Genomic DNA, 288,358 nt, shown 5'->3' on the forward strand with positions numbered 1-288,358 from the left:
TCTTCTTTTTGCATAGCAAGAGAAGCACAGGCAGGGGTATTATAAATGTGCTGAAGCATTTTTGGTATTATCATGAATTAAAAGACATAATGTGGGCAATACAGGAATTCATAATACCAAAAACCTTTTGTAAACCAGTCAGAGCAACCGAAGTTGGTGTGAGAGAAATTAGCGAATTAATTAGTGCAGGTAACATATCCTGTCAACACATTACTGCTCCTAGAAGTTTTGGTTTTAATTAGGCTCAAAGATTATTTAAAATGGACACTCATGGGTAAATTCCAAGGAGTGGGATGGCTGGGTTGTGTGGTAGGGTTATACAGGTTTCTGAGGAATCTCCAGACTGACTTCCATAGTGGCTTGACCAGTTTGCATTCCCACCAACAGTGGGTTAGTGTCCCTTTTTCCCCACATCCTCACCAGCATCTGTTGTTGGTAGATTTTTGTATGTGAGCCATTCTCACCCGGAGTGAGGTGAAACCTCATTGTGGTTTTGATTTGCATTTCCCTAATTGCTAGTGATCTTGAACATTTTTTCATGTGTCTGTTGGCCATTTGGATTTCCTCTTTTGAAAAATGTCTATTGAGGTCCTTGGCCCATCGCTTAAGTGGGTTGTTTGTTTTGATGTTGTGGAGTTGCTTGATCTCTTTGTAGATTCTGGTTATTAATCCTTCATCTGTTGCATAGTTTGCAAATATATTTTCCCATTCTGTCGGTTGCCTCTTCACTTTCCTGACTGTTTCTTTTGCAGTACAGAAACTTCTCAATTTGATGCAATCCCAAATGTTAATTTTGGCTTTGACTGCCTGTGCTTCCGGGGTCTTTTCCAAGAAGTCTTTGCCGGTACCTATATCTTGCAGGATTTCTCCAATGTTCTCTAATAATTTGATGGTGTCGGGTCATAGATTTAAGTCTTTAATCCATGTTGAGTGGATTTTTGTGTAAGGTGAAAGGTAGGGGTCTTGCTTCATGATTCTGCACAGGGATTAGTTTTGGATCCTTGATGAAATATAAGTTGGCTGTAGATGTTTGGATTGATTTCTGGTGTTTCTATTCTGTTCCACTAAAAAAAAAAAAAAAGGACACTCATGGAGGACGTCTACTTTACAGAGGGTAGTTGTTGGGAGCTCCCATAAACTGTGCTTTAAAATAAGGCCTTCTCCAGTTGGCAACAACACTGCTCACCTAAACCTGAAGTTGCAAATATTTTTCTCATATACTTTGTATTACTCAATTGTGGATATTATTGTCCAAAAACAAATGTGATTCTTAAATAAGATACAAGGTGCTTAAGCCTTCCCCACAATTCTTTGCTAGAACAGGTAGCCATAACTGAGGAGGCTAAAGAAGTCTTCCTTTGAGGGAATAAAATAGACACTAAGATAAGACTTGATGAAACTACTTAGCCCCATCCCAGGAATATTTGTCAACTCCAGGGATGGCTAAAAGGATGAAAAATTATTTTTACATTTGTGGAGGCTACGAGGATAGGGCATTACCTATGTAAAGGAAGCTCCTGGTTAAATCCAGGACCTAGGATCTAGGTATAATGGTTAAGGATTCAGAGGACCTAGACCTCAGCTCTGAGTCTTCTCCATGTGAGGTGACTCCAGACTGCCATTGCTTCCAGGAGCTAGGCAGCAGCAAATATAATCCACTATAAAGGAAGCTGGCATCAGCAAAGGTGTTTGGCACAGAAGTTCAACTGCCAGTTGGGATGCTCGCATCCCATATTAGGGTGCCTGTGTTTGAGTCCAGCCATGCTTCCAATGACAGTGTCCTGGTAACACGTACCCTATGAGGTAGTGGGTAGTGGCTCTAGTAGTTGGATCCCTGCCAACCACGCAGGAACACTAGATTTAGTTCCTAGCTCCTGTCTTTGGCCTGGAGTAGCCCCAGCTGATGTGAGCATTTGGGGATCTCTCTCTCTCTCTCTCTCTCTCTCTGCTTTTCTCTGTTTATCTCCTTCTCTTTCATTCTTCCTCTGTATTTTTTCCTCTCAAATAAAACTTAAAAAAAAAAAAAAAACTAGAGCCATCCTAGACCTCAAAGTATTTCTTTTCCTTCTTTCTTTTTTTTTTTTAAAAGATTTATTCTATTTATTTGAAAGAGTTACAGAGAGAGGTAGAGATGGAGAGAGAGAGAGGTCATCCATCTGCTGGTTCTCTCCCCAAATGGCTGTGATGGCTGGACCTGAGCCGATCTGAAGCCAGGAGCCAGGAGCTTTTTCTGGGTCTCCCACGTGGGTGCAAGAACCCAAGCATTTAGTCCATCTTCTACTGCTTTCCCAGGGCATAGCAGAGAATTGGATCAAAAGAGGAGCAGCTTGTACTAGAACCAGCGTCCATATGGGATACTGGCACTGCAGGCCGGGGCATTAACCTGCTGTGCCACAGCGCCTGCCCCTCCCTTTAAAAATATTTACTTATTTTGAAAGCCAGAGTTACCGAGATAGAGGCAGGGAGAGAAAGAGAATGAGCTCTTCCATATGCTAGTTTATTCCCCAGATGCCTGCAGTGGCCAGGGCTGGGCCAGGCTGAAGCCAGGAGCTTCATCCAGGTCTTCCTTATGGGTTGGAGGGGCCCAAACACTTGGGACATCTTCTTCTGTTTTTCCTAGGCCATTAACAGGGAGCTAGATTGGAAGTGGAGCAGCCAAGATGAACTGGTGTCTATATGGGATTACAGGGTCACAGGTGTGGCTTTACCAGCTGTGACACAAGGCTGGGCCCTCCAAGTATTTGTAAAAATTGGTTTGTAAATCAATGTTAGGCAAGAAATAAAAATAATGTGATGCTTAAAAGAGACAACACAGCATGAATAAAATCTTGCCAAAATAGCAAACAATAGAAAGAGACCCACGGGGGTTTCAGATATCAGAGTTATCAGACATATCTTCTAGATAACACTATTGTTTCAAGGAGATAAGAGATAAAATTAAGAATTTCAACAGCTATTTAGAAATTAAAAATAGAATAACAAAAATTGTGTACTAATGGATAGGCTTATTAACATCTGAGAGTCAGCTGAGAAAAGGTATTCTATCAGAAGGGGCAGGCATTTGGCAAGGTATCCTCTTGGAATACTTACATTCCAGATCACAGTGGTTGGGTTCAAGTTCTGCCTCTGCTCCCAATTTAAACATCCTGCTAATGTACAACCTGGGAGGCAACAGTGATGGCTCAAGTAATTGGGTCCCTGCTGCCGACATAAGAGACTTGGATTGAGTTCTTGGCTCTCTGCCCAGTCCTAGCTCTTCCAAGCATTTAGGGAGAACCAGCAGATGGCAGATCTCTGCCTCCCTCCCTCCCCCTCCCTCTACCCTTTAAATAAATAAAAGTAAATAATTTAAAAGAAAAAAAGAAAGTTATGTAATAAAAATACCTAGAATAAAGCATGGAAAATAAAAAAGCTGGTATGACATGATGATTGACAGAATAGGAAGGCACAGTGAAAATATATATATATATATATTTAATACATATATACGTCATCAAAAACTTGAGAAAAATGAGAGAAGAGAGATAGGAGATGAAGCACTTTTTGGAAAGAATAGCTAAATATATCAACTTGCAAATTGATAAAATGAAGGCACAGATTCAAGAACACTTACAAACTACAAAAATAAATAAAAAGAAATCCTCTTTGGATATATTGGAGCAAAACTGCTGAAAACAAAGAAAAAGGAAACATTAAGATTAATGGAGGAAGGGAGACAAGTTACTCTAAAAACAAATGAAAGATTGAACTTGATTTCTCAATATAAGCAGTTAAGCTAGAGCAGTGGAAGAATGTATTCAAAAAGAGTTGAAAGAAAGCACTGTCAGCCAATAATTTTTTTAAAGATTTATTTATTTATCTGGAAGTCAGAGTTACAGAGAGAGAGAGAAAGAGAGAGAGAGAGAATTAATGAACTTCTCAGATGGCCACAACAGAGAGCTCTGGGGCCAAGTTGAAGCCAGGAGTCAGGAGCTTCTTCTGGGTCTCCTGTCAGAGTAGCAGGGGGCCCAAGCACTTGGAGCATTCTACGCTGCTTACCCAGGCCATTAGCAGGGAGCTGGACCATAAGTGGAGCAGCCAGGACACAAACTGTGGCCTATATATGGGTTGCAGGTGTCACAGGCAGCAGCTTCACCTACTATGCCACAATGCTGACCCCAGCCAATAATTCTATACTCAACAGTTAAATTCATTCCCAATACTGAAATGTTGAGTTTCTAAGATCAGAAACAACACATGAATATCTGTTCTTACTACTTCTATTCAACATTATATGGGAGGTTCTAATCAGGGCAATTAGGAAAATGAACAAGTAACCAAATAAGTGATATGTAGGATGAAAATGAAGAAGTGATATTTCTGTTTGTGGATAACATGTTCTGATGTATAGAAAATCCTCAGGAGTCCACTAAAACAAACAACAAACAATTAAAGCTAATACTTATAAATGGATTCAACAAGGTTGCTGGATATAAGATCAATATACAAATATCAACTTTATTTTAATGAACGAGGAGTAAAAAATCTAAAAATGAGATTAAGAAAATAATTCCATTTACCAAACAAACAAAATACTTAGGCATAGACTTAAGAAAAGTGACTCAACATTTATAATACAGACACTACAAAACATTGTTGGAAGAAACTAAAGACATAATTAAATGACAATCTCCCTTTTTCATGAATTGGAAGGCTTAATATTATTAAGAGGAAACTACTCTGCCACTTGAACCTCAGATCAGTGCACTCCCTGTAAAAATGCCATTGCATTAACTGACAAGCTAATCTGAAAAATCTTGAGGAAATTTAAGGACTCAGAATAACTTTAAAAAGTCTTTTAAAAAGAACATAATTGGAAGACTCATAAGTCCTAATTTAAAATTTCAAATTTATTACAAAGCTACAATAATAAAAGTATGGTGGTATAGTATAAGAATAGACATGTAAATAGACTAGAATTTAGTCCAGAAATAAATCCTCATATTTGTGGCCAACTAATTTTTGATAAAGTTACCAAGACAATTCAATAGGAAAAGTATAGTGTTTTGAATACTTGATGCTGGAGCACCATGCAAAAAAATGAAGTGGAATTTTTCATCACAGCATGTACAACCATTAACTCAAAATGTATCTTTGGCCTAAATAGAAGAACTAAATCTTCTTTGAGAAAAATATAGGGGTAAAGTTTTGTGACACTGCTGGGGGAAAGCCACCTTAGATGTGATGCCAAAATCACATGTGTAAAAAGAAAGAAATCATACTTTAACAAAAATAAAACAAATTTGGTTCAAAGAGACCATCAAGAAAGTGAAAACAAAAATTCAAAAATGGGAGGAAATATTTGCAAATTATGATTCTGATAAGAAATTCATGTCTATGATATGTAAAAAAGCACTAAAGTCAATGATAAAAAGACAAATGACTCAATCAGAAAATGTGGGTAAATAATCTGAATTGACATTTCCCTAGACAAGATACACAAGCAGGCATCCCAGTAGCTTGTCATGATGGTATGGTAGTTAGTACTCTGTATTGTGGCCTCAGCAACCTCGGTTTGAAGATACACAAGCAGTCAAAAGGACATGAAAACATTATCATTAGCCACTTGGGAGATGTAAATTAAAGTCATAATAAGATAAAGCCATAATGAGATACCAATTTGTACCCACTGGAATGATTATAATTTAAAAAGACAGATAATAATAACTGTTGGGAACCCTCATCCATGACTAGTGAAAAATTAAAGTGGTGCATGCACTTTGGAAAATATACTGGCAGTTCCTCAAGTGATTGAAAATGGAGTTCAATATAAGTCACCATTTCCAAACAAATGAAAACATATCTATACATAAACTTATACACAAATGTTCATTTTGGCACTATTCATGAAAAGTGAAAACAATATAAATGTCTATGAACCGATAAATGGATTAAACAGAATGTATATACACATAATAGAACACTATTAAAAAAGGAAAAAATCCTGTGACATGCTACAATATGTATGAACTTTAAAGTTTTATGGTTAGTGAAATTATTGATTCATATCAAAATACATATTATATGGCTTACATATGAAGTCTAGAATAAGCAATCCATAGATATAAGTAGGTAGTACTTAGCCAGAGCTGGAAAGAATGAGTTGTGTTGAAAAGTGATTGTTAATGGATATAGGTTTTCTTTGGGAGTAATGAAAATATTCTACAATTAATTATGGGGCAGTGAGTTAACCATTGCCTGGGATGCTTGCATCCAGTATCTAAGTACCAGTTCAAGCCCCAGCTACTCTACTTCTGATCATGCTCCCACTAATGTGCCTAGGAAGCAGCTGATGAAGGCTCAAGAACTTGAGTTCCTGCCAACCATGGGAATTCTGGATGGAATGACTGGCTCCTGGCTTCATCCTGGTCCAGTTCAGGATGTTGCAGCCATTTGCAGACTGCACCAGTGAGTGGAAGAGCGTTCTGTCTCTCCTGCTCTAACTTGTTCCTCTTTCTATTCCTCTGCCTTTCAAATAAATGATAAAATCTTAAAAAATAAGGAAATACAATAAAAGTGATTATGGTGTTGGTTGCACAATTGTGTGTATGTATGTTAGAAACCAATACATTGAAATAAAAATTGGAAAAGCATTGAATTACTATTCACTTAAAAAATGAATATGTGAACTGTATCTCTATATGATTATTAAATATAGAAAAATGAAAATGAAAAATAGATATTTTCAGATAGAAAAAGCCAGATAATTAGTCACCAGCATACTCATCAACAGAAGGCATATACTGTAGATGAAAGTTTGATGACTTCAGAAAGAATGAAGCATAAGAAAAGGATAAATAGCAAGTAAAACCAGATGAGTATTGATTATGTGAAACAAAATTAGATCTGTGGAGACATAATACACAGACACACTTGGGAGAGATTCATACACACAACAGTAGCACAGAAACTCAGAAGAGGGTAAATAAGATCCTCACGTTATCTGAAACCATGGTCAAATTACTATATATTTTGACAAATCAGTAAAATATGTTGTAATCTCTAGTAAAATCATTAAAAGAATTGTAAAGATATATATTACTTTCAAGATAACAAAACAGAAAATAGCATGCTTAAATTGAGTAATTTAAGCAGAGTTTAATAAAGCAACAGTTTATAAAGGTATGAGGAAATTTAAAGAAAACATAACACAATTCAACGAAAAGAGGTAGCATATCAAGAATGGTGAAGAGTCTGAAACTTTACTCAGTTTGTCTGCTGACAACGTTTTTTAAAAAATATTTATTTATTTATTTGAAAGTCAGAGTTACACACAGAGAGAATCAGAGCCAGAGAAAGAGAGAGAGAGGTTTCCATATGCTGTTTCACTCCCCAATTGGCCGCAACAGCCAGAACTGCGCTGATCTGAAGCCAGCAGCCAGGAGCCTCTTCTGGGTCTCCCACACGGGTGCAGAGGCCCAAGGACTTGGGCCATCTGCTGCTGCTTTCCCAGGCCATAGCAGAAAGCTGGATTGGAAGTGGAGCAGCGGGGTCTTGAACCGCAGTCGATATGGGATGCTGGCACTGCAGGTGGTGGTGGCTTAACCCTCTATGACACAGTGCTGGCCCAAGAAAACTTTTACTGCTAGTTCCATGGATGCTGTCAGAAAACACAAGACACAAAGGATAGCTTCATCATTCACAGAAATGGCGGTAGCCAGAGCATTAGCACTGATGCAATGTTCCAGGTTTCCATTCCCATAGGATAAAATGGAGAGATGTCATGACCTCACATGCAGGGGACTGCAAGGCCGTGTAACTACTCAATGGAACTTCTAGTGTGTAACTGTTCAATCTCCTCCTGGAGATCTCCCTTGCATAAGCCCAACCAGAAGGCAGGGGACAAGAAGTACTTTGATATTATCCTAAAGTAGATATTTTTTGGATCCAGTACAAGGTAGAGAAGGATGAAGTGAAGATCTGATAGAAAAATAGAGGAGCGGGGAGTGGGGGAGGGGATGAAATAACAAAATAATTCTGAAGAAGGATAGAAAAAGAACATGGAACTGGTCAAATAAGATAATTACCTAGTAGAGCAGTAGATTTAATCTAAAATGTCTAAGAACCTTCATCAAAAGCAATGACTGCAGATAGCATAAAAACTCAATGAGCAAATATCATATGTCCTTTACAAAAGACAGCCCTAAAACCTAGAGATACAAAAGTGTCGACAGTGAAAAACATGGAAATCGATGTGCATGAAACATCGGTCAAGAGGCTGGCACTTGGTGCAGCCGTGGACGTTGCTCATGATGCCAGCATTCCATGTCTGAGTGCCTGCTGGGTTGGAGTCCTGGCTCCACTTCTGACCCAGCTCCCTAATGAATCCCCGGGAGGCAGCAGGTAATGGCCCAAGTACTGGAGTCACTGCCACCCACATGGGAGACCCAGAATGAGTTTCCAAAGTTGTCTTTGGTCTGGCCTAGCCCTGGCTGTTGTGGGCATTTGGGGAGTGAACCAGCAGATGGAAGATCTCTCTGTCTCTCTGTCTCTTACTCTATCTCTGCCTTCTAAATAACAAAAGTAAATAAATTTAAAATTTAAAAATCTAGTTGTATGAGAGTACTTCAAAAATTCATAGAAAATGGAAATAAGAATACATTTTTTTGGTGTCAAAAATTTCTGAAATCCACATATATGAGGGGTCTTATAGAAGTTCATAGAGGGACCAGTGCTGTGGTGTTGTAGGCTAAGCCTCTGTCAACGGCTCTGGCATCCCATATGGGCACCAATTCGTGTCCCGCTTGCTCCTATTCTGATCCAGCTCTTTCCTATAGTCTGGGAAAGCAGTAGAAGATGGCCCAAGTGCTTGGGTCCCTGCATCTATGTGGGAGACACAAAAGCAGCTCCTGGTTCTTGGCTTCAAACTGGCCCAGCTCTGGCTGTTATGGCCATTTGGGGAGTGAACCAGTGGATGGAAGACATTTCTCTCTCTCTCTCTCTCTCTCTCTCTGTAACTCTACCTCTCAAATAAATAAACAATCTTTAAAAAGAGTTCATAGAAAGTGTATATTATGAAAAACTATGTAGATTTCAAAATTATTTGCACTTTAAACTTATGTTTAAATTCTATTTTCTATGACCTTTTGGAAATACCTTCATGTTAATATCAAGAAAGAATCAAAGGCAAAAAATTACTCGAGAAACAGACACCTTGAAATGCTAAATGCTTCAATTCTGGGGCTGGCCCTGTGGCACAGCACACCTACAGTGCTGGCATCCCACATAGGCACTGGTTCTAATCCCAGCTGCTCCACTTCTGATCCAGGTCTCTGCTTTGGCCTGGGAAAGTAGTAGAAGATGGCCCAAGTCCTTGGGCCCCTGCATCCACATGGGAGACCCAGAAGAAGCTCCTGGCTCCTGGCTCCTGGCTCCTGGCTTCGGATAGGTGTAGCTGTGGCCGTTGTGGCCATCTGGAGAGTGAATCAGCAGATGGAAGACCTCTCTTTCTCTCTCTGTTTCTCTCTTTCTGCCTCTGCCTTTCTGAAACTCTGCCTTTCAAATAAAATAAATCTTTAAAAAAATAATAAATGCTTCAATTCATCAAGAAGACCTTTTTATAAAATTCCATACTAAAATTTATCCCTAAAATACAGCCTAAAATATATAATGCAAAAATAGAAATAAAACAACAGCAAAAATAAATTCAGAATTATAATGGGAGAGTTGTTTCAGGAAATGATAGAACTAACAAAAAAATCAATAAGTATATAGAGTAGGTAAACACATTTGACCTAATTGGCCTACACATACAGCAATAAATCAAACAATGGAACACCCCTTACTTTCGCATATACACCAAATATTTTAAAAGTTGGCCACATGCTGAACCATAACACAAGCTTCAACAAATTTCAAATAACAGAAATAATGTAGAGCATATTCTTTGATAATAAAACAATTAAATTATATGCTTTAAAAAACCAGAACAAATGACAGCTAGCACAATCCCTATCACAATGGAAAATATGAAATATTTTGAATTGAAAAGTCATGAAAATACAAGTTACTAAATCTTGAAAACCACAGCTAAAATAATGTCTGGAGAGGGGGAAATATATCTTCTAATGTAAATATTACTAAATAAGGAAAGCTAAGTAGCAATGATTCATAAGCATCCATGACAAAAGAAAGAATTATTCCTAAAGTTAATAATACAATCTTGAAGAACAAAATAAAAAGCTTTGCTCTATTAAATATTAAACCTTATAAATTAGAGTAATTAGCAACATAATATTGGCTAAATCTGATCGATAAACCAATAGAATAGACAACCAAATTATGACAAAAAAGGTAAAGTTGTGAGCAAAAAAAGAATCTTTCCAATGAGTCAAATGACCTAATTATGCAGAAAACAATAAAACAATTTGTACAACTTTACACCAAAAGAAAAAAAAAGAATCTCAGGTGGGCCACAGATTTAAAATGAAGGGCAAAACAATACATTTCAAGAATTTATAGGAAAATTTCTACTCAGGATATTAAAAATATATTCATGAAATGAATAAATTTGGCTATCTGTAAGAATTTATGCTTATAAGAGGCCATTAAGAGGTCAAAAATGTAAGCCCTAGATAAGAAAAAGATACCCAGAATCCTATAATCAACCAACAGCTAGTTATCAGAATATAAAATGAATATAAATGAGTAAGAAAAAGACAAATAATTCATCATAAAAAAACAGAGGATATGGTGTGAATATTTGTTCCCTTGAGTTCAGGGGTTTGGTTCCTAAAGTCTCATGTTGATAACAGCGTAGAAACTTCATCCAATTATGATGCTTGGAAGTGGACTCTTCGGGATGTGATTAAAATGGGTTGGGTTGTTAGGGGGACCCACCATGATTTCAATCCTGGTGACTTTATGAGACACACAGACATGGACACACACATACTTGCTGTCTCTTGCCCTGTGATGCCCTATGCCATCTCCAGACTCTGCCAACAGGTACACCAATGGCCAAAACAATGAGGCCAGCCTAATCTTGGACACCAAATTTAGTTGCCTTAGATATTTCACTGTAATAACGAGAAGCTGGCTAATAGAATCAACAAGAAACTTGAGTTGGTCCTTAATAAAAAGACATCCAGATGACAAATAATCACAAGGAAAAGCGCTTTACCTAATTAATAATTAAAAAATCAAATTCCACAATGAGATATGTTATGGGTTGAACAGGACTTGGCTCCCCAAACTCATGTATATGTTTAAATTCTGAAGTCGTATGTTAAGGGTTGATGGACTAAAGATGGAGATTTGATCTTGTTGTGTCTGAGAGGTGGGCCTGGTAGGAAGTCTTTAGATGATTGGGGCTTACCTGCACAAGAATATTGGTTACTTAGGCCAAGTTCAGCCTATCATCTCTCTTTGCTTTCACAGATCAACTAAGTATATCCACTCTGCCATTGCCAGTTCCTGCCAGATACCAGTCTGTGCAGGTGACTGATCCTGAACTGTGACCTCCAAACTATAAGCTGCAATAAATATTTTCCTTCCTTCCCAAGAAATTTTAGTTACAATAACCAAAAGTTGACTAATACAAGATATTACCATGTGTTTATCAGAATGTCTATCGTGAAAATTCCAATAATACATTCATTGTCAAGGATGTGAAGCACTGGGTTAAGCTTAGGCATTGCTGATGATATGAAAGCTGGTACAATCAATTTGGGAACTGGGCAGTCTCTACAAAAGTGTGCAAATATCATGGCCTCACAATGCCACTTCTACATATATACCATGCAGAAATGCATATGCATGTGCACTAAGAGAAGTGTACAAAATATCTGTGACAGCAGTGTAAATAATAGTCGAAGTTGGAAACAGTCTAGATGTCTATCTGTAGTGGAATGAATAAATGCATTGTGGTATTTACATACAGTAGAGGAAGAGGGACCATGAACAGGTACTGCAAAGGCCTGGAAGAATATCACAAATGTAATGTTAAGGGTCAAGCAACAAAGGGTCGAACTGTAGGATTCCATTTATAGAAAACCTAATCCATTGTGTTTATTGATGGATATTTAGAAGGCTAAACTGCAAATAAAAAAAAAGACTTGATTTCTATGAAAATCTGGATTGCAGGGAGGGGCAAGAGAGAACTTTAGGGGCTCTTTCAATAACTCATTTCATGATGGGATATCAGTATTTTCCTTGTGATAAGTCATCATACTTTTTTTTTTAAAGATTTGTTTATTTAGGCAGAGAGATAACAGGAGAGACAGACATAGATAGATCTTTCATCTGCTACTTCAGATCTTTCATCTTTTAGTTCACTCCCAAATGACTGCAACAGCCACATCTGGGCCAGGCTGAAGCCTGGTGTCAGGAACTCCTATGTGGGTGGCAGGGGCCCATGCACTTAGGTTATCTTCTGCCTTCCAAGGCACGTTAGCAGGGAACTGAAATGGAAGTGGAGCAGCCAGGTCTCAAATTGCTACTCCATTATGGGATGCCATTGTCCCTGGCAGCAGTTTAACCAGCTACACTACAAGGCTGCCGCACATCATACATTTTGCTTGTGAAACCTTTTCTGTTTGTGCGTTGTCTTTCCCAACACAAAGGGTTTAGTAATTTGATTTGCCAAACAGAGGGAGACAGGAAAACAAGGAGGAACATTTTCCTATAGGAGTAAGAAGTCTGAGATTCCTGAACAGAGGCAGGAAAGAGAGGTGCAAAGGGGCAGAAAAGGTACACCATGAGAAGGCACGGAGAGACAAACCGCTTCTTTTGCAATGTTAGAGGCTGTAGTCCAAAGGGATGACAGCCACCGGGAGGCTGGTACTGCTCTTTGGTACCAACAGATCTGCTTTATGGTTTTAGAACTCTTTTGTCAGGTACAGGGAGGAAAATCTCCCATATTAACTTCCTTTTCATTGAAAAATGCCTGTTTTTTTAGGCAGCAGGAGGGCTGCCTCTATTCCATATCGAATAGTTCTTTATTCATAATAATTTCTTCTAAACTCTTGGATACAAAAACTAGTTCTTTTATTGGCTAGCTTCAAAAATATGAATGAGCTAATTGTTTTACATTTTAATTTCCTTGTTTTATTCAGGGAGAAGAGAGAGAAATCTTTCATATGCTGGTTCACTCCCCAAATGCTCACAGCCCAAAATTCAATTCAGTTCTCCCATGTAGATAGTAGGAACCAAAGTGTTTGAGTCACAATCCACTGCCTCCCAGGGTTCACACTACAAGGAAACTGGATTGGAAGTGGTGTCAGGACTTGCATCCAAGCATTTTGTTATGGGATGCGGGCATTCCAAGCTGCATCCTAAACACTGTGCCAAGCACCCACCACTGAATGAACTAATTCCGATAATTCTTGGTACAGATACTCAAGATATGACCAGTAGTAAATTCCATATTTAATGTCAATCTAAAGACCAAAAAGAAAAAAAAAAATAAAACCTCTAAGACTTTCATTCTTGGGGACCTGCTCTTTTCCTATTTGACACTGGGGTGAGAGGAAGCACCTATGTATTGTCCCTGGATTTTCAATAATTGGAATGCCTGGAAGGGAGAAATACACTTGAGATCTTATTCCAACCAACAGATACTCTTCCTTGAGGGTTGGATATTATGCTGGGAAGTGAAGCAGGACACACTAGTGGGAGATAATACGGCCAGTGGCCAAAAAATGTGTAGTGTCCACCTATCTTACTCTGCAACCATTGCCTGCCTCACCCTGCTGTCAGAACACCCAAACCTCAATCAACTCATTCTTAGAGTAAAGGGCTACTGGATGGAGTTTTGCAGAAAATTGGGATAATAGTGGTGACTAAAGCTTCTTTGTTTCTTTAGTTCAAGCTATCTGCAAATATATAGCTCCCTTTGCTTTGCTAGAGTGACCACAATATAACTGTATACTTTCACATTAAACTCATTTACAACCTGTGCTTAGAATCCAGACCATAATTCAGAGAATTAGATATGAATGAGGGCTCTGCCTGGCACAGAGCATCAATAAATTTTGGCTATCCTGGTGATTAGTATTAACTAGATCCCTGAGGGGCGCCACCATTGTGTCCTGGCTTGGCCACTGCATTGTATAAAGCGTCTTGGAGAGTACACCCAGGACACACCCGCCATTTTCTGGGCCTTTACTTTGACATTTGGAAAAAAGAATAACTTGGATTTCATAAACTCCTTGATTCAAAGGTTTTCTTTCTTCATGGGATATCCCCTGTTCCTTACCTGCTGGGAGTTACACCCTTCCTAGATACAGCCAGTGGTGGGTGTCCCGGTGGAGAAGGGGACGCAGAGATGAGGGTGTGGGTTGCCATCTCTCTCTCTTTTTAAAAAAGATGCAGTTTTTTAGAAGTCAGAGTTACAAAGAGAGGGGTAGAGAGAAAGCTCATCCATATGCCGGCTCACTCCTCAAATAGCCACTAGGGCTGGGGCCGGTGGAAGCCAGCGGTTTCTTCCAGGTCTCAGGTCTCCGGTGCAGAGGCCCAAGCTTCCGCCACTTCCCCAGGAGCATTAGCAGGGAGCTGGATGGAGAGCAGGGCGGCCCGGACTCAAGCCAGAGCCCATATGAGATGCGGGCACTGCAGGGGGTTACATAAGCCCACATGGCAGCACGGGTTGCCATCTCTTCAGGATGGCGGCGTTTGCTTTTCCCTGGACAGAGGCTGCGGAGGTTAAGACAAACTGGTGAAACAGATGCTAGGGACAGACGTTACCTAATTTGGTGAAAGAACAGAGTGTGTAAAACATTCGCAAACGCTCAGCAGTGCGTGGAGATATGGTCAGGTGTGGGAAGAGCAGGAACAGCTATCGCCCAGAACTTCGGAGGCGGCTGCACGTGAGGTCATTACCATTCCAAGCGGTCCAGGTCTTAGAGAAGGTGCTTCTGGGTTGCAATCCTGACTGCATCAGTTACTAGTACTCTGTGTGAAGCCCCCATTTCCTGATGCGCAAAATAAGGTACGTATTTAATTTCGGGAGCTGCTGTGAGCCTGGGATGGGAAAAGGCAGAGTAGGGACTCATGAAATGAAAACTGCTCTCATGAAAAGAAAATAATCTTTCCAGTTCCAGACCCCTCCTGGTTTACTCATGACTTCCTGAGGAGTCTCAAAATCTCAGTAGTTGTCTATGAGCGTACTCCCTGCTCTCTCTCCCTCCTCTCCCCACGCCGCGCCCCAATCCTTGGCTTCAGAGTGCATGAAGAGGCACCTGGAGACGGACCAGGGCAAACCTGGCCCCGTGGACCCCTGGCCTCCTGGCCCGGTAGCGCCTGTCATGGCGGCCCAGAGACAGCTTAGGTGATCTCAGATCGCAGAGCTGGAAGAATGGAAGAGTCTGAGAGTCAGCGCTGCCCGAACCCCTGCCTCGCCGGCGCGCTCCGCTCCGCTCCGCCTGGCAAGCCGTGCGGGGAGCACGGGCTCCGCTTGGAGCCTGCCTCGAGCAGCGCTGGGCCCGCCCTGGCCCGGGCTTAGCCTGGCACTAGGGCGCCCACCTGGGGAGGCGGCGGTCGGGGCCACCCGAGCAGCGGCGAGCTGAGGTCCTGGGGCGGGCTGCCGAGGACCGACGACACCTCCCCCGAGCGCGCCGGGCCCCTCCGCGGGCCGGGCCGCCGCGCGCGCGCCCTCCCCGCCCCCTCCGCGCCTCGCCCCGCCGCCCGCGGCCCCCACCCACCGGCCGCTCCTCCCCTCTCCCCACCCTCCTCCTCCGCCCCCTCCCCTCCCCCGCCGCCTCGCAGACTGCTCAGCCGAGCTGCTGAGCCGCCGGGGCCGGAGCGCAGGCGGCCAGGCCACCGCACCTGCAGGGCGCTCGGGCCGCCGAGCCGGCATCCCGCCTCCCGCCTCCCGACACCCCGCAGCCTAGGCGCCCGGGCTCCCATGCCGCCTGAGCCCCCGGGCCGGCAACCATGACCACTTCCCTGCAAGATGGGCAGAGCGCCGCGGACAGGGCGGCTGCCCGGGACTCGCCGCTGGCCGCCCAGGTGTGCGGCGCTGCCCAGGGAAGGGACGACGCCCACGACCCGGCGCGGGCCCCCTGGCTGCACGCGCGAGCTCTGGTGCCGGCTCCGGACGGGACCCGCGGCTGTGCTGCAGACAGGTAGGCAGCCCTCGGAGGGCGCGGGGGAGTGTCCTGGCTTGGCAGCGGGCGAGGGGGTGAGGAGGCGGTCCTAGGAGGTGAGCCATGTGCCCAGAGCTGGGCCAAGTTAGAGAAAGTCTCCGAAGACAATTCTCTTGGAGCTGGCTCCTGCCGGATCAACAGGACATTGCGATCTCACAGCTTATAAATAGCATCACCGTTTCATTGAGAGCTCGTGGTCTCTCTCGCCTTTGCCCATCCGTGTGATCTGCAGGGAGTTGTGTGGAGCGGGGCGGGGGGCGGGGAGCAGCGTGGTGGGAAGAGTGGACTCAAGGTTCATTACCCTCTGCCCCTTCTGCGTGACCCTGCATTTAAAAAAAATCTTATTATTAAAAAAAATCGTAGCATAAATGAGTTCACTTCCCCCCTAGAGTCTTAGAAAGACCCCGGCGAGGAAGCAAAGCATGGATTGACATTTGAGCAGTCTTGCCGCTCAGCAGAAAAGAATAGAGGCATTGAAAGGTTTTCCCATCTCCATAGCATTTAGCACTAAGTGCCTTCAGAGTTGCACGTACTTCAGGGAAGAAAACCCGCTAGAACAATACCAAAGTCTGTAGTCCTTTGTATTCATACATTGAAATGGTACTTTTCCCCCCCAGATTTTCAAAGTGCTCCAACTTCTGTGAAGTTAACATTACTCTCCAGTGGACTAGAGTACATTTATACCAGCAAGTTCTGTTAACTTACCTCCTCAAAAACACTGCCTCGCTGTTGAGTGTCTCTGAGCACTTGAAAAATCAACAGACTGTGTGTGGGCAACATTGTGAATGGAATTTGAAGTGAGATGAACCAAAGCTATAATTAATAGATCATAACTTCCAGAAGTGATTAGTAAAATATCATAGGGATGAATTCACTCGGTGTAACTTAGGGACTTTGTCCATTGCACGGATTCGCAGCAGTGTCTACCTCCTCAGGATTTTCTTTGCATTAATAATTACACAATCCACATTTCTGCCTCAGGAAAATTACAGGAGTGCTGAACATGGAGTTTCCATGCTTGGTGACTTATTCGAAGTCCCGCACATTTCCCTAAAAAAGATAGGAATACTATAAGAGATTTATTTTTGTCAGTTAACATATTTTATTTTTACCCACAGAAAGGGCAGCACGGACCTTTTCTGTTTACTTTATGTAATATTAGCGTCATCGCTGAGTGCTGTGTGTTGGCCTTCATGCACTTTTTAATGCTGACAGCGTTTGTCTTTTACATTCCGTTCTATGTAAATTACATCCTATGTTCTCTTGCTGTAGGAGAAAAAAGAAAGATCTTGATGTTCTGGAAACGCCATCTATTCCAAACCCCTTTCCTGAGCTCTGCTGTTCTCCATTTACATCTGTGTTGTCAGCAGGCCTCTTTCCCAAAGCAAATTCAAGGAAAAAACAGGTATGCATTGCTAAACTTTTTAACGATTTTAGGTGTTCTAAATCCATAAGGTCTTTGATGAATTCCAGTAAGTTACAGTACTAACAAAGGATTAGCCTGGGCTAATCTTAATCATTTCACTGACTGGCACAGTCCTCTGGTGTTGCTTTTAATTTTAGGGCCTCAGTTTTCCCAGCTGTATAACAGGAATGTTAAAGCTTACCTCTTGGGATGGGTTAAAAGAGAACGTGAGTATATGCAAAGTGCAGCGTCTGGGAGTTTTTATCATTTGCTGAATAGGTGAATAGGGAGAGCATTAAGTGACGATAGAGTATCAATTTTAAGTCAAGGCTTGGAAGGGAGTGGGGAAGTGGTGATGGGGTAAGAAAAGGCTTGGCTCATTTCTCTTAGCCTGTGTAATCATTTGTATTTTCAAAGTCAATCTCATTTGCTCAGGCAAGTGTTACTGTGAATCTGTAGCACAGGCAATTGGAGTTTAGGACTGCATATGTCTTCTTCATTTCAGTGAATGCCTCAGTCTGGAGGCTTGTGCACAGAAGGCAGATGACCTGTAAGTAATGGTCAGAAGGTGGACTTTGTTTTTCTGATGTTTTGGACTTACTTCAGCAATTAAGATTTTAAGAACCAAGCAACCAAAAAGAGATAAATCATGATGATGCATTCATGAACAATAAAAATAAGGTTTTCTAGCATAATTCATCTCATCATACACTTTCTCCCAGTTTTGAACTAGCAAAATAAAGAGAAATTTTGCTACAAAAATTCTCCTTGTTTTTATTGGAGTAGAAGTGACAGATGTAGGCAACCAGGTACCCGTGAAGAGGGGTCTAATGAGGAGAAGACAGTTCGTCATTTTCCCCACCTACTGTTCTCTTTCCCTTTTCCACATCTCTGTTACCTTTGATGGCTTCAACAATGTGTGTTTATATTTTTACAAATGGAAGAAATAACCTAGGAAGTAGATGATTTCTTCCTAATTCACAGTAATAGAAACTGGAGGATTTGTGCTTGTAGGGAAGTCTGGTATATATACTTTTTTTGGGAGGTGAAATCTAAGTGGTGCATGTGTTTTGCATAAGGATTGGAGGGAGTTACTCTTCAAGTGCATGGGAATATTCTGAGTTGGCATCTTTGATAGGGGAGGCCAACCTGTAAGGGATGCGCCTATACATTTGGTTGGGAAGATAGACGAAGAAGAGATTCTCTTGAAAGATTTGCTATCAGGATGAGGTTTAAAGTCAAACCCCAAGTAAAAAACAGCCCTACTGTCATAAGCCACTTGAGATTTTCCTTTTGGGTGAGGTTGTAAGTTGGAAGGAAGGTTAATAGATTTGATTGCATGCCGTAGTGGGAAAAGGAGATATCTGATAATGACATATAGTCATCTAGGGAAATTCAGTAGATAATTTCATTAATTATAGAGTGTCTGCTATGTTATTCACAACATTCTAGGCACTATGGCACCCAATTGAGCAAAAATGCCATTCAAGGAGTGTTTCCTGAAGTGGGGTTTTCTTTGGGGTTAAGATAGGGAATGGGAGATGAATAGGGTAAGAGATGTAGAGGGAGAGAGGTGTCAGCTGACTCTCACCTTAATTCTGTGAGTGGACACTACCAGAATGCCTGTGACTAAGAGATGTGTTAACTGGACAGAAGAGTGAGAACGTGTGTTGATAAATATACATCAACACTGGAAGAAAAAAAGAGAAGGATGTGCCTAAGTGTATGTGGTCCTCAGACTAGAGGAAGACCTGGAGAATGAGGGTATTTCTTCAGATCATGTTTAGCGCATTGGAAACTGGGAAAATGGTGAGATGCTGCTATTGACTTCAGTCATTTTCTGCGCTGGCCATATGTCCTGTGTCTATAGGGAGTTTCTCAGAGAGTACTGTACCCACATAGAGAGTTGTGCTGCCTCCTGAACAGAGGGTCTTGGCCTAGCTTGTGAGGACCAGTTCCAGGGGGTTGTGCCCACCTTAAAATGGCCATTCTTGTGGATCTCTTCCTTGGCCCAAGGGTTGGGGTCTGTATGAAGGGAAGGCTATCCTAATTTTGCAGAAGAGGAAAGTTTCTGTTTACTTTCTTTGAAATTTCCTTTCTCTTCCTCCTAGACTTTGCATCTAGAACAGATTCCCTAGTTTTCATTTCTTTGTATATCCTCAACTCTTTGGAATCAGAGAGATTTTGAGAATAGATGACTCTGTCAGTCAGTAATTTCTCTAATCTCATTATCTTTGTGACACACATTTCTCCTTTTATAAGATGGTCTGCCTGGCCCAATTATCTCTAACCTTCAGCTGAGATGGCATAAGTGACTGGATATGACAGGTTTTTATGAATATTGTTTGTGGTTGAAACATGACAGGAGAAGATGTCTATTTCTTTATATTTTATTTCATTTGTTTTGTTTAACCATCTGATCATTTCAGTAAATTCTTTACTGCTGATAGAAAAAGTGAAGAAGTATATTTGCTATTTATAAGTAAATGACCAGGAATTTTGAGAGAATCCAGACTACAATGTTAAATTTCATCTGGCCCTTCAAAACCACAGTCAAAAATCTCTTTAAAAACCATGAATATTTTTTCTTTTTCTTTTTTTTTTACAATTTGAAATGGCTATATAATGCATGAAAGGTAAAGCATATTGAAGCAGCAAATAGGATATGCTTTATCTGTTTTCACAAATAAAATGTCCCAAAGCATGCAGCACTGTAGGCTTTCAGTATTACTGGTTTAAAATGAGAGCTAGAATGAGAGAGAATCCATACTCCTTATCCCCTCTCCCTCTTTTTATATTGCTGGCCAGAAATATTCTCTAGCCATATGTCTTTGTGTTTACCAATAGAACAGATTTAAAGTGTAACCTTTCTCTATATATACTTGGTTCACAAAAGTCACTTGTATTAAAAATGAATTGAATTGTGCATTTATATGTTATCTTTATATGTTAATTTCAGATAGAAATTTACTAGGAAATTTCCCTTAACAATAAGCCCTAAACATCTATTATTTGATGAAAAGGAAAGAGTAACAGAGCTGTAATCCTGGAAGCAGAATCAGTTTTTGTCTCATGCTTGTCAACCTGGAGGAAGTTTTTATGCTTGGACACAGTGTCAATTGCCTCCTGGGACCATGCAGTATAACTAATTCAGAATAAAGTCTCTTAGGATTCTGAAGATTAAAACACAAAGTAGTGGAAAACTATGCCATGGGGTATTTGAGTTGGGAAGGGCTTTTAGATTATCCAGTATAGTGATCTTTTCAAACAAATGTTTAAAATGAGTGTAAGCAACACCTTGTGGCTGATGGCAGCACAGCCAGGATCCAAGGGATGAATTTCTTAAGGCTTTAACAGTCCCTGTTTAGGAAGCGAGGAGCATAGAGTAGTACCAGTAGTGAATGTGTGTTGGTGTTGTTAGTTTCAACTTGGCCCCTAATAGAATAAGAGCAGGGGTTTCAAAGGCCCTTGTAAGTGTTCATCTAAGGACTCAGGGTCTCTGTTTTTTCCCCTTCCTGAAATATCACTATCTCTTCGTGTTTTTTCCTCTTCTTTCCTTTCCATCTCCCTACAATTGGCATAAAAATGATGAAGTAATAGGTTATATTGTCAAGTATGATTTATTACTATGAAAAATAAAATATATCTTCTAAATAATTAAGAAATTAGTTTTCCATAGGCTCTGTCTATGATATTTTCCCCCTCAACTATGTTAGGAATTTGCAGAGGATAAGTAGATCTCTGTCCCCCAAATTAAAGGCCTCTTACGTCTTTCTTCTGGGATGTCAGTAGTTATCTCATTTTGTCTGTGCTCAAGCTGTACATCATATGTGATCCTGTAGGAATCCTGTGTGGCTGTTACATTAACTGACATCGCATATGCTCCTTTCCCTAATATTCTCAGAAGTAGAAATAAAGAAATTCTTTCCCCATATTCTCATGTCTCCAGAGTCAAATGATTGAGCTTTCACCTCATTTACTTCATGTGTTCATTTTATAAAAAATTATTTTCTTTCTTGAAGTAGTTTGAATTAAATCTTGTATGGTCTGTCATTGCATCCCTACCTAGTTTTATTTGTATCTCTGAAAAAAATGTGTTTTTCTTAAATAACCCAAATGTCATTATGCCCTAACAAAAATAACAATAATTCCTTGGTATCATCTAAAACCATCCATAATCAAATTTTCTCCATTGGAATGGCACATAAAGTCTTCAAATTACAAACTGGTTATGTTTCAAAAGACTGCAAATTAGCTTTGTGGAAGTTTAAATTCATTTTCGGCTGGAAACAACATCATAAATTGTATTTTGGCCCTCCAAGCTATTTTACACTGTTCTATTTAATGGGAAACGAAACACAAAAATATATGCAGAAAGAATAATAGAAACAGTACTTGTTCCTATTAGGGACTCAAATAAATCTATCTTTCCAACTGTCATTTGCTACTTTTGCATGCTGGCACTTGATGAATATCAGTTTTTCCGAGAGAAGCATTTGAAAGAATACAGATCTTTGTGGTAGGGTTGAAGCAGGCAGGCTAAGCAGCGCTTCTCAAAGTGTGGTCACGAAACTACCGTCCTGAGGGTACTTGGACCTCTTGCGAATTCCATTGAAGAATAATCTCCTGGGAAGGACACAGGCATGGGACATATTTTTCTCTTTCAAGTGTATATGTAAAGTCAATGCCACTCTGGTGCTTTACCATTTTAAGCCTTAGACTTTCTGACCTTGCAAAATTGTGAACACCTGTATTTAGTTGAGAGGAGGTGACATGAATTGGTATTGATTGTTTGGCAGAAACAGAGCCTCATATGAACTTACCTCAAAGGTTGTGTTTTAGTACCTGAAGGCCAAAAGTTCACTGCTCTCATGAGAGACTGGAATTGGGAACTAGAAAATCAGCAAAAATCTAAGCAGCTCCTTTCTCTGTTCTTTCCGCTTGTTCTACCTACATGCACAACACATAGTCACTGTGGGGAGCAGCTCGGACTAGACTAAGTTACTGGAATTAAGACTTATTCTATGCATCTGCTCTCCCACAATATGGCGCTGGGAGAGAAGAAAACAGCTTCTGCACAGCTGCCTCCAGTTCAGCCAATAAACTGTGGGACTTGCTCCTGATTGGAGGAGAGCAGCGTACTCGGCGTGTGGGCAGCCGAGTTGGGATTGGCAGAGGAGGATTATAAAGGAGGAGAGAGACGGCATGCACCAGGAACATCTAAGGGGAACATCTATCTGAAGGAACACCTGTGCAGCCCCCGAGAGAGCCCGCCGGCGGTGTGCCGCTCCCCTGCGGAAGTGGGGAATGTGGCCAGGGGGAATTGCCCTTCCACGGAGGTGGAAGGGACAGTAGCCAACCCGGGAAGAACCAGCAGCAAACCCGGGGAGGGCCGAGCAGACGAAAGAACAGCGCAGGGTCCTGTGTCGTTCCTCCATGAAGACGGGGAGCGACAAGTCACTACTTCTGCCTGCTAAGCAACTTCGCTTTCTGATGTTGTTTGGCGGTTCTGCTTGCCCTAATTTCATGTCAACATCTGTGGCCCTGCATGTTTTCTTGTTTGGATAACTAGTTAGAGTCTCTTTCTGGAGGGAGACATTAGCCTGGTGTGCCCAGCACTTATTCAGTCATTTATGGTGAAAGGACAGAGGGACCTGAACCCTTGCTCACTAAGCGAGGCTGTGGGGATAGATTTTGTGAGAAGGCCATTCATGTAGCATATGGAGGACAGGGAAAGACACAATGGACAGATAGTGCCCTAGGAGAAGAAAGAAAATCTCAAATGGAAACTAAGAGGGCACAAAAATTAATTCTTAGCACAAATGTATGATGATCCAATGATTGGTTTGTCTGACTTAGCCTAACCAGTTCATAGTGTCCGTTTCCTTTGCCTCAGTCCACCCACTTTGCATGATGCCAGCCCTTCAAGATAATCAGCTTCCTTGGCCAGTGTTCTCAGCTTACATCTTAGTGAGGGCCCTTAGCCCAGAGGATAGGAGATAGCTCAGGGTACTCATCACCTCATGCAAACCTTCATTTGCAGCAGAACACACCCACCTGTACTCTAAAATTTAAATCCCCTAGCAGTTCTTTATCAAGGTTTTATTTCCCGTGTGAAGGTCACCTCTAATTTTTGGTTACTTCCCAAGATACATTTGCAGTCAAACCTTTATCTATAATATGAGTTTTATTTTTCACTTCTTTGAAAGCTCAGCTTTTAGTTTGCTTTTCCCTAGGGGCATACTTTATGTTCTATTAAGAGATGGAAAATTGGAGTCATCATGCTTCAATATAAACTGGGTCTTAATTAATATAAAAAAGATTTCTTCAGTCACAGATGTTACTTTGGAAGATGTCAATATAGCTGGAATAGTAATAAATTCTATTGTACAAGTATATAGTTACATGTACTTGAGTGGGGATAGGCAGACTTGAGAGTCATCTTTTTGGCATTTTAGATAGAGAACAACTCAAGCGAGATGCTAGAAAGTAGCCACAAGCCTTTGCCAATACAAAGGAGTAGAAGGAGAATGGGACTTATTTATAGGACAAATGGGAGAACTGACTTCTTGCTCTTTCTTTTGGTCTATTTAGTATTTTTTCAAGGCCATAGAGGGAAAATACACAAATAGGAGGTTTAATCTTCTTAACCACTTTGCGAATTCTTATATTCCACGAGATCATTAAAAATGATCTTACACTTTTTCATAGATGTAATGCTACATGTGGTGGCTAGGTAGTTATACTAAAGTGTTTTAGCCCATGGAAACTCCAAAGAATAATGCACTTTCAACATCCTGTGCACCATTTTTAATGTTGCTTTTATGAAAAGATATGCATCAATAGGATGTGATTGAAAGATACTGGATTGGAAATGAACAAACCCAGTTTCCAATGTGGTCTTGTTAGATGTGATGTTAGTCCGTTACCAATACTTCTTGGACTGAGTTCTGCAATTTTCTTCTGCAGGTGATTCTGATAGCTCTTGAAGCACCAAAAGTCTTGTGTGATAAATCCAGGACTGGCGTGTGTGAGGAGGGGAGCAGGGCCTCTATTCAGACTTCCCACATGGTTACCAAGCCTCTTTTGATGATAAGCACTTAGGAGTGCATGACCCAAAGGGTACTGGGGCCACCGTCAGGGAGATTATGGGGGAAAGGAGGGTCTGATTGAATGAGAACTTGTGCATCAACATCAAGTTTGAAGTATTAGAAAAAAATCAGAGAAGGCATCACTTGCAGGAGGAGCCAGGTTGAATGCTGAAGGTAAAGTACAAAGGCAAGTATTTAAGAAGTAAGAACATGCACAGAGATGCAAACTTTTGAAGCTGGAGTAGTTCCAGTGTGCACTTGGCTTTTCTTGGCTTGAAGGGTGTGGGGTGATCATAGCCTTTATGTCATTCTCTAAATTCCTCTTGCTCCACCCTCAAATCATCCATTTGGTTGCTCAAGCACAACACCAAGGAGAACATCTTCCATCCATTATCCACACAGTTGTTTTAGGGAACTTTAGGGAATGTAAAACACATCATGTTAACTCCTTGGTTGAAGAATATTTTGACAACTTAGAATAAAATCTGAACATCGTACTTTGGCCTACAGTACTCCACATGCTTGGCTCCTGGCTGCTTCTTAAACCTCATCTGCATTCTACCCTTTGTTTATTATATTCTAGCCATAATCCTATCTATTTCTGAACTTGGCAAACACTATTATTATTTTTTTTTTTATCTCAGAATTTTAGGCGTAAATGTTTTTGTGCTAGAAACTTCTTTCTCTGGCTCCATTTTATACTTTAGATCTCAACATATGGCACTCTTTTGTTTAAGGAATACAACTTCATACATTTAATATATACAGATTTGGGAACATGATGCTTCCCCTCCCCCATCTCCCTCCCACCCATACTCCTGCCTTTCTTCCTCCTCCCTCTTCCTTTCCCATTCCTATTTTTTAGAGAGATCAATTTTCAGTTAATTTTTATACTCAGAAGATTAAGTCTACACTAAGTAAAGAGTTCACCAATTAGCATGAAGAAAAAAAAAAAACAAAAGCACACAAACAAATAAGAGAAACATTGTTCCCCAACAGCCAAGGCAAGGACTATTCAAAATCATTGCATCTCAAAGTGTCAGTTTCACTCCTATAGATTACATTTTAAGTACTCTATTAGTTACCACAAATCAGAGACCTTATGGTATTTGTCTTTTTGTGAATGGCTTATTTCACTAAGTATAATGGTTTCCAGTTGCATCCATGTTGATGTAAATAACAGGATTTCATTTTTTTACTGCAGTGTAGTATTTCATAGTGTATATATATCATAATTTCTTTATCCAGTCTTCCATTGATGGACATCTGTGTTGATTCCATAGCTATTGTATTTGAACTGAAATGAACAATGGGGTACAGATAACTCTTGTATGCTGATTTTGAGGCGGCCTTTTTGGACCAGCCTATCTAAAACCCTCCCTCCTAGTACATTCCTGGGTTTATTTCCTTGCCTATACTTAACATAATTGGAATAATCTCATTTATCTGTTTGCTCTAATCATTTGTTGTGTTTTCCTTTCTTCAAATGGACTATCTTGGATCTATTGATCTTGGGTTCTTTCATTGAAAGAATGAATGAGTAAATGGATGATTAAAGAAATAGGGGCCCGGGCACCACAGGCTTAGCTGGTAAAGTCGCTGCCTACAGTGCTGGCATTCCATATGAGTGCAGGTTCGAGTCCCGGGTGTTCCACTTCCAGTCCAGCTTTCTGTTATGGCTTGGGAGAGCAGTAGAAGATGGCCCAAGTCTTTGGGCCTCTGCACCCACGTGGGAGACCTGGAAGAACCTCCTGGCTCCTGGCTTTGGATCAGCACAGCTCCAACTGTTCTGGCCATCTGGGGAGTAAACCAGCAGATGGAAGACCTCTCTTTCTCTGCCTCTGCCTCTTTGTAACTCTGCCTTTCAAATATATAAATAAATCTTTTTTTTTAATAAAGAAATAGTTAAAGCCCCCTATCCCTCCCCTGCCCCCCTGTGAAGCCAGCATCACATATGAGCACCAGTTCATGACCCAGCTGCTCCAGTTACAGTCCAGCTCTCTGCTTTTTCCCTGGCTTGGGAAAAGCAGCAGAAGATGGCCCAAATGTTTGGGCCACTGAACCCTTGTGGGAGACCTGGATGAAGTCCTGGCTTTGGTCTGGCCTAGCCCTTGCTGTTGAGGACGTTTGGGGAGTGAACTAGCAGATGGAATATCTCTCTCTGCCTCTGTCTCTCCCTTCTCTCTGTAACTCTGACTTTCAAAAATCTTTTAAAAAGATGAATAGATAAAACCAATTCTATCAAATTAGATTTTGACCTTCGGTAATCATGATCATTCTTCTTCATTAAATTCTTAAAATTATTTCTAATTCTATTAACAGACTCTGTTTACAAAAACAGTTATATGGTAGGCTCCTAGACGAATTGGATTTTAGCAGTACATATCTTTTGGTTTATTTCTTACATAGGGAATTTTCATTATGTATAATGAAATTAATGGTCATTTTTCTGATTTTATATATTATTATCTTAGTATAGTTATGATGAGAGATGCTCAGTGAGCTGCTATGCTTTTTTCTAGCTTGCTGTGTGTTCACAAAACCCACCCCTTAGAAAAACTCAAGTGGAAATATCAGTTGGGTTTATATGAGTCTGGTAGAGCACGAGGTAGTGCTGGCAAATGTCTTAATTATTAAGTATTAATGTTATTGGTGAATTATTTAGGCCATCACATGGAAATGGGGAGACTTACCCCTTAAATATACATGAAGACTTAGCAAGAGGTGTTCAAACTCATAGATTTACAGGAGTCAGTTTCATCTGGGTCGTCATCTTTTTTGCCTAAAAATTATCGTCCTGAGAATGCACCTGTTTTCACCATGACCTTCTCATCTGGTATATTACCCTGGGGCAGGGAAACCTCTAGGGCATCACATGCAGGGAAAGCTTCCCTTAATGATTAAGCAAAGCACTGCAAATCAGAAGCGTTCCTTTCTTTTTATGCCTTCACCCTACTTCTGCAAATGGTGAACTGTAGCTGGAATTGAAGATTTTAACTGGTGTTGAATTGCTTTGCATTCCTATATATGGTAGTGTGATGGTAGTAATAGAAAGTTTAATTTTTAAAGCTTTGAGAGAGAGAGTTCCTATCTGCGGGTCCACTCCCCCGAGGCCTGCAACGGATGGAACAGGACCTGGCCCGGAGCCAGGAGTAGGGAGCACAGTCCATGTTTCCCACATGGATGGGAAGAACCCAATTATTTGACATTACTCTTGCTTCCCAGGGTCTGCATTGGGAGGAAGTTGGAGTCAGGAGCTGGGGATCAAACACATGCACCCTGAAGGGGGATGCAGATATATTAACATTTAGGCTAAATCCCCACTCCCAATTTTCAATTTCACTTCTAACACGGCTGACTGTTGTTAAAGAATGTAGTATAAAACCCTTGTGAGGGAGTTTCCAAGAATGAATCGAAGGGGTTATCAGTGAGGAATATTAAATGCTGGAAATGACCTTTTGTCATGTATGTAGATGTATTTTTCATGATTCTGAATATGTATTTATAGGGTGCATTAGGAGGTAGAAGCAAGTGCACATATAAACTCTGACATGACATAGGTTAGTGCTGCAGGTGAGGTTATCTGGGAAGCCGACTTCGGAACAAATCTAGGTTTGGGTGCAGGAAGTTTTCAGAGAGTTAGTAGAAACAAGACCTGCAGGAGTGGGCATGGGGAGGAGCTGGGCTGTAGTGCAGCCCCTCAAAGATGTTCATCTATCCCATAGGAGCTCTGGAGCTGCAGACTTACTCAGAATTAGGGCAGATGAGCTGCTTAGGAAATGCCTGACCTGCGGCATGGTTGCTCTCTTTAGCAGAGTGTTGAGGCCTGCCGGGAGACCTTAGCCACAGGTTCTTTGTGGCTGAAACTCTTGGTACCTGGGAGAACAGGCATTTCAGCCATGACGAGGTGGATTTCGTGGTGTGCCACAGCATCTACTACAGTTAGGGACTGATTCTTTTAAATGTAATAGAAATCTTTTCTGGGAGTTAGGCAGTTTTCGTGATAAACTGGATAAAACTGAAGGAGAAACTTGTACATGATTTCTTTCAAATTTTGTGTATGTGATTCAATATTGTGGTTAAATCTATGTTAGCATATCATAATATGAATTATTAACTGAAACTCCAGCCGATTCCCATTCTATTTCACCATAAGATATTTTAATATTTTCCACTTCCTAAAAAATTATATGCTGGCTGCTGCGCTAATGTTTTGAGTGAATACCATTTGCTTTCATTAACAAGGGGAAATTTTTATCTTGATGAATACTACATTTGAAACAAATATTTCTAATTTTATAGTTGTTTTGTATTTAATTACATTTAGCCAAAATTGAGAGAAATGTTTATTGATATAATTATCAAAATAATTCTGTATGCTTCCTATCTCTTCCTCATACTCCCCAGAATTCTTAGTTCTGTGTTAATTTTTTACTGCATTCAGCTATTTGTCTTATAAGGTATAATCTATAAATTTCTCCCTGATTTTAAATATTTTTTCTCAGGATGTATATTTATACCTCTATTGTAATTGAAAAAGTTGGATTTTATCTGATAGAATGTAAATCTGAATTGGCTGGTTTGAGGGTGAGGACTCACTTTTCAGTTTGCATGTTTGACATTTTCCTTAAATCCAATAAACCAAATATGGGATCTTAAACTTTTGATGAAATTATATTTATGATATATTTTGAGGCAAAATCTTTTTTTTTTTAAGATAGGTAATTGAATGCCATTAAAGTCCTGGTACTTTTTTTTTAAATATTTATTTTATTTATTTGAAAGATAGAGTTACAGAGAGAGATAGAGACAGAGAGAGAGGTCTTCCATCAGCTGGCTCATTCCGCAGATGGCCGCAACAGCCGGAGCTGCGCGGATCCAAAGCCAGGAGCCAGGAGCTTCTTCTGGGTCTCCCATGCGGGCGCAGGGGGCCAAGGACTTGCGCCATCTTCCACTACTATCCCAGACCATAGCAGAGAGCTGGATTGGAAGAGGAGCAGCCGGGACCCGAACCAGCACCCATATGTGATGTTGGCGCTTCAGGCCGGGGATTTAACCCACTGCGCCACAGCGCTGGCCCGGAGACAAAATCATTTTAGTAAAATGAAAAAGAAAGACATCTTGCAAAAAGACGTATGAATAAAAGTGCACTTAGGACAAAGAGAAATAAATCATTAAAGATAATGTCTAATTGATAAGTTTTCCAGAAATTTTGGAAGCAAATGAGTTTTATTGGGTAACAAATCATTTTCAAGAGGGTAGTTTACAACTTGTTGTTTTCTAAATTTATTTATTTATTTTTTTTGCTGGTAAGAGGAGCAGAGGTGGAGAGAGAGAGAGAGAGAGAGAGCGAGCGAGCACGATCCCCTTGGCTGGTTCACTCTGCAGATGCACACAATAGCTGGGACTGGGCCAGGCCAAAGTCAGAAGTTGAGAACTGAATTTGGGTTTCCCACCTGGGTGATACTGTTAGATGTTAAAAGGGATCCTGGTCAGGATAAATGTTTGAGTATTGATTTCCCACTCTAAGCACATTCTAAATTTGGATTATCCTTGCTCAGAATCCGTTCTTTGTCTCTTTGGTCCTCTTGTGTTTTCAGTCTTAGCAGCACACTCATGCCAGTGAAAAGCACATGTACATGAGTGCAGTACATGCTTTTCAGTGAAGCCACATTCACAGTGGAAGATGACTTTCATTCTTGTGAAGGGTGACATATGTGTGTCAAGCACAGCATTCAGATGAAAGGGCTACTTTGGTATTATTTAACTGTGTATTGGCAAGACTCTGGCCAGTATCTGGTTTCTCTTTAGAGCCATTTTGCATTATATTACAGTACTCTTACTGTGCTGTGCCAAGGAAATTAAGATCAGCTGGAACAGTCTGTAGGTCATTGGCTTGGAATCTTAGGGCACTTGGAACTCGATGTTTTGTTTTAATGACCTCATTTAGGCTGAACCTGCCTTTGTCCAAAAGGCATAAGGGCCCCTTTACAAAACCATGTCTGCACCTTGGGAGAGATATGGGAGAGACTCAGGGAAAAAATGACTAAATATTTTAAAATACTGGGTCCACCTCCATGTATGGAGTACTTAAAAAATGATGACTCTTTAGTGGAGAGAAATGAAGAGAAGTCCTCTTCAACATGGATTTAGTCTTCAAGTCCTGTGATATGTGAGACTGCTTTGAAGGCTGAAGAATGTAGTTTTAAGGAAAATGAAAGGAAGAAAGGTTTACAGAACATGTTGCAATTTGTGGGTCTTGTACTCTGGCAGATGCATTCTGAAGAGATTTCCTGTAATTTCTGAATGGATTCATTCCATTATTAAGGAATGAAGAACCTCCTACATAATATTGTCGGAGTGACATTATACATGTATGATGTGTACATGCACATAGGGTGTGTGTTAGAAGACCGTATGGGAAATTGCATGATAAACAGTGCACACCTTTTTCCTTCATTAATATTAATTGAAAATGGGGAAATACTCATCTTCAATGTACTCATTCATTCTCCAAATGCCCACAGTGTTTGGGGCTGGGCCAGGCCTAAGCAAGGCACTTAGAACTCAATCCGGGTTTTTCACACGTGTTGCAGGGACCCAGGTGCTTGAGCCATCATCTGCTACTTCAGAGTTTGTGCATTAGCAGGAAGCTGGAGTGGGAAGCATAGCTGGGACTCTAACCCAGGCACTATGATATGGAATGCAGAAGTCCCAAGTGCTGCCTTAACTGCTACACCAAGTATTAATCCCCTCCATGAATTTTCTGGAGTAAATTAAATTTCTTAGGGTTGTTGCCTACTACGAGATGGCAAAGGCTGTGTAATTACTTCCGCATGAAGTAATTTTGGGAAATTCTGGCAGGAACACACGAGAAACACTGGTGTGGCTTTCAATGCTTTGGGAGGTCTGTCTTTCTAACCCTCAGGAGAGTTGTTGATCATCTTTCTTCTTGTATCTTTTCCAACCAAGTGCTTTCTCTCTGGAGTTGCTTTCAGTGCTTTGGGAGGTCTGTCTTTCTAACCCTCAGGAGAGTTGTTGATCATCTTTCTTCTTGTATCTTTTCCAACCAAGTGCTTTCTCTCTGGAGTTGCTTTGATTTTGTTGGTACCCCCGTCATTGATGTCGAAGCCTTTGGGGTTTAAACATTTGCGGTATCTTCCATTTCCATTTCCATGGCCTTGCAGGAAGTTACTCTTGCAGGAGTCTGAAGACCACCTTATTCCTACTTCTCAGTCCTTGCTTTGATGTCTCAGTATTTCTGGACACTTTTGGCTACTCTTTTCTCCTTGGATCACTTGACTTCTACGTCTTACAGGTCTCTGTTGTAGGATTCCATATTGATATTTCTTAGAACTTGTTTTCATTTTACTGCCACAGTGATCTCCTCTACTTCCATGGCCTCAGTTATAACTTGTCTAAGGCTGAGCTAGATCTTTGTCTTGGGCTGTTTCCCAGAGATCTTTGCTTGTATACCCAAACACATTTCAAACTCAGAATATTTCAAATTGCTTTAATAGTTTTCCTCTTAACGTACCCCTTCTCCAGTGTTTCCCTTGATTGGGAATGGAATAATCTCCCATATTAGAAAATCCGAAACCTTAGTTAATCTTTGACTTCTCTCTATTCCTTTCTGTCCTCATCCAGTTGGATACCAAGTCTTTTTAGAAAAAACAACTGTTGGATTTACCTATTTTTTATAAGCCCTCTGCCATTGCTGCAAGGAGGCCAAATCATCTCTTTCATAACTTCTTTGAAACTCTCCTCACTGATTACTCTATTTTTAGTCTTATTCTACTCCTGGAAGTGTAATATTATTAAAAAATTCTTATTGTAAAATTCATAAATCACAAAGTTAGTTATTTTAAAATGTGCAATTCACTGGCATTTAATACATTTATAATTTTTTTTGCCACCATCATCTTTCTCTAGTTTCAAATCTTCATCAACCAAAGAGGAAACTCTGTACTCATTAAATAGTCACTCATCAACCTTTTCCTGTTAGCCCCTGGCAACCACTAATCTACATTCTGTCTCTGTGGAGTTACCTGTTCTGTACGTTTCATAACAGTGGAATCATATAATGTGTGACCTTTTGTGTCTATGTTCTTTCCTTTTTTTTTTTTTATTTTTATTTTTTGACAGGCAGAGTGGACAGTGAGAGAGAGAGACAGAGAGAAAGGTCTTCCTTTTGCCGTTGGTTCACCCTCCAATGGCCGCCGCGGCTGGCGCACCGCGCCGATCCGATGGCAGGAGCCAGGTGCTTCTCCTGGTTTCCTATGGGGTGCAGGGCCCAAGCACTTGGGCCATCCTCCACTGCACTCCCTGGCCACAGCAGAGAGCTGGCCTGGAAGAGGGACAACCAGGACAGAACCCGGTGCCCCGACCGGGACTAGAACCCGGTGTGCCGGCGCCGCAAGGTGGAGGATTAGCCTAGTGAGCTGCGGCGCTGGCCTGTGTCTATGTTCTTTCGCCTAACCTGTTTTTGAAGTTCATCCATATTGTCGCATGTAGTAAGATGTTTCTTAACATGAAACAATTCCAAGTGTGTAGAGAAGTAGCTATATTTTTCTTTTTAAGAGCTGATTGTTCATTTAGTATGTGATCACTCCTTATTTTTGCCTTTGTTCTCTATCCTGTTTGGTTTCTCCTCTCCTTCTAGTTTGGGAGCCAATGCTCTGAGTATCCGTTCCTCCCACGTTTTTATACCTTCACAACATATAGTACCCTAGCATGTTTTAATGACTTGTGTAAAAATATTTTGTATATGTATTTCTGCAACATGTTGTCTTCATTTGACATTTTTGCTTAATCTGTATTAAAGAATGTAGATTTAGTTCATTTTAATTTTATATCATTGTACACATCTATTCGTAAATTTTTGTTTCCCAACTGAAGAAAATTCCCATCATAAGAACCCATAATTTAGTGTATGCTCTTGTGCCTGTGTTCAAGGATTTTTCTACCGTATGCATTTAGAAATGGAATTGCTATAGAGCAGGTGCACATTCAGTTTTGCTAGACCTTGCCAAATAGCTCTCCAAAGCAATTGTACCCACTATATGCATCTCCATTTCCACACTTTCTCATCAACAGCTGGTATTTTTCAGAATTCAACACTTTTGCCAATGTGGTGAATGTAATAAAATTTAATTACTGTGTTAATTTGCATTACCTTTATTTCTTGTAAGGTAGAACATATTTTTCATTTGCTTTTGACTATTAGTCATTCTTCTTTGTGATTTATCTATTTATAAATCATTTTAATTATTTATTTATTAGAGGAAAGGAGAGGTGGGATGAGAGAGAAGGAGAGAGAGAGAGAGAGAGAGAATGAGAATGAACCATCTACTGGTTCACTCCCCAAATGTCTGCAATGGCCAGGAATGGGTCAGGGACAAAGCTGGGAGGTGGAAACACAGTCCAGGTCTCCTATGTGGATAGCAGGAACCCAGTTACTGAGTCGTCACTGCTGCTTCCCAGCATTTTCTTTAGCAGGAAGCTGAATTCAGGGGCCAGAGCTAGGAATTGAATATTGGTACACTAATGTAGGACATGGTTATCTTGATGGCTAGGCTAAACATCCACTCCCAATGTATATTTTTGTATTGAATGTTAAAGATGATTTGTCACAGTTTTTTATATGATATTGGTAGTAATCTTTTTGTGATTATAAACATTGCTATTATCTTTTCTCAGTTATTATTATTAGCTTTCACTTTGTTTGCAGTACCTTTTATCATAGACTATTTTAGTTAAATCTTGTGTGCTTTTGTACATTTTATTTAAGATTTTCTCTCTCTATGTCATGGATGTATTTTCATTTAGTTATCTTTTGTTTTTAAAGATTTATTTATTTATTTGAAAGAGTTACACAGAGAGAGGAGAGGGAGAGGGAGTGGGAGAGGGAGAGAGAGAGAGAAAGAGAGAGAGGTCTTCCATTGGATGGTTCACTTCCCAGATGGCTGCAATGGCTGGAGCTGAGCTGATCCGAAGCCAGGAGCCAGGAGCTTCTTCCCGGTCTCCCACGTGGGTGCAGGGGCCCAAGGCCTTGGGCCATCTTCTACTGCTTTCTCAGGCCATAGCAGAGAGCTGCACAGGAAGTGGAGAGGCCGGGTCTTGAACCGGCGCCCATATGGGATGCTGGCACTTCAGGCCAGGGCGTTAACCCACTGTGCCACAGCACCAGCCCCTCTTTTAGTTATCTTAACATTTTACTTCTCACACTTGTGTCCTTCATACAGCATGATTTATTTTCATGTATGATGGGAATCAATGTTTTCAAATGAATAGCCATTCATGCAAGCACTGTTTATTCATTACTTCTTCTTTTCCCTCAATCATGCCCTTTATTTAGGTGGAAGTAATACTTTTGAATGGCATATCATTGTCACTGTTCTCTTAACACCCTTCCATGGATCCCCCATCACTCTTCAGATACTTCTTTAATAGAGTCCTTGAGGCCCTATGTAGCTGGACCACTTTGCTAATCTCTCTCTATTTCCTCTTTACCCACTGTGCTTTGACGATATTGAACTTCTTTTAGTTTTGTGTTGTGTTCTGACCTAATGAGGATGAGAAAAATGCTGAATTTCCTTTTGCCTGTCTTCTCAGTCTTTAAGTAGCTAGCTCCAGTTATGTCCTTTGGAAGAATAACTTGAGACTTCTCTTCCCCTATCAGATATGTTGGGTGCCCTGCTTGGGCAAGTCAGTTACATTGCACTATCAATCTGTTTCTTTTCAGTGTTTCATGATTCAGGAAGCTCTCAGAGGGCAGCAGAAGCCATGTGTTCCTCAGGAATCCAATGTATTTCTGTATTTTCTCATTGTGCTGGGCACACTCCAGGTCCTCCATAAATATTTGCCTAATGAACAAGGTTCAGATAATGCTCTCATCTCTCCCCCAATCAATCCTTTCTTTTCTTTTTTCTATTTTTTTCTCTCCTTCCTTTCTTCTTCCTTCCCTCCCTCCTTCCTCCCCCTCCCCCCTCCTCTCCTTCCTTTCATTAAAAAAAAAAAAAAATTGGAAACAAAAGTGGTTTTGTAAGCAGGTCAGGCCCATGCTGTGGTTACTACTACAGAATAGAATTCTAGAGGAGGACTTTGTTGAGCCACCCATCTTATAAGGTCTAACAAGGTGCTTGATGGAACAGAATCAGTTTTATTCTTATTGATGTATTCCTTTTTCCCCAATATTAGTTTGGACTTGCTTACTTTATTTCTGAAGTGTAAAGTATAGCAATAGTACAAAGTTTAAATATGAAAATGTTTGTTACTTACTTGAGAAAAATGGTTTTTCAAAACTATTAAGACAGAACCCTGAATTGTGAGGGTTTGTATTGTGTAAAGCAATGTTATTTCCTTTCTCTTATACCTGCTAACAACAGTATCATAATACAACATTAGCAATGATACCATTTTCAGGAAACTTTCAAGTATTATTATACTTATGCTGTATCATCTGATTGTAGTAAGTAGAATATTTAGTTTTTTCCCATTTTGGAGATTAGAAAATAGGTGTAAAGATCAAGGGTTAAAACATACAGATGATGCCTGGCAGCCAGTACTTACTCCCAAGTTCTCATATTTCGCCTCAGTCCCTGTTACCTCACACAAAATCAATAAGTAAAGCTCTGTTTATAAACTACATAGAGAATACCTTCTCTGTGCTTTCAATATTGTGGGTGCTAACATAGTGAAATGTGTATTGAGATAATAATAAAAGATGATAATAAAATGACAAAAGATAATAAAAAAGATGAAACTTAACCTTAATCTATTCTGATCCCTCTCTACATCTGTAATGTTTTTCCTATGGTATTGGCACACTGCCTTCAAGAAATACAAAAAAAAAAATCCTTTTTCTTATTATTTAAATAAATGTCATAAAGTTTTAATATTGTTTTTAATTTTTAGATTTTGAATGATTTTCAGAAACAACTAGGGAAATTGGATCATTCTAAGATCAGGATGTATTCTGACTAAAAAAGCTTATCTGTACATGGGGTGCTAAATTTTCATTGATGAGTTCCTTGTCTGGGATTTAATTGAGATTTAAGCCAGTAAAAATCTTGCCCTGTGGCCTAGAAAACCAATGGACAAGGTAGATGACCTGGAGAGGAATGGATTTCTCAATCCTTTTTTTCCCCACTGGGCAGAGGCCAAGTCACCTGAAGAAAATAAAGATTTGGCAGTGGACCTGTCTTGCCACTGTGTGATCACCATAAGCAAGTCAAATACTCATCATTAGAATAAATGTGGGGCTATAAATATCAGTGCTGAGAATACTGATTTTTAAAGCGTGGAATCAAAAGATGATTCAAGTATTTAGAGATTGAATTAGGTTCCATTTTAAAAATGAAATTGACAACCCTTTACTTTAGTTATCAGTATAATTATCCTTCAATCTTAGAAAGGTTGTTTTATATGTATGCTTTATGGTATCAACTATCAAACTTCAGGGGACATAATATCACTTAGAACATTTGATAAAAGTGCATATTCCTGAGACTCATCCCTGCAGAATCTATTTCCATAGGTCATGATATGAGAACTTCTAGCAAGCACCTGCTGGGAGAGTCTTATAGTTCTGGTGCAGATTGAAGACCACTTTTGAAGAAACCCCGTGGCATGATTTTATTGAGTCACTGTTTGGAAGAACATTTTTCCCACAGAGGAAGGATTGGGAAGAATCTGCTATCATGGGAGGAGGTGTTACTCTTGTACCCTTGTACTTTGTACAAATTTGTGGTGGCATAATATTTTTTCTGAAGAATCACATCTATCTAAATATATTTTGTGTGATTAGCTTTTGATTGAGTTTTGTGGTGTCTTTTAAATTAAAATATATTAACTGTTAAATTTTGCCAAAGAACTAATCAACAGGAATTGTCAGTGCTCCTTTCTTGTATTCTTAAGTGGTTGCTGAAGTAGCTTGCACAGGGGGGCGCTGTTTAAGTACGTTTTTACCTGTGAAGAGTTCCAGATACTTACAGCAGAGGGAGCATGCTGTAAAGAACTCCAAGAGCAGTGACCTGAGAGTTTCAACTTCAATTATTCTAAATTGCATTATTAATTCATCTCATTGAGACTGTTAGAGAACTATCACTCATTGAAACTAATGATCTATTTAAGAAAGACAATCTGAAATTCTTGTAAGTTAATTTAAAGGTCTCTTTCAAACCTGTATTTAAACAATTCTGGTTCATTTTCACATTTTCTTGTGAACAGTGGCTGTAGCTAACATCTCTTCTGGGTTGGATTTTTTTTTTTTTTTTTTAGTTGCAAGACTGGAGATTCTGATGTCAAAGGGTTAGACATCGACAGATATTTCTTACAGGTTATTTGTGGAATAAAATGTCATAGGGTTTGCCTAAGAATTAAAGGTTTATTTCAGACTATATAAGAGAGCTTCAAAGAATTCATGGAAAATTTCTCTTAATTCCGTTTTTTTCCCCACAAACATTTGAAGCCCTCTTGTATTATATCATTTGCCCTCTTTTCTTCCAAAGTGAGTTCCTATGCAGATATTTTGTTTATAATTCGGGGTCCTTTTTGCATAGCATTTTCCTATACATGCTTTTATCAGTTTGCTGTGAGTTACAATTGACTAAATTGACTTGAACTAGGTTAAACAGGAAAGGAATGCCTTCTTTGTCATTCTTTATCTTAAACTGTCAACTCTTTTTGAAGGTTGAAACTGCTCCTTTTTTATCTCTCCTGTTTTTACTATGAAACACTGCACTTAAAAGTGTCACCATTGGTGTTTCAAATAGATGCAGGCTATGGTGAATGAAAGATGACTATAAATCCTCTAGAACCATGAAGAGCTCTGATTATTCGAGGAGTAGAATACAGCAGAAGTGGCTGTGTGGCAGTAGGCTTTGAGAGACTGGCAGCTTCCCTTTCCAGTTTCATGAGAACTCTGAGCTGCCTCATCTGAGCCTTGCCTGACAATATCGAGAGTACCATGCTGGAGAGGCCACGTGTGAATTCTCTGATCAGTAATGTCAGGTAAGCCCAACTCATTAGCCATCCCTGCCAACAGTTACAGATGACCTTCGTCAACACTGTGTAGAGCAGAATCTCCTACATAACCCTGTCTCCCCATTCAGGAAAACCATGAGATCTAATCAAAGGGTTGTTGTCAGTCCCTGCATCTTGGGGCCACCAGGAAAATCATGAGACGGGCTAAGTTCTTGAGAGAAGAGAAATTGGAAGCAACAGGAGAGATTTTATTTAACCTTTCCCTTTTGTAGGAAAAATCTTTTTTATTTTATTTTATTTTTTTATTTTTTGACAGGCAGAGTGAACAGTGAGAGAGAGAGAGAGACAGAGAGAAAGGTCTTCTTTTGCCATTGGTTCACCCTCCAATGGCCGCTGCAGCCGGCGCACTGCAGCGGGTGCACTGCGCTGATCCGATGGCAGGAGCCAGGTGCTTCTCCTGGTCTCCCATGGGGTGCAGGGCCCAAGTACTTGGGCCATCCTCCACTGCACTCCCTGGCCACAGCAGAGAGCTGGCCTGGAAGAGGGGCAACCGGGACAGATTCCGGCACCCCAACTGGGACTAGAACCCGGTGTGCCGGTGCCGCAAGGCGGAGGATTAGCCTAGTGAGCCGCGGCATCGGCCTTTTTTTTTTTTTTTTTTTTTGGAAAAATCTTTTCCAGACAGATGTAGTGACATGCTCAAGGTCATCTAAACAGTATAGTCTCAATCTGACTGTTATCCTTGTCTCTAGAAGACCCTGTAAGATCATTAAATTTACACTTTACAACTGATGAGTGAAGGCAGGCATTGTGGTGCTGCGGGTCAAGCTGCCACCTGTGACTCCTGCATCCCATATTGGAGGGCCTGGCTTGAGTCTCGGCTACTGCAGTTTCTATCCAGCTTCCTGCTAACATGCCTGGGAAGGCAACGGATGGTGGCTCAAGTACTTGACTCCCTACTATCCAACTAGGAGACCTGGATGGGGTTCCTGGCTCCTGTCTTCAGCCTGGCTCAGTCCTGACCATAGCCGCCATTTGGGGAATGAAACAGCAGATGAAAGGTCTCTCTCTCTCTCTTTCTCACTCTGCCTTCCAAATAAATAACTAAGTCTTTTAAAAGTTATCTGTTTTTTTTTTTTTTAAGAAAAGACATATGGATTTAGCCTAGACATAAAGAATTACTATGACGAATTTTTGCAATTAAAAAAAAAAAGCCAGCCCAACCATTCTGTATTGCTTAACTACTATTAGGAAATTTTATATTCCAGTGTAATTATGTTTCATTTAGTACCAACTACAGTAAATGATACTAGAAAAATAATCATACACAAAAAAGTATGCTCATATCATACATAGGCAGTTTCTACAGTTATACAATTTGTAAGCCCCAAATTCCCTGGTAAATTGGAAACTTGGAATGTGCTTTACTGCAGAAGCAATAATAATCAAAATTCAATTTAATAAAATAACACATCTAAAGTATAGTGCTTAAAATAATCACCCTTATCAGTTTTCTATGGAGAAAAATATTCTCGATTCCAGCTTAGTATCTGTGAACCCGTCAGTGCAACCATTCGTTTGTTTGACTTTGGCAGAAGAACTTCTGTTTGCGGAGTGATGGCGGAGAGCACCTCACCTTGCACCAGCTGGTGGCAGATGTCTTCTTAGTCCTCATAATGAAGGGAAAGAGGGTCCTGGGAGAGTGTGCTGTACTTGGTGAAGAGGGAGAAGCAGGGGAGCAATAGCAGGGTTCAGGACTGCTTGTTGAGTCAGTTTGTTAGTTCAGGTCAGCTCCTAGTGCTTTCCCATCCCTCCTGTTCTGAATATCCTGGGGATTGGCTTACTTGTTTTTCTTTCCAGCCTTCCCAGTAGCTTCCTCATTCAAAGGTCTCAGTTCTTAAGCTCACTAGACCATAGGACAAAGTCTTTCCATTTTTCTGAATGTTTTAATTGTGAGACCATGTTTCCTTTTCTTTTGCTTTCCTTTCTTTTTGCCTTCTGGTTTTTTGTTTGTTTGTTTGTTTTTGACAGGCAGGGTGGACAGTGAGAGAGACAGAGAGAAAGGTCTTCCTTTGCCATTTGTTCACCCTCCAATGGCCGCTGCGGCTGGCGGGCTGCGGCCGGTGCACCGCGCTGATCCGATGGCAGGAGCCAGGTGCTTCCTCCTGGTCTCCCATGGGGTGCAGGGCCCAAGGACGTGGGCCATCCTCCACTGCACTCCCTGGCCACAGCTGGTCTGGAAGAGGGGCAACTGGGACAGAATCCGGCACCCCAACCGGGACTAGAACTTGGGGTGCCTGTGCCGCAAGGCGGAGGATTAGCCTAGTGAGCCGCGGCGCCGGCCGCCTTCTGTTTTGTCTGTTTCTGCTCTTCTTCCTTCCTTTTCTCCTCCTCCTCCTCCTCCTTCCACTCCCTCCTTATCTTTCCCATTCCTCCTTCCCTCTCTTCTTTCCCTTTCCCCTTTTTCCTTCTTTCCTTCCCTCCCTCCCTCTCTTCTTCCTTCTTTCCTCTCTACCCATTTTCTTATTTTTCTTAAAATAAGCACAATTTCTTTTATGACGTGAAATTGTTAGCCTGTATAGTTATCCAAATTCCTCAGTTATTTTTAGATTTAGGGAAAGTGAGTGGCATTGCTCTGTATCTTTGCTGCTTATATAACTAAGACTAATCCTAAGTATTCCTACTCGATAATACACCTTGGAAAAGAGGGACTACATCACATTTTCTTTTATAATTCATATCATATAATTTTGAAATTTTTAATAATATCTGTTTAAATGGCTGAATTTGGAGATCACAGCTATGCATTTTCTTTATGAATGTATACTGTGAGAGGTTGAAAGACACTGAAATTATTTTAACATTCTGTAAATGCTTGCATATTTGCTCTGTGTTTCTAGCCCATTTGTTGCATGTAAACAGGGTATATGAAATTTTTCATTTTCATTTTATTTATTTTATTTGAGAGATGAGTTAGCAGGGAAAGCAGAAAGGGAGGGAGGTAGGGTGGGAGGTAGAGAGAGTGAGAGAGAGAGAAAGAGGGAGAGAGATGGGAGAGAGAGAGAGACAGCGAGAGAGAGAGAGAAAGAGAAAGAGGTATCTTCCAGCTGGTTCACTACTCAAATGCTCGAAAGGGCCACGACTGCCACAGGCCCAAACCAGAAGCCCAGAACTCAGTCCGGATGTTCCATGTGGATGGCAGGGGTCTCCACTACTCCAGTCATCACCTGTTGCCCCTGAGAGTGCACGTTAGCAAGAAGGTGGCCACAGGAAGGGATGTGGCTTGCAGGCCTCTTAACTGCTACTTTCCATGCCTGCCTCTATGTGAAATTTTAATCTGAAATTTTGCCTTTTGCTTTCTGTTTCACCTTTATTTTTCATTCTCACTGATTTTCTGGTTTTGTGGCTTGATTCTCTTGCTAGGACACCATCCAGCAGTGGAACTGTGCAATGACAAAGGCTGATGTGGTTAGTTAGCTAGTAATAAGGGAGTATCTGAAACTAAATGCCTCTGTTCCCTCATGTCAGCTTAAACAGTTCAAGCTTTTGTAGATTATTCAAAGTCTGTGTTATTAAAGACTAGATCTAATAATCATTTTTTCCCAGTGAATTGTTTTGATGACAAATAAACTATTTTTCTTCAATAAAACAGAATAATTTACACTGTGACAGTTCCAGCATTCCCCAAGGATAAGACAAAATTGTACTGAAAAAGTTCAAGGTAATTTTGAGTTTTGTGTTACCTTGAGCCTGATTTGAAGAATAAAGAAAAGATGCCAAGAAGTCCCAACTTGAAGAACAAAATATTCTGCAAAATGTTATCTTTGTGTATTTACCAGTTTTTTGACCTAGTCATTCCAAACTATTTGCTATTTTTATCTTCTTAGGCCAAATGTACTTTAAATAATTCCTCTAGTCATCAAGAAGGAAAACAGAGCTATGTGAGACGCCTAGATAATAATTTTAAGAGAAACTTAGAATAATAATATAAGGAAGCTTTTGTTAAGGATTTTGTTTTTTTATTCCCTCTTCCCATTTTTAAAGGAAAGCTGACATTCTAAGGGGCTATTACTTTTTCTTATGTTAGGCTTCAGAATGGGTCATATTTTCATTGAGGCACACATTTTTAAAGAGCTTAATGTTTCAAAAGATGAAATAAGACTTTTTACTTTGTTGAAATGATTTATTTCTTTTCCAGATTTTATTAAAAAGTAACTGTTTTATGGCCCCTTTATCACTGTTTAATCCCTTATGTTTGGGAAAAACTAATTTTTAATTGTTTACAGAGCAGAATGCCTCTAGTACTCTGAGTTGGAAGTTCATATTTAGGTACAAATATGAATGTCACTTTTGTTTATATTTTCCACTGAGCATATTCCAGTGCAAGTCATGATCATATTTATACATTATTGCAATAGTGTCTAAGTGTCTTCCACTGGTCTCCTAGATCATACTCTTCTTTTCCCTTGTCATTGCTAAAGAACTCCTTCTAAAACTGTAAATCTGAACATGATTTCCATCTATGCTAATTCTTGGATGGCCTCCCATTGCTTACAGAATGGAGCCCTAGCTCTTTTCTGTTCCTTACAAGGTCCTTTGAGATCTGACTCCTAAACCACTCTCCTTTGTTTGCCATCTTCTCTCTCTCCACAGCTCCAGGCATAGCTAGCCATGCCAGAATAAATCATCCCCTATTCCAAATGGCATATCTTCATGTCCTTGAGTGAAAAGGGTAACATTCTCTGTGTGCCCTACTATGTCTACTGCATTTGTTCTCAAAGGGTCTGTAACATCTGTATCTCCAAAGTTGTTCTGTCTTCTCTTAACCACCAAATCTAGGCCATCCGATTCTTGGGAGTGGGGATCATTCCTTGCCCAACCTTACAATGGAGCCCTTGGCACAGTAGGGTTTAAAGAATGTTTGTTAGCACTCTGGCCTCATAATCAGCCCCTAAGGCATTCGGATCTGGCTAAAAAGCCCATGAGAGTTTCGCAGGCATGGAAAGCCAAGACATTGTGGCAAAAAAAAAAAAAAAAAATTACCTAAATGAAAGATCTCTGAGTGAGATCCCAGAGTAAAGAACAGGCCATCAAAGAAGGCAGTACCTTTCTCTGAAGAGAGGAGAGAACTTCCACTTTGAATATGGCCTTGTCTAAATAAGATCAGAGTTGGTGAACTCAAGAGGCTTCCGTAGTCTTGGCAGCTTATGACAAGAGCCTTGGGTGATTACTGATGTCATAAATAAGAGTGCCAATTGTCAACAATGGGAGTCACTGTGCACCTGCTCCTCATGTAGGACCTCTGCCCTTAATGTGTTGTACTATGAAAATTAATGGTAAAACTACTACTCAAACAGTACTCTATACTTTGTGTGTCTTTGTGGGTGCAGTCTGTTGCAATCTTTACTTAATATATACTAAGTTGATCTTCTGTGTATAAAGATAATTGAAAATGAGTCATGGTGAAGAATGGGATGGGAGAGGGAGTGGGAGATGGGATGGTTGTGGGTGGGAGGAAGGTTATGGGGGAAAAGCTGCTATAATACAAAAGTTGAACTTTGGAAATTTATATTAAATAAAAGTTGAAAAGAAAAAGAATGTTTGTTAAATGAAAGAAAGTAGGCTTACTAAACTGAAAACTTATCCATTTGTTTACATATTTATTGATTTATTTGCACGCCTTCAATTCTCTGGTCATCTGGGCTGGTTCAGTTATTTCAGTTGTTTGTCTAATAAATACGTACTTTGTTTCTTTTACATGCAGACACTGAGCTGGGTTCCGGTGAATGATATACACATGGATCTAGTGGGTGTGGATGTAGAATTGGAATCTGGCATTTGAGGAGTAAAACCATTTTCATGAGGAGTTTGCATCCAAGGCCTGATTTTGAATTTTATTGTTAAGTCTGATCTTGAAGAAGAGTAAGGGTACATTTCTCCTCTTTCTCTAAATCCTGCTTTTGTTTTGACAGATTTTCCTTTATTTTAAAAGTTAAAGAAAAATATTTAATGAATATGTGAAAATGTATAAAACATTTATGGTAAGAGTATATAGCTGTAAAATCATTTAAGAAGAAATTTTAGAGGAAATTGATTGCTTTTTTCTGTCCTTAATTAAGACTACTTCAATTAACACACTGGTGATTGTCAAATTGTATGTGAATCCAAAGTTCTCTGTGCACCTGTGGTAGTTAATGAACATTGTTTAAAAGTCTTTGAGTAAATAATTACACACAACCCCTGTACTTTGTGAGAAAGAATACAGTTGATATCATCTTGGAAAGAGAGGCAAGAAAGTGTTACACATGGATCTTACACTCATTAGCTAGATAGCTTTTGGTATCAGCAGACACTACATTATCAGTAATACAAAGGTACTTTTAAAAGTTCATTGAAATGGAATCAAAAAGTAAGTGTATTTTAGTACCAAAAATTCTTTAAATCCTTGCATAGTTTTTTTTTCATAATACACATTTCTGTGAACTTTTTGAAGATCTGTTAAATGCGTGGATTTCCACATTTTTTCCTGTTATTTAACAGAATATTTTGATCAATATATAGCTAACACTGTTTTGTGAATCCAAAAAAGATAGATATTTTTAATTAGATTGGGTGAGTGCTGTGTCACTGTGGGTTAAGCTGCCATTTGCTACACTCACATCCCATAATTGTGGCCAGTTTGAGTCCTACCACCTCTGCTTTCTATTCAGCTTCCTGCTAATGCATCCTGGGAAGCAGCTAATGATGGCTCAACTGCTTGCATCCTGCCACTCAGGTGAGAGACCCAGAAAGCATTCCTGGCTCCTGGCTTTGGCCTGGCCTAGCCCTGGCTGTCGTAGGCATTTGGTGAGTGAACCAGTGGCTGGAAGATATCTTTCTCTCTCTCTCTCACTCTGCCTTCAAGTGGAAGAAAATAAACAAACTATACATCCTAAAAATTGGATGGGCTATAGATACAAGTTGTTTTAGATCTTATCTATTGACTTTCTATCATTGTAACTAAAGATGTCTAGATCTTTGACAACCTCTCTTCCCCTCCAACACCCTTCAGTGTCATAATACATGTTTTGGTAATTTTATTAATATGACTATGTAAATGTCATTCATTGCTATATAATGTATTATGGTTATAAATATTTTATCAGATTTAATTTTTGAAAGTCAGAGTTTTATAGGGAGAAATACAAAGAGAGATTTTCCATCTGCTGCTTCACCCCTGAGATGGCCACAGTGGCCAGGGCTTTGGCCACACTGAAACTCGGGGCCAGGGATTTCATGTGGGTCTCCCACATGGGTAGCAGGGGTCTAAGCACTTGGCCATCTTCTGCTGCTTTTCTCAGGCCATCAGCAGGGAGCTAGATCAGAAGTAAAAGGCCAGCGCCGCGGCTCACTAGGCACACCGGGTTCTAGTCCCGGTCGGGGCGCCGGATTCTGTCCCGGTTGCCCGTCTTCCAGGCCAGCTCTCTGCTGTGGCCAGGGAGTGCAGTGGAGGATGGCCCAAGTGCTTGGGTCCTGCACCCCGTGGGAGACCAGGAGAAGTACCTGGCTCCATTAAAAAAAAAAAAAAAAAAAAAAAAAAAAAAAAAGAAGTAAAGCCACCAGACACAAAGAACTGGTGCCTATAAGGGATTTTGGCATTGCTGGCAGCAGCTTTACCTGCTATGCCACCATGCCAGCTCCATGATTATATTTTTATTGTGAAAATTTTCATTATTCCTGAGGTTAGTAATGACTTTGTTTCATTTGCTGCCTTCTCTCTGATCTTATGACCAAATCTAGTCACTCTCCCCAAGAAATCAGGAGAGCATTCCTAGCAGTTTCCATGTGGTGACTGTGTAGGTGTCTGCATTTGCTTCTTCGTCCTGCGACAGCTCTTCCAGAACTTTCCATCCTTCTGCTTCTGTTTGGCTGCTGTCTAGATAGGTTGCTCTTTACAATTGCCACAGCACTGTTCTGCATTTGGGATTTTGCTTTGTCTTTATTCTGAGAATTCCTTTTGTCTCTCTTCTGTATTGTATTCCTTGTTTCTTAGTCTTCTTTCTTTCTTTCCCTCGTTCAGTGGTGTAAAAAAAATTTTAGGGATCTTTAGGGATCTTCACAAGTCTGAAAATACCTTTAGAGTAAGCATACAATTCAGCAGTAGTTTTGCTAAACATAGAATTCTTGTCTTTTTTTTTTTTTTTACTCTTTTGAAAGCCTCTATTTGTAGGTTTTTATTTACAAATTGTTAATAATTCCAATTCATTAATAATTTTAGTTCTCTGGGAACTGTTTTTTCCTCTTCTTGAAGCTTTTAGTGCCATCTCTTTTTAAAAATTTATTTAAGAGAGGATGACACAGAAAGAGGGAGAGAGGTAGCAAGGAAGGGAAAGGGGGTGGGAATCTTTCATCTGCTGAATCGTTCCCCAAATGACTGCAACAGCTAGGTGTGGGCCAGCCTGAAGCCAGGAGACAGGAATTCCATCTGGGTCCCTTACATGGGTGACAGGGACTCAAGTCCTTGGGCCCTCTTCTGTTGCCTTCCCAGCCACATGAGCAGAATGCTGGATCAAAAGTAGAGTAGCCAGAACTTAAACCAACATTCCAAGGTGGGTTACCTCCTGCATTGCCAGCAGCAGCTTAACCTGCTGTGCCATAATGCTGGCCCCAATTTCATCTCAATATCACTGACGTTCTGGAAAGTCTTGGTGTGTAACATCAAAAAACAATTTCTTGTGCAGGGCACTTTATACTTTTTCAATCTGGAGACTAGGCCTTTTGATTTACTTTTGTTGTATTATTTCTGTAGTATGTCCCCACCTTCTATTTGTTTTTTCTTTGTTTTGTAATTATTTGATTTGGAGTTTGGACCTCTTGAATCGAATTCATTTTCTTTCTTTCTTTTATTTATTTATTTTTTTGCCTTCGTCCTTTTTTTTTTTTTAATCTTATACTTTCTGGGTGATTTTCTCGATTCATGTTTCCTTTTGAAATAATCTTTTTGTTGCAATGATTATCTTTAGTATGTAAGAACTTTTTTATGATTCCTAAATATTCCTTTTTTAAACTTTCATAGTATCATGATGTTATATCTGCCAACTCAGATTATTTGTGGATTCCTTGTCTATCCATTGTGTCTGATTCTTATCTTTGTTCTTTATTGTCCTCCCTTATTTCTCTGATGGAGATACTCATCAAATGTTGGCTTTTGGCTGCCTATTCATGTTTCAAAATGAGGACATAAAATGATTATTGAAAGCTTTGTTTTCTACCTAATGGCTTACATGGTAAGGCAGTGCTAATGAAGCTTACTGGGAATCCACAAGGGAGTAGTTCTCTTCTTGGAGGCCATTTAATTTTTCTGCATGTGCCTTCTCCAATATTCTGCTGGTGGAGGTGAATCTGGTGGCTTAATGTGTGGGAACTAGGTGAGGACAGAGTGCTTGGAGGGTGGGTATCTCAGTATTGGGATGTAAATTTTTTCACCTGCATCTCCTCTGACCCTGGAGTCTCTTTTTTATCTGCCTTGGGCGGAGGTAGTGAGTGGCCTCACTTTGCAGGATGGGAACAAGGGAATGTGGAACATTAAAGATCCACTGGGCAGATACTCGTGCCTGTTACTTTTTTTAAAGGTCTAGTCTAGTTCCTGAATATTTTGGGGATTTGTAAGCCTTGGTGAATTGTTGCTCATTGCTTTTACTCTTGGGTTTCAACTCCTTCTGTTCTCCTAAATATTTCTCAAGCTTCCATCTACTGTATGTTTTCATCTGTTAAAGTTCATGGTTAAATCTGTCTTCTGATGTCTTCATAGATAAAGTTTGTTGTTGTTTTTCTTTTTAAATTATTTATTTACTTGAAAGAGTGATGGGAGTGTGTGTGTGTGTGTGTGTGTGTGTGTGTGTGAGAGAGAGAGAGAGAGAGAGAATCTTCACTCCCCCAGTTTTCACAACAACCATGGTTAAGCCAGACTAAAGCTAGAAACCAGAGATTCCATCTGGGTCTCCCACATGGATGACAGGAACTCAAGTACTTTCAGCCATCAGGTGCTGCTTCCTAGGCACATTAGCAGAGAGCTGGTAGGAAGTGTCTATCTGGGACTCAAACTAGGCCTCCCAAGTGGTAGTTTAACCTATTGACCACAATATCTGCTCCCTGCTGTTTTTGTTTGTTGTTCTTCTCACTTTGCATGAATTTGAAGAGGAAGAAGATAAAGTGCTTTGGTTATTATTTTGTCACCTTGAACCTTTAAATCCAATGAAACATATTTACTAATTCATTTGATTTTTAATTGTATTCTTCTTAGTATGTAGAAATGCATAAGGTCACAGTACTAAATTATTTTAAATTATTCATAAACAAGTTTTGTTCCATTCTTTATTTCATTAGCCCATGGTACCTCCCTGAGTCCTTGCAGAGATTCATTTTTATCAACGTCTTTTAAGCATCCTCGTGTATTTTTGCTATAAATATTAATAACTCTAAAGATTTAATTATTATAGGTATGCTTTATTTACTTTGCCTTTGGCCTTAACAGTTTCTCAACAACTTTACTTGAAAGCACTTAAAAAAAAGTGTAGGGCACTATATAACATGAGGTAGTTTGTACTAATTTATATTTAACATTGGTTCTTGCACCTTTGCAATCACATGTTTATTAAACATAAATCCTAACATGGGGAAATGCAAACTCTTGGAGAATCATAGACCAAACAAAAGTTAAGGGCATGGAGGTTGAGCTGAAATACCACAACAGAAACAGTAGAATTAAAAGAAATAAGAAAACTGGGGGTAAGTGGTTAGATCAACTTTCATTAACTGAAGACTACGTCCACATATAGGAAAGTCATATGTATAACATAATGCTCTATACAAAGCACATACAAAGTGAGCAGATAGAAGGGAGTTAGTCTTTCTGTAAGGTCATTAAGTTATGCTCCTATTCTTTTAGTTTTCCAGATTGTGAGTAGATTGCCATGCACATAAATTCAGACTATGAAGACAAAGACTGTATGAATGCAGTGTGTCTAGTGACTGACACTAGCTGCATGCTTGGATCCAAGCCTGGTGGCATCCAAGAGGCAGGGCCTCCAAATCAGAGCTGGCGTGTTCAGGGCTAGATCCCTAAGGTCCCACTGAGATAAGTTGTCGACGAGGCAGAAACTCTATGCCAAGTTTACCAAGTATATCTGCTCAGCTTCCCAGAACAGCAAGTACTGTTTTGGAGAAGGCAGTGGATTCAGGAAATAGTTCCTGAGGATTAGAGAGGAATGCTAGGGAAGTAAACTGCCTTGAGGCCTTTGGAAGGCTGTGGGCTACAGTGCACCAGTTCTGGAGGAGACTGTGTCTCCCTGTGTCTGCCCTCTGAGACTTAGCAAAACAGCAGGATGGTGTTGCAGGACCCAGGTATATCTGAGCAGAATGGCCTTTCCCCTTGACATTGTTGCCCTGTCTATTTCTGTCTGCCTCTCTCTCTCTCTGTGTCTTTCAAATAAAAATGAAAATAAATGAACAAATAAATTTTTATAGGACTATTAAGGCACTTGGACCTGAGGTTCTGTATGAGGTGTTATTGGTTGGAGGGATGGGTAAGGAATAGTAATTTTTCTTTTTGGCCATGAAGCTTCTGGACACTTTTGTCATTCACTGCATAGATACTTGCATCCTGGAGTTTGGTCAGAACCCCTTATTTAATGGCCTGGGGTGGAAAGTGTCTCACTGGTTTGATGACCATAGAAGCAAATACTAGCGCCATCTCATGTGCTCATTCTCCATGCTTAGTCTTAGAAAGTCTCCATATTCTGCACAGAATATTGATGTGAAAGACTGTTTTTAACTATCAGCTTATCTATTTAACTTCTAGGATGGAGAGGAACTCTGTTAAGTCCATAGACAGAAATTGCTATGTATTATCTCCAACCAATTTGATGTTAGGATAAAAAATAATTTCTTGGGCTGATAGAAACTCATGATGCTGGATAATTTGACTATGTTAACTGCATAACTGATGTAGGATTACAGCCAAGTTTTTGTATGTTACTACACATGTGATTTAGCTGTTTTCAAAATAAATAAAATGGCAGTCCTATAAATATGCATTGGAATAGTGTGAGCTTTAATATCAAAATAATGGCATTAATGTTTTCTATTGATAGAGTGAAGGCTCTATTGTGTCTTGTTTGAAATTTTTGAGAGTTGAAACTACTTCTATAAGTCAGTATCCAAGTAGATTGAGACTTAGGTTCAGATGATGAACACTATGGAGGAGACATGTTTAGTCTCACAGAATTCATCCATTGTCAGAATGCCTTGTGTTATCTATAGGGCATAAATTCAAAGTTGGTTCATGTTAGATTATAATCTAAATAATGCTTTTGTTGCTTTTATCTCCTCCAAACTGTTGCACTTGTTCTATTTGAATGTGGTTTAAAGTTGTGCCATTTATTTTATAGCAGAATTGATATAAGTATAGTTCATTCAAGATAGTCACTGGGAGATGTTTTTGTTTCATAATTTTGGAAGAGCACACTTATTTTTAGATATTGACAACAGTCTTAAACATTCCCTTTTGTGACTGATCTTAATTTCTTGAGAGCATATGCTGCCGAGAGGGAGCAAAAAGTTAACAGTTTTAAGGAATGAAGTGGGCTGACTAGCAAATATCTGAAGACAGTCTTGAGGCTCTGCATCTCTTACATGTAGGGCATGGGATTAGGGGCCCTACAGATAAAGTTAGTTCTCTTTGCACCATATGAAGACCCAAGGAGAAGCCGGCTATCTGCAACCAGAAGGAGGGTTCCTATCAGAACCCAAAATGCTAGCACCCTCATTTTGAACTTTCAGCTTCTAGAACCATGAACCATGAGAAATAATTTTTTGTTGGTTGTAAGCCCACTGCTGGTACTCTGCTATAGCAGTCCAAACTGATTAAGATGGGAACATTGATGGAATAAGGATATAGTTGGATTTTTTTTCTGTTTAGCTGCAAAGTAGAACATTTTAAGCATGCTGTATTTTTTTAAAGGATAAAAGAATTATTGTAGTTTTCATTGAATTAAATGCATTCTAGTAGGATAGTTTCTTGAAACTGAAAATATAATAATATAATCCTCTTGATGCCCAAGTGCTTGGGTCCCTGCACCTGCATGGGAGACCAGGAAGAAGCACCTGGCTCCTGGCTTCAGATTGGCACAGCGCCGGCCATGACAGCATTTGGGGAGTGAACCAATGGAAGGAAGACCTTTCTCTCTGTCTCTCTCTCACTGTCTAACTCTACCTGCCAAATAAATTTTTAAAAAATCCTCTATAAATAGCAGTTATATACTGATCATACATCTTAATACCTATAAAATTTCATTTTTTAAAGATTTATTTATTTATTTGAGAGGCAGAGTTACAGACAGCAGGAGAGACAGAACTCTTCCATCTGATGGTTCACTTCCCAAATGGCGCCAATGGCTGGAGCTGGGCCAGTCCAAAGCCAGGAGCCAGGAGCTTCTTCCAGGTCTCCCACATGGGTGTAGGGAACTGAGCACCTGGGCCATCCTCCATTGCCTTCCCAAGCCATCATCAGGGAGCTGGATGGGAAGTGGAGCAGCTGGGACTCAAACATTTGGGATGCATTGCTACAGGTGGAGGCTTAACCGACTATGTCACAAAATCAGCCCTCACACCTATAAAATTTCTGTAAATGATTCATTGATTGCAGGGGAAACCTCTGTGTGTGATGTATACATCCAACATACAAAATGGGTAATTCTACCTTGAAATTGTAACATGGAGCCAATATGCTGGATTTATTCTCATAGCTACCAATAAATAAATATAATTCAAAAGAAATTCAAAAGTTTAAACAGAATCCAAATCTTTCCCCATACAGCCTTTCCTGCAGGAAGCTGAGCATTCCAAACTGTTATATTGATTTTAGAACCATGCTACTAAGAATAGCTTTCAACTCCTCCCCATTTATGCCAGAAAATAATAGTCTTTACTTTGTGATTAAGCTGTCAAATAGATAAAGGAGGCTGAAAATAAAAATATAGGTTTATTTTAAACATTTTATAATGGAACTCTATATAATGAGACCTATGTTAATAACTTCTGAGACAAACATTTTTTTGAAACATTTCATGCATTCACTGCATTTGTATTTTCTGGTATGTTTGTTAAATCAGTATCATTATCACATAGTCACACTTCATAAATATTTGAACTTGAGGTAAAAAAAATGCATATTCTCCCACAATTGCAGTTAAGAATACTTTTCTCTCTCCACCTACATACAACTCTGTAATGATGTCCACATTTGCTTTTTCAAAGTTTCTGCTGTGACCACTGGCAGAAGCAGCAGAGCAGAACAGATGGTCTGTTGATTTGAGCAGAGAAATTCTTTGGCCCTTATTTAATTCAGTAGTTCTAGCCAATCTGCTCAGGAGAGTCTAATGAGAGAACATAAGGATGCTGCTGTTAAGATGAGGTGCATTGGCAGCATTTCTGCATTTCTTGCCTACCCATGGCTGGGCATTGTTGTCAGTTTTCTTATCTCTATAGAACCAAATAAGGATCATGTCAATAATAAAAGTGTTTTTCCATGTGGCGTAACATTTTCAAGAGGCGACTCTGTTTAAATCCTGTTACCTAAAAGGAGATTTAGAACATTGGGAACTTGGGTTTATCTGTTAACATTTGATGAGAAGTTGATAATCTTATTTGGTTAAAAAGCACTTTTGATGATCACCGAGGTTCTGCTAGGGAAGGTAGGGATGAGTAGGTTGGAGGTCATGAGCAATGCTGAAGTTCCCTTTGGAACCAGATGTTTCTTGCAGAAGTTGCCATGACCAACACCATCATTAAAGAGCCTTCCTGCTTACCCACTTCTGGGGTCTACTGCATTGATTCCACTTTATCCACACTCTTGCATGCTTTTAATTCTGTGAGAAGTTTGATGTCCGGTGGTTTCCTTTCCAACTGGTCCTGATTTCTAGAATGAAAATTTGCTTCGGGTGGTAATACAAAATGCCATTTTCTGATCAGTAGGGTTAGCAGACTCTGAACTGGGAAAATAAAAGGGGGTGAAGATGTTTGTCATGAGTTCTTTATTAGAAATTAAACTAATTGGCTGCCTGATTTCCTCTTCACTTCCTTTTTTATTGGCAGTAATATTATTTATTAGTCATGACTTCAGAATTGGCAGATGTAAGCATAAAAGATGATTGTGTAAATTCCCATATTACAGGCAATTCCTTTGTTAAAGGCAAGGATTATAGAGAAATTGCAGTTAAGCTTGTTTGGGGAATACAGCATTCAAATAAACTGAATTTCATTTTGTTAGTAACTAATGGACAACTTTCATAGCAGAGAAACTGCACCGGACAGAGCAATTCACCTGAGCTGATGAATGCCCATCACCATGCTTGAAACAGAAAGGGTGTTCATTAGTGAGGGACTCCTGTTGAAAGAATGGCTTCACTTGACACTCACTCATTTATTTATTTGTCTGCATATAGAATTCTAGGTTAAAAATAATTTGATTTGCAAAATGTTGAATGTATGAATCTATTGTCATCCAGCATCCAGCTTTGCAGATGAAACGCTTGCAACCTGATTCCTGCTATTTGTAAGAGGTTTTATTATTATTGGTAGTAGTTTTCATTCTTTGCTCTAGAAGCCTTGTATTTTTTCTCTTATTGTTGGGATTTTGATATTTCATCAAAATATGTTTAACATTGTCTTTTTGGAGAAAATTATTCCTGCTTTGTACTTGGTGGGCTCATTGATTCTCAAGCCTGCAGCCTTTTATTCAGCTAAGAGAACATTATGTGTTTCATTATTTTCTCTCTTCTGTTTTCCCCTTCTGGGTCCAAATTTTGCCAAGCATTATGTCAGCCTTATGGCTTTGAGCAAGTTAACCTCTCACATCTTTGATCATCAATTGCATTATTATAAAGTGGAAATTATAATCACCAGGAGGCCAGTGCCCAATATGGTAATTATTTTCTCTCCTTCATATATCTTGTTCCTTTAAGCTTATCATTTTGATCAAGGCACTTGAATCTAAATATAGACTTCTGGCTCTTAAAGTGATGTCTAGGCTGTTTTTAGCATGAAGGTTATTGGACGTGATTCTGTCTTCTTCAAGGTAGCACTGCCTCATTTATGAAAGCTTCTTTGGATATTGTAGCTTAGTTATATGACAGATTCAGCACCATAGAAAAGGGTCAAAGCAAATGTGGAAATGAGAGAATGTTAAATAACAGGGTGATTCTTAGAGTTTGCTTTAATGTAGTCTATAAAGAAAGCATTGGTATCTATAGTTCAATGAATGACTCTGGATTCATCTTCCCCAAAGAACAGCTCTGGTCATGTCACTTTCCTTATTAAAAACCTTCACTGATGGGGCTGGTGTTGTAGTGTAGCAGGTAAAGCCACTGGCTGCAATGCAGGTATCCCATATGGGCACCGGTTTGTGTCCTGGCTGCTTTATCTCTGACCCAACTCACTGCTAATAACTTGGGAAAAGCACTGGAAGATGTGAAGTGCTTGGACTCCGGCCACCCATGGGACCTAGATGAAGCTCCTAGGTTAAGCCTGGCTCAGCTCTGGCTTTTGCAGCCACTTGGGGAGTAAACCAGCAGATTCAAAGTTCTCTCTCTGTCTCTCCCTCTCTCTCTGTAACTCTAACTTTAAAATAAATAAGTAAATCATTTTTTTTGGAAAAAAGCTTTTATCAATCTATATGCACATGATTTGTGCAACTTTTAAACTACTTAACATACTACATTGGTTTAACTTTGCACAGGAACTATGTCATATTAACCATAACTCATGTACATTGTGCATTCAGTAAATATGGTTCAATGGATAAGTGAGTGGATATGTTGTAGCCATGCTGCCTTGTAATGTTTTACATTGAGCAAAGTGGATTCACAGTTTGTTTTTTAATGGCACTGATTGGTGGCTGTTGATATTTATTCTGCTTTATTGGGATGTAACTGACAAATACAAGTTGTGTATCTTTAAGTTGTACATGTTTTCATGTAGGTATACACTGTGACAGGACTGACACAAGCAAGCCAATCCCATAACCTTGTATAGTTACCTTTTTATGTATATGTGTTAAAACTCTTACAGTTGATCCTCTTCGTAAATTTCAAATATTGATTTTTATAAGTAGCTAGAAGCACTTGCTAATGACACAGGGATACTGTCAGATATTTGGGTAGGAGTTATTCAGCTTCAATCCTATTCTTGTCAAGATATTTTATGAGAAAAAAATGAAAATTAAATAAAATGCTACTGGTGACTGAAAATATTGTGCATTTTAATGACATTTCTTATACCATCTGACTTGTTCTGCCCTTGGAAGTAGTTTAAAAATACTGACATTACATGGGATTGATGGCAATAATTCTGCTGAGAATTGAAGTCTATTTCAAAATGCATCTTCTCTTCTATTTCTTTTCCACTGATGAAATTGAAAATACTGACAGCCAGTGTACTTTCTTTTGTGGTTCTCAAACTTTTTGTTCCCCCAGAAACTTTTTATTTAAGGAATACAAACTTCATGCTTTTCATAAATACAACTTGAGGAATATAGTGAGTCTTCCCACTGTAACCACCCTCCCACCCACACTCCTACCCCTCTTCCTCCTCCCTCTCCTATTCCCGTTCTTATTTTTTACTAAGACCTATTTTCAATTAACTTTATACTGTTAACTCTGTACTAAGAAAAGTGATCAAAAAATTGTATTAAAAAAAAACACAACCAAGTGTTCCTCAACAGTCGAGACAAGGGCTGTTCAACGTCATTGTATCTTGAAGTGTTAATTCCACTTCTCTAGATTACCTTTTAGGTGCTCTATTAGTTATCACAGTTCAGGGAAAACATATGATATTTTTTGTCCTTTTGGGACTGGTTTATTTCACCAAGTATGATGTTTTCCAGTTTTATCCATTTTGTTGCAAACAACAGGATTACTTTCTTTTTTCTTGTTTTACTGCTGTATAGTATTCCATGGTGTATATATACCATAATTTCTTCAGTTGATGGACATTTGTGTTGATTCCAGATCTTAGCTATTATGAATTGAGCTGCAAAAGACATAGGGGTACAGATAACTCTGTCATATGCTGATTTCATTTCCCTTGAGTAAATCCCCAGGAGTGGGATGCCTAGGTCATATGGTAGGTCTATATTCAGATTTCTGAGATACCTCTGTACTCTCTTCCATAATGGCTGTACCAGTTTATGTTCCCACCAACAATGGATTAGGGTACTTTTCCCCCCACATCCTCACCAACATTTATTGTTTGTCGATTTCTGTATGAGAGACATTTGAATTGGGGGTGAAGTGAAACCTCATTGAGCTTTTGATTTGTATTTCCCTGAAGGCTAGTGATACTGAGCATTTTTTTCATGTGTCTGTGGCCCATGTGGATTTCATCTTTTGGAAAATGCCTATTTAAGTCCTTTGCCCATTTCTTAACTGGGTTGCTTTGTTGTTGAGTTTCTTTTTCTCTTTATATATTATAGTTATTAATCCTTTATCAGTTACATAGTTTGCAAATAATTTCTCCCATTCTGTTGGTTGTCTCTTCACTTTGCTGACTGTTTCTTTTGCAGTGCAGAAGCTTCTCAATTTGATAGAATCCCATTTGTCAATTTGGCTTTGATTGCCTGTGTCTCTGGGATCTTTTCCAAGAAGTCTTTGCCTGTGCCAGTGTCTTGCAGGGTTTTCCCAGTGTTCTCTAATAATTTGATGGTATCAGGTTATATTAGATATTTAATCCATTTTTGAGTGTGTTTTTGTGTAAGATGGAGATCCAGTTTTCCCAGTACCATTTATTGAAGAGAATGTCCTTGCTCCAGGGATTGATTTTAGTTCCTTTGTCAAAGGTAAGTTGGTTGTAGATGAGTGGGTTGATTTCTGGCATTTCTGTCCTATTCCATTGGTCTATCAATCTGTTTTTGTACAAGTACCAGGCTGTTTTGATGATAACTGCCCTGTAGTATGTCTTGCAATCTGGTATTGTGATGCCCCTGGCTTTGTTTTTATCCAAAATGGCACCTGCCCTCTCTTGGCTAGTTATAGGACACAGGTGCTGGGTGGTTGGGGAGAGAGAAATATGCCCCCTTTTTTGTCCTTTAGGTTGGCAGGTACACTGTCCCCCACAGGGCTGCAAACCAGACCGCCATCAGGCTGCCCTCAGCTTTATTGCAAGTGGCTTGAGCTGCGGCAGTCTGGTTTCACCTCACTTCAAAGCTGGTGAAAGGGCTCTTAGCTGCTGAGGTCTTAAGTTGCGTGTGTCCACACCCTCCATGTTGTTCCACAGTGTGCTTCTCATTTGCACGGAGTTTCCTCTGCTGTTTTCTCCTTAACTCTTCTCTGAGACTATGTTCTCTCCACTTGGTTTTAACTATCCAATGTACTTTTAAAATTTTATTTATTCAGGGAGGGAAGGAGAGAAGGAGAGAAGGAGAGACACAGAAACAGAGTCAGACAGACAGACAAAGCTCCTGTCTTCTGGTTCACTTCCCAAATGCCCACAATGGCCACAGGACTAGGTGAGGGCAAAAGCCAGGAGCCAGAAACTCAGTCCCTGTGTGAGTAGCAGGAACACAATTACTTGGGACATCACTTGTGCTTTCCAGTGTCTGTATTAGCAGGGAGTTGGAATCAGGAGCTGGAATCTTGAATTGAACCTGGGTACTCAACTTGCAATATGGATATCTAAAAAGCAAGATGTGGGGCTGGCGCTGTGTGTAGTGGGTAAAGCCTCTGCCTGCAGTGCTTTTCTCTCTGCCTTTGCCTCTCTGTAACTCTGCCTTTCAAATAAATAAATAAATAAATAAATAAATCCTTTTAAAATCAAGATATGAAGAAGTATAGGATAAGGCATTGTATGGAAGTTTATTATATATGGCTGAAAATATGTGGTAGAAGATCAGCCGTAATCTTGTGATTTCAGTGAATAGGATGACAGATTTGTTGCAAGTCAACATATTCCTTTGTATTTTGGCAGTAATGATGATTGTACTTAAGCTTTCTGAGGACTTTTGAATTGTAAAGATTTGTTCTCAGTCATCCTTCTGAACAATATACAAATTCAGAAAATGAGTATATTTTTGAGTTATATATTTATTTTTTTACCCTTGTAACTGGATAAATACTTATAGACCATTTTAAACTTAATTTTATACATTAGGTAGAAGCCCTGAGAGTTAGTAGAGGACCTGGGACTAAAAGTCAAGTCTTTCCACTTAATTATAACAGTATTAAATTCTAACAATATTAGCAAAAAAACAACACACTATTATTGCATTAGCCTACAGTTGGGAAAAAGTTTTGGATCCCTAACGTAATTTATTGACTACTATGCTGGAAGTGAAAAACAGTAGGATTATAAAGTTCAAAATTTGTTAAGTCAGGGGCCGGCACAGTGGCGCAGTAGGTTAATGCCCTGGACTGAAGCGTTGGGATCCCATATGGGCACCAGTTCGGGACCTGGCTGCTCCACTTCCAATCCAGCTCTCTGCTATGGCCTGGGAAAGCAGTAGAAGATGGCTCAGGTCCTTGGGCCATCACCCATGTGGGAGACCCGGTTGAAGCTCCTGGCTCCTAGCTTCCGATTGGCGCAGCTCCAGCCATTGAGGCCAGTTGGGGAGTGAACCATCAGATAGAAGACCTCTCTCTCTCTCTCTCTCTCTCTCTCTCTCTCTCTCTCTCTCCTTTCTCTGTGTAACTCTGACTTTCAAATAAATAAATACATCTTTTTTAAAAAAATTTGTTAAATCAAATCATTGCAAGCCAGGGACTTTGTGTGGGTGTGTGTATGTGTGCACATAGCATATATTCTTTCCCATTACTACTATAAAGAAACTGAAGCATTGAGAAAGTAAGATGCTTGCTCAGGATCACATTCTCATTAAGTATCAGAATTGGGATTCCAATTCTGGTCATCTGACTTTAAAGCCTGTCAGTGAAACCCAGAAATGTGATCAACTTTGGTTTCACTTTCTAATGAAGCTTTTTAATGCATACAGATTTTCTAAGACAATAAAGATTAGCTTTAAACCCAAGATCACAACACTAGTATTAGAAAAGGTTTCTTAAACATTATTTTATATCATTGTGGAGCATACCTATGTTACAATTCATAAACACAAACTTTTGTTATAGTGCTGATTAAAATTTCTTACTTGAAATAGAAATATGATGCAAATTTAAAGTTGAAGTGTACACTGTAAATTGAATGAAATGTATTTTTTTAAAAGATTCATTTATTTATTTGAAAGTTAGAGCCACACAGAGCAAGAGGGAGAGGCAGAGAGAGAGAGAGAGAGGTCTTCCATCCACTGGTTCACTCCCCAACTGGCCTTAATGGCAGAAGGTGTGCCAATCTGAAGCCAGGAACCAGGAGCTTCTTCTGGGTCTCCCACTTGGGTGCAGGGGCTCAAGGATTTGGGCCGTCTTCCACTGCTTTCCCAGGACATAGCAGAGAGCTGGATTAGAAGTGGGGCAGTCAGGACTTGAACTGGTGCGCATATGGGATGCTGGTACTGCAGGCAGTGTGTTTACCCGCTATGCCACAGCACTGGCCCTGAAATGTATTTGTTTTGCCTTTCTTGTGAGAGATGTTTCCACTGAGCATAACATTCTAGGTTGGCCTTATTGTTCTCCTAGAATTTTTATAAATTTCTTGTTCTTGTGGGGAGCAACCCGGACTGGACTGAGTTACTGGAATTAAGACTTATTCTATGCATCTGCTCTCCCACAATATGGCGCTGGGAGAGGAGAAAACAGCTTCTACGCAGCTGCCTCTTGCCAACTTGAGTGATGACCTCCAGGAGCTGATCTTGCTCCTGATTGGAGGAGAGCAGCGTACTCGGCATGTGGGCAGCCAAGTTGGGATTGGCGGAGGAGGACTATAAAGGAGGAGAGAGACAACATGCACAAGGAACATCTAAGGGGAACATCTGAGGGAACACCTGTGCAGCCCCCGAGAGAGCCGGCCGGCGGTGTGCCACTCCCCCGCGGAAGTGGGGAAAGTGGCCAGGGGGAACCGCCCTTCCACGGAGGTGGAAGGGATGGTAGCCAACCCGGGAAGAACCAGCAGCAAACCCGGGGAGGGCCGAGCAGACGAAAGAACAACGCAGGGTCCTGTGTCGTTCCTCCACGAAGAGGGGGAGCGACAGTTCTGACTCCTTTTAGTTCTATTCAGAAATCAGATGTCATTCATTTTATTGGCTCTTCAAGGATGTTTTTTTTTATTCAGACTACTTCTAAGATTTCTTCATGTCTTTGTGCCTAGTAATGGTTTTCTTTACATTTCTCTGCTTCATGCATAGTGCTTCTCTCTGGCTTTCCTCAGTGCTGGAGTGTTTTGGCTATTTGAAGAACATTTAAAAATATTGTTTTTATTCCAGTTCTTTTCTACCCTTAAAACTTTGAGTCAAATATACCTTGTGCTCTTTTTCCTCTCCCTTTGCCCTTCTATTGGTGTGAATGTTTTTGTTGAGATATTCCAGTTGACTAATTTTCTCTTTGGCTGTATTCAGTATGCAGTAGGGTCATATTTTGAGTTTTGAATTACATAATTTCACTTTTCAGTTCTAAAATATCCATTTTATTCATTTTTTATTTTATTTTATTTATTTTATTTTATTTTTTATTTTATTTTATTTGATTTATTTGACAGATAGAGTTAGACAGTGAGAGAGAGAGACAGAGAGAAAGGTCTTCCTTCTGCTGGTTCACCCCCCAAATGGCTGCTATGGCCGGAGCTACGCCGATCCAAAGCCAGGAGCCAGTTGCTTCTTCCTGCTCTCCCATGTGGGTGCAGGGGCCCAAGCACTTGGGCCATCCTCCACTGCCTTCCCAGGCCACAGCAGAGAGCTGGACTGGAAGAGGAGCAACCGGGATTAGAACCTGGCGCCCATATGGGATGCTGGCGCCACAGGTGAAGAATTAATCAAGTGAGCCACGGCACCGGCCCCCATTTTATTCATTTTTATATATTAAGTTCTTTGTGAGTTTTGCCATCTATTATGTTGAACACATTAATTCCAATTATTTTGAGGTCCATATCTGGTAACTCCAGGATCTAGATGTTTTTCTGTAAGTTCTCTTTCCAACCCTGTTTCTTTGTTATCCTGTTGATTTTTAATCAAATGCTGGGCACTGTGTATAAAAATGAAGTTTTAGATCAAATAATCTTTCTCCTCAGGATATTTACTCAATTGCCCGACTGGAAAGAGAGCCTCAACCTATCCGTGAGAATAGCTCATATGGCCAAAGATATTGCCACAGGGAAGAACACTGGCTGATGTAGCTTAATGATGCAATATTTAAAGCAATGCAAATTTAAGTAGGAGGAAGGGAGGCCTTAAAAATAGCACCTCTGTCCACTCTGGCCATGAGAAGTGAGGGAGAGAATACAGATACAATGTAAGAGTGTCATAAGGAAAACAGTGACCTTCAGTGATAGTCAGGATTCAGTTATAATGACATAGAAGCTGAGAGAAGAGGTTGACTTTTGTGAGATTTTATTCATGAGTAGTTGTGAGATTTAAAAATTTAGTAAAAGCACGTTAGTAGTTGAGGCAGTGTGGATGAGGAGGTAAGAAATGATGATGAACTTGCTCTTTAGCAGAGATTATGAGGCCTAAGAATGGACACCTTGTGATAAACATCAACAGCGGGGTGAGGAGGAATTGCATAGAGATCTGTGGTGAGAAACTCAAGATAGCCTTGTTGAAACTGGAAGGAAGGAAAATCTTCTCTCTGGTACAGAGTTCTGTATTCTCTTTAGTGGTTTCAATGACCCTGTGGAGGCCAGGGGGAGTCTACATTCATGGAGGTGCTTAGGTTTCATTTTATAATATAAGAGATGAAAAGAACTTGACTTGGGAGAGCTTAGGACTTGGTATTACAATATTTATGGATATTGGGTATGAACAGTGGTGCATATAAAAATGACTCCCAGATTTCTGGCTCATGCAGCTCGATAGATTCTAGTGCCATTCACTGAGCTAGAAACAGGGGAAGAGGACTAGGTTTGGGTGGCAGATGGTAACACCATGACTTTGCTTTGGATTTTTTTTTTTTTAGCTTAACGTACATTTGAGTCATCCAAATGGGAATATCAAATAGCCAAGGAAATACATGAGTTGTTTGCTTCACAGAGATATCTGTACAAGAGATAGAAATTTGCAAGCATCTGTCTATAAAGTGGTAGTAAAATCTTGGGTCTGAATAGGTTGGCCAAAAGAGAGGATAGCCAGCAATGTCAACATAGTGCTGAAGAGCAAATAGAGTGAAGGATGGAGAGTGTCCATTTTGCTTAACTTTATGAAGATCGTTGATGAAAGGGTTGGATTAAGACCTTTTCAGTAGAGGTCTTAGATTGTACTTTTAGTAGTTTGCTGGCTAGAGAAAGAAAAGAGAGAGATTTTAGATGGAGAGGAATTTTATTATCTTTTGTTTTTAAACCAAGGTGTGGAGCTGGTATTGTGGTGCAGCAGATTATCCCACCACCTGCAATACCAGCATCCCATATTGGTGTGCTGCTTTGAGTCCCAGCTGCTCTCTTTCTGATCCAACTCCCTGCAGATGTGCCTGGGGAAGCAACAGAAGATGATCCCAAGTACCTGGGGCCCTGCCACATACTTGGGGGACACAGATGGAGTTCTAGGTTCCTGGCTTCATCCTGGCCCAGCACTGGCTGTTGCAGCAATTTAGGGTGTGAGCCAGTAGATAGAAAATTTCTTTTCTCTCCTTATCTTTGTTTCACTGCCTTTCAACTGAACTAAATAAATCTTTAGGAGCTAGCATTGTGGCCTACAGAGAAAAGCCACTGCCTGAGACGCTGACATCATACATGGGTGCCATTTGTGTTTCACTTGCTCCACTTTCAATCCAGTTCCCTATTAATGCCCTGGGGGGGTGGGGAACCAGAAGATGACCTGAGTGTTTGGGTCCCTGCCCAAACATGGGAGACTCAGAGGAAGCCCCTGGCTCCTGGCTTCTACCAGGCCCAACCCGGGCCATTGTGGCCATCTGGGGAGTGAACCAGCAGGTGGAAAATCTCTGTATGTCTCTTCCCAATCTTTTTGTAACTCCAGCTTTAAAAGAGAGAGAGAGTGAGTAAGAGAAAGAGAGAGATCTTACATTCACTGGTTCATTCCCTAAATGGCTGCAAGAACAGGGCTGGACCTAGCCAAAGTCAGAATAGCCTGGAACACCATCCAAGTCTCTCACATGGATACAGGGGCCCAAGCACTTGGATCATCCTCCACTGCTTTCCCAGGTGCATTAGCAGGGAGCTGGATTGGAAGCAGAGCAGCCAGGACCCAAACTAGTGCTCATATGAGATGCCTACATCACAGGCAGTTTATGCCACAATGGCAATCCTTGAAAAGTTTGTATTTATATTATCATTATGTTTATGTAATATATTATGCATCACTACATATAATACTGTAGGAAAATGCTTAATCCTCTTATTTCTTTAAAACTATTTATTATTTCTCTCTGAGAAGTAATAATAAAGCTAATATTTTCTCTCCTCATCTTCTCTTTTGTACTGATTTTAGCATTATAAGATAAGTTACTTAAAATTATTGTGTGATTTATCAGTTTTAAATCATCTTTTGGCCCTTACTTACTGAGAGTCAGCTGATATACTGTGTACTCCCATTCTTCCTTCTCCAGGTTGTCTTCTTTCTTATCAAAAAGTTTTATAATTTCTATATTTTATGGATTATATTATTTATTTTTATGATAAAACTTCATATTTATGCATGATTGAAATTTAGTCCCATAATTCTTTTCACTCTTTTTTAGCCATCTCTTAGATGTATCTTTTAGTAAATTACTCAAGAAGATCCCATGAGAACAAAATTTGACATGTTTGTAAAATGTTGAACAGTGTTGCCTTTATAGTTAATGTTTGCCTGAGTTGTACATCTCATCGATATTTTCTTCACGGAATTCATTAACTTCACCACATTCAGTGGAGTAACTAGAAGGCAATGTTGTCTGCTGTTGTGGGATGTTGGTGTAGAGAACTAGGATATACCACCTGCCCTACATGCTCACCCCTTAATAACCCACTAGAAGTTTTTGCCTTGCTGTCCACAGGACTCCAGTAATTTCACGAGGCAGTCTTAGTGTTGACTATTTGCTTGGGAAATTGTACGAGCTTTCAGTATGTCTTTTATTACAGAAAATTTTTCTTATATTTTATCTTGTGTGTTTCTTGTTTTCCGGGGTTTTGATTTTCTTCTGTGAGGACTTCAGTTACATGAACTTAGATCTCCTTTACTTGTTTTTACATCTCTATTTCTGTCTAATGCTTCTTAAGTTTCAAACACTTTTTCTGCTCATGTTGACTGATTTTTTCCTTGTTTGCTGTTCAACTGTGAATGCACTGTGAAGTTCAAAGTAGAGCAGCTGAGGTTTCTTCTCTTATTGCCTATTATTTTTACCAATGTGAGATTACTTATATTTTAGGTATTTTTCTAAGAGGGAGTGGGTAATATTGTCACAGGTTCTGGGTTTCCTCAGCCACTGCATTCCAGTATCAAAACTTCCTATAATTTTAAGTGGGGTATGAAAACCTTTATACTAGGATGAGAGAGTGTTGGACGATGTTCAGACTCCCACTTCTCTGCCCTGCTCTTTCTCATGTAGTTCATTGTCTCTCATCTGGTTTTTCTGAATTTGTCCTCACCATCATTTTGCTTGTGTGTGGACTCTGCCATTCTGTATGTTTTTATCACTCCAGTCCCATGGACTTCGTAGATTCTAGAAATCCTTTTGATTTATGGTTTGCTGAAAGTACCTTTCTTATCCCAACCATGTAGAAAAAGAAGAGAGTATCTTCTGTCTTAACAAAGGAAATATTCTCCTGCTTCTCTTCCTTCTCTTTTCCTTATCATTTTGATTTTAAGGGGAATTATGAAGAAAGGTAGGCAAATTTTGGACAATTTTTCTTAAGGTCAGATTTAATTATTATGAAATTTGAAGATTGTGTAGATAAGGCCTGTATGTTTTTCTGGCCTATACTTTTATTAATTACAACTTAAGTTGCAAGATTGTATACAGGAAAACAGTTTGATGGCTTTCATATATATTTGGCCAGTTGTGCTAATTCTACCTCCCTGGCATCTTTGAAATCTTGCCTTCTTCCTGTTCTCGTCATTTCTGTTTCTCTCTTCGGCTCTTGCACATGTTCCTGGTGGTTTTTCTTGCCTTTGTGCAGCATTCTTAGAAACAATATAGTTCATCTTCCATACTGAGATGAAATTCATTTCATACCAAATATCTCTGCCCTTGAGGATGAGGTTCAACTCCTCAGCCTAACATAGAATGACCATGTCATCTGGATCCTTCCTCCCTGTATTTCCAAATTCATCTTTGTGTATATTTTTGTTTGTTTTAGCTTGGAATTACTATCATTCATGGATCTTTGGGAGAGCTTATCTGATATCTCATGGTGGAGTTAACCCCTATTTTTGTTAGTGATTCCAGCACTTTATTTATAGCTGGTTACAAAACTTATCACATTGTTCTAAGTCTATATTTATTCTTGAGGTAAAAAGACAAAGAGAAAAAGACAGAGCAAGATAGAGCTAGAGATTTCCCAGCTTCTATTTGCTGGTTCATATCCCAAAAGCCCACAATGGCTGGTGCTGGTCCAGGGCTAGTGGCTGTTATACAATTCAGGTGTCCTGTGTGAGTGGCAGGAGCCCAATTACTTGAGCCATCCTCACTACCTCTCAGAATCTACAATAATGGCAAACTGGAGTCAGGAGTCAGACCTGGGAGTCAAATTCAGGCACTCAAATGTGACATGTAGATGTCTTAACCATGAGGTTGGAGACCCTTACTGTTGCAAGTGTGTTTAAGTGTCCGTCTGCCTTCTTCTAGATGATATGATTGGCACTCTGCCTGTGGGTTCCACATCTATGCAGTCAATCATGAATCAAAAATATTTGGAAAAAATTGTGTTTGTGAAGATGATGTGTATACGTTTTGTCCTTGTCATTATTTCTCAAATGGTACAGTTTAACAACTATCTACATAGCATTTTCACTGTACTAGGAATTGTAATTTCAAGTTCACAAGAGGTTATGCATAGTTTATATTGAAATACTGTGCCATTTTATATAAGAGAATAGAACATCTAGGGATTTTGATCATTTCAGGGGGTACTGGAGCCAATCCCTCACAGACAATGAGCGATGGTTTTAGTTTGTCGCTAGGCAGGGATAAAGTTCCTAGACAGCAATTTCAGGTATAGTATTGAAAGGAGCATTTTAAAATACTTGAATGAACTCTGGCTTGGTAATATTTATCTTCACTGTAGCTCCCAAGTCATTCAGTAGTATATTTGAAAGAAAAAACAATATTACAGTTGAAATTGGTGTGAATCCTAGACATTCATGATAGTATGAAAGAACTATTAGGGGGCCGGCACCGTGGCTCACTTGGTTAATCCTCCACCTGTGGCGCTGGCATCCCATATGGGCACCAGGTCCTAGTCCCAGTTGCTCCTCTTCCAGTCCAGCTCTCTACTGTGGCCCGGGAGGGCAGTGGAGGATGGCCCAAGTGCTTGGGTCCCTCCACTTGCATGGGAGACCAGGAAGAAGAACCTGGCTTCTGGCTTCAGATTGGCTCAGCACCGGCCATAGCGGACATTTTGGGGGTGAACTAACGGAAGGAAGACCTGTCTTTCACTCTGTCTATAACTCTACCTGTCAAACAGAAATTAAAAAAAGAACTATTAGAGTAAAGGCAGAAAATGGGAAGGCTGCAAATCAGATCTAGGTCATCAAATGTGAATAAATTGATACTGTGTCACACACTTAAAGAAATGAATGGTCTTAGTAAAGTGATGTGAGCTGAACTAGAGGTTCTGATTTTAGTTCTGTGAATGTAGACAAGCTATTAATTGCCATAACAATCTATTTTAAGGTTTTTCTGAAACTGGAGTTCCCAGGACTACATTGAGATGTAGTGTTCACACTGGTGATCATTAACAGAACTGTGTCAGATAGCGAAAGAATATCCAAATGTTCATACATGGAGACTGTGTGTTTTTGTTCAGAATAAATCATAAGGCTAACAATTGTTGGGTTGAGAAAGAGTGTTGTCTTCCATGTAATCAGAGTGACTAGTCTTTCCGCATTGAGTGTACTTTGTATGGAGAGCACTCTACTAAGTATCCTGGGAGAAACAGAGGATATAAGAGCCGGGGTCTAACCATTATGGATTCTTTGGCAATGGGTGGGAACCATGGGGGTGTGTGTAAGAAAACTAGGCCTTATGAAAGGAATTACAAAAGCAATGCATTAGTAAGTAAAGGACAAGATGTGAGCAATGTAAAGTCAAAATCTTAGAAATGTGTAAGACAAAGAATGATATAATTTAGGGGCTGGGATGACTTCCTGGTGGAATGAATTTTGATCTGCCTTCAGTGAAGATAATGAGCCTGATGAGCAATGAGTTATACTGAATGGGTACACAACAGTGTCCAGGGGGAGATGGATGGGCACAGCGGATGTGTTTTGTGTAAGGCAGGAAATTCTTTGGTTAAAAAAAGAATTTGTAGGACTTGGAAATCCAAAAATATTCTTCGACTTTACAGCTCTTTTTTTGTCTGTATGTTTCTGTATGGACAGTGTTTTGGGTGACAAGGACTTAGAAATGCTCCTGCCCTCATGAAATCTAGATTCTAAATAATATAAAGTACATACACTTAGGAGACAGCAGCTGAAGCTTGATTAAACTAGTATTTGGCAAATGATGTGATGGTAGAAGAAGGACAGATATTGTTTGAATATGTAAAGTGAAATTAAATAATTCAAATTCTACAGGGCTCTTGAGTAAACTCAGAATCAATTTTTAAAATTATATATATTTATGGAGTAAATTATGATAATTTCATACATATATATATAAAATTTGTAATGATCAAATCAGGGCAATTAGCATTTCCATCTTTTGAATTGTTTCCTTTAAAGATTTATTTATTTATTTATTATTTATTTATTTGAAAGCCAGAGTGAAAGAGAGAGGGTAAAGAGAAAAAGAGATCTATCCACTGTTCACTACTGCAACAGCCAGGGCTAGGCCAGACCAAATCCAGGAGACAGGAACTCTATCTTGATCTCCCACATGGTGACGGGGACTCAAATACTTGGGCTATAGTCTTCTGCCTTCCAGGTACATTGGTAGGAAGCTGGCCTGGAAGTAGAGGAACTGGGCTTTGACCCAGCACTCTAGTTTGGGATGCAGGCATCCCAAGTGGTGGCTTAGTCTGCTGTGCCACAATGCCTGCTCTGAATACTAGCAGTTATTCCTTAAGTGTATTTTGATACCTGTAATTCATTCTTTTGCTGTCCCTTCTCCTCTACATTTCCTAGCCTCTAATGACCACTAAACAAGTTTCTATCTCTATGAAATCAACATTTTAGCTTCTGTATGTGAGTGAGAATATACATTATTTGCCTTTCTGTGCCTGGCTTATTAAACTTTATGTGATGTTCCATAAATGTTGTCACAAATGACAGAATTTCATTTTTTTTAAACTTTTATTTAATGAATATAAATTTCCAAAGTATGGCTTATGGATTACAATGGGTTCCCCCCCATAACGTCCCTCCCACCCGCAACCCTCCCCTTTCCCATTCCCTCTCCCCTTCCATTCACATGAGGATTTATTTTCAATTCTCTTTATATACAGAAGATCAGTTTAGCATACATTAAGTAAAGATTTCAACAGTTTGCTCCCACACAGAAACATAAAGTGAAAAATAATAGATGATTTTATAAGTGATGATGAAATCAGATCAGACCTATTGTCATGTTTAATCCCAGTGAGAGTCAAGTTGGGAATTGCTAATTTCTTCTTCTTTTTTTTTTTAACAGAAGATCAGTTTAGTATACATTAAGTAAAGATTTCAACAGTTTGCACCCCCATAGAAACACAAAGTGAAATATACTGTTTGAGTACTCGTTATAGCATAAAGCCTCAATGTACAGCACATTAAGGACAGAGATCCTATATGAGGAGTAAGTGCACAGTGACTCCTGTTGTTGACTTTACAAATTGACACTCCTGTTTATGGCATCAGTAATCTCCCTATGCACCAGTCATGAGTTTCCAAGGCTATGGAAGCCCCTTGAGTTCTCCGACTCTTATCTTGTTTAGACAAACAAATGACAGAATCTCATTTTTATGAGTGAATAATATTCTGTTATGTATTTGTGTTTGTATCTGTACCATATTTGCTTTATCCATTCACACACTGATGGACACTTCCTTGCTCCATGTCCTGGCTATTGTGAATAATGATGTAATACATGTGGAGTGCAGATGTCTCCCTGTTGTACTGGTTTCCATTCTTTTATATACCTACTCAGAGGTGGGATGACTGGATCATATGGTAGTCCTAATTCTAATTTTTTGGTTAAAGATTTATTTAATTTATTTGAAGGGCTGAGTGACAGAAAGAGCGAGTGAGAGCGAGAGCGAGAGCGAGAGAGAGAGAGAGAGAGAGAGAGAAAGTGATTTCCCAACCATTAGTTCACTGTCCAAATGGTTGTGATGGTTGAGGTAAGAAACCAGGAACTCCATCTGGGTCTTCCACATGGGTGGCAGAAGTCCAAGTGTTAGGCCGGTCCATCTTCCACTGCCTTCCCAGGTACATTAGCAGGGAGCTGGATGAGAAACAGAGAAGCAGGATTCAAACCAATGTTCTGATATGGGCTGCTTGTGCACCAGGCAGCAGTTCACCTGCTGTGCCACCATGCTGGGCTCCTTAATTTTAGTGTTTTGAGGATGTTTCATACTGTTTTCTATAATGGCTGTGCTAGTTTACATTCCCACCAATCAAATATGAGGTCTCCTTTCTCTGCATCCTTGCTAGCATTTGTTGTTTGATTTATTACAGCTATTCTAAATGGTATGAGATAATATCTCATTATGTAAAATGCCTAACACTTAGTAAGTAATTGATATACTTGCTGTTTCACCCTCTCTTTCTACCTCTCAATTCTAAAGATAACTGATGCTATGAAAAGGGAAGATCCTTGAATGATGCATTCAAAATGAAACTTTCAGGAGAACTGTGAATTCACTTGGCCGTGAATGATCAGTGGGGCTTAAAGAGCTAATGAACATTATGAACAAAGAGGTGGAAGCAGAGAACATGTTTTGAGGAGTTTCAGCAAGTTCTTGAAGTTGAGTGGGAGAAGAGGTTTGGAACCTTGCACTTCTCTGGAACCTATGTAGCGTTCCTCTTCTGCCCAGATCCCAGCTTGTACACTGTTTGACTAATTGTTTTCTGTGTTGCCATGCTTCAGATCCTCAGGTAAGCGAGATCAGGAGTTGATTAACTTTGAATTTCCCATAGTGGATAGTGTAGGAATTTACATGGGGTAAGGCCCTCAATATGTTATTTATTAACTGGGTTAATAAAACAAATACTTAGGTACATCAGAAACAAAGGCTGATTAAAGATGATTTTTTTTGCTAATATTATATATCAAATTTCACAGTACAATGTTAGAATGATATTGGAGAGGAAAACGTTGGACTTTATTAGGGCCAGATTATGTTTTCTCCCTGGCTTATTGATGTTAATGACTGTGGCTTTAGCTGAGCTCTTTTGCAGTATCTACTTCTTTCTGACGCCATTTCTTAGCTGTCTGTTCTTCTGGTCTTAGTTTCCTCAAATATTGGATGGTTGGTGCTTACCTCATCGAGTTGTGAAGTTAAATGAAAACTACCCCAAAGCAGGTATTTGGCGTAATGGTAGTGACTCTGATTAGAGCTCCTGCCTCCCACATCAGAGTACTTGGTTTAACAATCAGCTTTGGCTCTTGACCCCCACTCTTTGCTAATGCAGACTCTGCAAAGCAGCAGGTCATGGCTCAAGAGGTTGAGATCCTCCCACATACATGATAGACCTGGACTGAGTACCTGCTACCTGAATTCAGTCTGGCCCAACTTCTGGCCATTGTGGGCATTTTGGGAGTAAATCCGTGAATGGGGCCTCTCTCTATTTCTCCTTCTGCCTCTTAAAAAAATCTATAAAAAAACTAGCTCAGTATTTGGAACATATTGAGTGCTTACATGTATGTTGTTCATGATCATAATAATACTTACTTCTATTATTCTTAATGACACACATGAATATATAAATATTTTGGTGACAAAATATACTACTGTTCTACCAAACTGTCAAGAAATAACTGAGAAATAACGTAAATAATATATAGTGCTATTAAATAATATTCTCATATTAAAGAAAAATCTCTGTATGTGTGAATTTGATTTTTGGAGATACAAGTCCTACCTTTGATCTTCAAGGAGAATGAGTCTTAGACTTAATTCTCTGAAGTGAAAGGAGTCCTTTTTACTTTCTTTTTTTTTTTTTTTCAGCATCTTATCTGGGCTATTCCAGGCCTTATTCAAGGTTTATTTCCTTGATCCTCACAATAGTTCTGAGTATTAATCTGAGTTTTCTATTCCCATTATAGAGCTGAAGAAATTAAGGCTCAGTTGACAAAGTTAGGGAGAAGCAAGTGACTAACAATGATTAAAAAAAGGATAGGCTAAGGAATTTTGAAACATAGCACGGGAGTACAATAAAGCATAGTCATTAGGGACACTTGAAAAGGATTAGTGGAAAAGGAGACCCCCCACCCCGTCCAGAATGCACGTGCCATCTCGTTAGTCTCTTCCTGTGTTGACTATGAAAAGTTCATGGTTCATTTTTCAAAACCTTTATGGCTACATAAAGTCATAATTGCCAAATTTTGTTCTTTGTGATTTTATTAAAGATTTGGAACTTCAGTTTTCAAGTGTTCCAAAGAGATAAACTATCTCACTTCAACAGTTAGTTGTCTGCCAAGTGTCTTTTAAGCCAATATAGAGCAAGCATACTTCACTCTAATAAATAACAGGATTTGGACATTGTTTTGAGTTAAATAATTTATTTCATTATCAGGCTTGATAGTATTATAGAGAAACAACATTTCTAATTTCTCAGTTGCTTACAATTTAAACACAGAGTCAGCTTCGAGACCTTTACTCTTTATCTACATCAGTTTGCAAGGTCTGTGTATTCTTTCCCTCAATCACTTTTCAAAGCAAATATCATTTCTTCCTTGAAGCCTACCCTGATCTCATCTGTAATGGGTAGTTTTTGAACTTTGGTGAACCCCTGATATTTGACATTTAATCAGTTTTTCTCAGCTAATACTGAAACAGTGCCAAATCTTAATCAATGGTACTTGGCATGTAGTGGATGCTTTGCTTAATGATTTAGTGAAATGAATTGCTTTGATTATGATGGAAACCTAATAGGGTATTAGAGACCAGAGACAACACTTTGTCTAAATTAAGAATAGAAGAATAAAAAAAGCCAAACATTATGGATAATTTTCTTAAAATTGTATAATTACCATGGGATTTCTTATTGTTGGTTTGCCACAAAATGGCTCAAAGTTAGAGCAGGATCTTTTACTTCACAAATGGTAACCCCATGCCTGTATTCATAGGATTTTGTAAGCACTTTTCTTTTTTTTTTCTTTTTTAAATTTTTATTTATTTATTTTTTTGACAGGCAGAGTGGACAGTGAGAGAGAGACAGAAAGAAAGGTCTTCCTTTATCATTGTTTCACCCTCCAATAGCTGCTGCAGCTGGCACGCTGTGGCAGGCACACCTCGCTGATCCGAAGGCAGGAGCCAGGTGCTTCTCCTGGTCTCCAATGCAGGTGCAGGGCCCAAGCACTTGGGCCATCCTCCACTGCACTCCCTGGCCACAGCAGAGAGCTGGCCTGGAAGAGGGGCAACTGGGATAGAATCCGGTGCCCCAACTGGGACTAGAACCCTGTGTGCCGGCGCCGCAAGGCGGAGGATTAGCGTATTGAGCTGCGGCGCCGGCCAGTAGTTTTCTTTTAAAAGACCACAATAAACCTAAGTAAATAAGGAGCAAATTAATGTTCCAAACTAAATCTTTCAGTGATTTTTAAAGTTATTCAGTCTATTCCCTTACCCCTGCTCCCACTTCCATTTTAAAGGATTGAAGGGTTGGAGGTTTTGTAATTCAAAGTAGGGAAACTTGAAGTTGTTTCTCTGTCTCTTGAGAAATTTGAGCTCAGCATGGGTATAAAACACACTCAAGTGTGAAGCAGTAAAGTGAGCCCTTCCTGGTAGCAATCTAGATAATGAAATGGAAGGTTTGTATCTAGGTGGCTGAGAATATTCCATTTTGCCTTGTTACCACAACAGTCATGTTGTAGTGTAGATGTTAGGAGGAGTTCCTCTTCTGCCAAAGGCAGTGGGTTACTGGGTGGGTTATGGCTGAGGAGCACTGAGTAGGTTTAGTAAAGCTTGTCAAGCTGTCCATCTGTCAAGAGGGGATATCCCCAGTGTAAAAATTCACGCTAATTTTAAACATTGCAATACTACAGTACTTTTTGCCATTTTGACCATTTTCTCAAAGAAAATTTTCTTTTTAGCCATCAATATTTTTTAACTGTGAATCACCTCTGACTCCCTAAATACATTATAGTACAATGCAGCGTGCTTATTAAAATTTTGAGATACTTTGAGAAGTGACTATTTTTAAAAATCATTTTAATGAAATAAAATAAAAAAATGACACATCTCTGTGCTTTTGAAAAATGCTAGTGCTTGAAATTCATGTTATAGTTTGATTGCCCTCCTTTGTATTTAATAGTAGTATTTAAGTTGATTGTCAATATGATGATTAACAGGTAATATTTAACAGTATGTGACCTCAGTGATAGCTGCAAAGTCTACAGTGCAGAAATTCTATCTATTTAGGAGATGAAATGTATGAATATACATTAAAATCTTTTATTATATCATAAAAATTTAAATTAGCACTTGCTACAAATTCTAACTTTATAATTCCATTGTGCTTCATGTAATATATGTCAAATAATCCACTAATCAATTTTATGAATAGCATAAGTAAATGTAGTTCATTTACATATGTATATACTTTAAATAGACCAATGTAAACAGTTGCTTATCTGCCATATGTTGAAATTCGTTAGTATAGACATAACTACCTTGTCAACAAAGATGGCATTGAATTGCACTGTTTTGGAAAAAAAGTTAAGCGAACTAGATGCCTGTTAATCTGGTTCTTTAAATATCATAAACAAAAGTATCAGAATGTGTTTCCAAGGACAAAGGCGAAATTTTCCGGGCTTTGATTGGTCACTGCCTTGTCCTGTCCCACAGCCATCCTTAATTGGCTTTGAGTCGATTGGAATCACATAAGCAGGGTGACATTTATTACTTCCCTGGTTGTTTCTTTGCACTGAGCCCTGAGATTCCCAAGGAGTAACCGTTAAAGATTTCTTTCATTTCGTCTATGACCTGCAAGGGGAAATCATTCTCAGAAGAGCAGGCATGAGTTTGAGTGCAAGAAGAGTGACTCTGCCTGCAATAACACCACTAGTTCTACAGAAAAGGGTATGTGCCTTCTTTCCCCTTTTTCTCTCTTCATTTCTCTTACTTTTTTGGTTACTGTGTATATATTAATATGTTGGTAGCTTTAGTTTCATATTCTTGAGAGAGGCTGTATAATTCACTGAGGCTATAAGTAACCAAAAGATATATTATTGGCATTGAACTGGGGAAAAATTCTGTGCTGGAACACGGCTATAGTAAGAAAAAAAAAAAAAAAAACCTCCATGTGAAAATAGTTTGGTCTCAATTTCAGGTCATTGTGATTTAGAATCTGTTGAAGCTTTTTGTTTTGTTTTGTTTCTTCTGCGACTTCAGGTCTCTTCCTGTAGTTCAACAGAAAATCTGCTTGCAATTATGTTTTATATTTCTTACTGTGGAATAGTTTCATTTCGTATTATTCTTCATACATCTCTCTCTTTACTGTTGAGTGGACTGTGTAGTTGTTTTACTGTTTAGGTGTCACCAACTTATTACCCTCAAATTTTTATCTGTTTCTATTGATTTTATCCCTATCTTCTTAAGAAAAACTTTCCATTAAATTCCTTTCTGAAAGGGTTTCTGTTAATTATTAACACAATCAATTATATGTATGAGAATATTTATTAGATGCTTTATTTAATATTTTTATAAATATTATTTTCATGTCTTACTTGTAGCATTGCTTTTATACAAGATAGTAAATACGCCATATGATATGGCTATACTAAATTTCTCTTGTAAGTACACTACAAATACAAACATTGCACTGAACTCCTTAAAGAATCAAATCTGTTGCATAGAAAGGGAAGGCACTGAAACCCATTTTGGGCAATGTGGTTTTGAATGGTTTTAGTGAGAGTAGAAACTGTATTCAGCTTTTAATAGTTAACTGTTAACTATTAGTACATTCTGTTAAGTCAAAGGTCATGTTGTAATTTATTTGAAACATGAAAAATCTAACAGCTAACATGTCTTTCTTTTAAAGAAATATCTTTTTTTGTATTGTCTTTGACTTTCAAGTTTGCAGATTGCTGTTTTAACCAGTCGATCGTTTATTATTGGAGCATTTTACTTGGCATTGGGATGGCTATAAGGCAATTTTACCAACGTATGTTCTTTATCTTACTTGATGCCTTTCTCTCAAGAAAATTTAATTAAAAATATTTTGCTTTGAGCTTGTGTCTTTATTTTGAATTGAAATGAGCATAGCAAGAATAATGGCGATCTAAGTTCTCTGATTTGTTGGGGGGTGTGAAAAGGTTTATTAATATATATCAGACCCATGTTTTTGAGTTTAGTGCAGTTTAGATTGACCAAGAAACTCTCTGCATGGTTTGTGTTTGATGACATATTGGTATGATAGAAAGCACACCATCTGGACTCTGTTTGGTAGCTGTGTGGCCTTGGAAAAATGATTTGAACTCTAGGAGTCTTTGCTTCCAACCCTGTACAATAATAGCTGAGAGGTTTTTAATGAAACATTTCTTTTGTCTTATTTGTATCTATAATTCTGTGAATCAAATAATAATAGTTCATATTTTCATGGTCATAATAAAATTCAAATAATTTTTAAAGATAGATTATAAAACATTTTGGAATGATGCTATCATTTTCAGGAACCGTAGGCCATACATCTAGGGGAAATTTCTGTGAGTAGAACTTGACTAGGAAATGACTTCTAGTACTGATTTGTAAGTAGCAAAATGAAGTTATTTTGGAAAGCTGTGATTTTTATTGATGTTAGATCTGAGCTACCAATGATGCATAATTGTGATTCCTAATTTTTTAATAATAAGCTTCTTGTTAGGTGTTTATTACAATAATTATATAAGTCGAAGTACTCTAAGCCCGAGTCTGTGTTACTCATGTTTAGCGAGTTCACAAACTAAATGCTCATATAATTTAGCACTCTATTCTTTACTGAAATAACTCATTTGCTGTTTCTTTCTTTTGACATTTTAACCCATAGAGGACCCATATGTCTATTACTTTTTTCTGAAAAATCTTAGTATTTTTCATACCAGTAATTGTTTTTTATGAAAAAATACCCATATTAATCTGATCATATCATGACTTCTTTTTTCTTATTCAAGACAAGAAATTACTCTACTCCTGTGGTTCACGTATCATTTTCTATATGCCCACACAATTTAAAAAGATCTTAGAAGTCAGTTCAGCCATTTATCAAATATTTCAGGGACAACTTCTCATTTTCCCAGCAAGGCAGATGCTTTTTCCTTGAGGTTGGCGTAAAGTTTGTTCATCCTGAACAAGTGGCTCTCAGAAGACACTTTACCAACTGAAATCCTAGTCATTTGAAGAGTAGAGAGCTTTTCTAAAACTGCTCAGTAGCATGACTGAGTTGTTTTCTTATCTATTAGTGTGTCTGATCTTTCTTGAATTTTTATACATGGTCCTCAGTGTGGTACAACCTGTTGGTCTTTGGGTGGCAGGGTACTTTGTTAGACTATCAATTTCTTACTTTTACTTCAGTTAGAATTCAAGTTCCCTGGCTCTAGTGCATCAGGTTCTATAAAGAAAGTTTAGTTGTATCCCTCAGAAATGATGACATCCTCATTAGTCATCCAGAATGAATCGTTTACCTCATAGCATTTTTCTCAGATACCTACTGGGTTATGCCTTTTCTTTTTGCTTTTCTCTTTTTTCTTTTCTTTCTTTCTTTTTTAATATATATATATATATGTGTGTGTGTATATATATATATATATGAGAAGACTGAGTCTCTTGGCTCTTGGGTGTTGAGTGTCTTAAGCAAGGTCACCCAGAAGGTCAATAGCAAAGCTAGAAATAGAATCTAGGTCTTGTGACTTCCAGTGTGTTTCTTCTAGATACATGTTACCTCCTGAAATTAATATGTTAATGAAATTGCCATATGGTGTGTATAATTACCATTCAACTCCAAGTCTGGAATTAGCTTAGGCAAATCCTTTCATCTTCCTCTGCATCTCCACCAACTCCCATATGTTCTAGTATAGAAACCATTTTATTCAGAAAGCAATTGTAAGTGGCCAAGTGAATGTTAAGTGTGTGTGTGTGTGTGTGTGTGTGTGCGCGTGCCTAATGGAAAGATAAGTTATACCTGAATCTCTAGATTGTCACATCACCTCAGGAAAACATTGCAAGGTCCCTGGGAGTTAACAAAAGACTCCAAAGCATTGCAAGATCTGAATTACAAACTATAAAAATTGATATTATTTTATAAAAAGACTACAGAGTTAGCTGTCTATATCCTGATTCTGTGGGTCTATGTGCTTTATACCTCTATTGGATTAACGTTGTTTTGCAAATGTTTGCAAGGATGTTTGCATTCTTTATCCACAGGAAAACTATGAGATGTTCAGCAGCACACATGATGCTTGAAGCATCTTCTGAAATCTTAGAGAAAATGAAGCATGATTTTTCCAATAGACTTTTGTTAAAATTTGAATTCTTTAGAAAAATATAAATGTATGAGTATAACAAGGAGAGATACCATTTATGAGAAAATCTAATTCCTCCTTCCTCATATAATCAGAGTCATTGCTGATTTTCTACAAATGATTTTGTAAAGAATACAAATCATCATACCACTATTTTTCGTAGGAACTTTTAAACATATGCAGTCCAAGAGTTCCTAGCATACAGTGTGGGGCAAGACCACAGCTGCACAGGAAGCCTCTGCTGGAGCACCTTAGCCTCCTTGGGCTTCCTGTGGCAGCACTGTCCGAGCTCCCGCTCCCAGGGTTGTGCACCCAGCGCTTCGTCTAAATTTCAGTTCAGACTGTGGTCTTGTCCTAAAGACTTCTAGCCCTTTTCTCTTCACATTAGTCTTCTCAGTGTATTAATTCAATATTCAGTATGATATTCAGTAACATGCCTTTGTTACTCATTTGTCAGGTCAGCAGCTGTTGCCCTATGCCATCAATTTTATTTTAACGTTTATAGTACTTCAAACTTATTAGCTCTCCGTAAGTGTGTGTATATTTTGCTTCTTGGCTTCTCAAATTTGGCTTTTAATTGTGTCTGTGTCTTATTTGTTTTAGTATTCACTTTTGAAAACTTCTCCTTTTCTGCTTTTTGCTCTTGCAACTATATTTTACTGTTTTTGAAGGAACAGTCCTTTAAGTACAGTGCTGTGCTTTGTCATCTGGAAGCAGAATTTAATTTCATGTAAGTGGAAAACTCAAAGGACAGCAGAATTAACAGGGAAGGGATTCATTTTTCTTTCAGTTTGCAAGAAAGATTAGTCCAAAGCTAATGTAGCACCCCACAGTAATCTCAGGCATCAAAACTTCTTCTTGCTTTCTGTTGTAGCTTCCTAGTATGAGTCCTTTTCCCTTTTATGGAAAGATAAATGCAAATCTCCAGTCATCCTGCTCACATTCTTGGCATGGAGAATGGGCAGGACCAAGGGCAGGCTGGCTAGTTTCATCCCTTGTTAACATGCCGCTTTGGGTATTTGGGAGCTTTGCCTTCCATCATATTGTCCAGGTTGTGTCTATGGCCGACTCTGGACACAAAGGAAGTTAGGAAATGCAGGCCTCAAGCTCAGCACACTGCCCCCTCACCAGAATCAGGATTCATTAGGAAGGAAGTAGGAAAGGGTGACCATTGCTTGGACGTTAGCCACCTCTGCCACAAGTGCCTTGAACTTAATAGCCATTCAATAAATATTTGTCTCTTGGATTTATTATTGTGATGCTAGTGATGAGATATGGTTATACTTTTGGGGGAAGATATTTGGCACAGTGATTAAGACACCGCTTGGGATACCCACATCCTGTATTGGTGTGTCTGGGTTCAAATCCCACCTCCACATTTGATCCAGCTCCTTGCTAATGGCGCACATTGGGTGGCAGTAAGTGATGGCTGAGGTACTGAGGGCCCTGGGGACCGATGCAGGGGACTCAGGTTAAGTTCTGGGCTCCTGGCTTTAGCCTGGCCCAGTCCTGGATGCTGCAGACGTTTGAGGAATGAGCCAGTGGGTGGAAGATTTCTCTATTTCTGTCTGTCTACCTTTCAAATCAATAAAACTAACTTTTAAAAAGAAATATGGTCTTGTTTTTTGAAAAGATATACCCTTTCTTGCATGGAGGTGGCAGGTGTGGTAAGTGGGGAGTGAACAGATTTCCTGAGCAGAGGAGGGTAATGGAAGTCCACAGACAGTGGCCTGAGTCTCGGGGTGCACTTGCCTAGAAGGGGCGAGTGCTGTGGCAGTGGATATGGTTACTGCTTTTTATCTAGAGTCCTCATTCCCTCTAAACCTTGACTTTTCTTGTGCCCTTTTCATTTTTATACAGGATAACCTAGTTGTAGACTGACTCTGGAAGGGTGCCACACAGAAGAATGATTTGGGTGTTTTCGCACAATGTTTCCTCTCCTGACAAGTGAATTTTTATGAAGTGTGGTATAGTAGAAATCATTTGTATATTTTAGAGCTAGGAAGTTCTGAGTTTGAACTCAGCTCTGTCAGTAGCCATTGTATGACTCTGGGCACATTTTTTAAATTCTTTCTGAGAATCAGTTTATCTAGGAGATAAGAATGCATCATCAGGGAAAGTTGTACGAATTACATGGGATAAATATGTAAAAGAATTTGGCACACAGTAGAAGTGTAAATTCTTTTTTTCCTACCTGTGAAGTGACATCATTTACTTATCTTTTAAACAGCTTGAAATTGCCCTGTAACTAAAAATTTAGTTTTTTGTGCCCTGACCCACTGAAAGTCATTACCTAAAAGTTTCCTATAGAGAATGAATCAAATAAAAAGTGATGGTTGATAAAACTTTCAAACATTTTTCCTGTTGTTCCCTTTCTGTAATTTTAAGAAGACTCTAATTTGAATTTTTAAACATTAATCCAGCTATTACAGTCAGATATATATATTTTAAATCTAGAAACATAGATTTTTATACAACAAAGATAGAAGGTTAGATTACTCCGTTTTGGATATTTTCTGGAGTGTTAGGCATGGTGTCGTGTGTGCTGTGTATTTCCACATGTTAAAACTCTACCTAGCATTCAGACATGGTTTCAGTAGGCTAGAGGCATCATTGCAAGGTTGTTTACATGAAGATCACTGCTGGGCCCAGGCATCCAGCACAGAGAAGGCACAAAGTCTGTATATATGGATTAAGCATCCTTAGTCTGAAAAAGAAATCTGCAACATTTTTAAAGTGAGATCTTGGCATTTTATTTTTTATTTTATTTATTTGAGAGGCAGAGAGAGACAGAAAGAGCTCCCATCTATTGATTCAGTCCCCAAATACCCAAAATGGCCCAAACTGGACCAGCTCAAGGCTAGGAATAAGGAACACAATCCAAGTCTGCCACATGGATGGCAGGGACCCCAGTACTTGAGCCCTCACTGCTGCCTCCCATGGTCTGCATTAGCAAGAAGGTGGGATCAAGAGCCAGAGCACATAGAATTTATTTTTCATAATAATTCGTATAGTTAAGAACTCTAAAAAAATAGATTTAAATTAGAAAATGAACCCAGGTACTCCTGTGTGGGATGTGGGTGTCCTAACTTTTGTCATATCTAGTGGGCTAAACTCCCACCCCCAAATCTGAAACTTTGATCTCTTGAGATGATGCCACAACTGGAAAATTTCACACCTGAACTCGCATAATTGGTCTCAGTCAAAAGGTAGATACACTAAAAATATTGTATAAAATTGTCTATGGGCTATGTTGTTAAGGTTTACATGAAATATAAATGAATTCTGTGGTTAGACTTGGATCCCATCTTCAAGATAGCTTATTATGCATATGCAAGTATATTTTCAAAACTTGAAAAAAATGACATATAAAACACCTCTGGTTCCAAGAGTATTGGATTAAGGTTGGTAAATTTACCATTAGCTGGGAAACAAGATTTTTATGAAAACAAGATTGGAGCTCCCTAAATACTGACTTTTTATTGGCATTTCTTTTTTCGACATTTGTCTTTCTGTTGTTTTTCCTTCATGTATTCCCAAGTTTCATTCACTGGGGTGAAAAGCTGCGTACTCAAGTCTTTTCATTATCTTCATCCAGCTCCAACTTACTGCTATGGGCAATTTTGTATACTCACTGCCCTCCACACAGACCACTAAAAATAAAAACTATTACACTCTGGTCAGTATTTACACATTCTTTTTAATTCTCAACACAGCCCTAAAGGGAAGGTGGCCAAACCCATTAGGGTGAGGAAAATTGGCTTGGAGGAGTTTTGTGTCTTCCCCAAGGCACTCACTGAGAAATGACAGAGGAGGGACAGGGATCCAGGAGCCAGTTCTATGCCTGAGAGATCACTGGGCCACACGTGCTACAAAGCTGATCTTCCCGGTGTAGCCGCAATGCCGTCTCCTTGCACCTGCAGGCTAGCACGGCGACACATCCTGCTTTTCTGCCACTCTGCCTCTGGTTGTTTCTCCTTGCTGTGTTTTCAGTCTTTCCTCAAAATGTGATGACTAACTCAACACGTCAGCGTTCCTTAGAGCTCAACAAGACTGTTGGGGTCTCCTGGAACTTATTCCATACATGCCTTATTTTACTCTCAAAAAATTGCAGTAATACTGACTTTAGATGGTAGACATCAGTTTGCCAGCATTTTGCCCATTTTACAGTATGAGCAATCTGGACTCATAACTGATAATAAGCTGGTCGTGCCTAGAACAGACTCCAGAGTCCCAGCTACTGTGGGCACCTGGACTGAACCTCCATGAGAACAGACACTGGGCCTCATATTATTTGGTAAATTACAATGCATGGTCCATGCTTGGCAGGGAAAGGAGATTAAAAATAGCTCTGCTGATGAACAGTCTGAGACTTTTGCTTGGGGCAGTCTGTAGGGCTGGCTGTCCTGGCTGTGCCCCAGCACCCTAAGCCAGATCTTGAAAATAAGAGTCTCTTTTTGGCAGAGAAAGGAGAAAGACTTCTGGCAATTTCAAATACTAATCCCCCCCCCGAAAGGATAAAGATTTTCCACCTCTGTAGAATATTTAAAATGCTTGCTGCTAAGACAGTTCCAAAATGGGAATTCAGATATTGTTCTGGCACAAACAGCATTGTCAGAGAGTGATGATAGCCGCCTAATCTGACATACAACTTGTACATACACATTTAGTTGTGTTTGGAACAGTTATGGAATACTATTTTTTAGTTTCAACAGACAAATTAGCATGGTTAGTCCCATCAAAATTTGAAGAAAAAGTTTGACATTACCATTCTAAATCCCAGGGATAACTTCAAGCCTGAGTCTCCACAATTTTCAAATCCTTGCATAGTTTTATTGCAGTATATTTTCTGTGTATTCCAAAAGAAATATTTTAGCACTGAACTTTTTTTGCACCAGACTAAATTCATACTTTCAATTCCACTTTCCATGAATTTTTGAAGTACGATCACATACTCCTATATGCCTCTTTGTTGGAATTTAAGATGTAGTGTTTGTCATAATAATTCACATAGTTAAGAACTCTAAAAAACAGATTTAGACTTTGTTACAGACTTATAGTTGTATCAAGCAGAAACTTCATAGGATTAACAATATTATGGTTATAGTTTTCTTTTTCTCCCAGAAACCTTTTATTTAAGGAATGCAAAATTCATGGTTTTAATAAATACAACTTCAGGAATATAGTGATTCTTCCCACTGTGCCCACCCTCCCACCCACACTCTCACCCCTCTTCCTCTTCCTCTCCTATTCCCATTCTTATTTTTTTTTTAAGGGAAAAGGTTTATTGGGGAAAACCCAGCAGATCGGAAGGAAGGGGCGAAGAGGGAAAAAGGGAGAGAAGGAGAGTATAAGAGAAAGACGGAGAGGAGAGGAGCTAACGAGAGAGGAGAGAAGAGAGCAGAGAGCGGGAGAGAAGAGCCAAGAGACCCCATTCTTATTTTTTTACTAAGATCTATTTTCAATTAACTTTATACAATATGATTAACTTTATACTAAGTAAAGAGTTCAACAAATTGTATGAAAAAAAAAAAAAACAACACTGTGCCTCAACAGTCTAGACAAGGGCTGTTCAAAGTCATTGCATCTTGAAGTGTTAATATTTTTCCTTTTTCTGTTTCCATCAACTGAGAGATAAAGGCTCCCTCTTCTGGCTGTTTCGGGATTTGCAATTTTTCTAGCAAGATGCTGAGAAAAGTGGGGAAAAAAAAAAAAAAAACAAAAACTAAAGCTGCTTTGGGACATTTGTGTATATTTATGTTCTAATGTTTAGTTACCTAATATTTTTATCCAAGATGTGGTATAGAAGCAGAAGCTTAAAGCAGCACAAATTTTGGACAAGCAATTTAGAAAGAACAGAGCTTCAGGTTGGAGCCCAGGGATGGAGTACGCTGGCTGGCTCTGGACCAGGCCGACCTGAGTCCACTGGATAAGGCAATCTCTCCCTAGCCTTAGCTTCATCATTGGTAAGAGAAGAGAATTTTAGCGGCTTTTCCCCCAAACCCCTCTAAACTTTATTGTTTTGTATTTTAAAAAATAGATTATTTGGAAGGCAGAGTTAGAGAGAGAGAGAGAGAGAATAAAAGAGAGATGAGAGAGAGTTGTTCCATCTGATGGTTTACTCCCCAAATGGCCACGATGGCCAGGGCTGGGCCAGGCTGAAGCCAGGAACCAGGAGCTTCTTCCATGTCTCCCACATGGATCTTCTGCTGCTTTCCCAGGTTCATTATTGGGAAGTTGGATCAGAAGTAGAACAGCTGGGACATGAGTCGGCAGTTGTTTTGTATTCTAACAGTATTGAATCCACTTCCTTGACAGGAAAATTCCTATGCTTTATACAGGTTTTGCACTGAAGTAAAACATATTTAGAAAGATGAAAGAAAATTAAAATTATTTGGGTACAAATCAGTTGTTCCTACAGCTGTCATAGCATGGGAGTGTCAGGATCTAAACAGTGATGTTGCATGTGCTACTATAAGTTTGAAAAAAATGATACCCCCAAATGTCTCAGAAAGACTGAACATAGTATCTGTCATTGATTGTAGGGCAGCTTAAATTATAAAAAGCATCACTATTTTATGTTTCCAATTAAACTTTAATATGTTAATGATACATACCCCTAAGATTCAGAGAGCGAAATGTGAAAATAAAGTGCCTTAAAAATCAGTGAAATAAGTTTGTCCATAAAAGTTCTTCTGTTGATGTCAGATAGGTCAATAATTGAAAGAAAGACTGATGCTTCTTGGCTTCTAATCAACAGTAGTATCTTTCCCCTCCTCATGTTTTACCCATCTCTCTTCTAACACTTCTCCCTCTACCCTCCCCAAGTTGCCTTTTTCTCACTGAATGAACTAGTTTTTTTTTTTTTTTAAACTTAGATATGTCTTATACTTATTCTGGAATGAAGTGTTGCTTACAGACTGAAGTGAGATACTAGAAAAATTGTGTGTCCAGCATAAATATGATTTGTCATTTTGTGCTTTAAATATGAATATGCATTAGCATTTGTGAAATTTTTTTTTCATTCCAAAGATGAATTAGTCAGTCTTAATGTCTTAGCAGGAATTTCATGAGGTTTCAAAACATAGAAGTACCAGAGAACACCTCTTGGGGAAGATCATTAGACACACTGGTGAGGCCGGCGTTGTGATGTAGCAGGTGAAGTTGCCGCCTGCAACACCAGTATCCCATATGGGTGCTGGTTTGCATCCTGGCTCCTCTGCTTCTGATCCATCTCCCTGCTAATGACCTGGAAAAAGTGACAGTAGATGACCCAAGTGTTTGGCCACTGCACGCACGTGGGAGACCAGGAGGAGGCTCCTGGTTCCTGGCTTTGGCCAGACCCAGCCTCAGCCTTTGTGACCAACTGCAAAGTAAACCAGCAGATGGAAGATCTCTCTTTCTCTCTCTCACTGTAATGCTTTCAAATAAATAAATAAATCTTTTAATAAAAAAACGAAAAAAAAATTGTTGTAAAATTGTGATTTGACCCACTCTGAATTATATTGGATTTAGGTGCGAAAGTACCTGGTGTAGATTTGCGTTTGTAGGGTTGGTAGGGTATTTTATGACTTAGTGTTTTCCTTCCATTTATAATGAAATTGGAGCTGTTCCTTTTGCTTTTCCCTCCTTGCCACACAACAGAACAAACAAAGAAATTCCATTTCTATCTTTGTAGAATTGAGCCTCCTGTTAGCTTACTGCCTTGCTTCTACCCCGTGGTGAGAAGGGAGCCTCCAGGGCTTTTACACAAGGCAGGCAGAAAGGGTGAAGAACAGACTTGGAATCAAAGTCAAGTACAAAAGCTTTAAGGAGATATTTTCAGCCTCCTCTTGCTTGCAGCCTCTCAGGCTTCTCTTGGTTGGAAGCCTAGACAAGGCGTGAATCTGCAGTGTCATTGATCCAAGCTGTCAGGTGTGGCCAGGCTAAGTTGCTTTCATGCCAAGTTTTGGGTGTCTCATGTAATGAGGCTGTCCTGGGCCTCTTAACCCCAACACAGAATCAGAAAATCAATATACCCATGCATTTTGAGTGTATGTCCAGAACTGCTGCAGAAATGTGGTGACTTAGGTTGAGCCGTGTCGTGAGCTTTAGGATAAGAGCCAGATGTCAAGGATCAAGTGAGAGCAAAAGGACCTGGGTCCGTGGAGACTGGATAGAACTGCTCCCCACACCCTGAACCTGCTGCCCATGGTCGCCAGTGTGAGGAGAAGAGCAAGCCTCAGTCTGGTGAAGGCATCTGAGGGCAGATTTTCCCCTTCCTTGTACCTGAATGATGAAGTCACTGTGTGGACTGTGTGGTTCTTTTTTTTTTTTTTTTTCTGACAGGCAGAGTGGACAGTGAGAGAGAGACAGACAGAGAAAGGTCTTCCTTTGCCGTTGGTTCACCCTCCAATGGCTGCCATGGCCAGCGCACCACGCTGATCCGATGGCAGGAACCAGGTGCTTCTCCTGGTCTCCCATGGGGTGCAGGGCCCAAGCACTTGGGCCATCCTCCACTGCACTCCCGGGCCACAGCAGAGAGCTGGCCTGGAAGGGGGACAACTGGGACAGAATCTGGTGCCCCGACCGGGACTAGAACCTGGTGTGCCGGGGCCGCAAGGCAGAGGATTAGCCTAGTGAACCGCGGCGCTGGCCATACTGTGTGGTTCTGTATCCATATTCCTTGACCAGCTTGCAATTATGTCCATGACAAACTCATTTTAAATCTGACTTCCATATTGTTCCCTTTTCCTTTATGCACCTTAAAGAGTATCCTCCTCTGTGGTGTGCCCCTCGCTGGCGTGCAGTGATGGAGCTCTGTTCAGTGGTCCTCTTCCGTAGGACTTGCTGCACCTGCTGTTCCTCACTGCTCTGCATAACTTAGCTGCCGCGATCTTTGTGAAGTAGTCTGTTCACTGCTCCCTGTGCATTTTTTCTCCTTCCTTCCTTGGTATGTGTGCTTTAACATCAGTCCCACCTTGATGTATTCCTGCCTTCTTCTTCTTTTTTTTTTTTTTTTGACAGGCAGAGTTAGACAGTAAGAGACAGAGAGAAAGGTCTTCCTTTCTGTTGGTTCACCCCCCAAATGGCCACTACGGCTGGCACGCTGCACCGATCCGAAGCCAGAAGCCAGGTGCTTTCTCCTGGTCTCCCATGGGGTGCAGGGCCCAAGCACTTGGGCCATCCTCCACTGCACTCCCGGGCCACAGCAGAGAGCTGGACTGGAAGAGGAGCAACGGGAACAGAATCCAGCACCCCAACTGGGACTAGAACCCTGGGTGCCAGCGCCACAGGAAGAGGATTAGCCAAGTGAGCCACAGCGCCGGCCCTGCCTTCTTTTCTGACTCTGACAGAATCCCAGATGTGAAATGACCACGAAATCACCTGCTCTCCCTTGTTCGGTTAACAGATTTCATGAAACCTCACCTGTGTTTGCTCTTGGCTCTGTGTGTGCCTCTTCTCTTCTAGTGGTTGTGATACTCCATCAAGTTTCAGTGCTACTCTTTTGGAATCCCTGATGTTGTCTCATATGGGGCTAGATGTGATGGTTTTACCATCACTGGAAGAATATTTTTGGTTGTCCGTTGTGCTAGCCCCACAGTGCATTAAGCATCGTCATGGTCCTGTTGGTATGCAGTGTTCTGAGCAGAGCGGGTGATGGACAGTGCACAGAAGTATATACACATGTGTGTGCTGAGCGAAAGGCAGGACCTACAGGAGGAGGTCATTGAAAGCTTCCCCACAGAAAAAATGGATTGTCTGAGATCTGACAGAGAAGCAGATGGTGGGGAGACCGTGTTCTCGTCAGAACGAGCAGCAGTGCAATATTCCTGTGTCCAGAAGGAGTACAGCTTTTTAAAAAATAACTAAGGGGAAAAAACCCTGACTGGAACCAGAGACTAAGGAAGGGATTTCAGGGAATAAAGTTGTGTCAATCAATTCCTATAATTCTGTTGTTGCTGACAAAATCTGTGTTGAGTTAGTATCATATAATTAATTAAACATGTAACATTCACAATCAAGTAAAATATGTTTTTGAAGATCGCTTTGGTGCACACCACGTGGGATGCCCACATCCTGTATCAGAGAGCCTGGGTTCAAGTCCTGGCTCTGCTTTTGATTCCAACTTCCTGCTAGTGTGCACCAGTGGAGACGGCAGGTGATGGCTCAAGTACTGCCACCCATGTGGGAGACTTGGGCTGAAATCTGGATTACTGGTTTCAGCTGGCTCAGCCCTGGCTGTTGTGCACATTTCAGGAGTAAACCAGTAGATGGGAGATCTGTCTGTTCCTCTGTGTCTGTGACTCTGGCTTCCAAATAAAAATGACAATAAATAGATATTCAAAAAAATCCCTCTAGATGGAAATAATTTAAGACTTCTTTCGTTACGTGCTTTCTTTAAACTATGTACTGTTTTGTGTTAGTAAATATTTGGCATCTAGCAAAATAATACAGGGAGGAAATAAGAAAGCAACAGCTTTTCCTCAGTGGTTTGGGGTCTTTTGGACAGTGCTTTTGAACTACAACATTTCAAAATCTCTGTTAGAGATTCGGAATAAGAAATAATGAATATATTATTTCCCATTCCCTTCAAGGGAACACATTGAATTTCTTAATTCTAACTATCTGAGAATGTCTCTTCTTATCTGAAAACACTGCATTCCTTATTTGGAAGAACACAAAAACTCAGGGCTGCTCGTGACCTCAATATAAAAATATTACATGTGATTTGGGTACATTGCCTATCTTTTAACTATAACAAAGAAAAAAAATCTTGAAACATTGGAAGATGTTTTATAATCATACTGTAGTTGAATAACAAACCTTTGAAGAGCTATGGAAGTAAGCTCCACTTTGCTACCTAGTTCAGAGCAAACTTCTGAGGGTCAGGTTTCTTATTTTCTGAGTTACATCTCAGTAATGCATATGAGTATATCTTTTATGTAACTATGTGTAAGTTATATGAATTTTAATGTATAATTAATAGAAAATATATTAGTGAATTTTTCTGTGATTAAATATTATCTACTTTTCATCACAGTAATATACTTAAATGTGGTGTTTAGATTAAATATTATTTTTTATGTATTTAAAATTGAATTTAAATTTTCCTAAAATGCAAACATTGAGGATAACCATAGATAATCTTGCCTCAAGTAGCTTTTTTTCTCTTTTTTGTTCTTGCTCTCACTTCACCCTGTGGATTCTTGCTTGTGTATGTAGATTTAGTCTGTACTCATTTTTTTACCTGATGAATGACAATCGCATTTCTCCCCTCTCTCCTCTGAAGAAACACAGAATAAGTGGAGCACACCTAGGGAGTAATTAATTGCTTTCCAACCATGGCAGCTCTGAATCCCCCTTTCAACTCTGTGGCATGGTGATATGACTATTTTGCAACCCTGAGCTTGTTTCAGATATTCTAGAATGGATCCAGATTGAAGAAGGAGGCGGCCATCAATATCTTCCCAGTCCCTCAGGGCACCAGCAAGGAGGGGGAAGGCTGAGTGCGTGATCTTCACTCTATTTGTTCTTATGACTTTTCACAGAATTGGTTCTGAGACTCTGAATTTCAGTTGAGTATTGCCGAGAAATGTTATGTGTGCCTTAGAGGAAAGATGTTACATATTGAATTGACTTTCAACTTCTATCTCTTCATGTATATATTTGTAAGAATAGCCTATACTTTACATTTTTAATATTTTGTCTTTTAGTCTAGAAGCATTAGGGTTCTCAAGCTTTTATTCTGAACAGTTACCATTTGTTGTTGTCTTAATTTTAACATTATTGTGTCTACTCCTTTAAAATTGATTATATTAATTTTTAGTCTCTCTCCTCCACTTACTTCTTAAGGAGGACAGTCTAGGGGAGGAGTTCATGTATAAAGTGTATCAACATGTCCTGATAGGGTGTCAGCCAAAACAGATTTGCTCGACTCACATTCTAGTGGATCCCTGCAGGGGCAGCTGTGAGCGTGTATTAAATCTGCCTCATGCAATGCCCTGTGCTTCGAGAGAGCAGTGTTTGAAGCTGTAAACTCCTCCAAAGGCCAAGGTTGTTCTGATTGTTAGGATTACAGTGACACAGAAAGGGCTTCCAACCCAGCCAGTGTGTGCGTGCTTGGCCTTCCCTGGGCACTCTATCTGTTTCGGCTGCTGGGATGTTATAAAGAGACTTATCAGTGCCCCATGTCCCTGGCCAGTCAACTTTCAGGCCACTGATGAAACAAAGTTCATTCCTGTTCTTTAGGGTCCAGGCAGGATTTATTCCTGTTGCATACAATTTCAAATGATCTTGTAGATAAATGGATAAGAATAATATTCTTGGGGCTGGTGCTGTGGCGTAGTGGGTAAAAGCTGCCACTTACAGTGCCAGCATCCCATATGGACAATGGTTTGAGTCCTGACTGCTCCACTTCCTATCTAGCTCTCTGCTATGGCCTGGGAAAGCAGTAGAAGATGGCCTAAGTCCTTGGGCCTCTGCACCCATATGGGAAACCCAGAAGAATCTCCTGGCTCCTGGCTTTTGGATCCCCATTGCAGCCAACAGTGAAGTGAACCAATGTATGGAAGACTTCTCTCTCTCTCTCTCTCTCTCTATTTCTCTCTGCCTCTCCTTCTCTCTGTGTGTAACTCTGACTTTAAAATAAATGAATACATATTAAAAAAAGGACTATTTTCCCACCCATATTTTTAGCTTTATAAAGCAAACTGGGAATTTTGTTCACTGAACTATAAAGGTATAATATCTCTTTATTAAGCAGCATGATTATATTAACTGTAAATCAGTTTACCTCTCCATATATAGAAGAAATAGGATATCAATATTTTGATGTAATTTTAGTGATTCTTAAGAACAGCTCTACTATTCAGTTTTCACATGGTCACCAGTCTTTCACATAGTTTTAATCCACACTAGTCATGTAGCTTTTGTAATGAGTTGACTTTTTTTCTTATGCAGGAACGTTTATTGAAGCAAGGTTTTTGGCAGGAGGCCGGTTCAGCTCTACTAAAGAATTAAGGCTTAGATTGTCTTTTCCTTTTCCATATATTTTAAGGAGGAAGAAATAGAATAAAATGAGACTTTTTAACAAAGGCACCCCATTGGTAGGTTAAGGAAGTTGCATAATCACTGGATGGATCTAAAAGTCTACAGGGATTTACTGTTGGGGAATATCACTCATAGAGAAGTGTGTATTTTGGACAAGTGTCAGAATTAAATAGATCTTTAAAAGTATAAGCGGTTGAAATGGAGTTCAAACAAAACATTTTTCTCTCAGCAGCTGTTACTTATTTTAAAAATGAGTACATGCATCTATTCCAGACATTTAAGTGAGCCTAGCCCCTCTAAATTTGTGTGTCTCAATTCTTTACAATTTTTTATTTCTAATTTGCAGTGACTTAGTCTGAACATTATAATGGCATTTCACAATTGGTTAGTTTTTCATTTTTCTAACTTTACCCACTGCTCTATCCTTGCCTTCTTTTTGAGTGTATAGCACATGCATTAGAATGGCTCCAGTTTTTCATTTTATTTTAAAAAACTATTTATTTATTTGAAAAACAAAGTCACAAAGAGAGAAGGAGAGACAGAGAGATGGATATCTTCCATCCACTGGTTTACTCCTCAGATGGCCACAACGGCAGGGGCTGGGCCAGGCCTAAGTCAGCAACTTGTAACTGTATCCAGATCTTCCATTTGGGTGACAGGGCCCAAATCCTCCTTTCCCAAGTGCATTAGCAGGGAGCTGGATGGTAAACGGAGCAGCCAGGACTTGAAGTGGTACTCATATGGGATGCTGGAATATAGCAGGCAGCAGCTTAATCGACTGCACCACAACACCAGCCCCATCCAATTTTTCATTTTCTTCACTTCTCTGAAACAAAGCAGGTAGTGTGGAGGTACAAGGAACGTTTTCAGCAGCCACCAGTCATGCTTTCATCCACCCCACCCCCATGTCCTGACCTGACCTGTGTATTAGAGAACTGAAGTGTGACTCAGCATTGCCCTCCTGGGGAGGAGCAGTCCCAGGAGCTGGTCCTGCCAGTTGTGAACACAGCAGCAAGGCCATGTAAGGAAAGGCATCCTTAGAATTGCACCAGTTTTCTAACACAGATATAAATATGAAAAGCACACCCTTCGGAACAAAACCCACTTAGATGTAGATACAGAAAAATATTGAGACTCTAAACTAAGGGGGGGAATGTCTGGCTGCAGGCTGTATAGACCTGTGAAAACCTGTAATCTGGCCCAGCCAAAGCAACTGCAGATGAGACTCAAAATTCAATAAGTCCATAGCAGGCTAATTTTTAAGTTAATAATTTTATTGATGCCATAAATATCCCAATGCCCTTGGCAGAAAAAAAAAGGATTCCCCACCCAACAGATCTTGGCATCATAGTGAACTACATGTGTGTCTTAACAAAATTTAAGAGAAAAATTCAGAGACAATCACATCTGATTTTGACAGTACATTTTCATCACCTTTCTGATATGCCCTATGGCCACCTCAGTGACTCCAGAACTGCTGTAGTACATTCATTTTACCTAGGATTTTTTATGATGAAAAATTGTATGTCTGTTGTTCATTGAAAAGAATTTTAATTTCCTGAGCATAAAAATGTGAGGTATACATTTCCTGCCAGAAAGTATTTTGAGAGTCAATTTTACAACTACATATTGATTGCCAGTGATGTGCAAACCACTGTGATAAACCACTTTGCAGAATATATGAGGTTCACTCAGTCTGTGGATCTTTGGGAAGCAAGTGTTGCATGGTCTAGGTCCTGACGATGCAATGAAATCAGCAAGTAGAGATTTGCCTTAAAAGGTCTTGCTAGCATAGTTGAAGAGAAAGACATGCAAACAGAAAAAGCACAAGATAAGGGCACATTACTTTGGACACTCAGGGAGGGCTTTCTAGAGAGAGTGCTGTTGGAGCTGGGACCAAATGTAGGTACAGATTTCCCAAAAGAAGTGTGTTGGTGGTGGTGGAACACTGAATTGTGCTTTAGGCAGAAGACATCACATGTGCATCTAAGAAAGAATGGCTGCAAATGAGTGTTGTGTGTGGTGAGGCTCACAGAATGGCCTATTCAATAAGGCATAGTCCCATTTGGCAGGGCTCTTCCCTTAACTCAATTTGCTCCCAAAGGGCCCCACCTCCAAATACCATCCCCTGCATTTGGAGTTTCAACATACAAATTTGCAGGGGCATGAACATTCAGTCTGCTGCAACATGGCTTGTCCCAAACAGGCCAGTTCTCCCACAGCTGCTGTCTTGGTGAGCAGTGGCATCTGCTTCCACCACGTCCAATAGAAAAGTGGAACTACTCCACTGAGGTCCAGGAGGAAAGAGAGTCCACTCTGATTATGTGAACAGATATCTAGATTGATGCCCATCTGTGAAATAATCAGTCTCCTGGGGGACTCTGGACTTCATTTGTCAAACATCTTCCACCCTGAAGCTGAGGCAGCGGCACACTAATAAACTGGCCCTGAAAATATAAGATTTTAGGAAGTTGGAGGGGGCCTTTGTCTCAGTGGTTGGGGTGATCGTGTCACACATTGGAGTGCCTGTGCTTGAGCCCTGGCTCTGGATCCTGATTCCAGATTCCTCCTGAGTCCATTTCCTGAATTGGTGATGGCTCAAGTAATTGGGTTTCCGTCACACATGGGGGAGACCTGGATCAAGTTTCCACCTCCTACCTTCCACCTATCCCCTTCCTAGCAGTTGAGAGCATTTGGGAAATTAGCCAGGAGATGGGAAATCTTTATTGCTCTTTCGCCCTCTCTCTGCCTCTCAAACAGATGAACACAAATTAGAAAATTTTAAATGTTTTTATGTAATTTTCTAAGAGAAGATTTTAAGGACCATATAATATTCCATTCTATGAAAGTACTGTAGTCTATTGATTACAGTATTCAACCAAAAGTATAAAGTAGAACAAACAGAAAAAAATACTAAGAGGGATAACATATTAAGTTGCTCATCAACAGTCAGGGTGAGGGCTGATCAAGTCACCGTTTCTCATAGTGTTCATTTCACTTTAACAGGTTTCCTTTTTGGTGCTCAGTTAGTTGTCACCTATCAGGGAGAACAAGTGGTATTTGTCCCTTTGGGATTGGCTTATTTCACTCAGCATAATGTTTTCCAAATTCCTAACAGGGATCACTTTTCAGTTAAAATTTAAACACCTAAGAATAATTGTGTGTTAATTACAGAGTTCAACCAATGTTACTAGAACAAAAAAAAAATACTAAAATGGATAAAGTATTACATTGTACAATATAAGAGTGGGAATAAGAGAGGGAAGAGATGTGCAATTCAGGACATGCTCAAGCTGACTTACCTCAAACGGTAGAGTTAGAAACATACCAGGGGATTCCAATTCAATCCCATCAAGGTGGCATGTACAAATACCATCTCACTAGTCCCAGTGATCAATTTCTGTTCACAATTGATCATAATGATAGGACTAAGAACCAAAGGGATCACATAAACAAGAATAGTGTCTGCAAATACTAGCTGATAGAATAAAAAAGGGAGAGTACGATCCAACATGGGAAGTGAGATACACAGCAGACCCATAGAATGGCAGATGTCCTAAACAGCACTCTGGCCTCAGAATCAGCCCTTAAGGCATGCGGATCCGGCTGAAAAGCCCATGAGAGTATTTCAGGCATGGAAAGCCAAAAAAAAAAAAAAAAAAAAAAAAAAAAACCTAAATGAAAGATCTCCACGAGTGAGATCCCAGTGGAAAGAACGGGTCATCAAAGAAGGAGGTACCTTTCTCTGAAGGGAGGAGAACTTCCACTTTGACCATGGCCTTGTCTAAATATGATCAGAGTCAGTGAACTCAGGGGGCTTCCATAGCCTTGGCAGCTCATGACAAGAGCCTAGGGTGATTACTGATGCCATAAACAAGAGTGTCAATTTGTTAAGTCAACAACAGGAGTCACTGTGCACTTACTCCTCATGTAGGATCTCTGTCTTTAGTGTGCTGTACATTGAGATTTAATGCTATAACTAGTACTCAAACAGTATTTTTCACTTTATGTTTCTGTGTGGGAGCAAACTGTTGAAATCTTTACTTAATGTATGCTAAACTGATCTTCTGTATATAAAGAGAATCGAAAATGAATCTTGATGTGAATGGAAGGGGAGAGAGAGTGGGAGAGGGGAGGGTTGCGGGTGGGAGGGATGTATGGGGGGGAAGCCATTGTAATCCATAAGCTGTACTTTGGAAATTTATATTCATTAAATAAAAGTTAAAAAGAAAGTACTGTAGTCTGCCATTTTTATATTGCTGAATATTTAGGTCTATAGAATTAGAAATAACAGTTGTTCTTAATTCCTTGCAAAGGATTTGTTTCACTGCTCCCTTCATATACCAAAATCTGTGCATGCTCCAGTCCCTTATACAAAGTAACCTCCTCCTGTATACTTTAAATCATCTCTTGATTACTTTTAATGCCTAATACATTGTAAACACTATGTAAGTAATTGTTATATTGTGTCATTTAGGAAATAATGACAAGGGTAATTTTTTTATACAGGAGAGATGAATTTTTTCTCCTGCATCTTTTCAATCAATGATTGTTTGAATCCATGAACATGGAACCTGTGTATAAAGAGAGCTGACTACAGTGCTTTGCTGGATACGTCAATGCCTAAAGCAATTTCCACATTGAGGATAGATTTATCAAGATAGTAAAATTACTGGATCAAAAAATTAAGTAGAATTTCTTAAGGGAATGGGCCTTTAATGCATTTGAGAAATTTTCTCTCATAGATGTACAAAATAGTTTTAGCATTTTAGATCACCCCATCAATGTAAAAGAGCGGCTTTTTGATGCACTGTCATTAAGAATAATTAAACATTGGTAGGACACAATTGATGTATCATCATAGTTTGTTTTTAAATTTCTTAAATATGAAAAGAATTTGTTTTTGTAAGTTATGTATTTTTATATTGAATTTTCTTGTCATCCCCAATGTGTACATATGTTTTTGTGTTGGCCTTCCTGTGCTGTTGTCATCGGTATTTATCTTTCTGCAATAATTTAAATAACACATAATAGTGGAAATTCTAATACATAGCACAGCTTGGTAAATGTGGAAGAGTGGTTTTAGATGAAACTCTAATTCTGTGTAATTAAGGATAACAGTGGCTGCTTTGATAGATAAACCTAAATCACAGTAAGTTAACACTGTAGAAGTTCATTACATGCTCATGTCAAAGTACCATATGAGTTTTACTAGTTAGGAGTCTTCTATGTACTCTTTTAGGGACAAAGGTTCATTCTAACTCATGGCTTCCCTATTCTCTGGATCCTTGTCATGACTTCCATTCAATGAGAGAGGGTGGCAGGAGAGTGGAGTATGCTTATAAGAAATATTTTTGGGCTGAACCTAGAAGCTAAACATTCTATATGATTACATTCCATTGACTAAAATTCAGTCAGATTTGGTCAACATCTAGCCAGTCTTTGCCCCAACTTCATAGCTGAAATGAAGAAATATTTTCATGCAGTCTTATTCTATTCCCTGCTTTTGCTACTGGAGGATATCTGGGAATAAATCACCAGTGTTGCTTGGATCATTTACAGAATTTAAATATGGAATGGAAAATTTAAAATATTGCTGAGTCAGGGTTAGTATTGTAGAGCAGCATATTAAGCCAGCACTTGAGATGCCAGCATTCCATATTTGAGTACCAGTTCAAGTCCCGGCTGTTTGCTTCTGAGATCCAGCTTCTGCTAATGTGTCTGGGAAGGCAGCAAATGATGGCTCAAGGGCGTGGACTCCCAGAACCCATGTGCTTGACCCAGATGGAGTTTCTGGCTCCTGGCTTCATCCTGACTCAGCTCTGGCTGTTGTGAACATTTGAGGAATGATCCAGCAGACAGAAGATCCGTCTGACTCTTGTCACTCTGCCTTTCAAACAAATCAATTAATTAAAAAAATCCATAAATTAGATAAATTTTTAGCAGACCAGAGTGGTGGAAAAATGATATTGAATAATCATTGAATGCCCCATAGATCACATAAGAAAAGAAAGTGGAAGTTGTTGGCCAGAGTGACTTTGACACATAAATATTGGATAGGCAGCAATCATTCAAAATGTAATAAACTTAGAAGTAGAATATATATGAGAAATCTTCAGAAATTTCATGGAAATATGTATTATGAAAAAACTATGTATAGATTACAAAATTTTCTTGTACCAAAAAGTTATCTTTTAACATTTATTTACTCTTTCATTCATTTGAGATGGGTGCTCACATCTGCTGGTTCACTCTCCAAATACCCACAAAGGCTAGGGAGTTGGGGGAAGTCAAAGCAGGAGTAGGAAAGCAATTTTCTTCTCCCACATGGAGCTTCACTATTGCCTCTGGAGATCTCCATTAGCAGAAAGCTGGAATCAGGAGTTGGAGCCAGAAGTAGAATCCAGTTACTGCAATGTGGGATGCAGACATCCTAGCCAGCATCTTAACTGCTAGGCCAAATACCTGCCCCTCAACTTGTCTTTTAATTCCATTTTTCAGCCGGCGCCGTGGCTCAATAGGCTAATCCTCCACCTTGCGGCGCCGGCACACCGGGTTCTAGTCCCGGTCGGGGCGCCGGATGCTATCCCGGTTGCCCCTCTTCCAGGCCAGCTCTCTGCTATGGCCAGGGAGTGCAGTGGAGGATGGCCCAGGTGCTTGGGCCCTGCACCCCATGGGAGACCAGGAAAAGCACCTGGCTCCTGGCTCCTGCCATCGGATCAGCGCGGTGCGCCGGCTGCAGCGGCGGCCATTGGAGGGTGAACCAACGGCAAAGGAAGACCTTTCTCTCTCTGTCTCTCTCTCTCACTGTCCACTCTGCCTGTCAAAAATAAAAAAAAAAAAAAAAAAAATTCCATTTTTCCATGAATGTTTTGATGTTCCCTTGCATAAAGGACTATTATGCAATAAGTTTGTGGGCTTAATAAAATTATATTTTAGTAGAATATCTTAATGAAAAGTCTACTCATGGATGGGGTAAACAATATTAAGCCAAATATCTGATAGGGGTTGATAGTCAAAATTTATAAAAGAGTTCATACAACTCAAAGGTAGAAAAATAACAATTAAAAATGGGCAAAAGATTTCAATAAATATTCCTCCAAAGAAGACATGAAAGTGAAAAACAGGTGTATGGAATGGTGTTCAATATCACTAATCAAGGAAATGCAAGTTTAAACCATGCTGAGATTTCACATTATACTCATTGAGATGGCTATTATCAAGAAGACAAGTAACAAATATCATTGAGGGTGTAATGGAAAGGATGTCCTTATACATTGTTGATGGAAATGTAAATTGTCACAACCATGTGGAAAACAGGAGTTTTCTTAAAAAATTAAAAATAGAAATACTGGTGACCCAACAATCACTATCTCATAAAGATATCTTCTATGTTCATCACAACATCATTCACAAGAGCTGAGGCATGTAAACAATGTATGTGGCCATGGATGTGTGAATGAACAAAGAAAGTGAGATATGTATGTACATGTAGTGATGTACATGTCTATATTCTACAGCATACATGCAGTTACAATGAAATGTTTTGCAACCCTAGAAAAGGTTATCCTGCCATTTGCCACAATATGGATGAACCTAGAAACCTACTAAGTGAAATTATCCAAATACCAAAAGAAAAATATTGCATGGATGATCTAACGTGTAATCTTTTAAAAAGTCCAATAAACAGAGATAGAGAATAAAAACATAGTTTCCAGGGTCAGGGAGATGTATGGTGGGAAATGAAGAGTTGTAGGCCAAAGTAGCAGATATACAGTAAAAACAAATCTAGAGATTTATATGGTAAGAGTAGTTAGTTTAGGTTATATTATATTTGGCATTTTTGTTAAATGAGTTGAGTTTAGCTGATCTTGTCACACACATGCAAAATGAATAACCATGTGAGATAGGGAATGTGTTAATATGTTTTACTGTCATAACCATTCTACTATCTATGTGTATCTATGTGTATTTTTGTTTTATTAAAAAACAAAATAAAGCAAGAATATTAACCTTTTGTTGTTTCTGCTTACACAGGTGATTAAAGTGTACAGTGAAGATGAAACCAGCAGGGCTCTAGAGGTTCCCAGTGACATAACAGCCCGAGATGTTTGCCAGTTGTTGATTCTAAAGAATCATTACGTCGATGACCACAGCTGGACACTCTTTGAGCATCTGCCTCACATAGGTGTAGGTGAGGACACAGAATCATGGTTTTAAATTATCAAATCACTATCTTCTTATAATGTAAATCACTTGGAAGAAAAGTTCCTGCAAATGTATACAACTAGAAGGGAATTGTGAATAATCCTTTTCTTTAGTCTTTTCATTATTGCTTGTTGGTGGTTAAGAGATGGAGTACCACATATGGAAACAAGGATAGATGTCGCTCCCCCTCTTCGTGGAGGAACGACACAGGACCCTGCGCTGTTCTTTCGTCTGCTCGGCCCCCCCGGGTTTGCTGCTGGTTCTTCCCGGGTTGGCTACCGTCCCTTCCACCTCCGTGGAAGGGCGGTTCCCCCTGCCACTTTCCCCACTTCCGCAGGGGAGCGGCACACCGCCGGCCGGCTCTCTCGGGGGCTGCACAGGTGTTCCTCATAGATGTTCCCGGTGCATGTTGTCTCTCTCCTCCTTTATAGTCCTCTTCCACCAATCCCAACTCTGCTACCCACACGCCGAGTACGCTGCTCTCCTCCAATCAGGAGCAGGTCCTACAGTTTATTGGTTGAACTGGAGGCAGCTGTGTAGAAGCTGTTTCCTCCTCTCCCAGCGCCATATTGTGGGAGAGCAGATGCATAGAATAAATCTTAATTCCAGTAACAGTCTAGTCCGAGTTGCTCCCCACAGATAGAGGTGTTATATATCCCATACCGCTTCATGTAAATAATGATCTGTGGGAATTTTGGAGGTAAAACAGAGTTCAAATTAATGAAAAGTTAAATTTCATAATAATCTTTCATAGCATGTTAAAAACTTTATGAGTAGTTGATAAAATAAGCTGTCATTTGGTCTGCTTTTAGGGTTGATAGTAGTAACCATAATGGTGGTTCTCTTTATTAGAGGGCATGCCCTAAATTTTTCTTGAAGAAATTACTATTTCCTCCACATTTTTAAGACATAATTTAAGAATAACCCTTTTAAAAGTTTTCATTGTAAATGTATCTCTGTATTGTTAACTGTGGAGATTTTTCAAAAATTCCTTTTAAGTTATAAAGAATCCATTCCTCCACAATGAGACAGGATTCTGCATGGATTTTATTCTTTGCTTTCTTATTTTTATAGATATTAATGTTAGAAAATAGGCTCACATATAAGTAGATAAGAAAAGAAGGAGGTTGCTATGGCAATGACATTTGGTTCTTTGAACTCTGTATTAGTTTCCTGTGGTTGCTATAACAAATTATTACAAACATGGTGGCTCAGAGCAACTGAAATTTGTTCTCTCATACTCCTGGAGGCCAGAAGTCCGCAGTCACCATCGTTGAAAAATCAGTGTTGAAGTCAAGGTGTGGTTGGGGGTTGTGCTTCTTCTGAAAGTGTTAGGAGAGAATCCGCTCCTTGCCTCCCCCGCTCCTGGTGGCTGCCTGTATTCCTTGGTGTGGGCTGCGTCTCTTGATCCCAGCCTCTGGGTCAGAGACCCTTCTCTGCTTCTGTCTGCATCAAGTCTCCTCTTTCTTATAAAAACGCTAACACTCAGGGATCCCCCAGATAATCCAGAACAGTTTCATTTCATTTCTTCATTTAATCATATCTGGTAAGACCCCCTCTTTTTTATTTTTGTTTTTATTTTGGGGGCCAGAGAAAGTGACATTCACAGATTCCAGAAATTAAGATGTGGTTATTGGCCGGTGCCGCGGCTCAATATGCTCATCCTCCGCCTGCGGTGCTGGCACACCAGGTTCTAGTCCAGGTTGGGGCACCGGATTCTGTCCCGGTTTCCCCTCTTCCAGGCCAGCTCTCTGCTGTGGCCAGGGAGTGCAGTGGAGGATGGCCCAAGTACTTGGGCCCTGCACCCGCATGGGAGACCAGGAAAAGCACCTGGCTCCTGGCTTCGGATCAGTGCGGTGCGCCGGCTGCAGCGGCCATTGGGGGGTGAACCAACGGCAAAAGGAAGACCTTCCTCTCTGTCTCTCTCTCTCTCACTGTCCACTCTGCCTGTCAAAATAAAGAAATAAAAGATGTGGTTATCTTTTAGAGACTACTGTCAACCCAGTACAAACTTCTTTGCATTATATGTTTAAAAACTTTAATAATCAGTCATCAAATTCATTTTAAATAATGTATCAGTAGCAGTTCAATTATTCCTTTCAATTTGTTTTAAAAAATGTAAAATAATTTTATACCTAGCTGTTAGTCCTTTGCTTTCTCACATAGCTGCCAATACAAGCTGATAAAATTGTTCCTTTGTTTAATGCATTTGAGGGTTTATATCCCAGAGCAATATGCCAGAGCAAGGTTTGCTACAGAGGAGAAGTCTCCTTTTCTCTTATGAAGAGGTATAAAACACATGGTGCTGGCAGAAAAAGCGTTTTCTCACAAAGATTCACTTTGAAAACATTCAGAAAGTGATTTTGCTTAACTCTTCCTGCATTCCCTGGGCCCTTTAGAACGTGTTGGTTTGACGACTCATCCTAGAACTTGTCAGAACATTGGGGAGAGGAGAGGGGAAGCCGGTGGAAAGGAAGCTGAAGTCCTTCGCCATCTCCCCAGGGGTTCTGAGCCCGAGCAGCTCCCCAGCTGAGAGCTGGTGAGCACAGTAGTGCCAGCTGTTGGAGACAGCTGAGCCCACATCATTCCTTGCTGCAGAGAAAGCCAGAATTCTGAATGGTGTGGTGCTGGCCTGTGTGACGTGCTGTCCTTTCTTCCCAAGCAGGCTGATCTCTACATGCATTGTCTTCGTTGCCATTGTGACCAATTTAACTTCTCTTCATGATCATTGATTTCCTGGAAGTATGGTGTTAATTCTCCATGGGTATTTTCCATCTTCCACATTATTCATTTTCTTATATGCTGGCAGAAATATAGCTGTTAGTTTGCATAATGTATAACTGCAGTATTTTATACTCGAGTTTTTCTTTGGGGGCACTTAAAAAACTTTTTTTTAAATATATTCACTACAATTTATCTGTGACAAACTATGTTGAAGTTTAGTAATAAAAACCTACTCTGTAAATCTGGGAGTGTTTTTCAGTCAGAACTCTGAGAGTTACTCATGTTAAGTAACAAAATATATAAGTCTTGATACAAACGCTTAAAATGGAACACTGAAAATTAATTTGAGAGACATAATAAATTTAAACTTTTAATAATAATGCAAGTATACTTCTCCATCACTGTATTTTCTGAAATAAAATCAAAGATGTGAGAATATTGTGTTCTGGCTTCATCAACCATGCATCATTAGACCAAAGCATTTGAGATGGAGTTTTAATTTCAGAGCTTTCTATGTTCATTTCCTTTTTTTCTTACACTTGGGTCATGTATTTAAACAGAAAAGTTGCGGACAATAATTCTGCCCCAATTCTAATATGTGTTAGGTTTAGCAGCTTACAGTTCTTTCGTCTAACACTGTTACAGAGTAACCACTGTTGAGGTGCTGTGCATTTTTCCCAGCCTCAAATAAAAATGGATGTGTCTTTGAAAAATGTTTTGCACTGCTTATTAATAGTCATAGTGTATTCAAATAAGTGGTGTGAAGTAACATTTTTCCATTTGTATTTTAAATGAATGAAAAGCACTAAAGCAGTTTTCCTTTTTAAATATAATATGCAGTTGCAGCTGAACATTGGACACTTTCATTTGTGTATTCTGTGTGTGCTATGGATACTTAGAACCAGCCTGTCAGCTCTGCATATTGTTCAAAAGACATTCATGATGTCTCCTTAACCAAAATGATCAATTTTAAGTGCATAGAATTCTAAAAACAAAGGGGTGGTACACAGCATTTTAAAAGATATTTTTAGGGACAGGCATTTGGCATAACAATTAAGACACTTCTTGGGACGCCCACATCCTATATCGGACTGTCCAGATTTGAGTTCCCACTCTGCTTCTGATCTAGCTTGCTGCTAATTCATACCTTGGGAGGCATTAGGTGACAGCTCAAATACTGGGATTCTTGTCACACTTGTGGAACAGCCAGATGGAATTTTCCAAGCTCCTCACTTTGATCTGACCTAGCCCTGGCTGCAAGGGGCATTTAGGGAGAAAAACAGTGGATGGAAGATCTCTGCCTTATTTTGTCTCTCTGCATTTCAAAGAAGATTAAAAATTTTAAAAAATTAAGTACTCATGGAATGAGAGCAGTTAAGATGCCTACATCCCACATCAAAGTACCTCAGTTCAGTTCCCAGCTCCAGCTCCTGACTCCAGCTTCCTGCCAATACAGTAGTGGCTCAAGTAGTAGTCTTCCTGCACTGTTATGGAAGGTCTGGTTTGCATTTTGGTTCCTGGGGTTTTGGCCTTGCATTTGGGGAGTGAATCAAGATCTTGTTTTGCTTTCTCTCTCTCCCCCCTCCCCTAAATATTTTTTTTAAAGATTTATTTTTATTTATTTGAAAGACAGAGTTAGAGAGAGGTAGAGACAGAGAGAGAGGTCTTCCAACCGCTGGTTCACTCCCACAATGGCCAGAGCTGCGCTGATCCGAAGCCAGGAGCCAGGAGCCTCTTCCAGGTCTCCCACATGAGTGCAGGGGCCCAAGGAGTTGGGCCATCTTCTACTGCCTTCCCTGGCCATAGCAGAGAGCTGGATAGGAAGTGGAACAGCCGGGACTAGAACTGGCGCTCATATGGGATGCTGGCATTTTAAGCCAGGGTGTTAACCTGCTGCGCCACAGCGCCAGACCCCCCTCAAATCAATTTAAAATTTTTTTCTAAGTTCAATGAAGTGCATATTATGGAAAACAATTAATAAATTTCAAAACTTTCTTGTACCAAATTTGTCTTAAAAATATTTATTTGAAAGTTACAGAGAGAGAGAAGGAGAGACGCACAGAGAGATATTCTATCTTCTGGTTCACTACCCAAATGACTGCAATGGCCTGGCCAAAGCTGGGCCAGGTTGAAGCAAGGAGCCTGGGACTCCATCCTGGTCTCCCACATGGGTGGCAGGTGCCCAAGTATATGCACCATCTTCCACTACCTTCCCAGGTGCATTAGCAGGGAGCTGGATGGGAAATGAAGCAACCAGGACTCAAACCGGTGTTTATATGGGATGGCAGGGTTGTAGGCAACAGCTTAACCTGATGAAGCACAGTGCCAGCCCCTAAAATTGTCTTTTAATTACATTTTCTATGAATTTTTGGAAGTACCTTCATATTTATTTCGGCTGAGCAAGAGGATCATGTAGAAATTACAAGTTCTTAAACTCATATACAAAGAAACATTGTTGGCCGGCGCCGCGGCTCACTGGGCTAATCCTCCACCTTGCAGCGCCAGCACACCGGGTTCTAGTCCCGGTCGGGGCGCCGGATTCTGTCCCGGTTGCCCCTCTTCCAGGCCAGCTCTCTGCTGTGGTCAGAGAGTGCAGTGGAGGATGACCCAGGTCCTTGGGCCCTGCACCCCATGGGAGACCAGGAGAAGTACCTGGCTCCTGGCTTCGGATCAGTGCTCCAGCCGCGGCGGCCATTGGAGGGTGAACCAACAGCGAAGGAAGACCTTTCTCTCTGTCTCTCTCTCTCTCACTGTCCACTCTGCCTGTCAAAAAAAAAAAAAAAAGAAAAAAGAAACATTGTCATGTTTGACACCTTAAGAGTACTGTCAATATTTCATATCTTCTGCCCAGAAGTATTAATGTATACTGCTAAGAATCTTAACAGAGAAAATCATTCCAGGCAGCTAATATCTTGACTCTGTTACCAATATTTGATTTTTCTGATTTGGGATAATATATGATATGGTCCTGGTTGTACACATAGCTTAATAGATGTTGAATTTGATATGTCAGCATCGCAACACTTCTCATTCTTTGAAAATGTAATGATCCAGATTTTGTAGCTGGTGTGCCTTTCTTTACAGCCACTGGGTGTCACTGTAGCTCCCCAGATAGAATCCTATGCTATTAGAGTCACTGAAAGAAGTTGGGGCAGAGAACTTCAGCTTCCAGTCCTCGGAAACTTCATGGGGTCCATGGTTATCTTGCCCCCATTTTATTCCTAATTGAAAACATGTTGTGATGCAGTGACAATTACACAGTATCTCAAGCACATAGCTTTAGACTACATGGGAAGAGGAATTCATCGTATTTTAGTATCATTGCTACGGACGGCTGAGATTTCCTTTGTGAGAATCCTTGTGGAGTGGCTTTAATAAGCAAAATGAATGACTGGAGACTTTTAATGAAACCATTTTTATGTGTGCATCTATATCCAGAAGTTCTCTTTAAGACAGAAAGCAATACATTGGGCAGTGAGGGACACGTTCACCGCCACCTGTTTTTGAAGCTGTTTCTTCTTTTTTTAACCGAAGAGGTATAAGTGGTTTTCCTTTTATCTGGAGCTGATCTGTGGCTGTAGTTCTGTGCTGTTTATAATCTACCAGCCATCACCATAGTGACAACCCTCATCAACAGCTGAAATAATTACAAAGCCTTTGGGACATGTAGCCCTGTGTTTGCTTCTGTCCAGGGAATTCTATGCCTTGACCCCTTGCACTTTGAGGACACATGGTGTCCTGGTGGCACATACACTGGAAATGGAAAATGTTTAGTAACTAATGTGACAAGTACCCATAACTAAGTCTCTGTCCTTGATGTGTTATACAATGTGAATTAATGCTATAACTAGTACTCAAACAGTATTTTACATTTTGTGTTTCGATGTGGGTGCAAATTGTTGAAATCTTTACTTAATTTATACTAAATTGATCTTCTGTATATAAAGATAATTGAAAATGAATCTTGATGTGAATGGAATGGGAGAGGGAGCTGGAGATGGGAGAGTTGCGGGTGGGAGGGAAGTTATGGGGGGGGAGCCATTGTAATCCATAAACTATACTTTGGAAATTTATATTTATTAAATAAAAGTTTAAAAAAAGTCTACCTCCTATTCAACTGACTATTCCTCCACTAATTCTCACAGCCTCCATCCCATCATCGCTTCTCAAGGTGTTATTAGCATTGCAACTAATCTTTTTGCCTCTGACTATTCCAAGGTCATTCATCTGAATGCAGACCTGGTTCTCTTTGCATTCAGGTCCAGGATCCTGTGTGGAGCCTGTAGCACCCTGAGGCCTGCCTGCCCCTCACATCTGCATCCTTTTCTCACCCCCACCTCCCTTATGTCATACTTCAGACAGCTGTTTACAGATTCCTTCATTAACCACAGTTTCTGTTTCTTTGTTCATGTTTTAAAATTTTCAAGAAGCCCTTTCCTGTCCATCTTTGCCTGGCTAACTGCAGTGCATCTTCCAAGGTTTAGTTATTGTAGTTTTCAAATGGTAGGGAAGTATAACCCCTTAGCCATTTCTTAAAAATAACTGTGAAAACAAGATAAACAAGAGAACCTTCAGCTGCCCAAGCTGAGTGCCAGCTGACCTGGTGCCACAGTCTGGGGAGAGTTGAGAGAAAGGCAGCTGGAGGCATCCAGCACTCATCCTTGTGCAGTTGGATGGCCTTTTCCATCTGGGAGCAGATAGGGAGACCCATCTACCTCTTCCACATGCCCAGCTCTCAGAGCAGATTACTGCCTTCTGAAGCTGTTCCTTGGGGTGCTCAGGATACTTGCTGGCACCACCTGTTCCCATACATCCCTTGCCTGAAAAACCACAGAGAGGTGCGAGAGGCATGAAGGGCGTTAGCAAGGAATTGTGTCTGGGGAGGGTGACACTCCCGCAGGGACTGCTGTAGGTAGTACAGCAAGGAAATAAGGCTGTTTAAAGCAGATTATTTACAACAGCATTTAGTTAGAGAAGAAAAACCTAATGCTTAATAGGAGAGTGCTATACATTATGGTATACATTACATTCAATAGAATGTAATATTATGCAGCTTTTGATCATGTTTTTGAAGTGCTTCCTTTGAAGACTGATGGGAGCAAATGTAAGGCTGTAATGATGATAATTGAATAACTGCAATGACTAATTATGTACAATGTTTCCTAAATTCTGCGAAAGTTATATACACATATGCATGAATAGATCCACAGAAAAAGGCATAAAAGGAATATATAGAAAGGTTGAGTGCTTATTTCTTTTTGAAAGGTTTAACAGTGTGCTATCAGTTGTATGCTTTTTTTGTAAAATTTTCTCAAAGGGAAATAGATTATTTTAGTCATCAGAAAAGAAATAAGCATGATATTTGAGGTTCTTCAAACTCAGATTATCTTCCAGAGGCTCCTAGTTGGGCCCAAAATATCTGTTGTCTTTGATGCTGTAACATTTTCTACAGCTATCTTAGTAGTGACCACATTGCCAGACGATGATTCTATGACAGCAGGGAGCCTGCATGCGTGCATCATTGTAACTTAGGGTTTAAGACAAATAAATGTATTTTGAGCTAAGTTACGCTGAACTGTGAGGTATCTTATCAAGTTATTCTCAGGATGGATTACCCAAGTACATGGAAGGAAGAGACTTGGAAACAAAGCTAAAGAAGTCACACGCCATGCGCTGATGGAATTTTATTCTGAGTCCTTAAAAGATGCATTGAGTAACTTGGAAATTAAGGAAGCTGTTTCTAAACTCTTCAGATACTTACCCAGTCTGTTTGAAATAATATATATGCAAACACTTTCTGGAAAAATACAGCTTTCTATGAATATAAGTTGTGATTGTTGGTTCTGAGTTAATACAAAGACTATTTTGATTTGCTGAAGAATGAACTGCAAGGCCTTTATAACCATCATGCTGAAGTGTCACGATTTTCCTATTATTGCACTAGGGGAGTTGATCTGGCAGTGGCAATTTTCTGGGGGATCCTGCTGGCATTAAGTAGTATTCTTAGGTTAAGGAACCTTTTAGAAATTGAGCCCTGTTTTATTCTTTGCTTCTGCAGTTTTTGTTTTGCTTGGTCAGAGGCTGTTCATTTTTATCTGAAAATAAGATTGACAAAATGTATGTAGTTTCTACCCAGCACAGAGAAGTACAAGGAGCATTTGTCTCCTGGAGTTTCCTGTAACAAAGGTATACAAAGAATTGTTTTCTGGGTGAATTAGAGGTAAAAGCCACTTTTGTTTCTTCTCTTATCAAGTGATGAGAAGAGTAGGGACTCAGGTTTCTATTTGAGCCCCACGCTGTACTTTCAGTAGATTCAGCCAAGAAATCCAGGCAGAAGGTCACAGGTGAGCACTTTCCATTCTTGGAGGATTGAGGTTTTTAAAAAGACTTTGAAGTTAAATCAACAGTTTCAGAAGAAACTTCTTTCTTCTTCTTTTTCTCTTGTTGTATTTTTTTTAACAAGAAGTTCCTGAAAATTTAACAGAAAACAAAATTATATAGTTATCATTATTTGGCAATATTTCTCTTGCCAAATAATACCTCACTGTTCCATTAGGAACAAAAATAAAACTTAAGCTACATGCTGTTTTTATTTTTCAAAAGCATTTAGAATTCTTTTTTGAAGCTTTGTTTTCCTTTTCTCTCATTCTTGATTGTTATTTTCACCTACATAACAGTGGCATTTGACAATTATAATTCATTTTTTAAAATAGGCTTGTTTCTGTGACATTTTAATCATGTGTTTAATGTGGTGTTTTAGATAGATTTTATGAAGCTTTAAAAATAACATTTTAAAAATAATAATGATGAATTTATGTGAAGGCTATATGGTATCATTTCCCAAATGGTAAGTCAAAAATTGTCTGGATTTATTTTATGCTTTGAACATTGCAACCAAGACCCCCTTGTTGTAGGATTGATCATGTGTCTTTTAGGTGATTAAAAACATAGTATAATTATTTAGTGGGATTTACCTCTTTGGTTAAAATTTGCGTGGTTATAGGATGGGGATAAAGAAGAGAGTCTTGGGAAACTTTATTGGAAGCCATCTGGCTTTTTTTTTTTTTTTTTTTTTTTGACATGTAGAGTTACAGACAGTAAGAGAGAGAGACAGAGAGAAAGGTCTTCCTTCCGTTGGTTCACTCCCCAAATGGCCACTACGGCCAGCGCTGTGCTAATCTGAAGCCATGAGCCAGGTGCTTCTTCCTGGTCTCCCATGGATTGCAAGGCTTTGTATGACCCCAATATCATCACCATCACTTTTCTAACCTCTTCTGATGGCCTCTCCTCTTTGCTCACTCAACTTTGGGCTCATTATCCTCTTTGCTGTGCCTCAAGGACTCTTCTTTTTTTTTTTTTTTTTTTAAGATTTCTTTATTTAAATGGCAGAGTTACAGAGAGGCAGAGCAAAAGAGAGAGAGAGAGGGAGTCTTCCATATGCTGGTTCACTTCTCAAATGGCCGTTAACAGTGGAGCTAGGCCTATCTGAAGCCAGAAGCCAGGAGCTTCTTCCTGGTCTTACATACAAGTGTAGAGGCCCAAGGACATGGGCCATTTTCTACAGCTTTTCCAGGCCATTGCAGAGAGCTGGGATTGGAAGTGGAACAGCTGGGACACAACCTAGCACCCATATGGGATCCCAGCGCTGCAGGTAGCGGCTTTACCTGCTACACCACAGCATCAGCCCCAATGACTTTGTTCTTGCTCTTCCTCTAAACCTGCTTGGCTCATGCCCCCTTCTCCTTAGGGTCTTTGTTTAAACATTGCTTTCTCAATGAGACATTTCCAGGCAATCTATTGACAATGAATTCCTTTTCCCACTGCCCTTAGCACTTTCTCCCTTTTTCTGATCTATTTTTCTCTAATAGTTTGTCAACACCTTTTAAATTTCACATTGTATTGTTGTCTATCTTATTAGAATGAATACTCAATGAGAGTTGGTTCTTTCTGCTTACTGTCTTGTCCACTAAAAAATTCCCAGCCCCAAGATGATTGACTGACCCATTATTGTCCTTCAGTTAATATTTGTTGAATAGATGGTTGAATGAATAAGTCCTCATTGCCAGACTCCATGATATATCTTATAACAAATAAAAGTAGATAAGCTGTTTGAATAGAGTTCACACATACGTATGTCTTAGGGGGTTTGCTATGAAAAATGCTTGCAGATCAGATTGGAAGAACAAAAAGCTAGAGATTTGGAGATAAGAGACAGTGCTGGTCTTAATTCTGAACACCATAATATAAAGAGATCAAAAATCCCTAAAGTCTAAAATCATAAAAATCATAGTCCATAAGGGTTACAATCAGGACTATTGAAATCCTGAAAGCCACAATTCCCATTTCAAGCAGGCTATATAATAGAGGTGCAAAGCTGGTTTCTTGGAGGGATTGGTGAGTTTCTAGTTGTATGTAGGTAGTTGCATCATGGAACAAAAGCCTAGAAACTTTGTAAAGCATAGTTTTGAACGTGTCTGTGAGGATGTTTCCAGGGTAAAGTTGTGAGCATTGGTTTTTTACAGTTCACTATGCTATGCATTTAATCTCTGCACTCTTATTAATACTGGAGGCATGCATTGTGTAAGACTTTTAGACAGTTCTAATTTGTTTTATGCATCTTTTATATATTTGGCTGTGAAAATGCATTATCACAATATAGATTTTCTGTATAAGTATTCTGCATATACATAAAATATTGAAACTTCCTTTCTTAAGGAAATAATTTTTTAATATCTTGGCTTTTGGGCAACTGCATATGTATATCATGGTTATTCATTCTTGCTTTTGATCAACACTGTCACCAGTCTTCAGTTTTTCCATCAGATGTCCACAGTTATAAAGCTGGGTACACATAATTACCAACCCTACTGACACGTTTGTACATTTCACTTTTTGACACATTTTGTTATGACTGTGGTTTACCTACCATTAACTATATCTGAGTGTTTATACTTATAAAAACATGTATTTTGGGGCCGTCGCTGTGGCGCAGTGGGTTAACACCCTGGCCTGAGGCGCCGGCATCCACTTCCTGTCCAGCTCTCTGCTATGGCCTGGGAAAGCAGTAGAAGATGGCCCAAGTCCTTGGGCCCCTGCATCCATGTGGGAGACCTGGAAGAAGCTCCTGGCTCCTGGCTTCGGATCAGTGCAGCTGTGGCCAATGTGGCCAACTGGGGAGTGAACCATCGGATGGAAGATCTCACTCTCTCTCTGCCTCTCTTCTCTCTGTGTAACTCTCTGACTTTCAAATAAATAAATAAAGTCTTTTTAAAAAGTATGTTATTTTTGTCAATTTTATTATGTAAAGTGGCCTATGAAGTGTTCAAGCATGTTTTTGTTTTCTTGAATAAATCCCCTTTTAAACATGAACAAATGGCTTTAAAAAAATTATTTATATAGGAATTAGATTTTCAGGATTTTGGACTTTTGCTGTCGTAGACATTAGGGATTTTTATCTTTGAGGAAACCTTACATTTGGGACTATGACTCAGACCATTCAAGGCTGAGAAGGAAAAGCGTGAAGGCTTCAACTGGAGTGGGAACTGTAGGGACGGGGGTGTGTGCTGCTTGTGTGAGAGACCCTGGGGGGAGACCACCTAGTACCTGGGGCATATGGGAAGCGCGACCAGAAAAAAAATGCAATGAAAAGTTTTAATTCTACATTTTTTCTAGAGAGTGGGCTAAAAATGTCTCTAACAAATGCAGAGTTAAGAGAATTTAGGGGATAAAGAGTTTCAGAAAGGAAAAGGAAGGTGATTTTGTTTTGAAGTTATTCCTTTCATTTTTGGTAAATGTACATAACATAAAATTTACCATTTCAGTCATTTATAAGTGGCATTATATGTGTTCATATGGTTGTACCACTGTCAGAACCATTTATCTCTAGAACTTTCTCTCTTCCCAAACTGAAACTCTTAAATAATAACTTAAATAATAACTCCTTCATAATAACCCCTCATTCTCCTTCCCCTTAACTACAATTTTCCCCTCAATGACCTCTATGAATTTGATGATTCGAAATACCCCAAATAAGTGCAATCATTCAGTATTTGTCCTTTGTATCTGCCTTATTTACTTGCATATTATCTTTTTTTTTTTTATTTTTTTGACAGGCAGAGTGGACAGTGAGAGAGAGAGAGACAGAGAGAAAGGTCTTCCTTTGCCGTTGGTTCACCCTCCAATGGCCGCCGTGGCTGGCGCGCTGCGGCCGGTGCAACCGCGCTGATCCAATGGCAGGAGCCAGGTGCTTCTCCTGGTCTCCCATGGGGTGCAGGGCCCAAGCACTTGGGCCATCCTCCACTGCACTCCCTGGCCACAGCAGAGAGCTGGCCTGGAAGAGGGGCAACCGGGACAGAAACCGGCGCCCTGACCGGGACTAGAACCCGGTATGCCGGCATCGCAAGGCGGAGGATTAGCCAAGTGAGCTGCGGCGCCGGCCTGCATATTATCTTTAAAGTTTATCCATACTGCAGCACATGTCAGAACTGCATTTCATTTTAAGGCTGCATAGTCCATTGTATGTGTGCATTTTGTTATTCATACACTATAGATACTCGGGTTGCTTCCAAGTTTTCCTATCGCAAATAATGCCACTGTGAGCAGAGCTTTACAGGTATCTCATTCAACCTTTTTGAGTGTATACTTAGAAATGGATTGGCTGCCTCTCATAAGGGAATTCTGTTTTACTATTTACTGATGTTGGTGTGAGACAAACTCAGGTGGTAGAGAATCTTGAAGTTAGGGATGGAGCCAGAGTGAAAGCAGTTGCAGACAGGGATTTCACATTGAAAACTCACCAGGTGTAATGGCTGAAAAGAAGAGATTGAAGTCGTTAAGAGAAAAGATGGAAAGAGCTGAGCCAAGGACTGAGGCTTAGGAGAGGAGTGAGGGGAGCCAGTCCATGAGACAGAAAAGGAACGATTAGACTTAGGAACAGAAGCCCAAGTGTTCCTGCACACTGAGCTCACACTCATCCATATTCATTGAGCACTCCTACAAGAACTTCCTTCCAGATGAATAAGCTTCTTTTTAAGTATGACATTACTTTCAAGGGTTTGGGGGTTGGAGGTCACAGATCATTACCAAGTGTTGAATTTCTGAGACACAGATACTTTTCAGAAAGGTCCTAGAGACACTAAAAATGCAGAAAATTTCCATATTCCTTATTTGGTTATTCCCCATTTCCTCTTGTACATTGCACAGGTTTTTTTTTTTTTAATGTGTTGCTGAAGTATGACATACTTCATACCACAAAAGTTGAGCAAAACATATATAGACAACTTGATGAATTCTCAGATATTATCTATGCTTGGGTATCCAACACCCACATTAAGAGCTAAAATATCACCCTCACACTAGAAGTTCCCTTTATGCCTCCACTTACCCAGTGTCTCTTTGACCCTGATTTTTAGCACCATAGGTTAAGTGTCCCTGTTTTGAATCTTATGTAAGAGGATTCACACATTATGTACTATTTGCATCTGAATTCTTTCCTTTAATATTATATTTGTGAAATTCACCCATACTGTTGTGGGTTGTTGTAGTATATATTCCACTGTGAGCTTTTTATGCAGTTTATTCATTTCCATGTCAATAGGCACTTAGATAATTTCCACTTTAGGTTTATTGCAAATAGTACTGCTATGAACATCATCATAGTTCCTATTAAAACTTAGTATGTTCTTTTTCACCTCTTTAAAGCTAGCCTTGCTTAATTCATTTAAATGTCTTCCCACCGTACCTAATTATTTTCATTGTTAATACAAAATATATTTCCCTTAATATTAGTTTTAAAAGTGTAAAGTGCCACAGAAATTGTGTTCCTTATAAAACTGTTTCTGCCTTTGTTACAGTTTTCCTTTTGAAGCATCCATTCTTTTTTTCAGCTATCCAGGATAGGAGTTTCAAATGCATATTGAACCTGTCAAAATTCTTCATCCCTTAATGAGGTGAATCAGTCAACCTTGAAACAAATATTTTAATTTTGACACCATGATGAGTTAGAGGAAAAGAATAGCTCCCATATATTTACTGCAGGCTTGTTGTCAAACTTAAATTGCAATTTGCAGAGTAACCAAAAGAAATTGAGAATTGACAAAAAATGCATTGTGCTATGATGTTTTAATGTACTTTTCCTTTCAGATGAGAGTCTATTTGGTATTAACCATCAATATTACTAATTCAAAATTGGATATTTCAGAATTTGATTGAATTTTTTGTTGACTAAATATACATATATATTTTACATGTTTGTATTGGAATATTTGTATAGATATATATATATATATGAATGAAATTTTAGATGTTCAAAGGAAACTTTGTATTATTTTTAATTCCATTTTGCCACGAACTTTTTGAAGCCCCTTTTGTGTGTGTTTTTCTGTCTATGTATCTGTCAACATACTCACTGAATTATTCTTTTCAGAAAGAATAATAGAAGACCATGAGCTAGTGACCGAAGTGCTATCCAACTGGGGCATGGAAGAAGAAAATAAGTTATTCTTTCGAAAAAATTATGCCAAATATGAATTCTTTAAAAATCCAATGGTAAGTAAAATCTCATTAACACTTATGGAAAATAGATGAATCAGTGAAATCCCATGCAAAGAAGAGAATCATTTTAAATAAAATAGGGTCCTATTTACTAAATTATAGGTAATGATTCTGGTTTCTTTGAAATTATACTCATATTTCTCTCTATTTGAACAATAATTAGTTAATATGATAGGCAGAAATTCAGGAATTTTTTTTAGCCATGCTGGCAAAGTCTGAATTGAGACAAATATGGTTCCTTTGAAAGTACAAAGAAAACCAGTGTTGGGGAATCATTGCTTCTTTTTTTAAAAAAATAACATTTTAGAAATGGATTATTATAGGTCTTTGAGAAGATTAAAAATCATTTTTAATACTTTTCTTTCTTTTTTAAAAGATATGTTTATTTATTTAAAGGCAGAGTTAAGAGAGGCAGAGAGAGAGAAGAGAGAGAGAGAGAGGTCTTCCATCGGTTCATTTCCCAGATGACTGCAATGGCCAGAGCTGCACAGATCCAAGGCCAAGAGCCAGGAGATTCTTCTGGGTCTCACTTGCGGGTGCAGGGGCCCAAGGACTTGGGCCATCTTCTACTGCTTTCCCAGGCCACAGCAGAGAGCTGGATTGGAAGTGGAGCAGCCAGGACTCAAACCAGCGTCCATATGGGATGTTGGTATTGTAGGCAGCAATTTTATCTGCCACTCCACGGCACCTGCCCATGTATTTTAAAACTTTTCATAGAACTTAGGAAATTTAAATGAAAAACTTTGTAAAATAAAAACAGACTGGTGATTGTTTAGACTGCTATAATTTAGCCAGATATTTGAGATTGACAGGGATCTTGCTGTTTCAAATTATTTTGTTTTCAGTGCAATAATTTCCAAGCTAAGTGGAAATAAGATAAAGACCAGTACATTATCAAGTAAATATTCCTTTCATTACAGTTCTCTTTAAAAGAAAATAAACATATGTCACATTCTAATGAAGACTAGAATCTAGAGGAGTCAGAATTGCCTCTGGGCTCATTATTTTAAATTGTTTTTGTCTCTGCAACTGTAGTATATTTTTACACTAAGTTTTGGATAATTGGATTGAAATGATGCTTTATGAAAAATATATAATATGCACCATAATAGAATATTTTCAAACCCTGGCAGACCTTGTAGGCTCTCCTTTATTTTAACCTATAAATAGAAACATAATGGGCTGATCTTTGACAAAGAAAATGGGAGTTCTAATAAAAATTAAATAGAGTTGCAATTTAAAGAGAAAGCATCTTCTTTTGAGTCTTTATTAAAAGCAAGAACTTAAAAGTAATATTTAAAGAAATATGGTTTAGTGCCCACTTTTGACTTTATTTATTTTTTTATTTAAACAAGGCTGGACATTCACTTTGAAGACCCCAAACAGTGTTTCTCAACTGAGGGAGGATTTGTCAGTGTCTGGAGACGTTTGTGGCTGCCACAGTTTGGGAAGGGGCCTTCATAGATGGAAATAGGAATGCCACTAACCACACTATAATGCACAGAACAACCTTCTGCAACACAGAAGTTTTAGACCAAAATGTTAGTAGAAAAGCTATTGAAAACCTCTTTCCTAAAGGAAGAATACTAGAATATATTTTCCCAAACTTGTCTGGCCATAAAATTTACTTATGGGAGTCCCAGTGCTTATTGAAAACACAGGACCTGCCCAGACCTGCTGAATCAGAACCTTCAGGAATGAGGGCTGGGGGATTCCTATTTTAAACAATTGCCCTGGGTGAGTTTTATGATTAAACAAGTTTGAAAAAACTATAGGTGAAAAGGACTGGACTCTTAGCTCCCTTGCCCAGTTTAAGTATTCGTTCTTCTATATGGTGGGCTAAGATCGTGGCATACCTCTGGCCCTTTGTAAAGCAGGGTTACAGTGTCTTAGTAAGTGGGAGGACCATGGCAGGATTTAGTTAGAGATGTGGGTGCAAGCACATTGTCCATGTGAGCGCACTGGTGTGGAACTTCCTGCGGCAGCAGCATCTGGGGGTGTTCACTGACATTTGGCCTCAATTCCAGACCTTCTCAGTAAGATGCCAGAGAGTGAGTCCAGGGATGGGTTTTTCAAAAGCACTGTGAATGAATTTTAGACTGGCTTGAAGGACTTCTGCTTTAGACTACTATATTGGTCAGTCATGCTGACTTTCCTGAAGTGGGTTTGGGGATAATTTAACCTGTATCTTTTCGTCAGTATTTTTTTCCAGAGCATATGGTGTCTTTTGCAACTGAAACCAATGGTGAAATTTCCCCCACACAGATTTTACAGGTAAAATATATTTTCACTAAAATATGTAAGAAATAATAAAATAACGGGAAATTTTGAGGTCCATATTTATACCTCCCCAGATTTTGGAACGTAATACCTTAAGTGATCACATTTTGCTGCAGGAAAAACTACCTGGATGAAAATTTCTCTAAGTCGGTGAAACCCTATAACAATGTCCTTTTTCCTAATTTTGGCCAATTGTCAAATGCTTTTACACATTTTATAACATGTGTAATGAAAGAAAACTTGAGAGTTTTACTCGGTGATTTGTGTTAAGATGTTAGCCTCTAGAAAAATAAAAATCCCCTGTAACATTTCAGCTCGTGTACTTTAGTGTTAACTTTCATAATCATACTCAATCCTACTTAGGTTTAAAATACTGAGCATTATAGGAGAAAAAGATATATTGCATATATGGGTTTCTTGTACTTGTTTATAGTTGTGATTGAAATCCTTGCATTTAATTGTATAAAATTCTAAGCTGGATTAAAATATTAATTTTCTAGTCAAAGAATATCTTTTTATGTCTGTTGGGCTCATTTATTCCAAATGGGCAGTGAGTGGTTTGTGATGGTCATTTTATAACTTGCAGTCTTTACAATAAAAGAACAATGTCAGGTATTTATTTTATTCTGACTGACTAGTAGATTTTACATCATAAGCTCTGTAGTTGTTTTTCACAGGTTGCTACTAAATAATGTTTCTATAAAGTTGCTGTTTGAGTGAAACCTTGGGCACCTCGTTTTCAGCCCAATATACTCTGATCTTAATGAAGGCAATGTTTAATATTTCCAATATATGTATGACTTTTTTAAGTAGGTATGTCTATCACAGATTTGTTTTCTGTTAGCTTTTTAATAGGTTTTATTTAATATTCACTCCTCAGACTATTCTTAGAAATGTGATTTGTCCCAAGAGATTTTTTCTAAAAGCTGCTGCTATGTACAGCTGGGTTCTCAGAGGTACCCCTGCAGAATATAGGGTGAATGGGTAAGCAACTGTGCCCTGAACCCCAGATCTCAACCCTCTAGATGCCTTCCTAGTATAGTACCACACTGTGGTGGCTTGGAATACTATTTTTCTGCCTCCTTTCCCAAATCTCCTATAATATGGTTATATTGCTTTAATGTTAAATTATAAAAACAAGAGAAATGGCAGGCTTTGGAATCAGAGAGCCTTGCCTGTGCCCCTGACCTCTTCTCTCCACTGAGGCAATGTTTCCACTTTTTAAAAGGTTTCTTCTTTTTCTAGTGTGACCTCTATGACTCTCTTTTTAAAATTTAATTGGTTTGGTTTAATAACTTGGAAAGTACTCAAACTAGAAAACCTACTTGCCTGTTTTGCATGTCAATTAATTAATATCTGTGGCTCATTAAATTTAAAAAAATTTAATAATTTACTTTAAAAAACGTAAATATCTACTATCAGCATTTCCCTGAGTAGCCTTTTAAAGTATGTTACATTGTTTTAGTAATAATTTCTCTTCCAGTTTTTCCATTTTGCATTTGTTTATTCATAGGCTTTTCTATTTCCTTCTTTCAGTAAGACACTAATGCATTCCCACTGTCTTTCTGAAGACGCCAAACACAGCCACTCTAGACTCCTAGCATTTTCATTCTTGTGTTCCTGACCAACACATGCCCACTGTCTCACTTAATTACTCCTGTGTGAGAAGCGATTTCAACTCTCAATGACTTAAAGTGCCCATTCACATTTTGCCACCAGTTCTGAGAGGCAGGAATCTGGGAACCGTTGAGCTGGGTGGGTCATTTCTGAGTCCTGTTGCATCAATGGCTGGGCATTGGGAATCCTGTTCTAAGATAGTGTTTTCTTTACATAGGCCTCAGGGCTCCTGAGCCTCTCTTTTTCTCTTTCTTCACATGGTGTCTCAAACCCCAGGACTTTTCCCTTTTACTACTCACCCCTGGGGTGAGTCACATTTCTTACGTGACAGCAGACTTCCAAGAATCATCCATGGACACTATCAGGATAAATAAGTACTACATCTAAGCCGGCGCCACGGCTCAATAGGCTAATCTTCCGCCTGCGGTGCCGGCACCCCTGGTTCTAGTCCCCGTCGGGGTGCCGGATTCTGTCCCGGTTGCCCCTCTTCCAGGACAGCTCTCTGCTGTGGCCAGGGAGTGCAGTGGAGGATGGCCCAAGTGCTTGGGCCCTGCACCCCATGGGAGACCAGGAGAAGCACCTGGCTCCTGCCATCGGATCAGTGTGGTGCACCAGCCGCAGCGCGCCGGCTGTGGCAGCCATTGGAGGGTGAACCAACGGCAAAAGGAAGATCTTTCTCTCTGTCTCTCTCTCTCTCACTGTCCACTCTGCCTGTCAAGAAAAAAAAAAAAGTACTACATCTAGATAGTATCACTTCCACCATATCCTATTGGTGAAAGCAACGCCAGGCTTGCCCAAACACACAGGGTTTAGAATCATACTACACCTCTCCATGGTTCAGTGGCAAGATCACTTTGTAAAGGAACATGTGGGATGGGTGTATTGTTTCAGTCCTCTTTGGAAAACAAAAGGTGCCCTATCCAACCACAGGAGATAAAGAAGAGAGTATTTACTTCAGTGTCGTCAAGGAGGTGAACTTGGCTCAACTTCCTGCTTAACCATCCAAGTTAGGATTGTGGTCATAATGATTGTATCATAATGAAGTTGTTTAGTAAACCTGTAACCAAAGAGCAAACCATGAAAAATGGTGAAAAGTAGCAGGACTTAATAACTCCCTAGATGTGACCAACATTTTGTATGGTGATTAAAAGAGCTTATAATTTTGGTGGTTGCCTAAGTAGTGATTGCAAAGAATGTACATTTTGTGTACATGTTTTCCTTTGGAATTTGTTTTAGGTTTTTGAAAAATGTATTTCTGTTGTATATATATTGTGATTTCTGTAATGGTATTGATGCTGCTTGATTTTACATATTTATACTTGAAATTCTAACATGATTAGTATAAAGCTAAAGCATCATGGACTCAATAATAGTATAAGTACCTGATTTTCTTCCAGATGTTTCTGAGTTCAACTACATATCCTGAAATCCATGGCTTCTTACATGCGAAAGAACAGGGAAAGAAGTCCTGGAAAAAAATTTACTTCCTTCTGAGAAGATCTGGTTTATATTTTTCTACTAAAGGGACATCAAAGGTAAATTGAAAAAGCAGTGAGTGTTATGAATGGTATATTAGCTGTAAATTTAAAACAAACTTTATTTTATTCTATTAATTGATATGGAGAGTTGGTAGTTTTTAGGGGATTTCAAACATTTTACAAAATCTATTTGAATTTTAACTACTCAGCTTTATTTAGGACTTTTTTGGGGGGGCTGCATCTTGTTCATCAGTGAAATTGTGGATAATAGGTCCAGAGTATAGGAAATAATATGGCTTTGAAGAATGCATGTGTTCAGATGTGGAGAAATTCTAAGTGTGGTTATTTAATGCCAGTAGTAACTATTATAAATCCTCATTGACTTGTAGTGGAAGATGCAGCATTTTTTAATGTTATTTTGTTTGAGAGCATAGATAGCTGTAAATGGGGTAATGATGACACCTAAGCATGGAGTTAAAAGTTTGGGTCATTTTGTTTTTTTCTATTGTTAGGTAGAAATGGACAAGTAGGAAAACATGTGCTATAGTCATTATAGTTGAGCAAGGCAGAGCTGACGCTGTTTTTGGGCCTTCTGTTGCTGAGCGTAGCCTCTGTTGGGATCTGGATGCTTTGTTTCAGTCCCACATCTATTGCTCCTTCCCCCCACCACAAGCTTCCTTCTTTCACCTTATCCTAGCTACACAGGCCTGACAGAGTTTGTGCCCTTTCTTCTTTTTCCCTCAGGCCAGATGACTTATCTTGACCACTTTTGAACTTCTGATGATCAATTAGTAACACTCAACTAAGTCATTAGTGCTCTGTAGTCATTTTCTATATTATTTTGTCTCCTTACGAGATTGTAAATCCTCAAGAAAGTTATGATTTTTTGATGAGGGATGGATGTGTTTATCTGTGTGATTGTGTATATGCACCTGGCACAGGGTTACTACATATGTATGTGCAGGTTTCTGCTTGCATACACATAATCAAACACATTTGTGTGTTCCACAGTGCTCAGCACTATGTTTCTATTTATCTAGTCTACATCTGCTAATCCATATAGGCTATGGGAACTGGTTCAAATCCTGGCTGCCCCACTTCCAGTGTCAGCTCCTTGCTAATGCACCTGGGAATGCAGTGTAACATGGCCCAAGTCCTTGGACCCCTCCTGCAATCACATGATAGAACCAAATGGAGTTCCTAGCTCCTTGCCTCAGCCTGGTCCAGCCCAGCTCTTGTGACTATTTGGGGAGTGAACCAACAAATGAAAGATCTCTCTCTATCTCTCTTCTTTCCCTCTGTAATTCTGTCTTTCAAATAAATAAAAGTCTTTTAAAAAGATTTATATGACCATATGGAACTTTAAAATATCAAGGAGAGACAGATTGATAGGGTGGGACCAAGGTAGGCAGAGAAGTTTGGGGAAGAGAAAGAGACAGAGAAGGGGAGAAAGAGGGGGGGGGGGGAGAGAGAGAGAGAGAAAGAAAGTTGATTAGAGGCACTAATGCTATGACTATTCCAGTAATCCAGGGTGAAGCATCTAAATGGAAATACTCAGAGCATAGCTAATGATCGAGAATCAGATATTTGGTTAATGGTCCTGAAAGGGGATGTGGGGCCATAAAGGAGTGATACTTGACTCTTTTCCATTGTCCCCAAACTATGGTTGCATAGCTTCCTCCTTTCTCTTATATACAATATTCTTTTGTTGCTGTTTTTTGCATGGATATGCACATGGTGTGTGTGTTTCCTTCAGGTATAGTATTTCATGGAACCATGTTACTAATTTAATAACCAGTTGTCTTGAAGAAATGCTTCTAGCACATATAATTTGGCTACTAGTGTTCCATCATACAGGTGTATTTAATGTTTCTTGAATATTCAACCTAATTTGCAGAATTTTCTATGATAAATATTAGGGTGAATATCCATTTTTATATTAAGGTTTTATACTGTTAATTATTTTAATGAAGTTACTGTTTCTCAGGGTGCTTCTAATATATGGATAACATATGAACTGTTTTAAAAATAAATACGTGCTGTATCATTTTTTAATTTTAACATCAGAGCAAGATGGCTTTTGAATCCCTAAATCATGCTTGTCTTATTCTCATTTCAGTGTTTCTTCACTGTAAGCTGTGATAATATCTCTTAAACTCATAAACTCTTATTCTTGAACACTTTCTCATTAAAATCCACTGCCCATAATTTTTTAAAATATTTATTTTATTTATTTGAAAGGCAGAATTACAGAGAGAGGGAGAATAGAGAGAGAGAGAGAGGTCTTCCATCTGCTGGTTCACTCCCCAAATGGCTGCAATGGCCTGCGCTGGGCCAGGCCAAGGCCAGGACTCAAGAGCTTCATGAGTCCCCCACATGGGTGCAGGGGCCCAAGCACATGGGCCATCTTCTTCTGCTTTCCCAGGCACATGAGCAGGGAGCTGGATTGGAAATGAAGCATCCAGGACTTGAACTGGTGCTCATATGGGATGCTGGTAATTCAGGCAGTGGCTTAACTCACTGTCCCACAATGCCACCCCCTCCTTTTTTTGTAAAGCCGCCCATCATATTTCTGTTTCACCCTTCACTTCCTTCCACTGCCACCTATTATACAAAAGTGGTCCTCATTCCTCTCCTAGATCCGTGCTCTCATTCCTGCAATGGACTTTCCCTTGGCAGAATTGTGAGCATGTAATTTATATTCTTGAACCATACTTTAGCTCTCTTAAACATAGTAAGAGATATATGCCTTCCATCAATGAACTCATATTCCATATTCTACATATGAAAATGATTTTAAATACCCCCTCAAAGAAAAACAAATGAAGCTTTCTTCATACCCTCCATGATTATGGCCTCAATACACAGTTGGCAGGTTATCTAATGACTACTAGGCCATTTCTACCCAGCAAGAAGACCCTTTCTTTCCTTGTCTATGAGGTCTTGGTTGATGTTTACTTTCTAAAAACGTCCAGGCTGTATGGGAGCTATGATTCTTACAGATGTGGCTATGAACTATATTTACAGAGGAACCTGTAAGGACCCTCCTTTCCATCACCGCCCTACCCCAGACACAAATGCATGCTAAGATTTTGCTAACAATGCCAGCACACCATGCCATAAGTCTTTCTGGTCTGTAGTAGTAGAACAGAAATACATCAAGAGAAGAAACTAATTATATTTCTTAACTACCTTTCAATATCTCTCAAGCTGTCTTTTAATCACATTCAAATTTCTAAGCTGTCTTGACTTCTGCAGTACAAGGGATTTTTAAAAGCCTCCTGGGAGCCGGCGCCGTGGCTCAATAGGCTAATCCTCCACCTTGCGGCGCCGGCACACCGGGTTCTAGTCCCGGTTGGGGCGCCGGATTCTGTCCCGGTTGCCCCTCTTCCAGGCCAGCTCTCTGCTATGGCCAGGGAGTGCAGTGGAGGATGGCCCAGGTGCTTGGGCCCTGCACCCCATGGGAGACCAGGAAAAGCACCTGGCTCCTGGCTCCTGCCAGGATCAGCGCGGTGCGCCGGCTGCAGCGGCGGCCATTGGAGGGTGAACCAACGGCAAAAGGAAGACCTTTCTCTCTCTGTCTCTCTCTCTCACTGTCCACTCTGCCTGTCAAAAAAAAAAAAAAAAAAAATTAAAAAAAAAAAAAAGCCTCCTGGGAAATGCATATTATGAAAAAACTATGCATACATTTTTTAAAAATTTGCATCAATATAAAATCGCCTTTTAATTCTACCTTTTCACAAACTTTTTGAAGTATCCTCCTATCAGTGGACAGAAATGGTTTTATTTCATTTGTTAGAAATCAGACACTTACTAACAATTCCGTTTCTGTCAAGGAATCAGGCTTTAACAGCTATGGCAGGGACTGGTGCTGTGATGTAGCGGGTAAGGCTGCCACCTTCAGTATTGGCATCCCATATGGGCACTGGTTTGAGTCCCAGCTGCTCCACTTCCAATCTGGCTCTCTGCTGTGGCCTGGGAAAGCTGTAGAAGATGGCCCAAGTCCTTGGGCACATGCACCTGAGTATGAAACCCGGAAGAAGCTCCTGGCTCCTGGCTTCAGATCTGCACAGCTCCAGCTGTTGCGGCCCTCTGGGGAATGAACCAGCAGATGGAAGACCTCTCTCTCTCTGTCTCTCTCTCTCTCTGCTTCTGCCTCTGCCTCTGCCTCTCTGTAACTCTGCCTTTCAAATAAATAAATAAATAAATAAATCTTAAAAAAGAAAGGCTATGGCAATAAGAATACATTTCTCCATTTTCCTCCTTTGTTCCAAGGACCTAAACTGGGTCTTTTTTATACAGTTGTCTTTTCTGCCTTATTTTCCATGGAGTTAGGAACTACAGTGATTTGTTAGATTAAAATACTTAACAATAGTGATATACAGAGAAACTACTACCCTACCAGTTATCAGAAATGGAGTATAGCCTACCAGTAAATGCCAAGGTACTTTCTCTGGATTTGAATAGGTTGTTCATATTGCTGAATGGTCTGTGGACTTTTTTTTTTTTTTTTTTTGAACACTGCTTCTCAACTTTCAGTACATATGAATCACCTGGGATCTTGTTAAAAAATGCAGATATTGATTCAGTAGTTCTAGGGTGGGTCCTGAGACTTTTGCATTTCTAACAAGCTCCTAGGTGCTGCTGGTGCTGCTGGCCCGAGACCTCACTATTGTAACAAGGTTTTAGAGAACAAATACATTTTGGCCAGCGTTGATTATGCATTCAACCCCAGATTGAAGAACTTCTCCAAGTTATTAACCTATCACAGAGTAATAGGACCCAGTGATTTCCCATGACCAGCTCTAAATCTCCTGGATTTCCCAGAGAAGAAATAACAAGTCATGAGTCCACTTTATCTTGAAAATCAGGTACATTACACTGCCGGATAATTTCTCTGAAAGTGTTTGTACAGGTTCCCTTCTATTCGCAAGGCCAGGCACTCAGGCAACTGTCAGTGCTGCCTGTGTGGTGTTGTGCAGCTCACAAATGCAAGGAAAGATGGCTTCCAAAGGAACATGGATCCTCGTCCTTCCTTTTTCTTCTCTAACTTGCATGGAAGTGCAAACCGACTTTCATCTCTTTGCTGAACTACCATTATTTGAAACCTGGATAAGGAAAATATTTTTAAAAGTCATTCTTTGCTATACTTTTCTCTCAGATTCTTTGAAATGGAGGTTAAAGAGAATAGGAAGTTTAAAATAAGAATGAATGAAAATATATGTTAAATCACAAGTTTCTACTTTTCTTTCTTTTTTTTTTTTTTTTGACAGGCAGAGTTAGACAGTAAGAGAGAGAGACAGAGAGAAAGGTCTTCCTTCCATTGGTTCAACCCCTTAATGGCCGCTGCGGCCTGAGCTACACCATTCCGAAGCCAGGAGCCAGGTGCTTCCTCCTGGTCTCCCATGGGGTGCAGGGCCCAAGTACTTGGGCCATCCTCCGTTGCCTTCCCGGGCCACAGCAGAGAGCTGGACTGGAAGAGGAGCAACCAGGACAGAACCGGCACCCCAACTGGGACTAGAACCCGGAGTACTCGGCGCCACAGGCAGAGGATTAGCCTAATGAGCCTTGGCGCCAGCCACAAGTTTCTACTTTTCAACATAAATACATAAAATTGTTTCTAATTCCTGGTTATTTAAGGACACTGTGACATAGTTTGTCTTTCCTTTGTTTTTTGTGACACTGTGCTAAAATTCTTTAATTTTTGCTTGAGGTATAGACTATGCAATATGATAGAATTATAAAGATTATAAAAATACACCCAATTCAACCCTCACATGTATTTTTATTTTTAAGGAACCACGACATTTGCAGTTTTTCAGCGAATTTGGCAGTAGTGATATATATGTGTCACTGACAGGCAGAAAAAAACACGGAGCACCGACTCACTATGGATTCTGCTTTAAGGTACAGGCTTAATATTTTGATAGATGAATAAAGCAAGCCTCAGCCTTTTAGGTAAGCTTGAGTTTCTTTTAATTTCTTTTCAAAAAGAGACAGCTTTCTCTTCTATATAGGAAAATTTTAGTGACTTTTATTTCAACAGGTGTTACCTTCGAGATATGCATTAACGATAAACAATGTGCTGTGGCCTTCTAGCCTAACAAAGCAGGAGGGCCCCGAGACCTGAAAATGCTCTGTGCAGAAGAAGAGCAGAGCAGGACGTGCTGGGTGACTGCCATTCGATTGCTTAAGGTAATGTTGCCGGAAGCATCGATTTACGTTACATGCTGCAAGTACCGGAAAAGTTGGAAAACGCCTGTATTTCCAGATGAGAACACTCACCGTGAATCTGTGTGGCATATGAGAAAGAAGGAAAGTAGCTACCCCCAAGTAGAGTGGCATAACCTAATTGATCTTTATGTGTGGAATAGATATTCCATTTTAGATACGTTCTGATTTTTATTTTTGTGGGAGGATTACATACATATCTGGCATAACTGAAGGAAATGGTTCCTGCTCATGGCAGGCGGCATTTTTCAAACATTGGCAGCGATCAAGTGTGTAGTTTAAAATATAACCACCTGTCTATGTTTAATACAATTGTTTTATGATCCATTTAAGTGTTTTATAAATTTCACTCTGGAGTAGTATGATGTAAATTACTGCACAAATTGCCCTATGAATGCTTTTAAAACATTTAATTTTGTGCTAAGTAGAAACTACAACTTTCATAAGTACAGTTTGTTGGTGAGCATTTTGAAATGAGTAAAAACACAAAATTGATTTCCTCCAGAATGTACAAGGGACACGTATTTATTTTTGAAAACTGTGTACCAGTAAATTTAACACAACTTTAAATTTATAAAATTTGTCAACCGTTTCCTTTCTAAGACAATTCTCTGATAGTCACTACTGAGAAAAAATTTTATTAAAAAACTACAATCCAAAGAGTGCTTATCTACATTATAGTTGGTATCATTGCTGCTGAAGTCAACAAAAATACATCATTCATAACTGTAACATCTTTGGTGTAAAATGAATCTTCAGCATTTTCCAAAGTGCTCTTTAAAATTCATGCCTATGCACTGATATATAAATTGCCAATGTATAGAGTATGTATATTATAGATATACTACATACATGATCTATTTATTACCATAAAGAGTCAGATTATTTTTTAAAAAAGCTAACTTTTTGATATATTTAGAAGTAAAAACCAGAAGCAGTGGGGTCTTGTGAAGCCTGTGGGTCTTACCATGTTATTTAGCCTGAAGAAGGGGATGTAACAAACTTATTAATTGACTTTTAATTTGTTCACGTTTTTCCTTCTACTATTGCATTTTTTACTCTCCTGTAATTTGTTAGCCTCTACCAGCATCCTAGGCAAAAGGGAGAACTCACCCTAAAAAAGGGCAGAATAAGAAAAATTAGAATTATTAACTATCATGCCGGGTTTAGAGGAAAGATTTATTTTGTATTCTTTTATTTTTTTAGTTGATATAAAATTTTCATGACATAAAATCATGTCATTTAATGCATTTTAAATATTTGCAACTATGACCTTCATCTCTTTCCAAAACATTTTCATCACCTCCAAAGGAAGCTTTATACTCTAAGCAGTTCCTCCCGAGACCTGGCAACCACCAGTCTGCATTCTGTCTCCATGGATTGACCAGTTCTGGATCTTTCATGTAAATGGAATCATAGAATATATGACATTTTGTATCTGACTTTTATTTGGTATAATGTTTTGCAGTTGACTCACAATGTAGCTTGTCTCAACTCTTCATTCCTTTCCATGGCTGTATAATATTCCATTTTATGTATATGCATTTATATTTATTTGGATAAACACTTTGTTTATCCATTTACCTATTCATGGACATTTTGGTTGTGTTTAACATTTGGCTATTGTTAAACTGCGGCTATGAGCATATTGTGTACTTGCACTGGTTTGAGTATCAGTTTTCTATTTCGGGGGTAAATATAATTGCTGGTGATATGATAAGTCAGTGTTTATATATTTGAAAGGCAGTGTTCATAGAGAGAGAGAGAGAGAGGGAGAGTAGGAGAGTCAGAGAGAGAGAGAGTTCTTCCATCCATTTCCCAAATTGCTATAATGGCTAGGGCTGGGCCAGACTGAAGCCAGGAGCCAAGAGCTTCCTCCAGATCTCCCATATGAGTGCAGAGACCCAAATACTTGGGCCACTCTCTGCTGCTTTCCCTGACCATTAGCAGGGAGCTGGATCAGATGTGAAACAGCCGGAACTCGAACCAGTGCCCACGGGGGATGCTAGTGCTGCAGGTTGTGGTTTAACTGCTGTACCACAACACTGCCCAGAAAGTTTTATTTTTATAATGGTTTAAATAAAGCTTTTGCTTTAACTGTGAAATTTATTTATTTTTGCTGTTTTGGCAGGTAGCTACTATTGTTTGTGAGATGTTTGTTTCTCATATACTCCACTGTGGGGAGGTTGTGATTAGTAGGAGTTCTCATGAAATATAGTGGCTATTGTGTTGATGTCATTATTATAAAATGTGGAAAAAAAGAAAAGAAAAAATAACTTTAGAGGGTCTTGGAGATAAAGTTGTTGAGGCAGGAGTAGCTACTATAGGTAACCAGGGACGTAGCATGGACTCACCCGAGAAGCCTTCTGAAGCTGTATACTACCCAGCCCCATCCTGGAGGAACCCGAGTTCCTGAGTTACATGTGTCTGTGGGATGATGACCCGCTGACATCCCCCAGCCCTCTCCTACCAGTGGTTATGGGGGTGGGAGAGGTGAGGAAGAATCCCTTGCGGTCTCTGGTTTTCTTTGGCTTCAAAATCCTGGAAGTTAGGATAGGTTAGAGAGAGGATCCTCTCTAACCTTGCTAGCCCAGTCTTTCTCCCTTCTACCTTAGGCTCAGCGTTAGACACTTGCCTCAGAACCAGGAGGTGAGCCCATTTTCTCTAATTAGTGTTTCAGTGAGATTGAGGCACCATTGATTGGACTAGGATAGACTAGCATTTTTTGGTAGTAGTGAAAAAAAGATATATGATACCAAAAACACTGACATAAGACAGGAGTTTGGCCCTACACTTGGGATGCCTGCTCGAACATCCTATATCAGAGTGCCTGCTTCGAGGCCTCGCTTCAGATCCAGCTTTCTACTAAGGTGCATCCTGAGAGGCAGTGGTTTTGAGTTAAGCACTCGGGTCCCTGCCACCAGCATGGGAGACCTGCTTGCTCCTCACTTCTGCCTGGCCCAACCCTGGTCTTGTGGGCGTTTGGAGAATGGACCGGCAAATGGGAGATTACTCTCTGTCTCTCCCTCTCTCTTTCACTGTGTCTTTCTGCCTTTCAAATAAATCAGTGCATTTTTTTTTTCAGTGATGCTAATGAGTTTAAAAACGTTTACTCATTTGTAAGTCTGCTTCTCTGGGTGCTAAGAGAACATCCTGCCGTGTGCCATCAAGAGCTTTGTGGAGGCAGAACCTCTAAGAAACATGCTCTGTCATGATCTGTGGGTTGTCTGTCTAGCCTCTGACAGCCTTTCTGCAAGGATTGATGCTGGTGATTTCTTGATCTCACCTGAAGTGTCAGGCAAGGACAAGTCACGAGGTCCACAGTCAATATGCTATAGATTATAGGGTGCAGCCGAGTTTACGTACGTTAAATTTTGAAATGCATGTCCAGGAATTGATGAAATTCATTAAAGGCTGTCTTTAATGCTTCTATTTCTGGGATACTTAGCTTCTTTTTGTCTTGTCTAACTTTTATGTCTCATCTGATAGATCTCAAAGCCCCTTAAAGTTATAGATTCCAAGTTCAAAGATATTCTGAGGTGTTAGTTTTCTATGGCAGCTGTAATTACTGTCAGTGCTATGGCTTAAAACAAGTTTTGGCCTGCATGTCTTTAATTTGGAAGTCTGAAAAAAGTCATGTTCTGTTAAAATCCCACTGTCACCAGTGTACCAGGACCGTGGTCCATTCGGGGGCTCTAGGAGAGAATCCTTTTCTCTTATTCTTTCCTGTTGTCAGAGGCCACCCAGATGCCTTGGCTGATGGCTCTTCCTCCGCCTTCAAAGCCAGCGACATCTAAGTCCTGCTCACCCTACCATCCACTTGGTTTTGTTTCTTCTGTCTCCCACTTCTGTTTCCCAAGCCCTTTTGATTGCATTGGGCCCAGTTAAACAATCCAGCATTATCATCTTCATCTCACAGTCAGCCTTCATTCCCTTTTGCCCTATAGCCTAATGTATGTTCGAGTTCTTGGGATTACGATATGGACGTCTGTAGGGGAGTGTTGTTCTACCTACCACATCCATTTGCCCTGTTCATTTCAATAATGGTGGCACTTTCCAGATGAAGCAGAAAATGGAAGTGGGAATCCATGAGAAACTTTATCCTGGAGCCAGTAAGAAATCAGACAGGAAAGTGATGTGAACTGCTTCACACTTTGTTATCCAGGTCACAGTAGGCCGAGGCTTGCCGTAGGCTGGCCAGGGCAGACCCAGTGGTGTTCCAACAGAGGAGGGAGTGGCCACTCATTGACAGCTAGGCTCCTGTTTGGTTCCCCTGGCTCATGCAGCTTTAATACCTCCTGTGTCTATTGTGTTATTTCCAACATTTGTCATTGTTCTTAGTGGGAAGGAGCAGGGAGGTAGTCTGTATTATGTTGATTTTACTAGAAATGCCTTCAATTTCATTACACCAGATTTACTAGATACAGCTTATACCAAGAATGTGGCCTCTTAATTCTTGATTCACTTTCTTTTTTCACATTCATGTATAAACTCTTCGTGTAGGTCAGATGGAGGCACTCTTTTTCTCTCTGGAGATCTAGTTATATATAGAATTATAGAAAATCTGAGACTTAAAAATGAGAGATTTGCTCGTGTGTAGTGTCCTAGTCTCACGTTGTCTCTTTCCCTCCCCTTTCTTTAGAACTCTGCCAGCTTCCCTCTAACATATTTTGGTCCCCTCTCTGCCCCTCCATAGGACAGGGAATGTTAAGGTGACCCGTGCCTTACCCCTCGGCCAGAGTTAAATACCTACTAAACGCCTCCAACAGCACAAAGGCAGCTACCTAACCGGCAGGTACCCAGGACAATACATCTTTGAAGAAAACAGTCTGATTAGTAGGTAGAAGGCTTTTCAATCCTGATAAATAAAAGGTAGCTAAGCAGCATGTTTCTTGTGAAAGTGTTGGCTTGAGGTTATTATATATTCTCCAAAATGAACTTGACTAGAAATTAAACTCCTCTGTCTTCTTTTTAAAGTTATTGTAGGCTAAGAGTTGATTTAAAGCAAATTTCATTAGGTCCCATTAATGTCAATCAAACCTTAAATTAAAAAATAATTTTTAGAAGTTGGGAAATAATTGGATAAAGAAGTCAGCACAGAGAATTTTAAATGAATGTGGGTTTGTATTCATGTTAAAAGCAAAATCTTGAAAACAGTGACTCCTTGAGATTCCCTCTGATTTTTTTTTTTTTTTTGGCCTAATTACCAAATGTATCTACTTTGCTGGAACTGCTTTTTAAGGAAATAGTCCCTAGTGGAGAAACAACTCTGTTGGGATGTTTAAATGGAATTAATCGTACTGGTGTGATTTAATTCCTAGGTATCTTTCTCTTTATATATGAGACCTAACTTAATTAAGGCAATGGGCAGGGGGACACCCATGTGAACACTCAAGGCCTTGGCAGAGTGGGGAGTGCCCAGGAATTAGGCAGGCAAGCAAGTGGGTAGTTCATGGGCTGGCACCTGGCAGTGCACCAAGTGCCAGCCATCAGAAGAAGGTCGAGACAGGGAATAGAACATGGGACTCTCAGAAGTTTTGTTTTTACTTATTTAGAGAGGCAAAGAAAGGAAGATCTGGAGACAGAGTCAGAAGGTTCCCTTCTGTTGGTTCACTCCCAAATGTTCACAATATTCATAGCTGGGTCAAACCAAAGGCAGGTGCTGGAAACTCAATCAAGGAGTTCCATGGGTGTGGCAAGAACCCAGTCTCTTGAGCCATTACAACTCCCCCCATCCCTGGGCCTGAATTAGTTAGAAGCTGGAGTCAGGAATTGCAGCTGGAACCCAGGTCCAATACAGGGGGCTGGTTTCCTAACCCCATAGGTTAAATGCTTGCCTCTAGGACCTGATTTTAAAATTCATTGTAAGGGTTGGGCCTGCGTTGCATGAAGTGCTTGGGCTCTTGTTCTGCATCCACTATCCCTCCCAGCTTCCTGCTAATACACACCAGGGGAAGTGGCAGTAGGTGATGGCTCAAGTACTTGAGTTCCTACCTCATACATAGGAAACCCAGACTGGGTTCCTGGCTCCAGAACTCTGGCTTAGCTCAGCCCTATTGAAGGCATTTGGATGGGGGTCTCTCTGTGTGTGTCTCATTGCTTCTTTTTTCTTTTAAAATTTTTTTAAAGATTATTTATTTAAAAGATGGAGAGGGTCCAGCACCGTGGCTCACTTGGTTAATCCTCCAACTGTGGTGCCAGCATCCCATACGGGCACCGGGTTCTAGTCCCAGTTGCTCCTCTTCCAGTCCAGCTCTCTGCTGTGGCCCGGGAGTGCAGTGGAGGATGGCCCAAGTGCTTGGGCCCTGCACCTGCATGGAAGACCAGGAGGAAGCACCTGGCTCCTGGCTTTGGGTCTGCGCAGCTCTGGCCGTAGCAGCCAATTGGGGAGTGAACCACTGGAAAGAAGACCTTTCTCTCTTTCTCACTGTCTATAACTCTACCTGTCAAATAAATTAAAAAAAAAAAAAGAGAGAAGGAGAAAGAGAGATCTTTCATCTGCCTGTTCATACCCCAAATGGCCTCAACAGCCAGGGCTGAGCCAGGCAGAAGCCAGGAGCTGAGAGCTTCCTCTGGGTCTCCCACGTGGGTGGAGGGGGCCCAAGCGCTTGAGACATCTTCTGCTGCTTTCCCAGGCCATTAGCAGTGATACCTCCTTGACAAGTGTGACATTCATATTGTTTCTCAAGACAATAAGTAATTATTATCCAGACCTACTTTGTACCATAAAGTATGGTACCCTTCCCATGTGAAGTTTCTTGTTATTGGACAACTCCAGTGGGTTGTGATATCATTTGCTGCTAAGAATAAAGAGTAGAAATGCCACTTCCTACATACTAATAGTAGTGAACTGGACCTTAACTTGTGTGGGTCCATTTGGAAAATACTTTCTTTTCTTTTTTTAAAAAAAAGTTTTATTTATTCATTTGAAAGTCAGAGTTACACAGAGAGAGAAAGAGAGGCAGAGAGAGAGAGAGAGAGAGAGAGAGTCTTCCATCCACTGATTGACTCCCCAATTGGCCGCAATGGTCAGAGCTGTGTTGATCCAAAGTCAGGAGCCAAGAGCTTCTTCCAGGTCTCCCACATGGGTGCAGGGGCCCAAGAACTTGGGCCATCTTCTACTGCTTTCCCAGGCCATAGCAGAGAGCTGGATCAGAAGTGGAGCAGCTCAGACTCAAACTGGCACCCATATGGGATGCCGGCACTGCAGGCAGCCGCTTTACTGGCTACCCACAGTGCTGGCCCCTGAAATACTTTCTTTTTAAATATGTCCTTTCAGGGCATCAAAGTTTATCTTTCAAAATTATTGCTGTTTTACTTATTTGCTTTAAGAATCTCATAATTCTTTATTATACTGGTAATGTATAATCAGTGAACATGTTGATTTTCCTAGACCATCAATGTTTTTCCTCTGTTCACTCTGCAGTATGGCATGCAGCTCTACCAGAATTATATGCATCCATATCAAGGTAGAAGTGGCTGCAGTTCTCAGAGTATATCACCCATGGTAAGCACCATGTTTTTGAACCTATATTGTATTTTATAATTGCATTATGTTAATTTGCCATCATAAAGGTATATTATAGTACATTATCATTTTATTTTTATAAAGTAAAATAACTAACAACATTCTTGTATGATGTTATATTGAACATTTTGTTTTTGAGTTTACATGTTCTTAACTTATATGATAAAATCATAATAAATTATTTCACTGAGGTGTATATATATATGAATTATTTCACTGAGATGTATAATGTTATACATTAAAGAAAATTTTATAGATTTGTAAGAATCATGTGTGTTACTCTCTATCATTACCACATGTGAGGCTTTGATCTTAATAAGATGGTTTGTAGGATATTTTCCCTGTTATTGAAGATTATGCTTTTCTTAATTTTTAGTTTTGAATGTTTTTGATTATCATAATATAGTAAAAAGATGCTAATGATTTGAAAGGCTAAAAGCTGCAGTATGTGCACATATGAGCTCTTCTGCATTCTGGCCTTCTAACAATAATTCTGTTTTTAAGTTTTAGGTCTTTATAAAGCAGACTGCTTTCCAGGAAACCCCAAAACTGCAAGCCAAATATAGGTCATACATTACATTAACTCCAGCACTGCTTCTCAGATTTATGCTAAATGTAACTTGGATATTTATTTGCAGACACACACTGACACATCTTTTCCCTTCTTTCGGATCTAATTTTAATTTCCTTTGCATTAACACAAAAAATTTATTTATGAACTAAAAGTTTATGTTCCACTCTTTTTGCTGCACTCCTTAATATTGAGTATTATGGGAATTCATATGTATGTGCCTGTGTTACAAATCAGTTCATGTGTATTTTTGAAAACTGCATTTCCACTTAGGTTAAAAATATGCTCTTCATGGCTGTGACCAAGGAAGGTGCATTTATCCCACATGTAATGTAGCAGATGAAATGCTCAGTTCTAGGAATGAGGCATGAAATAATGTTGATTATGAAGACTGATAGACTAGAGAGAAAAATAACTCCAATTTTGTAGTTATGTTGCTTTAAGTTATGGAAGAATAACTTCTCATCTTCATATCATATTATGTTTAAACCCTAAAATCAGAAACTAGGAAATGTGATGAATTTTTATAAAAGCAGTCTCTGTAAAGTGAATTTTTTTATAATTTGTCAGCTTACTTATCTTTCAATCCATATGTATATAAAAAGAATAATGCATTTTATTATCTTAATCCTTTCCTAAATCCCTCCAAATTTCTTTTAGAGTCTAATGTTGTTAAGATGAGCTTATTAATCACAGCCAAGTATTTGGAGGCAATTATTGTTTAGTCTCCTCTTAATTCATAGGAAAAAATTTCTAAATGGAGTACCTTCCATTATCATCACTGTCATTAGCATACAGGTATGGTGTTATTCTTGCTGTTTTCCATGGAAAGGGATCTGCTGTTGGTCAGATGTGTTTGAGAGCTGGGTTGATGTGGCTTTGCTCAACACCAAGTACTGGAAGACACTAACTGAATGAATCTAACTGGAGTCGGGATTATAGCAGAAAAGGGTCTGGTGCCTTTGTGGTAAGGACCTGACCTCTATGGGCATTTTTATGATCAAAGGGGGCAGAGGTTGAGAATCATACCTCCACTGTTCACAATAATGCCCCTGTTCTGTGAGGTGTTTGTGTTTGCTTTGCTGTCTGGACAATCTGTACTTTTCTACATGGAAGAAGTGGTGACCTAATAGATCCCAGTTCTCCCCACCTGCCTCTGTTGTCACTCATCAGAGGCCATTTTCAGTGAGCAACACAGAAAGTTCATCTATTTTAGTGATGTTTTTAAAGGAACAATATTCACTTCTAAATTTTTCTAGCTGTTTATTTTGAGAAGGGAGAAGAGAAAGACATACGGTAATGAGCTATGTTCTCTATAGCACATAACAGCCATGATGATCAGCCTTGAAAATGAGGATCAGCAGCAGCAATTTCAGAAAGTCAAAGACATTTTCTTCCATGGAGAGAAAACAGTGTTCGTTGACAAGCAGCAATTGTTAGTATGGCCCTGGCTGGGGTGCTGTTAACATGGCCCCATAGCTGCAAGTTGGGTGCTGGGAAAAGGCCACTCATGCTTTCTCCTTCACTGTTGACCCTGGACTAGAGATTCTAAACTGCAGTTTCTTTCCTGTATCCCCCGACTCTGCTACATACAGAACCCTAGATAGGTAATATATTTTACTGCCTTTACCACAAGCTGTCTGTGACACCATGGTCAAGCCATTGGCACCATGCAGTGTGAACAAAGAGAGATGGTTTCATAATCTCTAGAGAACGTTACATCTCTGGTGTCCCGGGCCTCTGTATGAAGCAGTATTTGGGGAAATTCTAGACCCTTCAAATAGGATGACAGAGTGTGTGGCTACTAGGAGCCCCCAAGGTCAACATTTTACTGGCAAACCTAAGAGTGAGTGTATCTAACCTCATGGTATGGCCCGGATAACCCAGGATATATCCAGGCCTCTTCTTAGAGAGAAAGCCAGGCCACCAAAATCACGGACCCTTTTTTAAGGTCTGCTCTACTATTCCCCTAAGAAGAAAGAGCTGATAAAAGGGACAAATATTTGAGAAATACAACCAGTTCTGAAGTCCAACCAAATTACTTTCCTATGAGAAAGAAATTGAGCTGACGATGACCTTTTGAGTTTAAGTCAGACTCCGCTTTACTTCCATTTCTTTGTCCACCAAAGGTAAACTATTAATTTTTCATCCACCACCTGCCATTCAGTAGAAAACAGTTGCTTTATTTCCGTGTTTTCTCTTTAGTGGTGTTAATGTAACAAATGAAAATATTTCCTATTTGTAGTGCAGTCTCCCTACTATGTCACATAATTATAGAATACAGATCTTGTTTTACATTTTGGCTTCCTGTACTGAATGAAACCTAAAAAAAGGAATGACTGATTATGTTTATTTTTCTTTCCTAACAGTGTTTTTATGTTATCAGGGACTTGCGATTGCAGAATCCATCTTGGCATGTGGAGGTAGAGATATTATAAGGATAAAGCGATCATTACGACTGAGGCTAGTTACTCTGTGGTTGGGGCAGGTGGACGCTTTTCATTAATGTCGGCAAAGCAAAAGTGTATCCAACTAGTCCACAGCCCAGCACAGAAGATCATGGGGTGAGAAGGGCAAACTAAGGTGTGACAGCAAATAGAGATTACAGAGACAGCATCTGTCTGGAAAGAGCAGCTGTCAGTTATAAAAGCTCCTGTAACAAATGAAAGATTGCACGCCAGATCTCTAGAAATATAGATGAACCGTAATAAGATTGTGGGCCACTCCAGCATGGTTTGAAGAGAAAATAAGAAATGCTAGTAAGTGGGATGTGTGATGCAGCGATAACGGACCCCTAAATTTCTTTGTGTGTATGTGTGTGTAAAGCTTTGTTTGAAGCCTACATTTGACAACAGTCTGTTTGACCAATCTAGAAATGACTGAATCCATGTAGATATAAGTCAGTTTAAGCCCCGCGTTCCCTAATGCAGGATGGTTCATACTTCACCATTGTAGCTCCAGTTTTGGTTTTGGTCCTCAATGAATTGGTGGAAAATAACTGTTAAATATTTCCCATGTTTTTTTTTTTCCTTTTGAGGATTTTTAATTCCTCTTCATATTATATAGACTGAGTGAGAATCCTGACCAGTAATTTTGACGTTTGCCTTTTTTATTTTTAGTATTCATGACTTAATGTACATTGTTATACTTTATAAAACATGATTGTCAAGTAGTGCCCCAAACAAACAAAAAAATAAGACCCAGGTTCTGGATATTTTACTTTCCTTTGAGAATGTGAATACAAAATGTAATGAGCAATAAAACAATGACTTCATTATTTCTTTAAATCATATTTGTTTAAAAATGTATTCATCTGTGTCATTTCTTTCATCATTTAGACTTATTTTTCAACTCTCATTTGGTCATATCCTCACAAGATGAAAAAGTGTTCTGGGGGAGGCACTGGTAGCAGAGGGGTGTAAGCCATTGCTCCCGGGGGGACCCACATCCCATATAAGAGTGCCTGGGATGGAGTCCCAGCTCCATTTCTGATCCAGCTTCCTGCTAATGTGCACCCTGGAAGGCCCTAAATGATAGCTCAAGTCCTTGAGTGTCTACCAGTCACAAAGAGATCCTGATGGAGTCCTTGGCTTCTGGCTTTGGTCTGCCCTAGCTCCAGCTGTTGCAGGCATTTGAGGAGTTAACCAGTTCACTCTCTCTCCCTCTTTCTCTGTCATTCTGCCTTTTAAGTAAATACATCTTTAAAAAACAAAAATGTTCGTATATTAAATCATAGAAATCTCAATATAGAATAATCAAATTATTACACACAAATGTTATATTCTAAGTAAGATGAAGGTTGATGAGATAAACTTTTTAAATATATTCTAATTTGCCCTGTTATGAAACAAGAGTACTATTTCTAAAGAGATATTATATGTCAGTCTAACATAGTTTTTGTACATCTTGATTCATAAATCCATAAATAGGTGGATTTGACTTTTAATTAGTAATTGATATATATCAAAGCTTAATAGATTAATTCAGAAGTAATGGCTATTTTCAACCTTCAGAATGGCCATTCCTGTTTCAGTCTTCCTGTTGTGCCAGAGAATATGAAGATAAGGTTGTTCCATAAGAAAGACATGCCTTCCTGGAAAGCTTTTAAACTATTTTTCGGTGCTTAGTTCAATTATCTTGACAAATAACTGTAATTTATTAAATCAAAATGTTTTACAGCACCATTTTATCTTGAATATAATATATTAACTTTTTGATTTATTGCCACTTTTGGAATCCCATTCTAGAATAAATAAATATATAAATAAATAAAAGAAAATTTTAAAAAACTTGTTCATGGTTCAAATGTGTTTTCTTTTTCCAGAGGAGTATATCAGAGAATTCTCTGGTAGCAATGGACTTCTCAGGTCAGAAAAGCAGAGTTATCGAAAATCCCACAGAAGCCCTTTCAGTTGCAGTCGAAGAAGGACTTGCTTGGAGGGTACACAGAGCTTCATTTTCCTCAAAACATTTATAATTTGAGCTTGCTTTACCCAAAAAGTTGAAATTTGTTTCCTCTTCTTTGCACAGAAAAAAGGATGTTTACGCCTTGGCGTCCATGGTAGCCCCACTGCTTCTTCGCAGAGCAGTGCCGCAAACATGGGTATGTCTGTTAACAGTTTTGTGACTGAACTGATAGATGGACCTTTACATGTAGTCACTAAGTGGATATTGTAGAAAGTGCATGCAATGAAATTGTTATCACTTCAAACAAAGCTTTGCATTCATCCATTTTATTTCTTCAGCTATCCACCGCTCCCAACCCTGGTTTCACCACAAAATTTCTAGAGATGAAGCTCAGCGACTGATTATTCAGCAAGGACTTGTAGATGGGTATGTTTGGTATTTTTAATCTCAAAGATAGTGATTCACATCTATTCTACAGATAGTAATTATTTATTCAACACAACATACCCAAAGAGGTTTTGATTTTGGCTTACTGTAATACAAAAGAGCTTTTTTTCTATAAGGGTGGTGCCATTTTATTCTAGCAGTATCTTTGTAATACCTGTACATAGTATGTAACTAGTATTTGTGTATAAGTGACCAAATAGCAGAATAGGATGCTTTGTTCTTAACCAGTATCACAATTCTGTGCCAATTCTGGCTTCTCAGATATTAATTGGTGGGGGAAAACTGAACTTGTTTTTGGATGTCACCATTTTGAGTTAAACATATAATTAAAGACTAAAGTATGGTTTATATCATGACCTTATCTTACATTTTTTTTTAGGCAGAGTTGCAGAGTGTATAAAGTAAAAAGCTATACACACACATAAACATTTTTTTCTGTCTACATCCCTGTTGTCTTTTATTTTTTTAAAAGATTTTATTTATTTATTTGAGAGGTAGAGTTACATGCAGAGAGAGAGAGAAACAGAGAGAAAGGTCTTCCATCTGCTGATTCACTCTTCCAAATAACCGCAATGGCAGGAGTGGGGCCAATCCAAAGCCAGAAGCCAGGATCCCCTTCCAGGTTTCCCATGTGGGTGCAGGGGCCCATGCATCTAGGCCATCTTCCACTGTTTTCTCAGCCCAGCAGAGAGCTGGATCAGAAAAGTAGCAACAGGGACATGAACCAGTGTCCATATGGGATGCCAGCAATGAAGGCAGAAGCTTAGCCTACTACACCACAGCACCTCCCCAGTCTTTTGTCTGAATTTTAACACAAATTTATAAAGTAACATAAATGAATACAAAATGGAATATTTATAATCTGAAAAATTAATTTCTTTCTCAAATTTCTCAGTGTTTCAGAAACTTTCTGTAAAGCCTGCTAAATTTCCTTCCTGTGTGCAGAACAAAGATGGGAGGTTTTATTGAGGTTTGGATGAGAAGTAAAACCAATATCAATTTAAATAAGTGATGATGGGATCTTTTATCTTCAAAGGTTAGCTTAAGATGATGACAAGGTTTTGAAGTGATTTAATACTGACATTTGGATAAAAATGCATCTTCACATGGAAGATTATTAATAGCAAGTCAGCATTTCACTAGACTCTAAATAAGAGAAGATTTTAATATGCTTCTCTCCACGGAGTGCAGTCTTTTTGGTTATAAATTTGAACAAGAGCATAACTACAATCTATTGAGACCAAGAAAAGAAATCACAAAGAATTATTAAAATGTTTGTAGGATTCTAATTTCCTTTATTTCTGAGCCCTGTTTTTGTAAACTGAACTGAATAATTATCCAAAGAATAACACAACTTTTTAAATTTTTATTTCTTAATGGCATTTCTTTGGAAAGATGGTGTCAAGTGGTCCACTAGGTGGTAGTGATGTTCTGTTTGGGAATGGGGAGAGAATTGCAGATTAATTTCCCAGTGAAATGTCCTTTGTCCCAACTCCTAGTGGTGCAATGTCAGAATCTAACACAGCACAAAGGAAATGGGTAATTTCTTCAGACATCTGTGATCCTTCAAATTTGGCTTCCTCTCTGCCTAGGCACAGTGAGATTAGTACCAGAGTCACCAGTGGGGACCATTTACAAAGTGTGTTTGCCAACAATTAGTACAAGACTGATTTTATGCTGCCTTGCCAGTAAATAAGAATATGTGTCTGGCAGCCTTTTTCTCTTAGATCCTTAGGCTGTGTCTGATTTGTCTAGCCTGACATCAGAGAGGCTTTTCCACTGCATTCTTCCAGACTAAAATGCATGTAATTTGGGTGTTTCTTTTACTTAAAACATTTGTGTTTAAACAATAAATGATCTCAAGATTGATTGTTCAGAATGTATTCTTTTCTTACTTTGTGTTGTGTATGTAACTGTGAAAGTCAGACTTAAATGAAGAAAGAGTATCCAGTGTACAGGAAAGGATAAAATAAAGTGAATTTATTCTAAATAATCATCTCTTTAAATGGGGGCCTAATGTGACCCAGAAGTTAAAATAACAATATGCTAATATCTTAGTCTGTGAGTAAAGCTATATGTGAGTATCCAATTTTCCTGTGGAAAAGGGACATAGTACTAATTACTGATGCCAGCATATTTTTATATTGATTTTTGGGAGCAAACAGTCTGACAAATGGGCTGTATGTTTGTCCTATTGAAACTGTATCAGCACCCAAGCCAGTATTAAAGTATAAGATTATATTATGCATTATACCATATCATTTACCAACTTGGGTAATCTTACCCATTGCACCCACAATTAAGGATCCCCAACTATAATTTATGAATATGCTTTCTGGATGTGTTATACACTATAATTCTGTGAAACCCATGAGTAAATGTAAAAACATATTGAAATTCCTTCTCTCTTTTTAGAGTTTTCTTGGTACGGGATAGTCAGAGTAACCCCAAAACTTTTGTACTATCAATGAGTCATGGACAAAAAATAAAGCACTTTCAAATTATACCAGTAAGTAATTTGTGATTTCACATTTGTATATTAGAGATGATCTTAATGCATAAGCTTTTGGAAACTTTAGTTTTCTTTTGTTCCTTTTTATTAAATATAATTTGGAAGCTTGTGCTTTGACTAAAGTTAAGTTTGGCAGAAATGGTTTTATGAGCCTGAATTAATATAAGAAATACAGGAATTGTAAAAATTAAATTTTCTTTTTTCCATGAAATATGATTTAGCAATATTGTATAGACCCCATGCCACCTATTGTTAAAAGGCCACTAAAGATACGTTCTCCTGAATTCTACTAATGGTTCTTTAGAAAACATTATTTTAAAGCTCTTTCTCTTCCATTTTCTCAAAATTGATTTTTCATTGTTTTGTTTTTAATCATTATGGATAAAAACACAGGTGCTATGAAACTGGTGAACATTGAAACTATTCTGAGCACATTTTAAAATGTTCTGTAATTCTGCTTCTGGTGCCACAGTTTGCTGTGGGATTTTGTTGCTTTTGCCGCTGCTGCTGCCACTGTTGTGTGTGTGTGTGTGTGTGTGTGCGTGTGCGTGTATGTATGTGAAGTGCATATTGGAACCAGGTAATATGGAAGATTCAGTCTACTTTCATGATAGGGTTTCTTAAGATTACTAAATTGTTCATGCATCCTTTTGAATTGCTTTTTTTTTTTTGTGCTTATCGAAAGGGTGTAAAAATATCCTCCTTACTTCATTGAGTATGTGGTCAATGTCCCCAGCAAGTGTGAGTTGTTTAATGCCAGATGACTTCACTGCCAAAAAGAAGACAATTGACATTCCATTAATGTAATATTTGATTGTGTCAGAATCAATTTGCTGATGGAAATTATGTGAATATTCATTTTAAATACACTAAGTGAGGCTGTTAAGTAGACCACACTTAGAAATGGAAATTAATTTTTGTAAGTGGAAGCATTAAAATCTTCTGTTTACTTTTACACTGGGTACTACGGCTTTCTCAACGCTCATTGACTCAAAATAGTCATACTACCCAAACTACACAGAATGTTGGCATAATTACAGGTCAGTAAAGTGGAATCACACTGCTTTAAATGAGGAACAGATTATATTTCTTTTAAATGCAATTGATGTTACCTAAAAGAACTGGACATGCCACAGTATTCTTTTCACTATCATTCAGTTATATGAACTTATCAATTTTGGCATGGTAGGGCATGGAGAAAAATTGTGCAATGACATAGGATTGTTCTGGGTAATTTGACCAAATCTTGACCAGTTTGTTGATTTTCCTCCTGCAGATTGAAGATGATGGTGCAATGTTCCATACACTGGATGATGGCCACACAAGATTTACAGATCTAATTCAACTGGTGGAGTTCTATCAACTCAATAAGGGTGTTCTTCCTTGCAAGTTGAAGCATTATTGTGCTAGGATGGCTCTTTAACCAAATCAGAAGTGACTTGTGAAACTATTGAAGGAAAAAGAACTCAAGAAGAAAATTAAGAGAGAGACCATAAATAAGGGTGAAAATGTTAACCATGGGGAAAAGAATGTATTTCATCTCAAGTTACAAGAAAGAGTTATACATTGCAAATAAGCAAAGACTTGGATTGACATTATATTCATCATTTAAAGTTCATTAGTTAAAAATTAAACTTTAGGAAAAAATTGGCTTGATGTGTTCTTGTGTTATTTTACATTACTATACTTTTTTCAAATATGCATACAGATGTACATCAATCTTTCCTTCTCTACTATATAATATTATAACTTTAAAATACAAACTAGGAAACAATAATGGGATTAAAAATGAATTATTTACAGACTGAGCTTTAATTATACTGTTTTTTATTATTAAGAACAGTGAGAAAAACTTGAGTTATCAATTAAAAGGAGCTATCCACAACTTGTTAATAAAACTAAACTACTTCAAATTATGTATCTTCTGATTTATTATAATCTTCAAATAGCATATTTTTACATAGTGTATTAAAATTATTTTGAGATATATAGAGTTGTTATGGATAAATTTATTACATTATTGAATTACTATACTATGAAATCTATACTGGTATTCTGCCTACTGGAACATAGGTTTAGCATGTAATCTATGACAGCACAACATTGTCATCTTGGATAGCTCATATTTGCCCCATATTCTGACTTTCAGAACACTTTAGACAGTCAGTAACAGAACATTAACCCAATCAAAACAGGTGAAATGAAATATTCAAAATCTAGAAAGATCCTCATAGATAACTCCTTGTTTTCTTATTGCCTAGCTGCTTTTCAGTTTCTTACTATGGCAGCTCCAATATGGAAGCCACACATTTTGAAAGCTTTAACAGTCATTTCCTTCTTACTTCTGTGAGATCAGCTGGGAAATTTTGAGGTTGTGATGACTGTTTCCATTGTATTGTGGTGAGGGTATTCATTTTTCTAAAAAAATAGAAAAAGCAAACATGAAATAAGCATTAAAGTCATACAAAATACTGTTTATCTCCTCTAACTGCCCTTTATAGCAATAACATGGGAAATTTTAAAAAGTTTTTTTTTTTTTTTTTTTTTAAATATTACTTCAGGGGCTGACACTGTGGCATAGTGAGTAAAGCCACCACCTGCAGTACCGGCATCCCATATGAGTGCTGGTTTGAGTCCCAGCTGCTCCACTTCTAATCCAGCTCTCTACTATGGCATGGGAAAGCAGTAGAAGATGGCCCAAGTCCTTTAGACCCCTGCACCTGTGTGGGAGACCTGGAAGAAGCTGCTGGCTCCAGGCTCCAGATCTGCACAGCTCTGATCATTGTAGCCAATGGGGAGTGAACCAGTGGGTGGGAGACTTCTCTATCTCTCTCTCTCTGCCTCTCCTTCTCTCTGTGTAACTCTTTCAACTAAATAAATAAATCTTTAAAAAATATATTACTTCAAAATGCATACTTCTGGCTTTTAAGCCAAAGCCATAAACTGTTGATAATAAAGCATATAAAGGGCCAAGCATAGTGGGGTAGTGAGTTAAGTTGCTGCCTGCATCACTGGCATCCCATATGGGCACTAGTTTGGAGTTCCAGCTGCTGCACTTCCAATCCAGCTCCCTGTTAATACCCCTGGGAAAACAACACAAGATGCCCTGGGTAGTTGGGCCCCTGCATCCATATGGGAAACCTGGAAAGCGCTTCTGTCTCCTGGCTTTGGCCTAGCTCGAGTCTGGACACTTAGGGCCATTTGGAAAGTGAACCAGCGGATGGAAGCTTTCTGTCTTTCCTTCTTTCTGTAACTGCTTTTTTAAATAAATAAATAAATAAATCTTTAAAAAAAATAAAACATGAAAAATTCAGAAAATGCTAATAAAATCAGTTATCACTGAAAATAATTATTGAATTTTAAAATATTAAGTTGATTTTCAACCAAGGAAAACCCAATTCTTAAACACTGAAACTTGAAACATTTTTCTATTATAAACTTCCAGTATGGTATCCACAAGACTTGGAGGACACTTTTTTTTTTTTTTTTTTTTTTTTAACAGGCAGAGTGGACAGTGAGAGAGAGAGAGAGAGACAGAGAGAAAGGTCTTCTTTTGCCGTTGGTTCACCCTCCAATGGCCGCTGCGGCCGGCACACCGCGCTGATCCGAAGGCAGGAGCCAGGTGCTTCTCCTGGTTTCCCATGCGGGTGCAGGGCCCAAGCACTTGGGCCATCCTCCTCCACTGCACTCCCTGGCCACAGCAGAGAGCTGTCCTGGAAGAGGGGCAACCGGGACAGAATCTGGCACCCTGACCGGGACTAGAACCTGGTGTGCTGGCACCGCAAGGCGGAGGATTAGCCTATTGAGCCACGGCACCAGCCCCACTTATGGCTTCTAAATGGACCCAGAGGAGATAAACACATTTGCCCCATTCAACCTCTCAGAATGGCCCAGAGTATTTCTGATTTATTTCCAATTTATAAAAATGGTTTGTGTCTTGAAATGGAATGCATTTTCTTATTTTGTACCTAGTTTAAATAGGCAGAGTCTGAAAATGAAATATTTTAAATACTAAATTCTCAGCAACTTACCAATTTGTGCTTGTCTTTGTTACTTGCTTCTCTAACATTCATAATCTAACTTTTTATTGTGGGACCTAAATTTTGTATATAATTTCTTATTTTGGTCTTAAAGCATGAATCAAAAAAATTATTGAAGAAAGGTTGAAGGCTGGAAGTCACTGTTTTACTGATTCTTTCTGAAAAAAAGGATCTCATGTATGTGTGTATAAGTCCAATATGGCAATAACTCTGAGAATGTTAGACACATCACCATTAATTACAGCATTAAAATGCATTCCTTAGAAAAATGTGAATAACCTTTAGATTGTTTTGCAACTGGACTTGGCTATATTCTGTTACTTCGCACCATCTTGAATGGGGAATTGAATAAGTAAGCTCTGTTTTCTTTCAGTTTTGTTCACATATGGGAGTTTCACTCTACCAGAATGAAAGAACTCAGCAGACCACTTGGTCCATGTTATTCTTTTTTCGTTCTATGAGTATTGAAACATTAGGTAATTCTTTGAAACATCTAGAAGATCCAGTCAAACAGGAAATAATTAATAGGAATGTTTCCATTCAGAATAATTACTTGCTTCATTTGTATAACAGTATAAACCCTGACTGGTTTGATTAGTTTATATGGAGATATTTGTTTTGTTCTAAGTTGGTCAGCATCAGTTCATCAGAGTTACCTATTGTCTCTGGCTTTTGAAAACCAACATTGGAACTTCCACACATGGTGGTCATATTCTGATGGTGATGTCAGACTTCCATGGATAACAGCTTCTCCAAAGAGGAAAGATTGGCACTGGGGACTGAGCGACTGAGGCTTGGTGCCCCAAGCCGACTTCACCATTTAGAAAGCTGTCCTCTCTACTGCCAAGGATTGTGAATCTTTGCTGTGCCGTGGACCTCTTTCTTCAGTAGCCCGGTGTCGCCCAGGCTTCACTGCACAGAATATCTTTAAATGTATACAATAAATACATAGAACTCCTAAGCAAATTAATTATATAGAACCATAACTGTGAGAGTATATGTGTACGTGACAAACCTAGGCAGAAACCCTGCTCTATTTTTTACCTGCCGTATCTCCTGGCTGTGTTACTGTTGATCCTGTAAGGTGTCCAGTTTTCTGTCTTCTACAGGGAACCGGATGAATGATTCACAAAGTTGCCCAAACTGCCAGTGGGATACAATAATTTGCTCGAGGTGCAAGGTTCTTGTAACCCTCATTGAACACTGAATGAACCAAACCTCTGTCTACCTTTGATGGGATGCATCGAGTTGTGCCAATCTCTGCTCTTACACTTTTACCCTCTGTGATGTTTAGGCATGCTCATAATTGAGAAGCTGCTCATAATGTTTCTAACAATATATTTCTGAGGCCACAAGTTAAAGATTTACAGAAAAGAAAGGCTGACCTATTGGCTGAGCACATAAGAATAGTCACCTAAAATACACTGCAGAGATCCCCCAAGTGAATTTCTAACCATCATAAATATTTGTGTCTGCATTTGGTTTATCATATGAGTAGTTCTTTGCCATGCCAATATCCTTTGTAAGTATAAATAATTCATCACTTTCTAATTCAACTCCATGTATTACATACAGCATTAGAAGCTGGAGGTAAGATCGTAGCTCTGCCGTCTTTCTTGATGGATTTGAATTCTATCCCATTACTCAGTAACTATGTAGCCTTGGACAAATTAGTTTCTTCACCTCTATAGAGGAGATCACCACTGCCACCACCATCATCACCCTTCCTTGAGTTGTCTTGGCAGTGAAGTATATCATTCATATGAAGTGACTTGCCTAGAATCTTAATTGATAGGCATTTTTCTTGCACTAGTGATTATGTGCTTAGGGCCTTCATTTCCCAGGGCCTCCACATCCCCCTTCCATTGAGTGCCTTCACTGTGCTACTTCTGATTTGCCCTTCTTGCCAAGAATGTGACATTGCACATTATATATTATGCTTCTGCCCTTGGTATAGTCTTTCATGCAAGGCTGCTTTTATAGAAGTAACCAAGAACACTACAGCGGAGTGCTGACCAGTCCATCTGTATGGACTGTGTGGAGAACTCTACTGAGTACACCTGTGCCAAATACTATAGACTCCCAGGCTTCTTTTCTGTTTAAGAAGATGAAATGTGATTTCGGGTTCTTGCACTCTAGAGCTCTTCCCCAAAATCACAATGGTAGATAGGATGGAAAATATAGAAGGTTTGAAACTCATTTTAGAGAACTTGCTTGGACAGCGTGAAAAATTGAGTAATGCATGGCTGGGTAGGGAAGATGAAGAAACTCCCTACGTGATTGGTACATCCCTAAGAAATTAATAAACCTCTGGTTCACACACCTGTATGGTTGCTTATATGCTCAGTAGCTCTTGCTCACGTCAGAAGCTCTTTTAATGTTAGAAATTGGGAGCTGCAGATGATGATCTTTCCTGACGTGCTTGTTAACTTCACTCTCACAAGTATTGTGTGCCTATCATATGAAATGCACTTTTGGAGATGCAAAGTGGAATAGTAGTGTAGATATACAACTGTCTATCTTAGAAGGCAGACTGTGTAAGTGTTATGCTACAAATACAATGAGAGAGGGATACTGATTACACTTGCTGAAAGATGGAAGGAATAAAGTAGGTTCCTGGAAGATCTGTAGGAGTTAGATTTACAAAGCCCTGGAGAAAGGACTGTGTGCTGTCATCAAAGGGGAGGGGAAATGCTTTGGCAATGTGGAAAGGGCACCAATTGAATTTAAGAGTTTTTCAGCGAATGATAACTTTATTGTAAGTGAAATATGGAGGGAATTAAAACAAAAGAGGAGAGTTATGGCAAATGAGACTGGAAAGGCAAATTCCTGCTGCATTAAGGAGAGCTTTAATGCTAAGCAAAGCAGTTTATATTTAAGGAAAACTATAGTGAGGTACTTCAATGTTTTGCCCATTAAATTTTTGCCTGGCTGAAACCATGAATGGACTTTATTTAGCTTTTTGCCTCTGCCCTGCACATGATAAAATTGGGGAAGGAAACCAAAAGACGATCACCCAGCAAGGAGCTATTGAAATAATCTTGGCAGCAAACAGAAGAACCTGCTCTGGAGCCATGGACATGGAAGAGATATTCCAGAGGGAACCTCTGCAGGGCTATCATAAGGTAACAGATAAGAGGGATCATTGAGAAGCAAAGAGACCAAGAGGATTAATATTTATATGGGTGAAAATTGTTGATTTTAACACCAGAATTAAAAAAAAAAGATTTATTTATTTGAGAGGCAGAGTTACAGAGAGGCAGAGGCAGAGAGAGAAGAGAGGTCTTCCCATCTACTGGTTCACTCCCCAAATGGCCACAATGGTCGAAGCTGGGTTGATCTGAAGCCAGGAGCTTCTTCCAGGTCTCCCTCGTGGATGCAGGGGCTCAAGCACTTGGGCCATCTTCCACTTCTTTCCCAGGGCATAAGCAGAGAGCTGGATCAGAAGTGGAGCAGCCAATGCCCATTTGAGATACCAGTACTGCAAATGGCAGCTTTACCCACTATGCCACAGGGGCGGCCACATGTCATCAGAATTCTTAGAGCAATAACTGCTTTTATTTGTAGATGAGGTCTTAAGTCTTGATGGTAATGAAAATAATTACAGAATACTTTGCATAGGAAGTTAAGAATTAGGACACAGAGGTGAAGAAGGGAGATATTTGGAGAGTAAATCAAAGGGCCTAATAAGATGGTAGAAGACTGGAAGTGAGAAGATGGCCTTTGAGAAAGTAAACAGACTAAGTGGCAAAAACGTTCTTAAGAACAGGGGTACTGGGTCCACATTTTTAAGGATGTTTACTATGTAGTACTATAATTTAACCACCTTTCATCTTTCCACACCTGAGAAATGAGAAATGATAGTCCTTGCACATAAAAAATGCCCAAGGGGAGTGGTGTTACAAAAAAAAAAAAAGTTATGAAAAGTCATCTTGCACCTCAAGATTCAGGTGGTATGTAAAGGTGGAACACAGGCAACTGAAAGTTTGGCAGGAATAGGAAATCCAAACTGCAAGACCAAGTAACAGAAATTATGATTTTATCATTGGTCTTCCAGATGGACAAAGTTTAACAGAAACTAAAACCAATGTATACATTAGCATAGACAGGTTGCCCTCAGCTAGCATGTATTTGTACTTTTTTATACACTACTCATAGTTTATATATAAATTTACATGAGATAAAGACAGAGACCTATAGCAAGAGGAAGGGAGTTCTTACCCAATGGTTCATTCCCCAAATGCTCACAACAGCTAGAACTGAGCCAGTGCTGGAACTAGAAGCCGGGATTACAATCCAGGTCTCCCACAAGGGTGGTGGGAACCAAGTTACTCGAGCCATCACTGGTACCTCCCAAAGTCTGCGCTGGCAGGAAGCTGGAGTCAGGAGATGAAGTTAGGGATCAAACTCAGGCACTCTGATGGCAGTATGTGGGCATCTTACCCACCTGCTCCTAAATTGCACTTTCTGTAATAATATATATTTTAAAAATCACTCTTTGATTGCCTTACCAAAAACTTTTAACTCAGACCTCATGTTTTCCTTCACCTACCTATACATCACCATCTCTGTACTACCAATTCAACCCTAAAGAAACTGTGAAGCTGTATAAAAGATAACTTTTTAGACTTTTCTTATTTGCCCTTTTAGCAATTTTGGTGCCATTGACTAATCTCTCCTGAACCCCCCTGTTCCTTCGGTTTCCATGCCAACAGGGTGTTCATATTCTTCCTGTCCTTCAGGACGCCTACTCTCAATCTCCTTTATGGAATTTACCTTCCCTACTCACCTATTGAATATTATTATGCTTAGCTATATCCTGGGCTTAATTCCTTTCTCATTTTATTCTACACCTGTAGACTCTATTTTATACTAATGGCCCTAAATACCATCTTATGTGGTATATCTTAAGTGGCTTGTAAACCTGCACATCTTCCAGAACTTTAGATCTATGTGTTCAGCTACTTTGTCAAAATCTCTCTTGCTACACTTTATAATTATATAAAACTCCACATTTCTGTGGGTGACCGCCTTCCACATCCAGAGAGCACCATGCTCTGTATCGTTGTCACAGCTAGGTACTGCTCTCCACCTATGTTGCCATTACATAAGTCTGGGCCACATTCTTCTCTAGACAATGATAGAAGACTCTTTGAATCATCTCCACTTCCTCCTTCGCTCTAATGCAAAAAGATCTCTCCAAATACTCATCTCATCATAGTACTCTCTTACCTGAAGGCTTCTATGGCGCCACATTACCATTGGAAAAAGTATATTCTTCCCATCATTTTCACAAGGTTTTTCCATGTTTTGGCCTTTGAATTTTCAAGATCACCTTAGCCACTCTCCTTTACATTCTATTTTCCAGAAAAGATTCTATTCTGAAATGTGTTTCTTTAACTATGGCCTTGACACATATGGTTAGTTCCCTTTATCTTCAATGTAATTGTAATCCTTTACACTTATTTCTGATCCCGTTAACTCTTTTAACCTTTCAGAGCTTTATGTAACACACCACTTTCTTTAGAACAATTTCCTTGACTACAAGTTAGGATGAGTTGCCCTTCCAGCTTTTCTTCAGTAGCATTCATCATACTCTAATAAATTACTTCTTAATTTTTGTTATCCCTACCAAATATAAGTTCCTGGCAAAGAAAGGTTATCTTGTTCACAATTGTTACCTCAGAAGTCAGGAAAATGCCTAAGGATGTTATTAAGTGCTCAATAAAGATGTGTTAAATGAATTCACACTATGATGAGAAGAAGCAGAATTTGCAAAGAACATGGAATCACTTCTTGACCTCCTGAAACTGAGATTCCTGTTTAGATACCTTTGAGAAAATGACACCTGGCCTTTGTAAATGTGATTGTAAATTTAACAGAGGAAAGGAAAGATTAAACTATACAAAAAATAAAGGAAGGAAGAATGGAAGGAGGGAAGGAAAAGGGAGAGAAAAAAACTCTGTAGATGAAGTCATGTTGGCCAGTTGTTCCAACAGTGAAGATGTGTGCATAGGTAGATATGGATAGATCTCACATTAGAATCAGTATTCAAATGTACCCTTGGTCATTCACTTGATCATGATCATGATGACTTCAGTTTCCCTCCTTTCCTACTTTGTTTTCCTCCATTGAAAATTTATGATGAACTAAAGCTCATTTAAAATTTACTTTCACATTTAATCCAGTAGAAATACATAAGAATTCCTATCACATTTTCCTGGGTCAATAATAAAGTATCTTTTCAATTCTGTTTTAAAAAATCGCTAGTGTCTAAGGACTCCAAATCTATGAAATCTATACAACAGTTAATAAATCCTAGCATAGCTTTTCTCTGGAAGTAATGTTTTTAACATTTTCTAGAAGAATAAATATACAGGAACACTTAGAAAATGATGGATTGTCACTACAAAAATTAATTAAAATGCATTGTTAAGCAAGAGTGACAAAAATGATTTTATAATAGAATGATATGGTCGTTGTGTAAATCAGCTGACTTGACTGGTTTCTGTTGTTGTTGCTGAGGGATCTACAGAGAAGAAAGCTCCTTTTCCTGTCCTGACTTCAGGAAGCAGAGACGAACATCATGATCGTACACAGCTGTGCCACCTTACACATTTGTCACCTATCAACCTCAAGGGAGATAGGAAAAGCTTATCTGTTGGGACTATTGAAGGATGTCACCATCTACATTGTCCAAAGAGGTGGAATGATCTTTCTATCTTTCTATACTACAACAAGTGGAAGTGGCCTAACCAAAGGAGAAAGTCATAGTTTAGGTGAAATTGAGGAAAAGGTGGTCACTTGGGCTTTCCTGAGAATCAGAAATCTGGATCCCTTCTATACACGGTTTTGTGGCTAGGTGGATGATTGGAGGATGCCTAGGAGATTAGCCTCTAAGTATTTTATCGATGAGAGCTGAGACCAGGGCTTCTGTGATAGAATGCAAGGTTAAAATATGACTGTCCAGAGTACCAAGGGTGAGGAGATGGCAGATGACCCATTTGATGCATTTGATAAAATGTTTTTAGCAAACAGATCAAATGGTGCTTATTGCTATATATATATATATATATATATATATATATATATATAGCGTTTGGAGAGTGACACAAAGGGCCTAGTAAGACGGTAGAAGCCTGGAACTGAGAAGATGGCCTTTGAGAAAGTAAACAGACTATATATATAATATATATATATATATATGTATCTCTCTCTCTATATATATGTGTGTGTATATATATATATATATACAGCTACAGCCTTCATTATCTGGGACCATGCTTTGAATTTCAATAACATGAAATTAATTGTACTCAGGTGCCACTGAGCAAATTCCTAGCTCTTTAAAATGGAAAAAAATAGAAAAAAGAATTAAGACACTTCATGGAATTAGAAAACAATCCATTTTTAAGTTATGATGGATAATCGGCACTTCAGAAATCCGATATCAAAGTTCCTCGGTTCTATACCTGATTCTGCTCCTGATAGCAGCCTCCTGCCAGTGCAGAACCCGGGATGCAGCAGTTATGGGCTATGTACTGACTCTCGCCACCTTTGTGGGAAACCTAGCTGTGTCCCCGATTCATGACTCTGGCCCTGGTTCAGCCCTAGCCATTTTTTGGTGAGTAAACCAGAAGATGGGAACCCTCCCTCTCTCTGTCTTTCAAATATAGTATTTTAAAAATAGATTATATGGATTGTCTTTTAGCCAGAAATTCTGTTACTAGAAATTTATTCTAAGAAAATAAATTGATTCATTTATTCATTTGTTCAATAACTCATTCACACAGTGGATATTTTGTTAATTTTATATTTGACTATAAAACACTAATGTATAGTAAGGCACATTCACTGAGTTTATGAAATTTACATTCTGGTAAACCATAGCAAGCATTTTTAAGATATTTAAAAGTTACTCTAAAGGAACTAATAACAAAAGCAAGAGAATGGCAATTGTATGTTAGATAAGATATCCTACTCTTAGGATCATGCCGTTTAAAGGGAGACAACAGTTAAAAAGATCTGGCCATGTGAGAGCTGTGTGAGTTAATAACTTTCCAAGCCATAAGAAAATATGTATGAAAACTCCAAGACAAAAAATAAAATGAAATATCTGAAAAACAAAAGGAAGATCCATCATCACTGAGTAAGTTGGGTAAGGAGGGGTTGTTGCACATACTAGTGAAGACATTGGCACAGGTAACATTCAGATTCTATGGGCCTTTTCTAGCCATGTAAAGGAGTTTGGGTGTAATTCTAAGGGTAATGAAAAGTCATTATTGGGTTATAAAAAAGCAAGTAAAAATGATGAAACAGGATTTATATTTGGACAAGTTCACTCTGGGAGCTTTGTAAGAAATGGAATGGAAATGGAAGTAGATGCTGCCTATAGCATCCTTTATAATAACAAATAATTTTAAAACAACAAATACTTTTCAATAGGGGATTACTCTGAATCATAATAGGCTGTCATAATCTACATATACTGATATGAGAAAATTCCTACAATTTTTGAGAAGTATGTCATGGATGGGTGGCTATGTATGTGAGTGTGTGTGTACAAATGCTGGAAGAATGTTCACAAAAAAATATAGTAGATAGAGTTGAACTCACTCACCCCATCATATGAAATCAGTGAGATATTGGGATGAATTTATATTTCATTTGGTCATTTTTCTATGCAGTATTTATGAATTAGTATACTTTCTACCATTAAAAAAACCTTCATTTTAGGGAAAAAAGGGAATCTCTACATAGGAAAAAAATCATTTAAGTCTTTTTATACTCTCCAATTTCCTACATTTCACTACTTTTGGTTATTTTTTTAATGTGAACTGATATTCTTTTCTAGAAAAATACATATCTGCATTCTTGTCCATCCAACCTATTAGCTCAATCTAAGCACATTGCTCTTCTGACAAAACATATGGATTCATAATAATTCCCCATTAACTATCAATGGACAAAGAATACACATCTGGGTAAAATCTCGCCTGTTCCTTCAGGAAAGAAGTCTAAATTTAGGCTGTCTCCGTAAGCCGTAGTCCTCGTAACTCAAAGAACCTAGAAATTTTTCATTAAAAGAGACCTGTTTTTATCTTCCGAGGCTAGGCTAGCTCCCACGTTTTATCCCGAAGGACTGACTGGTAAAGATTACAAAGTGGCTTCAGCATCAAACTCCTGAGTCCTCTTCCAGCAGCGTTATCTTAGACATACATGACTACTACACAAGTCCTGGGGCGTCTGAAGGTTGTTTGAGCATATTTTCTAAAAGGGCACTACTTTCTTGTTGCTGTCTGTTAAATATTGTAACATTTTACTATGGTAAAAGAAAGTAATTTACCTGGAATTACAATCTACCTGGTAGATTTTTCATCCCTCCAAAAAATGGGAAATAGTTTTTCTCTCTTCTAAGTGCTAGATGCTGTCTCTCCTGCTCTTACCATTTGATGACCCCATCCCTATAACACCTTTTCTTTGGTTTCTCATTGAAAATAGCTTAGCCTTTGTGCTTTCTTGCCCTTGTGTATCTTAGCTTCTTGGTGCTTTTCAAAATTGTTCTTTACTCCATATCACAATTATTAACTTGAAGTTATTAAATCAAGGCTTCCAAGTAAATACCCAACCTCTTTGTGTAATAACTCAAATCATCCATGAGGTTTCTGGTTCTTTGAAAGCTTAGTTGTGGGGCTTAGAGATTTGATCATGATTGGTTAAATATCATCAATACTGCTGAATGCTCCATTGAGTGCTTTCTTTACAACCATGGTTTTCCCAAGAATTTGCAGTGTATGTTTACATAAAATAAACATCTTAAATGGTGTATCTTCATTACTGAAAAATTAGACATTAGCAAAAAATCGTCTATAATCTTACAACCCGTAACAAATACAACATTGGCAACAAAATTATATTTACGGTGAAAATAAATTATACATTTTACTTGGACATTTTATATTAACAATCTCACATCCATTTAGTCTCATTCTTTTCTGGACATTTGACTTATAAGCAATCATATATTATTCCTATCTTATGTACACTGCATGGAAGATGTGAGGATATGTTTTCTCCTTTAAAATATATTTTTATTAATTTGATGGTGAAATTTTTGGAAATGGAAGAATGCTAAAGACATTATTTGTGAAGAATTTATCCCTCTGATAAATGTTCATGTTGCTTGCAATAAGGTGCCTAAAACACTGTATTTGCATTCTGTTTGGAATTTTAAGATATGAGTACTGAACATGAGATTCAATCTTAGTGCAGTGTTACTGAAAGCATGATTTGTTATTCAAATGCATCAAAAACTTTTTTCAAAGAATCTGTCATCACTCTGAACTGGGGCCCTCAAATCTGTATTTGTAATAAGCATTCGGATGATTCTGATGCTTACCAAACTTTGAGAATCACGAACTTAGCACACATGACTATTCCTATCAGTGACTGTCTTTTCTAAATGCTTCACAATTTTCAAAATTAGCAAGCAAATCAATTCACCAGATTCCTGTTGTGAAAAATGGCAGAATCTTGTTTCACTGGTCACAGAGCCAGTGAAGAGGCTTTTTCCTCTCACTGCACTGCAGTTGTTTTCTCTCAAGCTTGCAATGGTGAAGATCTCTATTGGAATTGTTCTAACACAGCATAAATGGAATGTTTCTCATGTATTATTGAATTTCAAGGTTTTAAATGTTAGAATATTGATGCACTAAATGTAATGTAGTATTGGTTAATCCAACTAAAATTAATATTATGGAAGGCATATGTGAAGCTTAATGATTTTTTTCAAGTTCTGTCCTATAAATCCAAAGAATTAGAACTATGTTAAGGGACAGCCAGTGGATGTCACCAGTGCACCATGAATTTGCAGAACCAAGCCAGGAATAACTGGCTGTTGATCTTATACCTTCCCAACATGCATTATTTTTTTTCTGTTCCTTATGAATTATTGACAGATTCTGTGCCAATTAGTTCTACCAGTTGGTAGGTTTGTTATCAAGTTAAGCTTCAAGACAAGAACCTGCACTCAAATGATTAAAAATTTAGAGGCAGTTGATTAAATATGCAGATAGTGTGTGAAGCTATTCTTGAAACTATTATATTGCCTTTTGATACTAATGATTTGTATAATTAATAAAAAAAAGCTTGAAAACGTGAAAGAAAGAAGTGATGCATTAAAAGGAATCAGGGTAAAGCCGAGAGGTAAGAACATCACCTGATCAGAACACACTTACAATTTAGCGTAGTTTTAGCTATTTTTTTCTTTAAGATATGATTCCATTTTAGCAAATTCTGTGTTACTCAATTCTACAATTGTTTTTGGAAATTACTTGTTGGATAAGTGAGTGGTCTGAGGGCTAATTAAATGCATTTTGTGAATTGTATACCTTTATCTCCAATTAAAAATCTTAATTACTCCAGTGAATTTTGCAATTTGAAGGTTTGTTGTGAAGTCTAAGGAATGAAGCATAGATGTCCAGATCAAACTGAGGCTGTTACTCAGATCCCTTAGCTTACAAAAAGCTATTTTTAGTTAATTATAAGATTATGAAATTGTCCTAAGCAACTCTGACCTCCAAAATTAAGTTTCAAAATACATTTTTCTCTAGATCGTGGATTCTTCTGTGCTCTGCATGTGAATTTGAAGTCAGTCTAGGAGTTTTCACTGTGTGATAGCACAAATGACATTTAAACTGGTTCTGCCTCTGTTTCTTTGCTATGTTAGCAAATTGAACCATGTCAGGGATAACAGTCATTGCAAGGGGTATGCTCAGTGTGAGGCAGCACTATAGGCGCTGCTTAGTTTACCTAATTTAATCACTTTTTAAAAGTCGTGCAAAGGAAATTCTGCTATTCTGATGTCATGAAAGAAAAAACAGAGAAATAAAGTGCAGAAGCTTGCTTTGAAAACATTGGGATTCTTATCCCCAAGATGTTTTTCAGATGGACTCTTTTTCAGTAGCTGATTCTTTCGCCATGCTAAGACCCAGTCGTGGCATTGAATACTCTCCCTGAGTAATATGCCAAGTTGACTTAGGGCTGGGAGTGCTCACCTCGGTGTGAGCATCAGGGCTGCCAAGCTTCTTGTAATTGTTTGTTAAAGTGGGTTCAGACTTTGCTGACTGCACAATTGAATATAGTTATTTTGGAGACTGTGAAATCATATCCATGTAAAACATTCATGTTTACAGGTTAAGCTTTGAAGCATTATTGTAGAAGGCAGGAAATTGAAGAAGATGCTTGTAGTGTTATTTAGAGATGAAACAACCATGATGAATGTAAATATTAGCCTCAAGGCCATGTGCAGAGTCCAGATTTAACTCTAGCAGTGACTATCTCTTCTTATGTTGGGCCCTGAATATCGCCTGATCATTTTTCTGAAGATTCCTTTCATAACCACAGGGTTTCCCCTCTCCCTAGGTTATCATTAACTATGTGTTCTCACATCATCCTAAACATAGGATGATAGAATTATACAATTATACCTGTTGGTACACACTGTGTGTGAATGGAATGTCAATTGTAAAATGATTTAAAATGATTAGGAACCAAGGTTAAATGATTGAGGAACCAAGATTGTAGATTTATAGAGTAAATATGTTGGTGGCATATTTGTTTTCATTTCCTTCCTATTTCAGGATTGTTTGTTGGCTTCTAGTATTTTGAAAAAGCTGTTTTGCAATTGCTTATACATGTAATTTTCAATTATTATTTAATGGTTATCTAACACCAATCTATATATGCACCTCTGTATCTCTATCTATGTATTTATGTATCTATCAATCACCTATAATTTATCTAACACTTAAAAAAACACTGCAGGCGTTATGTTGAGAAAACCTGTCTCTGGTTGTTTCAGTTGGAAGGTTCCTGGGGGAAGCAGTATGTGTCAGGGGATGCGTTGGGGAGGGTGAAATGAAAACATCATGAGTGTTAGGCATAGGAAGACCAACTTCCCACTGGGGTGACTTTGGCTAGAAAACTTCTGTGTACTTCTATTTCCTTTTACAGAATTAATTGTCATAAAAATTGAGATCATATATGCAAAACATGAGACCTAGGACCTAGAACTAAATAACTTAACAAATATTATTTTCAAAAATCCTTTTGTTGTTGCCGATCAGGGAGAACATATGATATTTGTCCCTTTGGGACTGGCTTAATTCACTCAGCATAATGTTTTCCAGATTCCTCCATCTTGTTGCAAATGACCAGATTTCGTTGGTTTTGACTGCTGTATAGTATTCTACAGAGTACATGTCCCATAATTTTTTTATCCAGCCTACTGTTGATGGGCATTTGGAAACCTGTTGAAGTGAAATGGACACTACGAGAAACAGTGACTTGATCAGCTATTGTCCTGACTGTTGATGTACAATGTAATACTTTATCCATTTTAGTATTTTCTCTTTGTTTTGTTCTAGTACTATTGGTTGAACTCTGTGATTAACACACAATTATTCTTAGGTGTTTAAATTTTAACTGAAAAGTGATCCCTATTAAATATAACAGTGGGAATAAGAGAGGGAGGAGATGTACAATTTGGGACATGCTCAATCGGACTTGCCCCAAATGGTGGAGTTAGAATCATGCCAGGGGATCCCAATACAATCCCATCAAGATTGCATGTACCAATGCCATCTCACTAGTCCAAGTGATCAATTTCAGTTCACAACTGATCACACTGATAGGTCTAAGAGTCAAAGGGATCACACAAATAAGTCTAGTGTCTGCTAATACTAGAGATAGAATAAAAAAGAGAGAGAACGGTCCATCATGGGAAGCGGGATACACAGTAGACTCATAGAATGGCAGATGTCCTAAATAGCACTCTGGCCTCAGAATCAGAGCCCATGAGAGTATTTTAGGCATGGAAAGCCAAGACACCCTGGAAAAAAAAAAAAAAAAAAAAAAGAAGAAGACCTAAACGGAAGATCTCTGCGAGTGAGATCCCAGTGGAAAGAACGGGTCATCAAAGAAGGAGGTACCTTTCTCTGAAGGGAGGAGAGTACTTCCACTTTGATTATGACCCTGTCGGAATAAGATTGAAGTCAGCGAACTCAAAAGGCTTCCATAGCCTTGGCGACTCATGACTAGCGCCTAGGGAGATTACTGACGCCATAAACAAGAGTGTCAAATTGTTAAGTCAACAACAGGAGTCACTGTGTACTTACTTCTCATGTGGGATCTGTCCTTAGTGTGTTGTCCAATGCAAAGTAATGCTATAACTAGTACTCAAACAGTATTTTACACTTTGTGTTTCTGTGTGGGTGCAAACTGATGAAATCTTTACTTAATATATACTGAATTGATCTTCTGTATAAAAAGATAATTGAAAATGAATCTTGATGTGAATGGAATGGGAGAGGTAGTGGGAGATGGGAGGGGTGTGAGTGGAAGGGAAATTATGGGGGGGAGGTCATTGTAATCCATTAACTGTAATTTGAAAATTTATATTTACTAAATAAAAAATAAACTTAAAATCCTTTTGTTAACATTTTCTCTTTTTGTGAACATAATGATCATTCAATAAATTTTATTAAAAGGATAAACTATTACAAATGCATAAGCAAGTTTTAAATCCATTCATTGTCATTTCCATCCTTATCAAATTCCTTTGCTGCCTTATGTTTTTCAAAACCGTGATCCTGTTGTCTCAAAAACTTCTCTGAGTTTTGCTTCCACTGATAACTACATTTGTTTTGGTAGACTCTCATGGCCCCACTTTTCATATCTGCTTTCCTAGACGTGGACTTTTTTCCTCACCCAAGGCCTCCTTCACTATTCACAATCTTGCTGTACTTCAAAGTACTACTTAAAATATGCCTTTTCCATGAAGTCTTCCAAGAAAAAAATTAGATTCATACAGCAAGCAGTTCTCTCACAATTTTACATTTCTGAGGATATGCTGAGATGGGCTTTGTCAAATTAGCATATGTTTGAAACAGACTATGAGGTCCTCTTGAGCAGGGAATGTATTTCATATGGTATGTTTTGTCCCCTTGATGCTACCTAGTAAGCTAGGCATTCAAATATTTGCTGATTTAAATAATAGATACATTTCCAACCAAATCATATCAGAAAAAAATAATATAAAACTAGTTTTTCAGAATTTTATCAGTAATTTTGGCTATTTTCTCTCTCCATCTTTACAAGTATTTTCTTCCTCCCATCCTCCTTTCTACTTTCTCTCCGTTCCTTCAATCCTACTTTCCTTTTTCTTCTCTCTCTCTCTCTCTTTCTTGAGGGATAAGAAAGTAATTTGAAAGAAATGTTTATGTAAGGAAATCTTCAAAGTTGTTTTTTTTGTCCATGATTGCTTTAAACTCCAGTAAGTCTATGTAACATTTGTAGGTCATCTCCCATGTCCTAGGAACTCTTCTAGGTGCTAAGGAAATGCAACATGAAAAAGACAAGATCCTTGTCCTCAAAGAACTCATAGAAAGTGAGGAAGACAAATCTATTAACAGATAAGTATGAACATATGACTGGTACAGTGATAGAAATAGTAGGTATAAGGGAAACATCCCAAATGGGAAAATTTAGTCTGATTTTGGCTGCCATTCTTTTCTTTTTGTTTTTTAAAGATTCATTTTATTTATTTGAAAGATAGAGTTACAGAGAGAGAGGTAGAGACAGAGAAAGAGAGAGGTATTCCATCTGCTGGTTCACTCCCCAGATGTCTGCAATGGCCAGAGCTGCGCTGATCTGAAGTCAGGAGCCAGGAGCCTCTTCTGGGTCTTCCATGCGGGTGCAGGGGCCCAAGGACTTGGGCCACCTTCTGCTGCTTTCCCAGGTGCACTTGCAGGGAGCTGGGTCAGAAGTGGGGCAGCCAGGACTTGAACTGGTGCTCATATGGGATGCCAGTGCTTCAGGCCAGGGCTTTAACATGCTGCACCGCAGCGTTGGCCCCTGCCATTATTTTCAAAATAAATTGGTCTTATCCATGAAGGTCTTGATGCAGTGGGAATATACACTTGTCTTATGCTTTACTTTCTGCTGAATTAGTTCAGAAAATTTTAGTATTTTAATGTTCCATTTTGAACATATGCATATGTATATGTCCATATGCATATATGTGTGCATATGTATGTTTGTACTTCATTCAGACTTTCTCCATTTTACACAGAAAACTCTCTGTGTTCCCTTGTGTGGCAATGTGGCTAACATATTCCTATGATGTGCCCTTATTACTTTACAAAATCATCAAGAATTTGGACAAATTATTTTCTTAATGTCAGCACCTGTCAAGATAATAATGAATTATATAAGTATTTCTGTATCACTTGATGCTTTTCAATATATTTTTATGTGGATATCAGTTTTAGGAGTAAATTTTTCAGCAAATATCTGTCATGTTCATTGCCAAGTACAATGGACAGAATATTTGGCAAATGGCACACATAGTAATTCTTTCTTCACAAAGGCCGTCCAAAATATTTAAGCAGTTCTTGTCATGTCAAGGAGTGCCGATGCACTTCAAGTGTGGATGTTTGATTTTATAAATGTTTTTCCACTTTCCACAGGAACATCAACACATAATTTAAATTTAAATATATTTAAGGATTTGAAAAGTCCTGTGTTCAGCCAGTAGCTTAAATTTCACCATCTCGTCATACTGTGATTGGTGTAAGTGTGGCAGAGCCTGAGAGGGTGGGCTTAATCAGCACGGACATTTGCAGAAAGTAATGAAATTTAATAATAAATAATTCCAAGAGGCCTCGTTATGCTGGAACATTAGTATCAAACTGAATATACATGTTGACAGCTGTACCAATAAACCTGAGAGCTTGAATACTTACCATATAAAATAATGAAGGTCCTTTAAAAGGCCCGGCTGCTCCTGTTCCAGCAGAATGGCTGCTCGCTTACTTTGTTTTCTTTCTCTATCAAAAAGGAAAAGGGTTGGGGGGGGAGGTGTTCCGGGTTTGCGATCAAAGACAGGCCTGAAAATAAATGTAAGAAAGAAAATAATTCCTCAGGAAGCCTATCAAGCTATCTCTGCCATCACAATCAAGACTATATAGATATGGCTGACCACAGCAATTTCTTTGATAATTCATGCTTTATCAAATTGATATCATTATTTTGCATTTTAATTATGAACAGGAATATAAGAAGATTATTTAATCTCTAGTTCTCAATTCTGAATGCAGAATTTGAATACGAACTCATTTGTTGCATTAAACTTAATAAAATTACGAATCAATAGTTAAATATTGTACCTGAGGACAGATTATGTTATTTTTGCAGCTTCCAATAGTTTTGCAAAAGATAAAGGAAGCAGACAAGCTCCATAAGAGTTGCTTGTTACAGACAATGGATAAATTTTGGCATTAAATTGCTTTGCATTTAAAAATACCTGGTATACAGCTTTACATAGAGAACTGCCAATATAGATGATTACAATTTAACTAAGCCAGAACAGAATCAAATATATTATGGAATCAACTGAATTTGGTAAAGGACTCATCCTAAGGAGATTAATTTTTAGGTATAATTGTACAAACACTGGCATCATTGAAGATAAACAAAATAATCACCTTATAAGATTTTTTAAGTCTGTACAAAGGGCTTCAACAAATTTTCATTTTCTTATACTGCATCCAATAAAAAGAAATGAAACAATGAGAATGAATCATCCTTCTTCGATTTTGTGTTTTCTCATAAATCTATTGAATGATGGAAACTTGGCACCTATTTACTCCTTGTAGTCATCAGCAAAATAAAATATATCTGACTTGAATTGTCTGAGGAAAAAAAGCCCTGGAAATGCATTTCCTGTATTTCTGATTAAGAGCATGTTGTACATAGTACACTAAAATTATATGCCAAAAGCATTGGATTAAAGCTGTCCTACCTATCCCCAGTTTATGTGTATTTGAATCTATGAAGTGACTTTTGGCAGGGATTTTGTGGTCTGCTACTTCTGTGCCTTCTCGGATCTGTTTCTAACATTAAGCTGACTGTCCTCCCATGGTGTCCTTGTCACCCTCCGTCCAGCAGTAACACAGACCTAAACCTTGGTAGAATTTACTAGCAGTCATCAACAGTCAATTTTCTCCCCTGCCAGGCACATGGAGGACAAATCCTTGAAATGAGTCAACACTGGAACTCTTTTCTGGTGAAAGCAGCAGCATGGTGGTGAAAAGCCTATTGCGTCTTTTTTTTTTTTTTCTTAAGATTTATTTATTTATTTGAAAGAGTTATAAAGAAAAGAGAGAGAGAGAGAGAGAGAGAATCTTTGATATGCTGGTTCACTCCCCAAATGGTGGCAACAACTGGGGCTGGACCAGACAGAATCAAGAGCCAGAAGCTTCTTCTGGGTCTCCAATATGGGCACAGGGACCGAGGGACTTGGGCCATCTTCCTCTGCTTTCCCAGGTACATTAGCAGAGAACTGGATCAAAAGTGGGGCAGCTGGGACTCAAACCAGTGCCCATATAGGATGCTGGAGCAGTAGGTGGCTGCTTAACCTGCTGTGCCAACACGGGACCCAGCCTGTGTGTCTTATTCCATTTGCTCCTGACCCTGTCAAAGGCATGGAGATGACATTAGCACAGTCATGGTGACACTTTTGTCACCTGGACTCCTGGGTAGAAAAGAGCCCCTCATTGATCTGCTCTGCACTTATGATGACATGGATAAGAAAGAAATATCTTTATGTTAACCAATTAGATTGTTAATATTATTTTAGGCTATTTTTCTACTAAACAAAACCTAGTTCCACTTAATTCTTGAATGCTCTGATACAGGGTATTTCATACCCCTTACTCATCCTATAAATACTAGACAGTTTTAGCTTACTGTTGGCTGGCTGCCCCTTTAGATTAGGAAGGTGTTTTTTTTTTTTTTAATTCCATTTGTATGAAAATGATAACACATACAGTTACCCCTTGGTGGTTGGAAAGAAGGTGATGGACAGAAAAAAAGCCAGGGTGATTAGGAATAAGGACACTGTCACCCAGTGAAATAACTTAGTAAAGTATCAGAGACCAATGGTTGCTGGTGGAGGGGGTTAATTCAAAGTGGCAAGTCCTTCCTCATTTCTGTCTGTAATTTCAATAAAATGCTAGCACTTCCTAAATTCCAAGCCGTGTCTGTGTAAGTTCAGAATTCAATTGCTTCTTATTTTTTAAAAAGATTTATTTATTTGTTTAAAGGCAGGGTTACAGAGAGAGGGAAAGACAGGGAGCAAGATCTTCCATCCACTGCTTCACTCCCCAGATGGCCGCAACAGCCACAGCTGGGATGATCCGAAGCCAGGAGCTTCATCTGTGTCTCCTACGTGCGTGTAGGGGCTTAAGGAGTTGGACCATCTTTCTCTGCTTTTCCCAAGTCATAAGCAGGGAGCTTGGTCAGAAGTGGAGCATCCAGGACTCAAATCGGCACCACATATGGGATTCAATTGCTTCTTATGGCAAATACTTTGAAGTAAAATTTATTCAAGAATTAACATGAAAAATAACCATAACTCTAGTTCGAGAAAGTGAATCCTGATGCTAACATAAACCCCATGAGTGAGAAGAAGAATTATTAGTACTTCCTCCCTTCAATTTCATTTTCCACTGCAGACATTTAACACACCCTCCAAAATTAATAAATAACATGTTGTCACATTTGCTTCATGCTGTTTTGAAGAAATAAAACATTATAACTCTTTATGTCGTTTCTTTTCCCAGAGCAATCACATTCACAAATTTAATGTGTACTTTTTATGTTTACTGCTACAATGGACCTATTCATAAGAGATATATTATTTTAAGTGCTTGAAAAAAATGTAATGCTATCATTGTACACATATATCCTATAACTACTATACAAAAAAGCTAAACACTAATTTGAGATCTCTCTATATTGATTATCTATTTTCTTATAACTCTATTAATCTATCATCCTATCTAGCTGTATGTGTGTAGTTCATAGAGTACCTAAAAGGTAATCTTTAGAAGTAAAATTGATACTTTGGGGTGTGATGATTTTGAACAGCCCTTGGCTCGATTGTTGAGGAACAGTGTATTTTTTTTCATACTATTTGTTGAACTCTTTACTTAGTGCAGTGTTAATCTTACGAATATAGAGTTAACTGAAAATAGATCTTTATAGAAAATAAGAATGGGCCAGCGCCGCGGCTCACTAGGCTAATCCTCCGCCTAGCGGCACCAGCACACCGGGTTCTAGTCCCGGTCAGGGCGCCTGATTCTGTCCCGGTTGCCCCTCTTCCAGGCCAGCCCTCTGCTGGGGCCAGGGAGTGCAGTGGAGGATGGCCCAGGTGCTTGGGCCCTGCACCCCATGGGAGACCAGGAGAAGCACCTGGCTCCTGGCTCTTGCCATCGGATCTGCGTGGTGCGCCGGCCGCAGCGCGCCGGCCGCGGCTGCCATTGGAGGGTGAACCAACGGCAAAGGAAGACCTTTCTCTCTGTCTCTCTCTCTCACTGTCCACTCTGTCAAAAAAAAAAAAAAAAAAGAAAAGAAAAGAAAATAAGAATGGAGATACGAGAGAGGGGAGGAGGAAGGGTGGGTAGAATCAGTATGTTCCTATATTTGAATATATGAAATTTATGAAGTTTTTATACCTTAAATAAAAGTTTTGTAAGTAAAAAACAAAAAGATTATCTCAAAATATATCCATTTCTTGTATGCTATTTATTTAGATTTTCTTCAAAGTTTTTGCGTTCCAAATAATGTTGCAAAATATTTTTTTTTCTTTCTTTTAAAAAGATTTTATTTATTTATTTGAGAGGCAGAGGCGGAGAGATTTTCTTTCTTTTTTTTTTAAACTTTTATTTAATGAATATAAATTTCCAAAGTACAGCTTATGGATTACAATGGCTTCCCCCCCATAACGTCCCTCCCACCCGCAACCCTCCCCTTTCCCACTCCCTCTCCCCTTCCATTCACATCAAGATTCATTTTCGTTTCTCTTTATATACAGAAGATCAGTTTAGCATACATTAAGTAAAGATTTCAACAGTTTGCACCCACACAGAAACATAAAGTGAAAAATACTGTTTGAGTACTAGTTATAGCATTAAATCTCAATGTACAGCACACTAAGGACAGAAATCCTACATGAGGAGTAAGTGCACAGTGACTCCTGTTGTTGACTTAACAAATTGACACTCTTGTTTATGGCATCAGTAATCACCCTAGGCTCTTGTCATGAGCTGCCAAGGCTATGGAAGCCCCCTGAGTTCACTGACTCTGATAATTTTAAGACAAGGCCATGGTGAAAGTGGAAGTTCTCTCCTCCCTTCAGAGAAAGGTACCTCCTTCTTTGATGACCCGTTCTTTCCACTGGGATCTCACTCATGGAGATCTTTCATTTAGGGTTTTTTTTTTTTTTTTTTTTTTTTTTTTTTAGAGTGTCTTGGCTTTCCATGCCTGAAATACTCTCATGGGCTTTTCAGCTGGATCCGCATGCCTTAAGGACTGATTCTGAGGCCAGAGTGCTGTTTAGGACATCTGCCATTCTATGGGTCTGCTGTGTATCTCACTTCCCATGTTGGATCATTCTCTCCCTTTTTTATTCTATCAGCTAGTATTTGCAGACACTATTCTTGTTTATGTGATCCCTTTGGTTCTTATTCCTATCATTATGATCAATTGTGAACAGAAATTGATCACTAGGACTAGTGAGATGGCGTTGGTACATGCCACCTTGATGGGATTGAATTGGAATCCCCTGGTATGTTTCTAACTCTACCGTTTGAGGTAAGTCAGCTTGAGCATGTCCCGAATATTTTAAGTTGTATCTTCTTATGATAGTTTTTTAAAAATATTTATTTATTTATTTGAAAGAGTTACACAGAGAGAAGAGAGGAAGAGTGAGAGCAAGAACGAGAGAGAGAGCGAGAGAGAGGTCTTCCATCCGATGGTTCACTCCCCAATTGGCTGCAACTGCCAGTGCTGCACCGATCCGAAGCCAGGAGCCAGGAGCTTTTTCTGGGTCTCCCATGTGGGTGCAGGGGCCCAAGGACTTGGCCATCTTCTACTGCTTTCCCAGGCCATAGCAGAGAGCTGGATCGGAAGTGGAGCAGCCAGGACTAGAACTGGCACCCATATGGGATGCCGGCGCTTCAGGCCAAGGCGTTAACCTGATGCGCCACAGTGCCAGCCCCCTTATGATGGTTTTGTTTGGGCTGTTTTTGTTATTGTTATACTATCTATCTAGGAGCTGACTTGCTGGATTTTAGATTTTGAAGATTTCTATATTACAAGGGACAGCCAAAACACTCTCCAAATTGGTCCTTACGCTTTTTGTGACTACCAGCAATGTATGAGAATGACCTAAATCCTGATCAACATTTAGTGCTAAAAGACCTTTTTTGCCAGTCTGATGTAGGTTTGTATTTCAATAAAACTAATGTGTGTGAGTATGTTCTCAGGGACTAATGTTAACTTGAAATTCAACTTTCCTGTTCTGGGATTTGTCAAATCCTTTACTCATGTTATTGTTTGCGTATGTTTATATCACATGGAGGAGTTCAAAAATATTTTCTTGATTCTCCCTTGTGATATGTGTTTCGGATGTCTCCTTCCAGTGCCTGATGTGTTTGTAGGCCTTGTTGATAGATCTTTAGTGCAGAATTTTATGTTTTGATCTGTCCAAGTTAACCCATCTATACATTTGTAACTCCTAATAATTTGACAGCCAAAGCCACAAATATTTTTTGTTTTTATATGTAAGATTTTAAAAATTAATTCATTTCATTGACTCAAAAGACAGAGACAGAGAGAGAGAGAGAGAGAGAGAGAGAGAAAATCTCTCATCCACTGGTTCACTCCTCAAATGCCTTCAATAGCCAGGGATGAGCCAGGCCAAAGCCAGGAGCCACGAGCCAGGAACTCAGTTTGGGTCTCTCACATGGGTGGCAGGGACTCAGCTACTCGAGTCATCATTTACTGCTCCCAAAATGTGCTTTAGCAAAAATTTGGAAATTTTGCATTCATGTTATTTCATTAGCCGGATTGAATGTGGAGCCAGGACTTGAACACAGGCACTTCAATATGGGATGTAAATGTCCCAAGCATTGTGCCAAAAGCCTGCACATGTATGCAAGTTTTAATCATCTTGGAACTTACATGTGTATAGAGTGGTTAATAATCCTATTTTATTTTTGCTATTATCTTTAATATGGGAAGCTAATGTACCAGTGCCGTTTTTGAATAGTTTCTTGATAGCATATTTTCAATGCCTCTTTTAGCATTAAACAAGTTCACCTATGTGCATTCTGTCTCTAGGACTCTTTTCCATTTATCAGTTTGTCTTTCTTTCTATTCTATAAACACATTATATTATTTCCACAACTTTATATAAAAATCTTCATTTATAGTTAACAAGACCTCATTGCTCTTTGTTCTTTTTCAGAATTGTTTGGCTTGTTTTAGAGCTTTGTTTTTTTAGATGATGTTAAGAATCAGTTTGTCAAAGTGTATTAAAATTTCTACTGTGCTTTTGACTTGAATTGCATTGAATTTATAGTTGTCCATGGCATTTTGACTTTCTCACATTATAGTAATATACCTGAATAAAGAATCAGTACATACCCTATCTTTTAATGTTAAGGAACAATAGCATGTATGCATTACTTCCAAATCTAATGGCATTCTCAAGAAATGTGAACCTGTATTGGAGGTACTTTAGAAAGAAGAGCAGGTGGTGTTTAAAAATGGAAAGGAATTTGGAGAGGATTCAATTTTAAAAACAGAAATAGGAAATGAGCAAAAAAATGTAACCATGGCAGAGAATGAAATGACATATTATCAGGTATGTGGATGGAGAAAAGAGTGCTGGGAGGAAATCACAAAGAATACTGGTTGCATTGTTTGATTCTTCAATGTCTTGAAATTGGAAACTTTTCGAGTGTGTTTCAAAGTGGTAACCCTTTCCAGCAAATAACAAATAAATTAGTTTCAAAAACTACCGCCAAGTTCAAGCTCTAGAATCTGCCAGTTTAAATGGTGTGTGCCAATGCATTCTTGTACACCCCACTTCCCTCTGCCAGCTTCAGTGCTGATTGGATACTGATGGATGACATTACTCTGTTCCACTGCAGCACTTCATAAACAACATAATGCAGTATCTGCAGCACGATGGCAATTCCTCTTTTTCTACCAATTGTGCTGACTGGAAACAAATGATTTTCCTAGAACAGGGTTTGGATGGATATAGGGTGCTGGATCCATCTCTAATAAATGTGTCAATGTGATATTAAAACAAGATGTATATGAACTTATGATGAATGCAAACATTTTAGGAATAAAGCAAATTTACTATTTAAATGCACTTGGAGTGCCATAAATGATAAAATTTGATAACAGGGGAAACGTCAATCTGTGCATATTTGTTAGGTAAACATTACTCTTTGACATTAACTAATGTTAGTGTTGGATGTCCCTAGTGTTTCTCTTTGTGATTATTTCTAAAAAATTACTTATATCTTTCTCACAGACTTATTTTTAAAGAAGATCTCAAGATAAGATTAACAATACTTCAGTGAAAAAAATGTAATTACCAGACATTTGACCAAAACAGAAAAGTCACAAAAATTTCAACCTTGTCTATTTACAGGTGTATGATCACTACTAAATTTGTTGACATTAAATGTAAATTACCTATTTATTTCAATAGCTTAAGAATTCTGATAGAAGGGTGCCAAGTGGCCAGCTAGACTAAGGAGACTCAGTAATACATTCTAAAAGAACTTTACATCAATAGAGTTGGAATTGTATTTGTGGGTAATTATTAGAGCTGTAAGGCTTTTGCATGATCACCCCATCAAATTCTGCCATTTGACCGATGAGAAAACCGAGCACAAGTTCTTCTCTAATTTGTAGGTTACATGCAAGATCATTTTAAAGTCACGTTGCTGCCTCCCTCTTCTGTCATGGGCTATACTTCCTTCCTCTATACATAGAAACCTGTAATTCCTTGACTCTGTCACACTCTTTGTTATAGGCCTTTGTATGTGTTCCTTCAGCTTGAATGCCTACTCCTGCATATACCTACTCCACCCTTATAACTTCCTACATTTTTTTGATTAAAAATACTAGAATTCATTATATGCTTACTATATGCTAAACACTGTTATAAGCACATGACTTAATTTAACTCATGATATTCTCCTACTAGCTGGTGAAGTATGCAATATTTTTTTTTGAAGTTTGCACTATTACCACCCTCATTTGATAAATGGGAGAAGTAAAACATTGAAATATTAAATAGTTTATTCAGGAAAACAAAGCCAAATTACCGGATTAAAGCCCTGACAATGTATCTCCTAAGCAGGATATTGTGAATTCTGTGTTATCCTGTACCCCACGGGATTCAGCCCAAATTGCTTGTTCTGACAAGTCTTTTCCTGGTCAGGTAGTTTCTTTCTGAGCACGCACCAGATCACTATGTATGGAATCCTCCATGGTGAATTTTAATAGACTTCTTTGTAGTCTATCCTAGTGTGAGTTTCTTGAATTCAATAAGAAGCATTACATAGCATTAAAAGTTTGGACCTAGGATGGCACAGACCTGGGGTTCAATCTTAAGACTACAATTTATTAAAGATGTGATATTGACAAATTATCTAACCTATTTTAGGTGGGTTTTTCTCATCTGAAAAATGGGAATAATAGTAGTTGATTTGGGGCCAGCATCATGGTCTAATAGGTTAAGCCACCGCTTGCAGTGTTGGCATCCCATATGAACTCAGCTTCAAGTCCCAGCTGCTCCACTTCCAATCCATGTCTGTGACTGTGTGCAGGGGAAATCAGTGGAAGATAGTCCAACTCTTTGGGCCCCTGCACCCATTTGGGTGGGATTCCTGGCTCCTGTCTTCCACCTGGCCCAGCCCTGGTTGTTGTAGCCTTTTGGGGAGTGAACCAGTTGTTGGAAGGTCTCTCTCTCTGTGTGTAGCTCCTGCTCGCTCTCTCTAACTCCACCTTTCAAATGAAATAAGTCTTCAAAAAAAAAAAAAAACCCAGCTGATTCATTATGAAGTTATTAGAATTATAATTAAAATTTGTGTTAAATGTTTATTAGAAGATTAGAATTAAGTGTATTGACACATAATTGTTCAATGTAAATTAGCTATTACAATAATAGCCATCTATATCTTCTAAGTTTAGTGCTGCCTTAGTATACATATATGTTATACATACATCTTAGTATAGGTATATGTTTGTTGCACAGATGAACAGACTTCTTTCTGAATCTACCAGCTACTGACACATTGTTTCCTGAACTCTGAAGCTTAACCTTTAATACAGAGAGTATTCCTCCTATAACTCTGATATCTTGCTGCTTTGGGTCCTCCTTGGTAATCCATTTGTCATCTTAGTTGACACATCAATTCAACCTACCTATGATATTATTTAGCACACAGGGAACAGATATGGTTTTTTATTGACTGGCATTTTCTCAACTGAAGGAAGAATGGACCTTGACCAAATTTTGTCCTTTAAATAGCTCCTCAAGCAGAAGGAAGGAGCTATCACAGAGTGGTGAGCTGAGCCATCAAGTTGCTGCCTGACCTTCGTGATTTTATTCTGGCTTTTCCCTTGACAAAAGCAGAACAAAACTGTAAAACTCTTGGTTCTCTTCCTCCACCACTCAAATGGTATGGGTGTATGTGTGTACAGAAGTGTGACCCACACATTACATTTGTCCATAAGGGTTGGAAAAGCAATGTGAACACTGTAGTGAGAAAAAGCCATCATAGAAACTTAAACTTCTTTAAAGATTTATTTATTTGATTATTTATTTGAAGGAGGGAGGAGAGAGAGAATCTTTAGTTTTCTGGTTCACTGTCCAGATGGACCCAATAGCCATGATTGGGCTGTACCAAAAGTAGGAGCTAGGAACTCCATCCTGGTCTTCCACATGGGTGGTGGGAGCCCAAGTACTTGAGCCATCACCTGCTACCTCCCCAGGTGCATTGGCAAGATTAAAAGTTAACCATGACTCAAACCAACATTCTAATAATGGATTCTAGCATTGCAAGTTGAGGCTTAATTCACCACACCACAGTTCTGGCCTAGGCTCTGAAGTTTCTGCCTTAAAAAAATGCCATTGAGTAATAAACATTTAGCTTAGTCATTAAGATATCAGGGCCTCCTGACTCCAGCTTCTCTGCAATGCAGACCTTGGGAAACCTGGTAATGGCTCAAGTACTTTAATTCCTGCCACCCATATAGAAGACAGATTTCATGACAGCTGCTGTCTTTGGTCCGAGCCCAGGCTCCAGCTGATGATGGCATTTTGGGTGTGAAACAGTGAATGGAACCTTTCTCTCTCTGTAGCTCTATTCTTCTCAAATAGTAATAATAATTGTGATTTTAAATATGACATTGAAGTTATGAAGCTCAAACATCTCTAAACAAACAAATAAGCATAGAGAAAGCAATCATTAAAAGAAAACTTCCCTAAATGAATGAAGCTCTTCACAAAGAACCCCATTTTAGCACCAATGTCAAAGCGTTAGGGACTCACTAATATTGCCAGCATCAATGGGCCCTATAAATTCGAATGGTCAAATGTTACAGTGAGCACAATGGTGTGAGCAGATATGCAGATAAGTGAGAACCCCAAATGAAGATTTCTGAGAGTTTTGGAGGTGGTTCTAATAGTTAAAGAAAAATTGTGTCAGGAACAATATAATGCTAGTATGTGACAGATAAACATTGTTTATCTTTATGACTAGTCTATTCAAACATAAGCCAGAATAAGACTGTAAAATAAGAATATGACCTGTATACTTGTTTAAACAATTTCAATGGATTTCCACTGTGTGACTAACACAACAGAGAGTCCTTACTATGACCTGTGACAACCTCCTTGATCCAGGTTCTGCTTCCCTTTGCATTGCCATCCATTCCTCTGTGTGCATGCACTCAGACTCAGGGGAAGTGCCTCAGTGCACCCAAGTCTTTCCATCTCAGAGCTGTCACGCATGGTGTGCCCTCTCCACAGAACACCTTACCCCAGACTGAGGCAGAAATTCTTCCTTCTCTTATTTATTTGAAAAGGATAGCAAGATGTGTGTGTGTGTGTGTGTGTGTGTGTGAGAGAGAGAGAGAGAGAGAGAGAGAGAGAGAGAGAGAGAAAGAGAGAAAAAGAGATAAAACACTCACATTTGCTGTTTTACCCCCCAACAGAGCATAAGAACTGAGGCTGGGCCAGGCTGAAGTCAGAAGCCTAGAACCACAATCCAGATCTCCCACACGGATGACAGGGACCCAACTTCTTGAGCCACCCCTGCTACCTTCTAGGGTGCATAGTATTTTGAAGTTGGAATCAGAATCAGAGCCAAAACTGAAACCAGGCACTCTAATATGGGATGCACATGTCCCAAGCAGCAGCTTATCCGTTATGCCAAATGCCTACTCCATTCATTATCCTTCTAAGTTTTCCTTTTAAATTTCATCTCAGAGGCCTTTCCTGGCCACCTCACCTTTGTGCACCCTGTGCTTAACCGTTAGTCTTATTAATATCTTCATAAAACTCTTTGCAATGTGAATTATGATTTGTGCAAGTTTCATAACACTAGCTATGGCCTTTCTTCTTCAATAGACTGTAAGTTCAAAGAGGGACTCTAAAACTGCCTTTTGTATCACAGCATAGCAAACAGCATACTGCGTAGAACATACTGTGTTTACTGGTGTTCAATAACATTTCTTGAATGAAGAATGAATGAGCTGATATTTCTAATTTACTCTCATAGAGATCTATTAGATGAATCAGTTGCATGTGTTGGAGCCCTAAGCCAGTAACCTCCTATTTTTATGAGCATCCATCAATAATGCCTCTACAATCTTCTCTTTTCTTGGCAGAGGAGGGAATGCAAAGCCAATTTCGAGAAGGGCTTTCACATGGCAGTGTATCTGAATTCTGGTAAAGGTGGAGACATTGAAAATTTAATATGCATTTTTATATGCAGGGGAATCTGAGGGATACAAAGTGAGCAAGATGTGATCTTTTTCCCTGACACGTCTTGCAATTTAGGATCTGGGAGTGGTCTTATAAGCAGGGAAGTGTAGTGTGAGTGTGGTAGATAGCATTAAGTAATGTTTGCTGTAAGTGGTATGGGGGAATACGGATACTACTTGGCTTTAAAAATAGAGTTATTTATTTGTTTTGAAAGTCAGAGTTACAGAGAGAAGAGACAGAAATAGACATCTTCCATTTGCTAGTTCATTCCTCCAATGGCTGTAATGGCCAGGATCGGACCAGGCCAGAGCCAAGAGTCAGGCGCTCCATCTGGGTCTCCCATGTGGGTGGAAGGGGCCCAAGAACTTGGGCCATCTTCTGCTGTTTTTCCCAGGCCATTAGCAGGAAGCTGGATGGGAATTGGAGCAGCAGGGATATGAACCAGCCCCAGTTTCACAGGTGGTAGCTTTACCCACTATCCCACAATGCTAATCTTTACTTGGCTTTTTTAAAATAGCATTTTGTAGGCAGTGATTTTATACTCTTTCTACTTTATGGGCTTTATTTATCCTTAGAATCTATATGCCATTTCTAAAATCTACCTCATGGTCTGGTAAATCCATCTGTGGGCCATTCACTTACCTATTAAGTCAGGGAATATCTTTTGATCTACAAAAGATCAGGGCTGTGCCATCCATGCTAGGCACTGGGACCTTGCTGTGAACAAGAGAGAGGGGATCTGTGCTCCCATGGTGCCCTTGCCTTCATGAGAAAGGCAGACATTAAATAAGCATATTAATATTGGATTTTGGCAAGTACTTTGATGGAAAGAGAATGGTAAGACACAGAACCATTAGTGGATGAGGTGGAGATCACTGTATGTAGGATGGATAATGAGGAGAGGCTCCCCTAGGGAAGGTGGCATCTGACTTGAGATTGAGGTCTGTGTGTGAGCTTCCCATGGGAGAGTGAGAGGAAGAGCCTTCCACCCAGAGAAGGGCAAAAGTTAGGAAGCACAGCGCTATGTGTGCAAGACCCAGAAAACTTGTATAGTTGAGTCAAGTAGGGACAGAAATGGGAGGAGGTCAAAGAGGAACTTCTTGGAGGACCTGCCAATGGGGCTCAGCGTTTGTATTTTATACTAAGAAAGAGCAAGGAGAAGTTGTTGAAGAATTGTAAACATTAGATTGACAGGTTCTGATTTACATTTCTTTTTTTTAAAGATTTATTTATTTTTTGAAAATCAGAGTTACACAGAAGAGGAGAGAGAGAGAGATCTTCCATCTGCTGGTTCACTCCCCAGTTGGCCACAATGGCCAGAGCTGTGTTGATCTGAAGCCAGGAACTTCTGGGTCTCTCACGTGGGTGCAGGGGCCCAAGGATTTGGGCCATCCTCTACTGCTTTCCCAGGCCATAGCATTGAGCTGGATTGGAAGTGAGCAGCCGGGACTCAAACCAGCGCCCATATGGGATGCCGGCACTGCAGGCGGTGGCTTTACCTGGTACGCCACAGCACAGGCCCCTGATTTACATTTATTAAAGGATTGCTTTAAAGAAAGTTAGAAGGGATTGTCTTATGGTCTGAATATATTCTCCAAAATCTCTGTGTTCAAACTTGATCTTCTTCACTGTGGTATGAATGAAGCCACACACCTACCCTTAATGCCTTTGATGTTTATTGATCCCCAGTATGTCTTCCCCAAGGGTTTGGGAATGAATTATAGAGACTCAACTGCCCCTATAGTTAACTTCTCAAAGTTGACTTCTATTCTTACAGTTTTGCCATTATCAAGGAAAGTAACAGTCCATCACCCCACAGACCCACACGAACTATGTCCCACCTTTGCCATTCCAAAGATGAAGTAGGCAGGCATATAGGTTAAAATTGATTAAGTTTGTGAGCTGGAAGACCATACCTTCGCCACACCCCTATGTGACCTCATGCCCTACCTGGCCACACCTGGGTGCCCACCAGCCAATCAGGTTAATTAACCCTTTGGAAGCAGGTTAAAAGCCCGGATGTGGTGTGTCCGGCCGGCCCTTCTCTTCTTCCCTGGCCTCTTGCCGGGAGGGGGCTTGCTGTAGCCCTGTGCTTCCAGGCCATGTGGCTTTCAGGCCATGTGCTCTAGGCTTTCTGGCCTGGATGCTCCTCCATGTGGCTGGTTCCTGGTGCTCGGGATGAACCTAGATTTACCTCTCTCTTAATAAAGCTCTCACTCTCCTATGCATCTTTCACACTAAATAAAGTACCATGCTGCCTCATTTATCTGTGCTGGTATTTAGAATTCTTCTCTAAATATTAGGCAAGAACCCTTTTGGGCTTATTAATATTGGGGAATTATTAATAAGCATATGGTGAAATCGTATGGCACCTCAAATTCCGGTAGCATATGTAGCACCCCAGATAGCACTTCTGGGGAACTTTAAGGGGTCACATTTTTGTATAAATGTTAGGGGGTCATGTCCGATTTCAAAGGAACTACATGGGTCCTATCATTGGCACTCCACAGAAGGCCACACCCACTGTACACCCACCAGAGGCCCACATGGGAACTGATGATACACTTTTACATACAGCTTTGTAAAGGAGATTCACTGCCTTGACTCCCTTGCAGAGTCTTAGAATGAATCAGCAGCAGCCTGACTCTAATGTATGCTTTGCAGTAAACATCGGCTTTTTCCCATCACCCTGATGCCAGTGACTGGTTACTTGTGCATCAGGTGAGCACACCCAGTGTTTGGATTCTAAAGCAAATCTTGCCATTTTAAGGGTAGGTTAATAGCATTACGTTGTGGGGCCTTGGGCCCTGCACTCAGAATGGCTCATTTGATTATAAGAGAGTTGGACTGAACTTCCTGCGGCCTTGTTTGGTTTTTCTGCTCTTCTATCAGATGAGAACTTAAGGATCTCCTTTTTGCATTCTCTGACCTTACCTTACCTTGCTGTGTAAGGACACAGCAACACATCATGCGTAGAATTCTCAGAATCCAGTATTGGACAGATGAGTTTCTGTTGCTTCCTTTTCTATTGTTTTCAAGTCTCAGGTATTTTGTTTTAGCAGCACAAAGAGATTAAGACAGGATGAAAAGGGAACATTAGAAACTACAATCTCTGAGATCACCATTAGATACCTCTTTGAAATTATATAATGCAACTCAACAAAAGGGTATTGTGTAAACTTTTATGTGCCCAGCATGTGCAGAAATAGAAAGGTGGATGTTGCTGGGTTTTATCAACAATATTACTGAGTTTTTCTGTTGGGACATAACAGCCATATTTTTCAGATTGATTTCCTCACTCATTTTCAATTTCCTTTTCATGATTAGGAAAATCGAAAGCAAATGTTTGGGGTCCTTTTAACCTTCTCACCTCAAACCCTCTTTCTCTTTCTGAGCAGATCTGTAATTTCCCAAAGTAATGCGTGGCTGTGACACACGGTACTTATCCCAAAGAAGCAGGTTCTGCTGGGGGTTCATGCTTGAGTCCATTTTTCTTATCTTTCTCAAATGGCCGAAGTTAACTGATTTGAAAGGGCCTCATTTTAAATTACATTCATTCAGTGAAAACAGAAATTAACACTTAGAGACATCTATATGCTAATGATTGTAGCTCAGGGAATTCACTTCTAACCTTTTCAAAAGGCGCTGGTAAAGAGCCATTTCACTTGAAAGCAACTTAGTAAAACTGGTAGATTAATTAAATACCATAAAATTTCTTTAAAAATCTTTATTTCATTTATCATTTATGCCATTATTTTTTTCCTTTTTATGTGAGCTACCTTGGTTCAGATTGTGCCTTCTAGGACACATTAGTTAGCAGATTATTTGACATGAATTATGCAGAATGGAAAGCAGTAATATAATGCTATGAGTTTAGAAGACAGTAGGAGAACAAAAGACAAACAAAGGAATTCTGTTCATCAAGCCACTCCTAGCTTGTGTTACAGCTCTGTGCACATCTTTAAGGGCTCTTTCTCTGTCAGTGAAGTCCTGAGCAAGGGCACAATCCAGAGAGTGGTAAATGGAATTGGGGTATAAACCCACACTTGCCCCTTTATTTACATGCCTTTGTACAGTTAACAAATTGCAAAGTTGTACATGGAATCCTTTAGTGTTTGTCGTTTCTCTATCTTCACCTGCTATATTTGCTTATTTACTTAGGTTAGGTATATATATGATTTCATGTGTCTTTAAATTTTCTTATCAGGATAAGAAAACTTTTCTCATTCTACCTATGTCCTGCATAGTGAACTCTGTTAAGGATTTTTGTAGTGGGATGTGTTGTGTCAGATTGCACAAAGGGGAGATCATATACTGAAGCAAGCATCGTCTTGAGAGGATTGATTCATGAAGCCAAATATTAGATTGTTTTAATTTCTTACTATTGCATTTTGAGACTTATTTAATCCTTTACTATAAAGGTTGCTCACAGATATTTTCTTCCTATATTATAGGTGGCTGTGTTTTCATTCTCTTTCTGACATCTTTTGAAGAAAATTTCTTAATTTTGATGCAGTCAAGTTCATCAAATTTATCTTTCATAGATCTTTTCCCAATTCAAGATTATAAAATTTTCTCCGATATTTTCCTTGAGAAGTTGTATAGATTTTATTTTAGGTCTGTGATCCATTTTGAATATTTTGAAGTATGATGAAGGGTATGAATCAATATTTATTTTTTGGATATGGATATTAAATTGTTCTGATAGCATTTTTCTGCATTGATTGCTTTTTGCATCTTTGTAAAAAATTGATCATATATGTGTGGACCTATTTCTGGATTCTCTTGCATTTAGTTCTGTTATTCTATTTGTCTATTTCTAAGGCCATAGTAAATTTTGAAAGCTTTTAATTCTCAAGAGAGTTTGTTGAGTGCCATTCTGTCAATCTCCCCCTCTTTCCATTTAGCTGGACATCTCAATTTAACTTTCCTTTTTTAGTGAAATTAGACAAAGTGAGCTTAGCCAATGATTTGAAATGGTATAAATGGACCAGCATTATAGAGCAGCAGCCTAGGCAGCCACCTGTGACGATGGCATCTGGGAGTGCTAGTCCCAGTCCTGGATATTCCATTTCTAATCCAGCTTTCTGCTAATGTGCCTGGGAAGCCAGTGGAAGGTATCCCAAGTACGTGAGCCCCTGTCACCCATGTGGGAGATCCAGATGGAATTTCTGTTTTGTGGCTTCAACCCGGTCCAGACATGGCTATTGAAACCTTTTGAAGAGTAAGCCAGTACAGGGAAGATCTCTCTGTCTGTATGTCTGTTTTTCTCTCTCTCTGTTACTCTTTCAAATAAATACGTACATTTTAAAATATAAAATGGTATAAAGCTTTTTTTTTTTACATTTTTCCCCAATTCTGCTCTCCAGTTTTCATTTTATTGGATTTGTGCTTTTTGTGGGATAGGGTAGAGAAATGATGGAAATGCATTGGCAGACAGCTTTCTGTTGCTACAAACCTACAGAAATTAGCACAAACCATCAAATTAATCATGGTGGGCTGAAAAAAATCAAATAAACCCAAGAATGCTACACCCTTTCTAAAGGATACCTGCTAATAAAGGTGTCCATTTATTAATTATTTAATTTTTCTCTATCCTTTGTGGTATACATAGTGGGGAGAATGTTCACTTTTGTTTTAGACCTGACATTAGGGGTTCTGAAAAGCAGAGGCAGACCAGAAATCCCAGAGCAAGATCCAGTTGAGCCTGCTTGAGAGCAGGGCTTTCTCAGGTAGGATTCCACTTATAAATCCCTGCTGTCAAACTGTGACGGACATCACTTCAGAAGTGGAGAGAGCCATCCTAAAGGAAGAGTCAGCAAGTGTGTGTGTGTGTGTGTGTGTGTGCGTGTGTGTGTGTGTATTGCAAACTGGAAGGCAGAGGACGTGGTTATCAGTCCTTTAATAGGTTCAAGCTGATTGGTGAGCTCCTTGTGGGTGCTAATGAGGCTATTTTTATACTGATAGCTATATTATTCCCAGCAATTGTCATGGTTACACGGACAAAAGGAGAAAGCGAATGCTAAACTTTCTGAATAAAGGAGATGGCATGAAATTGGAATCATTTAATAATTTATTCTAATAACAAAAACAGCTCCTTCCTAAGATGAGTTAATGAACTCACCTTACCTTGAGACTATAATTCTCCACTGACATCAGTCTCCTCATCTGTTAAAATGAAGGGGTTGGACTATACAATTTTTAAGGTCCCTTCCACCACTGAAAATTCTGATTCTATGATTACTTAATATATTTCTTAGTTGCTGGAGGTTTTGCATTTACTATATGTAGAATGGAAACAAAGAAAACTTAACTTGAAAAGTTTGAAATTTATCTGAGTCAAAAGCTTGAAATCAAAACAGAGATAGGGTAAAGATGTTCGAATTAAAGAAATTGATCTCTGGTTTATTTTGAACCGCATGCAGTAACCTGCCCATTTAGTGGCACCCTGACAAGATGGCGGGGAGCATTAACACATTGAAAATCCCTACAGCCTTGGTTAGAGGAACAATTTTGTATTCATGGTGGGTTAATTCTCTTGAACACATAACCTGGTGTTTGTGCTAACTCCAAATCTCTTTCAAAATGATTCTCAAACACAATTTGACACAAACACATCAGACTAATACAGTAGATATGTCTCTCACATATTCTTTGTCAAAACTGCACCTGATCAAATCAGGATGCTCTTCCCCAGATCTGAACAGAATCTATCAGGATATTAAACCAATGGGTCAGAACTATCTTATAGGAATCTACAACCAGATTAAGGCTATTATATATGTGGGCCACAAATAGGCAAGGCTTTTTTTTATCCTATAACTTTTTTATATCATAACATCTACAGAAAGCAATTATATTTCTGGAATCAAATACATGAAAACATTAGATCATTAATTTATTTTATTCATAAAATAATGTAAATTGGGGCTGGCATTGTGTGCAGCTGCTTAAGCTAGCATCCCTTACGGATGCCAATTCAAGTCTGCTTCTGATCCAGCTCCCTGCTAATGAGCCTGGGAAAACAGCAGATGTTAGGTGATTTTTAAAAGTAGCTGTTTATTTATTTGAAATGCAGAGATACAGATAGAGGATACACACACACACACACACACATACAAAGGGGGTGGAGAGAGAGAGAATTTTCCATCCACTGGTTCTCTCCCAAAAAAGCTGCAATGGTAAGAGCTGGACCAGGCTTCAGCCATGAGCCTGGAACTCCATCTGGGTCTCCCATGTGGGTGGCAGAGGCCAAAGCACTCCGGCCATATTCCACTACATTCCCAGGCACATTAGCAAGGACCTGGACTAGAAGTGGAGCACTCGGGGACTTGAACAAGGGCTCATATGGGATGCCAGTGTCACAGGCAGTAGCTTAATCCACTACACTACAACATTATCCCTAATATTTTATACTCTATACCTTTGTTATGCCTCGTAATTTGACAAAAGGCTACAAACAATATTCTATATATTCACTTTTGTCTTACAATAGAGAACATTTTGCAACCCTATCTTCAAGTAACAATCTTCTTGGATAGATAAGGTATGGTTAGCAGTGCATGACAAGGAGCACTGTTGGTAAGGGTCTAGGGCACAGAAAATGTTCATAAATTATCTATTTATTGTGTACCAGGTACTGGGCACACCTCTCACTATGACAAGGATAGTGTCATTTCTGTTCTATAGATTATAACCCTGAATGTGAATCTAAGGGTATTATAGAGGCAAAAGCAAAAAGCAAAGTTACACATCCAGAAAGCTCTTGATCTGGAGTGAGATCTCTTTGGTCTGACACCAAGGCCTGTTGCATTCCCTCAGCACCAGGGAGAGCAAACAGGTTTTATCCCGTCTGTCAATGCTGGGTCATTGATAGTGGTAATTGGAATGTTGATTGAGAAAGTTTCTCAGAGCTCATCTGGGATCAGAAGGACGTGCTTTGTTCTAGTTGTGGTGTAGTGTGGACTCTCAGCAATTCCTATGTCTGCTAACTTAGTGCACACACCTAAATTATTGGAGAAATGGGGGAAAGCTCAGTAGAGTCTGAAGTGCTCAGGGAAACTTTTCAGGAAAATTAGGTGTGAGTCTCTCTTGATTGATGGGTAAAATTCGGACAAGCAGACAGAAAGCAAAGTAGCATTCCAAAAACACCAGTGGCAATGACAGCGAACTTTTAAGGCAAAGATGGTATAGTTTTTATAAAGCCAAGACACTGCCTGCATGCCTGTGTTAATAATGGGGTGATGAAACCTGAGTAGATCATTGAAACTGGCTAAAAGCCCTTTCTCATTTATACGGTATGAGCAATATTTCTATGTTTCATTAGGTGCCAATAAGTTATCCCTTTGTTTCTGCATTTGGTTTTATGGATTCTATTGTTGTCATGATGAGAGCATAGGGAAACCATGTAATGACAGGGAGAAGCACTCACTGGGGGAAAGAAAAAACACTTTGAAGCAGTGAGGCTCCCAGACTGCATCTGGGCACAACGCCAGCTTTTCTGCAGCTGAAGAACTTGCCACAGAAACAGCTGGCAATGGCTACAATTCACCTGTAATAAAGACAACGGATACAGACCACTCAGCACACTAATCAATGATTTAATAATTGTGTCAATGAAACAGATTATTCAATTGGCTTTGGGGGACGGGAGCACCCCTCAGCAGTTACATACTGCTTTTCAGAATGGCCTGGCTTTCCTCAACAGACTTACCCATTTCACCCCAGTACTTTTATTTTAAGACTCTCCTGGTTACAACTTTTATATCAAAATATATTGGAACATCATATGCCCCTTAGACCAGTGTTTATTGACATTTATGGAAGAGGCAGGAAATTCTAGTGAGTGAATAGAGCCTTTCCCCATTCTGTCTATCTGGGTTTGTAGAATCTGTCCCTAGTGGCAATACTGTCCCCTTGGGGGTCATGCAACATCTTTGCTCCAAAGGAGCTACTGCTTCCTGGGATGCATTACAGTTCAATATCACTGACAGGTTTTCCAGAAGCAGTGTGTATGTAGTAGGCTGCATAGCACTTCAGATTTTCACTATCTTTTCCTTCTTTTTCTGCAATATTGTGAGTTGTCCTCAAACCCAGCCAAGAGCATCCAATTATAAGTACAGTTCCCTATTGAGGGCCTGGGACAACATTTTCCTCCCACTTACTGATGCTTCAATGAACAAATGCAGTGAAATGTACAGTTTTTCATTCCTGTCTCTGTACTGGCCAGCAGAGCAGCTTGCTAGTGTCCTCCAGGCCTCTGCAGTCCCCTTGCACAATCCACTGAGATTACAACCTTGGGAGACACATGGTGCTTTGGTGGGTAGTGTGATCACAGCAGTTCTCACAATGACTTCACTGCTACGTCCTCCTCAGAGTGTTTCTTCATAGCATTTCTTTTCCTATGCTGTCTTCTTTTTAAAAAATTGTATTCGTGTGAGAGGCACACACATGCATAGAGCTCCCATCCACTGGTTCACTTCTGGAATATCCACAAAGGTTGGGAGGGTGGAGAAGCGAAGCCAGGAGCTGGGAACTCAATATCGGTCTCCCATGTAGGAGGCAAACACTCAACCTCCTGGGCCACCACTAGCTGCCTCTTAGGGATCTGCATTAGCAGGAAGCTGGAATCAGGAATGGAGCCAGGATTTGAACTTAGTCATTCAAAGATGAGGCAGGCATCCCCTGGGGTCCTAAGTCCTGTGCTAAATGACCACCTCTGCCCTCCCCTTGTCTTCTTAATTTTACACTATTTAGTGACTATGATCTAAGCATTAACATGTTAGTTAAACCTAGTAGATTTTAGGGATCTGATCATTAATGGTATTGAGTAAGATTAAAGTTAGGTCTATCCAGTTGATGAGCCTGTCACAACATTTGACTTTTATGAGAAAAAAAAAAGGGGGGGAGTATACATGATTGCACAACTTTTCTTTAATATTTGTTTATTTTTTGAAAGGCAGAGTTACAGAGATAGGAGAGACTTAGAGATCAAAATTCCATCTTCTGGTTCACTTTCCAAATGGCTACAATGCCCAGGGCTTGACCAGGCTGAAGCCAAGGAGCCTGGAACTCCATCCAGGTCTCCCACGTGGGTGGCAGGGGCTCAAGCTCTTGATAACATCTTTTCTGTTTTCCCATGTACATTCACAGGAAACTGGATTGGAAAGGGGACAGACGGGACTCCAATTGGTGCTCATATGTGATATCGGCAACACAGATGGCCGCTTAGCCCACTGTGCCACAACACTGGCTCCAGCATAATCGGCTCTTAAAAATCATTGATAGGTGTGCGGAACCTCAGACTCAGCTAGGTTAAAAAAATTATGGCCTTCCTCCCTCTGACAAGGGCAGACCAGTTTAACATGGTGTATCCCTTTCCCCAGAGGCAGGCTCCAGTAGTTATTTGTATGCCAAATTCCTGTGATCCTGGCATCTGGCTCCCTGACCCTGACTTTTGTTAATTCTTTAGAATTTGGACATTTTTTGTTTGCTATTTTCAGTGGTGAATCCTGGTGCTCACTTGGAGGCAACCATAGAAGTCCCTCTCAGCATTCCAATATGTATGATAGGATTAGGAAAATTTTGCATGTACAGAAATATATTTATGTAGTATTATTTTAAAAACTCTCTACTGTCACTCTCCTTATTTCTCTTTTATCCTGGGTCTCCTTAATTAAGAGTGATCTATGAGAAGATTGTGGCCCTCCTAAGAGTATATGTATTTTAATGGGTTTGGTTAAGGCCTAAAAATTATTTAAGACACCAAGGATTGAGTCAGTGATGATGGAATTTCAGGCAGAGTGACAGATATTGAAGGATATACTTTTTGGCCAGAGGCCCTGCCTGATTCTATTCAAATTTCACAAAACAGAGAGTTGTCTATTCTATAAGCAAAAGCACAATATAATTTCCTTCTTTTTTCCCCTTCATAATTTTGACATAAGCAATGCAGTGGAAAGCAGGTACAGACAGGTAGTATCCATTATGTATGGGGGCAATTTTATTAAGGATCTAGAAAATCCCTCCATTGGAGGCATATTTAAAAAATACTATTGGCATCCCGTCCCTCTGTGTTACTAGTGAATGACATGTCAATGTCTTGATGCCTGATCTTAATTATTCACTGTCTGCCATTTCCAGAGCTCTGAGATGGCATTCGTCTGTGCTGACACATGGAATATAGCACAGAGCATTAGTGGACTCCAAATAGGAATATGAGAACAGAGAAGAAAATTACACACAGAGGGATTACATACATTTGTATAAATATATATGCCTATGGAAATGTTGATGCATCAAACCAAGTTAGTGTAAGTGGTGAGAGCACCATTTCATTCACACATATAAAAAGCCACAGTGACTGAGCCTTCCTGACCATCCCCATACCCCATAGAGCCTACTGGATTTTTTAATTGGTAGCTGTTAATGTGTATATGATGTTTCCTCTTATATAATCTGTAAAGCATTCTTTAGAGGATAAATTGAGGTGAGAAATGTGACAATGTGTTGAAGATTACAAGATAGACATTGGAAGATACATTTTATAAATTACACGTGTAACTTTTCATATTATTTGCTTATTTTAAAATTGTGAGTTCTCACTTCTAAGGTAACAGGGTTGACATTAGTTGGATTTTCACTGAGAGTAGAAGAATGTCACAATTGTGAGCAAGGCGCATAACAGCACAGCCGAATGAACCAATGAATTTGATTCCCGGTTCTGCTGATAAAAACCTCATGCCATGGGCAAATCATCCACTCTCTCGGGTTTTTTGAGGACTCATCTGTAAAATGAGGTGGTGTGTCAGCCAACTCTAATTTTCAGAAAATCATGGAATTTTTTTAAAATATGAAATGTCTTATAGAGGGAAGAGAAAAGTTTCTACTACAAAGACTTGTTTTCAGCCATAAAAATTAGCTTTGGTTTAGCACCCCATGTCATGTTAGATTGTAGGAATGTGAGAAAACTGACATATTGTTTTATTGCCACATACTTTTATCAACTGTACTGTTTCCAGGACATTATAATGTATGGGAAGACCCAGTGAAAACTAATATAAACAAAAATAAAAGTTTGGGGAAAATCTTTCATTGCTAATGGATGCTTTTTTTCCACTCCGATTTGTCTGTCCACACAGAGATAACAAATGAAAAGTTTTTATCTTTTTAATGTTCCCCTCAACTCCTTCCTCCCTTTATTCCTTTCAACCTTACTTGATCAGCATTATCCCTTATAGAAAAAAAGAGTCAATCAAATAAAATAGAAACTAGTTTGGAGTATTATAAACCATAGCTATTGGTTGTCAATAATTTTCTGAGAACCCATTATTTCTTATCATTTGTGGAAGATGAAAGTTGAGACACAAAAAATTACAGCAGAAAACATGTTTTTAGCAGTCCTCTCCTAGGAAATCATAGGCTTCCATATTATATGCTCATATTATGCACCCAATGTCAACCTTTGGATATTCTTCTGAAATATACTATTCAACAACCGGCTTGCAAGTTTAGTTATTTCTCCATTTTCAAACTGCTTTGCTTGGGGCCAGTGTTGTTGTGTAGCTGGTAAACCTGCCACCTGCGATGTCAGCATCTCATTTGGGCACCCATTAGAGTATCTGCTGCTATACTTCCAATACAACCCCCTGCTAATGGCATGGACAGAGCAGTGGAAGATGGTCCAAGTACTTAGGCTCCTGCATTCCTATGGGAGACCTGGATAAAGCTGCTGGCTCCTAGCTTTGGCCTGGCTCAGCCATGGCCATTATAGCCACTTGGAGAGTGAACTATCAGATGGATGATCTCTCTTTCTGTCTCTCCTGCTCTTTCTGTAGCTCTGAATTTTAAGTAAATAAATAAATATTTAAAGAAAAACTGCTTTTACAAATTAGTTGAATGCCTTAATAATAGGGTAGAATTTGAATAATAATTTGAAGAGTGCAAAGGAGCAAGCCTCTATAGGTACTTATGTTGGTGAAGAGCATCAAGGCTGAGGGAAGAGCAAGTGCAAAATTCTTGAGGAAGTAAAGAGCAAAGATAAAGGAATAACAAGAGGCCAGTGTACCTTGGTGTTGATGACAGAAGTAGGAGAGAATTATGTTAATGATAAGAAGGGGCAGGACTTTGTAGGCCAATGTAATGAAATAGATGATCATTGGAGAGTTTGGGCAGTAGAATTACTTTAGCCAAATGATACTCTAGTACTATATTTCTGTAGTAAGTAAGAAGTCCAGTTAAGAGCCAATTAGAATAGTCCAGGGGATAGATAATTGTATTGTGCAATGCAAGAATAGTGATGGAGATGATGAAGAATGGTCTGGGTTTATTTTGCTAGAATTGTTGAAAAAATTTGTCAATGAGTGGATAAAGGATGTGAGAAATAAGTATGGGATCACTCAGTGGATATGGCCTGAGAAATTGAAAGCTTGAAATCGCCATGAATTAAGGTGGGAAGATCAGGCATTTATTTTCAGATGTGAATTTTTGATACATATAGGACAAAGAAATATTTTTTAAATTGTTAATTAGTGTAATTTTAAGTAATTATTTTCATTAAATTTAAAGTTAAGACAGGAAATTGAGAAAGGGAAAAATACAGGGTAAGCCATTATCTCGGTTTCACTGATTCACACATTATAAGCACTCTGTTGGGTTCTGAGAAACAGAAAAGTGTTCAAATATGAATTAGGCCATTAACACTATAAAATTTAATATTTACCTGGTAAAGGGTAGAAATGGGATTCATTTGAACAAAAAGGGTGCCCTAATGTTTGGATTTAGGAAAGTAACTAGGGGGGGGCGGCATGTGAAAAGGCCTTAAAATGGGTTGACATTTTATATTCCTGGATGAACTTCTCACATCTTCCAGAAAGATTATGGAAGAAGAAGGCATTTTATTACTTGTTAATAATTTTGTGAAAATTTTGAAGGTAGTCTAAAAGAACAATCCAAACCAGACTTTCTCCAGACAGTCCCAGAATTCTACTGTTCAATGTATGTAATATATTTACTTACCTCAGATGTATCTAGAATGGAGTTAGCTGTGTATAATCCTTGGGAAAACTGAGAAAATTATCAATGGTTAAAGAAGGCTGATCAAATCTGTAGGAGTCATAGATTCAAGGTTATATTTATATGTAATCTAAATTCAAGGTTATATTTAATTAGAAAAGAACTCAGATTCTTGTCAAACCTCCACATCTAACTCACTAAGCAAATAAGATGGGTGGTAGACCTGATGTCTGTTGAGTTTGACATCAGCTAAGAGGCTGTAGGTAAGTGAACACAGCAAAAGAAAAAAAAAAAAAGATAGCTCTTACTCTGAGGGTCATGTAATCTAATTGGAAAGACAAACACAAGGACACATTTCTGAGAACTGCTTTACAGCATGATCTAAATATTGCCCAATGATAAGGTAGTCTTTGAATGTGGACAAAGGATAGAGTGGTGATTTACATTAAAGAATAATCAAGGTTGGCTGGGTTGAATCAAAGAGGACATCCTTGAAGGTCTGGATCTTAAGGCAATATTGGCAAGCCACTGGATAAGTCAATGTTAAGAAATTAGAAGCAGGGATTTTATGAGCTAAATGAATGAGACTTTATAGGAATGCTGATTCTAGGTTTTCCAAGATTCACAGAATATATCTTCATGTGCAGAAATCTTCACTCATATTTGTGCTTTTTCCGTCTGCTAGATTTTCCTTTCCTTTCCTGAAGGCTGACATCTGTCTAATACCTGAGTGGTGACAAATGTCCTTTCTGATAGGCTCTTTTCATTGACAGTTGTAACATTTCCTTTTGGAATTCACTGACTGCTGCCTTTACAAAATGAACACTCTAATATCATGAAAACTTTCAAGAAAATGCAAGGTCCCATACAGACAAATCTCACAGCCCAGGTGAGTGGTGCAACGTTGCTTCTCAGGATGTGACTTCACAAGGAATTTGGAGGTACCACCCTTTTGACTCAGCAGGGGCCTTAAGCCTTGGAGCTCTCCAGGCAAGAGTCTAAGGACCCCTCTACACATTCAACAGAACAGGGAATCAAATTGGATTTTTTTTTTTTTTTTGGTCTACTCTGTGCAGTGTGTTGCTGAAACCAACAATCCAACAATTTGTAATGGTAAACATTGGAGGTTAGATGCCAAAAGGCAAGCACTGTTGCTTGTGGAGGTGGAACCATTATGTTGCTTTTTGAGGGCATGTTTGGGAAGGCTGAAAAAAGTGTGACAGCATCCTGTGTTACCTGAGCACAGCACATTGAAATATCACATAAGTGATGCATAACATTTAATGAGTCGGGACTGAAAACTTTAATTAGCTTGTAGGGCTTTTTATTATTTTATTTTTTGTTCATTATATTTTCTGCTCAGTCTCGGTGGATGTTCTGCATTTTCATCATCAAATGACTGGCCGGCTATTTTTGTCAAACAAGAAGCCTGAAACCATCCAGTCTGAGTGTGGAGACAGTCTGCCCGCTCTGTCAACAGGATGAAAGTGAGTCTCGGGCTTTTTTAATTACAAGGATAACATGTTCGCTCATCTAATAATGAAGATGGTTAGCAATTTTAAATTTTAATAATCAATTACTGAAAGTAATTCTCCATTAAACCACAAGAGAGCCATTAAATCTCAAAAGATGGAACATGCTGTATGTAACAGTAGCAAATTTTCTATTTTTAAATATCATTAGGGAATATCTGATTGTTTCATTTCTCTGCATTTCTTTTACCTTTTTCCTCATGCAGGCCATCTCATTTTCCACAGGAAGACAGCACATGATCTTATAAATAATAAAAGAAAACCCTTGCAAGACTTGATCCAGGGGTGTGAAATATGTGCTAAGAATGTAATTTATTTCAGTCTGGCATATTTTGACTGAATAATAAGGAAGGTGACTAATTAATATTATACTATGCTGTGGGCAAGGCAGCACAGTGGGCTAATCCATGCTCCCTTCACCTCTGGAGACCTGCATCCAAGCCTCAGAGGAGTCAAATGCATTGCACAGGGCTTAGGGGAGGGAGAGGGAAATGTCATATGTCTTTTTGGGCTGTGGGGACCCTGCTCATATTCTCAAACCACCCTAAACATCAGCCTTTGCTCCCAGGTGATGAGGGAAAAGACAAATGATTGCTTGTGGGCTATGGCAATTTGGCCGACTTACATGTCAGGGGGAGATAGCTCTGTGACAGCTTCAGCTGCTTAGGCTCCAGTCTGGTTTTGCCAGCTCACTTTCATTCCATTTGAATATTTGGAAATAGCTGGAAATAAAAGTGGTGTGTGTTTGGGGGTGTGTGTGGTGGTGGTGGTGATGGGGGGGTATTCAGGAAATGTGTTAGATAGGGAAGGTCAGGAAAAAATGAATGATTTAGAATGAAATTAGCTTTTCTGTTAGAAGCAGTTAATTCCAATTCTATAGTATCTCAATCTGAAAGAATAGAGGGATCTTGTATTTTAATTCAAAGGCCTTTGATTGACTCTGAGGCAAAGGAAGGACCACTTTGAGTCTAACCAGTAACACTACACTCAGTACTCACTCATCTAATCTGAGGGATGCAGAGAACTTGACTGTAACATGGCTAGAGGTGAGGCGCTTATCATCTTCTCATCTTCGATTGTTTTTCTGATGAGGAGTAAGCCTGTACTCCTGAACTGTAGTGACCTTTACAAGAAGCAATGCTCTGCTTCTCTTGGAAAGGATTAAAACACAAACCAAGCCAAAGGAAGCAGAGCAGGTTGGTGGAGATAGTGGGGGAAGAAATAAATAGGGGAGAGTTCATGGCATGGTAATTATGATACAATTCACTTGCACTAACTCACAGGAAATTTCAAGTTCCTAGATATTTTAAGTTTCCTATTGTGCTCTCATTCTGCTACATGGAATTTCATCCTCATTAGAACAATCCCTGGGGAGAAGCTGATTTGGTGGAAAAAAGCAGAATAAATATAGTTGACACAGGATAATTTTGAGCTTTGTAGGCCTAATAGACTTAAAGAGGTTAAAAAAACTGTGAACGTTTAGGTTCTGCTGTAAATTTCAATTACCTGGTTTTGATGACTACTTATGTTCTACCTTTCTATTGTTAGTATGTGTGGCTTGGATCAGTGGGTGAAGGTGATATGTTTCAACTGGGACGGAAACATCCTCGTGGGTAGCTTTCGAGTCAGAAATCCTTCTGGCAATAAGCTCTGTAAGTGCTGGGGAGCAGATTCCTCACTAGTGGGTGTGGTTTCATTTGATAACTTCATGCATGCCTGCATGTTCATCCCCATCCCATTTTACACAGAAATAAATGAATCCTCAAAAGGACAAGCAATAGGAAGCATTGTTTATTTTATTTCAAATCTATATTTAGAGGCAAGTTCTAGCTCCTGCTGTGGTGGTTTAGTGAGATTGCTATTTTGGGGATGTTTATTACTTTTGTAATGTGTGTAAAAATAAGATGACCCAGGGCATGATGACTCTAGCTTCATGCTGACTGCTAGCTTTGTTTGGGCTGTTTTAGATGGGTCCCTGGGGTGCAGGCAGGTAACTGAGCAACACACATTGGGTTCTCAGCTATTTGGTTTGGAGGTCAGGCTGTGAATCCTTTCCCCTAGGAATCATTACTGCTTTAGAGTGGGAGTCAACTCATAGTGGCTTCCCTATGGAATGTCTGATACTCCACAGATAGTTGGAGAGAAAGGGCAGTGCCAAATCTCCCTCACCTCCCCAGTGGTGTTTGGGTTGTTCCCTGGGGGTGGAAGAATTGTCCATGGCATCATTGAAGGCACGATTCTAGTCCATAGAGAAGATAGAAGAGTTGGGGACTGAGGGCACTCAAGGGAATCCTCTGCCACTTGCTGAGAAGCAGAGAACAGAGTAAGAGCAAAGCCTTAGAGGAAGCCTCATCTAACACCCAGGAGAGACAATCAGGTAACCTTTCTAGAAGGCACATGGTTCGCATCATTGAAAAAGGAAAGCTCTAGCTGCAAACTGCTAGTGAGGATCTGAATGACTCATGAAAATCAAAGTAGTGAGCAGCCCTATCTAAGCAAAAAGAGAAGACCTCTGATTGAAAGCCCTAGGTTTGCTGCAATATGAAATTGTGTGTAGGGAGACACATTACTTCACCATGAGGTCTAATGCAGCAAGAGTGTGACACGGTGGGATAGTGTCAGCTGTGAAGTTGGATTGTTCTGGTGGAAAAGTGTAGGCTTGAAGTTGGATTGTCCTGGGTTTGAGTCCCAGCTCAGCCACTCATCAGCTCTGTGACATTGAGCCATTTACTTAACCGTTTTATGCCTCATTTTTCTCATTTGTTAAATGAAGATAAAACTAGGGCAGAGTTTCTCAACTTTCACGCTATTGGCATGTTGAACAGAATGATTCTTTGTTGTGGGGGCTGCCATGTGCATTGAAGGAAGTTTGGCAGCATCCCTGGCCTATATGTCTTAGATGTCCATATAATAACCAATTTCCCTAAGTTCTGACAACCAAAAGTGATTCCAGACATTGCCAAATGTTTCCTAGGGTCAAAGTGGTTCCAGTAGAGAACCACTTTAATAATGTTACAGTGGGAATAATGAGGTTCTATGGAAAGCACTCAACATGGTATTTGGTATATCATAGATACTAGATATTATTTTTATGCATTGATAAAAATATTAAACAAAGCAGATATTAGGAGATGCTATTCATTCTCTAATGGTGTGGGTGAATGCTCTTAGTTCAGAGTTCCAGGTGGCCTTGCCATCTTTTGCCTTGAACAAGGATAAATGGGTTAAAAGCGACATTTTTTGGTGTTTTCATTCTTAGTTCATATACATGAAGTTGATGCACTCACAGCTCACCTGGTGAAAGGTTTGCACAAAAGCAGCTTCATGATTAATTGATTAAACACTGCAGTGTTCATAGCATATTCTAGGAGACAATTACAAGTTCCCCAGTGTAACAGATGTCTGGATGCTGAGTAGCTGGCCACAATATTTGTATTTAGAAAGAAATGCATGCCAGTTAATATGTGGACTTTCATTAAAATTTTGTTTAAATTGCTTTCTGAAAAATAAAGTCTTCTCATGTTTTGTTAATACAATCTAAGTAAGAAGGATGATATTCTTCTCTGTTTACTTTGTGCATGTTAATGTTTTTTTTTAAAGATTTATTTTTTATTTGAAAGGCAGAGTTACAGAGACGCAGAAGCAGAGAGAGAGAGAGAGAGAGGTCTTCCATCTGCTGAGTCACTCTCCAGATGACCACAATGGGGGGAACTATGCTGATCCGAAGTCAGGAGCCAGGAGCTTCTTTTGGGCCTCCCATGTGGGGCAGGGGCCCAAGGACTTGGACCACCTTCTGCTTTCCCAGGCCAAAGTAGGGAGCTAGATTTGAAGCAGAGCAGCCAGGACTCAAACTGGCTGGGATGCTGGCACTGCAGGCCTGAGCTTTACCTGCCATGCCACAGCACTGGCCCTATAATGTTCTATATCATTTGCTATTATTTGATAGCATTTATAAAATATAATAGTTAAAAATGAAATTCTTTAATTCAGTGATTAAAAAACAAACCACATAACATAATCCACTGAGTCTTGGCTTCACATCAAACTCCTACTTCTTCAGCAAAAGCAAATTTATGATTACAAATAGGAATAGACATGACTAATCAAGGTAATTTTTTCCTGTATTAATCTTAAACTCCTTAAGAGTCATCAGGGTTTTGTTTCTTTCGATCCTGATTGAACTGTTGAATTTTGCAGAAAACATTAAAAGTTACACAAGGGAAATTAAATTAAACAAAAAACACAACTGCTATTAAGACAACATTAAAGTGGGATGGAGAAAAATGTATATTTTTAAAAAAGACTTATTTATTTCCCAGGCAGAGCAACAGAGAGACATAGGGAAAGAGAGGGAGGGAGGGAGGGGTGGAGGGAGAGAGAGAGACAGACAGAGAGAGAGAGAGGGAGAGACAGAGATCGTCCATCTGCTGTTTACTGCCAGATTGGTACAATAGCCAGATGTAGGCCTGGTCAAAGCCAGGAACCAGAAACCAGGAGCTCCATCCTGATCTCCCACATGGGTGGTGGGGGTCCAAGCACTGGGGCTATCATCTGCTTACTTCTGAGACATACCAGCAGACAGCTGGATTGGAAATGGAGCAGCCAATATTCTACCCAGCACTCTGATCTGGGATGCTATTGTTGCAAGTGGTTGCTTAACCTATTGTGCCACAAAGCAGGCCCCAGAAAATATGTATTTTTAAGATCTAAAAGTCTGTGTCTATGTAAAAATAAATCTATCCATCTGCCTATCATCTATCTATCTACATATCTACCAATGCATATCAAAGACATCTTTGGCCTCAGAATAATTACCTTTCAACTTGCATTGGTAATATATGAGTTTGGTTCTCTCATTTAATATATTTAATGTGAAACTCAAATAATCACAAAACACTGATTTGACAGATAGTATAGGCAAATTCTGGGAAATAATATGCACTATATAGGATTAAAGCTTTTATTTTACAAGTTACAAAAACAAAATTTGATAATATTCTATTTAAACCTATATTGTATGATCTTCAAGGTCATCTATAAGTTGTTCTTAAGTTTCCAGCCCTTAATTTTTCAATACTGTTATTAGCCCCAAATACAAATTTTCAAATTCCTTACCTTTTCTCTTAGGAGATGTGTTTTCAACACTTTCTTGATGCTATGGCTCAAAATCCAGCCTCCCAGTCTTCTTCCATTGCCACAACTATGCCTTTCTTCCATGCTCCTTCATTACTTAGGTGAATTTATTTATTTATTTTTTAAAACATTATTTTTGTACTGGCTTGCATATTTATTAGTAATTTTGTGTTGATTGAATGTGTTTTGTATCTTTCCAAGCAGATTGTTATTTCATGGAAATCATAGACTATTTGACCGATTTTTCTCAAAGTACCTACCTAACTATTTTGACTATTTAATGAGTATGTGTTTGGATGAATTAGTAAATATTATATTGGACTATTTGAAAGTGAAGTTTTATGCAGCTGTTTTTTATTGAAATAATTAAAATAACTTGATGAATCTGTATAATTGCATCCAAAATATCGTTCACTTAGAATGATGCACTTGTCTGATCTGGGCTTATTCTCATTCTGCAGATGGAAAAACTGAGTTCATACATAATGCAATGGGTGTAAACTCATGAAAGGCAGATGTGTAACTGATATCACCTCCCCATTTTCATCTTGAGTGCCATCCCTTCCCACAGGATGGCCAGTGAAAATACAAAGTAATCTAAAATAAACAGTGATATAGGATTTCCTGGGGGGCAGTATATACCATGCTGGAGTTTAGCTCATACTTTAGGGTCACACAAATGGGCATTAGGTCTATCTTGGACACTGATCCTCTGAGAGAACTCAAAGGAGCAACTTAAACCCCAAGATTCATTTATTCATCTGTAAAATGGGATTAATAAGTGGACCTACATCAAATAATCTAACACATTTGATATAGTTTGCATGGCATGTAAAAATATTGTTAATAAATGTTACCTGTAATTATCAACAATATAGGGTTTCTAGAATTCAATAGAATTTTAATTATGTTAATTGAATGTTATTTTTAAATAATATATGGAATAAAATCCATATATTTATAATATGCTCATATATTATTCCATATAGTTAATAGTGTACTCTGTGTAGTACATGAAATATTTTTTATTATCCATATGTTGTATAGTATATCTTTCTACTTTGTCTCGTTAAAGTCTCCAGGAATTTTTTTTCATTAAATTATGTAGAGAGGGGCCGGCGCCGCGGCTCACTAGGCTAATCCTCCGCCTTGCGGCGCCGGCACACCGGGTTCTAGTCCCGGTTGGGGCGCCGGATTCTGTCCCGGTTGCCCCTCTTCCAGGCCAGCTCTCTGCTGTGGCCAGGGAGTGCAGTGGAGGATGGCCCAGGTGCTTGGGCCCTGCACCCCATGGGAGACCAGGAAAAGCACCTGGCTCCTGGCTCCTGCCATCGGATCAGCGCGGTGCGCCGGCCGCAGCGCGCCGGCCGTGGCGGCCATTGGAGGGTGAACCAACGGCAAAAGAAGACCTTTCTCTCTGTCTCTCTCTCTCACTGTCCACTCTGCCTGTCAAAAAAAAAAAAAAAAATTATGTAGAGAGGAAGATTTTTCTGAGTTTTCTGTTTAGAAAAGTTTAGTGTTATAGATACTTTTGTTTTCATTTTCAGGAGAACCCACAAACCATTATAAAATAGCTTTCAACAACCTTAAACATTACTTTATATATAGTATATATATTATTATATAGTATATATTATATATATATATATATAAAGAGAGTATATATGTAGTTACACAGACAGCGAGAGCAAGGGAGTGAGGTATCTTCCATCTGCTGGTTCACTCCCCAAATGAAATGGCTGGGGATGGGCCAGGCCAAAGCCAGGAACCAGGCATTTCATCTGGGTTTCCCAAGCACTTGGGTCACCTTTTGCTGCTTTCCCAGGTCATTTTCAGGGTAGGTGGACCAAAGTGTAGCAGTTGAGACTTGAGCCAGCGCCCATATGGGATGCAGGCACTGCAGGTGGAGGCTTAACCTGCTGCACCACAGAGTTGACCTCCAATATGTATCTTATAGAAGCTTTTTCTTTCAAAAAGTGAATTAAAAATAATAGTGAAGTAAATTTGCTATTTTATTCTTATGTAGCACAATATTTTATGGTTATTTCTTTGAAAACAGATTTAATAAAATATATAATTAACACGAAGACCAAATTACGGATTTATTTTTATTAATTCCATATTTTATCTGCTTTAGTATTTAACCTACACTTCCTTTTTTCAAATGGCCAGCAACAATAACTTTCCAGAAAACCTAAATGCTATATAACACTAAGTTTTTCAAACATTTCCTAGTATCTGAAATCAAGTTAGCACAAATGCCTTTCCTTGGTCACAAGCAGGTTTGAAGTATGGCTGTACCAGGCCAAACTCCAAGTACCTACTCTACATAAATTTATGTCCCAAAGGAAAATGCATTATGCTTATAATTGAAGTTATCATTTCTAATACCACCATTAATGCTGATTGAATCTTGAATTTGTGTTGGAATCATTTATTTGAAGACACTATATCTCTTAAAAATTCATGTCAAGTACACCCTATAAAGGTTAATCTATAGTCTTGAAGCTATTTCTTAGGCTGTCGCAACCTGGAGAAGGTCAAATTATGAATCTATGCAAAAATAAAAGCCTACTTTTTAATAGGTTGAGAGTTAAACCTATTTTATAGAAAGATGAGGTTTGGAAATTTAGCTTAAGGGTTTTATTTTTAAGTATTAAAAAAGTTGATAGATATGTTAACAACATCATCCATTTTTTAAACTTATTGTTTCATTTTGTTAAATCACAGTTTTCATCTTAAAGCATTTTCTCTCCTGTTCGTATGGTGAATTCCTGAAACAAGTGATCTCCTTCCAATCCATTTCTTCATGTTCTTCCCTGTTCATTCATCCCTTTTCCTACAAAGATGGCGAGCACCACTATCTGCCTAGATGCTTTAAGTAGAAATTCAATGGAGGGTCAATCTGGATATCTCTTTCCCCTCCCTTAGCCACATCTTATCAGTCTTCAGGTGCCACTCTATCTTCTCACAAAGAACTGCAGAAGCCACACACACACACACACACACACACATCTTTCTAATCTGTCTGCATTTACTTTTGTATGAAGAACAGCTGTGTAATCATTAAGCAGGACCAGATGAAATAAGCACTTTTGTCAAATAAAAATAATATACTGACAAACATGTAAATCCAATCTAAATTATTTTCCATTTATCAAATTCATTTGCTTTGCATTCCAATTAGAGAATTATTTCAGAGACACAACTCTAATCAGAGTTCGCCCTTCCTAGCCCCTTCTCATGATCTTCCACTGTCCTCAAGATGAAGTCCAAATTCCTTTTTTGCGACCTACAAGTTCCTGCATGAGCTGGACATAGTTAATTTCTTCAGTGTCATATTTTGCAAGTTTCCACGCTTGCAATTTTGCTCATTTTATCTCTGTTCTTTCCACATACCATTTCCTCTGCATGGATTTTCTTCACTGACTCCTTGCTTGACTAAATTCAGTTCATCTTTTAAAACTCATTGTAGCTAACATTGTCTCTTACTGCCCTAAACTGAGTTAGAAGCTCTGTTGACTTCTATAGAATATTTAATTCAATTTAATGCTTACTTTTTCCACTCTTTCTTACTTTCTCTATTTAATATGTCCCATGAGGACAAGTAACATTATCTTTGTTGGATGTCTAGTGCTAACATATAGGAAGGTGCTCAATACATTCCTGGGCAAGTTAGTTTTTCTCTCAAGTTAGCCTCATTTCCATGTATCAAAGATGGGGTAACTTCATGGGGCCAGCGTTGTGGCATAGCAGGTAAAGTTGCTACTTATGATATCTACATCCCATATAGGCATCAGTTCATGTCCTGGTGGCCTCACTCCAATCCAACTTCCTGCTAATGGCCTGGGAAAAGCCATGGAAGATGGCCCAGTTGTTAGGCCCCTGCCACACAGATGGCCCAGTTGTTAGGCCCCTGCCACACAGGTGGGAGAATGGATAAAGCTCTGCCTCCTGGCTTCAGCCTGGCTCAGCTCTGCACATTGCAGCCATTTGGGGAGTTAGCCAGCAGGTAGGTGATCTCTTTCTCTCTCGCTCTCTTGCTCTCGCTCTCATTCTCTAACTCTGACTTTCAAAAAATAAGTAAATCTTTAAGAAAACAAGATGAGGGTAACTTCATAGGGAAGTGGTGAGGATTACATGAGATGATGCTGTGTAGTGAAACGTTTTTATGTCACTCTTATTTTAGATTACTATATTTCTCCCTCACTGTCTACTCTCCAGTATTTGTTTATTTTCCTAAATTTTGAAGCTATATTTTCTTTCCAGTAGAGGAGAAATTTAGTGCATGACATAGAAAGGGTAGAGGAAAATGGGAAATGAAATGGAATTACATTTTCAACCCCTTGCCAATTCACATTTCTGTGCTTAGGTTAAGATGGCTATAGCAAAAGAGGCAGAAGTGGAGGAATTCTTCAGGGCTGCACTGTCCCTGGTTGATAAAAAGAGGCACAGCATTTGGAAGGACACCCTCTGTCCTCCGTGTGGAGTCCATATGTTGTGACTCCTGCAGGTCTGAGAACTTGAGTTTGCCAGGTTCAGGTTATAGGGATTTACCCAGCAGTTAGGGAAGCAGCATTTACCTCGTGGGAATACAAAGCTGGTGAACATCGCTTGCCAGGCTTTGCAGAGGCTGGACCTAGATTCAGGAATCTTGAAGTGAACTTTGTGTATCTTCCTTTCTGTGTTCTTTTGCTAATGGCACTCCACGCCAGCCTTTGTCCTAGCCTTCTCTCTTCTCTTCTTGTTGGTTCTGACTTGCCATTTGATTTTGAAATTAATATGTCATCCTGTACTTCTGCAAAGTTTGACCATGTTCACTCATTTTTTAGTTCAATTAATTCATTCAACAAATATTCATTTAGCATCTCCTACATTTCAGGAATTCTTCATGATACTAACTAATAATACCTAAATACTATACACATAAAAGTCCCTGCTCTCAAGACACTTGTGGTCTAGCAACATACAAATTACTGCAAAAATATACTAATATATATTGAGACTAGGATAGAATTCTAGTAACTACCAGTGTGGTAATATTTTTTTCCATTTTCTTTCTTTTCTTTTCTTGTTTAGACTAATGGTTCTTTTTCCTTTACCCTTAAAATTTTATTTGTAATTTTTAAAATATAAGCATACTGTATTTCATGTATTTAAAAGATACAATTCTAAGAACATAAGGATACTTTCCTCCCTTCCCCCTCCTTTCTTTCTTAAATTTTTACAATAACATACTTTCAATTTACTTTGTAATCACAGGCTTAATACCCCTCTGTATATTGTGATGTTACTTTCAAGGTGATAAGCAGAATCACCTACGGGAATACTGAGGTGTGTTTTCAGGGTTGCTCGAGACAGCTCCATGGTTTCATTCTGCCTGTTGACTGCTCACAGCCTCCTCTTGTGTTCCCTCTGAATGCACTATAAATTCCCTGAACTTGGTGCTTGTCTGACCTGCTCTGACTTGCAGCCCATCCTCATAAAAGGACATCATGTTTCCCTAGGTCATGGATACTTTATCTGGGAAGTAAATGTATAGGGTGGGGGAGTACTCATGAATGAATGACTGTTATGTTCAGGTAATGTGTTTGCATTTTTTAGATTTATTTATTTATTCGGAATACTAATAGAGAGAGGGACACACACACACACACACACATATTGACAGAGAGCGAGAGAGAGAATCTTCCATCTGCTGGTTCACTCTCTCCTCATGTGGGCCCAATGGCCAGGGCTGAGTCAAGCTAAAGCCAAGAGCCAGTAGCTTCAGCTTGGTCTCCCACATGAGGAGCAGTGGTCCAAACACTTGGGCCATCTTCTGCTGCTTTTCATAGGCCATTAGCAGGGAGCTGAAATTGGAGCAGCTGAGACAGGAACTGGCTCCCATATGGAATACTGGGGTCACAGTCAGTGGCTTTATCTGCTAAGCCACAATGCTAGCCCCTCTTTGTATTCCAATAGGGAATCTCTGTCTTCCCATCTAAGCTCCCTACAAAGGACCTCTATTGATCCTTTCAAACATTTTGTTCACACTAACAGAGAAATTTGGTTAACAGTGTTTTAGTTGCTTGGCAAATCTCAACATCTGTGTTGCCAGTTGGGAAATACTACCTTGAAACTCCAACCAAAGCCAGAATCTTAACTGCTTTTCATGCCAACTGTTGCATGTGCCCTTCTATTCTTTTTAAAAGATTGTGAATCTAAAATATTGTGAGATAATTTTGAAATTATACTCATTAAACACTTAAAATACAATATAGATCTTTCTTGTGTTTGACATTAATAATAAAGAAGGAATCATGGGTAAGACTTTGAAGAGGTCTGAATAACTGTTTAAGTACAGAGATGCGATCCAATTATAGAGCTGCATTATTTATCAGCAGGCTGTTCCTGCCATTCCCCCTAGCATTGTTTTACCTTAAATATCAATACATTTATTGTCTTGGGCCCCAAGATTCACCACTCTGGGAGTTATTGGTTGCTTTGAGGGCAAAGCCTGTTTTAGAAGGCAACAGAAGCCTTAAATCTTAGTGTTTCCCAGCTGTCATTCTCCTGTCCTAACCCTCTTTAAAAGGGTTTGGGGTTCTCCTTTCATTACATATGCATAACTTCCATTAGCGTTAATCACATGCTCCATTTTAGAGCCGTTCTGGCCCCTCCGGTTAAATGGGCGTTTAAGCAGTTTTTAATGCATTATATGTACTTATTTTTTAAACGAGTATTATATGCCCAATTGGCTGGAATGAATACAAAGTCCATCAGGTGAATACAGATTTATAATTGTTTTTAAAGCAAGTATTATTTACTCGACCAACCGTGACAGCCCTTTTGGAGTCATTCCAGCTGAGAGGGAAATACATGTCTCTGTCAATACCAAGTAAACCTTCATGAAATCTTTTAGTGAGGTTCTCTCAGCTAAGCTTAAAGCTTATCTGGCTAATGATTTCCTTTCAACCTCTCTCTCTCTATTCACAAACAAATTCTCAAAATCTTCTGCACTATTTTTAGCTTGCATTATCATCATCTGTGAACTAGATGAAAGCTACACAACATTTCATTCAACTCAAATAAACTTGACAAATTCAGCAAGACCTGCATTGTGTACACATAGCATTAGGATCTGAAACTGAAGGAAATAAAAACGTGCCGGGTTCTCAAGCGAGATACAATTGACCTACATGAGCTGTAGGGTTTAATAAATGATTTTGTATTATAAATTACCCTATCTGTCTAAAGATTACTAAAACTAGGTGAACTCAAAAGAAGTTAAATATATTCCTCCTCTCTTCTCAGACATACAATTAAACTCCTTTGTGCTCTTTTTTCATAGATTCAAAGTATGTTACTTATCTTTTCTCCTATCTGAGTTTGTAGAATTATCCTAATATTTTTTCCCAAACCTTTATACTTTTGTAACATCTTCACCTTTTAATATACTAATATATTTTATATAGAAACATTGGGATTTTTAAAAAGATATATATATATATGTATGTATATATTTATTTGAAAGGCAGATTGACAGAGGCAGATAGAGAGATATTCTGTCCTCTGGTTTATTCCAAACTGGCCACAACAGCCAGAACTGTGCCAGACCAAAGCCAGAAGACAGGACCTCCCTCCCGGTCTTCCATCAGGCTGGCAGGAACTCAAGCATTCAGGCCTTCATCTCCTGCTTTCCCAGGCACATTAGCAGGGAGCTTGATTTGAAGCGAGTAGCTAGGACTCAAACTGGCACTCCAGTATGGGATGGTGGAGGTGTGAGCAGTGCCGCAACACCAGCCCCTAAGATTTATTTATATTGGTTTTTAAGCCCAAGAGAAACACACCATGTCATTTTAGGCAAAGTATTCAGATTCTCTGTCAAATGAACTTGGTACTCTAAGCCACAATGTAAATATATATAAACTATGTCCTATGGTTGATAGAATTCACGTTAGTTTTGAGAAGAAAATGTATTGCTTTTTAGCAGAAAAGTGTAGCACATAAAATTTCAATTTCTGACTGAATGAAATTTCAAAATTTCAAAAGTACTTTAGGAAACCTTGCCATCTTTGTCATTCACGGAACGCATAAAGACTGCTCATTGGTGTGGCCGAGGGCTACTCCTTTCCACGTTGTACGGGGACGACGATCATGCCTGTAGTATCGCCTGTTGTTGTATGCAAGTTCTGAGGAGGGTCTGACACACTGGCTAGTAGCACCTCCTCATGCAGTAGGACTGTGGGTCCAGGTGTGCTGCAGCTGCTGCTGGCCCACAGTCTCCAAGACAGTCATTTACTTAGGATTCATGTATTCCCCTGAGTCTGCTGTTGAGGGAGTCTCAGTTGTAGCATTGCGGTTCAGAAAATAGACAGTGATGGGGGGAATATGATCTATCTACTTGAAACAAACAATCAAAACCCAAAAAACCTCACCCTCATAAAATATATCATTGTATATTACAGTAGAAAACTGAGTTTGGGGGCCAGCACTGTGGTGTAGTGGGTTAAGCTCCCACTTGTGATGCCAACATCCTAATGGGCACCAGTTCGAGATCTGGCTGCTCCACTTCTGATCCAGCTCCATGCTGATGTGCCTAGGAAAGCAATGGGAGATGACCCAAGTGTTGGGCCCCTGAAGCCACATGGGAGACCTGGAAGAAGTGCTTGACTCCTGGTGTCAGCCTGGTCCAGCCCATTGCCACCACCGGGAGAATGAGCCAGGAGATGGAAGATCTCTGTGTCTCTCTCCGTCTTTTTCTCTCTCTGCAACTCATTCAAATAAATAATCTTTTTTATTCAAGTGAGTTTATATCATAAAACACTCCATGTTGAATTTCTCCCTAATTGATAATTTGTCAGCCCAGCAAATATTTATCTCTGCATTACTCAATTACAGATTAATGCTATTCCATGTGTGATAGAAAAGGCAGTTGATCTTAATATTGTTTGATGTTTTTTTTATTTTTTTTTATTTTTACTTATTTTTTTTTTATTTTTGATAGGCAGAGTGGACAGTGAGAGAGAGAGACAGAGAGAGAAAGGTCTTCCTTTGCCGTTGGTTCACCCTCCAATGGCCGCCGCTGCAGCCGGCGCACCGCGCTGATCCGATGGCAGGAGCCAGGATCCAGGTGCTTTTCCTGGTCTCCCATGGGGTGCAGGGCCCAAGCACCTGGGCCATCCTCCACTGCACTCCCTGGCCATAGCAGAGAGCTGGCCTGGAAGAGGGGCAACTGGGACAGAATCCGGTGCCCCGACCGGGACTAGAACCCGGTGTGCCGGCGCCGCAAGGTGGAGGATTAGCCTATTGAGCCACGGCGCCGGCCTGTTTGATGTTTTATACTATTATTTTTCTTTTGGGTCTACATCTTCCTCCTTTTCTTATTCAAGTCCATTTACCTTTCTCCTTTTTTCTTTTCATTCCTCACCATTCTCTTCTTCCACAAACACTGATTGCAAATTTTCTACTTGTTTCTCTTTGAATAGACTTTCAAACATTTATTTATTTGACAGGTAGAGTTATAGACAGTGAGAGAGCGTGACAGAGAGAAAGGTCTTCCTTCCGTTGGTTCACCCCCCCAAAATGGCCACTACAGCCTGCGCTGCACCGATCTGAAGCCAGGAGCCAGGTGCTTCCTCCTGGTCTCCCATGCGAGTGCAGGGTCCCAAGCACTTGGGCCCATCCTTCACTGCCTTCCCGGGCCACAGCAGAGAGCTGGACTGGAAGAGGAGCAGCTGGGACTAGAACCCGGTGCCCATATGGGATGCTGGCGCCTGCAAGCGCAGGATTAATGAAGTGAGCCACGGAGCCGGCCCATGAATAAAATATGGTTCAAGTCTTTAAAATCTTGATTATTTAATATAAGGGATATAAAAAGATGACAATTCATACTGATAAGTGTGTAAGTATGGTGTTAACAAAAATGCCAGTAGAACAATGTTAGTTGATATTTTTTCCAATTTAAAAATTTTGTTTGATGTGAATATTTCAATATATGTGTAAGTGGTAGCAAGAGTCTTTCTTAGATGGAAGAAAGGCATTTCCTTGGAAGGATCAAAATAATTCTATTAAAAATTATTGGGGAGATTTCCAATGCCCTTCTGAGTGAGTATCTTGGTTAAATGTATGCCTTTTTTAGAATATAAAACACATAGTTAATAAATTCCATACAATAAAAATATTAAATATAGAAGTAATAGCTTGACCTCAAGTTGGAAATTATTACCAGTATCATTACAAAACCAACCAACCAAAAGTATAACTTATCAGGGAATAAAACAAACCTATAAATGTTATTGTAAAAAGATTATAAAAATATTTGCACTGTATTTCCCCCTTTTTTTTTCTTAGAAAGACTTTTAACATTGTTCATAAGTTAAAAGGGAACAGCTCTAGAGAATAGCATGCATTTTTTTCTTAACCTCCCACACCATAAGCATATTTTCTTTACTATTTTATAAGCAACTGACTTCCTTTTCTATGTTCTTATTCCACAGTGAAAAGTCCTCGGTGAATGGGCCACATTTTCTTACACATACGGATCCCCACAGCATAATCACGCAGATTAACTGACCTGAATCGTTAATTGTTACACTTGAAGAGCTCTGTAAACTCCATCAGAGAGGTGAGTGCAAATGTGACATTGGCCATGGCATTTTCTTCTTTTGTTGTTTGTTTGCTTGTATTTTAAAATTGTTTTCTATTCCCTGGTTATTTTCCATTTTAAAAACAGTGTTACAGAAATGTTTTATTAGAAATTAACTACTTGCATAGTATGTTCTCAAAAAACCCTAAGTCTTCATTAGTTGGAATAAACTCTAGGTTTTTCTGAATGCTCACATTAACAAGGCAACAGTCAATGGCAGCTTATTCCACAAGCCTTCCAAGTAGCCATTACAGGGAAAACAGGTAAATAAAAACCATCAGTCTCAAAGCAGTGCTACAGTTGCCTTTCAGTATTTATTTATTGATACTAATTCTTTTATTTTCTCTTCCCTTTGTGATGTAAATGGAATTAAATGAGTTTTCCTGGCAGGGAACAAAACAAAACAGATAAGACATAACCAACCAAAAGTTCACATTACAAAAGAAAAACAGAACTCTTTACATGATATTTCACTGTAAAAAATTTTTCCACTGCATTTTTTCCATACTTCCTTTTTTGAAAAGCCAAGTGTTGAGGTATACATTTCTCTCTCTCTTTTTTTTGTTTGAAAGCATCTATCTTGGAAACATCTTGCTTTGTTCTTAAACATTTCCAGATATTTATTTGTTAAAATATTCAAAACCTACCGACATAATTTTAAAAAGAAGACATCAGTTTGGTAAGGCACATATTTTCTCAAAAAGTCATTTCTTTGGGAAATCAGAAATGCATTCTGGTTTTCAGAGGTGATGAATAGCAAATGTATTTGAAGGAGTTGAAGTGTTGTGCCTCTCTCTCCCTCTCTCTCTCTCAGAACCCCCTAAAATCCACACTGCCACTGAGCTGATTTCACATTAAAAAAGCTGCCCTAAATACACACTGACAGAGAGATAGAGAGAGGGGCTGCAGATCTGTCTGCTCTCTCACACATGCCACCATGCACACACACTCAGGTTCTGCATTGTTTAAAAAGGCGATGCAAGGGATCCTTAGCTAATTCTTGAAATATAAACTGGCTTAAAATATAAACTATGGGTTTATAATTACGTGTGTTTTGAGACCGCAGTTATCTGATATTTGGTTTTATGTATATTAGTAACTATAGAATCACTGTCTGTCTGAATCTGGGAAATATTGTGATTGATCCAGGCCAAAAAAAACAAGACTAAAAAGAGAGTAGGTATGCTCTAACTTGGTATGGTTGTATTGACAGGTGCTTTCTTAATTTCCTTGGATGGTACAATGAAATGTTGAGAACAATCTACAGTGATATAGAGAAATGGAATTTCTATATATCTCTATTGAATGTGACACAATATAATCAAAGAATGCACATAATTAAGTGCTATAGCTCAAAGCATCTTTGAAGCAGGAATTCTGCTGATTTTTTTATTTTATGTGATTGCTTACAGATTAGTTCTTTATTTGCTCCTAAAGAATATACTTAAACACTCAATCAATGAATAACCTACAGCAGTTTGTTGTAGATTCAATAATGGGGAATGGTGCATTGTACCAGGATAGTCAGATATACCCATAGGGAGTGTCAGTGGTCAAAATGCTTCCATTGCCAGAAGGTAGTCTGAAAATGGTCTGGAAATTCAATACAGCATTGACCCTACATTGTATACATGATCCACAGTCAGTTTCTCAAGCCTACTTGAAGTTTTAAAAAGCATCATTTTTAAAACAGGCAAGGAATTTTTGAAAATCTATTTTAAATGAATTTTGTGTTGGTTTGAAATAGTTTTAAATATATCAGTTTAAATAAGCTGAATGGAAGAATATAAACACTTATATTTTAGGTTAGATATATCTAAAATTACTTGATTTTTAAAATAATCTAATGAATTCTTAAAAGTGTTAAAATAATTTAAACTAATTTGGTGTTTTTACCAATATTTCTATTTGCATAAGTGGTGCTAACTGCTCATCTACTTTACTCTCTTAAAATTCTCTGATTATCAAGCTGCCAGCAGCCACGTATAAACACAGATCCTGTGCTGCCTGATTTCTGTTACATTTATTATCCTTTATGAATGGATTCAGAATAAAAGTGGCAAGATTTCCGTGTAAACAGAGTAGAGCCATTTACCAAATGTCACACCAACGTGTTGCTTTTTCCTACATTCTGAGAATTGCCAGTATATTTTGTTAAAATACACAGCAACTTTACACTCTCTAATTATAGATTATTCCATTTGTGTAGCTATTACAAACTGTGTTAAGATTACAACTTTGTTTGTCTGAAATTGAAATGAGATTAGAAATTAGTATTCCTACTAATAGAAATAATAGCATGAATTGGAATATACTTAACTTGAAAATAAAAAAATTTTATGTCTTCCTCATACATTCACTGAGTCTTTTCACAAAACTTTATTAAGTTGATAATACACATTAAAATAGAATCACCTAAGATAAATTTTAGCATGCATTTTGTAAATATTAGTTTTTTTAATTTCAAAATTATAAAGATAAGTACATTTGCATTTTAAGAACTGCAAGAATACTTAAGTGTATGATAATAAATATTATGAATATATATAGATAATGTCTGGATGTGCATATTTATGTACAAAGATATATCTTCAATATCTCACTTGGGCAATATTAAACATATAAATGAGGCATAAATTCCACACACCTTAGAAACTGGTGCTAAAATCTTAGCTTGCCATTTATGGTTATTTGTCTAAATGACATGGACTAATCACAGAAGCATCCTATGATAATCCTTAGACAGCATCCTGTTGACTTTTGGCATGCAATTTCTTTATATGTTAGACTTCAGAAGTGTATGATGGTAACAGTAATAATTCAAATGTGATTTTTTTCTCTACATTGTTTGATTGGTTTACCTTTTTTCAGCATATAAACTACTATTCTGGGAAGTTTCATTAAATCTTATGGCTTATCAGTAAAGTAGCTTTTTAAAACTCCTTCACAGAATTGGCTGGTGCTGCAGCTCACAGTGGAGGGTGGCCCAAGTCCTTAGGTCCCTGCACCCACATGGGAGACCAGGAGGAAGCACCTGGATCCTGGCTTCAGATCGGCGCAGCATGCTGGCCATAGCAACCATTTGGGGGTGAACCAACAGAAGGAAGACCTTTGTCTCTGTCTCTCTCTCTTACTGTCTAACTCTGCCTGTCAAAAAACAAACAAACAAACAAACAACAAAAAAAACCTCCTTCACAGAATCTGCATAATAAAAATACAACTTTACTAACTGTAGATGGAGAAATGGTGGTATGATTTGAGTTACTAACTCACACAACACAATGAGAGTTAATTTTAATGATTCACTTTTTTTTATATTTGATGCTTTCCTATTTTATGATGAAGATTATTGTATCATTATTATTTTATAAGAAATTAGAAATTTTAGCTGATTTTAATCTACTTTTTAAAGATGTAGGGGCCAACTCTGCGGCATAGTGGGTAAAGCTGCCACCTTCAGTGTAGGCATCCCAAATGGGCGCTGGTTTGAGTCTGGCTGCTCCACCTCCAATCCAGCTCCCTCCTATGGCCTGGGAAAGCAGTAGAAAATGGCCCAAGCCCTTGGGCCTCTGAACCCATATGGGAGACCCAGAAGAAGCTCCTGGCTCCTGGCTTTGGATAGGGGCAACTCCGACCATTTCGGCCAACTGGGGAGTGAACAAGTGGATGGAAGACTTCTCTGTCTCTTCTCTCTCTGTGTAATTCTGACTTTCAAATAAATAAATAAATCTTTAAAAAAATATGTGAATGTTTGCCATAAAAATCCTAATGTTTGCATATTATGAGCACGTCTATATGTAACATGAGCAAAGTGCCTGGGATTGGACTAGACACATAGTAAGAGGTGTAGTGAATACTAAGTCTCTTCCTCTGTTCTGCATTTTATAGTCATCAAATTGATTCCAATGTTGTGTGCCTTTTATGAGAAAGCACTACATTTTCTAATTTGGGCAAACCAGCTGGGAAATTTTAGTGTACCTTCAAAATAACACAGACTATATAACAAAATCTGCTTAAGAACTGAGCTCAAGAGGGCTAGAGAACAGAAAGTAACAGGAAAAGTTTATTTCTGCCCTGGCTCAAAATCATAACCCAGTAGTAACTGTTCTGAAGTTGCTCATTCAGTTTAAAACTAAATAGGCCCCAGATGATAGGGCTGTGAATTCTGTCCTGTTCACAGTTGTTTATCCAGCTCCTAGCACGCGGTAAGTGCTCAATAAATATTGGTTACACGAATGAATAAAGACAACTCCATGTGTCTTCTCATTTTCCTCTTTTATAAAGACATGCAAATTAATTGAAAATTGCTGTAATGATCTTGTGATGTTTCCAAAGTAATTAGAACACTATTTCAACATAGACAAAATTTTTCAATTACTGTTTTTTTCTGAGATTGAAGCTAGAGCACTTCCAATATGATCTTGACTCATGCTCCTTATACTACGGAATCCCTCATTTGCATCTCTATTTTTCCCTTGCCAAATGTTATTATACCTAGCACAATAATCCTACCTCAACTACTGCACCGGTGGGAACCTAATGATCTTCATTTACAGATCCTGATTTCTTAAGTAATTCTTTTTTTTAGACAAAGACCTCTACTGTTGATGTTTATGGGTAAAATCTTGGTAAGCACTCCTCACATCCCCAGAAAACAGTACATGATGTGCCTTCACTGATGCACATATTTATAAGAAAGAAACAAGAAAAAGACCCCTCCCCCACATACACATATACGCATAAGCTTTTTTTTTTTTTTTCATTTTCTGAAACCTAACAGCATTTTGTTTTCCAGAGCTCTATAAAAGTTCAGCACATAAAAGGTTAGGAGCCTGACTTTTTTCTGTCGTGTATATCTTTGAAAAATTGGTTTATGAAGAGTCATACATCATGTAGCTAGACATATGGGAATAGTTAAAGATTAAGGTAAATAGACAAATTGAACTGCTTTAAATCATTTTCCTGGTTTCAGTTTTATGAAAGAGCTTACGAACAAAAGCTGACGTTAAACAATCACAATAGGCTCTTCTATATGTTTTAGACAGTGGTAAAGACTTTAGTGCCAGAGACTGTTGCATCACCAATAGTTACATCAATTTGATTGGTGTCCAGATTTCAAAAATGTTACCTTGTCAAACCATAACCTTTTCCAAGTCTTTCATTTGTCATTGTTTTGTAGATTATATCATTTATTTTACATTACCTGTATCAGAAAGCATGGATCATGGATTATAAGATTTTTTTATTACATATTGGTTGTTTTTTGTTGTTTTAAATAAAATTAATACTGTAGGCATTTCTGTTCAAAAGGAACTAATCAAATATTTTGGAAGGAAGTTTGATTTCATGTAACAAACATTACTGTATCTTCACCTAAGGAGACCTTTGGTTCCTTTTTTTGCTTTAAAAAAAGATACTTTAGGACCACTAAGAGAACATTTTTAATAAATTGGGTAAATATACTGAACTTTTCAGGGTATCTGATACATGAATACCCTGTGGAGAGAAGCTAGCAAGCGGCCAGACTTTAAGGTGGGTCCCAGGAATTTGTGCAGTGGCATGGTGACAAGCCCCTTCTCTTATGAAAACTGCTACCGGATCTTTAATGTCCACACAAGAGAGAAGGATTTGAAATTTTGTGGTCTCATTTGAAAGACCCCTACATAGTAAACTGCATGGAACTCAATTTATCTACCTCAGGACGGCAAGAAGGCTTTGTAGCCCCTGTACCACTAAATCTAAGAAATTCTGTGAATATATGCCTTCATATTCACGTAGCACCAATCCCCTTCTTAAAAAATAATAAAAATAGCTAAGTCTATGATCATCAGGTTGATATGGATAAAAATCTATTAACTTCTCATCATTACCACAGCTCTCGTATCGGAGTGCTTCAGTCATGGGGCTAACACACCTCCCCTGGAGCCCTGCAGACACAGAACGAAGGTCTTTTACCTATTTCTTTGGTGGTTTCCTTTTTTAATACATGTGCTTGATTTAGGAACCACTGATGGTAAAAATGTAATTGTAGGTGTCTATAACTACATGCCCAGCCAGAGATGTGAGCCCGGCTGGCATATCCAGCTAACAGGGTTTTCCACATTCCAAGTAATGTGAGTGGTAGGAAAATGAGTAACTTCTAGGAAATGTTGATCCAGTGATTTGCAGACTTTGATTTGATTCTGTGTGATATAACACATATATTTATGACCAGCCTAGTGACTAGTACATATGAGGCACTGGATAAATGTTAGGCTTTTTTAGTTTTATGTCTTCTAATTGTTACTAGGAAGACACATAAGAAACAATTTAGTAAAATTTGCAGGATGTACAGGTGGGAACTTTTTTTCCATGAGAAAGTTGAGTGTAAATTAGGAAAACAGCATCGTTTATATTTTGGGAGAATTCTAGAAATATGTAGACTGGGAATCTCTCTGGGATTGGGTGCCTGTAGCAACTGTGACCTTACTCTGTCATTATGATGTCTCCAAGCACGAGTCTGTTATCATTTGATAGTTTTAATTCACTTAAAGGATGAGCTTTTTGTTTGCTTTTTAGGTCGGGTGATCTAAGTGGCTTTTTTAGATGAATACTGTTTATGCCTGCCTAAATTATTACTATAAATTCACGATTTCCAATTCCTTCACTACACATTTAGCCCATCATCCCAGAAAGATCTATCCATTATTTAAAATTGAATGTATGTATTCTCTGTATGTGTTCTTTTCGGCCGTGAAATCCTATTTCAAAATATTACTAAAGCCAATGCTTAGCAGATGCTCTTTCATGTTTATCAGACCCATTTGGTCAGATGTACTCAACACCGTAATGGGATTTATTTGTAAAATGAAGGGAGTTGAAGCTAACAGAAAACAAAGTCAACACAATTGTTTGATAGGAGCTGTCTTGGTCACCTTTGAAATGGATTGTTTAAAAAAAGTCAGATTTATTAAAATTTGGATTCAGCGATAAAGTTCATTTTCTTCCCACTGTTACTGGAAACAATGTAAATTCAATATTTCATTATACATTATGGTACTGAACATGAAATAACCTTTCTCATTATGGTGTTGCCATTAGTTTAGATTTTTCTCAGCTATCCCAGCAATTTAAATAATGAAAATGTATCCTGAAATATCCATAAAATTTGACAACGATCACTGAAGCTATACTCTGATAGAATGAATGCACTCTGAACAACTAAGAAAAAAAAATCTTAGATCATTTTAACTTTCTCCAGTATGCTTGATCACAGAATGATGTTAAAACATTTTTAAGTTTAAGAGCACATTTAAGTCACTTGTGATGATAGATATACTTTTTAAAGTTTCTTAATATTGGCTGTAAAGCAAGTGTCAATGAGCTCGAACTGCATACAAATTATTTCTCTCCCTACCACGAGTATCTTCAAAGCTGTGGGCACTAGAGGGTGCTCTTGGAACTAATACTGACAATGAGACGCCTCAACTTGTTCTTTCACAATCAATACTATCAAGATTCAAAAATATTCCAAATGCAATCATATCATTAATGGCGTTTAACAGTGGGCTCTGTGACTGTCACCAGCACAGCTTCCAAAACAAATCAACAACACAGCAGTGAAGGAGCCCCCAAACTTGACAATTATTTGTGGTTGAAATCAAGATTCTCTTTCTCTCCTGCCCGCCCCCCTCCTTTTTTTTTTTTTTTTTTTTTAATAAGCTCACACTTTTTCTTCAGGATACATAGATTGGTATTGCATTTTTATAAATCACGAGCAAAATGGACTTGTCAGGAAATGAACATTTTCTGAGGAATTTTAGTGCCCATAGCCACAAAAGATTGTTTCTTAAAGGGATGGAGAGGCCGTGAGTCCAACTTTTCCCACAGTGCTTCTGAGACGTTCTGGGCATTGAAGGATAGTTGCACACGAGGATGCCCCAGTCTTGTGTGGGAAAGTGTTGCTTTCTATGGAAGTGGAGGAATCATCTCCTCCCCGACCTGTGGTTATTTATAAAGGCGTCATTGCTAGTTGCCTTTCTCAGACCTTCCCTGCAGGCATGATCAGACTCAAGCAGACAGCTATTTCCCTTTAATTTTCCACAGCAAGCCAGTAATGCTTATGATTATTGTGAAGTCAGGAAAAGTTTAGTTTCATCAAGTGACATGTAGTGATACAATTAGTTACTTAAGCACTTCTCATAAAACGTTCCACCATGGAACCTAGCTTGTCAGATGCAGCTAAATATTAGCATCTCATATTAAACACAAGAGCAAAGCTGCTTCGTGGAAAGCACAGCTGACAGCTCTCAACATGAGCTGAATGATCACTCTCAATTGTAATCGATTCTGTAAGTACTGAACACAAACCCCCAGGCAATTGAAGAAAATAGGATGATGAAGGACTGCAAACTAATATGTTACACATCTTCATTGATTAGACATTGATTAACCATTATTTTCCTGAATGACAAACAGCTAGTGGTAAAGTAACTGAGGCTTGTGATTTATTTACATCTGAGACAGAGATGACTTCTTTATTCAGCTGGTTGTGAGCTAATGCTGCACCACGAAACAGCAAGAGTTTGACAATCCAGACGGCTGTGTTCTTTCTTGCTTTTTAAAAAATCCTCTCAGGCAGTCTTCCTAGGTTTCCGGCATGTTTCTATTAGACATAAATTTAACGAGATTTAAAAATGATCCCTCGAATTCCAAAATACAGAACATGCACCTGTGGTATAACTACATTTAAAGGGAAGATCGTTTTATAGAGTCGGTATTTACAAGCATATTGATCAGTGTTTATTGAACTTTTAATTTAATTCTCTCTTCCCTTCAGTGCCTTATTGGCAATTATACACAATTTTTGAATGAGCTGAATACGAGTTTCTCAATGTCTGTTGCTGCTTTTGCTTCCGTGAAACCTATTGCTTTAGAACTATGTGAGGTTACTGAATTACAATATGTGGAAAGAGGCAAATGTTTTCAAGCTTAAGTAAGTTCGGGCTCAAATAAAACTGGTAAATTATGGATACTGTAGATATTATGTTGTAAAATATTGCATCAGTGTATTAAAATTTCCTATATCAGTTTTAATAGATCCTAAACAATATGCCCATTGGAAAATTTGAACTTGAATTTTCAGGCAATCTTTTTTTCTATTACAATGAAGAAAAGACTGCAAGATGTTCAATGAAATAAACTGGATTAGTACCAAGTTAAAATCAAATTATAATGAGACTAGCATTTTCCCCTAGCTTTCTGAAGTACTCTGTGCATTGAAGGTCTGTGGGAAACATTATTTACACGCAGAAATAATTAAGATGTTCTGGTATTTTTCATCATAATGGTCATGATAAAGACTTTTGTTGTTCAAGAAAGCATAATTTGCTTCTCCGTTGGAATTTGATTGTAAATTAGCACTAATTAATGTTCACTTAAGTGTTGCAGATGTGTGATATATCTAGTTAGTAGCTAAAGGGGTAACTATAAAATTCATTCTGTCAAAGTACATGAATTTACAGTAATGATTAGAGTGTCATTTTAAAAAATAAGAGTTCATTATCATTTCCAGTGTTACAAGTCAATCTTAACATGTACATGATTTAGGAAAAAGGAAATTAGTAAACCATATCATTTAAATTAATATAGAGATGGATTCAACCCCACCCTTATTAGTTATTGAATTATCAGATCTGTGGTTATGAAATTTCATTGTCTTTTGTCTTTTAATGTAATTCTAACTGTAGTTTAAGAAATCAAATCTGTTCTTTAGGGACATGGCTGGTTTTATCATAACAAATATATGAAAATGCCTCATCCCAAGCAGTTTTTCTGGTCTCACTTAAGACTCTGGGCTTTTGGGTACATGTATATTAACTCAAGTTTCTTAAAGATTTGTTGTACAGTTTCAGAATTTTAGCCATGGTTTAGAGAGAAAAATATATGTTCATTTCTATGTTCTTAATTTTGACTATTGAAAACCTAGTCCATTTGTTGAAGGACCCCAGCTGTACTCTAAGGGGAAAAGACGTGGTTAAGTGTTAAAAGAGGAAGAGTACATAGTTGGGAAAACATGTGGCGCTCCAACTTTTTCAAAGGCAACTAAGCATAAGCGTGACTCACCAAGTTGCCCTTAGTTAAAGTAGATCAGTGGACTCATGCTAACTATAAAACGCCTGCTTAGTATTATGGTTTTTTTCAGGGCTGATATACTTTCCCCCTTAGCGTTACACCATGCTCAGAACTTAGGGGAAGGAAAGTGTTGATTGGCTAGTGGAGCATGAAGAAAGAACAAATGAAAAACCATGCAACTGCCATCTCCCAGAGGGAGCTTGGAACCCCAGAAAGAAGTCTAATAGTACGCTGTTTCCTTCTCCGTCTGCGTGCAGGTGACAGCACCACGGCAGGGGATTGTGCGTAGATGTGAAAGTCAGGAATCTGAGATTTTATAGAAGCAATGATGATTTGATATGTGCACAGCAACCCCCTTTTGGGAAATGAAAGGCACCTCCTTTGGTGTTAGCTGTCTTTTCCTTTGAGTGTGTGTGTGTGTGCATGTGCTTATGTGCGCTTATGTGGAGCTGCGTATGCTCCAGTTTCTTCAAGCATATTTAATATCTTTAAATTTTTAAATGAAAATGTAGCTGTCAATTTTAAACTAATTTGGATGGACAGCAATAAAATGCAAACCTCACTTCAAATTAGAATTTTCAGTGAGGATTTCTAATGGAAAGTAATTGCTGACAATAGGAAATGACAAATTACTAATTACTTAGTTCAATTAGACTTTTGTGCCTTTGGTCCTAAGTGGCAAGCATACAGCAAATCTTGCACTTTTATAACAATTAATGACACTAAAACTATTTAAACTGCCAACAGATGTGAGTAAGAAGACATGAATTGAAACCTACTTCATTTACATACTATCCCTATTTTGTATCAAGTAAATGGTGTTTAATTTTTATGCTACAATTAAATATTACTAGAACAGTGCACTTTTCACAGAACTTCATACGGCAAAATATGACTATTAAAAAGCTGGTCAGAGTTAATGCTCTCTTTTCTCTTATCACAGCAGTATTTCTCTTCAAAACATTCTTAGAGTATGAATTTCTGTCTGTACTGCATTCATGGCTATCCGTTAGCGTTAAGGAAATAGCGGCACTTCTGTTTCTTATTTTCTCCTCTTTATATATTTTCTTTGCTATTTTGGCCATATTTAATTCCTAATGATCTCTTTAGAATCTATATATTATCTACTTCCTTTCTGTCCCAGAAGACTAATTCAGGTGTGGTTTTATGAAAGGTTTCTGTTTAAAACTTCAGTTTCATTAACTGCCTCTGTCCTGTTAACTTCTGGCTATAGCCTACAGTGAATTTCATTTGATATTCCCAGTGCTAATGTTGTTGGTGATTTTGATTTCGAAAATATGGAAATTTTAATGTTTCCAATTATAATCATGAAGATCTTTTTTTTTTCTCTGTAGGTCAGCAGCTCAGTAGCCTACCACTGATGCATTTGGAATGAAAAAAGAAAGGCAAAAGACACAATCATGTTTGTAATGATCAATTTGGCTAGTAAGACTTTAAATGTACTTATTCTTTTTTAAGTATATAAAAAAGTATTTACTTGTGAAATGGAAATAATGATGCTTATCATTACTGAAGCAAATTCACCTGGAATCTTGTACCTACATACAATACAATAAGGAAAACATTTTTAGGCAACTAAACAAGCCATCAAAATGAACATTAGAGGATGTTATGGGAAAAGAAAATCCTGAGACAATTAAGGACTTTAACATCATTGCATATCTCAGCAAAGAAGTGAGTCACATGTAGAAACCCAAACTGCCTATCATTTTCCAGAATTCTCAGGGAGTTTCTCAGCCCATGAGATTCTCCACATGGCACTAAAGTTCAGGCAGCCAATACTTGATCACCTGCCCAATGTTTTGGGTAAGACTGCAAATATCCCATTCAGATTAAGAGTGTTTTTCTTACACTTGTCACTTACAGATTAGAATGATATCATTTGGTACCTCATTACTACTAAGAGATGTAATTGGATGAACAGAAGCTTTTTGTTCCAATTCTACTATAAACAAGGGAGAAACGTAAATGTATCTGTTTTATCACATGGAGGCAGGGACAGGGACACATTTCAAGCCCAAAGACTTGAGTATAAACAGATTACAAGTGCTTTCTCCAGGGCTTTTGCTTTTTTTTTTTTTTGACTTACACAATTAAACTGTTGTTTAGAAGCAATATGGTAAACGACATCCAAATATCCAAAGGTAGTTTTTGGGCAAACCTCTGTTGTTTCACCACAGCTGTAGTTTTCTTTTCTTGCAAGCCCTGTGAACTTTAAGGGCTAGAAATATAACAGAGAGCGTACCAGATAATAGAGGAAAAAGGAAAAGCTTAGGCAGGGGGTAGGAGGCCTGGGCAGGGACAGACGAAAGAAAGACTTTCACAAATCACAAGAAAAATGGCACTGGCATTGTGCCTAAAAAAAGATAATGTGGAAAAGAAGCAAGAGAGAGATAGACGTAGCAAGTACACTGAGAGCAAAAATGATAGAAAAAAGAAGTGGCCTAATTAGGAGAGAGGAAAAAGGAGAAAAAAGGATGAAGAAACAGGGGAAGGACAAAAGAAATGTCAGGAAAGAAAAAAAGAAAAAATAGAAAGAAACAAACCTAGGCAAAATAACAAAACCTCTGAAGCTCAGGGTACGTCCTTCCTTGCCACATACAGCCTGAGCTTAGAATGTTTCAGTTGATTCAAACAGTCAAGGAGTGAATGATTTCTTTCCTAGCTTCCATCGTCATTATTGAGACATAAACATTATAAAAAGCCACTTTGGTGATTTAGGTTCCTTCCGTGGTAGTTACCTACCTCTGTGTTACAATTTATGAATTACGGGAAATCACCGTATGCCTACTTCTGCAAAATTTGTATTGTGAACATGATTCACACAGGTTCTATGTACAGTGAAAACTTTAAGGAGATTTTTAAGCTCCAAGAATTTTGAACACTTTCTTTTTTAAATAAGCAAGCATGTTGAATGTCTCAGTTTTGAGAGAACTATGTTTTCTAAATGATATTTTAGTATCCAAGATGACTTCAAAAAGTTCATGGAAAATGAAACTAAAAGACAATGCACATTTTCAAAGCACTTTTTGAAGACCCCCTCATACATACATACATATATATATATACACATACATACATACATTTCAATATATGTATCTATGAAGGTACCTCAAAAAGTTCAATAAAATATAGTTAAAACATATTTATTTTAATGCAAAACATTTTTGAACTCCAGGTACAGTTTTTTTTTTTGTAATATACATTTTCCAAAGTTTTTTTGAAGATTCATGGTAAGCATGCATTTCAGAATTTGTTCAGAATTTATTTAGATGATCAGGTACTGTATTTTGTTAATTGCTCTCTAGCTTAAGTATTCAAGTACAGTTCATGCATTTCTTTTTATTATTTGAAATAATTGTGACCAGAAGAGTTTCAGGAGTTTTTCAGACTTTGATAAATTTTCATAGACATTACCAATTGAGCATCTGAAATAAAAAGATGTGAAATCTGAAAATCTCCAAAATCCAAAATTTTTAGTGTTCTAAAAGCACTCAAAAAGTTTAAATTTTGTAGTATTGTGGATTTGGGATTTTTTAATTATGGATGTTCAAGTTGTGCTAAAACTTGATTCTGGTCATGTTTAATCTTTCCAGATAGACTGATTGAAATTTCCTCATAGAATTCTGTTTCTATTCAGGGAGAGTTTGACTTAGTGAATGGCTACATACACAGCTATCAGGTTTAAAATCTTTGTTTCCACCATCATCATCTTCATATAATGAGATTCACAGAAAAAATATGCATATAAGTGTGATGGAAATGTCTTGTGGAAAGGATATGGATTGGTCACTTAGTAAGTGGAATTTGAAATCATAAGACATGTACTCCTAAGGAACATTTTCTCAGTTTCTGCAAGTTGCCTGACTTCAAAAGTGAGCCCTTAGAGAATACTTACTGTGTTAGCAGCTGAAAGTCATGGCACATTTTTGTGCATTTCTTGGTAATAGTGTCTGATTCTCAGAGAGTGATTTGAGTTACTTTATATGAAAATAAAGAAGACATTGCACTCCTGATTGTTTTAAAAAGCAGAAAGTTTTCACAAAAATTAAATGCGCTTTTGGAATTGGAATGATTTAGACTTATGTCAAGTGCCTTTCTAGCCAGGAGCAGGAAAAGTGTCCTGACAGCAGGAATTCATATGTGGAGGCATCTTTCTGGGGATGAGATGCAGGGGAAGGCGACTTGAAGGAAAAAAACAATGTAGTGGTGGGGCACTGCCATTCAAGCACAGAATGCTATATGGACTGAGTCGAGTCTTGCTGTGTGAATAAAGAGTAAATTTAAGAATTTCAACTTTAAAAATACAAAACACCTTTTCTTTGCTTGGTTTACAAAAAAATATCATGGAACATTTCTATCTTAACTAAATTGTTGGAAATTCTAAAGAATACCCACGCATCAAATAGGCTCTGGAAATTCGACATGGAAGTTTGAAATGCACAGGATTCTGTGCTAAAACCAGGAGAAATTCTGCCTCTGAGTCGGCCATGATGTGATGTGACATGAGCAAGTGTTTTAAAAGCAAGACCTCAGATTCTGTCTTTTCTAAATTGGTATTATTCTTAGTGGAAAGTGAGAAAACATAGCAATTACTTAGTAAAATGTAGTGCATGCTAAAGTATTAATAGCAGCAAGACTTTTATGTCTTAGTAGTCATTAAAGTATTCTAAAATGAAGTCTTATACTATAATGCTTAAATGCTGTTTTCCAAAAGAATAATCTGTATTAAATGATACTTCTATTATTCTAAATATTCTTAAGTCATAGAAACATGTACAGAAATACAAAAATATATTTAAATTTAAAATTTAAACAAAGGGAAAATGGAGAGGAGGAGAAATAAGGAATAAGAACACAGGAAAATATTATCAGTGTAATATTTGAGAATAACAAAAATATTTTGTATTATTTGGAATATAACCTTTTAATAAGTAGATTGACATGAAAATAGATTGATATCTTTCAATTTTTTTAAGATTTATTTATTTATTTGAAAGGCAGAGTTACAGAGAGAGAGAGAGAGAGACATTCCAACTGCTGTAAATGGCCAAAACCACTGGGTGCAAGCCAGGAGCCAGGAGATTCATGAGAGTCTCCAATGTGGGCATAGGAGCCCAAGCATTCAGACCATCTCTCTCTCTGCTTTCTCAGACTCATCAGCAGGGAGCTGGATCAAAAGCAGAGCAGCTGGGATTGAACCGATGCCCATATGGGATGCCTGTGTCTCAGGCAGTGGCTTAACTTGCTGTGCCACAAAACCTCCCCCTGAGAGATCCTTGAATTTGGAATATATTTTGACTTAAAATCATTCAGATTACTTGAACAAATATATCTAATGCAGATTTATATTTGAGCTTTTAAAATCCTTATATTCTATCCTAATTGTACATAGTTACAAATGGTTGTACAGTATGTTAAAAATCTCAGACTCCTATAAAGTGCAAAAAAGCAAAAAAAAAAAAGAAACACAGAGAATGAGATACTGGGGTTTGTAGAGGCTGTGAGGGCTCTCTTAGTGTAACTTGTGCTGTGATTTAAGGATCCCTGAGCCTTTGTCTTCCAGGCTGTACATAACTGCTTCTAGTGAGGGGACTCTCACTCTTATGTGGTAGTGTCTCGTGCACAGTACTAGAAATCCAGTTTCTCATAGTTGGGCTAATGGATATCTAGTATAGATCATTTTGACTCATGCTAAAGTTTTTTTGAAATTAGATCATTCTAGACACTTTTTTCAATGTATATTAATTTTTAAATTAAAAAAGTATTTCTCTAAGACTTGGCAATTTTTAACATTTTACCATGTTCACATCATATGTAGATATTATACAATACAGATATATACTATTTGTCTTGGTAACAGCGATAGTAATATCCCAAGATATAGGATTAATGACAATGATCATAAAGTGGGGAAAGAAGGGTATATTTTTATATTCGTAATATAATTCAGTGAAGCAATAGTTTTAAAAAATATTTATTTATTTATTTGAAAGGCAGAGTTACAGAGAGGCAGCGGCAGAGAAAGAGAGAGAGAAATCTTCCATCTACTGGTTCACTTCCCAAATGGCTACAATGGACGGAACTAGACCAATCCGAAGCCAGGAGCCAGGAACTTCTTCAGGGTCTCCCACACAAGTTCAGGGGCCCAAGTACTTGGGCCATCTTCTTCTGCTTTCCCAGGCCACAGCAGAGAGCAGGATTGGAAGTGGAGCAGCTGGGTCTCAAGCCTGGGGCCCATATGAGATGCTGACACTGCAGGCAACAGCCTTACCTGTTATATCACAGCACTAGCCCCTGAAGCAATATTTTTAACTATATACCAAGTAATATGACCTCCACACAATGTGTATTCTTTCTCTCTATGTATTAATGCAAGAAACACAAGAGCAAACATGATATTTGTCTTTCTGATTTAACTTCTTTTGCTTAGCTACTGTATAAAATATAAATTCATTTCGTTTGAAAAAATATAAATCTGCATATAGGGTGTGAAAGACATGGATCTTAACATCCAGGAGCTCATAACTTATAAGAAGAAAGACAAGGAGAATAATTACAGCGTGTTGCAGTAAGACTAAAAGTAGATGTATGAGCATACTGCTGAGGCATTCCAAAATAGAATGTAATCGATTTATAAGGAGATATGCTGTAGTAACTGAAACCTGCAATGAATGGCAGGACAAAGGGAATGAGGCAGGAGAAAAAGCACTGAGTCCAAACAACACATTATACATGGGGAATTGCAAGACAGCAACCAAATCAGCTTTCTTCTGGCTTTCATTGATGTACAAAAACAACTTACTGAGTTCTAAGGTTTGGATATGGGTTTAATGTGTATCTCAATGGTTCATGTGCTGGAAGTTTGGTCTTTAGTATGGCAGTATTGAGGTGTGTGGACCCTTAAGAGGTGGGTCTAGTGAGAGTTCCTTAGGTCAGCTGAAGGTGTAACCTCAGAAGGCTTTATGGGACTCTTGTCTCTGGCTTCCTGTTTCAAAATGTGATCTCTTCTCCCATACACACACAGCCTTGCCACTGTGACTGGAGCTGAGCTGATGCTGTTGCCATCCCTTGAGCCTATGAAACTGTGAGCTACATAAATCTCTTTTGTTTATAAACTAACCAGCCTCAATTATTTTATTTATGAAAAATGGACTTTGGTATACAACAGACTGTATTATTTAATTTATACATGATTTTGAAACCATTGCCACAATTAATGTAATAAACATATCTATCACCTCTAGAAGTTTCCTTGTACCTCCACTTTTTTTGGGGGTGAAAACACTTAACAAGAAATTTCCCTTTAACCGTTGATGTACAATTTAATACTTTATCCCTTTTAGTATTTTTTTGTTCTAGTTAATACTATTGGTTGAACTCTGTAATTAACACACATTTATTCTTAGGTGTTGAAATTTAACTGAAAAGTGATCCCTGTTAAATGTAGGAGTGGGAATAAGAGAGGGAGGAGATGTACAATTTGGGATATGTTCAATCGGACTTGCCTCAAATGGTGGAGTTAGAAACATGCCAGGGGATTCCAATACAATCCCTTCAAGATTGCATGTACCAATGCCATCTCACTAGTCCAAGTGATCAATTTCAGTTCACAATTGATCACACTGATAGGTCTAAGAGTCAAAGGGATCACACAAGCAAGACTAGTGTCTGCGAATACTAACTGATAGAATAAAAAAGGGAGAGAAGGATCCAACATGGGAAGTGGGATACACAGCAGACTCACAGAATGGCAGATGTCCTAAACAGCACTCTGGCCTCAGAATCAGCCCTTAAGGCATGCGGATCCGGCTGAAAAGCCCATGAGAGTATTTCAGGCATGGAAAGCCAAGACACTCTGGGGGAAAAACAAAACAAAACAAAACAAAACAAAAAAACAACAAAAAACACCCAAAAACCTAAATGAAAGATCTCTGTGAGTGAGATCCCAGTGGAAAGAACGGGCCATCAAAGGAGGAGGTACCTTTCTCTGAAGCGAGGAGAGAACTTCCACTTTGACTATGACCTTGTCTAAATAAGATCGAAGTCAGCAAACTCAAGAGTAGCCTTGGAAACTCATGACTAGAGCATAGGGAGATTTCTGACGCCATAAACAAGAGTGTCAATTTGTTAAGTCAACAACAGGAGTCACTGTGTACTTACTCCTCATGTGGGATCTGTCCTTAATGTGTTGTCCAATGTGAATTAATGCTATAACTAGTACTCAAACAGTATTTTACACTTTATGTTCTGTGTGGTGCAAACTGATGAAATCTTTTCTTAATATATACAAAACCGATCTTCTGTATATAAAGAGAATTGAAAATGAATCTTGATGTGAATGGAATGGGAGAGGGAGCGGGAGATGGGAGGGGTGCGAGTGGGAGGGAAGTTATGGGGAGGAAAAATCCATTGTAATCCATAAACTGTACTTTGGAAAATTATATTTACTAAATAAAAGTGTTTATAACAAAAATAAAAGAAATTTCCCTTTAAATGAATTTTGTAATTGGTTAACATATTTTTTTATGGGCACTGTGTTGTACAGCAAATATCTCGACGTTACTCAGCTTCTTGCATAGCTGAGGTTTTATACCCATTGAAAAGCAACTCCATGTTTCCTCCTACTCCTAGGCCCTATAAACCACCATCCTATTCTCTGCCTCCATGAGTTTGTCTACTTTAGATACTTCTTATGTATGATACTATGCAGTATTTGTTCTGTGACTTGGTTATCTCACTTAACATCATGTCATCCATGTCATTAATGATTTTTGCATCCAACTCTAAATCATCTCTGTTAAATCATTCTCCATTTAATGATATATGAATCCACTCTATAAATGAATATTGAATGCTATCCATATTCTAGCTCTATGTAGGTGCTAGACATAGAGAAATGAATAAAACACACATGCCTATAAAAGATGATATTTTACTGAATTGTGATATATAACTATGATAAATTATATCTATGTGTATATATAATGCTAATAAATACATTATAAAGAAAAATGTAAAGCAAAGTGAAGTAGGAAATCCAGATCAACAAAGGAGTGATCAATTTGACTTTTTTTTTTATTGTTGATCATTCCAGTTGGAAGGGATGTAACAGATTGAGAACCAGGTACCTGATGTGTTGAAGGGACAAGAGGAGAATAGTACAGCCAAGCTGAAGTTAGCAAAAAGGAGATCAAGATGGAATTTGAGAATGAAAATATGGCTTAGTGTGTCACTGTGAGAAATCTGAACTCTCTGGAAAGCCCATGAAGGTTCTGAGTAGAATAATGATGTGGTATGACTCACACTGGAATAGGATTATTTTACCTACTGTGTTGAGAATAAACCAAAGCTGGTCATGAGTAAAAGAACAAAATCTGGTTTTCTGGGGGGATAAGGAAGGGGTGGGGTGGGGAAAGTCATTACTAATGACTTGGACTAGGATAAGGATAATAGCAGTGGAAGGAGTGAAAGTAAGTTCTCTTCTGGATTTTCTTGAAGGAAGAGCAGGCAGGATTAGTTGAAGAACAGGATGCAGAATATGAGAGAAGTCATGGATGACCTAAGAATTTTTGGCCTGAGCTAAACTTAAAGAATGGAGCTCCTGTTTTCATAAATGGGCAAGGGTATCAAAGGAATAAGGTATGGAAGAAATGTAAGGAGATTATGAGTTTGAGAGATGAAGTGAATATTCAGGAAAAAAATGCTATCTAGGCATTTGGATACACCTGTATGAGTCTGGTGTTCTAGGAAGAGATGCTGCTCAGAAATATACCTTACGGAGTCAACAGCATAAAGTACATGCTATTTAAAACCATAAAACTAGATGAATTACCTAAAAGAATGAGTGAAGACAGGATATTGAAGTAATTAAAGACTAAACCCTGGGGCACTACCACATTTAGAGATTAGAGAAACTGCAGATGAGTGGCCAGGGACCTGTGCAAAGCGTGGTGGAGGTAGTTTTCTAAAAACCAGGTGAATAACGCAGTCACAACTGTTTCTTTCAAATGTTGCTGAAGTTCAAGATGAGAACTAAAAATTGACCATTAACATCATAAAAGTCATTGGTGATGGCTATGATTTGAGTGTGTATCCCCTTAGAATTCATGATGAAATCCTAACCCCCATGATAATGGTATTAAGAGGTGGTATCCATTGCTTGTGACTAGATTATGAGGGCAGAACCCCCAATACTGGGATCAGTGCCCTTATAAAAAAGAGCACAGAGGACCGGCTTGGGTTGTCTACCGGTTGTGAACGAGAGAGTGGACCCTTAGCAAATCCTGGATCTGTCTGCACATTGATCTTGGACTTCCCCAAATCTAGTATATTTTTATTGTTTAAAAGCAACCTAGCTTATGGCGTTTTGTCTTAACAGCCTGGACTAAGACAATGGATCTTGATGAGGAGAGGGTTGGTGGAGTGAAGGCAAGGAGAAGCCTAATTAGAGTGAGTTCTGGAGATGACAGGGGAAGACAACCGGGGGACAGTGAATCCTCTGCAGGGAACTGTCTATGAAAGAAAGGTGAAAAGTGGGTTTTATAATGAAATGAAAATAATTCCATACTTTTTAAGATGGGAGAAATTTATATAAATGGGAATAGACCAACAAAGAAAGAAAAAACACAAAGGAAATGAGGAAATTATAAATGCAAGTATTTTTAAATTCATTTTTTTAATCTATTTACTTTCACTTCTTATTTGAAAGATAGAAAAACAGAATTAGACAGTTAGTTCCATCCCCTGCTTGACTCCCTAAATGCTTGCAACTGCCAGCACAGGGCCAGGCTGACATCAGGAGCCAGGAACTAAATCCGGGTCTCCCACATGAGTGGCCCAGGGACTTAAGTCATCACCTGCTACCTCCCATAACATGCATTAGCAGGAAGCTGGGGTTATGAGTGCAGCTGATATTCAGATCCATGCCCTCCAATATGGGATGCAGGCATCCTAAGCAGCAACTTAGCTGCTTCAGCAAATGTCTGCCTTGAGCAAGGTTCTTGAATAGACGATAGAGGATGGGCTAAAGCAGACAAGGGGAGAAGCTGGCCACGTGAGGAGACAACTCTTTATGTGTTTCTCACGTTTCTGTGTGTCTTCTGAGCAAAGTCATTTATTGCCTTTTTGTTGTGCACTATCCTCTCAAGGATGTTTGCACAGCAAAGAGCCTTTAAAGTTAGAGCTAGTATCTATTTCCCTTTGGAATGAAGGCAGGTTTACTTACTGTCCAGTATAATAAAGATAATATTCCCCCACTGGGGAAAGGTCAGGCAAGGTTGCTCACACTCCATGTAAAATATTCAGGTTCCCTAAACTCAACATTTCTTTTCTGTAATGCACCCCACTGTCTATGCAGATGTCATAGATCCTGATCACACTGCCTTAGAGATTTGGGGCTGAGGGAACTCTGTTAATCAGAATTATTGAGAGAAACAGAACCAATAGGATACACTCAAAGACACTGTAGACCCTCTGTATCTGTGTGTTCAACCAATTGGAGAATGAAAATATTTGGAATAAGAAAATTGCATTAGTACTAAACATGATTGACATTTTCTCTAGCCATGATTCCTTCAACAATATAATAAAACACCTATTTGCACAGAACATATTGTTTTTTTTAAGATTTATTATTTATTTATTTGAAAGTCAGAGTTACACAGAGAGAGGAGAGACAGAGAGGGAGAGATGGAGAGAGGGAGAAAGGGAGAGAGGGAGAGAGGGGGGAAGAGGGGGGGGGGAGAGAGAGAGAGAGAGAGGTCTTCCATTCAATGGTTCACTCCCCAATTGGCCGCAATGGCCAGAGCTGCACCAATCTGAAGCCAGGAGGCAGGAGCTTCTTCCAGGTCTCACATTTGGGTTCAGGGGCCTAAGGACTTGGGTTATCTTCTACTGCTTTCCCAGGCCAAGCAGAGAGCTGGATCGGAAGTGGAGCAGCCGGGTCTCGAACCGGTGACCATATTGGATGCCGGTGCTTCAGGTCAGGGCGTTAACCTGCAGAGCTGTAGCGACAGCCCTGACAAAACTTACATTGTATTATGTGTTTTAAGTAACCTGGACATGCTTTAAACTCTAAGGGAGAATGTGCATAGGTTATATGCAAATACTACATCATTTTATATAAGGGACTTGAGCAACCTCAGATTTTAGTATTCATGAAGGGATACTGAGGACAAGTATGTAGATATATGATATGTATCATAAAGAGGTACATATATAATATTGTATGTAATGACACACACATACACACACACATATACACACACAGAGTGAGACAGACCCACAGAATACTGTGATGAATTGGCTTACATAATGGTGGAGGATCTGTGGGAGACCCAGGAGAGCTGATGGTGTTGTTCAGTTCTGAAGCAGGTGATCAGTGTCTCAGCTGGAAGCCAGTTAGGCAGAGAGAAGTTCTCCCACTAAGCCTTTATTCTCTGCAGCATTCAAAGGATTAGGACGAAAACTTTCTGCAAAAGGGGAGGGAAATCTGCTTTACTCAATCTGATTGAGTAAAATTGTTTCAAACATCAATCTCTTCCAGAAACACCTTCACAGATGTTCCCAGGAAACACTGTTACATAAAACTAATCATAACGGGGACCAACACAAGAAAATCACAAATTGTACTTCCTGTGATTTACATGAGTGATAAAATGTCCTTTGTGTACAACCCAGGGCACTCATGGCCTTGGATATTACCCATGAAACTGTGGTGTGTGAAATTGTCCCGTGAAAGTAGTGTAGAAACATCACAGACCCTTCCTAATTCTTGATAGGCCACAGCTAGGAACCAGAGTTAACGTGTTAACAGAAAGGGAGATGGGGTGAAGAGAATAAATGCAAGTGGTTGTCTATGCCGGCTTCAGAGAGAGAGAGAAAAAAAATCTTCCTTTCAGTGGTTCACTCCCCAAATGGTTTCAATGGCCACTGCCCAGCTCAAGCCAGGAGCCAGGAGTTTCTTCCAGGTCCCCATGTGGGTACAGGGGGCCCAAGCACTTGGGACGTTTGCTGCTGCTTTTCTAGGCCATTAGCAGGGAGCTGGTTTGGAAGTGGAGCAGCCAGGACTTGTACTGGCGCTCATATGGAATGCCAGTTCCATATTTTATTGAGTGTGAAATGGAGTGGGAAACATAACATGATATCCTTAGTGGCATGGAATATAATTTAAAATGATACTGAGTAGTATGATTGTGAGTAGTTTAGTGTAGGCAAAGATTTAGGGTGGAAGTTCAGTAAAGAAAGCTAGGGAGAAGCAAAAGATTAGCAGCTTATGTAAGAGAATGATTGCCTGATGGATTTTAAACTGGCTGAAGAGGGTAGTGAAGAATTCAGGGCTTCAGGGCTTGTGTGGCAAAGCGGGTTATGCTGCAACCCTGGCAATCCACATGGGTGCTGGTTGGAGTGTTAGCTACTCCACTTCCTATTCAGCTGCCTGCTAATGTGCCTGAGAAAAGCAGAGGAAGCATGTTTCAAATGCTTGGGCTCCTGCATCCATGTGGGAGACCTAGAAGGAGCTCCTGGCTTCAGCTGCTCCCAACCATGGCTGTTGTGGCCATTTGGGATGTGAATCAGTGGATGGAAGCGCTCTCCCTCTCTTTCTCTCTCTCTCTATGTATGTGTAACTCTGCCTTTCAAATAAATACATTTAAAAATTTAAAAGAAATCAGGGCTTGGGGAGTCAGTGAAGAAGTCAGGAACAATAGGTTGTAGATCTGTTTCTCAGACTAGTGGTACGAGAAAAAGTGAGCTGGAAAAATGTTCTGGTTAATTCTCATACTAGCTATTCTTCCTAGTGTGCTGCATCTAAATTATTTTTTCACAACCTGATTTTTTTTCCTAGGTACTCTGTGCTCGTCAAGATAGCAGTATTTACCCAATTCTCTTAATGTCAGAGTGACATTATTAAAATAATGAAGTCAGTGTGTTCCCTATTTTTAGAAAAGTCATGTTGGTTTCCAATGCTCACCACATTCTATTTTATTTACATTTTTTCAAATGTACACAAAATATTTATTTTAGCATGTTACTCATTATTTATACTAGCTTCATAAAACTATTGTTTAGAGATTTATATGCATGAGATTAATGACTTCCAAAAATTTTTTTAAATGAGTTCCTTATGTCTCCAAGGCAAATCATCTTTAACCTGCTCCTTTTTTTTTTTAACTTGAAAGGTAGAGTTGCAGAGAGACAGGAGAGACAGACAGAGAGAGAGAGAGAGAGAGAGGTAGAGAGAGAGAGAAAACTCAGAGTTCCTATCTGTTGGTTCTCTCCTCAAATGTCCGCAACAGCCAGGACTGGGCCAAAATTGCAAGTTTGGAATACAACCCAGATCTCCCATGTGTCAGGAAACCAATCATATGAGGCATCACCAAGACTCCCATGTTCTGCACTGGCAGGAAGCTGAAGCTGTGAGCAGGAAATTGACCCAGGCACTCCAATACGGGACATGGGTGTCTTAACTGGCATCTTAGCTGACAAACAAAACACTCAGCTCCCAAGAGTTTTATAATTATAAATTATATCATCATCCTATATTAGAATATTGTTAAATCCTACCCCATATAGGACTCATTTGAAAATTTATGATCAAACCTCATTTTTAAATGGTACTCTTGTATGTGATGGTTAGCTAACCCTTCTATTGCTTTTTGCTCTTGCCACATTATGCCAAAATATTTTTGTTTAATATTTTTAAAACATTGTGTATACTGCACGTATCTGAGACAATTTAACATAATATGTGATAAGAATCAAGTTCCATAACGAAAAGTCCATGTCTGTTTACCCATAGGAATGAGGTTTGTTGGCTTCTCCCCTGCTAATTCCTCCAACCTCAATTCCCCTCTCAGGATCTTTGGAGATTCTTCTCATTAGCATATCATTTCCATTATGGAAAAGGAACTTAGTGTACATAAAGAACACATGACAAATACTTATTCAGTGAATAGTGTATATATACTGAAATCCCTCATACTCAAAATTAATTCCTTAGTATTTGTCCCTCGGTCTTCATATGCTAAAGATGCATGGAGTTCTCTTGATTTTGCTTCTTTTACCTGGCTTTGCTTTGGTTCTCATCTCCACTCCTGCAGGCACTAAAAAATCTTCAGATTCTAACAATTGAATCTGTTTGTTATCTTAGATAATTTTGAAATCTACCCTTCATTCTTAAAGCTTTAATATAGAAAAAGTGGGAACAAAAACCGAGGATGCTTTTAGGTGATTCTGGCATTTCCTTTTCTGTCATGCTATTGTGGTTTTCTTCCCAGATTTTTAAAACATTTTTTCTGTTAAGGAAATGACTTCTTACCTCCTTGTAGTTCCTTTGCCAGCACCGTATAAACCCTCAGAAATGCATTTGCTCAATCATAGACGTTCTGGTATCCCCTAATTGATGACAACTAGAGGCTTGTCTGTCAGCATATGTGAGGCAAATATATCTTCCCTTTTTACACTTTCATTATGTTTAGAGAAAAAATAAATTTCCTCTTATTTTGTCAGAAACTTGGGAATGATTTAAATCTGAGAAAACACAACTTAGGTTTCTGAGGGAGTTTCTATTTCAACACTTCAAGTCATCTGACATTTCTTTGCACAGAACTGTTAAGTGATGAAGGAGAACTTGGAGACAAGCTCTTTGAACAGGTTCACTTGGCAATTCCTCGGGTTCGTGTTCATGTGATCGTTCAGGCCTCTAGAAGCTTGGTTAGTTTAAAATATTCTCAAACTAGTTTTCTCCTCCCAAGCAAGTGTAACTTCCCTTCACATATCGTGACATCTATTCACCAAGGAATGGGGAAGCTTCTTTATTTTGAAAAATGAAGACAAATTTTTTTAAAAAGTGTTATTTTAATTTACTGAGGTGGCAGGCTTGCAAAGGCCAAAGTAATTAATAATATTAATAGAAGCTTGGTTGGGACTATTTCTTCACAAAAATTGATGTTTTGGTTGTGATTCCAGAAATAATGAATATTGGCTGTAAACTTAGGGAAATACGGAGAACAACAAGAGAGTTTTAGCTTAACACTACATAGCTTTGATGGAGACATGGGAACATTAAGTTTAATTTTTGATACATTTTTCCCTTTTTTGGTTAATGCTTTGCTCAGATTTTCTAATTTGGGGATTAATTAATAATATCACATAAAAGAGTAAATTTTTTTGTTTCACAAGTAGAGAAATATAACTATCTATGCATATCTATCTATCTATCTGTCTGAGAGAGGGAGAAAAGGAGAGAGAGATCTGCTATGAATTGCTTCACTCTGTGAAAGTTCATGATAGCCAAAATTGGGCTAGGCCCAAGCCAGGAGCCAAGAATGCAATCCATATCTCTGATTTGGCTGTGAGGTACCCAAGTACTTGGACCATCACCTGCTGCCTCCCAGGGTGTGTATTAGCAGCAGGAAGCTGGAATTGGGAGTGGAGCTGGTACCTAAACCTAGACAATCTGATATGAAATATGGCATTCAAAAGGACAGCTTAACTGTTGGACTAACCACCTCACTGAGAAGCCCATCCATTTTATTGAAAAATTTGCTTTTATTTATTACAATAACTGCAATTGATTTGTAATTTGTATTCGGAATATTTTTCTTATATTTGCATATCAAATTCTGTGTTTTTGCATGATCTGTAATATCTCTCTCTCTGACTCTCCTTCTCTGTGTATCTCTACCTCTCAAATAAATAAGTAAATCCCAAAAGATTAATTTTAGATGAAGACCTTTATTTTAATCTTCACTGAAAAAAAACACATTCAATGCATGCAAAATCTGTCATTTCTCCAGCATAGTCCAAGCCCTTATTTTACTTTTGCACTTATTTCCTCCTCTTTCCTCCTGTAACAAAGGAAGTGGTGTGCTGTATCTCTTAGAAGGTTTGTTACAGGGCTGTTTCTATGTCTTCCATGCTTATTTACACTCCAGTCCACTTAAATTTTGCTTCTACTCTCACTACCCTATTAAAACTATTTTAGTCTAAATCTTCGATGGCTTTCCGGTGAATAGATACAGTGGATTTTTATGCTGTCTTCATTTTACTCTAATCTCTTGTGTGTTTGTCACTGTTTCCCACTTTCTTTTTTCTTATTTTAAGGCATTTGTTGCTACAGCTACAATATTTAACATAACCAAATTTAATTATTTCAAATCATACAATACAGTATCTTCCAGTTTCAGTTTTGATTTGATTTTTTTATTATCCCCCACATCAAACTTCCAACTTTGAAAACTTTCAGACCTAGAGAAAATGTTCAAGAATAATGAAAAAAAAAATCCTATATACCCTATAGGTTAATTTTCCAGTTGTTAATATTTTGCAGTATTTAATTTCTTTCTCTAAAAAGAGTGAGTGTTTGATTTACCAGTTGTGATGCCCATGTTTCACCTTAAAGTAACTGGCTTCGATTCCTGGTTTCAGCTCCTGCCTCTAGTTTCTTGCCAAAACAGACCCTGGGAGGTATCAGTGACAGCTTAAGTATTGGGGTCCCTAAAACACACATAGGAGACCTGGATTGAATTTCCAGCGCCAGGCTTTACATCTTCCAAATCCAAACATTGTAGGCATCTGGTAGTGAACCAGCAGATGGGTGTCTCTCTCTCTCTCTTCACATAAACAAGTATTAAAAAGACATTTATGTGTACCAACATCAATATCATCATAATTTCTATATACATTTGAAGAAAACATTTGTGCTATATTCTATCTTAGAATTTTAATTATTTAAGTTCATATACTTTAATCTATAATCCATTTCAAGTTAGCTTTTGTGTGATGATGGGAAGGATCAAGGTTCAATTTTGTTCACACGTATATCCAATTTTTCCATCACCATTTGTTGAAAGAATCTTTTCTCATTGAATTACCATATCACCTTTGATGAAAATCAATGGGCTATATTAATGTGAGTATATTTCTGGACTTTTTAATCTTGTCCCATTGTTCTGTGTGTCTATCTTAATGTTAATCCCACATCATTTAAATTAATATAGCTCCTTAGTTTACATTAACTCCATTTGTCACGATCTTAGTTTGAAAACTTACTCTTACTTAAAAAAACAAAAACTTTTTAGTTTAAAATACTTCTAGCTGTACAGAATTATCGAGAACATAGTACAAAGAATTCCCATGTATCCACATTGAATTTTCCCCATCATTAGTATCTGACATTGGAGTGGTATATTTGTCACAATTAATGACATAATATTCATATGTTATTATTCCATAATGTTTATACATTAATTCCTCCAGTGCTTTTTGTTTGCTTGCTTTGTTTTTCCAGTTACACGATCCTGTGAAGGATACCACATAACATTTAGCAGTCATGTCTACTTAGGCTTCTTTTGGCTACACATTACAGTTTCTCAGACTTTTGAGAAAAAGTTTTTTTCTTTTAAAGATTTATTTATTTATTTGAAAGTCATAGTTATGCACAGAAAGAAATCATCAGAGAGAGTTAGATAGGCAGAGAGAGATCTTCCATCCTCTGGTTCACTTCTCAGATTGCAGCAGTGGCCAGGGACGATGCCAGGAACCCTAAGATTCTTTAAGACTCCTATGTGGGTGCAGGGGCCCAAGTACTTAAGTATCCTCTGCTGCTTTCTCAGGCTCATCAGGGAGCTGCAACAGAAGTGGAGCAGCTGGGACTTGAACCAGCAGTCATATAGGATTTGGGTGTCGTAGGTGGCAAGTTAACCTGCTGTGCCACAAGCCAGCCCCAGGAAAATTTTGAGTTGTACTCATCATGTGTTTTTTAGATTATATCTGAAATACTCATGATTACATGGAAATAATGTGGTTTTTGGGAAGAAGACACAGTGGTAAAATGCCATTTTCTTCACATCAAGAGTATGTGCTGCATATGTAATTTACCCATCAAGGTTATCAATGTATCAATGTATATCAAGGGCTCAGCTGGTGAACGCGACTTGTCATGGATGGTATTAACCTTGATTTCCTGATTTCATTAAATTCCACTTCCATAAGAAGAGAGTATTACAACAAATTATTAGAAAATTATCCACTTAGGATGTTCTGTCCCATTTGCTTATGAAATCCTTTGTTTATATCAGTATGGGCACATGGATATTTATTTTATACTTTGGTTAATAATAAAATGTTAATTATTTTATTTTCTTGCTCACATTTTTTTTAGCTTTGGCCATTGGGACTTCTGTTAGTTGGTTCCTGTACCTTTGAACATACTCTTATTATGGCATGAGCACTTCCTTACTTCTTTTAATTTACGATGTTCCAAACTCATCTTATTTAATTACTGCCCAGTTCCCAGGTTAACTTTAGTGTAAGAGATAAGGGCTTTATCTAAATTCATCTTATTTGCAAATAGATATCCAATTCTTTCAATGCTATTCGTTGAAAAATTATTTCTTCACTGAATTGCATTTGAGGCTTCATAAAACATTGGTTGTCAATATATGTGAAGGTTGACTTCTAAGTTCTACATTTGGTTACAGCTCTTCATATGTCTATTATTTTGCCAACACAATGCTGTGTTATATTTTTTGCTTTATAGTAAGTCTTGAAATTTGTGTCAGTTTTTTTTATTTTTATTCTTTTTCAATATTTTTCAACTAATCTAGGCCTTTGCCTTTACATAAAATATTTAAAATCAGTTTGTTTATATCTACAAAATAGCTTCTGGGGACCTTGACAGGGATTCTGAAGAATTTATAGATCAAGTTTGGAAGTATGGGCACTTTAATGATATTAAGTCTTCCATTCCATGAACATGGAATATCTTTCCATTTTTTGGTCTTCTTTGATTTCCTTCATCACTGGTTTATAGTTTTCTACTTCATAGTAGTACATAGTTTTTTTAATTTGTACCTAAATAATGCATTTTTGGTTGTCTTGGAAATATTGTTGCTTTATAATTTCTAATTCCAATTGTTTATTCTTGGGATATAAGAAAGTAATTACTTTGCGTATTGTGTATTGACCTTGTCTTCTTAGAACCTGAGATGTTTACTTATTATTTCCAAGATTGTTTTTTGTTTTTTAAACGTTCCTTGGAGTTTTCCACATGGCAATCATTTCATCATTTTATTTATTCTTTTATTTATTTTTCTTGTTTTATTAAACTGGTATAATTTTCAGGATGATGTTGAAAAGGAATAGAACAAGAGGATATTTTTGCCTTGTTCCCAACCTTATGGGGAAAGTATGTATTCTTTCACAACTAGATAGGATGCTTACTATAGGCCTTTTGCCAATCTTTATTGATTTGAAAAAGTTTAGTGAGTTGAAATAGTCCTAGTGTCACTTCCAATGAATTCTATGAGTTAAAAGAATGAGAGGCAGTTATTTGGCTTAGCAGTTCAGATGTTGGTTAAGGCACTTGCATCCTCTATCAGAATTCCTGGGTTTGAGTGCTAGGTCTGGCTTTTGACTCCAACTTTGTGCTACTGTGCACCATAATAAGCAGAAGGTGAGAGCTGAAGAAGTTGGTCCCTGCCACTCATGTGGAAAATCTGGAATGAGTTGCCATCTGCCACTTTGGCCTGGTATAACATTGTCTGTTTTGGACATTTGGTGAGTGAACCAACAAACATGAGCTTTTTCTCTGTTTCATTCTCTCCTCCTCTCTCCTTCTCTTCTCTCTCCCTCCCTCTAATAGGTAAGTAATTAAATAATTGAAAATTACAAAAGACAAAAAAAGTAAAATTCATAAAACAATGCCAGATTCCACTTAAATAAAAGAGAAAAAAATGGCTCACTTTCAAGAATAAGAATTTCAAAGAATATGCAACCATTCTAAACCCATCATGGTTTGTCTTGAATCATGAATTGTTTATGTTTCTTCAGTATAAAAAATACATCTACTTTTTCTAAATCCCACAGACTCTTATCCTGTTACATTATAATGAATTTCAAAATATGATTCCTTTAAATCAAGTGCAAGAATATATTAGCCTCTTTCCTGTATTGATCTTGACCTATGAACAAGAGATGAGTTATCTGTTCTTCACACTCAATATACAGTGGTGAGTTCGCACAAAATAACAACAACAGACTCCCTTGTTTAAAAGGAGAAAACCAGAAAGCTCCTATCCATCGATGGTCCTTAGCAACTCTAAAATCCAGTCAGGTGTACATTGCCACTTTTTCAAAACTGAATCTGTTATTGTTACATGGAAATAACTCTCAGGCTTCTCATTGTAAGATTTTGGTTCTGACATTGGACTCACCTTTCCTTTCTATGCAAAATAGTCTGTACTTATAGTTAAACAGTCTTCTCAGCTTTCTTTTTGCCTGTAGAAAATCAAAGGTCCAAATACTTCTTTCATTCTATAATATCAATATTTTAAAAATATAAACACATTCCTCAATACAATCAAAGCAATTTATGAAAAACCCACGGCCAACATCTTATTGAATGGGGAACAGCTGGAAGCATTTCCACTGAGATCTGGTACCAGAGAGGGATGCCCACTCTCACCACTGCTATTCAATATAGTTCTGGAAGTTCTAGCCAGAGCTATTGGGCAAGAAAAAGAAATTGAAGGGATACAAATTGGGAAGGAAGAACTCAAACTATCTCTCTTTGCAGATGATATGATTCTTTACTTAGAGGACCCAAAGAACTCTACTAAGAGACTATTGGAACTCATAGAAGAGTTTGGCAGAGTAGCAGGATATAAAATCAATGCACAAAAATTAACAGCCTTTGTATACACAGGCAATGCCGTGGCTGAGGAAGAACTTCTAAGATCAATCCCATTCACAATAGTTACAAAAACAATCAAATACTTTGGAATAAACTTAACCAAGGATGTTAAGGATCTCTACGATGAAAATTACAAAACCTTAAAGAAAGAAATAGAAGAGGATACCAAGAAATGGAAAAATCTTCCATGCTCATGGATTGGAAGAATCAATATCATCAAAATGTCCATTCTCCCAAAAGCAATTTATACGTTCAATGCAATACCAATCAAGATACCGAAGACCTTCTTCTCAGATCTGGAAAAAATGATGCTGAAATTCATATAGAGACACAGGAGAGACCTCGAATAACTAAAGCAATCTTCTACAACAAAAACAAAGCCAGAGGTATCACAATACCAGATTTCAGAACATATTACAGGGCAGTTGTAATCAAAACAACATGGTACTGGTACAGAAACAGATGAATAGACCAATGGAACACAATAGAAACACCAGAAATCATCCAAACATCTACAGCCAACTCATATTTGATCAAGGATCCAAAACCAATCCCTGGAGTAAGGACAGTCTATTCAATAAATGGTGCTGGACTCTGGCCTCAGAATCAGCCCTTAAGGCATGCGGATCCGGCTGAAAACCCCATGAGAGTACTTCAGGCATGGAAAGCCAAGACACTCTGGGGGAAAAAAAAAAACTAAATGAAATATGAAATATCTCTGCGAGTGAGATCCCAGTGGAAAGAACGTGTCATCAAAAAAGGAGGTACCTTTCTCTGAAGGGAGGAGAGAACTTCCACTTTGACCATGGCCTTGTCTAAGTATGATCAGAGTCAGTGAACTCAGGGGGCTTCCAAAGCCTTGGCAGCTCATGGCAAGAGCCTAGGGTGATTACTGATGCCATAAACAAGAGTGTCAATTTGTTAAGTCAACAACAGGAGTCACTGTGCACTTACTCCTCATGCAGAATCTTTGTCCTTAGTGTGCTGTGCATTGAGATTTAATGCTATAACTAGTACTCAAACAGTATTTTTCACTTTATGTTTCTGTGTGGGAACAAACTGTTGAAATCTTTGCTTAATGTATGCTAAACTGATCTTCTGTATATAAAGAGAATCGAAAATGAATCTTGATGTGAATGGAAGGGGAGAGGGAGTGGGAAAGGGGAGGGTTGCGGGTGGGAGGGACGTTATGGGGGGAAGCCATTGTAATCTATAAGCTGTACTTCGGAAATTTATATTCATTAAATAAAAGTTAAAAAAATAAATAAAAAAAAATGGTGCTGGGAAAATTGGATTTCCATGTGCAGAATCATGAAGCAAGACCTCTATCTTTCACCTTACACAAAAATTCACTCAACATGGATTAAAGACTTAAATCTATGACCTGACACCATCAAATTATTAGAGAGCATTGGAAAAACCCTGCAAGATATTAGGTACCGGCAATGACTTCTTGAAAAACACCCCAGAAGCACAGGCAGTCAAAGCCAAAATTAACATTTGGGATTGCATCAAATTGAGAAGTTTCTGTATTGCAAAAGAAACAGTCAAAGTGAAGTGACAACCAACAAAATGGGAAAATATATTTGCAAACTATGCAACGGATAAAGGGTTGATAACCAGAATCTACAAAGAAATCAAGAAACTCCACAACATCACAACAAAGAACCCACTTAAGAGATGGACCAAGGACCTCAATAGGCATTTTTCAAAAGAGGAAATCCAAATGGCCAACAGGCACATGAAAAAATGTTCAAGGTCACTTGCAATCAGGGAAATGCAAATCAAAACCACAATGAGGTTTCACCTCACCCCAGTTAGAATGGCTCACATTCAGAAATCTACCAACAATAGATGCTGGAGAGGATGTGGGAAAAAAGGGACACTAACCCATTGTTGGTGGGAATGCAAACTGGTTAAGCCACTATGGAAGTCTGGAGATTCCTCAAAAACCTGAATATAACCCTACCATTCAACCCAGCCATCCCACTCCTTGGAATTTACCCAAAGGAAATGAAATTGGAAACAAAAAAGCTGTCTGCACCTTAATGTTTATTGCAGCTCAATTCACAATAGCTAAGACATGGAACCAACCCAAATGCCCATCAACAGTAGACTGGATAAAGAAATTATGGGACATGTACTCTATCAAATACTATACAGCAGTCAAAAACAATCAAAAACAATGAAACCCGGTCATTTGCAACAAGATGGAGGAATTTGGAAAACATCATGCTGAGTGAATTGAGCCAGTCCCAAAGGGACAAATATCATATGTTCTCCCTGATTGGTGACAACTAACTGAGCACCAAAGGGGAAACTTGTTGAAGTGAAATGGACACTAAGAGAAACAGTGACTTGATCAGCTCTTGTCCTGACGGTTGATATACAATGTAATACTATATCCATTTTAGTATTTTTTTTTTTGTTCTAGTACCATTGGTTGAACTCTGTAATTAACACACACTTATTCTTAGGTGTTTAAATTTTAACTGAAAAGTGATCCCTGTTAGGAATTTGGAAAACATTATGCTGAGTGAAATAAGCCAATCCCAAAGGGACAAATACCACTTGTTCTCCCTGATAGGTGACAACTAACTGAGCACCAAAAAGGAAACCTGTTAAAATGAAATGAACACTATGAGAAAAGGTGACTTGATTAGCCCTTGCCCTGAATGTTGATGAACAACTTAATATGTTATCCCTCTTAGTATTTTTTTTGTTTGTTCTACTTAATACTTTTGGTTGAATACTGTAATCAATACACAATTCTTCTTAAGTGCTGAAACTTAACTGAAAAGTGATTGCTGTAAAATATAAGAGTGGGAATAAGAGAGGGAAGAGATGTACAATTTGGGACATGCTCAAGCTGACTTACCTCAAACGGTAGAGTTAGAAACATACCAGGGGATTCCAATTCAATCCCATCGAGGTGGCATGTACCAATGCCATCTCACTAGTCCCAGTGATCAATTTCTGTTCACAATTGATCATAATGATAGGACTAAGAGCCAAAGGGATCACATAAACAAGACTAGTGCCTGCAAATACTAGCTGATAGAATAAAAAAGGGAGAGAATGATCCAACATGGGAAGTGAGATACACAGCAGACCCATAGAATGACAGATGTCTTAAACAGCACTCTGGCCTCAGAATCAGCCCTTAAGTCATGCGGATCCGGCTGAAAACCCCATGAGAGTACTTCAGGCATGGAAAGCCAAGACACTCTGGGGGAAAAAAAAAAAAAAAAACCCTAAATGAAAAATCTCCATGAGTGAGATCCCAGTGGAAAGAATGGGTCATCAAAAAAGGAGGTACCTTTCTCTGAAGGGAGGAGAGAACTTCCACTTTGACCATGGCCTTGTCTAAGTATGATCAGAGTCAGTGAACTCAGGGGGCTTCCAAAGCCTTGGCAGCTCATGGCAAGAGCCTAGGGTGATTACTGATGCCATAAACAAGAGTGTCAATTTGTTAAGTCAACAACAGGAGTCACTGTGCACTTACTCCTCATGCAGAATCTTTGTCCTTAGTGTGCTGTGCATTGAGATTTAATGCTATAACTAGTACTCAAACAGTATTTTTCACTTTATGTTTCTGTGTGGGAGCAAACTGTTGAAATCTTTGCTTAATGTATGCTAAACTGATCTTCTGTATATAAAGAGAATCGAAAATGAATCTTGATGTGAATGGAAGGGGAGAGGGAGTGGGAAAGGGGAGGGTTGCGGGTGGGAGGGACATTATGGGGGGGAAGCCATTGTACTCCATAAGCTGTACTTGGGAAATTTATATTCATTAAATAAAAGTTAAAAATAAAAAATATATAAACACTATTATTCTTTAAAATGTTTTCTAGGCCTCATATGTATTAATTTACAATCCATTCCAATAGACAACACCACGCCTACTAATATCTTCCAAATAGGCTATTCTTTAATAGGGACATCCCATGAGGCTAATACAATGCCCTCAAAATTCTCAGAAGTCCAATATTTTTCTTAAGAAAGACAGTCCCCAAGATTTGCCTAAAAAGCTTTTTTTTTTTTTTTTTTTTTTTATCCTTAGAAGTTGTTTTGTCCACCTGTACTGGTCCATGAAACACCGCCTTAAATGTAAGGTCTTGAAAAAGGTTTTACACTTTCACTCTGTATCTGCAGACCAGGCTTTACTGAGAGGAATATGAATTTGATATTTTTGTACGAGGTTATTTCTTACTTTTAGCGTTTTTTTTTTTTTTAAAGGCTGTCCTGAGTTCTTAGTCGTCCCTCCCCATTGTGCTAAAAACCAGTAAGGTTTATCCTTTTGTTTGTCTCTCTCATCTTTCATTTTGTCATGGGTAACTAGAAAAACTTGTTCTTGAAAATTTCCTTAGCAAGATTTCTGAGGTCATTAGATTGCATTTCTATTTTCCATATTGCTGTAGGCAACAGTTTTGCTAACTGTTCTGTTTGTGTATAACTTAGCTGCCCTTTTCACCAGCCTCAAGTAATGTTTCCCTGATTGTCCTTGAAGGCTTAATAGTTTCCCTCAGGCCGTTCAAGTTTTCTCAAACAGTTCCTGCTGGCTTCTGTACACTGCCAGTCTATGTTCTAGGTTTTAAAATCTGTGTTATCAGAGCACACTAACCATGCATTAAATCCTGTCCCAGTCAGCCGGCGCCGTGGCTCAACAGGCTAATCCTCCACCTTGCGGTGCCGGCACACCGGGTTCTAGTCCCGGTCGGGGCGCCGGATTCTGTCCCGGTTGCCCCTCTTCCAGGCCAGCTCTCTGCTATGGCCAGGGAGTGCAGTGGAGGATGGCCCAGGTGCTTGGGCCCTGCACCCCATGGGAGACCAGGAAAAGCACCTGGATCCTGGCTCCTGCCATCGGATCAGCGCGGTGCACCGGCTGCAGCGGCGGCCATTGGAGGGTGAACCAACGGCAAAGGAAGACCTTTCTCTCTCTGTCTCTCTCTCTCACTGTCCACTCTGCCTGTCAAAAAAAAAAAAAAAATTTAAATCCTGTCCCAGTTATCCAGTACAACATAGGAAATTACTTCAGAACTTAGAAGACTAATGCAATGATTTCGTGAGTCAGTAATCTGAGCAGGACTCAGCTGGCCCATATGTGGGGTTTGCTTTACCTGGTATTGAAAAATGCAATTGGTAGGCATCAGCCAGTGCACAGGATGGCTGGGGAGGGTTAAAATGGCTCTTTACCAGTGCCTGATGCCCAGACAGATGTGTGTGTGTGTGGGATCAATTAGCTCCTCTATCTGGGACTTTTGAATACAATGTCTCCATCTGTACTTGTGAGCATGAAGCTGTTCAGGTAGATGGGCTGTACACAGTAGCAGCTCAAAGCTCCTGGAGAAAGTGTTCCTAGAGAGAAGGAAGTCAAAAAGAGTCAAGGCTTTGGACTGGGCACTGACTTGACAACACTTCTAATATATTCTATTAGAGCAGTTACAGTGCCCACCCAGATTCAAGGTCACTGATCATAGAGTCACCTCAGCATGGGAAGAGTCTCCTTTTAGTCATTTCTAATCAGCCAGTCTAGAAAAATTGACACTTAATGTATGTCCAAATTTTTCTTACAATAAAATGTTTAGGAAAGCTTACATTTTTAAAACTTGGTTACCAAAGACAACTGATGCTATTAGGAAAAATCTCTGTGTTTAAAAATTAAAATACACTCTGAAAATGATCTAGTTCTATTCCTTGCAAAATGGTATCTTTAACACTAAGGAATCACAGATTTATTAAATGTCAGTTCTGTTATTTTTGACATATATATTCAGTCATCTAGATTTCAGTGTGACTTCATACCTATGATATCTGCATAATTTCATCTAAGCTGGAGTACTTTGGAAGAGGCTAAAAATGAGATGGCCAAAGTCTCCATTTTCCCTTATTTTGCTCAGGGATTCTGTGAAAAATCAAATAATTTTTGATCAAAGATATCAATTAATATTCAAAATTATAAAATGTGCAATAGAGACAAAGTAGTACTATTCTTTATGGGATTCATGTATCTATCTATATATATATAACTCATTTTTTAGATACTTCAAAAATATTTCTAAGTCTGTTTTAATTACTTTTCTAATGCTAAATGTCTGTTGCTTTTCCTTAGTTGTAAAACAGTCCTAATCTATTTTAATGTTTCTTTTTACTCTGTTTCCAGCAAAGTTTGAAAAGCGTTGGTTGCTACCCAACTATGAACAGCAAACTTCCATACCTATTTTAGCTACTCTTGTCTCTTTAGTTGCACCCTTTTCAGACTAAGTAACATCAGCTCCTTTATCAATCAGTTGGCTCAATCAGCCATCCAGGAAGTTCACGATCCTCACACCACAGGTCCAGTAACAGGCTTTGGTTTGGATTTGTACAAAGCTTTATCACTTGAATGAAAGCGTTAGAATCTCCATCTTCAAAAAATATTCAACATAATATGAAATGTAGTCAAATATGCAATAGTAGAAATGAGTATTTTAAAAATTAACTAAGAACATAGAGGAGCTAGGTTCAGAAGTTTGGAATGTATTTTTCTAGAACAGGGAACATGTCTCTCAGAGTGCGTAGTAAATATGTGTGGAAAGAGGACTCTCACGGAGTGGTATTCAAAAAAGCCCAGGAAATGCTATTATGTTCAAATCCCCACAGGACACATAAGTGACAATATAAAACTGCTTCAAGATGATATTTAAAAACCATAACATAAACCTATTCTTCCAGTTTTGATGCACCCATGTCATTTTTAATTTAATGCTGTATTAGTTTAACATCCTGTGGATTTTGCCTAGAAAATGTTATTTAATTTTAGCGTGTGCTTCTCCTACTTCAGTAGTAGGCTTTTAACTATCTGTGTATCTCAAATACTTTCTTGCAGATTACTAAAAAGTCTCAGTGGTGCCTGCTTCAGTGACATGAATCTGACTGGAAGACATGCCAACTTTGCCATAGTATCATTATTGCACTTCATATTTATTCTGGAAATCATAAATATCCACTAGAGTATTCAGGGGAAGATATTTGGTGTAGCTTTTACACGTTACATGGGATGTCTGCACCCAGTATCAGAGTCCTGGCATCGCTCAATCTCCAGATTCCTGCTGGTGTACAGCATGAGAGGTAACAGATGGTAACTCAGTTGTGTGGTGTCATGAAACCCACGTGGAAGGCCAGATTGAATTCTGGGATCCTGGCTTCAGCCTGGTGAAGAACACGCTGTTGAGGGATGTATAAGGGAGTGAGTCAGTGGATTGGAGATCTCTCTCTCTCTCTCTTTCTCTTTCTGCATTTCAAACATATAAGATTTTTTAAAATGAAAACTACTGGGCCTGCGCCGCGGCTCACTAGGCTAATCCTCCACCTGCGGCGCCAGTATCCAGGGTTCTAGTCCCGCTTGGGAACGCAGGATTTTGTCCTGGTTGCTCCTCCTCTTCCAGTCCAGCTCTCTGCTGTGGCCCAGGAAGGCAGTGGAGGATGGCCCAAGTTCTTGGGCCCTGTACCTGCATGGGAGACCAGGAGGAAGCACCTGGCTCCTGGCTTTGGATCAGCGCAGTGCGCTGGCTGTAGCAGCCATTTGGGGGTGAACCAATGGAAGGAAGACCTTTCTCTCTGTTTCTCTCTCACTAACTCTGCCTGTCAAAAAAAAAAATGAAAATTACTAGACTCCTTTTCCTCTTTTTAAAAATGTGGAGTTAAATGTTTTTCTAAAAGAAATAATAATTTAAAAATCATAATGCATGGTTTCATGACTATATATAATAAGGAGTCAGTTGCTTTGATAAGTTATTTACTAGTAATTCAAACTCCACAAATCACTTATTTAAAAGTGAATTCATTAGTTATAGGACAGAGCACATTGTTTTCTTTTGTAGAGGTTGTATAATGTGGAACAAAAACAGACTTTTATTTCACTGGAATTCTTTGTTTTTAAATTTCAATATGTCTGCAATAATTTTGTATATAATTAAATTTTTCTTTATGTAAGGTACCCAAAGATGACAAATTAAAAACTCATGGTATTCAAAGGTTTAAAGAAAGAAAACTTTAAAATTGGAGATGATAATCTTTGGCATTAAGAAAACTATCCAAAACAATAGTACTCACTGGGTTGATATAATTTAACTGTAAGTTTTAAATACATTTTATTCATTTAACATTTAATTCTGAGACAATAAAGCAAATGTTTATAATGCTTTTCTCAATTAAATTATAAATTATGGCTGAATTATTGCCATTTCTATAGAGCTTTGTGTTTGTTGCCCATATTATATTATTAAAGGTAACAAATTACTATTTTCTAATTACATTTGGATTCATCATGAATTAGTTTGGTCAACTAGTTCTGCATCCACCTTGTAGCCTTATTGATATCCTTCTTTGATGACTTTCTTAATATGCTTTAAAATGAGCAAGTCCTAACTTCTTAGCCATTAAGATATTATACTACATTTTGGTTACATTTGTCACACATGTTAATAATATTTCAGCTTGGGGCCGGTGCAGTGGCTCACTTGGTTAATCCTCCATCTGTGGCGCCGGCATCCCATATGGGTGCCAGGTTCTGTCCCGGTTGCCCCTCTTCCAGTCCAGCTCTCTGCTGTGGCCCGAGAAGGCAGTGGAGGATGGCCCAAGTGCTTGGGTCTCCCATATGGGAGACCAGGAAGAAGCACCTGGCTCCTGGCTTTAGATCTGCGCAGCGCTGGCCATGGCGGCCATTTGGGAAGTGAACCAACGGAAGGAAGACCTTTCTCTCTGCCTCTATCTCACTGTCTATGACTCTACCTTTCAAATAAATAAAAAAAAAATTCAGCTTGAATTTATTTATTTTTATAAACATCATTGTCCTTTTCTCTTTTTTTAATAAAAAAGTGTTTGCATTTTTTATTTCACAACTTTTATTTAAAATAGTTTTCATAAGTAGGATCTATGTATCTTTGGTAGGGTTTAACAAATTGGTTTTTATTTGATATATTCTAATTTTCTAATATGGAATTATATAACACATTAAGAAGTTATCACTCAAAACTGATTTTAAACTAAGGTGACTATTGTGATAGAGGGGTAAGAGCATTGTAAAATGGCACAGGAGCTGAGGCAATGTTTTCCTTCTCCAGTGAGGCTTTTGGCATTTTGTTTACCATTTTTGAAGCTCAGTAGATTCTTCGGCAAAATTGAAAAACCAGTACTTCATTGTTTGAAAGTGGGGAATTCTCCTGAGCCACATTGTTGTTCTCATATTCAGATTTCCTGATCATTAATTTCTTTCTTGGTTTGGATCACTAGCATTTTAAATGTTTATGAATAAGTACAGGGTTATGCTTACAATTTATAATCTCTATTTAAAAAAATTTGGGGACTCGCTCTGTGGCATATAGGGTAAAGCCTCTGCCTGCAGTGCCGGCATCCCAAATGGGCGCAGTTCAAGTCCCGACTGATCTCCTTGCTAACATGCCTGGGAAAACAGCAGAAGATGACCCAAGCCCTTGGGCCCCTGTACCCACATGGGAGATCCAGAAGAAGCTCCTGGCTCCTGGCTATGGAATAGCCCAGCTTTGGCCATTGTGTACTTTTGAGGAGTGAACCAGCAAATGGAAGGGCTCGCTCTCTGCCTCTCCCTCTCTTTCTCTCTCTCTGTACTCTGCCTTTGAAATAAATAAATAAATCTCTAAAAAAAAAAAAAAAGAAAAGAAAAATTTGCTCATAGTCCTCTATTGATTCCTACCCTGCTTTATGTTCAGCTCCTATTTATATAATACCTGTTGCAAAAATTTTGAGAGATGGTTGGGAACCACAAAAGGAATCCAGTGTGAGCACAGGACCAAAGCAGAACAGAAAACAGCCCTTGAGACACATGTTAAGGGAGGAGGTTAAAAAAATGCCAGTTTCATGACACTCTCAGACCAAGCACTACCTTGAATCAGGAGCAACTCTCTCAATCCTTATGCTGGACTCTTGAGATACTTTCTGGGAGTAGGGTAGGGATGGAGGAAGGAGGAGGCATGGGAGGCAGTAATAATCAAATAACGGACATATTTTTCCTCCAGAAGATTAAAGAGTATCTTCTATTCCGTTGTGCAGATAGTATTATTATATAGTCAATAAATTAATGATTTTTTCTGATCAACATGGAATGTGATGGTTTCAGAGAACTAATGATAACATCTCCAACCTCTTGTCAACTGTACTTCAGACTTTAAAGTTGTGTCAGATGTCATATAATCATAAATTTTTTAATCGTAGAGTGATTTTTCTACAATAATGCCTAAGAAAAGGAAGATTGAGTATTATTGAATAGATGTGAACACTATTGGGTGATATATTTTGCATAAATTCATCAATTCAATTGAATGTTGTATATGATATCTAAATAGTAATTCTCTGTATGATACACTTTGTGAGGGTGCATTCTATTACAAAGAATTTTAATACTTTAGTCTCCAAAGTCTTGGAGAAAACCAAAATCTTCGAATTCGGGGAAATCCAACAGGGAACACAACATATAAGAAAACAATTAAACAAAAACTGTGTGAATGAGTGACACCTCACCAGGAAAATAAGAATGAAAAAAAATTCTAAAGAAGGCGAAGATGCATATGAAGAGGCCTGGAAATGAGATTTCTGAGTGTGGTTAAGGTGTGTTGAATTATAACATTGGAGTGTGGAAAAGAAGCAGATCCTGAGGTAGAAATTGAGCATCAAGTTTTCAGCAGCATTAAGGAATATCAACACTTTATCACTGTTCAGTTAATATTTTAGAAAAAAATGAAAAAAGTGTTCCTTGACTTCAATGTTATTTTATATTTAGAAATTACACATTTAATATTTATGTAACAAAGCTAAATATAATTTAGAGCCCCTGATTTGAGAATGCATTTATTGATTACCATATTTCCTATATAGTAGGAATTTTTAATATATGTCTACTATCACACCCTTAGAGAAAATTCATCAATAGACATTATAAACAATCTATTAAATAAAAACAATGCCGTTTGAAGTTGCTGCCTTTTATTGGCTTTGTTTTTAATTTTTTTAATTTGACAGGTAGAGTTATAGACAGTGAGAGAGAGACAGAGAGAAAGGTCTTCTTTCTGTTGGTTCACTCCCCAAATGGCCACCACAGCATCGCTGTGCTGATCTGAAGCCAGGAGCCAGGTGTTTCTTCCTGGTCTCCCATGTGGGTGCAGGGGCCCAAGCACTGCCATCCTCCTCTGCCCTCCTGGGCCACAGCAGAGAGCTGGACTGGAAGAGGAGCAACTGGGACTAGAACCCAGCGCCCATATGGGATGCTGGTACCGCAGGCAGAGGATTAACCAAGTGAGCCACGGCACCGGCCCTGTTTTCAAATTTAATACATTTTTACTTACAATTTTTTCCTCTTGACTTATGTGAAAAGTGACTGCATTAACTTAATTTGTTGCTCAAAAACTTTTTGTACTACCCCAAAATGGTAAACTATTACTCTCTTTTATAGATCAGGTGTAAATCAATTAATACTCAAACATCCATTCTCCCAATAAAGGATTTTTTTTTAATACCTATGTTCTAGGGTAATATTCATATTGTATTGCTTGGGATGTCATAATTCTTTTAAGATAATTGCTGAATCCTTAAGTCAAATTTTCTTCAGTGCCTTAAAAATCCATACAAATAAACAACAGTAAAGAGTGTTACACATAGCCCATGGCTAGACATACTAAGAAAGAGATGCCTATAAGCACAGGGATTTTCAAGAAAGCAGGAAAACCAAGGATTGAACAGAGAAAGAAAAGTGAGGAGGAATCCTATTAGGAGCACAACCCAATCACATCAGCTAGTGTTTAACTTTTTAGAACAGAGTCTCACATCCAATGGGAAAATATTTAGCCTGCTAACTGGTGAATTAAATGAAAGAAAAGAGCTTGAGAAGTGTTCGGGACCAGAAGAGGGGAAGTCTTGGAGAAGAAACTATATTTAAGGGAGGGAATGGTAAAGTAGAAGTGGGAGGTATTAATTAAAATCTTTCCTGTGAAAGAAAACACTTGCTGATAAAAAGCTAGTGGGAATAAGAAAATGCTCCGTTATAAATCTGCACAATTTTGAATAGTAAAAAGTCACAAAATTTAAAAGAAAATCAGTCACATATCAGAACAGTGCAGAATAACTGGCTAAACTAAGGGCGTACTTGAATAAAAGATAAAGTAATAACACCAATTCTCATGTTACTGTAACATTAATACAGAGAACAAATTCAAAGTAGTTCATAGATAGAATTCTCGTTATATGATACTTTCTCCCTTTCCCTTCCTCCCTCTCTCTTCCTCCCTCCCTCTTTCTTTCTTTTTGCTCCTTCCTTCCTTCCTTCCTTCCTTCCTTCCTTCCTTCCTTCCTTCCTTCCTTCCTTCCTTCCTTCTTTCTCTCTCTCTCTCTCTCTTCCTTCCTTCCTTCCTTCCTTCCTTCCTTCCTTCCTTCCTTCCTTCCTTCCCCACCACACCAAATGCCTGTCCCTGGTGGACATTAAGAATAAACAAAAATCTTCATATTTTCGTATTTTAAAGAAAATCACTTTTTAAAAAGGAAATAAAGCTATTGTGGCATAAGGATGCTTAATAGCATAATGGAAATCATGAAGATGAAACATTGTTTTCCAAAATCTCTCAAACAAAAGATGTATTTTGTACCCAGTGAAGCTGTCTTCTCAGAATAATGGTAAAGAAAAGCAGTTTAACCATGAGCAATTAAAAGATTTAGACTCACAACTCCTTTGTGAGGAATCTACTGTGGAGCAAATTTTATCAAACTTTATTGGCTACAAGAATTTTTGGCAAATAGTGAATATTGAAAGCATTTAAATGAATATAAATATGGAAAAGACACATACAATTCCCATAAGTGTTTAGAAAAGTAAAGATAATGCAGCTAAAAAAGAAAATATAAATTAGGAAAAGCCTATGAAGTATCATGTAGCATGTTGTAATCAAAAATTATTATTTCATGCTGATAATCCAAATAGAAAATTAAAGGGCTGGCATTGTGGCTTAGAAGGCTAAATTGCTGCTTGCCTGGCCTCCCATATGGGTGTCAGTTCTTTTTTAGGTTGCTCCATTTCTGATCCAGCTCCCTGCTAGTGGGCCTGGGAATGCAGTGGAAGATGGCCCAAGTACATGGGCCCTGCACCCAGGTAGGACACTGGGATGAAGTTCCTGGTTCCTGGTTTCAGCCTGGCTCAGCCCCTGCTGTTGCAGCCATCTGGGGAATAAACCAGCAGAGAGAAGACCTCTCTCTGTGTGTCTCCCTCTCTCTGTGTAGCTCTGCTTTTCAAACAAATAAATACAACTCTAAAAAACAAGTAAAAGCCTAAGAAAGAAATGGAAGAATAGTATAATACACAAAAATATTAATATAAATATAATCTGTAGGAAAGAATACAAATCCTCTTAACTACCAAAATAATAGAAAAATAAAGAGCATTAAAAACAGAAACTTTGTAAAAAAACTAAATATATTATAGTACAGTAAATAGTAAAAATCTGTAGATGCATGTCAGAACTGACTTCAAATATGTCAGTCATATGAATATATGTAAATGAGATTAACCATTTGTTCAAAGAGATTTGTAAATTGGCTTTCAGTCCAAAACTGAAGTTTGCCAAATGCAGGTGATGCACGTGAAGCTAAGTGACTCAAAACATTACAAATAAATAATATTAGCAAAGGTGTAACTCATGTGTTTGGCACTTTTGTGTCCACCTCTGTTCTTATCAGTTCTTCCTCTAACTGTAATCATGGCTCTGGATATGAACTCCAACTAGCTTTTTCACCTATTAGAACCTGGTAGTGCCTTACTTTAAACCTGCATGACCTCCCTGACTTCTAACACAAGGTCATCTCTAATACCATGGAAGGACAACCTAAATCAATCTGCTTAGCATTCAGGAACAATCCAGTTTACGGGAGTTAATACTGGTGGATCCACATTCGACCAGGGGCCAATGGGTGAATATAGATAAATGATTCTCTTCTTCAGCTCTTAAATGAGTACATATGACATGGTTCTACAAGTCTTCTCAGAATGTTCTGCAGGATTAAGAATCAGTTATGTGTAACTAAAACCAATTTGATAAGTCAACATAATTAGACTTTATTGTCCTTCCTTCCTTCATTATTTTACCCATTATTCACTTCAGCTTTGTGGGAGGGTTTGTCTCAGGCTTTGGTTTTGGTGTTAGACAAGGGGAAAAACTCAAACAACAACAAAACAGAGATTGTATTCTAGATATTTGACAAACTTGAGTGCAAGATAGAAAATATTAAACAAATCATTAACGAACTTTTGTTAACTTCAAAGCTACAAGTCACAATAAAAATATACATTATCCTTATGGATATATATGTGCCAAGTAACACAATCGCTACAGACCATGCAAAGACAGACACCTTTAAATACGAGTTTTTATGCATGCTACCCACAGTCCTTTTAAGTATAGAAAATATATAATCCTGTGGAAGACTAAATCAGAAAATTAACAGTTAATCTTATGAATTACGTTAAAGTTGGGCACGTAAAAATTGAGAAAATATCTTTTCAAATGCACATGAATTTTGACTGTAAATCAAGTCTCACCAAGTTCTATAAAAGAGCAGTGATAGGAATGACATTCTGTGATCAAATGTAGAGGGAATATACACTAATAACCAAGCTATCCAACGGCCTTTCTTATATAGAAACCCATCAAACTCCCTATTAAGCAGTTCTTAGGTGAAACTGGAAACATAAATGTTCAAAAATACTGATAATGAAAATGTTACATAACAGAATCTCTGGGATTCTATTAAAGCAGCAAGAAAAAGAATAAACAATTAAGTAAATAAAGACTTTAATAAAGGAAATAAATATTAAACCCAAAAAGCAAAAAAACAGTAAGTTAATATTTTAAAAGTAGACTGTAAATAATATGACAAAATCCAGCAGTTATTAAATAGAAAACAAAAAAGTGAGGTAAAACTGAAAAATAAACTAAGAAATAAGCAGATGAGGCAAATTGCTAGCAAATTAATCAAGAAGGAGAAATAAACAATGAAAGACATGATCATTAAGCACCACTGAAACAAAATATATGTTTATAAAGGGGACAATGTTGCCTATTCCTACATATATGAATTTAACAACTTTGTTAAAATGGCTAATTTCCAAGGAAAATATAATTGATCAAAATTGGCATCAGTAGAAATAGAAAGTTCCAAAAATAGTAACTTCCATACAAATTATTATGATTATTATTTTAAAAGATTTATTTTATTTATTTGAAAGAGTTACAGAGAGAGGTAGAGACAGAGAAAGAGGTCTTCCATCTGCTGGTTCACACCCCAGATGGCCGCAACGGCCGGGGGTGTGCCGAACTGAAGTCAGAAGCCAGGAGCTTCTTCTGGGTCTCCCACGTGGGTGCATGTGCCCAAGGACTTGGGCCATCTTCTACTGCTATCCCAAGCCACGTAGAGAGCTGCATTGCAAGAGGAGCAACCAGGACTAGAACTGATGCCCATATGGGATGCCGGCGCTTCAGACCAGGGCTTTAACCCACTGCACCACAGCGCCAGCCCCAACACAAATTATCAATCATTAACTCCACCCTCCCAGCAGGAAAGCATCAGGCTTATATATTTGCACAAACTCTCAAAGACAAGATGATGCCAGTGATACTTAGCCTGTTCTAGAACTTAAACAAAGAGAAATTTCTTTGGAGTTTGGAATTTGTTCAAATACTTCATAAGAAGTGTAACATTGATATTTGAACCTGGTGAAGATGGCATAAAAGGAAATCAGGGAACAATATGCATATTAATGCAAACATACTAAAGTAAATAATAGCAAATAGAATCAATGGTATATTTAAAATAATATATCATGTAAGATTTATTTCATAAATATGCTAGTTTGGTATTAAGAAATCTATCAATATAATTTAACATATTGATAGATACAAGGAGAAAACATGATCATCTTTGTAGAAGTTCACAGTCTTGAGAAAAACTTAACAATTCCTAATAAGAATTTAATGAAATAAGCAACAATATTACTGTGTAAACTAATGGCTTCATGACACTCACAAGTCCCGTGGTTCAGTAATGCTGACCAGCCACAGTGGTGATTTGTTCCAACAGCTTGAAAACTGCATCTCTGTTGGGGACCAGAATGGGTGGGAATGACTCAAAGGCAGGGCCCTGGGATCATCGAGGGGTTTCTGCTTTCACAGGGTTGGCATCCAGACCGAGACAAGTGAGAAGCCAGGCCCACTTGCGGACACTAATCAGAATGCCTGAGTGTCCTCTTTGGTTGGACTTCTCAGAGCTTGGTGACTGGGTTCTGAGCATGTGCGTGACGACAGGGAACATCTCAAGAGCTCATCAACTTTTTTCGACTTCTTATCTGATCTAGAAGTCATGCAGCTCTACTTTTGTAGCATCCAGTTAGCAAACCCAGATCCAAGGAGAAGGAAATTAGCCTCCTTCCCTTGATGGGAGGTTAGTAAGGTCATGTTGCATAAATGAATTTTGGAGGGGAGAAAATGCTATGACTGGTTCCGGCAAACACAACCAGCCACACTTAGCCTCTTATTTAGGAGGGAGACACTAAAGCCTTATGTGCTAAGGCTAAGGCAAGATGCTCACCTTCTTCACTACTGTTTAACGGTGATTTAAGGGATTTTTGCCAATGTGATCACAGCACAGCAAACAATTAAAGGTAGCATATGAATTGGAAAGGACTACTTTTGTCTCTGTGTGTATGAGAGAGACAGAGGCAGAGAAAGAGAGAGAGAGGTAGAGAGAGAGGGAGAAAAAGGAAAAGAGAGTAAATCTGGCATACAATTAAGGAATCTATCAATATAATTTAACATATTGATAGGGCCAAGTAGAAAAAATATGGTCATGTTCATAGCAGCCATAGTCTTCTGACAAAATTTAAAAATTCCTAATAATATATTTAATAAGTTCAAATCAATTTTAACTGTGTAATGTAGTTGCTTCATGATGTGTACAGATTCCATGTTAACAGACATATTTTTTAGGAACTCAACAGATATACAATATTGTACTAGATATAATGGTTATATATGAAAAATAGACAGGGCTGGTGTTTGCTCTATACTTATAATCCAAGAAAATACACAAACAGATCAAGTATACAATTGCTAAAGCAGAATCGTAAATTGCAAAACTACTTCTTTCAAGAAGTTGAAATTTGGGGCAGGTGTTGTGGCACAGCAGATTAAGCTGCCACTGTGTTGCTCTATTGGAATGTCAGAGTTCGAATCCCCCCATCTCTGCTTCCTGTTAATGCACACTTTGGGAGCAGTAGATGATGGCTCAAGGACATGGGTTCCTTCCAACCATATAGTAGACCCAGATTAAGTATAAGATCCTTGACTTCAGCCTGGCCCAACACTGGCTATTGAGAGCATGATGAACCAGGAGATGAAGATCTCTCTATCTCTCGCTCTTACCCTCTCTCTCAATAAATATAAATATACCTTTAAAATGAAGAAATTGAGGTGCAATCATAGATGATCCAAATGGAAAGGGCTTCTAAGAAGAAGTGGAGTGTGAAGAAATTATGAAGACATATACAAACCAGGGAGCAGAAACAAGGAGGAAATTTAGATATGAGGACTGGTTGGTCAAAATGTGGCTACTTGTAAGAAAAGACTTCCATGCAGGGTTGGCATCTGGAACTCATGCACAATGCAAAGAACATTTTCAATAGCCCCATATGCTTCATTTTGAATCAAGAGCTTGAAGAGGGGAAAGAGATGCTTGTGGACTATCCATCTCAGTTGTTATACTGCTTGAAAGTCTGCAGGTGGGACAGGCATTTGGTCCAGTTAGATGCCTTTCCCCTATCAGCATACCTGGGCTCCAGTCCCGGCTCTGCTTCTCAATTACAGTTCTTGTTAATGCACACCCTGGGAGGCAGTAGGTGTTGGCTCAACTAGTTGGATTCATGCCACGTACTTTGGAGACCTGGGTTGAATTCCTGCTCCTGGCTTTGGCCTGGTGCAGCCCCTACTGTTGTTGGCATTTGGGGAGTGAATCAGTTGATTGGAGCTGTCTGTCTCCCTGCATCTCTCTTTCTGTCTCTCAAATAATAAAACTTTTGAAACCACCTACAAGGGGCTTGTGATCAAAGATGCATAAAATAATAATAATAATAATAATGGAATTAACCTTTATATAACCCTACTATATACTAAACATTATGCTAAGAAATGCTAGGCTCAGCGCTTCTAGCATTCTTTTCTTCTGCACGGCTCCTTCTTTCAAATTTCACCTGGGCTCTCTGCTGTCACAGATGCCTGAGTAGAGAGCACACAGGGGGGTTGTGATCTCCCTCCCAGTCAGTGATAAGTGGGGGGCACATTTTGACCCACCTCCCATCTGTGTCCAAAGTCCAAAGAATAGCAGAGAGCTCAGGGGGTATTATTGTACATGCCCTTTTCATTAGCATTCAGTTTTGGTCTGTTGCTTATGATGAGATAGGACAAGCATTTTCAGGGTGCTCCATTAAATTTCTTCCTAACGCCTGAATCTCTTCATGATAGTGGGAAGATAAGATGTCCTTGTCCTCAATGTCCTTTTATTATTCACTCTAACCTGGTTCTCAAGTCTCTATTCACCCCCTCTGAAGCTTTCTTTTGCTAATCTTTGTAGATTATTTCTCCATTTTTTTGAAGACCAGGCAGTTGGCTCTTAAATGTTTCCTGCGGTCCTTTCATTTCACTGAATTTTAAATATTTCAGCCAATTTGAAGAGTTCATAATGATGAATAAGATTAAGCTTGGAGCTTAACCTTTTGAAACTGGGTGACGCGTTAACTCGGCTGGAACGCTGGTTAATTTAACAGCAGGAGTTGAATTAACTTGTCACAGCTCTGCCATTGTTAAATTTCCTGCTCCTGATCCTTGTCCCAATCTTGCACAGCTTGGTTGTCCTGGGACCTGAGGATGAGCTGAGGTGGGCACAGGGAAGGAAGGATGACATGCCTTGTTAGGTGGCAGAAGCGTGACCAGAAATGGCTGGATGAGGAATCCATTTTAGTTGAGGAAAATTATAAGAGGAGAGGACAGAAGAGGGAGGGGCTTGAACAAGCAAAATCAACACAAGGGAGTCTTGGGAGAGTGTACAGTGAGGAACAGAATGAAGATTAAGGTTACTAGAGAGAAGTACATCAAGCAGCAACAATGAGTGACATTACTTGAATTCCTGGGAATTTCATTATGCTCAGCACATAAGATCCTGTTAATAGTGGCACACAAAAATAAAATTATCTGCCTAAAAATATCCCTTGCATTGAGCAGAAATGAAAATTTTGACCCATGGGAATAATTTCGAAGAAGATCTCAATAAGAGATCTAAAATTGGTTCTGCTGAAATGTTTATTTTGCAGATTATCAGATCTTTGTCAAACATATTGGCTCCATGCAATTTAGTCAGGAACTAAAGGAGTGGAAGGACTGGGGAGGAAAGGAATCCAGGGACAACAAATCAAAATGGGGCCGGTGGGTGTGAGAGCTTAGGGAGGAGTGCAGAAGGGGCATGTACAGAAGCCTGGGCCAAAAAGCAGAGGGAAGTAGCCCTAGCAGTTGCCTCTGCATAGCTCCCCTTAAACAAAGTGGCAAGCGTTGCTGGGCTGGAATGCTCAGTGCCTGTGTTACTCGCCCCTTGAGTAACTCTCAAATATGCATTATGGCAGGGTTGCGATTCACGCTCAGACAGGAAGCTCTTTGCAGTTGAGTAAGCTGCTCAGCCTTCAGGGCAGAGGCCTAATGACGCCAGAAATGCAGGCAAAATAACCAGTGTGCTTCTGAGCACCAGCCACTTTGAGGCCCATCAATAAAGATCACCTAGAGCCTATATCCCTTTCAATTGTTTCAGCGGTGCCTTAGCTTAACATCAAAAGGACACTTTCTTTTCTATTTGTGTGATTTTGTTTCAGGGCTCATGTTATTCCACGGATGCTCTAACGGGTTTTCAATTTCCAAAGTAGCTGCCTGAAAAGACTGTTGGCTGTTCAGGAGCCTAACCAGCACTCAGTAGCTGGATCTGAAGCGGATTACTAAGGATTCCAGGGCCTTTTGCTTCTGCCCAAAATTACTTTAAGGTATAGCTTTCAGATGACTGGGTTGTGTCTGATGGATCAAGAGAGTGAGGCAAGTGGAGAGAAGGTGAAAGGCAAGCGCGGGAGACAGAGAACAAAAGGAATGTGTTTTTTTAAGTGCAATAAGAAAGGAAAAAAATGAAGAATTTCTTGTACAGTTTCAGGATAGAAACAAACTCTCAAAGCTTTTTAAATTCATCAATTGTTGCTATAAAGCAAAAAGAAAGTTTTGAATCCAGGTAGCTAGAAGCCGATGCACTAAGAAAGAACCACAACCGCAGAAATCTGTTGAATTAGTGGGGAAGAATGAATTATCCTCATGTACCAAAGCAATTTGCTGAAAGCAATACTTGGTTTTGCTTCACACATTCCAAGCAGAGGCACCAATGTTGGTGAAAGTTGGGCCGAAATGGAGGCATAAATCTGCATTGTAGTTTATACAACAGTAATGTTAACTATAGTGTATCCTCTTTTCAACGGAGTTGTCATTTAAAAAACTTTATCACCATCCATTATGTATAAAAGCATCATAATGAAAATAACATCTAATATGAGGTAAAACAGCCTGGTTCTCTAGCCTAGGATTGAGTTTTTCTAGTCATTAGGTGTCCAGATCATGAAGTCCAAGGGCAGCACTATATAGAAGCTCTGACACCATCTTGAACATAATGATTCTCTCAATATAATTTAGCATAACGAGTTTGATTGGACTTAACATTTCTGTTATATTACAATTAAGTAAGGAAAATTTAAATTTAAAGAGGGGTACAGGATTTCCCAAGCTCTAGCATACCTACAGTCTCAAATGAATAAAACAGTGGTTTCTACAGTTCACTTCATGGCATAGTACATGGACTGGCACTCCATGAGAAATGCATTTGGAGACATTATTATCATATGTCTCGTGGATGTGGTAAGGAGTTCCCTAACAGTGTTGACCATCAAATTATTATGTTTCACAGACAATAATCCTTATGTCTTAGAACAGACCTAACCTTCCTGAGAATATTAGTCATCCTTTCACTGATTTTTTTCTTAAAGGTGTTCAGAAATAGCTTTTATCTACTGCCTATTAGAAACCAGGAAAATTGGACATTCTCAGTTCCATCAGCATGATGTGAACCTTCAGGTTCCCTGTGAGAAATATTTCACTGGACTCTTCGTGTGAGCTTGGGGGAGTCCTCAGCTCCTCATGGCTTTTATTTGTGGTGGATGGTGCCCCAGGAACTTTTTGTGTGCTAGTTAAAGAGGTGCTGTGGAATTGCTACCAGGAAAACCAGGTCTCAAGGTTTCCAAGAATGCAATGTATATTTCACAGCTGTAGAGAAACGGGGTGGGTGTGTGGACAGGACATTCTATACTCCTAGTCAAATGGCTATCCAGGCACCTCAGTGCTACTTTATGTGTCTGTAATTTCCATTATGACTTTAGACTGTCATCTTTCAGCATATTTTCATTTATTGTTTTTAGCTACAATCAGGGCAGTAATAGGAGAGCAATTCTAGGGAGTGAGGGTGCAGATAAAATATGTAGCGCCTGGCAATAGTGAAGTCTACTTAGCCACACCTCATATTTCAGTTCACAGAAATGTGTGTGGGGGCTGACATAAGTACTCCCTGTTGTGTTATTGCTTATGGCTCAGTAGCCCTTTGAGAAGACTGGAGAATAAAGGACTGCAGAGAGCGGGTGTTGTGGAAACAGCAGTGCTAGAGAGGGTGCATACAAGCTCCCGAGAGAGTTTTATGTTTTTTAACAAATGTTTTCTTGATGTTACCCTTAAATCCCACCTGTGTTTCCTTCTCTTGCCTTCCACATCAGTCGACTCTCTGCTTTACAGGCTTCCTTTTGAGGCATCAGTGAACCTAAAGGAAACCAGCATGGTGGGAATTTCAGGACAACTTGCGGCATTCTGCTCTTTCTTGGCAAGCGACGTGATTGAATGGCATTCAGACTCTCACTGCAGGGCCAGAGCTGATCAATAATTTCCAGGAGCCCCTTCTGACTGTCAGAAGCAAAAACCAAGGAATGTCGCCAAACCAGTTAGAAACGGCACCCTGACAGGAAAATTCCAGGGCAGTCAAAAGATAAGTTGTAACATTTGGTTATATGACCACGTGCTAAGGCTCCTTCTTGACAGGAGACATTTGGTTCCCATTTTAAGGCTACAAAGGGCTTTAACTAAGTATAGAGATATGCACATGATGAAGGAGTGTTTCAAACAGCTACATTAAGAAATTGAGGTTGTCAAATCTCCCTCTGTGATTTCTGAGGACAAAAAACAATCATCCAGGTGAATAGTAAAAGGTTCCATTAGAAAACTATTTTAAATGCTGTTTCCTGGGAAACTCTCCCCTAATGAGATGGAAATACTGTTATGATTTGTAAACTATCTTTTTCTCAATTTCCTATCAGGAAACTCTCCCATCTTTCAAAGTAATACAGTTATAGTCTTCTTTGCTTATTTGTTGAAGTGGTAGTAATAGGTCTAGTTTGATAGTTACTACCTGATTAGCTGGGAGTTCCGACAGTTAATGTTTTAAAAATTTTAAATAATACACTGTCAATGCAGACCAGTGCTAAATATAAGATAACATGTGAGTATTTTTTAGTATGAAGCAACACAAAATCTACTTTCTTTCTTTGTGTTATGCATGTAGGGAGTAAAAGACACAGTTACAAACATGACTGTCATCAAAGGCATTTATGGAGAGCTGCAGGTAGGATGCAATAGTAATACAGAGGAGAAGAAAAAGGAAACTGAGTTTTTGGAGTTCTTATTCTCTTGTAAATTTGTAAACTGATGCTCAGATTCCTTAAGCAGTCCTGTAGGTCATTAATGGCCAAGGTAGAATTTGAAAAGAATCCTAAGAGATTTTAAAGTGCTTGCTCACTCTTCAAAAGGAAACTGTGTCTAGTGTCAAAAAAAAAACCCAAAAAGTTGGAGATAACAAGTCACTTTGTTTTTAGCCTCAGTTATTCCATCTGTAAAATGGAGATAGTAGTACATTCATCTCATATATTTCAAAACTCTCACACAGACTGATTATCAGGAAATCAGCATAGTGAACATTTAGCATCATCATCATCCTCAACCACTATTTCAAAGAGAATTCTAGAATTAGTTGGAATAAAAATCCTTCTAAAAAGGACAAGGTTACTATTGATCAGCATTTTAAATGAGCCAGACTTGACCAAAAAGGAGAAAAATCATGGACATGTAGAGGGTGCATTGTACTGTAACACATAGGCAAGACCATTTTAGCTTAAATTTGAGGAGCCTTTTTAAAAATTATTTATTTATTTGAAAGTCAGAAATACAGAGAGAAGGAGAGAGAGAAAGAAGAGAGATATCTTCCATCCTCTGGCTCACTCCCTAAATGGCCACAATAGCCAGGGTGGGGCCAGGCTGAATCCAGGAGCCAAGAGCTTCTTCCTAGTCTCCCATGATGATGGGAGTACTTGGGCCATCTTCCACTGTCGCTCCCCGTCTTCGTGGAGGAACGACACAGGACCCTGCGCTATTCTTTCGTCTGCTCGGCCCTCCCCGGGTTTGCTGCTGGTTCTTCCCGGGTTGGCTACCGACCCTTCCACCTCCGTGGAAGGGCGGTTCCCCCTGCCACATTCCCCACTTCCGCGGGGGAGCGGCACACCGCCGGCCGGCTCTCTCGGGGGCTGCACAGGTGTTCCTTCAGATGTTCCCCTTAGATGTTCCTGGTGCATGTTCTCTCTCTCCTCCTTTATAGTCCTCTTCCACCAATCCCAACTCTGCTACCCACACGCCGAGTACGCTGCTCTCCTCCAATCAGGAGCAGGTCCTGCTGTTTATTGGTTGAACTGGAGGCAGCTGTGTAGAAGCTGTTTCTCCCTTCTCAGCGCCATATTGTGGGAGAGCAGATGCATAGAATAAGTCTTAATTCCAGTAACTTAGTCTAGTCCGAGTTGCTCCCCACATTTCACTGCTTTTTCAGGTGCATTATCAGGGAGTTGGATCACAAGTGGAGCAGCCAGGGCCTGAACCAATGTCCATGTGAGATGCCGGCACTGCAGGTGTGGGCTTACCCTTCTGTACCACATGGCTGGCCCCAAATCTGTGGCGTCTTTTAAACAGGACTCATTGAATAGGATTGAGAGGGGGCGAGGTATCTGGGTAGCTAAGCAGTGGTGGTAATGACAAATAATCCAGTCTTTATTCACTTATTCCACAAACAGTTGATGGAGGCCATGTTATACCAGCAAAATATCAGGTGCTGAATATATTTGATATTATAAAAAGTTTTATGTATTTGAAAGGCAGAGTTTACAGAGAGAGAGAGAGAGAGAGAGAGAGATTCCATCTGCTGGTTCCCTCCCCAAATGGCCGCAACCGTTGGAGCTGGGTGGTCTCTAACATGGGTGCAGAGGCCTAAGCACTTGGACCATCTTCAGCTGCTTTCCCAGGCACATGAGCAGGGTTTGTAACAGAAGTGGAATAGCCGGGACTCGAACTGGTGTCCATATGGGATACTGGGATGCCAGAACTCTGCTGTCACAAGTAGTGGTTTTACCTACTATGCCGCACGCCAGCCCCTGTACTAGATTTACAAAGCATGAGTCCTGCATGTAAGGTGCTCACAGTTAATGAGCCATCAAGTCATGAACAAATGCCCTGGGTAGTGGAAAGTGTTAAAGAATAGAGATATATACAAGGTACAGTGATGGCAATGAGCAAGCAGAAACTAAATTTCTCAAGAGGACTGAGGAAGTCTTTTCCAAGGGGCACTGCTTAAAGCAGTATTTTTCTTTGGAATTGTAATTTGAATTTCAGAGGATGTAGGGTCCAAGAGCTGTCCCAGAGAAATGAAGTCACAGGATCAAAATGCTAAACAAAGAAATTCCTCTACTTAGAGAATGCAGTGGAGTGTGAGAAGGCAGAAATCTCTGAAAAATACTGTTTTACATCATCCAGGAAAAGCATATGGGCTGATGGTGGATGAATTTGGAAGAATTAATGGATGGTGGACTCTGTGTCAAAGGTAAAAGAAGAGACAAGGTAAATATGGTACATTTATAAGCTTGAATGTTGTCAGAGATAATTGTGTCTTTGATATACACACAGAAAGATAAAGAGCCATACAAAATGTCAGCTTGAGTGAGAGTTAATTATTTCTAGCATAGAGAATTTCAAGTAGATGTCAAGCAACAGAACTGAATGGGAATTATAAGCATTTTCTGAATTGAGTTTATTGTCTTTTCTACAGTATCCACAGCAGCGGCAGCTGCAAGGATGCAATGAATATGTCTGAGAAATGATGAAATCATTTTTGTTTGCTTTGAATCCATCAAGAGTGGGGAAATAAAAACAACATCCCTGTATCTAACAGGAATTAGACGGGGTCTTCAAAAAGTTCGTGGAAAATGTGTATAATGAACAAGCTGCATGGATTTCAATTCTGTTTGTATTAAAAAAAAAACTTTTTTTTTAAATGCTTATTTGGTAGGCAGAGAAACAGGTAGAGAGAGAGAGACATGGAGAGAGACAGAGACAGAGAGATCTCATTTCTGGATCACTCCCCAAATGCACACAAAAGCTAGGGCTGGACCAGATCAATGCCAGGAGACTGTAACTCAATCCAGGTCTATGAGGTGGGTGGCAGGGAGCCACTTACCCATCTCCTGCTGCCTTCATAGTGCATATTATCAGGAAGCTGGAATCAGTCATTGAATCAGAACTGAAACCCAGGTACTCCCATATAGGCTACGCATGTCTCAACTGGTATGTTAACTGCTATGCTGAATACTCACCCCAATTTATCTTTTAATTACATTTTCCCCATGGATTTTTAAAAGGACCCTCATATGCAAACACACTTTGTTGCTCAAAGAATCTTTGGGATTATACACTATTCTTCTCTTAATTAGTATCAATAAATGAACTGACCGTGTTTGTGAATGAGATCATCAAAACAGCATTTTTATTTTTTTCTTAAAATAAGGATATATGAAAGCAAAGTACAATTGTTTTCACTGTATCTTCAGGAGTATGCTTTATCTTCAGTCGGTTGCCACTGTCACAATTGTTGTCATTGAGATCCTGATAGCATAGATGTCATGGCTGAAGCCTAATATGAGCTGCTCTCCTGTCCTCTATTCTGACTTTCTGAATAAAGACAAGCTTACCACATTCACTTGTTAGTTCTGAGTGAATTCTCCGGTTTGCTTAGTCTCAAAATAGGATAATGGTTAATGTATCTTTTTTATTCCTTGCTGCCGAAAAAGAAATATATTCTTGAAATGACATGAAGTAAAAATCCAAGTTAGTAAATAAAAATCTAAAAAGACCCTGCATTAAAAATTATTTATTTATTTATTCACATGAAAGAGTTAGAGAGAGAAAGAGAGATCTTCCATCTGCTGGTTCACTCCCCAGACGGCTGCAATGGCCAGGGTTGGGTCAAGTCAAAGCCAGGAACCAAGCGCTTCATTCGGGTTTCCCATATGGGTGGCATGGGCCCCAAAACTTGGGCCATTTTCTGTGCTTTTCCTAGGCCATTAGCACGGAGCTGGATTAGAAATGGAATAGCCTGGACACAAACCGGTGCCCATTTAAATTTGCATTTTGTTAGTAAAGAAACATAATATGCACAACGGATTTTAACTTTCATTTATCAGGGTGTCATTCTTGCCAGTCTTGCCTTCATGAGGTATCAAAATTTAAAATTATTAACCTCAAAAGTGTATTCCCAAAAATTTATAGGAAATTATCAGTGGACATAATTGAGTTAACAAAAATCAAAGAGGTGAAAGAGAATCCTAGGAAGTTTATGTTTGTTACTTAAACATTTAGATGATTTCAGATCCCTTGAGATATTCAGGAGTTACACAGTTTACTGATCAGGAGCGTGGATTTATCATTAAGTAGACATGTATTCAAGTCCTTGCTTCCCAACTAATTGTGGAATTCTGTATGCTTTATTTATCTTTGCTGAATACTAGATCCCCCAGCCTGGGCAGTGGTAAGGATGAATTCATGATAATGTGTGTAAAGCACTTGGTCCGGTGCTGCCATCATGTTGATCAATACATGGTACTAGCATTGAAATAATAGAGTTTTTTCTTCAGAGATAGCCTTAAGAGTTGCAACAAAGAAGAGCATTTCAGATATGCACAGGTAGGGGATTCAGTTACTTGTCAACACAGGGAAGAACAACAGCTTTAACCATTTCCTATGGCAAACACAAACCCTGTTCTGCCCACTCTCTCCCAAATCCTGGACGACTCTAACATCGATCCTGCTGGCTGATTCGCCCAATAATGCTTGCTGAAGGCTGAGTGCTTAAACAAATGATTTTCCTGTCGCCAGAGCTTTCCTGTGGTTGTCAGGAATGCTAACCTGAGCTTCTGCCAGTTTCTTCTACATGGGGAACTTTGCCCCTTCAGCTTCAATTCTGTTTGTATTCCTCCTCTGTCTTAGCTTTTGAGAAATGTTGAACAAGAGTGGATTTATAGCTATGGTCCCTGATGTGGGGCTTACGGCTTTGCCTTCTCACGTGCTGGATGGAGCTTTTCCCTCCAAGTACAAGTTCTAAGTATTGCCTGTTAATTTCTGATCTCCTGGGTGCTTCTTTTGGAGGATACAGTAGAACTTAGACTTGGGGAAACTGTTTAACACATTTCTTGTCCCACCTCAAAACTCCAACCATGCATGAGGAGGCATCATGGTTTTAGTCAGTAGGAGCCTTGCCTAAAGCTGACTAGTCAAGGCCAAACGCCACCAGACAACTAGGTAGATCAGACGTGTTAGTATAGTGAGGTTTACCCTGGAATCTCATCTACTCTGGATCCTTGTGGACCTGGAATACTTCAAATGTGCAATAGTCTTCTTGCAATGATACTCTGAAAAGGAGCACATTTCAAAGACCTGATCTTCAGGGAGCTCCACTTTCAGAAGCCTAGAACCAGCTTCTACAGCTAGTTACTCAGTAATATTTAGGGTTAATTTCAAGGATCCCAGTGATTTATACCAGAAAAGGCGAGAGCAGTAGTCTCTTCTGCCTGGGGTTTGTCATTTGTCACTCATATTTTTAGAGGACAAAAGACAGCCAACTCAAAGCAATGTTACCATGAGGACACAGTGAATTAAGGGTGGTCCTGGAACTAGTGAGTCACTCTAAGAATTTGGTTCATTAAGAGTCCAGCCCTATGGCATAGTGGGTAAAGCTGTTGCCTGCAGTGCCAGCAACCCATATGGGTGCTGGTTCGAGTCCCAGCTGCTCCAATTCCAATCCAGCTCTCTGTTTGTGTCCTGAGAAAGCAGTAGAAGATGGCCCAAGTCCTTGGGCCCCTGCATCCATGTGGGAGACCTGGAAAAAGCTCCTGGCTCCTGGCTTCTGATCGGTGCAGCTTCGACCCTTGCGGACAGTTGGGGAGTGAGCCAGCGAATGGAAGATTCTCTCTCTCTGCCTCTGCTACTCTCTCTGTGTAACTCTGATTCAAATAAATAAATAAATCTTTTAAAAAAATAATTTGGTGCCCTAAACAGCACTCTGGCCTCAGAATGAGCCCTTAAGGATTCGGATCTGGCTAAAAAGCCCACGAGAGTATTTCGACATGGAAAGCCAAGATACTGTGGCAAAAGAAAAAAAAAAATGACCTAAATGAAAGATCTCGGTGAGTGAGATCTCAGCGGGAAGAACGGGCCATCAAAGAAGGCAGTACCTTTCTCTGAAGGGAGGAGAGAACTTCCACTTTGACTATGGCCTTGACTAAACAAGATCGGAGTTGGTGAACTCAAGAGGCTTCCAAAGCCTTGGCAGCTCATGACAAGAGCCTCGAGTGATTACTGACATCATAAATAAGAGTGTCAATTATTAGATCAACATCATGAGTCACTGTGCTCTGCTCCCCATGTAGGACCTCTGTCCTTAATGTGTCATACTATTTGAGTTAATGGTAAAACTACTACCAAACAGTACTCTATACTTTGTGTGTCTTTGTGAGTGCAGTCTGTTGCAATCTTTACTTAGTATATACTAAGTTGATCTTCTGTATATAAAGATAATTGAAAATGAGTCATGATGAAGAATGGGATGGGAGAGAGAGTGGGAGATGGGATGGTTGTGGGTGGAGGGAGGTTATTGGGGGGAACCGCTATAATTCAAATGTTATATTTTGGAAATTTATATTTATTAAATAAAATTTAAAAAAAGAATTTGGTTCATTAAAAGAAAAAAGATAAAAACTTTTGGTAACAATTTCCTTGATTTTACATTTCTTTTCTTCTTTGAGGAACAGCAAATGTAATAATGATATGCCCATCATTTGAAATTAATTTAAAAACCTACTCAGTTTACTACTCAAGATCAAAGCCTACATTTTTCTGACATTCTATTGATACTAATTACCATTACAGCTAATTGCCATTCATCTGAGGAAGGATATATATATATATATATATGCACATACATACACACATATCCATGCAATGTTATGTTTTATATACAAATGTGTATGTGCATATATATGTATTATGCACATATGTCATATTATAAGTATATATTACACAACAACAAGAATATCCATAATATATGGGTAGACATCAAGGAATTCATGGAAAATAAATTAAAACATAAGCTTATTTATTTTGGTTCAAAAATTTGAAACCTCATGCACTTTTTTAAGATTATTTATTTGAAAGGCAGAGTTACAGAGAGGCAGAAGCAGTGAGAGAGAGAGAGAGAGGTGGTTTCACTCCCCAGATTGCTGCCATTGCCAGAGCTGTGCCAATCCAAAGCCAGGAGCCAGGAGCTTCTCTGGGTCTCTCTCATGGGTGCAGAGGCCCAAGGACTTGGGCCATCTTCTACTGCTTTCCAAGGCCATAGCAGAGAGCTGGATTGGAAATGGAGCAGCTGGGACTCGAACTGGCTTACATATGGGATGCCAGCACTGCAGGGGGCGGCTGTATGAGCTATGCCACAGCACTGGCCTCCACACATAATATTCTCACAACATTCATTTTTGTGAACTTCTTGAAAACTTATTGTGTATACACACACACACACACACACATACATACACATCAATAATGTATTATTGGGGTCGGTGCTGTGGTGCAGCGGGTTAACTGGCTTGAAGCGCCGGTATCCCATATAGGCACTGGTTCTAGTCCTGGCTGTTCCTCTTCTGATCCAACTCTCTGCTATGGCCTGGGAAAGCAGTGGAAGATGGCCCAAGTTCTTGGGCCCCTGCACCCACGTGGGATACCCAGAAGAAGCTCCCGGCTCCTAGCTTTGGATCTGCGCAGCTCCGGCCGTTGCGGCCAATTGGGGAGTGAACCAGCAGATGGAAGACCTCTCTCTCTCTCTCTCTCTCTCTCTCTCTCTCTGCCTTTCCTTTCTGTGTAACTCTGTCAAATAAATAAATAAATCTTTAAAAATGTATTATTGTCAGCACTTAATAAAAGTGACTAAAATAAGTATATTTAAAAAATCCGTAATTAGCCTATAGAACACATAAAAGGTGTTGACAAAATCAAATGCAATAGAAATCAAGCATGAAGTTGAGTTAAAGATTTTGCGTAAGAAAAGAATTCTCTTCTGGATATCTTGCAACTCTGTGTAAGATCTTTCTGAAATGCAGAAACAGAAGCACAGCTATTCTCAGAGCTTTCTCCTTCTCTTTTCTCCTTCACATTTTATAAAACTGCAGTTTTATTGTTAGATAATATGGTAAAAAGATTCATTGTAAGGGTTACCTAACAACGTTGGTGGTGTTGATGAATAGTTGCAATTAATACATTCCCTTAATTAGTCTGATACCCAGAAGATGCACCTGGCAGGTCATTTTAATACTACAATTGATTTATAGCTGCTAGAAATGATTTTACCAGCTATCTTCAGAGAGTACAATTAGAGTGGATTTCATTTTTTTATGCATTTTCACTGAGGAATAAACATAAAAGGTCTATGTAATTCAGAACAAAGCAGCTATAATGTACTAATGGTTTATGGATTTTATTAACATTCAGCTAACATTAGAGGCAATTTTAGGGGAGAGCAACCTATTTTCTTTATGAAGTATTCAGTTTTTTACTATCTGAGTGCTTTGTTTAAAAAATAAACCTTGATATTATCTAATGAGTTGCTTCTATTTCTTATAGAAAATTTTATGTTACAACATATAAAAAACAAAATAAAATTTTTAAATACTATTTATTGATTGCATGTAGATGCATCTTTATACCATGTATTTACTCCTTAAATATATGTAAATTTAAAAATAAGTCATTAGGCATTCATGTGATGTAAATAGTGCTTCCATTAATATAATTGTTGAGCTAATGGATGAAGTCTATTAGTAATGGAGGGAGTTGCACTTTGTGGTTGAACAGGTAACAGAATAATTTAAGTACCTGATTACATATCTAGCTTTTAATTCTCTCTTTATCTGAGATATTAATTTTGCTAATCCGAAATCTTTGTTCTTTTCTCTTATCATCCACAACATAGGACCAATTTGCTTGTTTATTTTAAGATAGTAGGACAATGAGAAGTCAGTTCCATGAATAAGGCCAATAGTCCTTTGAAAAGTCTTACCATTTAAATGCACAGTTCTTATGTCTAATAAGAACTTTATCCAAAAAATGTCCATCAAATGGTCACTAAACCTGTTAGCTCAAGGGAAATCCACATATAAAAATAAAAATTCATTTAAAATTTACATTATGATTTTTATCATGGGCCTACTACATGTGAGTTACTAAACTTAAAAGTGCTGTGGTTTTAGGAGGGAAAAATAAAACCACAAGATTTTTGGCAAAATGGAGTTAGAGTCTGGAGGGAAAGGAAGGACAGAAGGAGTCATCAACTGATCCACGGACACAAAATAATAAGCTCTTGAATTCCACGATGGAAAAGTAAAGGGGCCTGTAAAAGGATGTGACAGGAGGACCCAATTGCAGGCTCATTCGTGTTTTACAGATTCTAAGCTTGAAATTGACAGTCAGGTCTCAGCCACACAGAAATGTGCCATAGCTCTGGTAGTGTCCCAACAGAACCCCTCTCCTCTCTTAACAACGAAGGTTCTTCTGGGCTCCCATCAGTAAGATTCAGTAAGGTACACTTGGCTTTTTTTGTTTGTTTGTTTAGTTTTCTTTTTTGATGTTGGTAACACGTTTGCAAAATTATTCAGGGTCTTGTCCAAAGTTCCTTCTTACCAATGCTATGCATTACAGATGGCTAGCTACAGTTAGCAATAGAGCTCAGGATCAGGTATTCTAATTCTCTGGGGATTGATCATCCACATAGATTTTAATCTATCAATTCATACAACATATATGTTTTTAGAATAGATATTGCTCGGTCAACATCATTCTGGATAGGAGAGGTTCACTCAAAATGACAGTTAAATGGGATTTTTCTGAAGCTATGAAGACAAAGTTATCTGTCAAGATGGTTTACCATGTTGATTCTATATCCTTTGTATAAAAACTATGTTAGAAAAATCTGTACTTGCTTACCAAGCAGTACACGTACATATAAATTTCTGAGATTCCCCAGGTAAATGTCCTAAATCTGATAGGAAACTACCTGATGACGTTCAGCAGGACTAAGGGGTCAGAGGCAATTGTAAGGTCTATGGATCGAAAGCACAAACCTTTCCTTTACGAATATTCTTGCATGACTCAGAGAGTGTTAAAGTATGATACCTGTTGACTACAAAAATCCCTGCTATCCTCTTTACCAGTAGGTCAGTGGCTATGCTGTAGGAGTCAGGAACTTGTTCCTAAATTGCAGGATAGGCACATTAGGAGACCATTTTATCCATCCCCATGCTTCTGGACAAGACAGTACTTACAAAGATCTCTGTGAAACCGATTGATGTGTAGATGTAATCATTTGCCCTTGGTGGTGGAGGTGGAGAAGATAGATAGCGTTATGTAGATAGGTAGCTTTGTTTGTTTCTGGTTTTGATGAATGAATACCTAAAGGTAAAATTCTCTGTGTGCACTGTGGTCTCAATTATATTCTGCTGTGGTTGTTACACTGCAGGAAGTTTGAAAAGCCTACCAGGATCTCTGATAACCATCTGTTTCTGGCCCCAGGTGTGAACTCTTCTAGAATCTGCCTTCACCTGTTGGCACCACAGGCTTAGGCTGCTGGTTTCATTTGAAAACTTTGCATCGAAAGAATATGAACAAAAAGTTGGTGTGGATCCTGTAGAGGAGTCATTCTTAGAATTTATTGGGTTGCAGCTCTTTGCTCCTGGCTATTGAAACAACTCTTGTTATGCTACTTTTTTTTTTTTCTCTTCTGATTTAATTGCTGAAAAGCTAGTTATCCCTAATGCTTCTCCTAAGTCCCCATCCACCTGCTTATGAGGATTTGAGAGATAATAAGAAAAGACACAATATGAGCTTCTGGTTAGTAAATATGTTTTCGACATGAACAGATCAATCTCCATCACACACAAGAAAGAAGGCAAATACTTTTCTCGTTCAAAGGGTGCTCCCTGACTCAGAGGCTTTCAAACAGAAGATGAGGACACATTGCATCCCTACATGGCTGGGTTGTGACAGCCACCTAGAGACCACAGTTGGCATACTTGAAGCATCTCCATCACCTGGGAGCTTGTGAGAGGGAAGGAGGCTTAGATCGTGTCCCAACTTGTTGAATCAGAATCCGCATTTGAACAAGATCCACAGGTGATTGGAACAGTTGTTAAAGTTTGACCAACACAGCTTAAAACTCTGAGATCGCCTCTCAGGATGTTCCATTAACAGATAAACCTATGGGCAGAGAACACTATGGATGCTGAGGATGAAAAGTTTAACAAAACTTGGTGGTGCTCTGTCTCAACTCATGCCAACAATTTTTTAAGACAAGAGACCTAGCTTTAAAAAGAACTTGCTGTTTCTCTAACAGTGAAGGATTGAGGGCAGCAGTGAATGTCCTTTTCTTCTTTTTTTAAGTTTCCAGGATACTTGAGTAGTTAATTTCTGCATATTAAAGCTTACACGACACGACTTTATACTGTAATTTGACAGAGGCAATCCAATGGCTGCTGTTATTGAATCCGTCTTTTCCTCCCTTCTCACTAGGCTATCTGGGTGTATAAATGCATAAGAACAATTAAAAATCAGAATATGTAAAAAGGATTAAACTTTTATTTAAACATGCATAGGGGACATTATTAAAAAATACAACAGTTGCCAATGATGCTAGCCACCAAAATACTGGATGAGTTCTTTTTCTTCCTTTATACTTTCTGTCAATTCTAATTGTTTCATAAGTGTGTGTTAGTCTTACAGTCAGACAACTATGCTATTTAAAACTCAATTCATATAGTTTTGTTCATAGAATTAAATGAAGCTATGTATTGAACTGCAGAAAGTCTGGAAGCACACCACAATATTTTCTATATTGTTTCATATTTTTTGTTTTCCATGTTACATATGTATTTCTTCTATAGCAGTTACCAATAAATGTCCAACAAGTATTTTTGAATGAATGAAGGCATGGGTGAGAAAACTAGAGACATAATCTTATTGTATGTTCTCTGTTTTACTCTTTCAGACTGTTTTAATAGTGAGGTACTTTCAATATAAACTTTGAGGTGCTGTCATTCTTAGGGATTGGATTATAGGAACTAATTTGTACACATGCAGTCGACTCAAGATTAGTGATAGAGAAATATAGTTTTCAGTATTCTATTTCTGTTTCCTTTCCCCCAACATTTTGGCATTTTGTAAATGATTGGTCTAACTAAACTTTCCCCAAACAAAAAAATTCTCTTTGCTCTGTAGTTCTTGAAAAGCAGTTCTTAGGCAAGTTGCTGAATCTCTCTACTGCTTCCTTGTCTATAAGATGTGGTCATCATTATGACTGTCTCATAGATTAGTTTGCGATTCAAATGAGTAACTACAGGAAAAGTACTTGGACCAAGGTCTGGCAGCAGTAAGTGCTCGGTAAATGTTAACTGTTTTAGAGCAGAGTACTTACAGTAAGGCAAGGATGTGTGTACCAGGCATTGTCTGCATGCTCTTTATATTTACTTTTTACTTCCAAATGATTTTTAAAGTTCCACTTTTATAGAAGAAACCTAAATTCCCACAGTATAGCAACTATGTAAGGATAAATCATGAATCTGGAATCTCAGCCCGAGCTTTCTTTAACTTCCAAGATTCCCAACAGTCCTAGCTTTTCATAGTTTTTAATAGTTTCTTTGTTCTAATGCATTACATAAAAACATCAGTAGTATTTAGAATAACTACCACCGGTGATTGCAAGACTGAAACTGATCATTATTTCTTTCTACGAGCAAAGTTATGAGAATAGCCCCCATAGAATTTACTTCTGCTAAGTGCTAATTTAAGCAGGAATGGAAGAAACATAGTTCAGAAGATGGCACTTACTCCTTACCACCAGCAAGTAGAAAATTGAAATAAAATTTTAAATGCCGATTGAGATTGGCAATAACAAACTGTGTGATACTAACTTGCAATTTGTCAACTCTGAAATAATTCAGAAAATCATGAATTCTCCCATGAGTGTTAGATAATCTCTTATGAAATAATCAATGGTCTGATTCTGGTTTTAATTGACTACTCATAGATGTAACAAAACCTAGATATTCTCATCTTCTACCGAAACTTGCTACTATTTAGCAAAGTGAACCAAACTTTAATGGAGAAAACAACTGGTCTTCTCTTTCACCAAAGAAGTTGTCCTTTTCATTTGGGATTGAGGCATGTTTCCTTTATTGCAAAGGGCAGTTCATATTGAGGCTGTCATTTATATTGATGTTCTTTTTTCAAAATGACACCTCCATGTAATTTTTTTCTGCAGAAAAATTGGACTTCAGTGTTCAGGGTCATTGGTAAAAGATCTTTCACTGATTCAAAATTCATTTAAAAATTTTAGAAGGAGTGGAGAAAAAAACAGAACAACTCTCCCACCCCCCAAGAGAAGTTCTATGTACCTTAGGTGGAAAACCTAGGGCATTTTAAATGGGCTCACCAAATAGAAGACAAGTTCTTTCCTTTGCTAATTTAATAACAACACATGGGGATTCCTTTCTCTAGAATTTCATGAAAACTTAAAATTATCATAGGACTGAGCACAGTTTGTTTGCTCCCCACAAAAGCAGAGATGATTTTTATTGACCAATCTTTGATCCGAGAGATTAAAGAAAGTACTGCATGAGCAGCGAGAAGGATAACACCACGGGGGTCAATAGGCTTTACTGCTATTGGAAATGAAAGAGAACCATCCCATTGGGGATAGGGTAATTTAGCATTCTTACTAGGAACTCAAGATTCTTTATTTTCTTTCCTTTTTTTGGAAAAAATATTCAAGTTATGAATAGTTTTCTCCATGGCTTCATACTATGGCTTCATACCAGGTCATTTGGAGGGCACTGGATTCACTAACATAATTCTGTACCATGCTTTTTAGCACAAATAGCTTGGCTGTCATATCCTCACTCCCTTGATTGAAATGTCCCTGGTAGACTTTTGGAATGCAGTTTGAAGGCTTAGTGACTCAATATTTTCACAGTGAATATAGTTCCAACCTTATAGAAAGTTGCCTTACTGCAGAGGTTATGTCTCTTTCCATTTTCCTTTGAAACATTGTGAATTGAGCACAATTCAAGTTCAGCTTCTTGATAAAACAAGATCTAATAAATCCACACTTTAATTACATGCCTTTTAATATCTTGTCTTCAGTGGCAGATTATGAAGCTTACCATATTAGAACTGATAGACAATAAAAGAGTTACATTTCCCCCCTATTTTCATAAATACGAGGTTAATATTTTTCTTTTACTTTGTGAGTCAGGGAATAAGAGTTGCAAGTGTAACATCTGGTATGATTGTGACTGGGGATAATTCTAAAATGCCACTGTTTATAGACTATTCACCAAGACTCCTAAGGCCTGACAAAATGTTTGTGTTATGCTTCTTCATTTCTTTGAAAGATTGCCAAAGAAATTTCATTGGAATAGTCAGTTATGTCTTTCATCCAATTTGCTAGACTTATTTATTTATTTATTTGAAAGCCAAAGTTGGAGGGGGGAGATATCGCCCATCCTCTGACCCACTCACCGCCAGGGCTGAGCCAAGCCTAAGTCATGAATCAGGAGCTTCATCCAGGTCTCCCAAATGGATGCAGGAGTCTAAGCATTTGGACTCTCTTCTGCTGCTTTCCCAGGCACATTACCAGGGAGCTGGATTGGAAGTGGGGCAGCTGTGATATGAACAGACAACCATGTGGGATGCCAGCATCATAGAGGGTGGCTTAAACCACTGCTCCATAACACCAGCCACATCAAAGATGTATTTAAGGCCTGAAAAATTTATTTTTAAGTTTTTGTCTCATTATTTTTAACAAAGTTATTATTTGGAAATTTAAAAGGTCCTTCTTCTTTCCTATAAATGAATTTGGATAAGACAGGACTCTCATCATGATGTCATCAATTTACCACCTGGAACTATCCAGTTCTTGTCCCCTTGGTATCTAAAGCTGATTTAACATTGACAACCTTACAGTTTGAACAAAAATATTGTCTCACCTTATCTAAGGCTACATTGCAAAATATTTTCCAAGAGCATACAACTAGATTCTGAACATCATGCTTAACTCTTATCAAATTATTCCATTCCAATTTAATATTGTCACTAATAATAAGCATAATTCCCTTCTCCTTAGGGAGCAAAATCATATTTCTTAATATTTGCAGGGACATAATGCTGTAAGTTTAGACACTGGGTTATAATTCTTCCCATTTTTTTCTGGCATATGCTATTTTACAGTTATTCATCTAGATTACCCTAATATCATCCAGTAATTGTTTCTTGGACATAGAAAATTGTGTGTAAGTGGCTTGAAATAGTATATGCCTCTTTTTGAAGTGTTCACTTTGGTGATTAGTAAGATTCTGTGCAAAAAAAAAGTCTTTTTCATTAAATGCTATTAACATATTAATTTTTAACCAAATGTATCATAATTGAAGTTAATATAATAAATGAATCAGGTTGTTCAAATTCTTTCCTAATCTAAATGTTGATTTATCTTTGACCTGAGGCAAATAAATCAATTTGTACCAGGCATATGTAACTTAGAAAGAATCCTTTTTAAAGATTTTATTTATTTGAGAGGTAGAGTTGCAGAGAGAAGGAGAGACAGAGCGAGAGATAGAATTTTTTAAATAGACCTGAATAACATTTTACTGAAAGTTGCAAAAACATTTCTCATGCTTATTTTGATTTGGGCACTTTTGATTATTCTGCATGAATAAAGTTGGAAGAGTGGTGCTGTCATTCTGAAGTACCTAGCTCTGCTAGCTTGCTTTCTGATCCTGACTCAAATAAATTGTCAGTATATGAGTATCTGAATGCCAAGGAATAGTATGGAGTTCATCTTAGTGCTATAGATTCTGTTGAGTTTCTTTATGTTAAAGTACAGTTTATGTTATTTGTTGAATCATTACTGCGTATCAGAAATTGTCTAGCAAACACCAAACCATTTGTTTAAGATTATTTTGTCACTTGATGACAAAAATGAGTATAATATAGAAATTGAATATCGTTATTCTATGCATGCAAATTATCAATCTGTAGAATGTAAATAGCAGTTGAAAGATTGAAATAATTAAATTCTGCAAAGAATAGACTCCTAAACTTCATTTGAAAGCTCATTGAACTCAAGCTGGTTGACCAGCAATTTAATTGTTAAGAAAACATATGAGGAGTCTACAAAAAGTTCTCAGAAAAAGTGCATTATGAAAAGGTTATTTTTGTAACAAATTTGAATTTACCTTTTAATTTCCATTTTCCCACACACTAATGGAAGCATCCTCATACAGGGTATGTATGGAATACTGGAAACAGTATCAAAAGAATGCTTCTAAAAATAAGTATGAAGTTTACGTATATATTTAAATTATGTCACATTGTACATGCATTTGATCCATTTTAGATTTTTTAGATACTCACTATGTGCAGAAGTAGGGGACTGTATGTAATTTAAATTAATTTTAGCTAGGAGTGACTTATATTCCAAAAAGAATGGATTGATGTTAAAATTTGTATATCTTATGTGTTTTTGTTGTGACTCTGAAGTAACTCCTGATTGTTCAGGTTTAGGTGAGGACCTAAAAGCTCAAGAGAATATATTCTAAAGACTGATCATTGAACATCTATTTTCTATCATGTTCCCCTCACAAGCGATTGTTTCCTGGGTCCTAGAGTAGATAAAGATCCTAGACTTTCAAACAGATAAACATAGCTTCAAATTCTGTTCTACTTACTAAAAGGTAAGTAATCAATACTAAGCAATCTTAGGCATGCAACTTAATACTTTTCCTCAATTATGTTAGGTTAAAATAGGGCTAAGTATACTTGCCTAATAGAGTTATTATTAAGATTACGTGAAATAAGAAATAAAATATTTATCATATTGTTCTTGGCACATAATAAATATCAATTGTTTTACTTATTACTGTTATGAACTCTAGGGTTAGGACAAGATCTTTGTCATAGTAACTGAGATTGAGCATGGTGTTAGTGGGCATGGTTACACTTCAAAAGACTCACAGAACCCTTTACTGAAAGAAGCACTATTTCTTTGGCCATTGAAACCTCTAGGGAAGAAGTCCTGATGTTGTACCCTTTCTATAACACAGAGCCATCACTGCCCCTTTGCATTTAATGAATATGGTGTGGGTGTTTCAGAGAGCCTCAACACAATGTCAGTTGTTTGGTTCCTTTTGCATCTCCGCAGTTAAATGCTGCAGTGATTTACAGAGGATTTAGTATGTTTTGAAGACTCACACATTCCTACCTATTTTTGTTCTTTTCAAAATAAACACTCCACATCATTAAATAAAAAAAATGGCTATTATAACTTGATCCACTTCCCTTAGGGGTTCTTCTAAGGATCAAAAACTTCAGCCTTGATCTTAATATGCATGTCTACAGGTCTGTGCTATATTTTAAGTCTATAATTATGTTTTGAGCTGGAAATTTTTTAACTTCAGTATTTTACAAAGCAAAAGTAAAAATAAATTGAGTTTTTTAAAGGTGTGATTGTAGCATTTTGAAGAAAAGCAGGAAGTCTTTGATATAAACATGAAAAAATTCTCTCTTCAGAAGATTCAGGCCAAATCCTGAATTTTACCATATTAAGGAAATATTTAGTTATATCCCTGAAATAAGCAACATCAAGAATAAAAAAGTTTTATAATCAATTCATGCCTTTTTAAAGCTGTTCTCCTTTTCTTCTCCTTACTCCAATCTGTTTGATCTTAGAACTGGTGTTTGAGTACAGAAGATACACAGATTAAACTTGCATTTTTATAGTAAAAATATAAAAAGCCAATAGCAGTGGGATGCATATAGCTCCATATTATCCCTGCTCTAACCTATAGATTGGCACAAAAAAGGAATCATCTAAGTGATATTATTTCTCAACCTATATAATCATTGAGAAGAAATTACTTTTCTGAGAGAATTTCTGATTTTATAAAATAAAATCTCATGACAAAAAACAGTCTCTGCAGAGTTGGAACTTCCGTTTAATTTCATTTGAAAGATCTCAGGAGTGCATTATACTTATTTTACCTGGATCTGAATGATGAAAGATTAAGTTAAAACTGCTTGTGTTCAAACCTCAGTTTCTGGATACAATGCCATCTTTTTGGTTATGGAGCTCCATATACTATAAATCTTCACTGATTAATACCTGGGTAATGGAGTGATTCTTAAAATTCTGATAGTCAAATATGTTAAAAAATTCTGTAAGGTTTTAGAGAATCAAGTTTCTGTATGTTGAATGCAATGCAATTCTCACACTAACTACTGGGAGCTAGCACAGGCTTCACAGCGTAAGTGTGCAACCCTGAACAGATTCACCTCATTTGAATACCAGGGACATGCTCTGGAGCTCCTGGGTTACCCGTGCATCTGACCAACTGGACACAAGTTCAGAGGATCCTGCTTCTTCTATGGGTTCAATAATTCACTAGCATGACTCACAGAACTTAGGAGGAAGTGTTATAGTTGTGATTATCCTTTAATTATAAAGGACACAGATCAGGACCAAGCAGGTGGAGATGCATAATGTGGTGTCCGGGATAGTTTCCAAAATGAAGTGTCCGTATCCTTAGGATGTATTGCAGTACTAATCAATCAATGAGTATCATCAACCTGGAAGTCCACCTGAGCTTCAGTGTCTAAAGGCTTTCTTGACATTTTGTTATGCTGGCACAATAGACTGAATCACTGACCATGTGATTGAACTCAATCTTCAGCCCTTCTGTAGAGGTCAGGTTGATAGCATTTGATTCAGAGTTTCAACCTTCCAGTTATTGGTCTTTCCCACATGGCTAACCTCCATTCTGAAACTGGATAGGGGCCCACAATGAGTCATCTTGTTAGCATAATCTCAGATGTAATCTGATATGCCCACCATAAATAACGAAGACACCCCTATTGCTTGGGAAATTCTAAAGATTTAAGATTGTTTCCCAGAACTTGGAGAACAAGAACCAAATTCTTAATTATACAATACAGCAATTTTAAAGATCATGGTGTTGTTATATACATACTCTGCAACATATTAAACAAAAATAAATGTTTGAGATCTGAAATAATAATCCTGGATTGGGTCAGATGTCATTTGCTTGTTTCCAGTTCTGGCTGTCCCTGCATGAGAACATTCTTCTGCCATTCCTCCATAAAACTATATCCCATTACTTCCTTAACAAACTGAAGATCCACCTCTTCCCAAACCTCTTTGTTGTTTAACAAACCTGTTTTTTTTTTTTTATTACCACAGTAACTTCACATTATATACCTAGATATACACATTATCATAACTTATCTGCCCATTTCCCCCCTTGTGGACATTTAGGTAATGACAACTCAGAGGAAACTTGCAAGTAATTGGAATACAAAGTTTTAAAGCAGACAGGAGGTGGAGGAATAATCCAGACATGGGAGGATCTTCATTCTCAGGAAGTATCTTAGGTTCTATATTTTTCATACTTATACAAATTACAGTATAACGGGATTCTGTTTTCAGATAATGATGAGTGATGTAAAGACAGGAGAGGAAAGATGCGAGGTGAATTCAGTTTGGATGTTCAAGATAATCTCTGTAGATACGATAGATTGCACAGAATGATATGAAGGAGCTAGTCATGTGATGACCTCAAACAGTGCTCTAGCGAGAGGGAACAGAAGATGCGAAGTCTTCAAGACTAATCAGAACTTGGCATTTTTTTTGAGGAGTCCCCCCCACACACCCAAAAGGCAAAGGTAGCTCAAGATCAAAGTTTGAGGAAGAGATAAATTTGAATTAAGAATGCAGAAACTAGCATCATGGTAATAGGCTTGATTCTGAGTTTATTATAAAATCTATAAACTATAGAAACAGAAGAAAGAACAATCCCCAGGAGTAAAAACTAAGCATGGATAAAATGTTGATTTTTCAATTCAGTCCATGTTTAAATTTTTTTCCAGAGATTATTCTTATATATGAAACATTGTACATATTTGTGATTATTGCCTCTGGTTAAATTATTAAAATGAAATTAACAGATCAAATAGTATAAACACTCCTAGAGCTTTATATTTCATCATTTTCCTTCCAGAAATATAACAATTTGCCTTCCCATTTGATGGTTAAACTTTCCAAGGTACTATACCCTCACCAAAATATTTTTTTAAAAATACCAACACTTTAGAAAATCATAACTTGGAATTTGATATTTACTCTGTTTAATGACAATTAGTTTAATTTCTGCTTACTTTTTGGCCACTCTATTTCTTTTTTGCGTTTTGTGTAAACTGGCTGATTCATTTTAATGAAGGTTTTCTTATTTATTTGGCAGACAGAGTTAGACAGTGAGAGAGACAGAGAGAAAGGTCTTCCCTCCATTGGTTCACCCCCCAAATGGCCACTACAGCTGGTGCTGCACTGATCTGAAGCCAGGAGCCAGGTGCTTCTTCCTGGTCTCCCACGTGGGTGCAGGGCCATCTTCCGCTGCCTTCCGGGCCACAGCAGAGAGCTGGACTGGAAGAGGAGCAACCGGGACTAGAACCTGGTGCCCATATGGGATGCTGGCGCCACAGGCAGAGGATCAACCAAGTGAGCCACAGCGCCGGCCCCTGAAGATTTTCTTGATTCACTAGGTAAAAGTTTTTCATCCACTTCTGAATTTCTAGAGCATGTTGGAGGTATTTTTGCCTTTGTATTAAATAACTGCATGTAAATGTCCCTCTTTGATTTGAGATGGGAAATTTTGTTTGAATCTCAGCACAAGGTAACATGCAGAATCAGTGCTCAAAATGTATTGTTGTTTCAATAATTGGCCACTCATTTATGTTAGTAGTTACCATTGTAAGCAACTGATCTTGAGTTAAGTATTCTCTGAAATCAGAAGCATTAGGACATTTTTCATTAAAGTATCAGTTATTGAATTGGTACTGTTTGATCAGATCTCTTATTTAAAATTTAGTTTGCTGCATCATGGATTATTTTTTTCACTATCATACGACTTTTCCATTTCCTGTTATGATTTTGCACTCATTTCATTCTTCTTCAATGATTGACTTTTTTTATTATAAGTACAATAGAATTTGACTTGCAGTTTAGTTTAGATACTTCAAACTTTATTGTACGTCAGAATAGCCAGGGGTGCTTGTCAAAGCAGATCAGAGTTTCTCATTCTGTAGGTCTAAAGTAAAGTCCAAGAATTTGCATTTCTAACTAGTTTCCAGGTGAGGTTAATGTGGTTTGTTTTCAGGTCACATCTTGTGAAACAGTGGTCAAAATGACCTTCAACATGGTTAGCATCTCCTCCAAAGGAAAACAGTCACTGCTTCTTCACAGAATTTTACTACTAATACTCGTCTTAGCAGAAGCCATAGAAATGAACTTTGAGAAGAAGAAAATTTTGCCTATAGCCTTGTAGGTAGACTGCCTTAATGCCTTGCATTTTCTCTTGCTGAGAAATCCTCCTGTAGAGAGGCCACCTCTGACAGAATTTTAGAACTTGTTCTGCTTTAAAGAACCAAGTGAGTTCAGAAGAGAGAACAATGAGGGATATGGAAGTGGGATGCGGGTGTGATCAAATGAGTTCCAGCAGATCTCGAACTCTCCCAACTCCCCAAATGTAGAGGTTGGCATTTTGGCTCTCCCTGAGGTTGTCTCAGAAGGGAAATGTCATGAAAGAATAAACCGCTGCTCAGGACAGCGCAAGTCCCACGGGGGCGTTAACTGGAACGACGTTTTTCAAAATGTGTGCCAGTTTCAAGTTGGCCATTTTGAGTTCACTTCACTGTAGTGGATGACGCATCTTCACACGCTAAGCGCAATAGAGACAAAGACGTGCCTTGCAACTGCCAGAGAGAGAAAAGAGTCCTCTGAGATGAAATGTTCACATAAGAAGCGGAAATGGTTTGTCCTAGTCACAAGCTGGCTCTTTGGGGGTTCACTTTCCTATAGTGACTGAACTGTAGTGTGGTACCCTAGCGAAAGAGTCTCAATAAAATTAGAACGATCATTTAAAAAGGGCAGGGGGAGAGAGAGACGTAGAGAGAGAAGGAGAGGGAGTTCTTTCTTTTGTGTGTGTGTGATAAGAAGCTTAACAAAAGTGGGAAAACGCTTTATATGGATGTGAGTTTTCCTGGCAGTCTCAAGCCGACACTCAGTTGCTTTATTATAGACTAAGCTACTTTAGGAAGCAAAGAGTAATGGACAGAGAGAGAATGCTGGAAACAAGTCAGGTGGGGTGGGGGGAGACCTATGGACAAGGAATGCTCCCTAACTAAAGTAGCAATATACATTTTCATTGTGTTTTTTACTCACTATTTCCTTAGAAGAAAAAGGGTATGAGACTTTATCCCAGAACTGAATTCTTGAAGTTCTTTTTGAAATATTATTGAATAGAAATATTAACTTTTCCATATAAAATAATGTCATATTTCATATGTACACATAAATAAGAGAAAAAGTAGCATAGAGGGATGGTATTGAAATAACCATTTTTAAAAGATAGATTTGAAGATATTATAGTGGGATAAGATATTTATGTACAGCAAATATTTATTAACATGGTATTCTATTTTATTTTTTAAAATTTCAATGGATACATAAAATTTCACATATGTTTCATTACATGTATGCATTATATAATGTCTAATCAAGTAAAATACATTTATCCTTTTAACATTTCCTTACAGTGAAAGCATACAAAATCCTATCTCCTGATTTTGTTAAATAGACAAAAACATTAATAATGTCTATAATCATCCCACTGTGCAACAGAATCTCAGAATTTCTCACTTCTGTCTAGCTACAATCTATTACCTATCAATCAATTTCTACTCTCCTTCCACTAACCCTTCATATCTTCTGTATTTCTGATTATAGCCAAACTTATTACAGTGAAGTATCATCTCATTGATGTTTTGATTTGCATTTCTCTGATGATTAGAAGGATACTGAGCATTTTTTTCATGTACCTGTTCATCATTTGAATATCTTCCATGGAGAATTAATTGTCTATTTAAATCTACTGCTTTTTTCATTTAATTTTTTGGCTATTTTTTCAAAGATTTATTTATTTATTTGGAAGTCAGAGTTACACAAAGAGAGGCAGAGAGAGAGAGAGAGGTCTTCCATCAGATGGTTCACTCCCCAGTTGACCTCAACTGCCAGAGCTGCACAGAATGGAAGCCAGGAGCTTCTTCCGGGTACCCCACTTGGGTGCAGAGGTGCAAGGGCGCAGGGACACAAGGACTTGGGCCATCTTCTGCTGCTTTCCCAGGCCATAGCAGAGAGCTGGATTGGAAGTGGAGCAGCTAGGTCTTGAACCAGCACCCATAGGGGTTGCTGGCGCTTCAGGCCAGGGCCTTAACCTGCTGCGCCACAGCTCCAGTCCCAATTATTTGATTTTTTTAAAAGGTTTTTCTTTCTTTAGTTTAAAGTCAGAATTACAGTGAGAATGTGTGTGTGTGTGTGTGTGTGTGTGTGTGAGAGAGAGAGAGAGAGAGAGAGAGAGAGAGAGAGATCTTCCATTACTAGTTCACTCCCAGGATGGCTGCAACAGCCAGGGAGCCAGAGCTATCATCCAGGTCTCCCAAGTAGGTGGCAGGGGCTCAAACATTTGGGTCATCTTCACTTGCTTTTCCCAGGACATTAGCTGTGAGCCGGATCAGAAGTGGAATATATTGGACATGAACTGGCACCCATATGGGATGCTGGTGTCTCAGTTTCTCAGTTGGTGGCTTTACCAACTATGTGACAATACCAGCCTCTCTTCAATTAATTTTAATTGGATTATTTACTTGTTTTGTGGTTGAACTGTTTGAGTTCTTTACACATTTTGGATATTAACCCCTTGTCTGCTATTTAGTTGGAAATGCTTCCTCCAATTTTCTAGGTTGTGTCTTCACTCTGTCAGTTGTTTCCTTTGAAATGCAGAAGCTTTTTAGTTTGATGAAATTTCATTTGTTGATTTTGTTTTCATTTCCTGTGATTTTTGGATCTCATGAAGAATAAAATTCTCTCCCATTACCATGTCCTGATATATTTTCTCTGTGTGTTCTTCTAATAGTTGTCTCAAAGTTTTGGGTCTCCGAATCAGGTCTGTAATTCATTTGGAGCTGACTTTTGTACATGGAGAGAGACAGGGTTCTAATTTCATTCTTCTGCATGTGAATATCTGATTTTCTCAGCACCATTTATTGAAAAGACTATTTGTTTTCTAGTGCATGTTTATAGCACCTTTATCAAAGGTCTCTAATCCATTCCATTGTTCTCTTTTTTGTTCTTTTAATCTAAGGATATATTTTTATGCAAATATGTCTTTTTTTTAATTACTATAGACTTTTCACCTAAAGTCAAGTGGGTAATGTCTTCAGTCTTCAGTCTTCAGCTTTGTTCTTTTTGCTCAGTGTTCCTTTGGCTATTCAGGATCTTTTGTGGTTTCCTATAACTTTTAGCACTATTTTTTTAGTTCTATGGAAAATGTCAATGGAATTTTGATTTTTATATCACACTGAGTAGTAAGCAAATATTAATATGAACTCTTTCAATCCATGAATACAGGATGTCTGTCCATTACTTTGTGTCCTCTTCAATTTTTTTTTTTTATCAGTGAGTTACAGTTTTATTCTAGAGGGCTCTTAATCTCTTTGGTGAAATTTATTCACAAAATTTATTTATTTTTTGGTAGCTATTCAAATGGGATTGCTTTCCTGATTTCTTTTTCAGATGATTCATTATTGGTGTATAACCATGACACTGCCATTTGTACCTTAACTTTGTATCCTGCAACTTTGCTGAATTGGTTGATTAGTTGAACAATTCTAATAGCTTTTTGGAGGAATCTTCAGAGCTTTTCTATTTGTAAAATCATATCTTCTAAAAACAGTGACAGTTTGACTTCCACCTTTCCAATTTGGATTCCCTTGATCTCTTTTTCTTGTTTGATCTCTCTAGTTAGGACTTTCCAGCACTATGTTGAATAAAAGTAGTGAAAATAGGAATCCTTGTTTTCTTCCAGAACTTAATGAGACAATCTTAAACTATTCCCTATTCAATATGGTATTAACTCTTGGTTTGTTATAAATGGACTTTAATAGATGTGGATGTAGGGGCTGGTGCTGTGGTGTAGTAGGGTAAGACTCTGCCTGTGGTGCTGGCATACCATATGGGAGTTGGTTCAAGTCCCAGCTGTTCCTCTTTTGATGCAGATCTCTGCTGGTATCCTGGGAGAGCAGCGGAGAATGGCCCAAGTACTTGGGCCCCTACACCCTCGTGGGAGATCTAGAAGAAGCGCCTGGCTACTGGTTTTAGATCAGCCCAGCTCCAGCCTTTGTGGACATTTCCTGAGTGAACCAGCAGATGGAAGACCTCTCTCCCCACCTCTCTCTGTAATTCTACCTTTCAAATAAATAACTCAAAAAAAAAAAAAAATAGAGGAAGCTGTATTCCTTCTATGCCCAATTTGTTCAGAGATTTTGTCAGGCAGGGGTGCTGAATTTCATAAAATGCCTTTTTTACATCTATTGAGTTGATCATCAGATTTTTGTTCTTCACTCTGATGATGTACTGCATCACATTTGGTGATTTGCATATGTTGAACCATTCTTGCATCCCTGGGATGAATCCCACATGATCATGGTGAAAGACCTTTTCAATGTGCTATTTTTGTAAGCATGTAGATACTAAAATCATCAACATGATTGCAAGAATATATTTTCAGGTCGGCGCCATGGCTCAATAAGCTAATCCTCTGCCTGTGGTGCCAGCACACCGGGATCTAGTCCCCACTGGGGCACCAGATTCTGTCCCGGTTGCACCTCTTCCAGGCCAGCTCTCTGCTGTGGCCCGGGAGTGCAGTGGAGGATGGCCCAAGTCCTTGGGCCCTGCACCGGCATGGGAGATCAGGAGAGGCACCTGGCTCCTGGCTTTGGATCAGCGCAGTGCGCCGGCCGCAGCAGAGATGAACCAACGGAAAAGGAAGATATTTCTGTCTCTTTCTCTCACTGTCCACTCTGCCTATCAAAAAAATATATTTTCAACTGCATGATTTTCAAATATTTCTGGCATATAGTAAGTACTCAATATAATGTGATTTCTTTTTGAAGAAATAAATAGATAAGAATAAATTTGTGAGTCTGATTTCCAAAATAGAGATATGATAAGAAAAACATTCTATTCATTTTCCTCAGATTGTTTCTTTTTGTATTTTATTTTTGTCAGATTTATTTATTTGTGTGAAAGGCAAACTTAGGGAGCGGCAGAGGCAGAGAGAGGGAGGTTTTCCATGTGCTGGTTCATTCCCCAGATGGCCGCAATGGCCAGGGCTGAGCTGATTCTAAGCCAGGAGCCAGGAGCTTCCTCCAAGTTTCCCATGCAGGTGCAGGGGACTTAGGCCATCCTCACTGCTTTTCCAGGATGTAGCAGAGAGCTGGATTAGAAGTGGAGCAGAATGGACTCAAACCGGTGTCCACATGGGATGTCAGCACTGTAGGCAATGGCTTTACCTGCTATGCCATGGCACCGGCCCCCAGATTGTTTCTTGATAAACTGTCTTAGGAATAGATGGTTATTAATGTTGGTGGAGATTCACTAACAGTATGTATAGCTCAGAGAAAACTTAAGTTTGATAAGTCATATGTATTTTATTTCAGAATGAAAGCCTGTTTTTATAACTTGTTACTAATGCTCAGAGATTACAAATTAAAAAATAAATCTTAAAGGTGAAAGACATCTTAAAGACTATCTGGTACAATTCACAAATTTTATAGGTAAAGAAACTGAAGTGCATAGTGACTTACTCATCTGCAATCAAGTGGTGTCTATCAGTGTAGGCCACATTTCCTGATCCCAAGTTCAATGCCCTCTTTCCCTCTATGCCATGCTGCCTTCCTGTTGCCACACTTTGTATATAAATTGTGGAATCTCTGTTTAACACATTAATAACTTATCTTTAAAAGTACATTATGGGGGACAGCACTGTGGCGTAGCAGGTAAAGCCACCACCTGCAGTGCCAGCATCCCATATGGGCACCGGCTCTAGTCCTGACTGCTCTATTTCCAATCTAGCTCTTTGCTGTGATCTAGGAAAGCAGTAGAAGATGGCCAAAGTCCTTGGACCCCTGCACGCACGTGGGAGACCCGAAGGAAGCTCTTGCTCCTGGCTTCAGAATGGCATAGCTTCTGCCATTGCGGCCAGTTGGGGAGTGAACCAGCTGATGGAAGACCTCTCTCTCTCTCTCCTTTCTCTCTTTGTCTAACTCTGACTTTCAAATAAAGAAATAAATCTTTTTTTAAAAAGTACATTATGAATTACTGAAATTTCACTATATTCTGTGGCTAATGAACATAGTGTATTTGCTCATGCTCTTTTGGCTACATTTGTTACGCTGAGAATAATGTAACTGAAATTTTTTTAAAAAACATTTTATTTATTTATTTGAGAGAGAGAGAGAATTATAGACAGAGAGAGGGAGAAACAGAGAGAAAGGTCTT

General features: G+C 38.7%; 2 protein-coding genes across 12 annotated transcripts; one reads left to right on the forward strand and one right to left on the reverse strand.

Moving 5' to 3' along the window:
• Window positions 1-7,245: 7,245 nt before the first annotated feature.
• On the reverse strand, window positions 7,246-15,835 carry LOC138848990 (uncharacterized). 2 transcript variants are annotated; one of them, XM_089329109.1, is made up of 2 exons: window positions 14,237-15,835; window positions 7,246-7,639 (listed from the first exon to the last, which is right to left on the reverse strand). In XM_089329109.1, exon 1 carries the CDS (start codon window positions 15,833-15,835, stop codon window positions 15,314-15,316), a length of 522 nt encoding a protein of 173 aa, XP_089185235.1. In that variant the 3' UTR covers window positions 7,246-7,639; window positions 14,237-15,313. The 2 variants fall into 2 exon arrangements, with proteins under 2 accessions (XP_089185235.1, XP_089185236.1); XM_089329110.1 differs by lacking the exon at window positions 7,246-7,639 and having other exon boundaries at window positions 14,868-15,000; window positions 15,219-15,835.
• On the forward strand, window positions 15,733-144,023 carry GRB14 (growth factor receptor bound protein 14). 10 transcript variants are annotated; one of them, XM_008258679.5, is made up of 14 exons: window positions 15,733-16,103; window positions 17,397-17,529; window positions 99,593-99,749; window positions 114,912-115,033; window positions 117,239-117,313; window positions 120,334-120,471; window positions 126,211-126,321; window positions 126,514-126,609; window positions 134,072-134,152; window positions 139,069-139,185; window positions 139,275-139,347; window positions 139,490-139,577; window positions 142,014-142,107; window positions 143,387-144,023. In XM_008258679.5, the coding sequence occupies exons 1-14, from the start codon at window positions 15,913-15,915 to the stop codon at window positions 143,531-143,533; spliced, it is 1,623 nt and encodes a 540-aa protein (XP_008256901.1). In that variant the 5' UTR covers window positions 15,733-15,912; the 3' UTR covers window positions 143,534-144,023. The 10 variants fall into 10 exon arrangements, 8 of the variants coding, with proteins under 8 accessions (XP_008256901.1, XP_069926858.1, XP_089185231.1 ...); XM_070070757.2 differs by lacking the exon at window positions 117,239-117,313 and having other exon boundaries at window positions 15,761-16,103; XM_017342898.4 differs by lacking the exons at window positions 15,733-16,103; window positions 17,397-17,529 and adding an exon at window positions 74,870-75,107.
• Window positions 144,024-288,358: the final 144,335 nt, after the last annotated feature.

Source organism: Oryctolagus cuniculus, chromosome 3 (genome assembly GCF_051225735.1).
Source record: "Oryctolagus cuniculus isolate XC-2025 breed Fujian yellow rabbit chromosome 3, ASM5122573v1, whole genome shotgun sequence".
NCBI classification, from domain to species: Eukaryota; Metazoa; Chordata; class Mammalia; order Lagomorpha; family Leporidae; genus Oryctolagus; species Oryctolagus cuniculus.

Coding starts and splice junctions, on each gene's coding strand:
- GRB14 (XM_008258679.5), top strand. CDS start 15,913: ATGACCACTTCCCTGCAAGATGGGCAGAGCGCCGCGGACAGGGCGGCT. Junction 16,104..17,396: donor CGCGGCTGTGCTGCAGACAG/GTAGGCAGCCCT, acceptor CTCTTGCTGTAG/GAGAAAAAAGAAAGATCTTG. Junction 126,322..126,513: donor ACTATGGATTCTGCTTTAAG/GTACAGGCTTAA, acceptor GTGGCCTTCTAG/CCTAACAAAGCAGGAGGGCC.
- LOC138848990 (XM_089329109.1), bottom strand. CDS start 15,835: ATGCCGGCTCGGCGGCCCGAGCGCCCTGCAGGTGCGGTGGCCTGGCCG.